The following is a 227,017-nucleotide window of genomic DNA, read 5'->3' as shown; positions in this document are numbered from 1 at the left end:
ATCTCGCATTGGTGTATAAACTTAATCGCATAAAAGTAAAAATAAACCTGTTAAAATGTTCATAGAAACTCGCATAAGCTAAAATCGTTAACGTTGGCATATTGCGATGTGATTCGTGATAACAATGCTAGAGGTGCTCTTGGAGTGCCAAAAAGCTTCAAGAAAGTGAGCTGTCATCATTATGGTGACAAATCAAGCTACAAACTCATCATTTTTGTTTTGTTGACCTGATAAATACCAATGGGTTTTGCTAGCAATAGAGTGGTAGTTATAACTGTGCGGGAAATCACGCTTCGTCATATTGAGCTGATAAGAATTGTTTTTTTTTTCGAGTTTTATAAAGTCGCATAAGATGCCATATAACGTCGTAATAGTGCACACCGTGCATCGTATAAGATATCGCTTCAAGTCATATAGCGTTATTATTTTTCCGTCAATGCACGTATAGCGGCTCCACTTTTGTACGCATAAAGCACTTTTACTGCATCTTAAGCGATGTAACTTTTTTTTTTTTTTTTTTTTTTTTTTTTTTTTTTTTTTTTTTTTACCGCATAAAAGTACGTATAACATGAACATAAACTTCATTATACGTGCAAATTGGTTGTCTGGGTATGGTCCTCCGGAAAGTAGGGGGTTGGTGTCAGGCCCTACGAGCCAGCCGTAAAAACTATTGTAACGGAAAATGAGCAACAGAATAATACAAACCGATTAATACCAACAGCAACGAACCCAGCGAACAAAAAGGACTTGCGATTGGAAACTCGGTACGTGGAACTGCCGATCTCTCAATTTCATTGGGAGCACCCGCATACTCGTCGATCCACTGAAGGACCGCGCTACCCCCATTCGCACAACAGTCCCATGTGAATAAGAAACCCAGCAAACATGGGACTGTTATGCGAATAGAGGCAGCGCGGGTTTGGCATCGTAGCACTGCAGGAGATGTGTTGGACAGGATCGATGGTGCGAACGTTTAGAGGTAATCATACCATCTACCAGAGCTGCGGCAACACACGCGAGCTGTCAACAGCTTTCATCGTGATGGTGATATGCAGAGGCGCGTGATCGGTTGGTGGCCGTTCGACGAAAGAGTGTGCAGGTTGAGGATCAAGGGCCGATTCTTCAACTTCAGCATAATAAACGTGCACAGCCCACACTCCGGAAGTACTGATGCCGACAAGGACACATTTTACGCGCAGCTCGAACGCGAGTAGGGGATTCTGGGGTAATACGCACCACTTAAGGAAGATGCGTCCAAATGCATATAAAAAGGCAATAATTTATTGGTTTAATGCGGTGATTCCCAAAGTGGGCGAAATCGCCCCCTAGGGGGCGAAAATCAGGTCGAAGGGGGCGAAAATTTAAAAACTCAAAATTGGGGGGCGAAAATACTAAAAAAGGGGGCGATTTTTTTAATAATTGAGGAATATTTTAAGTTTTGAAATGTATTGTATTGAATGTCAACTGAATCATTAAAACTCCCTAACATTCCAAGATTTTTTGTTTCTAGGATTCTTGGAAAAAGTGTCTGTTTCGAAATCGATTGAATGAACAGAATTTTCGATGTTTATGTGGACTTTTTGGCAAAATTCTAAGAAAAATAGACGATTGCTACACGAATTTCCGAAAGAATTTCTAGTGATTCTGGAGATCTAATCAATAAGAAACTCCTATGGCAAAAATCCTGATTAATTTCTGTAAAAGTTATGAAAGGAACAGGATTTATTTTTACTTGATAAAAAAGTTTTTTTTTTATTTATATGCGGTTTGAAGTTTAAGATTAGTCTTAGAACACTTTTTGGATGAAAGTCGTCACACAATGTTTAGAAATATTTCAGAGAAGCTACCCGAAGGAATTCCATTTCATTTCATTTTAAATAACTGAGCAAAGCTGACTAATTTAAAAAATACACCAATACGTTTTTGAGTTGTACTTTTTGCATAAAATATATTCTTGTAATTGAGAAGCCCAGAATCAAAGGGGTGTAAGTGACCATTATATTGATTTTGAGCTGAGCATATCATAAAACTCATCAGATTTCAAGCTTTCAGGAACTTTTTTGAGATTGTTTCTACGATGCTTGGTAAAACTACAATAAATCAGAGAAAACTGGGTTGATTTCGAAACTCCATACAAATGATGAAAAATTGATCAACAGCTTTAAATCTCATTTACACGAAAGTGTATTATTGACATTTACACCCCTTTGCTTCTACCCCCTCAATTGTTTTTTTTTTCAATTTCCCACCAGTCTAATTTGAGTACTTGTGACCAAACATCTCGTGTGTTGATGAACCCCCTTTTAGAACACTGGTAAAACATCTGGTTGAGGCTAACGAGCGTTAGTTTTTACATGCACGCAATAAAATCCGTTCCGATATACGTAAACTCTCAGTCACGGCAACGGGAACAAACGGGAACTATGCATAGCAACGATAACAACAATAATAAATGTACACCGTGAACTAGATATCACGGTTTCTAGAACGCCCATATTGACGGCTGGAACTAGTTCCAGTTCACGGTGTATATTTGCTTGTTCTCATATTTGCATTTGTTTGTTCACGTTTATCAGAACGGATTTTTTCGCGTGTGCAATAATAGTTTTTTTTTTCTCAAATGCAGACAATCAATGCATTTGGAAAAGAACTCAATGAAAATGAGAGCGATTCTAATTGAGATACATTAATTACCAATTTGTCACAGTAGCGTCAAAAAGTGGGCTTTTAAAGGCTTCCGCTTGGCAAATTTTCAGCCTTTTATCATGGAAAAATAAATCTCACTTAGGGGGACGAAAATGTTTTTCGCAAGCTCCAAGGGGGCGAAACCTCCTTAAAGTTTGGGAAACACTGGTTTAATGCATGCATTCATTGCATATACTTTCATTCTAAGAGAAACCAAACAAAATTTCAGCCTTAATACAGTTCAGCTCTTGAAAATAACGTTTTTTGTAAAGACTTACATTACGGCTTCGTATGTTTATGCGGGGCAGTATGCACCCTTGCTCGGGGTAAAATGCACTACAACAATGGGGCAGGATGCACTCAAACAAAGGGGCAAGACGCACCACAACATTGAGGCAAGATGCACCGTCAAGTTTAGAAATCTTTTTACTTATTCGACAAAATGCATGTTTTATAAGGTTTTAAGACAAACAATAGCTCAATTTTGTTTGCGATTACTTACAGAGCACTCATAGATATGATTACAGCTTGTTTTCTATAGGTGCGTTTTGCCCCAACAAATGGAGTGCATATTGCCCCAATCAATAGCAAAAAATAAAATAGTTTAAAACCTATAATTTACGTAGATTACTGTTTAAGTTATTTTTCAACAGCATTAGATGTTTGGTCGATTTTCATCATCAAATCATTCGACAAACGATCGGGAAAATTACATCAGAATCGTGCTTTTCAATTTTATTCATTTTTCTCACTAATTACTTAACGCAGAAATGTAAAATTTTCCAGATGCTCATTTATTAAGACGTTCTATTAGACCAATAAGGTTTCAAAGCTCTAAAACCGATAATCAATGAAAAGCAAAGGGGGTGCGTTTTGCCTCGACAGTGCGTATTACCCCAGATGCCCCTACAACCGCTGCCCAAGCCACGACGTCAAGATCATCATAGGAGATTTTGACGCTCAGGTAGGCCAGGAGGAGGAATTCAGACCGACGATTGGTAAGTTCAGCGCCCTCCAGCAGACGAACGAAAACGGCCTACCACTCATTGATTTCGTCGCCTCCAAAAATATGGCCATACGTATCACCTTTTCCCAACACAGCCTCCCTTATCGTTACACCTAGAGATCACCACAGCAGACGGTATCTCAAATCGACCACGTTCTGATTGACGGACGGTACTTCTCCCACATTATCGACGTCAGGACCTATCGTGGCGCCAACATCGACTCCGACCACTATCTGGTGATGGTCAAACTGCGCCCAGAACTCTCCGTCATCAACAATGTACGGTACCGGTGACCGCCACGGTACAATCTAGAGTGACTGAAACAACCAGATGTCGCCTCAGCATACGCGCAGAATCTCGAGTCCGCGATGCCAGACGAGGGCGAGCTCAATGAGGCCCCTCTAGAGGACTGCTGGAGTACGGTGAAAGCAGCCATAAACGACGCAGCCGAGAGCACCATTGGGTACGTGGAACGGAATCGACGGAACGAATGGTTCGACGAAGAGTGCAGAACGGTTTTGGAGGAGAAGAACGCAGCGAGGGCGGTAATGCTGCGGCAAGGGACCCGACAGAACGTGGAACGTTACAAACAGAAGCGGAAACAGCAGACCCGCCTTTTTCGGGAGAAAATGCGCCGTCTGGAAGAAGCGGAGTGCGAAGAAATGGAACTGTTGTGCCGTTCCCAAGAAACACGAAAGTTCTTTCAGAAGCTCAACGCATCCCGCAACGGCATCGTGCCGCGAGCCGAAATATGCAGGGATAAGGACGGAGGCCTCTTGACGGACGGACGCGAGGTGAATGAAAGGTGGAAGCAGCACTTCGATCAGCACCCGACGACGCCAGTGCAGCGGAGGACGGAAATGAAACAACTCCCACGCTGAGGGAAGTTAAGGATGACATTCACCAGCTCAAAACCAACAAAGCAGCTGGTAAGGATGGTATCGCAGCTGAACTCATCAAGATGGGCCCAGAAAAGTTGGCCACCTGTCTGCACCGGTTGATAGTCAGGATCTGGGAACCCGAACAGCTACCGGAGGAGTGGAAGGAAGGGGTTCATTTCATTTAATTAGTTAACATCAAATTCATGATAATACTGAATCAACAATTTGCCGCCATAATACTCGATTTGCAGCTGCAGCTCTCCAACGTCGGTCACGCCCAACACTCGCCAGATCACGCTCCACCTGGTCCGCCCATCGTGCTCTCTGCGCTCCACGCCTTCTTGTACCAACCGGATGGTTAGCAATCACCAACTTTGCAGGGTTGTTGTCCGGCATTCTTGCAACATGCCCTGCCCATCGTATCCTTCCGGCTTTGGCCACTTTCTGGATGCTGGGTTCGCCGTAAAGTGCAGCGAGCTCGTGGTTCATCCTTCTCCGCCACACACCGTTCTCCTGTACGCCGCCGAAGATCGTCCTTAGCACCCGTCGCTCGAAAACTCCGAGTGCTTGCAGGTCCTCCTCGAGCATCGTCCATGTCTCGTGTCCGTAGAGAACCACCGGTCTTATTAACGTCTTGTACATGGTACATTTGATGCGGGGGTGAATCTTTTTTGACCGCAGTTTCTTCTGGAGCCCAAAGTAGGCACGACTTCCACTGATGATGCGCTTTCGTATTTCACGGCTTACGTTATTGTCAGCCGTCAGCAAGGAACCGAGGTAGACGAATTCTTCTACCACCTCGAAAGTATCCCCGTCTATCGTAACATTGCTGCCAAGGCTTGTCCTGCCTCGCTCAGTCCCACCTACCAGCATGCACTTTGTCTTAGCCGCATTCACCACCAGTCCGACCTTTGCTGCTTCACGTTTCAGGCGGGTGTACTGTTCTGCCACCGTTCCAAATGTTCTAGCAATAATATCCATGTCATCCGCAAAACAGACAAATTGGCTGGATTTCGTGAAGATCGTACCCCGGCTGTTGAGCCCGGCTCGTCGCATAACACCTTCCAGGGCGATGTTGAATAGTAGGCAGGAAAGTCCATCACCTTGTCGTAGTCCCCGTCGAGATTCAAATGAACTGGATAGTTCACCCGAAATCCTTACGCTGTTCTGCACACCGTCCATCGTTGCTCTTATTAGTCTAGTCAGCTTCCCGGGAAAGCTGTTCTCGTCCATAATTTTCCATAGCTCTGTGCGGTCGATACTGTCGTATGCCGCTTTGAAGTCGATGAACAGGTGATGCGTTGGGACCTGGTATTCACGGCATTTCTGGAGGATTTGCCGTACGGTAAAGATCTGGTCCGTTGTCGACCGGCCGTCAATGAAACCGGCTTGGTAACTTCCCACGAACTCATTTACTTTAGGTGAAAGACGACGGAAGATGATCTGGGATAGCACTTTGTAGGCGGCATTCAAAATGGTGATCGCTCGAAAGTTCTCACACATTAACTTGTCGCCTTTCTTGTGGATGGGACAGAGTATCCCTTCCTTCCACTCCTCCGGTAGCTGTTCGGTTTCCCAGATCTTGACAACTAACTGGTGCAGACAGGTGGCCAACTTTTCCGGGCCCATCTTGATGAGTTCTGCTGCGATGCCGTCCTTACCAGCCGCTTTGTTGTTTTTGAGCTGGTGGATGGCCTCCTTAACTTCCCTCAGTGTGGGAGTTGGTTCGTTCCCGTCCTCTGCTGCACCAACATAGTCATTTCCTCCACTGCCTTGCTCCTCCGTGCCTACATTCTCTTCGCCGTTCAGGTGCTCGTTGAAGTGCTGCTTTCATCTTTCGATCACCTCACGTTTGTCCGTCAGAAGGCTCCCGTCCTTATCCCTGCAGATTTCGGCTTGCGGCACGTAGCCTTTGCGGGATGCGTTGAGCTTCTGGTAGAACTTGCGTGTTTCCTGTGAACGGCACAGCAGTTCCATTTCCTCGCAATCCGCTTCTTCCAGGCGGCGCTTTTTCTCCCGGAAGAGACGGGTCTGCTGCTTCCGCTTCTGTCTGTATCGCTCCACATTCTGTCGGGTTCCATGCTGCAGCATTACCGCCCGCGCTGCATCCTTCTCCTCCAGAACCGCTCTGCACTCCTCGTCGAACCAATCGTTTCGTCGACTCCGTTCTACGTACCCGATAGTGCTCTCGGCGGCGTTGTTGATGGCTGCTTTGATTGTACTCCAGCAGTCTTCTAGAGGGGCCACGTCGAGCACACCCTCGTCCGGCAACGTTGCCTCGAGATTCTGCGCGTATGCGGTGGTGACATTCGGTTGCTTCAGTCGCTCTAGATCGTACCGGGGCGGCCGCCGGTAATGTACGTTGTTAATAACGGAGAGTTTTGGGCGCAGTTTAACCATCACCAGGTAGTGATCAGAGTCGATATTAGCGCCACGATAGGTCCTGACGTCGATAATGTCGGAGAAGTGCCGTCCATCAATCAGAACGTGGTCGATTTGCGATTCCGTTTGTTGTGATGATCTCCAGGTGTAACGATACGGGAGGCTGTGCTGGAAGAAAGTGCTACGAATGGCCATGTTCTTGGAGGCGGCGAAATCGATGAGGCGTAGGCCATTTTCGTTCGTCAGCTGGTGGGCGCTGAACTTTCCAATCGTCGGTCTGAATTCCTCCTCCTGGCCTACCTGAGCGTTTAGATCTCCTATGATGATCTTGACGTCGTGGTTTGGGCAGCGGTCGTACTCGCGTTCGAGCTGCGCGTAAAATGCGTCTTTGTCATCATCAGTGCTTCCGGAGTGAGGGCTGTGCACGTTTATTATGCTAATGTTGAAGAATCGGCCCTTGATCCTCAACCTGCACATTCTTTCGTCGATCGGCCACCAACCGATCACGCGCCTCTGCATATCGCCCATCACTATAGAAGCTGTTCCCAGCTCACGTGTGTTGCCGCAACTCTGGTAGATGGTATGATTACCTCTAAACGTTCGCACCATGGATCCTGTCCAACACACCTCCTGCAGCGCTACGATGCCGAACCCGCGGTCCTTCAGTAGATCGGCGAGTATGCGGGTGCTCCCGATGAAGTTGAGAGATCTGCAGTTCCACGTACCGAGCTTCCAATCGCAAGTCCCTTTTCGTCGCTGTGGTCGTCGCCATTGGTATCGGTTCGCATTCTTCTCTTGTTGATTTTCCGGTGCTAGTCTTTTTTACGGCTGGCTCGCAGGGCCTGACACCAACCCACTAACCCAGGGAGCTGGGCTTACCTTCCCGGAAGCTACGGGTTCTGCATTGGCATTTCCTCCAACTACAGTGCTAAATAGCTAGGCTCGAGCGCCAGTCTTCGCCGGGGGTGGTGTTTTTAATGGGCGACCAGGAGATGAAGGAAGGAAGGGGTAATCTGCCCTATTCAAAAGAAAGGCGACTATTTGGAATGTGAGAACTTCAGGGCGATCACTATTTTGAATGGTGGCTACAATATGCTATCCCAGATCATCTTCCGTCGTCTGTCACCTAAAACGAATGAGTTCGTGGGAACTGATCAACCCGGCTTCATCGACGGCCGATCGAAAACGGCCAGATCTTCACCGTACGGCAAATCCTCCAGAAATGCCGTGAGTACCAGGTCCCAACGCATCACCTGTTCATCGACTTCAAGGCGGCATACGACAGTATCGACCGCGCAGATTCATAGAGAATCATGCACGAAATCAGCTTTCCTGGGAAGCTGACTAGACTGATTAAAGCAACGATGGACGGTGTGCAAAACTGCGTAAGGGTTTCGGGTGAACTATCCTGTTCATTCGAATCTCGTCGGGGATTGCGACAAGGTGATGGACTCTCATGCCTACTTTTCAACATCGCTCTGGAAGGTGTAATGCGACGAGCCGGGCTCAACAGCCGGGGAACGATTTTCACAAAATCCTGACAATTTGTGTGCTTTGCGGACGATATAGACATTATCACCAGAACATTTGGAACGGTGGCAGAGCTGTACACTCGCCTGAAACACGAGGCAGCAAAGGTCGGACTGGTGGTGAATGCCTCAAAAACAAAGTACATGCTGGTAGGCGGAACCGAACACGACCGGACCCATCTGGGTAGTAATGTTACGATAGACGGGGATACTTGCGAGATGGTGGAGGAATTCGTTTACCTCGGATCCTTACTGACGGCTGACAACAACGTGAGTCGTGAAATTCAGAGGCGCATCATCAGCGGAATTCGGGCTTATTGTGGGCTCCAGAAGAAACTGTGGTCGAAAAAGATTCACCTACGCACTAAATGCACCATATACAAAACGCTAACAAGACCGGTGGTCCTCTACGGGCACGAGACATGGACACGAGGAGGATCTGCAAGCACTCGGAGTTTTCGAGAGACGCGTGCTGAAGACGATCTTCGGCGGTGTGCAGGAGGACGGTGTGTGGCGGAGAAGGATAATCACGAGCTCGCTGCACTTTACGGCGAACCCAGCATCCAGAAGGTGGCCAACGCCGTAAGGATACGGTGGGCAGGGCATGTTGCAAGAATGCCAGACAACAACCCCGCAAAGCGGGTGTTTGCTACTGATGTATTTGACACAAGAAGGTGTGGAGCGCAGAGAGCACAATGGGCGGATCAGGTGGAACGTGACCTGGCGAGCATTGGGCGCGACAGAGGATGGAGAACGGCAGCCGCAAACCGAGTATTGTGGCGAACTATTGTTGATTATGTCTTGTCTTAAATGTAATGCTGAGCAAATAAATGTATGTATGTATGTCGTAGACTTCATAAGATAAACTCAAAGACAGTTTGGATGACCTAACACAACTGAAAAGACATCCTTCATCAGTTTTTGATATTTTTTTTCTGGAGCATTGCAAATATAGAAATAGGAAAAAAACAATGTTTAATAACGCTTGGAAAAAAGGGTTGAACTACACAACACATTGAGCCAAGCCCCATCAATTTTCCCATGAAAATTCACGCACCATATCAGTCCCATCGAAATAAAACAATAATCCACGGTCGTGCAATTACCACATTAAATTGTCCATTTCGTTTCATCAACACCATCGACACCGAAAGGGGCTTGATCTTCGAATCGCCATAAATATACTTTTCCAGCCGACCTGCTTGCTCCATGTTCGATAAGAGGGGCTTCATTACTGGCTGGCGTAACGAATTCCTGAGAAGGTCAATAAAATCTGAAATGCATCCATGCTACCCTACCACTACCGATGATGGGTGCCGATTGAAATTAAGAGTCAATTTTGGCATGGCTCATTTGTTCCCCATGGCGATGAGCACATATGGTGCCGGAGACCACTCTGCGTTACAGATTCTGTAAATTCACTTTCTAACGTGTGTTGATATATTTTCAGCAGGTTTTTCACAGCCAGCGCAGCGCGGCGCGGCGTGCATCGGCTCCAACTAGCTGCGGTCCATTTACCATCCCATCAACGGCCAATCACACGTAGAAACACGAATGGGATAAGAGGCGGCCTCACGGCATGCAAGCCAGCAGCACCTCGCGCTCGAGCCCAGCCAGCAGATGCCAGGCAGCGAGCGTCCGGCGAGGAATTTTCTCCAATTCTGCTGCCAATAAAACCAGATTTTGTAAGAGTTAAACAAAAAGCGAATGGAGGATACTCTCGGAGGTAGCCCAACAGTGGGCCATTTAAGTCGCAACATAACTGGGTGCTGTAAAATATATTGCTACAAGTTGGGGCTCATTGGTGGACGCGTCGGTACCCCAGGCTTGGACCCCTCATTGGTACACGAGAGACATGGGTGCGAGAGTGCGTGCATGGTCAACGTAAACAATCATCGTCGTACATATCATCGCTCTATGCTGCTGCGGCTGCGGCTGTTACTGGGTGGTATGTAAAGAAAGTGAACATCTCATTCGATGCAACGTGATGTGATGTGCGAGTAGGTTTCATATAGATTAATGGTAAGTGGTGGCTGGCTGGATAGTCCGCTCGTTGATCATGCAAAGCACATAGTTGCAATCGATGCGCGAGAAGTGCATGCACGAGATGAGCCAAGATTGGAATTTTGGTTGGCAAACTCAATTCACTTTCTCGAAAACTTGCTTTCAGTAGCCAGTACATAGTCAGATAACGAAGCATTTTTCGATGAAGGTATCATTAGGATAAGCAAAGATAACCGTTCAAAACTTAGTTGTTGAGATGGACTAGAACAATCGAAATTGCACAGAGACCAATTCCATCTGTTTTTTTCCCGTAGTTCCCCCAGGAATTTATTCCAGGCTTCCTCAGGAAATTCATTTCAGTATTCCACCATTGACACCTCTTGAGCTTTCGTCATTTATTTTTACCGGATTTCCTCTCAAGATTTCTATAGGGATTCTATCAGGGATTCTACCGGGGATTCCCTTAGAGATTTATCCCGGGACTGCTTCCGATTTTCCATCCAGGGGTTTCTCTCAGGACTCCTTTCTATCAGGTATTACAAATTTCTCCTGGATATTTTCAGAGATTCTTTCAAAGATATCTTCCGGTTTTTTTTTATCTATTGTTTTCACATAGAAATCATATGAGAAGTCAATATATTCTGAATGGTTTCTCTGATTACTTTAGGAATTTCTCTTGAGTTTTGGTCAAGGATTCCTCCAGGGATTTCTTCAGAGATTCTTTCTGAGAATTCTTCATTGATTTCTCCTGAGATTCTTTTGTGGGCTAATTTCAGCTTTGTTCCCGGGATTCCTGAGCAGGAAAAAGCTGTGCAATACCAAATTCAGCTACGCAACATACAATACCTACAACCTAAATGAGGTAAGAGCCCTGCATAAGAGGTAAAATAGCAGAAATAATAACTTAGGTGTTTCGAACAAATATTTCCGGGGTCCATTAATTGATAATTATCAGGTTTAGCTTAAGAGTTTTTCCTAAAATTCATTTAAATATTTACTCCAGGACTCTTTTTGAAATTCAGTTAGCATTTCTTTCCGGGATTCATTCATTGATTCCTCCCGGGATTCTAATACAGATTTCTTCCGGGATTCTTTCACGGATTGCTCCCGGGACAGCTTCACCATTCTTCCTGGGATTTCTTCCGGACATCCTTCCAGGGATCCTTCTAGGATTCCTTCAGCAAATCGTCCTTCCAAAACTAAATTATTCAAAAAATCAACCAATTCATCCTGAACCCTACAGGAATTTCCCTCATAGATCCTTAATTCATTCTCCTCGGGTTTCCTTTAGGAATTTATCCCAGGATTCCTCCCCGGAATCTTTCAATTATTACATAGATAGATTTTTTAGAACTTGCATCAGCGGTTTATCCCGGGCACCCTTCAAAAATTCCTTCAGAAATTTCTCCCAGAACTCCTTCATTATGTACTCGTGGGGTTTTTAAAATAACTCTTCTCGAGATTCCTTAAGGAATTATTCTACCAGGAATTCCTACAGGATATTTACTTGTCTTTATTTAAGAGTGATAAGATTAAAATAAGAATTAAGATTTCCTGAAGAATCTCTGGAGATACTCCTGGAAGATTTTCCCTGAGGGATTTTTGGAGGAGTTCCTGGAGAAATTTCTGTAAAAGTTACTGGAGAGCTTCCTGGAGGAATTCCTGGAGGAGTTGCTGAAGGAATCACTGTAGGAATTTCTAAAAATTCCAGAAGGATTCTTTAGAGGAATTCTTGACGGAATATCTAAAGGAATCCCCAAAAGGAATCCCTGGAGGAATTCTCGGAGGTATTCCTGGAGAATTTTTTGTAGGAATTTTTTGACGAATTTCTGTAAGAATTCCAAGTGGAACTTCTGTAGGAATCCTTGAAGAAATTTTTGAAGAAATTTTTGAAGAAATTCCTGGAGAGTTTTCTGGAGGAATTCCTGGATAGATTTCTGAAGAAATTACTGGAGAGATTCCCGGAGGAATTCCTGGAGGAGTTGCTGAAGGAATCACTGTAGGAATTTCTGAAGGAACCCTTGAATGATTTCCTAGAGAAATCCCTGGAGGAATCCCAGAAGGATTCCTAAGAGGAATTCTTGACGGAATATCTAGAGAAATCCCTAAAGGAATCCCTGAAGGAATTCTCGGAGGAATTCCCCGAGGTATTCCTAGAGAAATTCCCGGAGGTATTCTTGGGCAAATTTTACGACGAATTTCTGTAGAAATTTCAAGTGGAATTCCTTAAGAAATTTTTCCAGATATTCCTTAAGAAATACTTCCACAGATTCCTTCAGATATTCCTCCAAAGGATTAATTGAGGAATTCTTCCAGGAATTCGTTCAGGATTTCCATCAGGAGTTCCTCCAGAGATTCCTCCATGATTTCTTACAGGGTTTCCTCCAGGGATTTCTCCAGCATTCCTGCATAAATTTCTAAAGGGATTCCTAAAAAAATTCCTCCTAGGAATCCCTCCAGAGATCCTTCCAGGAATGCGTCCAATGGTTCCTATAAAAATTCCTTCAAGGGTTTCTTGAGCAATTGCTTCTGGATCTCTCCAGAAATTTCTTCCGGAATTTTTCTAGGAACCCCTCCAAAAATTTCGTAAGGAATTCTTCCGAACAATTTTTCCAGGAATTCCTCCGGGGATTCCTCCAGGAATCCCTTTGAAAATTCCTCCAGAGATTCCTCTAGAAATTCCTCCAGAGATTTCTCTATTAATTTCACCGGGAATTCCTGTAGGGATTCCTCCGTGAATTTTTTTCAAGGATTCCTTCGGCAATTTCTTCAGGAATTCCTCCCAAGATTCCTCCAGAAATTCCTTTCGGAATTCCTCCAGAGATTCCTCAAGTAATTCCAACATTGATTTTTCCAGGAATATCTACAGAAATTTTCTCAAGAATTCCAACAAAAATTCATCGAAAAATTCCTTCAGAAATTTTCCCAGGAAAACCTCCGGAAATTCCTCCAGTAATACCTCCAAAAGTTCCTCCAGGAATACCTCCGGGAATTTCTCCAGGAATACTTCCGGGAATTCCTCCTTAAATTTATCGAGGGATTCCCTTACAAATTCTTCCAGGGATTCATTCAGGAGTTCCTCCAGAGATTCGTTTAAGAGTTCCTCTTGAAATTCCATCAAAAACTCCTCCAGGGATTCCTCTAGAAAGTCGTCCAAGGACTTCTTTAGAAATTCATCCAGTGATTCCTTCTGAAATTACTCCAGGAAATTCTCCAGGAACTCCAGCAAGAATTCCTCCGGGAATTCCTCCAGAATTTTCTCAGGAGAAATCTTCTTGGAATTCCTCCAAGAATATCTCCAAAGATTCCTCCAGGGAGTCCTCCAGTAATTCCTCCGGAGATTTCTCTTGCAATTCCTACGAAAATTCCTCCTTAGATTCCTCTAAGAACTTCTCCAGGGATTCCTCCGGGAGGGCTCTTGGAGGAATTCCCTGAGGAACTCCTGGTGGAATTCTCGGAGGAATTCCTGGAAAAATTCCAGGAGGAATTCGTGGAAGCATTTCTGGAGAAATTCCCGTAGGTATTCCTGGAGGAATGTCTTGGGGAATTCCTGGAAGAATTTCCTGTGGAGGCATTTCTGGAGAAATTCCCGTAGGTATTCCTGGAGGGATTTCCTGTGGAATTCATGGAGGAGTTCTCTGGAGAACTCCTGGAGGAATTCCCGGAGGTATTCCTGAAGGAATTTCGTGTGGAATTCCTGGAGGAAATTATTGTTGAATTCCTGGAGGAATTTCCTGTTTAATTCCTGGAGGAATTTCCTGCGGAATACGTGGCAGAATTTCCTGCGGAATTCTTGGAGGAATTTCCTGCGGAATCCATGGAGGATTCCCTGAAGAACTCCTGGAGGAATTCCAGAACGAACTCCTGGAGGAATTCTCGGAGGAACTCCTGGAGGAATTCCTTAAAAATTTCCTGGCGGAATTCTCAGAGGAATTACTGGAGGAATTCCCGGATGAGAATCTGGAAGAATTCCCGGTGGAATTATTCCAAGAATTCCCGATGGAATTCCTGGAAATTTCCCGGAAGAATTCCTGGAAGAATTTCTGGAGGAAGTCCCGGAGAAAATCCTGAAAGAATTCATGGAGGAATTTCTGGAAGAATTCCCGGTGGAATTCCTGGAAGAATTCCCGATAGAATTCCTGGAAAAACTCCCGGAGGAATTCTTGGAAGAATTTACGGAGAAATTCATGGAAGAATTCCCGGAGGAATTTCTGGAGGAATTTGCAGAGGTATTCCTGGAGGAATTCTTGGAGGAACTCCTGGAGGAATTCCTGGTAGAATTCCCGGAGGAATTTCTGGAAGACTGCCCGGAGGAATTCCTAGAGGGATTTTCGGTGGCATTCCTGGAAGAATTCCCGATGGAATTCCTGGAAGAACTCCCGGAGGAATTCCTGGAAGAATTCCCGGTGGAATTCATAAAGGAATTTCTGGAGGAATTCGCAGAGGTATTCCTAGAGGAATTTCGCAAGTGGAATTCCTGGTGGAATTCCTGAAAGAATTCCCTATGGAATTCCTGGAAGATTTCCTGGAAGAATTACCGGTGGAATTCCTGGAAGAATTCACGGAGGAATTCATGGAGGAATTTCTGGAGGAATTCGCGGAGTTATTCCTGGAGGAATTCTCGGAGGGACTCCTGGAGGAATTCATGGTAGAATTCCTGGAGGAATTTCCGGAGGAATTCCTGGAGGAATTCTCGGAAAAAGTCCTGAAGGAATTCCCGCAGGAATTCCAGGAGGAATTTCGCATGTGGATTTCCTGCTGGAATTCCTAGTGGATTTCCTGGAAGAATTCCCGATGGAATTCCTGGAAGATTTCCTGGAGGAATTCCTGGAGGAATTCCTGGAAGAATTCCCGGTGGAATTCCTGGAAGAATTCACGGAGAAATTCATGGAGGAATTTCTGGAGGAATTCCCGGATGAATTCCTGGAAGAATTCCCGGTGGAATTCCTGGAAAAATTCACGAAGGAATTCCTGGAGGAATTCCCTAAGTAATTCCTGGTAGAATTCCCGGAGGTATTCCTGGAGGAATTTCGCAAGTGGAATTTCTAGTGGAATTCCTAGTAGAATTCCCGATGGAATTCCTGGAAGATTTCCTGGAGAAATGCCTGGAAGAATTCCCGGTGTAATTCCTGGAAGAATTCCCGATGAAATTCCTGGAAGAACTCCCGGAGGAATTCCTGGAAGAATTCCCGGTGGAACTCCTGGAAGAATCCACGGAGGAATTCCTGGAGGAATTTTGCAGGTGGAATTCCTGGAAGAATTACCGATGGAATTCCTGGAGGATTTCCTGGAAGAATTCTCGGTGGAATTCCTGGAAGAATTCACGGAGGAATTCCCGGAGGAATTCCTGAAAGAATTGCCGGAGAAATTTCTGGAAGAATTCCCGGTTGAATTCCTGGAAGAATCTCCCATGGAATTCCTGGAAGAACTCCCGGAGAAATTGCTGGAAAAATTCCCGGTGGAATTCCTGGAAGAATTTACGGAGGAATTCATGGAGGTATTTCTGGAGAAGATCATGGAGGAATTTCCGCAGGAATTCGCGGAAGTATTCCTGGAGGAATTCTTGGAGGAACTCCTGGAGGAATTCCTGGTAAAATTCCCGGAGGAATTCCTAGAAGGAGGAATTCATGGAGGAATTTCAGGATGAATTCATGGAGGAATTTCTGGAGGAATTCGCGGAGGAATTCCTGGAGGAATTCTCAGAGGAACTCCTGGAGGAATTCTCTAAGGAATTCCTGGTAGAATTCCCGGAGATATTCCTGGAGGAATTTCGCAAGTGGAATTCCTGGTGGAATTCTTGAAAGAATTCTCGATGGAATGCCTGGAAGATTTCCTGGAGGAATTCCTGGAAGAATTCCCGGAGGAATTCCTGGAAGAATCCACGGAGGAATTTCCGGAGGTATTCCTGGAGGAATTTTGCAGGTGGAATTCCTGGAAGAATTACCGATGGAATTCCTGGAGGATTTCCTGGAAGAATTCTCGGTGGAATTCCTGGAAGAATTCACGGAGGAATTCCTGGAAGAATTGCCGGAGAAATTTCTGGAAGAATTCCCGGTTGAATTCCTGGAAGAATCTCCCATGGAATTCCTGGAAGAACTCCCGGAGAAATTGCTGGAAAAATTCCCGGTGGAATTCCTGGAAGAATTTACGGAGGAATTCATGGAGGTATTTCTGGAGGAGATCATGGAGGAATTTCTGCAGGAATTCCCGGAAGTATTCCTGGAGGAATTCTTGGAGGAACTCCTGGAGGAATTCCTGGTAAAATTCCCGGAGGAATTCCTAGAAGGATTCCCAGAGGAATTCCTGGAAGAATTCCCGATGGAATTCCTGGAAGAACTCCCGGAGGAATTCCTGAAAGAATTTCCGGTGGAATTCCTGGAGGAATTTACGGAGGAATTCATGGAGGAATTTCTGGAGGAATTCCTGGACGTATTCCTGGAGGAATTCTCGGAGGAAGTCCTGGAGGAATTCTCGGAGGAAGTCCTGGAGGAATTCTCTAAGGAATTCCTGGTAGATTTCCCGGAGGTATTCCTGGAGGTATTCCGCAAGTGGAATTCCTAGAAGAAATTCTGATGAATGCCTGAAAGATTTCCTGGAGGAATTCCTGGAAGAATTTCCGGAGGAATTCATGGAGGAATTTCTGGATGAATTCATGGAGGAATTTCTGGAGAAAGTCGCGGAGGTATTCCTGGAGGAAATCTCGGAGGAAATCCTGGAGGAATTCCTGGAAGAACTCCCGGAGGAGTTCCTGGACGAATTCACGGAGGAATTCATGGAGGAATTTCTGGAGGAAGTCCTGGAGGAATTCCCTAAGGATTCGCAAGTGGAATTTCTGGTGGAATTCCTGGAAGAATTCCCGATAGAATGCCTAGAAGAATTTCTGGAGGAATTCCTGGAAGAATTTCTGGAGGAATTCATGGAGGAATTTCAGGATGAATTCATGGAGGAATTTCTGGAGGAATTCGCGGAGGAATTCCTGGAGGAATTCTCAGAGGAACTCCTGGAGGAATTCTCTAAGGAATTCCTGGAAGAATTCCCGGTGGAACTCCTGGAGGAATTTCGCAAGTGGAATTCCTGGTGGAATTCTTGAAAGAATTCTCGATGGAATGCCTGGAAGATTTCTTGGAGGAATTCCTGGAAGAATTCCCGGAGGAATTCCTGGAAGAATCCACGAAGGAATTCATGGAGGAATTTCCGGAGGTATTCCTGGAGGAATTTTGCAGGTGGAATTCCTGGAAGAATTACCGATGGAATCCCTGGAGGATTTCCTGGAAGAATTCTCGGTGGAATTCCTGGAAGAATTCACAGAGGAATTCCCGGAGAAATTCCTGAAAGAATTGCCGGAGAAATTTCTGGATGAATTCCCGGTGGAATTCCTGGAAGAATTTACGGAGGAATTCATGGAGGTATTTCTGGAGGAGATCATGGAGGAATTTCTGCAGGAATTCGCGGAAGTATTTCTGGAGGAATTCTTGGAGGAACTCCTGGAGGAATTCCTGGTAAAATTCCCGGAGGAATTCCTAGAAGGATTACCAGAGGAATTCTTGGAAGAATTCCCGGAGGAATTCCTGGAAGAATTCCCGATGGAATTCCTGGAAGAACTACCGGAGGAATTCCTGGAAGAATTTCCGGTGGAATTCCTGGAGGAATTTACGGAGGAATTCATGGAGGAATTTCTGGAGGAATTCCTGGACGTATTCCTGGAGGAATTCTCGGAGGAAGTCCTGGAGGAATTCTCTAAGGAATTCCTGGTAGATTTCCCGGAGGTATTCCTGGAGGAATTTCGCAAGTGGAATTCCTAGAAGAAATTCTGATGAATGCCTGGAAGATTTCCTGGAGGAATTCCTGGAAGAATTTCCGGAGGAATTCATGGAGGAATTTCTGGAGAAATCCTGGAAAGATGCCTGGAAGAATTGCTGGAGGAAAAGTGGAAGAAAGTGAGTGGTTTTAAAATGAACAAAAATTTTAGTACTTATTTGGTAAATTATCCTACAGCTCTGATGGTTAATTCCTAGGCGAATATAACAACAATTGGCACATTCTCGAGTCATTACACGCGAGTTTGTTGTTTAATTTTCTACTGAAAGTAGCAAGGTTGTCTAGGAAAAAGTTCTCCTCGTGAAATAAACGTTCATAGCGTAAGTCCGCTCATTCTGGGTTTCTGGGACTGTATTAAAATTGTGTTAAATTTTCGTAAGGTGTTCAATAAAATCGTCGCATCATGTAGATTATTGATACATACGACGATCGATACACATGATGAGAAGCCAAGACTCATCAACCATACTTGCTGATTCATTGCACTGCCTTGACAGCAATGCAACGCATTATCCCCAGTGAGTGACAGTCATTCAGAGCTGCATTTCTGATTGACGAGTCGCATTTTTGAGTTATTGCATATGTGGATTATGAGCCCATAACAGAAATGAAAACCAAACATCATTAGCGATCGATTCAACCCCTTTCGGGTTAAGCAACCCGCGCTCGCTCGCCCAGTTGCAGAATGCACTTGCTCCAACCGCGCGGAGAGAGTGCATGTTATCTGCCCGCGCAGAGAGTCCCATTTCTCCGGTTCGAGTTGCAATGCATCACATCAGTCAGTGCCAGTAGTGGTGGAGCATCTTTCTCTCTCGCAAAGAGATGACACGCGCGCGCGCCCGCGGGGTGCAACGGAAAGAAAGCCAACCACGCGGCAGCAGCATCGGAGCAATCAGCCACCGTCGACGTCGTCAGTTAAACTTGAACTTCGAAAGCGCACGGGTTGTTAGGACCTCTCCGTCGTCGTCGATCTAGAGGATTTGAGTATAGACCGAGTAGACTTTGTTCGCGCTGCGACGACAGTCAGGGCAGCCAGCGATCAGTCAGAGAGTTAGTGGTGGGCTTTCTTCGCGGAGTAAGTCGCGTAAGTCACGCTTCGATTGAGGCGTCGTCACTACAGTAGGTAGTCGATAGTTTTACCCACTCTTGGGGAGTCGTCGTCGCAGAAGTGGCTAATGGACGATCGCGGTGAAATGGACGGATGATGATCGTCGTAGTCGTCGTCGTGTACAATACATATGCTCGTCGTTCGCATCGAAAGGAGGTGGAACAAATGGCTTAGCATAGTTTTTTTTCTGTACACACACGGCGTACTGCGGCGGTGCCTACTCTGCATGCTCTCGAGTTTCGATTCAGTTTTTATAAGTTATTAAGCGGTCTCGAAGAAAGCAGGTACAACCTGCTACCCGGTGCGGTCGGTGCTGCTGCAACTAGTTTTGCCTATACAACGTGTTTATGTTTTTTTTCTCCATTCCTGCACTTGATCACAGTTGAGAGTAGTTCGAAAAGTGCGCGATTTTCCCCGCAAAACGTCGACGACGCGTTTCTTCATCGGAAAGTGTGTGTTTATGTCAGTAGAGTGCTGAGCGCTGGGCCTTGGAAATCTTTGCTTTCAGCTTTCTTGTTTTCCGATCGAACTTGATTTCTCGCGGGCGCAAGCGCGCGCGATCTGCTCCAGTCAGTGATTTAATTAGTTCAGACAGATCGTTGATCGCTGGTTGTTGGATCGTTCAACGAGCGGGCGCTTTCAGGCAAGCCGATTGAAATTTTCAATTTTTGTGGACTGAGAGACGTTTTTTGGCGGTGTGTGCCTTCAAGCGGCTCATTTTCGGGAGTTGCCGCTAAATTTGAAACCACAGATGTGTGAAGAAGTGCCGTTGGTTTTTTGTTATTTCCATGAACAAGACAAATGTGAACCATGTGAAGCGTGTGTGTGTCTGGTGGTGCCATATCGAAACAACTGTTAATTTGTGATAAATGATTGTTGGAAACGCCACGACAGACACAAGGAGTACACGAGTGCATGAAGTGAAGAAGAGAGAGAGACCCAGAGACGAACAGCGGTACTTAACCGTCCGGAAAATGACCGCGTTGAGGAGCCTTCCCCGTGATTTCCACAACATGTGATAGCTGAACGTTCAACGAATCTGGGAAACCCAAATCTCGGCAAACGAAAATTGTGCAGAAAAGTTGCGAGTGGCAGGCTACGGAATGCGATCGTAGAAAAACTAGAATGCGCCAGAAGAAAGTGAAAAGTGATCCGAGAAGAAAGAAGATGTTTTGCACTGGAGTACATAAGTTTCTCTAAACATCAGAGAGATTTCTAATAAAAAAATTATGTTGAACTAAATCATAAATATGGAAGTTTAGTAAATGAAATAGAATATGGTCAGTGAATATGTAGTGACATATAGTGTCCTGAAATTATACGATCAAAAGTGCTCATTTTTGAAGGTAGATGCACTGGATCAGCGGATTTCTTTCGTTTGCAAACGAAAGACTCAACTTGTGTAAGTGACTGTTGAGGACCAGAATATAGTTCATCAAAAATTGCATTAGTGATAAGCGTACAAAGTAGAGGTTGTTGGGCATCTTATTGGTTTTTCGAATGAGTGTTATCAGTTTCGTACCTTTTAATTCCGCCCTATGTGGCTTATCCTTTGACAGATACGCGTATTTCGAATACCTTTTGTAATCATCCTCAGTGTCAGTTATCCAGTTATTCAGATTACAAGTGGTAGTCGAAATACGCGTATCTGTCAAAGGATAAGCAACATAGGGCGGAATTAAAAGGTACGAAACTGATTACACTCATTCGAAGAGGGTATTCTGCTTAGAGGGTTCGAAAAGTCGGTACAAGATCTTATTGGTGATTAAACTCTATTTAATCCAGAAGTAGGGGAAAATTCAGGCGTAGTTGGAACCTTACAAACCAAAGAAAATTTTGCTGGAAAACAGCAATACAAACTTATAGCTTCCAGCAACTTTGACTACAAATGAGCAAAATTATGCTGAAATTCAACAACATTTTGCTAAAAATTCAGCAATTCCTATTGCTGTTTTTTGTTTGCTGAAAGCATTCACTTTAAATGCGAAACTGGATGCATTTCCTCATTTTTTGGTTTTTGATTATTTTAATTTATTAAATAACGGCGCGAAATTTTCAAAATCGGTTTCTATACACACTTGAAGTAAGGATCAAGGTATCTTCTGATTTTTTTCCTAGTGTAATTTTTTTTTTTTTTTTCCAAAAACCATTTTTTTACAAATTTTGTTTAAAAGTGGTTTCTGTAAAACGACAAACAATTCTACCAGAGAAAAACAGGTGATACCTTGATTCTTTCTTTTAATGTATATGATATATGATTTTGAAAATTTTGCTTCGTTATTTAATAAAAAAAAAAAACAAAAACCAAAATATGAGAAAATGCATGCAGTTTCGCCTTTAATACTAATTTCGGTAATTTTTCGACAAACTAAGAGCAGTGGAATTACAAAGATCGTTCAGCACAAATGGACTGTTTACAGTTTTTTACACGTTTTTGAGCCACAGTAGAATCGATTACCGAAACATTCGAAGTAGTCATAGTGTTCTACACACTTAGATACTGATGTTCCAGCTCACTGGATTCAGCAATTTTCGCATCCTTTTACTGAGTTCTCCACAGCAGATTTAACTCTGTACACTCGATATTCGATGCTTACCGTCTATCAGTAACTTTTGACAATTAATTTGCTAAACTCGTTAATTCATTTCAGCAAAAAGGACAACCGAGCATAACGAGTTGAGGTCTTTTGTTGAGACCTCTGTAAAATGATGAAAAACCAGTCTTAGTGTGTGATTTCGTCAAACAAAACAGAAAACCAGCTTCACACTTTAAAACCTTCAGCCTCTGTTTCAATTGGAAAGTTTCCTTTTCTTTCCCCTTGAATTCTTAAAAAAAATCTTCGAACATTCTTTCGAGTATTCCATTATAAATTGCAAGAAGTATGACATTCTTGCATGAATACATTCTTTACTAATTTCTCCAAAAAATCTTCAAAGTGGATCCTACACGAGCAAAAAACGTCACTATTAGTACTGTTTTGTCGAAATTTTCATCAAACCCACGACTCAATCGAAAGATCTTTCAAAAACACGTTGAACATAGTATGAGTTTGACGAAAATTCCGACAAAAACTACCTACTGATATTAATGAAGTGTGGATGTTCGTGTGGGGTTCGCTTAAGGAATGGATCATTAAAATAACTGAAAAGGTCACTATGAAATGAACAAATATGTGTTTGGCATATTTCGACAGCTATCATATGTGGTGGCTCCTTTTTTTTTTTTTTTTTTTATTTTGATGCAATTGCCTGAAAAGTTCGCTTCTATGATCTGTTCCTTGAACATTTTCCTTAGGCTTTCCTCCAGCAATTTTATCAGGAATTTTTCTAGAAGTTCCTGAAGAAAGCCCTATAGTAGTTTCATTAGAAGTTCTGCCAAGAGTTTCTGTTGTATTTTCAGGATTTCTCTCATGATTGTTTAATATTTTCAAGGGTTTCTGAAGGAATTCCTCCAATAATTGTTCATGGAGGTACAGTCCCGTAAACGGGTGTTAAATTGAAATAACAGGTCGAAATCGATCAGACGTTTTTCAACTAGATTAGGCATATTTTAAATAATTTCCTTACAATTATCGTATCGTACAGGATTTCAACAGCACGATACTGGCAATGAAAATATTTAAAATATACTTATTCTACTGGAAAACGGCTGATTAATTCGGACTCGAGGATCAATTTGATCCCGGTTTACGGCACTGGACAGCATATTGTGCGCACTGGCTGATTTGCTTACAAAGTTGCTTTTCCGAAAACCCCTATTCAGGGGAAAACAAAATAAAAATATGAACAAATATCAAAAAAAATAGTTATTAAATATTTCGTAAACGAACTGTTTTGAGTAAACAGTTCTTTTTTTTTAACTTTTTATTCAGGGATTTTCTGCCGTAGGTAGGTTCATCCCTGAAGTAGTTTATTAAAAAAATGTATTTCGTTAGTCTGATTAACAAGATCATTTAGGTCTAAATGTGAAGATTCGAAATAATTTCATAATTGGGTTTTTAAATTTAAAAATGTATTGATTTTTTGATTTTACACAAAAGAGCACTTCTGACCCACTTTGACTTTTTTTTTCAGATTTTTAGAGCTTCATTTTGCTACCTAAAATCAATTTCAAAAAGATTTTTTCAAGTCACCCTTTTGACAGCTGGGCTACTGCTTGACAGCTCCGCCCAGTACAAAATGCGATGAGGGGTGATTCGACAAATCGCTATCATACAAACTTCAAACTGATTTTTAAATAGGTTCCCGGGCACCAAAATTCATGAAAATTTGGATTTCGGCTCAGCTTGGCATGCAGATTCAGAACATGAAATTATCTTAACACCGCTAAAGAAACCGTTTAAAATTTCGTATTTTTTTTTTGCGAGATTTGCAATAATTTTCAAAGTTTTGCGTAGAGTAATCTATTTTTTTAACAAGTTTAAATTCAAGTTATTAACAGTGTCCAATTAAATGTTGTAGTAAATATATTCACTAGAAGTTCAGACTCAGAGCTCCAAACTTGGGTATTTTGTATAAAAATTGGCCAGTGCATACTTTATACTGCCCAGTACAGTACTGTAGAAATTCCTCCAACAGCTGCCCTAGAAATTGTTCCACGAATTGCTACCAAAGTTTCTGCAAGAATGTAAAAAAAATCTTACAGAATAAACTTCGAAAATCTTCCAATAAATAATGCATGACTGTGTCCAGAGCTTCCTGCAGATTTTCCTCCAGCTATTCCTTAAGAAATTTCTGCAATTCTTACTGGAGATTTTTTAAGGAGTTTCTTGTGGAATTTGTCTTGAAGTCCCTTGGGAAATTTCCTAAGGAGTTCACTTAGGAGCTTTTTTATGAGTTTCTTCAGGAGCTTTTACGATAATCTCTCCAGACATTCCTTCAAAAAAAAAAAATCTGTAGGAATTTTTCTAAAAAAAATGTTTTAGGAGCTCCTTTGAGATGCTCTAGGAGACTCCTCTATGGTTTTGCTTAGCGATGTTTCTGATAGTTACTTAAAATCCTCCAGCCTCCAAAAGTTTCTACAGATGGATTACTGCAGAAGTTTCCTTGAACATACTCACAGGATTAACGTCAAAAATTACTCCAATAAATAATTCATTAATGGCATCAGAAGTTCCTGCAGATATTCCTCCAGGTATTTCATTAGAAAATTCTGCAAGAATTCCATTAGGAATGCTTACTGCCCAAGTAACATTTTTGAGTCACATAGACTTGAAGAGGTTTTTAGAACTATGTATCATAAAACCAAAATAAAAAGTTAAATATTTTTTAACGGTTCTCAAAACATCTTCAAGACTTGGATGGAGGTTTGTCAGGGGTTCCTTCTGGTGCTCATATGGAAGTCCCTTGGGAAATTTCATGAGAAGATCACTCAGGATTTCGAAGAGGATATTTTTCAGGAGTTTTTTTGGTTTGTTTTAGAACTTTTTGCGATTATCTCTTCCGAAATTTCTTCAAAAATATCTGTAAGGGTTTGAGGGATTCACTAGAAATTTATCTAGGATTTTTTCAGTAATTTTCCTAAGTTTTCCTAAAAAATCCTCTGGCCGTTTATCAGGAATTTCTTCTATGAGTTATTTTGTAAATTTCTCAAGGTGTTCTTACAGGGTATCCAAGAAAATTCATTGTTTTTTTAAATCCATTTTATGCTTCTCATTTGAATCTGAATCTAATGGTAAATTTTAAGAAAAAACTCCTGGAAAAATTGGTTGAAGAATTTTTGGAACACTTAAAATGAGAAATATTGCTGAATATTTTTTAACGGAAACTAAAAAATTCTTAGAGGAATATCTCATGTTAAAAGATTATATCTGTTAAATTCGAAAAACTTTAAGTGTATTTCATGAAGGCTTAAGTTTCTTTGATAATAGTGAAAATATCTAGATTCTGTATTTTTGGGTATTATCATCCTTCGAATAGCAGCCCTCTCAGGAAAATACTTTTTTGGGATTCACTACAATATTTTCATGTGGAATTCACGCTGCAATATTCTATAGTATGTGTATTTTTTACAAATTTTTCAAAATATGTACAATGTGTTGAATATACTAAAGAATCCACATTTGAAACACTTTTGTAGAACATTTTATTTTCTTTAAAATAATTTAGAGTCTATGCAGGGCTGATTTTAGAAAACATTATTATTTTGTTTTTTATTTTTATTTTTGTGTATTTTAACGTTTGCTTATTCTACACTCAACAATATTTTTAATTGAAATCACAAGGAATGCAATTTTACATATTTTTTTTTGTCAGTTTCTGATTATGTCAATACTTTTGTATTTATCTATGGACAAGTATTGTTTTTTTTACTATGGCGTTTATATTGATCGTTAAAATTTTCCTAAAACAAAATCCACTGAAATATTTCGTGTTCTTTTAAAATCATTGAAGCATTATCATACAATTCATAAGCACATATTTTTATAATTTCTTTCAATATCAATTATTACTTAGGACTGTGTCCGATACGTTTCGTCTTCGACTTATCTGTACAGAGCAGTGCTACTTGCACCGCTAAGCAGACATAATGTCTGGCAGAGCCCAGTACTCACTTAGTATTTTCTTAGCTCAAGTAGGCTAGGCTCTGCTAGACATTAAGTCTACTTAGCGGTGCAAGTAGCACTGCTCTGTACTGATGAGTCGAAGACGAAACGTATCGGACACAGTCCTTAGTGAAATTGGTTATGTGCACTTGGCACATTTGGTTTAACCATTTTCTATTCACCATCAATTATCAATTCACACAAATTAAAAAAAAAAAATGAATGCACGATTTTTAATTGTTTAATTTTGGAAAGGTTCAAGCTATCAGAGTTTGACATATTTTCTTAAAAGTTGAAATTGATTCCGGGTCATTTGTCCAAATGCCATTTGGCCGAACGCCAGCCAAACGGAAAGAGGAATGATGAACTTAAGTGATCGTGCCACTGTTGAGGTCAAAATACATATCTGTCATAGGATGCAAATAAATAGTCAAAGGTAAACGTAACAGTGCTTAACTCGTTTTTTCTAGGTATGGTTGTTTTGTTAAGAGAACAATTTTTGCACCCTTCCATTACGAATATCTTTCTAGTTTTTTAATAAATTTATTTTTTGATCATTTGCAAAAAAAAAAAAATGAAAATTTCAAACAATTTAATGTGATTGATCCTGCAATTGTGAATTTTAATGATAGCCCTGGTGAACATTGGAATTCAAAAAAAATCAAGAATTTCATTTTGTAAATCTTAGAAAAAAAATTGGAAAGACACTAAATTTCCAAAATAGGAAAATTTTAACATTCCAATTATAGTTTGTTGATTCTTCTTGGGATTGGCTAGAAACTGCTAGTAAAAATACCTTTCCTTGCCGGAATTCATTGCAATCATGCCAAAATTCTTAGAAAGATTACTGAAAAAAGCCCCAAAATATCTAGCGGAGTGTCATGAGTATTTTTGAGTTATTAGGGGATGATTTTTGAAAAAAATATTTGTTTATTTTTATTTGCAATTTTGTTGAATTTTTTTTTAAAGAATTTCACGAGTACCTAATTTTCTTTGGGAATTTCTTTATGAATATTTGTGGATTTATTTTCTCAAGCTTTCTTGAAAATATCATATAAATCTGCCATTTCTATAAAATTGTTTATTACTTTGCTATAATATTTATGAAAAATTCCGCTAGGTTTCCAGACAAGAATATAAATAAATATAAAAAAAAAGCCAGAGTATTATGTAGGAATTTTAAGATATAGTTTGAATAGTCAGTCTACGAGTTCATCTGCAGTGTGCTTTTACTTCATCCAAAATTTAATGTTGACAATCTGCTCAAATTTTAATGAGTACATTTAATTTTTGTTTACACTGGTCGTTTCTAAATTATAATTTATTTAATTTTGAACTTGTTGCCATGATTTGCCGTGCTAGGATAGGACTGATCGTGTCTCCCTGTGAACGCATGTTAATATAAGTTGGTGCAAAATTAACAGAATTTTAGAAAAAAGGTACCCATGCCAAAAATAATCGGGTGTACCTTCATTGCCAATTCTAAATTTGGAAACTTAATTTTCATTATAAAAACATTTTGTCATATGAATTCTATCAAATCCTGCCTCATGAATACGCGAATAGGTTCGAATATGTTAGGTGGTTATGTAGAATATCTTAGGAAACAATCAATCAACAAATAGTTTGTAAAAGTCCTAAAAGTATCTTAGCTCTAGGCTTGATTATTTTTTTTAACGGCAATTCTGGACCAATTCACACAGGGAGACACGGTAAGAACTGTCTGTTCACGAAGAATCATCACGGTTCAAAATTGACTGAGTTATAGCAAAAACAACAAAGAATTGAATGGATTAGAATTGCGAATCGAAAAGACTAATAGGAAAATATTTCCAGTACTTAAACCTTTCATATTGAATTTTCAAATTTTTGGTAAAGTTGGTGCATTTAAGCATTAAACAAGCTCTAAATCAGTTTTAACTGCGAATGCGATTTTTATTATCATAAAAGAGCATTTTCAGCTCAACGCACGAATAGCGTAGACGCGAACTTTTTAAATTCAAATTAAATTTTGCTCATGTATGGGCTTCCATCTGGAAGTGTTTCTTCATGTTATTTGTTTTGCAATATTATTCACCTAACTAACTAAAAACCTAATTTTCTTCATCAAAAATTATAACTCGAAAACGGTTTGTTGGTTGAAATGATGTCTTCAAAGATGTGTGCGGGTATTTGAAGGACCTAAAACAAAAATACACTGAGAGCAATATTCATAGCGGATCTATGTTAGATTTCATATCATTTCAATTTTCCAAACACCTTTATTCTCCGATTGTATTTTATTATTTTTCTGTTGAAATCTGACTATGCATAATTTTATTCCTACATCTAACCATATTTAAGTTACAGCAAATTCAAAAAAAGTAAAAAAATGGACTCTGTTAAATGTTATTCTAGATGGAAAACTCACATATCTGAGAGATAATTGATCCTTTTGTGATAAAAACTCTAAAATAGTAAAAAAAAAATCTCGAATAATATTTCACAAGGTCCCATACATTTTCCATTTTTTTTTTATTTTTTCAATTCACTGTAACCAGTGTTGCATTTGAACTGAACGCGAGCCAAAAATGAACTGAACGCGTTCAATTTTTTGAACGTGAACGCAGTAAACATTGAACTTGCGTGTCAGAGCTTTTCACTGCTCAAGAACGCCCGTTCAGATCCCCATTCGGCTCAATGTTCTAATGCACTATTCTATCAATATGTAAAGTTAATGAATCGGTCCAGTCGTCCAGAGTTCCGTAGAAATAAGACTTCATGGAACATGGCCCTTTACTGTACCACATACTATTATATTAGTAATATTGCTGACTGCACCCCAAATTGGACTGACACAATAGTGTGCACACACCTTCAAAGTGTGATTACAGCGCAGGGATGCGTCGGATCAAACTGAGGTCTTCGGTGCACTTATTCCTTGTAAATGGAGGAATAAGTGCACCGAAGACGTCGAAACGATCCGAGGCAAATGTGCACTTTTATCACACTTTTTAGGCGTACCAAAAAAAGTGTGATAGTCCAATTTGAGATGTAGTCTGCAATACGTACATACATTGCATTGTGGTGTTGGGAAGGAAGCGGACCGAATCGTCCGGGGTCACAGCGCCTCGGTCCTTATGACGCGTTTTTATGCGAAACAACGTCCAAAAGCTTGGATGCGTCATCATATTCTATATGTCTTCTCTCCTAGGGCTTTGTGACGCATTTGTATACACTCGTTGTTGCACGAAAAAATGTGCCATACGACCTAGGCCATTATGGCATTGGGCATTAACATTCTGCACCGAAATACGGATTATTCGCAAACCACGGTGGCCGGACCGGTTCCCCCTCACAATAGAAGGTCAGATTCTGAATCCAATGAGCCCAAGATTGCTAGAATTGGCGAAAAAATAGCAGAAATATGACCATTTCAGTTTAGCGGGTACCAGGGTATCATGTTAGCATGTTGGCATTATACTGGTGCAGTTCTTGCTCATTGTTCAAGGTGCGTTCAATTTCGAGCTCGCTCGCGTTCCAAATTTTGAACTGAACAATGTTCAAATCTTTTTGATCGCAGCGTGCCGAATTTGAACATGAACGCAAATTGATCGCGTTCAAATGCAACACTGACTGTAACTCAAGTATGGTTAAGTGCTAGATTAGGTGTAGGAAAAATATCATCAATAGTTATTTCTTGAAACCTACGTAAAATCTATGTTTGTTATAAAAAAATCAAAATTTGTTTACTTTCGCTTGTTTTAAAAATGGCTGAAAAATAAAAATTCGAGAAGAAATAGTTAGAAGCATTCGACCATGCTGGGCTACTAGGCAAGTTTTGAGGCCAGAAAAAAAGTAAAAAATAAAATCGAAGAGTGAAGTTTTCGGAAAATTGAAATTGTATGACATCTAGCATAAATCCGCGATGAATATTGCTTTCAGTGAGTTTTTGTTTCAAGTTCTTCAAATATCCTCAAACATCTTTGAAGACATCATTTAAATCCAACAAACTGTTTTCGATTTATAATTTTTCATGAAGAAAATTAGGTATTTTTCATACGCGCGTATCAAAGGTTAGGTGAGAAAAAAACTGTTACGTGTTGATGCGAAAGTAAATTATTTACGGAATTCAGCGCATGAACAAAATCTCATTAAAATAAAAAAATATAGAGCATTTTATTTTTTTGCTTTGGGCTGGAAATGCTCAAGATGTAAACTTCTAACAATTTTTTTTTAATTTTTTTTTCTTGCTCACTTGTAGTAAGCTTAAAATAGCAAAATCCGGAGCGGTGATTCATGGCTTTATTAGATTTCTACCATTCTACATCATGAGAAAGTGCAAAAGTCGGTCATTGTGGTGGCCATCTTGGGATTCTAAAAAGCTTGTTCTTAAGGTCTTTCTAAATTTCAACGTGATCACTTTTTCACCAAATTCTGCATTCTAGTTTTTCCACGATCGCAAAAACCTCCTGCCACGCCAAATCAAGAACATAAACCAACGTCAATTGAATGAGCGCGCAAAACACAAACCTCGCGTGTTCAACCTCGTTAATCGGAAGAGATTACGGTGTTTACAGTGGGCAATATCGAACCCCTCCTCCCCAAGTGGACGCACACTTTCCATTTCTTCTCCCGATATACTTTTTTTTTTTATTTCACGTTCTGGTGGCGAAGAATTGGGTTTGGGGGCGAAGAAAACTAAAGCGTTCGATCGAGAAGGAGGGGATTCCCACTGCTGCTCGGCCGAAGAACAAAACAATAGTGAATTGATATGAATGAATTCAGTGAGACCTTTCCCCGCTCATTTCTCATCTTTCTTCGAATAATTTAGTGACAACGATAAACACATCAACCGAAACAGATGCGGGAAATTGTTGATGAAAATTCATGAGCTACAGAATAGTGTGGCCGGTCGTGTATAAATATTTGTTCTGCCGGATTAACCGAGAGGATTAACGGAGTGTGACTAGTGTTTTAGAAGTGTGCTGGACGTCGTCTAGCTAGAAGCTGAACGAAGAAGCCATTGAAAGTGCAATCAAAGGCAATCAGTGGTGGAAGTGTTCTTGGACCCCCGTAGCGGTAGATGAATAACTAATGGTCACGATGAGGCGCCGCGTCGACTTGAGTTTTATGATCGGTGAGTACAAGCTAGGCTAAGGTGTTGTTTGCTCAGTGAGCCATCTGAGGGGCGTGTCTCTACCAAAATTACATTACCTAATTCTTTGAATCAGGGTATAACATTGAGGTTAATCTTTTGAGCGGTGCTATCGCTTCGTATGCAAGGCTATTATTGGGGTTTACTGTCGGAGCAGTTTATTGTTATGGCATTTGTAAAACAATTTAACGAAATCTGCGATTAACGAAGTACGCTTTTTGAGTGTAGACCTATAATAAATCTTTGGTTGTATCCGTGAATGAGCATTATCCAATTATGCAAGAGCTTCTTATTATACTAACAATTAAATCTTGGTGCACCAGAGCTTGATTGTGGATACCGTACGTTACTCATCAGTAATTCTACTACTTTGATTTGAGAATCGAGTTTATTAGTTTCTTATAAATTCGTTTGTAAAACTAGTTTCCAAGGTACCTGGGCATAACATCCGAGACCATAAATCAAGTGTTAAAGACTGTTTTACAATTAATTATTGTTACGTGATTTATGTCTAGCTAGATATACCTTCGGATAGACCAATAAATATTTTTTGATTTTTATTGTGCGTCTGAACATTTGAGCCTCTTTCAATTCTGGTTTATTTTGAAGTCAGGCATTTTGCAGATGGTGCTGCGCATAATTATTTTACTTTTTGCGATCGATTACCCCCGCACAACGGTGAATGTCATTCTTTTGGAGGTTATCAGTATGGTGGCAAAGGGCAAAATTTGCACCAACCCAACACCAACCAATCCGGAAACAACGATTTATGAACCGCAAGGTGAAATAATGGCAAGATGATGAAGAGCAAAAGAAATAAATAATGCTGCTCCTGTTCAAGTTTTGATTTGCAGCAGCTGACACGATTGAAAAATGATCAGAATAGTAGGAAGATTTGTTGATTACGCATAACAAGGTTTCGGGCATGTGAAATGAAGCTCTAGTGTACGAGCACCGGTTTCTGCCAGTCTAATGAAGATCAGCAAACCTATATCAGCTACCAATAGGGAAGTGGAACCATCTCGGCAGGGTTCCTATTTTGCTATAACTCAGCCAATTCTGAACCAATTGACACAATTTTTGGAACGCGATGAGATACGTATGGTATAGACTGTTTCAGAAATTATAAATACACTTTGTTTAGTAAATTAAATGAACTGTTACAATGATTTTAACCTACTTCTTTCAGAGTATAGCACATTATACTCCATATTTTTATATTTCCTTTCAATGGTGTTGATATCTTAAAGAATAGTCGAGTTCTCTAACAAATAACTAAATTTTTCAAATTTGCATTTGCACAAAGGTGTTTTTTAATGATTTCAACATTATTTATCACTAAATACCAAAAATTATCTAAATTTTTATCACATTCGCTTTCTCAACAAGTTGTCTAAGGAATGCCTTGATCAAAATTTGGGAAAAATCGATAAAGGCATTTCCACAATATTTTTTCGGAGATCAAGTTTCTCATTTTTTAAGGTTTTCTACGAAACATAAGAACTACCACACAGTTTCTGAGCTTTCCTGAACGCATTTGATCTAAACAAACTTATTTTTTCAGCTCATTCGATCCTTCAGATGGAAAAGCTTGTCATACCATGAAAACGAATGCAGTAAGCAGTAATTAAGACATTCGTTTGCTTAACGTTTGTTGCTACTGGTGTTGTTGAGAAATTTGAAACACAAATTTTTGTTTTGAGAAGGCCCGTAATGGTGGTTCTTGATCAAATATTCCAGTAAAACTAACTATTACCAATCGAGAAATATCTTTTATTATCGATACAGTAATTTTTATTGTGTTTGGAAATTAAATATATTATCTGTGAGATTTTTTTCTTTACTATTATGCTACATTTTTTGACCACTTTGTGCAACTTCAAATTTTGATCATCTTGTTTACAGAGCCCTATTTTTTAACTTTTACCAGAAACATCAACAAAATTGGTATTATTTGCTTCGTTAGCATGTTCACTATTAGAGCTAGAAGAAACTTTTTTGGATAATGTGCTCAAAATGAAATGGCAGGTTATCGTTAGTGTATTTATAATTTCTGAAACAGTCTATATCTAGCCATGTACAAAATTTTAAGTCAATTGGTTTGGAATTGACTGAGTTGTAGCGAAGAGTGCCCAAAATATCGGCCGCTGCTCAAGTTGTTCGCTACCCTATATTAAATGAAACCGTATAATCTTTATTTTATGTAAATTGTCGCAACTGGTCCAATTCTTTGTTTTTGCATTTAAAGAAGCAATGCCCAAAACGAGATCGGAATATGTCATGATAAAAAATAAATGTAAAATTGCTAGCTCCCGTTTTTTAACGCATCAAAGTAAATGTTAGAGTTGAACTTTCATGTGAATTATTGCTAACTGAAGTTCAGAAGAAGACCTCTTCTGTTTAAATTTTTCATCGGACGTTTTGGTGCTGTTCTATGATTGCATGAAGGACGTTGTCGTTCTTCGAGTTCCAAGAGTTCACGTAAGCCGATCGCGAAGCAGGAAATTATATAAAGGAAAGAATCAAGGAACAGCTAGCAACAATGCAATGCAATGGTAACAGAGAAGGATGATCAATATCCGTACATTTGGTAAGTTTGTTTCATGCTGAACTGGGTGTTAAAATCTCTGGTGTATTTTTTTTTTTAATTTTAAAATTGGCTTACTCAGCCCATGAAGTCTAAACGGTTGCTGGGTTGGTGTTGTCCAACGTTGAGGATGAAATGATTAATTTTAAATCAGTTAAAACCAGATGTGTTCCAAAGGATCTCAAAGGGTTTCATGGACTTCAGAGGATTTTATGAGTGTTTAGGGAGGTCTCAGGAGCTTCCATATAGGTTGCAGGAGTTTCAGTTTGTACTCATTCCCACAGTGCAAAATTGATAAAAAAAAATTACGGAAGAAGCACTCACGAGTCTACCAGCAGAGCATCCTTTAATCACAATGGTTTTCGAGCAGCACCATTTCATGCTACTCCAGTAAGTTTCTCAAGACCAGCCATAGATAGAGAGAACCAAAATAGGCAAAACCTTGAATTTCACTGGAAATCTTCTTGAAATAGAAGTGTCAGCCAGAGTTCGACGAAACTCTTGAGCAATCATTGAAAGTAGGGAGTATGTTAAAAATAAACATTTATGCCACTAAAATGATTCCAGAGTATTGAAAATTTGCATATATGTAGACTTTATTTAATTTTTTAAACTTTATTACTAATACAACAACACATACTAATCTATCTATGTATATATAAATAAAAATGGAATGGTGTTTGTATGTCACGAATAGGCTCGAGAACGGGCCAACGGATCTACACCATTCTTTCAGTGTTTCAATCGTGCAGGGCTCCGGCGTGTTCGTACGAAAAAATAATTGGGAAAATCAACCGGGAACGCACCGGAAACGAGAAAGTTTTGCGGGGCATTTTTATACAGAGCTGCATGTCAAAAACACAGTAGGCGAATAGAACGACGCTTTCCGGGACAGCTAGTATTTAATATTTCAGCGGTAAAGGGCTGATTTCAGATCGGAAGGAATTTCTCGGCCTATCTTGATGCATGGGAATTTCCTTGCGTGAATCGCCCAAGGAAACCGTTTTTCTTCGATCACAGTACGCAAGCAAGTTACATTCATGTCCCGAAAGTAAAACTATTCAATAATTTTTCAAACATGTTAAACAAGGAGCTTTCCAGGGATCTTTCACGATTTCCGGCCAGCTGTTCAAAAAATGACAGTAGCAGATTATAATCTATGAGCACGGAAGATCCCTAATTCCAACAATTCCGCAGCTGAACCAAATGATTTTTTAAAATAATTCTGATGAAAATAAATGGAAGATCTCCGAAGTTTTTTATTCGCATTCGTTTATCATTGACATTATTGGATAGAAATATAAACAAATACCTTTTTAACGGTTGTAGGACAAAAGGTCGAAGGTCAAAAGGTCGAAGGTCAAAAGGTCGAAGGGTCAAAAAGTCGAAGGGTCAAAAGGTAGAAATAAAAAAAAATAAGTGAGACAAAAGGTCGAAATCACAAGTGGACAAAAGGTCGAAAGGTCGAATGAAAAAAAAAACGACTGAAAATAATCTAAAATCCTTTTTATTGTCTTCTTTCCTACTTTACGCTATTATTGGAACTTTGCCTGCATCATTTCAACTTAGTGGTCGTTTAGCACTTCAGAGTTACTAAATGAAGGGCCTTCGGATGTCCCGTTCGGAATGGGAATCGATCCTTTAGTTTGTGCTTTGTATAATAGTTTATCTAATACATCCTTTTGTAAAAACGGCAGTTCTTTGAAGTTACATATTCACGGCTATATGCGTAATTACCATTTCTGTTTGCTATATAATTTGCCTTCTTTAAAACATAGGCTGTTCTTTCTAAAAGTGCTTTATGACAATTTTTGACGTATTTACTAATAATATAAATGTTAATAATATTTTGCCTTCTTTTGAAATAGGTCGGTCTTTCGAGTTGTACTATAACAGCGATTATTTTGTATTTGACTTTAGATATTTCCAAAGAGATCTGCTTCAATGATCTACTAAATTATCAAAAGGTGTTGATACCAACGTTAAGTTTTATATTTTTAGTTCAATGTACTTCTTATATACACTGGTTTTCGATATTTTTACCGTAATGTTTCTATTTGTTTTGACCATTTCTTTTTAATTTTTCCGAATATTCATACTGATCATGAGTGACGGAAGGCGAAAAAAAGTTATGGAGGATATCATCGCGTTGCAAATTGGAAACGAATCCTGGTCCTTTCAGTTGTATTACTATCTACAGCCTTCGAGCTTTTAATCATTCAGCCTTCTTCTTTTAAACATTTTGTCTTAGTCTTTTTTTGATTTCGACCTTTCGAACACTTGCATTTTCGACCTTTTGTACCAGTTATTTTTTTTATTTCGACCATTCGACCTTTTGACCCTTCGACCTTTTGTCCTTTCGACCTTTTGACCGTCAACCTTATGACCTTCGACCTTTTGTCATAGAACCCTTTTAATCCAATTCGATTAGTCGAATCAAACAAGGGCATCGTTTAATATGATTTAACATTTGCTTAATCCAAGCTAATTATTCAGGTTTAAATGAAACTAAACTGTTGGTTGTTTTCATAGCTGTCAAATAGAACAACCAAAATGTTTGTTGTTCATACCAAAAATTAGCTGAATTACCGTAAAAAAATCTATAACATTAGTTTGTTACCATCAACGCACATGGTCAGAGCAAGCTAAAATTTTGTTTGTGCAAAATTCAACCTATGATTTAGTTGAGATACAACTGAAGTTTGGTTGTTTTTAATAATTATTTTTCTCCGTGTACAATTATATTTCCACCTACCTTTGCCGCTACGTAATTGATTTCCCCGGAATGAATATGGCTGTTTTACCCGTAGTTTCAGCTACAGCTGATTTCGGCTGTAACTGAAATAATGAAAACTTCATTGTCTATTTATCCTTTTTCCATTTTTCTAAGCATTTATCTTGTTGTAGTTCATGTTTTTTCGAATATCATCTGTTTAAATTTAGATAACAAGTGCAGATAAAACCGCGATATGGTAAAAATACTAGCAGAGATTACGCTCCATGACTTAGACTTAGCTGCAACAGCATCACGATCAGAAATCACGATCGCAAAAATAGGTTATTTCAAACCAAAATTTTGCTTGGGTTTATTGCAAGCAAATTTTTGACTGAATTAATTCTATTGAACTTTGTTAACCTTCACATACCCGCCCCTCGACAAGTAACTTTGAAAATGTTGGCTTTTCGTCAATTTTCATCCGATTTTTTTTGAAGTCGCCCTTAATCGATCATAAATTGGTTCAAGTTTATTACACTCAAGTGGACATGTAGTATCCGGAACCATTCCGGAGATATTCCGGATTGTACTGGGGTCAGGAGGTGGGGCAGGGGTTTTGTTTTGCCAAATGACAGAAAGTGATTATTTTGTGTGTTATTGTGTTTGAAAGGCCCCCGCGGAACCTGTTTCAAGTGTTCCGAAGCAGCCATATTAGTTGCTACACACTTCAGTCATTTTTTTCTGCCCGAATTTCTTGAAATCATGAAGTTTGATACGTCGCACGGCATGTTTTGGTTGCAAACCAGAATTGTCCCCAATGTCACCCCTGTGGAGCCTATGCTAGATGTTCCGGGGTGGCCATATTAGTTGATACAGACTTCAGGGTAAAAAATTCTCAATTTTAGCGTGACGTACTTAATGGATGCTCCCTACCTCAATTTTGGCTAGTGGTCTTAACTGTCAGTGGTAATAGGTTGAAAGAACCATGTTCTTCATCGCATGCAAATAATTGATTTGGTTTGAAATAACCAAAGCGGCATGTTTATTACAAATAAAATTCATGCCTTGAAAAAACTATTTTAAAGATAAAAACAACAAATTAAGTAGTTTAGAAAATAACCAAATTTTTGTTTGCTTCAAGCAATTTCTCTCCGTGATGTAATGTTTCCATGTTGAGTACAGTACACGGGTCCCGTTAGGGTTATGTAGCCTACTGTTATCTTATATATTAAAACGTGAATTTTCTAAATATACACAAACAACAATCTAAAAACTGGAACCAACCAGATAAATATTCTTCTACCATAGACACCGTGTTTTGGCCATACCAGACTTTGCTTTATGTTTTGATCAATCATATGTGTTTCTTAATGGGAGATGCCAAGCAAACCTGGCAGCAACCTGGCCAAAATGGATGAGAACTGATTTTTAAGGATTGTTATTGTATGTAAACCTGTGGTTTTCACAGCTGTAATCATAATATATCATTGAGATATATTAGCATAAACATTGAGCAAGTCACACAAATTCGTAGGTGGTGCAGTCTTGAGATTGTTTTTAAGACCCGAACCTGACCCGTGTCTGAACTATTTTCAATTTCAAAACCCGGACCCAACCCGAACCTGCTATTTTTTTTTTCTTATCCAAAAATTTGCGTCTATCAAACCCGAACCCGAAAAAATATTTCTCAATTAATCCGAGCAAAGATCGAATTGAAAAACAATAATTATTAAATATAACATAAATGACAAAAAAAAAACATTTTTATGAATACTGATTTTTCGTACGACTTTGCCTGGGCAGATAGTAAATAAAAAAAGTTTCCCTACCGTCGAAAAGTTGCATTGTACGGTCAAAAGATATGTAATTTTTCATTATGCAATATGACCATCATTATGGACGCAATTTATGATGCAGAATGTACATAAAAGTACTATTATTACTGACCAATTATTGAGCTCTAACTTCCCAGGTAACCAATAAGCATTTGAATAAGCCGTATTTCTGTTTTATATCTGAATTCAACCTGCTTACTGCCGTATGATAGCATTTCGACTGCTAAACTGTCCTATATTAGCAATTGAAATGCTACTTAAAACCTGACTGCAGTTATGTAGCATTTCAGATGCATAGTATGTTTTGATCAACAAGTAGCATAACTGCTACATTATTGCCATAAAACTGCTAAGTGGGATGAGTGATGCTAAGCCAGCAACACATTTCCACTTTTTCATTGGCGTGCCCCGGCTGTAGATGCCATAATCATTCGATGCCCTGTCATTTTTAGAGTAGCAATAAAAAAAGACAATGGAAAAAATGCTTTGGCAAATAAATTCCATGGTTTTGGCTACTTTCCAATGCTCGATTTAATTATCAGCACATGCCGAGCACATCGCATATCTGACAAAGCAACTGCCGGTGTAACATTCAAGCTTTAAATTGATCAGAAAACCAACGCACATTATCTAATTATCTATTGCTTACATCGTAGCGCGGCTCAGCACCATCGTCAACCCGAGGATCGAGGGATCAAAACCCAATTTCGCCGAAATCAGCATAAAAACAACAACAACAACATTTCAAAACGTGCCCCCAAGCCTCAAAAGTTGCACAGGAGGGTGAGGATAAAAACAAAAGAGAAAGGGAAGCCGCAAAATGGGCAGGATGCAATATTTTGTTTTTACTTTTGACAATCTGGGGGATAGAAAATTTAATTAACACTTATGGCGCATATACGGCAAAATAGCATTTAATGACCTGCTGTAAAGGCGCATATAGTGCCGAATTAATGCCATTATAACTTCTTATTGGTTACCTGGGTTCAGTGCAACAGTATAAGGTCCCTATGCATTCAAAAGGTCATGAAAAATAAAAATATTGAGCATGTGTCAAGTTATGTAAAAACGAGGTTAAGTTGATGTTCAACGAACATTGTTTCAGTTACATTCTAAACAACATTTTCTATAACGATATATTTTTCTACAATTTGTAGAATCCAAAGGAATTTCAGCAGAGAAATCCCTGGAGGTATGAAGAGAGGTATTCTTGGAGGATCCAATGAAAAAAAAAAACGCTTGAGTAATCTCTAATCATTTATTTGTACCGTGATTTCGGGTGAAATTGATCACTTTTCACAGTTTTTGGCTTTTAATTTTTGAATAGTTATTGATATGGTCGAACTAAATGCTTTAAAACAAGTACGACCACGGTTTTCATCAGTCAACCAGGTCGAAACTTTTACTGCAAATCATTTTATTGTAATAAATATTATTTAAAATAAAAAAATCAGAAATTTTAGTTTCGAGGTGAAATTGATCAGTCAATGAAATGCTTTTGTAAGTGCTGGAAATAAATTTTCTATCTGAATTATCCATCCCAGAATGCGAAAAGCTTTGTAAAACTTATACAAGTTTAGTAAATTCTTAATTATTTAAATTTAAAGTTTAATAAATCTATCGAAAAAGCCTAAATGTATGCAGTTTCCATAGTAGACAAGTCATTACTTTAGAAAAAGTACAATTTTATGCATAAATATCAATATTTATAAAACGTTTGATGACGAAATCGGGTTTAGCGAACACTTGGCAGCTATAAACATTCATTCGAATATTCATTACATGTGCGATACAGCTACAGTAACAAAAGTTAGAAAGTGTCTTTGAAAATCGCCAAACACGCAGTTTCGGAAAATATCAAATTTTATACAGAAATATATGACTAATTATCTGTAAAACATGTAAACTCATCATTCAATAACCCTTGAGCCAGATGATGGTCATTTTCTACAAATTGTTTTGAGTTTAAAGCTTTATTTTTAACAAATAAAAATTGCTCTCACGTCGATCAATTTCACCCGAAATCACGGTACATCAACACATAAGTATTTTTTTTCACCAAACTTTTGGTATGCGCTATGAAAAAAGTACAAATTCCTTCTTTAAAAAAAGGTAACTCAAAAAGTAGTTTGTATAATTGAAATGATTTTCAACAGAGTTGTTTCAGGATATTTTGATTACATTATAAAAATATACTGAAAGAAAAATCATCGCACATCTATGTTAGATGACATATAATTCAAATTTGCTAAAAACCTTACACTTCATTATTATTTTTGTTTTTTGAGAAAGCTGACTTCAAACCTCCAAAGTTTGCCAAGTACCCTAACTGTTTTGTTTTTTTTTTTAATTTTCTATTTTTCATCAATTTCCAAAACAACGTTGTTTGATATTTTTGACACCAAAAATAGGTTCCACGTACAAATTCCAATAAAAAAAACCGGATTAATCCACCTAGTGGTGATAGTGCCTTTCTCGTCGAATATGTACTCAGGATCTTTCTGTCGACGTAGTCCTGAATCCTGTGAATACTTTATATATAAAAGCAAGAATTTTATCAAAACCATCTCGAGTTGGGAAATTTATTGATGGCACATTCCTACGCTATGTTCAATGTATTGGCAGAGCTGAAAAATATCAGACCTCTTTGTTGACTTCTTGACCACCTTTACTATTATTGGAGGCTGATCAATCCCAAGACGATAATAACAAGCTAAAATATATCTTATTTCATAACCAAAATTCACTTTACAGTCTTCGATAAATGCATTTCTGCACACTTTATGCTATATTAAATTATCATTGGTTACTATATTAATAAAATTTGACCAAAGAAATAGAAGCAAAAGAATTTTTTTATACTGAATTCAATTCAAATTTGAACCTTATCACAGGCCTGAGGAGCAATCAGTCGGATCAAAATTTTGCCAAGTAATTTTAGACAAAAAAGGGGATTGAAAAACTGTGTTCGAGGTTGATGCGATTGAATTTAAATTTTCCCATGCAACCCCCACCCTACTGTTTATTCACGTTTCTGGATTTTGAAAAGGTTTTGTCAAGATTTTGTTCTCTTACACATACGCTTGCATTGATTTTTTTTACTGTTTTTCACCACTTCCTGTAAGATACCCGGAACCGGTTCCAAAACTGTACGTATTGTCGGTTAAGGATAATCACCGTGGACCTTTACTATTATTTGGTTTGATTGGCTTTTATCGGTGAATTGGAATAAAACTCGCATTTATTTCTTGTGCGTAACACGTTTCGGCTTACTACGCTTCAGCCATCATCAGACGCAACATGCTGATCTAGACCGAACAGCTTGGTAGGTCAAAATCAAACTACCTGTTGTCTCAAATATGGTCTGAAACTAGTTTCTTGCAAACTGTTCAACAGGTTTTCTGAAAAGCCGCGAATGGATGTGCATTGTGCATGCATGGATTTGAATTTTACATTTTGGTCATTCTGGCGGGACATACTCAGCGGGTTCTGGAACACTACCGGTAGTCTTCAATGTGATCTGAGACTATTTTCTGGTAAACCGTTCATCAAGTTATCGAAAAAGCCGCGGTTTGATGTGTCGCATGCATGGGTTTGTTTCATTTTTTATGTTCGGCCTGTTCCGGTGGGATACCTGGAACCGGTTCCGGGATACTACCGGTAGTCTCTGCTGTGATCTAAGGCTATTTTTTTGCTTACCGTTCACCAGGTAATAAAAAAGCCGCTATTTGATGCGTCGCATGCATGGGTTCGATCTAGGGTTTGGTTCATTTTTATATTTGGCCACTTTCGGCGGGGAAGCGGAACACTACCGGTAGTCTCAGGTGTGATCTAAAGCTATTTTCCTGCTGACCGTTCTTCAGGTTATAGAAAAAGCTGCTATTTAATGTGTCGCATACATGGGTTTGGTTCCCATCTACATTTGACCTCTTCCGGCGGGACACACGGGACCGGTTCCGAAGTACTACTGATTTTCCTAAATATGGTCTGAATCCGTATTATTGCTAACCGTTCATCAGGTTATCTAAAGAGCCGTGATTTGATGTGTCGCATGCATGGGTTTGGTTCTATTTTATATAAAAATTATACATTTAAAAGTATTTTTTTTTTGTGCAAAATGTTTGAAAAGAAAAAGAACCTTCAAAACTCCTGCACAACCTACTTTTTTACTGTTTTACCAAATACACAAATTCGAAACTTTATTTTTTGAATTTTTTTGGCATGATATACTCGAAAACATGTTTCGTCAGATGCTTGATTGAAATTTTTCATAAGAATATGATTTGCCTGTGCGTACTGGCCCTTCAGAATTTTGAGAAAATCGAAAAAATCGCTTTTGCTATTTCGGGATAAGACAGACATTCGAGTTTAAAACATGTTTTAACGAGAATAAAAATAATATAATCTACACATAACATAGCTGGAGTACTTATTTAACTTATAATGAAATTTAATTGTTTTTTTTCTGCCTGCTGTCATACATATTTAGAAGCTTGTTTTCAAGTATTCGAAATTCAGGGTTTTAAAAATATCAAATTTTCGAGTTTGAATTAAATTTTCAGGTTCAAAAGTATATGTTTTCAATTCAATCCAATATTTGTATAATAAATACGCATGTAGAAAATCACGGATACATTTTTTTTAAATTTTTATCGAGCTTAATTTCATGCGTGGAAAATAATTTGTTTAGCGATGTTATTGAAAAATATAGCAATTTGTGCAGAAGCTTACAAAACAATTTTTGTTGAAAGAAACTTTCAAAAATCTAGGTGGCAATATAGTTGCCACTGCCCGTTTACCCCAAAATTGAGCTTTCGAGGTGGCAATATAGTTTCCACTGCCCGTTTAGGGTACTTTTCTTCTTTTGACTTCGCCAAAAAGCCGGAAAAGAGATTTTAGAGTGGATTAGGGCTTAACCCATAACATGAACTGTGAAGTTCAGCTCATGTAAACCCATAATTTGAATATTTCTTAAAATATTCACCAAATCTATAATTTTACAATAAGTTTGAGCTAATTTTCTTCACGCGTTCAAATTTAGCCATTTTTGTGACTACAAATGGCCCCCAAATTGTTGTTAAAGCTTTGTTTAGTACCAAAAAAAAAAAAATACCAGGCGTTGTTAGTAACCCCAATTTTGTGTAAACAAAAAAAAGTTCGAAATAAATTGTTATAAAACAGAAAAAAATACAAACAGTAGGTGGCAATATAGTTGGCACTGCCTGGTTAAGTTCGATAAATGCAGTTGAAAATCAACAGACAACCTGTTAGATTACTAAATTTCTCATCTTAAAATTTGATCGATCCAATTTTTGTGAATAATGTTACTTATTATCTTTTCAATGATATCTAGACTTTAAAACCAGCCGCAAATTAGTGAAGATGTGGGCTTGAGTCAAACATTTTCAATGCTCCAAATGCTCCCATCATCAGAGTACATAGTTATTGTGCACTCCTCCCACCATTAAGATATCAATCACATTAACCTATGCTATCCCACGATTTACCAAATTATTCTGCTGTGCCATCCCCCAAATCGTGCCTCATCAAAAGTGCCATTCAAAACCAGTCTCGTTTGTCAGGAAGTTCGCCATACAAATAGATTGAATCCGCTAAATGCCTCAAACGTTATTGGATCACACCAACCGGACCCTTTCCCAACCACACCGATTCATCTAGAAATTCTCCCACAATGCATGGTCCAAAAACAGTTAGTTCTCGTTTAGTGGAATCCAATCGAGTGCACACAATACGTGGCCAATTGTGTTATGAGTAGAGTAGAGATGTGACCGCGCCACCACTGGCACTGACTGGCCCATGATGCGTATTTTTTATGTAGGTAACTCTTCTGGGAACATCTCATTACGCGCGCGCGCGAAAGGAATGCGATTCAGAAGGAGAGACATTTGCACCAGATTCGGGGTTCTTCCCCGTCGTCGCCATGTGCGTGTGAGGGACGATCGGATGGACAGATGGGACGTGATGAGGTGACGAAGACTTAATCAAGACGACCACTGCGCTGCGCTGGTTGGATGGCTGTGATAAACCAGTTGACTGCGCCGAGACTGGGCCAAACGATAGCGAGATGCGTCTGCTGATATGATTTTATGTACATGCCACCGCAACGTATGCGAACAACAAGCGGCTCTAGGGCAACTGCCATTCACATACCGGTCGGTCGGTGAGGTTGGCGTGCGTAAAGTAAGGCAACAAGATGCTGTTGAGATGCGGGCACTGTGGATCAGATGGTGGAACGTTGCGATACATTTTCAGAAATGTCCTTTTAGACGTTATGGATGCTTTTTTATCTCTATCAATGAGATTTTTAGCCCTTGGTTAGTTCATCTCGGAATCAATAGCTTTACTTCCGTTTCGAAGCAAGAACTCGCATTTTGTGAGTTTGGCAGGAGTGGGATTTGATCCCAGGTCTATGGCGTGAAAAACACCAGTCAAGTCATATAAATTAATCCATTTCGGTCGCAAGCAAATTTTCAGGAACAACTACTGTGTTGAACCGATTTTGTCATATTTTGTCAAGGAAAATACTCGGCGATTTTTGTTTTAAAATCAATATTTACCTTAGTTGATGTCTTATTGAGTTATATATAAATTACGTAGTGAACTTACTTTTAAAAACAGGCATTTTTAAAAACTAGCAAATCTCTGCTGCTTTAGCATATATGTAATGTGGCACGGTGTGTTGAAACACGATTATTTATCGCAGTTTCATGAACCTTAAATATTTTTTCGTTATAATTTAGCCTTAGCTGTATAGAAAAAGATTCTGGAGGTTAAAAAATCTTTCATCGGGGAAAATGAAAATAAATTCGATTTTAGTATTTTACCACTTCTCCCATATAATATGGTATTACGTAAATCTGATGAACCTAAACTCCGCTAGAAAAAGTCCTCTTTCTAATAATGAATTTGAAACCATTTAGAGAGAAACGAATGTAACAGTCTTTACAACGAGTTTAAATTTGTTTGGCGCATGTTTTATGTGTCCAGCCCACTACAGTCTGCCGATAGTCATAAATCATAAAAGTCTGCATTCTTTCACATGTGGGCTTCTGACCAACTTTTTCAACAATTATCGTTTCAAATTGCTGAAAGACTCTTCTTCTTGGAACAGAACAAATGCCAAAAGTTTCATGTTAATGTCATTACAAATCAAACATCCCCAAACCTTTGAGCTGGCTTCGAAATCACTTTTTTACTGAAACTTGTCTCAATACGTTCTCAAGCATTACTAAGGGCCAATTTCTTCACTCTGACTATATGGGTAAACTTGGCTCACCGGTTAAGCCGAGATGAAGAAATCGAGACTTAGAGGCCATTCAAAAGCCACGTAGCCTATAAGGAATGCGGGGATTGTAACATAAGGCTGAATTTCGAAAGGCTGAATGCACAAAAGGCTGAAATCAAGAAAGTGTAACAAAAGGCTGAAAATGGAAAAGGCTGAAATGCGAAAATGCACATATAGGTTATAGCACTTCTTTCTTTTCTTGGAGTAACGCCCGAACTGAGGTAGAGTCTGCTTCTCAGCGTTGGCATATCGTGTAACAGGCACGAAAATACTCAATGCCAAAGGGAGTCAAGAAAGTTCTCATAATGAAAAGTTCTTGGTCCGAACGCGAATAGCAGTATTCCTCAGCATGGGCCCCAGTTCCGAAACTGAGCTTATAGTGAAAAGGCTAATGATGCATACCAATGCACAAATCCTTCTTTCGGGATGAACCTGCCTACGGCAGAAAATCCCTAAAAAAAGAAAAAAAAAAACAAATCCTTCTTTAAATATGAGCTATTCTTTCGAGTCAAGTTGTTTTGAAGGTTGTTGTCAATACAACTACTAAAACAATATCATCGGAGGTTTTCCCTTTTTTGAACTACGGTCTTGTACCATTTGGGGAGGTGTAGCTATTTTGGGCACTTGCCGCTATAACTAAGTCAATTTCAAACCGATTGATTTGAAATTTTGTATAGAGTTAGACACGTACAGACCTAGTCAACCAGTGATCGTATAAGATGTTGAATAAGATGTTAAAGTGGAGGCGATATGCGTACATTTTACATGCGCCTAAATGGAGGCATGCACGCATATGGCCTATACTTTATCATCCAATGCAACATCTTATAGAGTAATGCGGGGCAAAAGTTCGCACCTAACGGACTTCACAAAATAACTAATAAACGAAAAGAAAACAATATCATTTTTATTCGTTAAACAGGTCGCGTTCTTTTTGTAGTTTTGGTAATACAATTTTTAATACAAGTACTCTCATGCGAACTTTTGCCCCATAGTGGGGGCAAAAGTTCGCATTATGCGGGGCAAAAGTTCGCACTTTGTACAGGATAATTTATTGGTGTGATGTTCATTTATTTCATGTTAGACCATGTTCGTCTTTTCACTCTAGCCATGAAATCTGTTTTCCTCTGTTCTTAGCATTACGGCCCAACTGGAATACGACCTGGTGATCAGCTTTTGTATAGAATGTGTTTTATGAAGACTTCCACAACTATTAACTAAAAGCTGTCCTTTCCAGCGTTACTGAAGTTGTCAAAATACATTGTGGGGTCATCATAGAGATACATGTTGCACAAAATACATGAAAAAAAACCCAGATTAATCCACCTAGTGGTGATAGTGCCTTTCTCGTCAAACATGTACCCATGATCTTTCCTTGGTTGGGATACGACTGGGATTATTTTGCTTCAGAATGTTGGCTTCAGCCTTTTGGGGGAATCGAAAACACTAGTGTATGATTTTTTCCGACGTTTCGATCTGTATGGGGCCTTTTCAAGGGTTCAATCGGTCAAGGTTTCCTAGTCATGATGGCCTTGCTTAACTTAAAAATGTCATACGAAAGTTTTGGTATTGATTGAGTCCGAGCGGTTTGAAACCGTCGTGATGTGAACAATCTCCTACCTATCGGGCGGTTTAGAATTCGGTCCCTGTTTTTGGAATCTTCTACTATTGTTTGTTTAGCTAGATTCTGTGCTAGGGCCATCATTCCGAAGCATGATCTTTCCGTCGATGTAATGCGAACTGTTCCAGAATCCTGAGAATACCTTATTAAGAAAAGCAATAATTTTAATAAAATTGGGAAATTTATTAGTTGAACATATTCCGACGTTACGTTAAACGTATAGACTGGGCTGAAAAATATCAGAATTTTCAGTTGACTGCTTGAGCACCTTCACTATCACTGAAGACCGATCAACATCAAGACGATAATTACAAGCTAGGATATAACGTCTTTCACAATCACAGATGACTTTACGGCAGGCCTGCTCAACCTTTCGTGGCCGCGGGCCACAAGTGATACTCCATACCAGTCGACGGGCCAGACATTAAATTTCGACATCAAATTTCGAAAGCATGAATGCAACAGTGAAATTTTGTACATCCGATTACCCGTTCTCGCGGCAAATCACAACACCGACATCATTTGGGTCATAAAAATGTGTGCAAGAATTCTTGATTTTTTTGCAAAAATCATTCTGAATACTTTTTTTCTGAATTTTGCCGAACTGCAGGTTGCAGCAAACAATTTGCTGAAATTCAGCAGACTTCCCTGATTCGTTCAGTAAACTGTGCTGTTCAGCAGCAACGTTTTTCTGAAATTCAGTAAATTTTGCTGAAATTCTGCTTCAAATTTGGCTATACCTTTCAAGTTTAAAATTTTTAAATTTATGTATTTAAATTTTTTAATGTTTGAAAATTTTTAACAAAACACTCTACCTATTTCGAGTTTGATTTTAATATTAAATTTTATTTAAATATGAAATATCTTCAAATATTTCAATCCTTGGGCCAAGTTTCATTCATCGATTCCGCGGGCCGTATGTTGGACAGCCCTGCTTTACGGTCTTCGACATAGTTTTTTCTTCACACTTTAGGCTATATTTTATTATCATAGGTTGCAAAATTCATGTAAAATTTGACAAAAAATGCAAGCAAGTGAAATTACCCATACAAAATCCCATAAGAAAATTCCCAGTAGTGTTAGACGGAAAAGAGGATTGACAAAACTTTCTTCGGGGATGATGCGATAATTTTCTCATATAACGTTGACCTATCCTACTGTATATTTTTACACCTCAGTGATTTGATGAGATTGCTTTAGTACAGATAAACAGACATATCATTTGTAACATATTGCTATTATATTCATCGTTACGAAAAAATAATCGCCGAATGCTAATCAGGTTGCGTTTCACTGCGGCTTGATGTTGGTAGTGAGTAGACGTCAAACGAGCAACAACGATTAATATTTGTTTCAACCGTTGAAAACAAGGACGATGGAGAGTGAGTAGAGTAAGACGTCTGTATGTATGTGGCCTTAGTTCAGTCAAGATTTTGTTTTCTTACACATATTTATCGCTTGCATTGACTTTGTTCATTTTTGAAGTTCCTGCGAAGCACCCTAGGAAGCACCCAATGCTGGTTTTGCATCACTATCGGTAGCCTCTAATGTGGTCTGAGTCTATTTTCTTGCTAATCGTTCCTCATGGTTTAAAAAAAGACCGCGGTTCGATGTGTCACATGCATAGATTTGGTTGTTTTTGGCATTTGGCCACTTCCGGCTGGACACCCTAGATCGGTCCTGGAATACTATCGGTAGCCTTTATAAAGATCTTCGTTCTGGTCTGAGCCTATTTTCTGACTAATCGTTCATCACGTTATTTAAAAAGCCGCTGTTTAATGTGCCACAGGCATGGGTTTTGATATCTACTACATTTGACCACTTCTAGCGGGACACCCGGAACCGGTTCCGGAACTCTATCGGTTGATCCAAATATGATCTGAAACTATTCTCTTTTATTAACCGTTTATCAGGTTGCCTGAAGAGCTTGCGATTTGATGCGTCGCATGTAAGGGGTTGGTTAACTTTTATACTTGGCTATTTCCGGCGTGACATCTGGAACCGGTTCAGTAACACTACTGGTTCCGATATGGTCTGAGAATGTTTCCCTGCCCACTGTTCATCAGGCTATCGAAAAAGCCGCTGTTTGTTGTATCGCATGCATGGGTTTGGTTCACTTTCATATTTAGCCAGTTCCGGCGGAACACCCAGAACCGGTTCCGGAATACTACCGGTTCAGATATGGTCTGAGAATGTTTTCCTGCCTACTGTTTATTAGGTTATCGAAAAACCCGCTGTTTGATGTGTCGCATGTATGGCTTTGGTTCACATTCATATTTGGCCACTTCCGGCGGATCACCCGGAACCGGTTCCGGAACACTACCGGTTCAGATATGGTCCGAAAATATTTTCCTGCCTACTGTTCATCAGGCTATCGAAAAAGCCGCTGTTTGTTGTATCGCACGCATGGGTTTGGTTCACTTTCATATTTAGCCACTTCCGGCGGAACATCCAGAACCGGTTCTGGCACACTACCGGTTCAGATATGGTCCGAGAATAATTTCCTGCCTACTGTTCATCAGGCTATCGAAAAAGCCGCTGTTTGATGTGTCGCATGAAGGGTTTGGTTCACTTTCATATTTGGCCACTTCCGGCGGGACACCCGGAACCGGTTCCGGGACACTACCGGTTCAGATATAGTCAGAGACTATTTTCCTGTTTACCGTTCATCATGTTTTCGAAAGTGCCGTGGTTTGATGTGTCGCATGAATGGGTTTGTAGCGTTTTCATATCTGGCCCCTTCCTGGGGTACCGATCCGGAACACCTAAATAGCCATAACTCCGGAACGGCTGGACCGATCCGAACCATTTTCAATAGGAAACAATGGGACAATGTACCTCGTCGAATGAACCATCGGTCGTTGAAATCGGTTCATATTTACTATCTAAAAATGAGGTGACCTTTTTGTACACATACACACATACACACGCACACACATACATACACACACACATACATACACACAGACATCATCTCAACTCATCGAGCTGAGTCGATTGGTATATAACACTTGACCCCTCCGGGGACTCTATCAAATTTTCGTTTTTGGAGTGAACATATAGCCTTTCGGTACACCTTGGTGTACGAGAAAGGCAAAAAACAAATATACAGCAAAACTGTTGAACGGGACCGTAATCGAGTCTTATCCCCGTCAGTATGGTGATGAGTTATAGCTGTTAATTTACAAACTAAGCTATTAAAGACCCCGGTAAAGTAGATGAACATACGAACTTCAGAAACATACAAAAAAACACGACTAGGATGACGAAGAAAATGTTTTAAAATGTTTTTAAGCCATTTTTCATTTCTTGATTTAAATGGGTGAATATAAAGTTTGCCTTACAAAGGAACTTCTCACAAAACCAAGTTCAATCCCTCTGCCGGAACGATTTCAGGGTGCATGCTACACATATTATACATATATATTAGTTTCTATACGAAATCATAATTGCTCCAAAGATTTTGTAATTATATTGATGTACTAGATTCAAAAATCTTGTGCGAACTTTTGCCCCACTGTCGAAGTTTTAATAATGTCCCTTTCTGTAAGAAGCACTAGTAGTTTATTGTTTATTCGAGTGCACCTCTCGAACTACTATGGAATAACGATTCTCCGACATCAAGAGGTTATGAGATTCTTCTTCTTCCTGTTACTACAAATTCTTATTCCAAAAGGTCCAAAAATTCTATCAAAACACCTAGAAACACATTTTTTCGCATAACTCTGCCACACCATAACGGAATCGTTCCAATTTTTATTGACGAGTAACTGACCAGATTATGTGTCGAACCCATACAGATTTGTTTGGGTTCTTAGCTTGTGTTCAGAAAAAGACCCACTGCGAACTTTTGCCCCGTGCGAACTTTTGCCCCGCATTACTCTACGATTACAGGTGGTCTGGGGTATCTAACCCTGAACAAAAATTCAAATCAATCGGTTTGATATTGACTTAGTTATAGCGGCAAGTGCCCACAATAGGTACACCTGCCCAAATGGTACAATACCCTATATCCTATTCCTATGAAAAATACTGTCTTAGTAAAGTAGGCGTCCAATAATCCATAGCATTATGGCCAGTCGTATAATTTTCCGATTCAGAACATAATAACTGAAGCATTTCCCTCCAAAATGGCTTAGTTTTGGCATTGTTTTGGCCAACCAAGAACTAGGTACGGTAGGACGGTCAATCGTCAAGCTGAAGCAAAACCAATGCGAGTGCCACGGCTGAGGAATCGACCATCAAGAAAATTTTCGTAAAATCTTCTGTAATTTCAGCCTTTCGTGTTTCAGCCTCTTGTACGTAACCCGGAATGAGAAAGGGTGAGGGAAGAGGTTCTGCAAAGTCCACGCTCCATACAAATTCACAATTTATGTATGAAAGCCTGGCCTGCCTAAGAGATGCTGGTACTCCTTCAGAAGTTTTACTGATATTCCTGCAGGACTTTTCTCACGAATTTCTACAGGAGCTTCTCTAGGGAAGTATCTTAAAACTTCTGTCGGGATTTTTCCAATAATTTCTCCTAGAATAACATCGTGGATTCATCCAGAAATTTTTCTACACCACTAGTTGCGTTCGGAGGCGCTTTACAGGGTGGAATTAAATAGTACAAAACTGATTACATCCATTCGAAATAAAAATACGGATCTTAATACTTTCGATGAACTATAAGCCCATTATGCGTCACTACATTCGGAGATCCACAATAGGCTAATTCGGATGACCCCCAACTGTAGAGGCGCTTGGAGAGATAAGGAGAAAATCATTTGTTTACATGAAAAAAAGTTAATTTTTTGTTGTCAAATTTTACTCATTTTTTTGCTCTAGAAGTGCTATTTTAATATAATGTGATATAATGTTATTATCCATTTTCAATGGTTTCTAATATCATCATTCTCGATGCCCATTCTGACGGACATCGGATTAGCCAGCAAACAAAAAATCCGGAAGATTGCCCGCCGGATGCACAGCAAGAGCTCCTCAAATTAGTCACATAAATTGTTCGTAAGTGCCTACTTGATATAAGCGTATCCGGAAGAGAATTAAATTGTCTATCCACAAAGTGCTCGTTTGATTCTCTACGATGCGGAATTCGATATGAAAAAGTGAAAAAAAAATGCACTGTGCATATGCTGCGCATTTTCTGGAGGAGTCACACTTTTCATAGTGTTCTCATTCCTGCCACCAGATGCGGAGTGATCGTTAGCTTCCGTCAAATTTGCATTTATCGTTTTTCTATGGAAAACTAGAAAAACTTAGTTCGATTGAAGCCCTTGAACTTCGAATTTCTGTTGTATATGTGTTTACGCATTTAGTAGGGCTGTGCATCTTGGCGGTTTATCGGTATCGGCGATACGCAATTCATCTCATATCGGTATAGGCGATATATCGGATTCCAAATTATCGATATTGTATCGATATCCGATAACTTTATTAAAAGGCAACACACATAAAAAATGACGAACATGTGTGTCTTTTTATAAAACATTTGTTACAAGTGAACATATGGGTCAATGCTGTTGCTAAAATAATAAAACTTATTAAAATTAAAATTAAAATATTACAAAATCTGACCTTAACACTTAAATTAATCGGAAATATCGGGAATAGTTAGCCATTATCGTTATCGTTTTATATCGGTTTGAGCAATATCGGATATCGTATCGATAAATTTGATCCGATAATATCGATATTATCGATAATATCGATAAATGCACAGCCCTAGCATTTAGTTAAATTCCCACCGCTCCACTATTAGTGGCGCTGCAATCGTTTAGTGGTTACAAATTTCTTCTAGTTTTCTGCCTGGAATCCCTTCTGAGGTTCCTCCGGATATTTCTTCACGGACCTCTCAAGAAGGTCCTTGTCTAAATCTTTTTTTATCTGTATTAACGAGATTTTAAGGCATAGGCTAGTTCATTTCGGGACCCGCGCTTTACTTCCCTTCCGAAGGAGGAACTCACATTTTGTGAGTTTGTCGGGAGTAGGATACGATCCCTCGGTGTGATAGTCACGTTCTTTAACCATCACACCAGGTCCGTTCCACATGTCCAAATCTTTTTTTTTGGGATCCCTTAAGGAGTTTCTTCAAGGAATTTATTTAACGCATGGACCTGTAGTTCGGTTTGAAACTTTTCATGATCTTGCTTCGGCTTTTTAAGGAACACCTTTTGGGTTTCCAAAGGATATTTTTTCAGGGATTTCTACGAAAAAATCTATTGATAGTTACTCAATGAGTTATCTCTAGGTTTTCTAAAGGTATCCTTTTGGCAATCCTCCACATATTTCATCTGGGATTTCTTCAGAAATCTGATATCTCTGGATGAATTTATTCACAATTTGAATCTTCATAATAATTTGTTATCAACAGTCAAGTTCTAAAAAAATAAACATTGGAAGTCTATTGTGAAAATCTCTTTAATGTAGATTCTCAGTACCTGTTATTTTTCTCAAGTTTTGTTTCAGCACAACTTTTATGCTATCGATAACCGCTGATTCATTTACATAAAAGACAACTCTAAACGAGTGCAAGAGGTGTCAACGACTTGTAAAAAGTATAGTCAAATGATTGCCAGATAACATTACGACTTAGTACAGAAACTTTTTAAATATCTTCAAATGTGTCTTATTTTCTCTTAGGACCCCCCCCCCCCCTTATTTGATCTAATCAAAACCTTATTCTTTAATAAGACTACGCTAAGAGTTTTTTGATTCGATTCCCAGTCGATCCAATATTAATTCGTAAGAGACAATCCATAAATAACGATGGCATATGTTCCCATATCTAATACATGGCTCCTTACGCTTTTGAAGAATCTCACATGGAGTAATCCTCAAAGAAATCCCGCAAATGTTATCTGAAGTAATCGGGAAAACACCCGAGAAAAATTCTAAGAGGAATATGGGAATGAACCACTGGAGGAATTCCTCAAAGAAAGCCGTTAGTAATCTCCGGAGGAATCCCAGGAGGTATTCTGCCAACAGAAAATCTTGTTGAAATACCAGGAGGAATCCATGAAAAAATCTATAGGGGAAATGTCTGAAAGAATCTCAAAAGAAGTACAAGAGACAATCGTGGAAAAAATCCAGGAAGCAATCCCGAAAGACATTAATGGAGGAACCCCTGAGGGGAACCTCAAAAGTTTGTCTTAACAATCATCAAATGGAAGAATTTAAAAGAAGGTTTCTTTGAAAGAATGTGGAAAGATATTACAAATGAAATTTTGGCCAAAATCCTTAAAGGAGCTTCGGGAAGAATCAATTAAGGAATCTTCGAAGCAATTTATGAAGAAATTACGGAAGGAGTGGCTGAATGCATCTCAAGAAGAATACCTGAAAAAATGCTGGAAAAAAACCGGGAGAAATCCCTAAAGAACGCCAGGGAAGAATGAATTAACGAATCCCTGAAGTAATATCTGAGAAAGGAATCCACGAAGGAAGTTTGGAAGAATTTCTTGAAGGAATCTCGGGAGAAAATATAGGAAAAAAATGAAGAAATCCTGGCGGAGATCCCTAAGTGAGTCTTGGAGTTATCACTGAAAGGGAGACCTTGGAGGAGTTCCTGAAAAAAAAACCGGGAAGGCTCTTATCTCTTAATTGCATAAGTGGGAAAAATCAAAGAAGAAATCCAGGGAATAATTAATGAAGGAATCCCAGATGGAAATCCTGGGAGGAATTTCTGAAGGAATCTTGTGAGAAGCTCCAGGAAGAAAAAGAGAAATGTGAGTAATCCCTGAACTCAGGAATAATCTGTGAAAGAATCCTGGAAGAAATTCCTAAAGCTTTTTAAAAAGAGTTCCTAAATGCATGCACAGCAAACACGAACGTATATGATGTTGAATAGGATGCTAAAGTGGAGGCCATATGCGTACATGCCTCAATTTGACCGCGTGTAAAGTGTACGCATATCGCCGCCACTTTAGCATCATATGCGATCGTGTGTTGGCTGGGTGCTTGACACTAACAGAATCCTGGAGGAATCTCTAAATAAATCCTGGGGAAATTCTTTGAAGGAATATAGACAGAATTTTATGATACAATTTAGGAGGAATCCCTTAATAAATCTCGGCAGTAATACTTGAAAAAAAAGATACTGGAAGGAGTCCCAGGAGGAATCTCCAAAGGAATTTCAGAACAAAATTGTCGGAAGGAATCCTTGGAAAATCATCTAAGGAACCCCAGAAAGAATGATTATAGGAATCTAAATAAGAAAGTTAGTAAATCCATAACTAAAAAAAAAACAAAACGATCAAATGGACAAATTCTGGAAAGAATTCTGGCGAAATGTCTGAAGGAATCCGAGCAAAATGCTGGAATAAATCGCTGAAAGAATCCCAGTAGAGTGAATTTAATGAAGAAATCCCGGTAATCCTGGAGAAATCTTTGATGATCACCCAGGAGATATTTGCAAAAGAAACCCGTGAGAAATCAATGAGAGAATCCCTATGTGGAATCCTTGAAAGAATTCTGAAGGAATCTCCAAAATAATCTCAGAAGAAATTCCTTCGGGAATACCGGCACGAACTTTTGAAAGTATCTCAGGAGAAAATCCTGAAGGAATTCTTTAAAGAATACTGGAAGGGATTCAATGAAGACTCCTGAGTAAAATACTGGAAGGATCTCCAGCAAATATTCAGGTATTAATCCCTACAGAATTCTCGGGAGGAATTAAAAAATGTTCGAAAACCTAGGAGAAGTACATAGAGAATTTGAATAGAATGAATATTAGATTCACATCCGTGTGAATAATTCCACCGAAGACACCACCTTTAAATTTTAAACCATGGGTATGATATCCCAGTAAGAAGCGTCTTGTACATGGTACATTTGGTGTGCGGATGAATCTTTTTTGACCGCAGTTTCTTCTGGAGCCCGTAGTAGGCACAACTTCCACTGCCGATGCGCCTTCTTATTTTACGGCTCACGTTATTGTCAGCCGTTAGCAAGGAACCTAGCCAAGTAACATTTTTATTTTTATTTTTTATATATATTTTTTACATTATATGTAAGCTGTTGTTACAATCAAACCAGTAAAACTTATTTTAAAGCTTAGTAACCTGAACAGCTGTAATAAAACCCTTTAAAACCCGAAAGGGCCCACCCTACAGGAGGTTGTTAAAACCTTTCCTTAAATCGTTATACATGCTACTTGGTTTTATGACATATTCTTATGGTTTACTATACAGCATAGATAGGATCTGTTTTGTAGGTCTCAAAAATACCAACTGGCCGTCTTAAAGTTCTAAAAGCATCCTAATTGAATGATTATAACTTAATTTAACTCCTTGAATCTGACGCTAAAATCATCACATAAAATGGCAGTAGTTTGCTAATTAATAATAATGAAAAAAGAAAATTATGTTGGTCATGCATGTTAATAATAATTATTTGCTAATTTTCATGGACAAAAAATCTTTTGCTATGACAAAAATATCCATGCCATGAAAGTTTACTGGTATAATGTTGTAGATTGTTTCTGAATAAGACAAAGCCCCCATTCATTTCAAAATTTTTGGCGTATGAAAAATAGCAATTTTGGTCTTGCTTTCAAAATCATTCATTCAAATATCAACCAAGTATCAACATGGCGTACACAATTTCCAAGCAGGAATTGTTCATCGTGATAAAAATGTGGATGCCGTCAAATTAAATCCTAATGGTTTTGTTTGAGGTTTCTAAAGACCAGTTAGTGTAAGAGTCATATGTTCTGGAGTAGCTGCTCTTTACAAATACGGGCAAAGACTATCATACACTCACTTATTTTGTGGGCTTCCGTGGCCAAACGGTTAGCGGCGTCAGTCGTTCAAGTGTCTCGTAAGCCTCGGAGTGTGGGTTCGATTCCCGCTCCAGTCGGGGAAAACTTTTCGTCAAACGGAAAATTCTCCACTGGGCCACTGGGTGTAATATGTGTTGTCCGTTGTCGAATGTTTGTAGTGTTCAGTCTGTAGAGGCCGCAAGGTCGAAGACGGTGTAATTGTCTTTTTTTATTCTTAATGCATAATTATGCGCGCTACACAGACACTGGTAGGTTTTAGGTAAATGTGGGTTTAGACTAAATGCTCTTAAGAATTCGCCGCTTGGTCGATAGCCGTCAAAAAGGTAAACAAAGCGAAAGTTTTGTATTTTCGTTAGTTCATTAGACGTGAGACTATTTTATCTGCTGTTTGGTAAGTAATAGTCATTAAATTCACACACAACCCCAGCCGGTGAAGAAAGATTCATCGGCTGGGGTTGTGTGTGAATACAATTCATTCGTTGTGACCTACTGTAGTGCATCACATCACAATACTAAAGGATGCAGCCATCATCATCCACCACCAACAAATTGCTTCGGATCCCGGGCAGGGCGAAGAAAGCTTAGTTTGGTCGTTTAGTTAGGAAAATTTTGGTCGCCCTAAGTTGTTTCAGCTTCGTTTACTTCAAATAAAATGAAGAATAACCTGGTTGATTACTTTTTTGTTTGTGTACCATATTGAATCTATTAATCGAACGATGATCGCATTGTAGTAATGATAGTAAATATGCTGGCTTTAATGCATTTAGCGGTCATTTCAAAATAGTTATTTATGTAACGAGTTGCAAAAAGTTGAATTTTTCAGCACGAGTCGTACATCTATCCAACGAGGCTTGCCGAGTTGGATAAATACGAAGAGTGCTGAAAAATCAAATTTTGCAACGAGTTCCATACAACATTTTATGTAATGATATTTTTCATTATGCAACCCATTTGAGTTGCATAATGTTCATAATGCAACTCAAATGGGTTGCATTATGAACATTATGCAACTTTTTTCATTATGCAACTCATTTTAGTTGCATAATAAACCGGCACGGAAAAATAGGTCATTATGATACTGAAATGAGTAGTATAAAACAGGAATTATGATACTGAATTGCATAAAGGTTTATTATAACTTTATCACGACTTTATGCAATCTATCAGGTTTTAAATCCGATGAGATATGACAAGCATGCGGCTTCTTAAGATTTTTTAAGATCAAGGTTTAATACGTACTCAACAGCTCGTCTACAATGACAATTTCGCTTGACAAAAAGGCTAGCAGATAAGTTTTATTCGATGGACTTATAGATATCTATTATGTTTTCAGTTCAAAACCGAATTAGCGACATTTTTTCTTCGACTTCCGCTGCTTTTGCCTTGCGTTAAACACAATGTCGGAAATGGCGCGCTGTATTGTATCCACTTATCCGCGAGCGGTAATGGCGGCGGTGGGCACAATCAACCGATTCGAATTTTGACGTTTCTTGGGGATCACAATCGGTTGGCGCCACTAAACGGTGAGTGAAGGGGTGAGGAGGAGAATGAAACTGTTTTGACTTTCCCCCATGAAACGTCAAAATCAAAACCTGTTGGATATGCCCGCCGCCGCCATTACCGCTCGCGGATAAGTGGATACTGGAAATCTATACAGCGCGCTACTTCCGACATTGTGTTTAACGCAAGGCAAAAGCAGCGGAAGTCGAAGAAAAAATGTCGCTAATTCGGTTTTGAACTGAAAACATAATACAAAAGGTTTAAAGTTATTTGTGTCGTTAAAGCTGCTTTACAATATAGACTGCTTTATTAAACCTAAAAGGATTTATTAAGTCCATGACAAAACCTCAATAAATAATGTCTAAGATCAGTAAACATTGAAATTGTTACTTGCGAAGGTAGACGAATTCTTCTACCGCCTCTAAAGTATCCCCGTCTATCGTAACATTGCTGCCAGGGCTTGTCCTGTCTCGCTCAGTCCCACCTACCAGAATGTACTTTGTCTTAGCCGCATTCGCCACGAGTCCGACCTTTGCTGCTTCACGTTTCAGGCGAGTGTACAGTTCTGCCACTGTTCCAAATGTTCTAGCAATAATATCCATAAACAGACAAATTGGCCGGATTTCGTGAAAATCGTTCCCCGGCTGATGAACCCTGCTCGTCACATCACACCTTCCAGAGCGATGTTGAAGAGTGGGCATGAGAGTCCATCACCTTATCGCTGCCCCCGACGAGATTCTAATGCACTCGATAGTTCACCCGAAACCCTTACGCAGTTTTGCACACCGTGCATCGTTGCTTTAATCAGCTTCATAGGAAAGCCGTTTTCGTCCATGATTCTCCAAAGCTCTGTACGGTCGACACCTACTGTCGTATGCCACTTTGAAGTCGATGAACAGGTGATGCGTTGGGACCTCGTATTCACGGCATTTCTGTCATTAATGATTTGTTAAGCAATTTTAATAGTTTGGCCTTTTCAATTTGATTTAAATTAATTCGCAGTTCAATTAATATTTCATCCATGATACAAATCTAGTTTGCATCTGAATAATGCGTAGGTAAAAGATTTCATTTATTATGCACCATTTGTACTTTTGAGGAAGATAGCTAAAACACAAACAAACAGACGTAACACCTTGAACAGAAAATTCATCGTCTAGTTTACGCTATCATCATCTGGTGGACATATTGCACGGCACACTGTGTATGTGCAATATCATCAACAGGAGGCGCTAGTTTGAAACGTCAAACTCAAAGAAAGCCTATAAAGATTTCAAATAATCGTCCACGCTTGATGGAAATTTTGCCAGTGTTACATCTGTTTGTCTGATAAAGATAAACATGCCTCAAGCTTTTTTCGTTTAAGTTCCATGTAGTTCTTATAATCAATCATCAGAGCATGTGCATAAAAACAACTAGTTTCAAAGAAGTCCTCAAAAGCACCCCTGAAGATCTCCTGAAGGATAGGATGTTAAAGTGGAGGCGATATTCGTACATTTTACGTGCGCCTAAATGGAGGCATGTACGCATATGGCCTCCACTTTATCATCTTATGTAACATCTTATATGATTACTATTTGCCTCGATATGGATGTTTTATGCTTATTTTTTCTGATTTGCAGAACCAAGAGCATTATTGTTAGGTTTATTATCATATTTATTATTCTATCTTAGAAATGACTTCAGGATCGCCACAAAAATAATATTGTTACTTGGGACCGATATCATCACAAATATTATCTTCGCTTGTCGTTTATTCGGCATCCTTGCGACACGTAGATGCTATCGACTGTTTCGAAATTCACAGGGTTTTTTTTTCGGTTTTCAGTCCATAAAGCGATTGAAACGAAAATGTATTTCTTACGCCCGACGTTTCAATGGGCTATGCCATCTTTTTCAAGGGTTAAGAACATTTTTCGTTTTTCGTGTGGAGGTTCAATCTTTGCGTGAAAACTTGTCAACATATTATGGTTCATCATTTTCTATTGAATTTGTTACACAGAACGGGAAGAAACCTGAACACTGGACTACACTATCTTTCTTCGTCCTAAAACTATGTACATTTAAACGATCGACGTGATCAGCTCAATTCAGCCCGCCGTGTTTCATTTACTTGACAATATCCTTACAACTGGTTTAGCTTGTGGACTCATGCGATGCCAGCTCATTGCATATGACGAGAGAAGGCGTTGGTCTTCTTCGCAAGCCATTGGCAGCTCCGTGAGAATTCTGCATTATATTTTGTCCCTTGGCTGTGCAACTCACTATGGCCAATACTGATGGCTTTACCACATTTCCAATTATGTTAAAAATCGCCATAACAGAAGCTTCAATTGGTATATATGGAAAGCAAAGTTTTTTTTTGTTTTTTCTTACAAAACTCGGATTTCTGACCCACAGTGCACTGCCTCATCATTAAGCCACGCAAAGTGGACGCACTCGCGTCGAAAGCAGGAAACAAGATGTATGTGAGACACACGTGAGAAAAGCCATCGCGCGCCACCAACCCAAGCACCACCGCGGGCGGCGAATAACTGTAATTCAACTTTTCAACGATATTATCATACAATTGAGATCTCCTCTCTTGGAGCGATCCCCCGCATCGGCATCGTTGGGCGCCAACGTTGTCGTCGTGGTCGTCGTCCGCGTAGAAAGCGCACCAAAGGAAAGCGAAGGAAAAGCTCTCGAGACACCTGACCTTGACCAACATTCCGGTCCGGTTCGCTCATCATGGGCTTTGTTTGCATACATATGTATGTATACATCTGAAGATCTAGCTGTACTTTGCGAGCGGCATTGTGCCAAAGAATAGAGGAAGATGACCAACTTAAAATTGAGCATAAAATTAGCGAAATTCGTATCGGGAGCAGGGGGAATGACACTGCAGCGCGCGGCAAAACCCCACTAATGGAATAATCCGATCATAAACGATTGTTGTTGAGAAAGCCTTTGAAGACGGGTTGAGCATAGGTATGTGGGCACAAGAGCATTTTGACGTGCGACGTTTCAACCTAAAAGAAACGGTTCTTGCGGTCGGGCGGAGTGCGGCTTCCGTGGCTGAGATAATCCATTAAGATCATGACTTGCTGGTTATGTGGTAGACGAGTTAAATTTGTAAAAGAAATGCGGAAGAGAGGAAGCCTCACAAATCTCGGAGGGCAATTGACATTGCTATGGTTGGAGCACATCGCACTGTTAACGGTATAAATGTAGACATTATGATCAATTAAGCACGAACAAACTTCCAAAGTATGTTCATTAGCGGTGGTAAAGTAATCCAAGGGCGATCCCCGGCGCTCCCTTGAATGGATTATAACGGGAGCGGTTTGTTTTAATTAAGGTGCTTTTAAAAAGAATTAGTGTTCGTTACAAACGTTTACAAATTAAGTGGAGTGCATCACTGATTCGTCAGATGCTTCAATGTGGCTTTGAAATTATTCTGTTTTGTCTATCTTGTGATGTACTAACAACAGCAAAATTGACTGGCTAGTCGGTATTAGAAAGGCTAAGTTGTAAGTCTTTTTCATTATTTTTATTTTCCTTCTTTGTTTATCCTAACGTTCCAACTGCTTCAGTATCTGCCTCACAGTGTCACAGTTTGATGTTCTATTAGTACTTCTGCATCGGCTAGCAATGTATGTATTGATATTCAAACATTGGCTATAGTTTTTATTCTCCTCCACCTCTTGGGGTAACGTCTTCACAGGAATAAAACCTGCTACTCAGCTTAGTTTTCACAGTTATTAACTGAGTGCTTCTTCTACCAAGGACCATTTTGCATGAGAATATCGTGTGATAGGCTCGAAAATTCACTTTGCCCATGGAAATCAAAAAAGGTTCCTTTACGAAAAGTTCAATCACCGACCAAAAATTGAATTCGTCACCATTTATCTCTCATCTCTCATCACCATCACCATCATCATTATCACCATCTCTCATAATCATCTCTAACCTCTTAAATGTCGTCTCTCATCTCTCATCTTTCATGTCTAATATTTCATCTCTCATCTTTCATCTCACATCTTTCATCTCTCATATCTCATCTCTCATCAACATCATCATCATCATCACCATCTCTCATCTCTCATATCTTATCTCTTCTCTCATCATCATCATCATATCGCTTTGCTCATCTCTCATCTCACACCTCTCTCCTCTAATCACCATTTTTCATTTAACATCTCTCACCATCATCATCTACATCAGCATTTCTCATCTTTAATAATCATCCTCTCTAATCTCTTATTTCTTATCTCTTAGCTTTTATCTCTCATCTCTCGTATATCGTCTCTCATCTATCATCTCTCACTTCTCATCTGTCATATCTCATATCTAATCTCTCATCAATCATCTCTTTTATCTCCCATCATCATCATCTCTCCGGTGGCGGATCACCACTACCAATGCTATGGACGGATCTCTGCAAGAATTCACTAATCTGACGTTTGAGCGGTGCCGTGTCTACAGAACATGTACTCGTTTCCATGGTCACCTAGATAACATGGTACCGTTCATAAATCAAACGGGTTAACACATGCATAGGTCCATATGCCCTGTTTATCCTATTCCCAGCATACCTTTCTATTCCAACAAGTTTCATGCAGCAATTTATCCAGAAAATCGAGCCGGAATGACAGTATAGATTTCTGCAGGAATTAATTCGGAAATTCCTTTGGAGATTTCTTCAGAGATTATTGCTGGAGCTACTCTAGGGATTTCTCTGGAAACTTTTTTTTAAATTCATCCGGAGGGTTCCTACAGGTAATGCTTATTGTATTCCTTGTATTTCTTCACATATACTTTCAGAAATTCCTCCATTCTTCCTTAGCATTTTTCCAGAAATTCCTCTAGACAATTTTCAAGAGATTCTTCTAGAAGTTTTTCCAGAAGTCCTGGAGAGACTGTTTCATAAATTCCTTTCTTCAAATATTATTTCATGAATGGTTTCGGTGATCCTTCTAGAATATCTCCTGAGATTATCGCGGAGATTCTTTCAGAAATCACTCCAGGATTTATTGTTTTGGTATTTCTCCAATAATTTTTTAAGACATTCTTATAGGAATAGCTTCTTCAGTTCCTTCAGGTACTCTTTTAGAGATTCCTTCGAAAAATCGCCTTCAGAAATTTATTTAATGATTTCCTCAAGAATTATACCAGTATTTTTTTTCTAAGATTTCTGCAAGGTTTCAGACACTATTTCAGAGATTTCCCAGTGATTTCTTTAGAAATTCATTCAGGGGTTTTTTCATAACACTAGCTTTGTCTGAAATTTCTGCGAGAATTTTTGCTGAATGTTTTGTTTGGAATCGTTAAAAAATTTCTCTTGGGTTTCCTTAGAACTTTCCTCAAGGATATCCTTTAGCAATCTCTTCAGGATTTGTTTCAAAAACTTCCTCAGAAATTCCTACAGTTTTTTTTTCCAAGATTTTTCCTCGTGAAACTCTTTTAGGATCATCCAGGAGGTGCATGAAGAATTTGTTCAAGAATTCCTTCACAGATTACTTCAGATATTGCTTCGAAGAAACTCGTCCAGGAGTTTTCAGGTTTTTTTTCTAGGAATCTCGTTCTTGCAGGGATTTCTTTAGAAAATTCTGCAGGGGTTTCTTTATAAATTTCTTCAACAATTCATCCAGTAACGTATTGACAAATAAAAACAATCCTAAAGAATTTATCAAATAAAGTAACTGGAGTATTGTCTGAAAGCCGTCATGGAGTAGAAGTATTTACTTAAGAAATGTCCTTTGGTTGGAATATACCTAGAAGAACTTCTGCAAAAATTCCTCTTTCTTCAAAGATTTCTCTAGTAATTTCTCTTAAGGTATTCCTGGACATTTTTTAAGGAAATACTGTCAAAGAAATTTCTGAATGAATCCCTTTAATATGTGAAGAAAATCCTGGAGAATTTGAATATATTTATGAATTTCTGCAGGACTCGCAGGAGAAATCCTGCTGAAAGAATTCCTAAAGCATCATCCAGAAAGATTCCCTGTAGAGCTCCAACAAAAATTTAAAAAAAATCCAAAAAAAGAAATTTCTAGATTTTAGAGAATATCTGAAGCCCTGGAGAAATTTTATGAAGATTCCCTGGAGGAATTCATGAAAAAATCGCTAGAGCAATTTCTAAAAGAATTCATGGAAGATTGTTTGAACGAATTCTTTAAATAATTTCTGAAAAGGTCCTTGGAGAAATATATGAAGAATCTCTTAAGGAATTACTGAAGAAATCTCAAGAAAAATTTCTAAATGAATCCCTTGAACAAAAAAAACTTTGAAGTAAATTATTAATGAGTTCCTTGAGGATTATCTTTGGAATCCCTGGGAGAATTTTTGACAAAAACCTTGGAAACATTTGTTAATGAATTCTGAACTTTTGATTTTCTGAACGAAATGACCGAAGAACGTTTCCAGAAGTTAGTCTATCATTTGACATTCCTTAAAGAAAATTAAAAATCCAAAAATAAATTTAGGAGGAAACCATAGGAAGGTTTTCAAGAATTTTTCAGTATTTTTTTTAAGATTTCTCTAAAGAAATTTCATAAAGAAGCTGGAGACTCTTCTGAAGAATTAAGAGAAAGAATTTCTCATAGAAATCCATCTTAGATATTAAAGGGAATTCGTGGAGCAAAATTTGAAGACATTCAAAGAAGATTTTGCAGGAGCTCTTGGATATATTTCTGGTGGAATCTCCACAAAACTTTGAAGGAATATCTAAAGGATTCCCTGGAGAAATACGGAACGATTTTTGAATAAATTTGTGAAAAATCTCGAAATCAGTTTATGCAAGTTTGTTTTTAATAGTTCTTTGGGGAAATTTGCAAGAATAGCTCAAGCGCTGTTCATAAACCACGTAGACTCCTTTTCGTCATATCAGTCCCTCTCCTCCCCCGCGAAGACTTTTATCAATACACAATTTTCGATATGTGTGTGGACCACAGACTTTGGCCAGACGTTCCCCTCCCCTCTTAAATTTTACTTAGTTTATGAGCGAATGCGTCTCTGACAGATTTTTTGAAAGAACTCGCAAAAAAATCCTGGGGAATCCATGGAGGAATCCTTGAAGAAATTTTCGCAAAAGGACGTATTTCAGAAACAAATAATTGGAAAGGTTTCTTAAGGAATCTTTGGAACAAGTCCAAAAATCACAGTTTTTTTCACATATGAGATCGCAAATAAGTTGGAAAACTCCCAAAGGCTACTTTTGAACATTTCCAGCTCAACGCACGAATCGCATTCATGCAACCTTTTCCAATTCGAATAAAATTTTGCTCATGCATGAGGTTCTATCTGAAAATGTTTTTCATGCTATTTGTTTTGCAAATATTCTAAACTATTGAAAAGGGCCTGTGAAAAAACCACAACTCGAAAAAGGATTGTTGGGTTGAAATGATGTCTTCGAAGATGTTTAAGGGTATTTGAAGCACATTTAGAAAAAAATACACTGATAGTAAAATTCATCGCGGATCTATGTTTGATGTCATATAATTTCAATTTTCCAAAAACCTTACCCATCGTTTTTTATTATTATTTTTCTGTAGAAAGCTGACTTCAAGCCTCAAAATTTGCCAAGTAGCCAAAGATGGTCAAATGCTTCTGACTACTTTTCCTCGAATTTTTATTTTTTATCGTTTTTTGAAACGGGAAAAAGGAAAAAAAAAAGATGGGACTTTTTAGATTCTTCGTACAGGTTTGAATACAAAAACTGAGCATGTTTTTTCCTACAATTAACCATGCTTAAGCTACAGCAAAGCTGGAAGTCAGCTCTAAAACGCTGTAGAAAATAATGAAAAAAAAATTGAAGAGTTAGGTTTTTTGATTTAAGGAATGGAAATTGAAATGATATAATATCTAAAGTAGATCCACGATAAATATTACTCTAAGTGTATTTTTCAAAAAAGTCCTTGGCGACATTGGTGATTCGGAATGTTTTGTAGTCTCAAAAAATGTTTCAAGGCACATGTAGACTGGATCAACGAGGTATATGATAACTGAAATTTGATCGCAACTTTTTCTAACCATATTGGCATCGGAAACAACTGTGCAAAATTTGGGTGCGATTGGTTACGTCTCCGTGTACCACAGTGCGATTGAATTTTACATGCGGTTTTATATCCCTTTCGGGACGGAGTGCAAAAAAGTGGAATCTCCATACAAACGGCTTAACTTTGGCTCTCAAGAACTCTTAGATATTCCAACAAAACAGCAATCGTTGTCCCTCATTTTGAAGACCTACTCTTTATCTTTCGATATCTAGTTTTGACTACTTCGAAAAATCGAAAATAAAGAATAGGCGAAAGATAAAACTTTTTCATGTTTCACGGTTTTTGTATTACAGGAGCAGGCCGTTAGGCCGAAAGCTGTTAGGCCGAATGCCGTTAGGCCGAAGGCCATTAGGCCGAATGCCGTTAGGCCGAAAGGGTCGTTAGGCCGAAAAGTCGTTAGGCCGAAAGAGTCGTTAGGCCGAATGGGTCGTTAGGCCGAAAGAGTCGTTGGGCCGAATAGGTTGTCACGTTTTATATTGCACAAAACGAAATAAACATGAGAAAAGTCGACATCATTGGGGAACTCTGGGAGAAATCAATTTAGGAGACGAAGTAGAAAAGGTTTATAAGACAGCATCTCGAAAAAGCTTATTTTTAGTTAGAAACAAAGAGTTATGGTGAACGGGCACATCCAAAGTTATCGACAGGATAAAGATATTCAATACAGTATTATGGCGCCAGCATCAAACCGAATAGCGACGTTTTGACTAGCGACCCTTTTCGACTAGCAACACTTTTTTTCAGTACCGGGTGTAGAGCGCTGTGTGCGTTCAATGATGCACTATCATGATATACGTCACTTCCGATGTATGTTGTAAACAATCCAAAATTAGCAAAAATATTTTTCTCAAAAAAAGTTTTTTGATTTCCAACCGAATCCATAATAACATTGTCAACATACATAAATATACTACTTGCAAATGAATGTAATACAAATCAAAAAGGCTATTATACCTAACCTAAAAGCATCAACATCGTCATGCTTTTCATTCTACCATGAGCAGGATACAAAAAAGAAAACAGCGCAAAGCGAAAAACTGTCAGCATAAGTGGTTAAGATCAAATATAGCATTTCAGCTATGAAATTTATCATCGGGGATTTGTCCTTCTTTTAAACATAGGCTGTTCTTTGTAGTTTTAATGTTCTACACACTATAAGCATTGCAGCAATTAAATTTTTCATCGGAGATTTTTCCTTCTTTTGAAAATAGGCTCTTCTTTCTAGTTTAACTATTCTACTCATTATAAATATTTCAGCCATAAAGTATTTCATCAGAGTATTTCCTTCTTCTGTACATAGGCTTTCTTATATTCTAACAGTTATACACACTATAAGCATTACAGCTTTTAAATCTTTCATCGGAGATTTTTTCTTCTTCTAAACATAGGCTCTCTAATTTTAGTGTTCTACTGAGTATGAGCATTACAGCAATTAATTTTTTCATCAGAGATTTTTCCTTCTTTTGAAAATAGGCTGTTCTTTCTAGTTTAACTATTCTACTCATTATAAGTATTACAGCCACCAATTTTTGCATAAGAGTTTTTCCTTCTTCTGTACATAGGCTTTCTTCTAGCCTAACTGTTATACTCACTATGAACATAACAGCTTTTAAATTTTTTATCGGAAATGTTTCCTTCTTTTGAAAATAGGCTGTTGTTTTTTTTCATGATAAAGATTCATTTTCATCACAGTTCCTTCTTCTTCTGAACATAGGCTGTTTTACTCATACGTATTATAGCTATCAACTTTTTCATCTGAAATTTTACATCTTCTAAACTCTTTCTAGTTTAACTGTTCTGTTTCACGGCGGTAGTCTACTGCTGCTCTTTCTAGATTAAATATTTATTCATTATGAAGGTTACAGCCCTCAACAGAGTTCAAAAAAAACTTTTTCATCGAAGATTTTTCCTTCTTTTAAACATAGGCTGTTCTTTCTAAGAAGATTAAATTGCACTTAATCTTGTTAATCATGCTCGGACTGGAAATATGAATTTGTTCCCAGTGTAACTATAATTTAGACTTTAAAACCGCGAAAAACTATTAGTTGTTCATTTAATTAATCATTCAAAGCCAACCAAAATTTCAAGGTTGAAGACCGTTTCCCTCAAACATTAAACAGTTTTTTACAATCGAGTTGCCTAAGCAAACCATTCAACCTTACAGCCCATTTGGCCTAGTAACCAGTTCGTCCTAGCGACCCGACCCATCCGGCCTAATGGCATATTCGGCCTAACGACCCTTTCGGCCTAACGACCCTTTCGGCCTGACGACCCTTTCGGCCTATCGACCCTTTCGACCTAACGACCCTTTCGGCCTAACGGCATTCGGCCTAACGGCATTCGGCCTAACGGCATTCGGCCTAACGGCTTTCGGCCTAACGGGGTAGAAACTTTTTTAACTTGTTGTGGCAAATCTCACATGCAACGTTAACAAAATATTGTTTGCACACCAACAAGTATAAGTAATAGTTCAATTACTAAAACAATTTACAGTACATAAAACAAAGACTAAACAGATGAAAAAAATGTACAAATCTGTTTTTGTTCAACAGCATAATTGTGCTGTTTCGTCACGAAAGGGAAATGGAAAAACTTGCTTTTTCCCATTTTTCGTTTAAATACACAAGAAACTACGTTTGTCCATACTAAATCCCATTTAAGTTTCAATGGCAACTTTGCTGGAAATTATTTTATCTCCCACGTATGAGCGTTTCTCTCAAGCAGATGCTTTAACCCTCTAATACCCAATTTTTTTGATTTTGATCTAAATATCATTTTTCGTCATCTAAAATCGATTTAAACATGTTTTGGAAGATGATTCTTTTTAATTCTCAATTTTATAAATTTCGGTTTTTGATTTTTCTAATTTTTATTTTTGACAATCCCCACACTTTTATATTTTTCCATTTTGAGATACACAGAACAGTCCCAAATATCAGCCTAAAAATATAAAAATTTTAATTGTCCACGAACAAAAATGCTCAAACTATACCCCGTCTAAAGGCGGGGTAGGGTATTAGAGGGTTAAGTAAGATATACCGGGGCAAGATGTAACGCGAAATTTTGAAATGGATTTGAATAAAATTTTGAAACATATCCTTCTTTAAAAGATTGTTTGAATCATAAAATATGTGCTATGGCAATCAAATTATTTATCATCATTTAAAAACATCAAGTTTACTCGCTGTTTCATCTTACCCCACCCGTTTCAACTTGTCCCGGGGTACCTTACGTTGTACCATTTACATCTAGGAGAAGATCGTTTTAAACACTGCTTACCTCAAATATAATGCCAAAATGAACCAAGAAGCTAACGCTACAAATGAAGTCATAAATTATATTGGGATTTCATCCGCAATCCATTATCAACGTACACATCCGCTCCATCCAGGTTCGCTAAATATTGCTGCTGAAACTAATAGCACCCGGTAGCTGCCCTCATTAATAACCAATAACATTTAGAAGTTATGTATCCGCCTCTACTCTCGGATGGCCCTCTAGTCTTATGTCGAAGTGGGTCTTTCCAATAGGAGCATAAGCAAGCAATCTTCATGAACAAATGTTTGGTTTCAGTCAAGCACCACGAGCAGTGATCTAAAGAACCAGAAGCTCAATGTGTTCCCATTTCGGTGGAGGATCACAGTATCTCTTGGAATTGAGCATCTTTTAATTTATTTAAATGGAGAAAAATTTCAGTCCAATGTTTGGCTCTGATCTCTTCGTAAAGTATGCTTTTATTTCATTAATCGATGTTTGTGAAAGTCTAGGCAAAAGTAACACCAACAATACCAACATGTTAAACACGATGATTGATGACGCCACTGAAATCCGAAGCAGTGTCATTGTTCTTCGCAGATCTTCCTGCTAGCCCCATGTGGAGTCATTACTTTCGCCACTTCATCCGTTTTCAAACACGAAAGTGATATCAAGCTAGTTGAAAAAACATGTTTTCCAAGGCTGCTGGAGTATGTCTGGACTCAGCTCTTTACAGAGGTAGCATCCCAAGAGCAGGAAACAACAGACCCAAAACTCATCAATTATCGGGTGGTCAATACGAAACAGATTTGTAGCCTTGCTGGCGTTAATTGGCACGCGGTGTGGCATGAAGTTCAAATTTTCTTTGCTTGAACCCTGGATTGAATCCGATCCACCTGTCGTCGACCTAAGGGAAGCTTACGAGAATTTCATATTCTTCTCTTTCGGAACTATGCCATCATGCTTGAATACGCTCTTCTTCATATTTTGATCCAGTCAGTGTGTGAAACGTTTTGAAAAGGGAAGGCGAAATCAAACCAATAAATCATTTGAAACCGATCGACTTAAGTGGCATTCATAGTGTTAGCTTAGACATCCGTTTGTCAAGGTATATGTGTTGTTTTCGTTTTAAAATGTAGTTCAGTGGTTCTCAATGTTTCCATCGTTTTTAAAAAATATATCGAGCCATTCGTGAGGAAACATCCTGTGGAGGGTTTTTCAATAAGTCACCGATTTGAGACGAAAAAGGGCGGTTCGTAGTGAGCTTGCCATAGAAGGAGCGCTAGGAGAGTCCCGTGCAATAGCCATGCAGCGATTCATCGGCATGAAGAAGCGGTGCGATCTGAACGCCGAATCTAAGGAGTCCTGAAAGGACTTTATTAGCGAGGCCACAAGGGCCACATGAGAGAACCCGATGGAGAGTAACCCATAGTATATCCGGTGGTGTACTACATGCCGTATCACGCGGTGTTACGACCGGACAGCACAACAACGAAGTTGAGACTTGAGAGTCATGTTCGACGCGTTGTTGCGAACTTCAAGCGGAATCTCGCTCAAAGACGCTTTGATGGTAGGGCCGGTCGGTAAGAACGATCTGATATCTACTATTATTCTTCGATTCTATTATCACCGGTCCGCCGTTACGTCGATGTAGCCAAAATGGATCCGAGTTCCAGAGCAAGAACAACATCTACAGCGTATCCTTTAGAGACACGCCGGAGGAACTGATGAAGACATTTGAGCTACTCACGGTCACGTACAGCACTGCAAGTGGAGAAGACAGTGGATCTACATAGTCAATGGTTGCTCAGGTGGTCTAAGAGAAAATTTATTTTTCACTTCGCCCAAGCATTCCAAGAGAGGAGCGGTCAGTCCTGGACTTGGACTCCTCAAGCAGTCAAGCGCAACGCTCAAGATTCATCATGTAGCACCAGCTGTGATCCAAGCGAAAATGCTCAGTGCTCATTCAGCGGATCTGGCTGCTAAAATGCAACTGGGAGGATCCTCACTACCAAATCACGAGTGGTCTCTTTGAAAGCCTCCAGACTGCAGAGGAAAAACAAGAAAATGAGCATCTCTCACCTCGAGCTGCCATCGGCACTCTTGCTGAGCCACCTGTGCGAGAATTACATGCAGGTTCACCCGAATATTCCGATGTATTCTGAACAGAGGACAGACTCGATGATTGCCAAGGGCTAGTCAGCGTTGCTAGTCTCTCGGTGGCAAATGTTCCAAGCATACCAAGTATCTTAGATCCAGCATCTCACCTCACGGATGGAGTTTGAGATCATGTCCTGAACACCAAGGGCAACGACCCACCTTAAATGGAATGAGCAGGAACTGTAGAAACACGATTTTAAAACTGTTTATACTATACGTCACATTCATTACTAAGTGCAATAATGTAGTAGATCTAAGCGCTCTTGAATTTACTATACAATTAGACTTAGAAAACATAAATTGTATTGAACGATATTTTACGCAATAAACATGACAGTTTTTATAAAAAAAGGAGATCTTATCTCCCGTGGAATGTCGCCTGCACGCACACCATTAATATCATACACTTTGGTTTGGCCAGTGGCTGGCTCAAAAATGACAGTTTAAGTCACAAGCAAACCCGTCGCAAGCATCAACACCTCAAACATTCCCGCCTAATGCAATATTCGGCGATCAATCGTCGTTCACGGTACTCGTCTACATCCCCGATCCGAAAAGAATATCAACTGAAAATCATATCATATCATACCTCGATATGCCCTTCGTTAGGTGGACATAAGAGGCAAAATAACAAAACAAATACCATAATTGTGTATGCATTACACCTAGAAAATAACATGTGATGTTATTTCAATAATGAATGCAGTAAAATTTCGAGTGCTATATTTGTCATCCAGAAGGTATTGAATAACAAAGCAATAACATGTTTTGTTATTAAATTGTGTGTTTGTTCGGTAGCTCCATGATGTAATAGCAAAACATGTTATTCAGTTATTTCACTGCTTAATCAACAAATAGAACATCAATACCAAACTCTGTTTAAATACCTCCAATTGATATTGTGATGTTCTCATAACATTTTGTAGAATAATCAAGGATGGAAATCTAGTGATCATGATAAGATCCCGAATGTGTCGCGGTTGAAGCACATCGCGCGATCATAGCAACAACGATAAAACGTTGTCGTCAAGCATTATAACAAACCACGCTCCGCGAAAATTGAATCGCGAGGCATGTGCGGCCATGATGCGATCGTTATCATGAAGTCGAAATGATAAATACCGAAAATCATTCACTTTTTGTGGATTCCTGTTGCTCTAATATCAAGATATGCCAATGAATGTATTGTTTATCATCATGAATTCTGTTTACTGGTCCATAAGAGGTTTACATCCAGGTTTAAATCGTGATGAATAATATTTATCGCGACTTGTAACATGATCTGATAACGTGTGATCCCATGATAATGCGTGCATCATATACTTTGATTGCCTATGATCCCATGATACAAGCACGGGGCGAGGGTGTCGGCATCATGCTACTGCAAGAGCAAAGGCAATCTTGGATTGTTCGTATCCTGCATCATTTGTCACTAGAAGTGATTTTCTTCCATCCTTGAGAATAATATAATAATGACAATTTTTGCTATTAGAGCACAGGTTGTTCTTTACATGATATTTGTAAGGTATTCCCTTCTGCTCGGGTCATGGTACTGCTGTTAGCGGCTTCGATGTTGGCACAACTTGCAAAACCGTAGTTGACCTTCCAGGAAAACTAGTTCTTTGTGCCAGTCAGTGGCAGAAAATACGCAGTCCTGTTAACCACTGTCATTGATTGTAATGCAGCGCATTGATAGAGACAATCGTCAAGATAATCGTTTTCCGGATGACGACTGCATCTTGCTGCACCTGGTTTTCGCGACAGTTTGTTTGTTTCCAGAAGTCTTAGAGTTTCTCGGAGGCGCCTTATGGGGGTTTTGAGGAGTTTCAGGAGCGTGTTATGGGGTCTCAAAAAGATTCAGAAGTTTCTCGGAAGGATTCAGGAGAGTTTCAGAGGGGTTTTAGGGGATGTCAGAAGCACTTCAGGAGACTGGAACGTTTCTGAGGCTCTCAAGCGAACTGAGGGGAATTTCAGGGGGTCTCAAAAACGTTAAAGGAATCTCCAGTTAATTTAATGGAGTTTCTGGTGGTTTTGTTGTATTTCAGAGGTGCTTCAGAAGCGTTTCAGGACGTCTGAAGCCCACTGTCAAAGGGTTCATGGGAGTTTTTGGTGAATTCACGAGCATGTCATGAGATTTCAGGGGAGTTCAGGAGATCGCAGGAAAATTTAGGATATTCATGGGGGTCTAAGGGATATTTAAACGTTTTGTGGGGTTTCAGGTACGGCTCTGGAGGTCCCTAAGTACCGATGAAACCCCCTTTCAATCTGTTGAAACGTTTCTGAAAGGTCTTTAAGCCCTATGAAACTAATCTTGAACCCCTCCCAAGTAACTAAAAGTTCCGCTTCCCATGACAAAATGCACTTTCAAGTTCTACGAAGTTCAAATAAAGTTTCGAATGGAGTTTTAGCTCATTGCTAGTCTCTTAAGTAACTTATTCAGGCATTTTTTTTAAGTCAGCTTAAGAACTGTTGAGAGACGAACCAGCCAAGGGCTGAGCCTCTTTATAATAAAGACAAATCAATCAATTCTATTGCAAAAAAAAGACAAATCAATCAATATATTGCAAATATATTTGTTGGCTATCCAAATCACTGAATTGGATTGCAGATTTAAACAAGATATGACACCGACCGGATTCGAACCGGTAACCACTGCATGAGAATGTTATACTCCACTCCAACACCACAATTACGATGAAGTACGCACTGAATGAAATCTAACTTGATTCAATGCTCTGCTGAGAGCGATCGAAAAAACCTCTAGGAGAAATTCCGAGAAAAATTCCTGCAGAAAGCCCATGGAAAACTTGTGAAAATTTTGTAAGGACTTTTAGTAGAAATTCCTAGAATTATTCCTGTAGACTATAACGAATAAAGTTTTGCGAAACACTACAAGTGCATCATGTCCCACATACGGAGACACAATACGAACAACTGTCCGCATAAACCTACAAATGCCCATTTTTAATTTCCGTATCAGGCCTCACGTTTGGCCACTTGAATACGAAAAATTATATGGAACATCCCAAATGCACAAAAACACAAACATGCAACACATAACATAAATTGTGCCCAATTATCTAAACAGACAACGAAGTCCAATCCCAGGATGACGAGTTTCATGGTTATCCAGGTAACCACTAAGCATTTAAATAAGCCGTGCAGCAGTCCGTATTATGCATTTGAGATGCTTGCTGCTCTACATGAGCAGTTCGAATGAATAACTACTTTGAAACAGCATATGCTGTGCTGCTCAAAAGCTTTAGGCGTTGAGGTGTTTTCGTTCGGGAGCAATCAGAATGCTTCTCAACTGCTCTTTAAATGCTAAGAGCAAAGAGGATGGGAGATATGTTATGCAATTCACAGCACATGTTATCTCTCTCTTACAGGACCTATGCTTCTGTTTACTAATTTATGCACCTGATTTGCTTCTTCTTTTTCCCCTCACCAATCCAAGAATTGAATGGAAACTTGCCAATCAAAAAATGACTAATTATGATTTCGTCGCAAAATGTGTGCTGAATAGGTGCATGGTTCAGCGGATCCTAGGGCGGATCATAAGATTATTCGAAAGAGAAAGAGAAAATCATATGCTACAGATTGAAAAAGCAATGAAAATGTTCTACACAAAACGGAATATCTTTTTGAAAGCAAGTTTTGGGTGTTTCAACTGAAGCTGTTTTCCAAGCATTCTTTATATTTGGGATCAAATCAACGCACGCCATCCGGCACAGCTGTAGCATCGTGGAGCAGTAGCAGCAGATTGAGAAGCAAAATATATCTTAGTATCTTCGGATCCTAAGTTCGAACCCAAATCACTACTAAAACAAGCAAAAAATACCACCTAGCACCAGCTTGGAGTGTGGAAGGATGAGGAAGCGTAGAAGCGGGCTGAGAGAACGAGAAGCAGTAATTCCAATTTTGTTTTGTTTTGCTCGACGAGGCGTTACGCTTCTTTGACATTTTGTCACGAGGCTCCTGAAGGGGTCCCAGCCAGCAATTTGGTTGCTATATCGAAATTGCAACTGAAATAGTCACACATATATAGCACCAAAGAAATCGTATTCAATGCACAAAACAGGCATATACATACTAAAGTGGAGGCCATATCGAAACATATATACGATTACTGCGATTTCATCCAACATAATTTACGATTTCTCGAAAAATTTCTACGATTTTGCCGATTTATCCGTCTAAATATAAGATTATGCATGATCTTATTACGATTGAGAGTACCAATATACGACTCAAGATTTTCAAATAAAAAAAAAAAACAGTTGGTGTTCAGTGGGAATCGAACTTAGGTTCTTTGATTGAGAACTGCGCGTTCTCTCTATTGGCTATATTGCCAAGTTGAAAATAGAGAGTTCAAAGTGAATGGCATGAAACGAAAAAAAATTAGCATGATACGGTGCGAGACTTGTGGTGGGAGCGTTGTTGTTGTGCATTGAGTGGCACCAAAAGTTGTGCCGTGCAAGAGGCCGGGAATTCACATCGTTGTTGGAATCTATGCATCACTTATTGTAAGTCATCTGCTAGTATGAAAACCTATATATTTGGTTGAAATTATTGCTTCCATGGTTGGAATGTGTCAACAACAACAAAAATACAAATTTGTGATGAATACCATTTTTTCTTTTTCTCCATCATACAATTATGTAAACAAAACCATTTACGATTTCCGAGATTAAGATTCGACTATTAAAAGTGCAGTAACAAGCATATGCGACTGTAAAAATGAATATACGATTTATACGATTCCATTCACTTCGTATACGACGCAAGTGTGACGCAAACGATCAATATACAACATTGTTATAGTTGTATACGATTTCACCGATTTTCATCGTACCTTTAGATAGCAAGCTCGATTTAGCAGATTCATATACGACGTGAAGCGACGATTTCCACGATTCAAAGAAATCATATATACGATGCTAGCAAACTTGCAGCTTGACACTAAGAATGTATGTTTTTTCACGATTCTATCCGATTCTATGCGATCCTACCGATAGTATCTCGCACCTCTTATGATTGGAGACGACTATATGAAACAAGATCGCAATTAAAATTTATTTTGGCATGAAATGCGATTTTACGCAATCATTGTCAACAAATATACATATTATTATATAATTCTGATTCAATATATGAAAATATACGATTTTTTCCATACAATTTACGATATGTAGTTGGCTGGGGTAGCACTTAGTCAGCCCGTTATTTTGCCAAAATGTGCTGTGAAGTAGCACTGTAGGCGTACATACGGCTAATTAGCATTAAACGCCTTGTCGCAAAGGCAACTGTAACGCTAAAGGAGTGCTATTTTAAATGCTTACTGGTTAGGCAGCGTCCATTTATTACGTAACGCTAAAATCGGCATTTTTAGACCAACCCCCTCCCCCCTCCGTAACGCTTTTTTGTATGAAACCCCGAAAATTTTTGTATGGACCGTAACGCTCGGCCATACTCCCCCCCTCCCCCTATAGCGTTACTTAATTTGTGGACGGCGCCTTACTTGGGTATTCTTGGTCCATCAGTCAATCCTGTAATCGTATTTTTCCTGGCAGATTGCCTTTAGTTCACAGGGATAGTTGCGTTCATAGCTTGTGTTTGTTTGGTCTTGGAGTTTCTAATCCTTAGGAGGCACACTGATTCGGGCAACAGTACAACAATTTTGATGTCGCTGCTATGGGATGGTTGAACTTGTACTTGATCGTTGCCCGAAATGGTCTGAGCACTACAAATGCTTATTAAAGATCAGGGACAGACGTACAAATCACAGTATTGGGTACAACACAAACTAACAAAATGTTCTCAACAAATTACAAACGCAGCACACTCCATGCAACAATCGAAGAATCTTCCAGGAGTTGCAAAATACAATTCATGGTAAATTCTTAACACTATTTTGCAAACGTCACAAGACATTCATTCGAAATCATTCGAAAATCACTGGGAGAAATCCCGATGAAACTCTTAAGAAAATCGCAGGAGTACCACCGGAAAAAATACGGAAAATACCTCAACAGAAATCTCGAGAGAAACTCCAGGAGAAATCCCACGACAACACCTGCTAAATATCCTGGGAGAAACTCCTGTAGAAATCTTGGGATGAACCCTGAAAGAATTGTTAAAAGAAAAACTGGAATCATGGGAAAATGTCGGTCTCGTGCCCGTAGAGAACTACCGGTCTTATCAGCGTTTTGTACATGGTACATTTATTGCGAGGGGGAATCTTTTTCACAGATTCTTGTAGATGTCATAGTATGCCCAACTTCTACTGGTGATGCGCCTTCGTATTTCGAGGCTAACGTTGTTTTCTGCCGTTAATAAGGGTCCGAGGTATACGAAGTCCTCAACCACCTCGATAGTATCCCCGTCCATCGTAACACTACTGTCTAGACTTGCCCTTTCGTTATGAATCATAATACAATTGTTTGATCAACAACCAACCATAGTTTCCACGGAAAGAACTGGCAAAATTGTGACGGTTATAGCACGGCTTGCTTGATCAAAATTTCTCGATCATCCCCATTTTTCATTACACCAACAAAGCTAGCCATGAAAATGATTGACACTTCTCAGGTCATTTTGACAGACCACACATAGGTACGAAAAAGACAGATCATATATTCTACTTTATCGATCTTATTGTCGTCCTTTTCATGTTCATGTTATATCTGTCAAAATGACCTGAGACTTGTCAGTCGTTTTAAGGTTAGGTTCGTTGGTGCAATGAAGAATTGAATCAATCATATTGTAGTGAATGTTATCCTTCGTTATTGCAAAAAATTTTGTATGAAACTCGTTGTAAAACTAGCAAGATTTTTACAGCACTCGTCATATTGTAATGTACGACTCGTGCTGTAAAAATCATCATTTTGAACCTCGTTGCATAAATAATTATATTCATACCAACTATATTGTAAACTCTTTGGACTTTATTTCTAAGAAAATAGTACAAGTAGTAAAGTTCGTTACTTTTTATTCATACGTATTGCATGAGATTCACAAAAACTTCCTTAAAATACATGATTGGAACTCTCCTACAATTTTACCACGATTATTTGATTTTGCCTGGACTATGTTCGTCGAGTTTGTTGCAAATTCCCCCCATAAACACTAGAAACGTTGATCAAAATTCTATGATTTCAATTATCTTCTAGTAAAAAAGCAAACTCTCAGCGGCCAACAAATCGTCACAAATCGAAAACATTAGAGAACCCCTGTTGGAACCCCAAAACGGTAACAGATCGATGACTCGCGCAGCGCCTCCAAACAATCAATTAATTAGATGATTATAGCCAGATAATAATCGGTGGTGGTGATGATGCGCCGGAAAGGAAATGGGTGAAATTTCCTTTGCCATCGCTTTCGGCATTCAAGGGCCCCCCACGGTGGAAGATTCCCACGATTTAGGAAGGGGGTCTCTGCTCTTGATCGCCCCTAATAGGCAAAATGATGGCATACTTTGTGCGCGCTTGGCCATAGGTACTTGGACCTCTGCGACTCGACTCGTGGATGATTTTTTTTTTTCTTTTTAGAGTCTAAATTTTCACCGCTTCTCTATGGGATGGTTTCGATTTGCTTTCGACAGTAGGACCCCAGTAGAGCGGCGCAGTTGGAAACGTTGTTGCTATTGCGATGCGGTGGCTAAGCGAGGGGGAAGACGGGATGGTCGTGTGAAATTTACTACTCATCATTGCTAACCAGCGGAGCAACACAACACACCGCGCTTGATGACAAGGTCAATTTTCCCTGCGTAAGACCTAGTTTCTGTTTTTTTTTCTTCAATGAAAGCGCGCTTTGCCTACTGAAGACGATAATGTGACAGTCAGTCTCAGATTAACCCTTACTAATGATTTCTTTTTCTGTCTATCTTTTACAGGAATATGGCTAGTGCTAGTTTGTGTCGAAATCAGTCAGTGTGACAATGCTGAACCTAGAGCATTAGATTTATCAGTAAGTATAACAATTTTATTTGTTTTCTTTTAATTCATTTCTTTTGAGCTACACACTTTAGTTGAAATGCTGACTCTTGTTTAATTTTAACGAGATTTGCCGAACAGACAACAAAATATTATCAAGAACTAATAGCTAACGGATGTCACCACGAGCCAAATCTTAGGAAGCAATACTAAGTGTATTTCTCAACAATGCACAGTGGCTGATTTCGTCATTTTAGCGCGCTTAATTAATAACTTTTTTACTATGAAGTTTCGCGTCATGGTGTCTTCGGGAAAGTTTTTCACTATAATAAGGAGCTTCTTTTGAGCTTCTATAAAAAATGATCAATCCCCCTAAAAGTGAGATAGAAAATTTACTTTTTGAATTTTTCAAGATACGAGGTTGATGTCTTCACAAAAGTTCTAGAAAATGTTGTTTGGAGCAACTTTGCCGAAGACACCAAGTTTGTAACTCCGTTACTTTTCAAGATACGTTACGTTTTCTTTCATCGACACCTTGAAAAAGGTTTTCGCGCAATAACTTTCTAAAAATTGATTCTACAATTTTCCCATGTTCTACAAAGTTATAGATAATGGTAAAACACACAACTTTGCGGAACACGACATCCCGCTAATTCCAAAATTAAAATAGTTATAACGGTTTTTATAGTTTTTTGGGCCATATTTCAAGCATATATAACTTAACTATAGGCAAATATATGCAAATTTCCTTTTACGCATGTGAAAGTACATGTAATTGCCTCTCTTAGAAAGCCAAAATCATCAAACTGTAAGAAACTGTAAGATGGTTTTTGTATAGAAACTTACATCCATTTATGTTACTCTTATATGGGATTCATACATATTTTCAACATATTTATTTGACAGTTCATGTCAGCTTGCATTTTTATTGTTATTGTAAGTGTGTGTTAATATAATGAAAGGTTTGCTGTGTATTCTGGATCATTCTTGAAGTACGTTACATAAAAACTCACCAACTACTTCTATTTTCTTACTAACTCACAATGCTCCACGTAGTCCACGAAAAAAAAAAACGCATAAATTGAAACTTCTTTCGTCGGATCACGATTTAACAGCAGCTTTCTTTGAAGTGTAATAAGATTTATAATTTACTATAACCAATGTAGACATATATATGTACTAGTGAGAGCGTTGACAGAATATGTCACGCGCTTGTTTGGATTTTTTTAAGAAATGGCACTTCATTCATTTTTTTCGTGGACTACGTGTAGCACTTGAGTTAGTAAGACAAAAAAATTAGATGGTAAGTATTTATGTAACGTACTTCACGAATAATCCAAAATGCACCACAAACCTTTCTTTATATTAACACACACTTACAATAACAATAAAAATGCAAGCTGACATGAAATGTCAAATAAATATGTTGAAAATATATATAAATCCCATATAAGAGTAACATAAATGGATGTAAGTTTCTATACAAAAACCATCTTACAGTTTCTTACAGTTTGATGATTTTTTCTTTCTAAGAGAGGCAATTACATGTACTTTCACATGCGTAAAAGGAAATTTGCATATATTTGCCTATAGCTAAGTTATATATGCTTGAGATATGGCCCAAAAAACTTTAAAAACCGTTATAACTATTTTAATTTTGGAATTAGCGGGATGTCATATTCCGCAAAGTTGTGTGTTTTACCATTATCTATAACTTTGTAGAACATGGGAAAATTGTAGAATCAATTTTTAGAAAGTTATTGCACAAAAACCTTTTTCAAGGGGTCGATGAAAGAAAACGTAACGTATCTTGAAAAGTAACGGAGTTACAAACTTGGTGTCTTCGGCAAAGTTGCTCCAAACAACATTTTCTACAACTTTTGTGAAGACACCAAACTCGTATCTTGAAAAATTCAAAAAATAAATTTTCTATCTCACTTTTAGGGGGATTGATCATTTTTCACAGAAGCTCAAAAGAAGCTCCTTATTATAGTGAAAAACTTTCCCGAAGACACCATGACGCTAAACTTCATAGCAAAAAAGTTATTAATTAAGCGCGCTAAAATGACGAAATCAGCCACTGTGCAATGTGAAGGATCATTACACTGGATAGCTGAGTAAAAATGATGAGGATTGTAGAGTGTTTTTCAGGCATCAAGTTTAGTATTACATGAAACACACAGGAACAACTACGCGTGTATTCAATAAAACCATGTCGATGGTTGCGGATTCGATTTCCGGTCGGTCCAGATATGTGCCATATCATCTGATTCCTAGCAGAATGTGAGAATTTTTGAAACTTTGTTGATTAATCTTTCAGCTCAGAATTCTTGGCACACAGTAGCAAATATATGATATTTTTTTCATTTGGGGGAGGTAAGGTGAAACGAATTAACACAACTTCCTTTTTAAAGGATGTTTCTATGATGTTCGTTGCTCTATAGAAGCTGTTCATAAACCACGTGGTATTTTTTTTTCTGGATATTCCGAAACGAACCTTCCATCCCCCTTCCTGCATGGTATTTTGCTTAAACAAAAAAATGTATGGGCCTTTGTCTTTGGCGAAAAACCATCCCAAAAAACTAAAACTGCTCGGAATCTTTGTTGTTTTGCACAACCAAAACCCGCGCTGCCGTGACTCAAAAAAACATGTGTGTTGCTTGGAAGAATTCCTGGAGGAATTATTGCAAGAATTCCTGATGTAAACTCTTGAAGAAACTGTTGGAGAATGTTATGACGAGAGAAATAAGCTAGAGAAATCCTTACATAAAATTCGGAAGGATTCCCGTGGCAAAATTCCGGAAGGAATCCTAGGATAAGTTCCAGAACAATCATTGGAGGAAACACTTGTGGCTTTCTCGGGGGAATTTCTGAAGGAGTCCCTTGACAAATTTTTGGAAGAATCTCCGAAACACTTTCTAAAGAAACACTCTCAAAACATCGTAGAGGAAAAACTCCAAGAGGTATTTCTGAAGGAGTTTCCTAAAAAAATCAATGGAACCTACTTGAAGGGTTTCTTGAATAAAAAAATGTATTGTGACAGAATTTCTTGAAGAATTTCCTGGCTCATGCATGCATTCCTTTTAAATTATCTTAAAGAACTCCGATACAAATCTGGAGCAATTATTTGAGTAGTCCTTGAAGTATTTCAAAAAAAAAAAATAGGTAGACCTGGAGAAAATCTTAAAGCATCCCTGGAAAAGATGCTGGAAGGATTTTTGAAATTTCTCACGGAACTCCTTAATATATATATTTGAAGAGATCCCGAGAGGAATTTCTGAAGGAATAACTAAAAAATACTGTGGCAATTACTGGAGCAATTCCTGGAGCAATCCCTGGAAAAAATCCTGGATTAATCCCTCGAGGAGTCCCTGCAGGAATGCCTGGAGAAATCCCTGGAAGAATTCCCGGAAGAATTCTTGAGGAAATCCATAGAGAAATTGTTGAAAGTGTACCTGAAGGAATTCCTAGAAGAATCCCTGGAGATATTTCTAGATGAATTCATGCAGCAATCCCTGGTAGAGTTCCCGAAGGAATCCTTAGATGAGTTCCTGGAGGAATCCATGAAAGAACCCTTAGAGAAAATGTTGGAGGAACCCCTGGACAAATTTGTGAAATTATCTCTTGGGGTATTCCTGGAAGAACTGCTAGAGAAACATCTGGAGGAATCTTTGTATCGACTTTTCGAACCCTCTAAGCAGAATACCTTCTTCGAATGAGCGTTATCAGTTTCGTGACTTTTAATTCCGCCCTGATTTGCTTATCCTTCGACAGATATGCGTATTTCGACAACCACTTGTAATCTTCCTCGGTGGATAACTGACACTGAGGAAGATTACAAGTGATAGTCGAAATAAAAAGTACGAAACTGATTACACTCATTCGAATCTGAAGGAATCTTGTAGGAATATCTTGGGGAAATCCCTGTTTGAGTTCCTAGAGAAACCCTTGATGAAATACCTAGAGGAATCTCTGGAGAAAATCCTGGAGGTTTGCTGGAGATACCTCCGCACAATTTCCTGGCGTAATCCCTGAAGGAATTCTTGAAAAAATCTCTTAGTGAAATTCTTTTAGGAATTTATGAAGAAGGAATTTCCAAGGATTTCCTAGAGCAAGTCATTGATGAATTCATGGAGGAATTCTGAGAGGAATCCCTGGAAAAAAATTCTGAAGAACTCCCTTGAGAAATTCCTGGAGGAATCCTTGGAGGAATTTATGCGGGAATTCCTGGAGATATCCTTGGATGAATTCTTGTGAGAATCCCTGCTAGGAATCGCTGGAGAAATTCGTGGAGAAATCCCTGAAGGAATTCCTGCAGGAATCTCTGAAGAAATTCTCGGAGGAATCTCTGGATAAATTCTTGGATGAATTCCTGGAAAAAATCCTGGAAGAATTTCAAGGGAAATTCCTGGAGGCATTTCTATGGAAATTCCTTAAGGAATTCGTAAAAAAATTCCTATAAGAAAATTCTGGGAAAATTTCTTGTGGAATTCTTTAAGCAATTCCTAAAGCATTCTTTGGAGAAGTTCCAGGAAAATGGCTGGAAGAATTTCTAGGGAATGCCTGAAGGAATTCAGGAAGTAATGCATGGCGTAATTCCTAGAGAAATGCCTGGAGGAATTTATGAAGAAACCTCTGGAGGAGAATTTTCTGGATAAATTCCTAGAGGAATCTCTGGAGAAATAGCTGACGGAGTACCTCAAAAAAATTATTTCCCTGAAGAAATTCCTGGATAAATTCAGAGAAAAATCCCTGGAGGAATTTTTGAAGGAATCCCTGGATAAATTCTTAGAGGATTACCTGGAGGAATTCTTAGTGAAATTCATGTATGAATTTCTGGAGGAAGTCCTGAAGGAATTCCCGCATCACATCGTGGAGGAATTTCTCAGAAAAATCCTGAAGAAATTCTTGAAAAAAAAATTTTGAACGAATTCCTGCATGAAATCCTGGAGAAATGCCTGAATAAATTCTTTGAGGAATGCCTGGATGAATTTCTGGAGTAATCTCTGGAAGGGTCCCTAGAGAAATTCCTGGAGGAACTCTTAGAGGAATGCTTAGAAGAGTATCTGGAGGATTGCGTGGACGAGTTCCTGTGGGAATTACTGTAAAAACTTCTGGAGGACTTCCTGAAGGAATTCCTGAAACAATCTCTGGAAAATTTTTTGGAGTGTTCCCTGAAAGAGTTATTGTAAGAATCGCTGTATGAATTCCGGTAGAAGAAATTCCTGGATAAATTCAGAGAAAAATCCCTGGAGGAATTTTTGAAGGAATCCCTGGATAAATTCTTAGAGGATTACCTGGAGGAATTCTTAGTGAAATTCATGTATGAATTTCTGGAGGAAGTCCTGAAGGAATTCCCGCATCACATCGTGAAGGAATTTCTCGGAAAAATCCTGAAGAAATTCTTGAAAAAAAATTTTGAACGAATTCCTGCATGAAATCCTGGAGAAATGCCTGAATAAATTCTTTGAGGAATGCCTGGATGAATTTCTGGAGTAATCTCTGGAAGGGTCCCTAGAGAAATTCCTGGAGGAACTCTTAGAGGAATGCCTAGAAGAGTATCTGGAGGATTGCGTGGACGAGTTCCTGTGGGAATTACTGTAAAAACTTCTGGAGGACTTCCTGAAGGAATTCCTGAAACAATCTCTGGAAAATTTTTTGGAGTGTTCCCTGAAAGAGTTATTGTAAGAATCGCTGTATGAATTCCGGTAGGAATTTTTGTGGAAATTCCTGAACAATTCCTTGTATGATTACAAGGAGAAATTTCTAGAGAAATTTACTATGTTTGCTTTACCTGGAGGAATTGCTGGATCCTGACATAATTCCTCAAGGAATTATCGGGTTATTCCTGGAAGAACCCCTGGAGAAATTCCTGAAAGAATCTGAAGAGGAACTCCTGGAAAAAACTTAAGAAGAATTTCTGAAAGAATGTCAGGGAAAGTTATGGAGGGATCTCTGGACGATTTCCTAGAGAAATCTCTAAAAGAATTTTTGGAAGAATCCCTGCAGAGTTCCTTTTTGTCCTTTTCAGGGCATTGATAAAACCCGTTGTGATATGGGCTATGAGCTCTCGTTGCGCTTATGCGTTCATTTCCTCTTCTAGGGCACCCCTTCCTATTTCATCACCTTTCCCTTTCCTAATTCCCATCCCTTGTCCCATTCTCCCTCAGGTAAATGATGAAATAGGCTTGAATGTATGGCGATGGCAGAAATGTCCCAAATGGAGGATAACGTGCCTTTCGAGCCGGCCTTCTGATACCTGATATGTTCGCTTTATCTGGAGGTATTCCTGGATCAATTCTTGACTGGAGAAATTCCTGGATGAATTTGAAGAGGTCCCGAGCAGAAGAGAATATCAACAGCATAATGAAATATGTTATGTTGGCATAATCACTGTATAATAGAATCAGTCATTTTTATGTTATTAACATATCTAATTTTGTTATAAACTTGTCTGTCATAAGTGGCAAAATAACAAAAATCATAACGAAAAAATGTTCTTGGAAGACCAATTCAATAACATGTTTTGTTAGATTCAATAACAACTTAATAACAACAAATTTTGCAATGAATTTGAAAACTTGTTATTATTGTGTTATAGTTCATTACATATTTGTACATTTCTACTCAATAGTAGAAAAATAACAAAACTTGGCATACTACAAAGTATATTATTGAAATGTTATTTAGTGAATAAATCTTAATAGGGTATATGTACCATTCCTTGGCCTAATTTGCAAGCCGCCTTGACAATTTTGACCATAACTCATGAATTAATAGCAATAGAAATATTATGTTGATCCTATTACACACTCTAGGCAATGCACCTTTCACCAATCGGAAGTAAACTTACGTAAATATTTAAGAATTTACTCAATTAAGCTGAAATGGTTCGATGCGATGGTATGCAACGTTGGTCTATGGTACAAAAATTGGCCTATTAGTGGATACAACGTTGGCCTATTGCTTTCCATGCACTAGAAACACTAATTATCTTATTTTTTCAATATTTCTGCTAAAGCATTATCTCTGCTTGTTCAATAATCTTGCTTTTAAATTATATTTTCTTAGCCAAATTTTCAAAAAACTATAAATAAATCACTTTAACTAAAGTTCTTTCTTAATTTAGTAACGAAAACAACGCAAACCTATTATTGTGTTATATTTTTACAGTCACCGCACACAAAATCTTTCTTCCTGTTCGTTCTTTCTGGTTCTTACGCAAGAAATGTTATTGACGTCTTTTTATCGCTGTTTTTGTCGTCACTTTACTGATGGGCCAAGATTTGGGTACATAGTGAAAAAAATGTCCTCAATATTCGGCCCACATTCAATTTGTAAAATAGTTATTATTCGTTGAAAACAAATACACAAGTTCAAAATAGCGTCTTTGACCGTCGCATCAAATGTTCAGTTATTGAAAAGTCAATTCGAAATGTTCCAGAATCATGCCAGTTATGATCATGTTTATAGACTACCCACTAAGCTGAAGAATCATGGCGTCTACAAAAGCTAAACAAAGTGACATTTTTATTCAATTTTAATGCTCCAAAGTGCTAAAATTGAAACGAAATGTTACAGTTGTTTGGCGCATAGCTTTTCCGATATCCAGTTATGCGTGTTTGTTTGAGTTTTTGGTTTACATTGAGATAGGCCGAACGAGGGGACTATGCCAACGAAGCATCCAGATACCCTAACTCAACTAAAACATAAAAAGATTGCCGTTTGTTACGTTTTGTTACGTGTTATAAAGTAATACTTTGATAAGTTAATAATAATAAATTATGATATAAAAACGGGCTATGTGATTCTGTTGTTATGAATTAGATATTCTCCTCTGCTCGGGGTACTCCTGGAAAAATCTTTAGAAGAATTTCTGATAGAATGTCAGGGAAAATTATGGAAGATTCTCTGGACGATATCCCAAAGGAATCTCTAAAAGATTTTTTGGAAGAACCCTTGCGAGAATTCCCAGAGAAATTCCTGGAAAAAAATCTAGAGGAACCCCTTAAGAAGTTCCTGGAGGAACCTCTGGTGAAATTCCAGGAAGAATATCCGACGAAATAACAGGAGGAGTCCCTGAGTGAATTCCAGGAGCAGTTTCTGAAGAAGTCTAAGGAGGAAGTTCTGAAAAAATCGCAGAAAGAATTCATACAGAAATCCTAAGGGAATCCTAAGAAGAGTTGGAGAAATTATTAGCTCCTGAATGAATCCCTGTAGCAGATCCTGAAGGAAGTCCTGGAGGACCCAGTCAACCAGTTACCGTATAAGATGTTGCATAAGATGATAAAGTGTCTCCATTTAGGGACATGTAAAATGTACGCATATCGCCTCCACTTTAACATCTTATTCAACATTTTATACGATCACTGGTTGACTGGGGAATTTCTAAAGAAACACTAGGAGGAGTCCCGGAAGCGATTTACAAAGGAGTTCCCAAAAGAATCCCTAAGCCGTTCATGGTGGAAGTACTGGATTAGTTCCTGGAGGGGTTCCTGACACCGTTGATTTTGGCAAATCGATGGGGAGTTGCCTACAGAGTTCCTGTGGCAAGGATAAAAGGCCTAGCGACCCCACCCGAGAGGTGTCCAGAAAAGCTAAAGGCCAAAAAATTTCGCTCATGGTATACAGCGTGATCGAGGAGCAGTTTAAGAATCAAACAGGCACGCGTCCTGAAAAGTTAAGCGACCTCCAGACAGCAGCATTATGGACAACGTTTTTAAACATTTTTCATCAAAACTTTCACCGAGCCAAAACCGAGTCAGTTACACTGAGTCGTTCTGCACTAGGCCGTCTCTTATTTTGCAAAAATTGGAAATGTTATAAGTTTGTTGTTGGAAAATAATCGTTTTAGTTAAGAAATGATCGTGTCAAAATTTGAAGTCCGTATCTAAGGCCAGTAGTACACAGGGTCAAATATTTGACAAGGAAAGAACTCAAGAAACAACATCAGTTTGACACTAATGAAAATTTGGTCAAGTCAAACAAGATGTTTGAGCATTGGTTTCTTTTCGGACAAATATTTGACCCTGTGTACTAGCAGCTTAAGGCTTAAAGTTGTCAAAAATTGTATGAGACCGAAAATATATGAAATTTTTTTTCGACAAGAAATACACTACTCTACTGGACAAATGACGTCCACACGTACAAAACACCCTTCGCTTCAGCTGCTCTTGGCTAATGTAATCGAACCGACTGTCCGTGTAGTTGCCGGCTTAGAATAGCACTACGGACCCCCTGTTCCGGGGGTAAAAGTCCACCAAACATGGAACCCCAATCCAAAGTGTCAGGCGACCCGTGCTGAGGGATGAATGGTTGAGGGGGTTTAAAACATGCTCGATCTTTAATGGAGCCCGTAACGTGGGTAGATCTCCCTTTTGGGTTGCGTTACTGAGTAAGATCTACCAAACTGAACCCTGGTGACATCCAGTATGTTAAGCTAGGGTAATGTGTTTTGGTAATAAGGATTCATGGTACAAAGCCCTTGTTACTAGTGACAGTTTCTAAAATTGCATTTATTTTGCCTTACGGATAGTTAAAGACTCGGTTTGTCCTCGCCGAGACTATTTATACTTGATGTAAGGAAAATAAACATGCTTTGCGTATCTAGGTGCGTAATAACCTACTAAGGACTAATAAGTACCTGAGACGAGACTCGCGAAGACGGTCTTCTTTTTCTCCACTTTGTTATTTTTTTCTTCTTCCACTCTGTGTTGACATTATGTTTTGGGATGGTGGTTCAAACACGTACGTGACCGCATCACCTCACATGCAGTGTGACTGAATCCCATTCACGCACAAAATCATGTTGAGGTGAAATTTTGCATCGCCAACAATCGCCAAGCAAAGTAATCATTGGAATATTTTGTTTTCAATTTATTTTTGACAAAACAGGAGAAGAAAATGCTGCTCGGAGTAAATTTTGGCTTCAGAATTTTTCTCGGATAGCAATACTTTCCTCGTTTTAGGTAACGTAATCAAACGGGCTACAACTGACAGCTCAGTTGGGCTGCACTTGACGTTGCTTTTTTTTCCTCTTCGCGAGTCTCGTCTCAGATAAGTACTGGTGATACAAGAACTCACGTGAATTCTTATTACCGAACACATTCTCTAATTTGACAGCGTTTTGCAACAAGCCTAAAGCCCGGGTTTTTCAATGTTGTCCTGGGACTAAACTAGAAGCAAGACACGGATTTTTCTCAGACATAGAATCGATAATGTGTGATTAAGGGCGCACTTTCGCTGGGATTTATTTCCCTGTGAAAACGGTACTTTTTCATCACCTTCGATTTCTCGAACCTCTGAGGTAACGAAACAAGATCTGTACAGAAATCGATGCTCCATTGCCTCTCAATGACAATGGAGTAGTACGACATGCACTAAATACTAAAGATACGGGTCGCAGTGGCTCATCCGAACAGAAAAAAAATCGAACCGACAGGGAAAATAAGGAAAGATATTGAAGCGCACGATCAAACTTTTCTGATTTCTTTCAATATTTGCACCAATATATTGATGTCGCCTTCACACGGCATCAATATACTGAGAATTTTTGGCTAACCTTCCCTTGTAGGCTGCTTTATACAGGGTGTTAGGTTCCTGAGTGCAAACTTTTTGAAGGGTGATAGAGGACCATAAATGGTGAAAAAAATTGTTCTACGCATATGGCCAAATGTCAACCGTTGCGTAGTTATTGAACTCCCCATGTTTTTGACTCTTATTGCCTTAACTGGCCAGAACTTTAAATTGGTCAATCTTATCGCAGTTTTTTACCCTTTTTCGAAAGATTATTGAATTTTCTATCAAATGGCATCTTTGAATCGATTAGTTTAGTTAAATAACTAAGTTTTATACAGCAAAATAGCTAAAAATAGCGTGTTTTAATTTGTTTATGTCAATTATCTTTGAAACATGCGTAAAAAAATAAAATTCTTTCTTTGGCAAAGTTGTTGCCCCTGTTTCACTCTACAATTCGATCTTAGATGCCAAACTTCTAACTCTTATCGTTTTCTTGCAATTTTGATTGAAATGTGCGGCACAGTGCGCAAAAAGGTGCATACCATGACGATTGCAAATTTATGATCTGAAATGCGACGTTTAAATCGAAATTGCAAGAAAACGATTAGAGTTAGAAGTTTGATGCCAAAGAACGAATTGAAGAGTGGAACAGGGGCCACAACTTTGCCAAAGAAAGAATTTTAATTTATTACGCATTTTTTAAAGATAATTCACAAAAACAAAATTAAAACACACACAAATTAAGCTATTTGCTCTAGAAAACTTAGTTATTTAACTAAACCAATCGGTTGAAAGATGCTATTTGATAGAAAATTCAATAATCTTTCGAATAAGGGTAAAAAACTGCGACAAGTTTGACCATTTTAAAGTTATAGCCAGTTAAGGCAATAAAAGTCAAAAACATGGGGAGTCAAAAAACTACGTAACGGTTGAGATTTGACCATATGCGTAGAACAATTTTTTCACCATTTATGGTCCTCTATCACCCTTTAAAAAGTTTGCACTCAGGAACCTAACACCCTGTATATGAGGCCGAACCCTACAAAATTTCTGCTCAATCGAAGATTGTACAGTCAGGTTTTTTACTCGGAGGACCGCGTAAAAAAAGTCTCACCATTTGACGAATCATGCAAAAATAAGGCAATGAAAAAATTTGTGTATGGAGTTTTCATTTACGCGGCCGCGTGAATAGAAACCGTGTAAAAGAAGACCAGACTGTAGATACAAGATTAGGTGCGGCTCTCGCAAGCTGACTTTTGAATCTCTCAGCTATGTTGTGAGTTCAGATTGTGCAAGGATTAGCTAACTGAGCACGATAGAATAGAACCGTCGTTCCTAGAAATTCCAAAAGATATTCCTGGAAAAATGGTGTGACTCCTGGAGGAATACCTGGAAAAAATCCGTGATTAATCCCCGCAGCAATTTCAACCACAATAAGCACAGTTATTTCTAATAAAGTTACCAAAAAATATGGAATAATTACATTTGGAACCTCAGTGGAAATCTCAGCAGGAATATCGAGAAAAATTCCAGGACTAGATCAATCTTAGCCGGAATTTCATAGTGAGCATCCATTGAAAAAACTCAGAATAGCTGAATTATTTAAAAAAATCCTGGATGCATCCCAGGAAGAACTCCTAAAAAATATTCAAGCAGGAATTCCTGTAAAACCAAATGAGGAATATGAAGGAATCTTTGAAGAAGTTCCTTGTGGAATTCTATCAGATATTCCTGTAGAAATCCTTGCAGGATATTTTGAAAGAATTACCTTTGTATCTCAGAAGGAAACTTCTAAGGATTCTCTGGAGAAATCACAAATTTTCCAGCGGAATTTGAGGAGGAAATCCTTTGGAAGCTCTATCAAAATGTGCTGGATGAGTTCCGGCAGGAATAAGGACTGCTCATTAAAGAAAGTGGACATCTGTTTACCAATAGTTTAGAGTTAAAACTAAACAAAAAATTGTGAATTGTTGCTCAGTGTGTAAAAACATTGTTCACTTCGGCAACACACTCAAAGAAAACGGAAAAAGTAAGAAATTTCGAGCGATAGGTCGTATTAGCTTTGCGACTAGCAGATTAATTCTGCACAAATGGTGTTCCAAAAAGTTGTCGTTTAGAGAATTGGCTTACTAATACACTTCCGAGACCGCAATTTTTAAACGCTAAGCAGGGGACAGTTGTGCCGGATGATGTAGGGTACATCAGAACTGAAAAATTCGGGAAAAAGTTTTTAGTGTGGCAAGCCAATTGTTCATGTGGCTTAAAGAGTTCTTCGTATTTCACAACGGGAACAATCAACGGTGAAAATAACAGAAAGGAATGCATCAAAAAACGACTTCTACTTATCTACCGAAAACATACGGATCCTCTTTTGTTTTAGGTGGATCTGGCATCCGCTTATTACGCTTCTTCTACACTAGAGATGCTCAATACGGAAAAAGTCGATTTTGTCGAAAAATGGCAAAATCCACAAAACTTCTCTGAACAGCGTCCTGTGGACAGATACTGGACAATAATTAAGCGGCATCTTAAGAAAGATGGAAGAGTAGCAAGCTCTGTTGATTGGTTCAAAAAAATTTGGCCTGCGGCACAACGAAAAGTTACGGAGAAAGTTGTGCAGAATCTTATGGGAGCTGTCAAGAGGAAAGTCCGAGCGTTCTTCCGAAAAGCGAAGTAAATGTTCAAACTCACGTGAATTTGGCCACATGTATGTTGATTGTCATTTATAAAAAATAAAATTATGAATTTGTTCGAAAATACACATTTTCTATTGAAAAACAGGTGTCCACTTTCTTTAATGAACAGTCCTTATCTGGGTGAATCTTGGAAAATACCCCAAGTGACACACTTCCCAGTCAACCATTGATTGTATAAGATGAAAAAGGGGAGGCGATATGCGTACATTTCACATTCGCCTAAATGGAGACACGCACGCATATGGCCTCCACTTTATCATAAGAGTCACAGCGGTGCAGGTTTTTGCTGCACAGAAGTCACTGTGACTTACTTCCAGCAAGTGAGAATTGATTTCTTAGAAGTAAATCACAGTGACTCCTACGCAACAAAAGCCTGCGCCGCCGTGACTTTTCTGGGACAAATATGTTATTTGGGACTCCAAGCAGGAACAGTTAGAACATTGGAGCATTTTTGGAGGATCGTTGCAGGAATGACTAGAGGAAATCAAGTAGAAAGTGGAACGACACAATTAATCCTTTGGAAAATCGTTAACAGAATGAATCTTGAAAATAAAATCTTTTTGAGGACATCCCTGGAGAAAAGCCTGCCGTAAATGCCTGAAAAATCTTAGCAAATATAAAAGCCAGTAAGAAATTGGGTGAGTAATAGAAGATAGAGGGATGCTTAGACAAATCTCTGGAGGAACACCTTTAAAAACTCCAGGATGACTCACAGGAAGTATTTCACGAGGAACTCCATAAGGGACTCCGAGGCAAATTCCCGAATTAATCCTAGAGGAATCCCAAGAAGAATTACTGGAGGCGTTATCGGATGGAATTTCGCCATGGCGTAAACCGCTGCGCCATATAAATTTATTACTTATAATAACACCAACAGAATGTTTGATCGTTTAACGTTTGACCAGTTCCAGATGCAAAAAAGAATAATTTTGATTTATAGGATATTGATTTGAATGATTAAAAACAAAGAGACATGCTATGAATTCGACTTATGTATGATCTTACAAACTTATGAAAAAAAAAAAGAAATTGAATGAGAAAAAAAAATATGTATAAAAGGCTGAAAATCACTATTGGGTGAATAACATATTCTTTAGGGTAATTTTATTTGCAAAATAGCATTTAAAACTAAATTCGTGAACAAACTTGTTTGCTTCGATATAACGTAACGAAAATAAAAATGCAGTTACGTTATATCGAGGTATAACTGTATACCGTTGCAAAAAAAGGAACAGCGATCACTAGTATCATCTATTGATTTGAATGCTCGGAGATTTCAGATGCTCGAAAACATCCGTTAAACTCAATAATTTATCCGCTTAGCGTTATTCGCCTCGCGAGATTCTAGCGTTATCATAAAATATTTAAAAAATGGCAAAGAAACAAACAACCGTTAACAGCATTCAGCAGGAAGTAGAAGCAGTTTCGACGTGGAATTTTTGAGCGTAAATAAGTTTATTTACGGCGCATCTGGATCAGAATCAGAAAGAACAAAGTATTCGCCGCTGTAGACAGCAAAAACTTTTATTTTCAGGTTAATTACTGTAATTTATTTGCTGTCCCTAATAGAAAAATAGGATACAACGTGCTTAACAACCCTTTCGGGCTATCATCTTGATGATACAGGGAATGCTACAATCATTCACCTTATCAACAGTGTATAATACATTTTTATTAGGGTTTTTTTATGATACTATTGATAGTATTGCAAAGGGAATATGTAGAAGAAAAAAATAACATGGTGCGATTATATTTGTAAATATCTGTAACCTTGCCCTTGAAGAGAATTTAAAACTGCAAAACTGATAGGAAACGATGCAGTACATCGAACCCTGATGAACACTTCCCAAATCACTTCTTTATTTATATTATAAAAATTCACGAAACATTGCCAAAAATGACCGCACCTTCATTAGTGTTCCGAAAACACGTTTTTGATATTATTTCCCTTTGCCAAAAACCGCCGGTAATTGTTAATTTATCATCGCTAGAAAGTGATCAGCCCAGTCAGCCCGCTTCACACTTACCTACTGCATACCGACGGACACCCTGGCACGCAACTCGCCATCACGCTGCGCGCTGCCGCCAATCATTGAACCAAAACGAAAGTGACCAAAACCGGGCTGGCTTGCTTGGCAAAACACCTGCCTCCAAGTTCAAGATCGCAATTATTTTCTTCTGGTGTGATGCAGCTTCACAGCTTACCCGGCCAGCCAGACAAACTGCAACTTCAGCTGCGAAACCTTGCAAGTTGTTGTCCCCTCTTTGGTGGTAACGAACTGTAGCAGCACTATACTATAAGGTGGAACATTGTGGCAGGCCTTTTTGCCACTTTTTTTTTCCGCAAAGCTTTCGACCGCACAGCACAGCGCCATGCGACACAATTAGTGGTTATTATGGAAATTTCACTTTCTGTGTGTACGTTTTTGAAGCATCACCACCATTGAACCGATGCGGTTCATGGAGCTGAAGATAAGTGGGTGCGGAACGCAAGCACTCATTCATGCTTGCGCGGTTGAGTGCCGATAATGAAGGGTGCTAATCAGTCATCGAAATGCTAAAGAGCTATCAGGCAATTTGGCTTGACCTGAGAGGTGCTTGAGGGTTTTGGCGCTGAGGTTCAAGACAGGTCAGTGGTGATCATCAAAGCGGCTTCAATTGGTGTTGATGATGCACAATAAGGGAAATTATCGGATCGAGTGAGGTTCGGTGTTTTAATGCAGGTGTTGAGTTGTTGAGCTTGCAATCATTTGAATGGAATTTGACTACTTGACCTAATGACCCCCAAACAGGTTTTCGAATTTGAAAGGTCGAATGGATATTAATTTTATGCAGTCACTACTTTTTTGCTTAGGTAAGGCTAAGACCAATTGCTTGCAGGTAAATATGGTGACAACTTCGGAAGTCAGTGAATGACTGTAAATTTTCATTGTTATGACGAAATGAAACACTAGTGCGTTTCTTTCCTAATTTGCAGGTCATCATCTCCACTCGACTCGAGTCAAGTTCAAGACACTGAAGACGACCTTACAGTTGAGGTCGAAATACGTATCTGTCAAAGGATGCAAATTCTTAGTGGAATTCAAAGGAACAGTACTTAACGCGATTTTCTTTTTACTTACATATATTCCCCTAACAAGCCCAGGTTAATCATCATCATCATAAGAAGTTCTGATGAAGCAGAGTGGAACGCATATACAACCGCAATACTCAATTAGAACTTGAAGGGCTACAATTCGTTTCATTGAATCTACGCTGAATGAAACATCGTTTTCCACTGGGCTCGGTTCTGATATGGAGTTACCGATCTTTACTTGGTACTCTACTGAGTATTATCTTCATCAGTCGTTCTTCCGCCATCCCAACGACGTGATCAGCTCGACTCACCCTTGTTCCTTATCTTCAAAAACTTAGTACCTCACCAAGTGTCGTGGTCGTTTAGAAAAAAACGAAAGAATCAGTGTCTTATGCAAAGCAAATGTTGTTTCCGTTTGCAAGTTATGGAACTTCAACTCGAAAAAAGTCTTATTCGTAAAAAAAAATCTTCCACTATTTCTTTTTTTTTAACACCTACCACTACTTCGTTACCAACATTACCATTGGTCACACGTTATTTACCAGCGATTATGTACTTTATTTTGCTGGAGTTTTGTGAGATCAATTCTTGTTGTCTCGAAGACAAGAATGCCCCTGCCACGCTGAACGGTCGATTTCGATGATATTGATATCGTCCACAAAACCTAGTAGCATGTACAGATGCTTTCTTAAATCTTCCATGGATTTATCCAGATTTTTGTTAAGGGATTAATTAATTGGTTGCCCCAGAAACTTCACAAAGAATGCGTTGAAATCATGCAACCTTGCATTAATTGGTTCAAAACATCTTCAATAAATTTCTTCAGAAGAATTCTCTAAGGATTCTTATCAATTTTTCCAGAATTTCACGGAGGGATTCCTTAAAAAAAATATTTAGATAATTTATCCAGGTATTCCTGTCACAGATTTATTTGAAAAAATTTCCGAGGGTTTTCTGAATATTTTCCAATTTTTTTTCAGAAATTCTTTTAGGAATTTCTTTGGAAATTTATACAAGGATTTCTTCAGAAATTCCCCCAAGAATGCCTTCTTTGGTTGTTTCAAAAAACATCACCAAACATTTATTCGGAATTTTTTTATTGATAAAGAAATTCTTGAGTGATTTGTTCAAAAATTCCACTAAGGAATACTCCAGAAAATCCACAGAAAAAAATGTATAAATTTGGCGAAGATTGTTTTAGATTTTTTTCCATAAATTTATTCAGAAATTTCGCCAGAGATTTGAATATTCTTTAGTCAGAGATTTCTTAAGATTTTTTTTATCTATAAATATAAAAATGAATTTCTGTCTGTCTATCTGTCTGTCTGTCTGACCATTATGCATTCGGAAACTACTGAACCGATCGGTATGAAATTTTGTATGTGGGTATTTGTGGGGCCGGGGAAGGTTCTTAGCTTGGTTTGAGACCTCTCCAGTCTGTGGAACGGGGGGGGGTGTTCCCATATAGATAACTTTGCGGGCGACGTTTCTATGGAGCGGTATGTCACAAAACACACTCGGCAGGCAGTACGACGTTTGCCGGGACAGCTAGTAATTCATAAAATAAATTTCATTAAATCTTCAAATATTTTATAACACATTCGTCCAGGGTTTCCTGTGAAAATTGCTTGGATTAAAATACTTCAAGGATTCAATTGAAAATTTTCTTCGGGAGTGTCCATAAATGACGTAACATTTTTCGGTCGATTTTTTATTGCCCCACCCCCTTCGTAGCATATTTTCCCATACCTAATAAATGGATTGTCATATAATCTCAGACCTCCCCCTCCCCCATAAAAAATGTCGCCATTTATGCACACTCCCTTCAGAGATAACAAAAGAAATTCCTTCCGGAATTCCTAAGAAAATTGAAAAAAAAACTTGCTTACAAAATCTTACATGGATTACTTCAGAACTTTCTTCTGAAATATCTTAAGGGTTTCTTTCAGGAAATCTTCCAGAGATTCCTTCAGAACTTCTTCTAATTCGTTATACACGGAGAGTGGTACTTAACATCTACCACGATTTCTCGGCAGCCTCATATCCGGTTGAGCAAATTTTTAAGCCACCTTCAACCAGAGGCTGCACAGACAGACTGAATGATCAAAATCGTAAGACAACGGACAACATACGGAACACCCGGTGGTCTAGTGGTGAATTTTCCGTTTAACGAAAAGTTTTCACCAACTGGAACCTGAATCGATACCCATCGGGAATGGAATTAAGCAAAAAAAACAGTGTGTTTTTTAAAAAATCTTCAGTGAGTCCTTCTCAAATTCTTTCGTAGGATTTACAGAAAATTATCTCCAATTATTCTTTTAGAAATGCCCACAGGAATTCCTTCACGAATGCTTTCAAAAAATCCTCCCAGCAATTTTATAAAATATTGAACTCCTTCACAAATATTACTCGAGATTCTTCGCGGATATTTTTTTTTAGATTTTCCTGAAGAAATTTCTCGAGAAGCTTCACTAATCACTGATTAATCCAATTTTTTTTTTCAGAAATTCCACTTTTGATTCTTCCTGGAATTACCCCAAAAATTGCTCTAGCGATTTCTCTAGCAAATACTCAAAGAGTTTCGAATGAAAATATTGCATGTATTGCTTCGGAAACTTCATGAATTTGTTCCGAAATTTTTCCAAAGGTTCCTTCAGAAAATCACCTAGAAATTCCTCCAGATATTTCTCGACGGACTTGCTAAAAAACCCGTCCACAGATTTTTTTCAGAAATTCTTTCATTGATTTCACAGGAGTAAAATATTCCAGAGAGATTGAAGCCATAAAGCCGTATTTATGTTTGTAAGTTTTAACTACGCTGTTCTTCACAACACAGATTACTTAGGAAATTAGAGAAGTTCCTCCACTAATCTCTTCAGAAATTACTCAGATTTATTTTGCATGTTCTTTACGCGTTTCATGGATTGTTTCAGAACTTCCTCTTGAGGGTATTCCAAAAAATTCTCCAAGAATCCCTCTAGAAAAGCTTCCATGAGTTTCCTAAGAAACTCCTCCATAGACAATTTCTAAAATCCGTACATGAATTCTACCAGGAAATCATCCACGCATTCCTGTCGAAATGCTTTCAGCGATACCTCCTAAAAAATCGAAAAATCAGGATTCCTCCAGAAATTTTCCCAAGAATTTCTTTAGAAAATCCTCCATGTGTTCCATCAGAAATTCTCAATGAGATTCCTTCATAAATTTGTCCAACTATAAGATATATTCTATATTCCTTCCAAAATCACTCCGGGAGCTCAGTCTTATAATCTATCAACGGTATTTTTCAGTAACTAGTTCAGCTGTTTCTTCAGAAAATCTTCCAGAGATTTTTCAAGAATTTCTCCTGAAACTTGTCCAAGAATTCTACGTGGATTTTCATGGGTTTATTCTGAAAATTCAACAGGGATTACTTCAGATTTTTTTCTAGGAATTCGCTGAGAAAATCCCCAGGGATTTGTTTAGATTTTTTTACAGGGATCTATTCACAAATTCTTTCAAAGATTTATTTTACAATTTCTTCTAGTGCTTTACTCAGTAAATCTTCCCGAGTTTCCTTCCGAAATTGTTCAGATATTTTTTTTCTATATTCCACTAGATTTGAGAAATTGATCAGAGTAATGGAATCCCCACAAAAATGTTACCAGGATTATTTTTTTTTCAGAAATTGATAAATAAAATGCAGCAGACATTTCTCCAGAGCACCATCATTTCCTCTAAGAATAACTTTATGAATTTCTTCAAAGATTCTCAGATATATTTCCTTGGAATTTTTGGAGTTTTTTTCCTAAAGATCTGTACAGAAGCTACAGGGATTCGTTAAGAATCATGTTCACAGATTGCTCCTGAAATACTTTCAGGAAATCCCTAAAGAATGTTTCCCGAAGAGTCCCTCTAGGAAACTCTTCGGAAGTGCCTTCTAGGATTCCCTGTTTTTCAGACATTCTTCTCGAGATTCATTGAATAGTACTTTCCGATATTTCTAAAGGGGTTCTGAAATTTCTTCAAGGATTCCTTCAAGAATATCTCCAAAAACTTTTTCAGAATTTAAAAGGTTTCTTAAGGAATATCAGCAAGGGACCTTTTCAGAGTTCTTAAATGGAGATTTTCAGAAATTTACCCATAAATCTTACTGTAATTCCTTCGGAAATTCTTCCAAGTATTCCTCCAAGAATTCCTTGATAAATTCCTTCAGGGTTTCCTGCAGAAATTGCTTCTAGGATTCTATCATTATAAATATCTCCTGGGATTCCTTCAGAGATTTCTGCAGGAATTGCTTCAGATGTTCCTCCAGGGACTGATGGAATTTTTAAAGAAATCCCAGTAGAATTGCTGGAAGGACTGTCTTAAAACCTCCTGATGATAAAATTCGAGATCAAAATCCTGACCCATTTTCTGAAGTTATCTATGGAGAGTTCATCCAGTAATGTCTGGGAGAATACTTGAAAAATAAACTCCTTAAGTACCTCCACATGAATAAAATCATAAGAAACTTCTGGAAGTAATTCAAAGGAAAAATCACTTGAGAAACTACGCTGTCCTCAACACAGATTAGGAAATTATTCCTCATATACGTGCAGATATTTTTCCACGAATTCTTTTAGAAAATCTCCCATGATTTTTTTTTAAGAATATCCTCCTGAGATTTTTAAAGGAAATCCCCCAGCAATTTCTTGAGAAATTCCTTTATATGTTCCTTCAGACATTTCTGGAGACATTTATTCGGAAATCTTTAATTAAATGCTACAGAAGCTCTTCCACTCATTTCTTCATAAATGCTTCAGATTTTTTTTGCATGTTCTTTACGTCTTCCATGGATTGTTTCAGAATTTCCACATGCGGACCCTCCAGAAATTTCAAGAAAAGTTTCCATGAGTTCCCTAAGAAACTCCTCCATATATTATGTCTGAAATCCGTACATGAATTCTACCAGGAAGTCATCCATGGGTTCCTACAAAAATGCTTCCACTGATTCTTTTTGAAAATCGAAAAATCAGTATTCCTCCAGATTATTTACGAGGATTTCTTTGGAAAATTTGCCATGAGATATTCTGAATGAGAATTCTTCAAAAATTTGTCCAAGGATTTCTTTTGGAAGTCCATATTATAATCTACCAAGGTTTCTTTCAGAAACTTCTTCAGCGGTTTCTTTCTAAAGATCTTCCAGAGATTCTTTAACAAATTTCTCCAGTGCTTCCTTCAGATATCCTCAAGAATTTCTCCAGAAATTTCTCCAAGAACGGGGGTTCTTCTGAAAATCCAATAGGGATCACTTTGGATTTTTTTATGGGAATTCGTCGAAAAACTATTTTGGAAACGTCTCCAGGGATTTGCTCAGGGATTCCTTCAGAAATTCTTACAAAAATGTATTAAAGGAATTCTTCTAGAGGGTTCTTCAGTAAATCTTCTCGAAATTCCATCCGAAATCGTTCAGGTATTTTCTCGAGATTTGTTCAGAAATTGCTCTATGGTTAAGTAATTCCAACAGGAATTTAACCAGGTTTTTTTCAGGGATTTTTTCTATAAAATCTAGCAGAAATTTCTCCAGAGATTTTTGAATTTTATCAGCATTATGTCTAAGGATAACTGTATAAATTTCTTCACAGATTATTATACATAAAAAAATTTTTTTCTGGGGGTCTATACAGAAGCTCATCTACGCGTTTCTTCAGGCATTCTTATAGGAATTCGTTCCGAAAAACAATCACTGTTTGCTCCAGGAATACTTTCAGAAAATCAATAAAAGATTGTTGTTCGAGTATTTTTATTAGGATAATGCTTAATTAGGCGTAATATTGACGTCACTTCCAAGGGCGCGTACCAGAAGAGAAGGTGCTTAAATTTGGAAACCTTGAGCTCTGATTCTACCATGACAGCACTGATTAGGTGGTAGCATGAGCAGCATCATTGGCGTAGCCAGCCTTTTCTTTTTATCTTACTGACTCTCCTTAACCAACACGAGAAAGAGAAGGCTGGACTGGGGTACTGGCCCGCTCTTTCAACATTCGCTTCCTCGTATTTGTTTGGGAGAGTGGTTTAGAAAAAAAATTGATACAAATCGAATAATTAGACGCGTTATTTTTTCATTTCGTCAATAGGATAAACAATTTTAGGATAATTAATAAATTTTATGGATCATGGAGCAGATCAAATTCTAAAAACTCTGAATGCTGAATTCTGAAAAGAAGAGAGCATTCGATAATTTTTATTGGATCAAAATGACTGCTTTATGGTTTTCTGGTCTGCTTGCATATTGAAAAGTTAGCAATGGATCATTTAGGGATTATACGTTGTTTTTTTTTTTATAAACAAAACAAGATTTTCCTAATCAAAACCCTGCAGAAATTTTATAAAAAAAATCTCTAAGAAAATCTTGCATGTATTGCTTCAGAAATCTCTCTAGGGATTCTCTTAGAAATTCGTACAGGGATTCATTTAGAATTTGCTATAGATATTTATTTGGAAATTTCTCCACGGTATCTTTTGAAAAGTCAAAGATTTCTTCAAAAATTTGCCAAAAATCGTCAGGATTTCTTTCATAGAGTTAATCAGAAACTCACACAGAAATTATCTAACGGATTCTTTGGAAAAAAATCTCTTAGGATTAATTTGAAAAAGTATTCTTAGTGATTCCTTCACGTGTATTCTTCAAAAAGTTGTTCAAAAATTCCACAAGAGATTCCTCCAGAAATTTCTCAAAGAATTCCGAAAGAAATTTTTGCATGTATTGCTTTAAAAATTTCTTCATGAATTTCTATAGAATTTGCTCTAGGGGTTTTTTTAGAAATTCCTTCAAAAACTCGAAGAATTTACTTCCAGGTTTCTTTTACATAAAATGTCTCCGTAGATCCATGAAGGAATTTCTTCATGAATACTTGCCAGAGAAATTTTTAGGGATTTTTTTTTCATATTTCAAAAGCCTTCCACATGACCTTTTATGTTTGTGATTTTTTAGGTAGGTATCGTTAGAAATATTTCCAAAAAATTCTCCAAGTATTCTTTTAGAACATTTTTCATGGACTAATAAAGACTGTCCTTCTGAGATTCTTAAAAAAAATTCTAAAATTTTCCGAATTTTCCGTTTGACGAGAAGTTTTCACCGATTGGAACGGGAATCAAACCCACACTATGAGGCTTACGAAACGCCTAGGTGCCTACATTTTCATCGCAAATTTCTTCAAAAACTCATTTGAAGATCTTCTACGGATTGCTTCCAGAATTGCAGCATAGATACCTTACTAAGATTGCTTTCAGCAAATCTTCCGCGAATTCCTCCGAAGTTTTCTCCCAGTATTTTTTTATTATAATCATGCATCAATTGCTTCAGGAATTCCCCAACAAATTTCCTCAGAAATTTCTCCAGAGTTTCCTTTAGAAGTTCCACTAGAGATTTCTCCCGAAATATTGTTTAGTGTTCCTTTAGAAAACATTCAACGGACATCCTTAAATCCTTCCAAGGAAACCTTTAGGAAATTTTCCATATATCATTCAGTATTTTCTCAAGATGCTTCATTCTTCTTCTTCTTCTATATGGCTCTACGTCCCCACTGGAATATAGCCGGCCTCTCTTCAACTTAGTGTTCTTTGAGCACTTCCACAGTTTTTAATTGAAGGGCTTTCTTTGCCTGCCATTGCATTAATTTGTATATTGTGAGGCAGTGACAATGATACAGGGAGTCGATAAAATTTCCCCGACCGGAACGGGAATCGAACCCGCCGTCTCCGGATTGGCGATCCATAGCCTTAACCACTCACTAGGCTAACTGGAGTCCTCAAACTGGAGTGATGCTTTATAGTAATTTCTTTCAAAATTTCTTATAAATTTTTATATGAATGCATGCAGATATGCATCCATTTGTTACTCCAGATACCCTTTCAAAATTCCTACAGTAATACGTCCACGGATTGCTCCAGGAATTTCTTCAGAAAATCATCTCAAGAGATTACTTAAAAAAAATCATAAAGTTTCTTCTCCACCAGGGTTGAAAAAATCTCATTCAATTGAATGAATTTCTGTTAAACTGAATGCTTTTGACATTCATTTTCAGCTCCGCTGTGAGATACTTGAAAGTGAACGCAGAAAAATTCAACTACTTTGTGGAGGTAATGACTGCACCATCATCAACACATGCTCTGCGCTGATGAATGCTTCATGTCAACACCGGCCGCATGAATGCGACTCGCCCAAGACTCGCCCAAAAGCAAGCGTGGTGAATTTTTGTCGTTTGAGTGCCGGTCACAGGAAAAATGTTGCTTATGATCCTCGCCGTCTCCCCAGCGTGAGCGACAAGAGAATTTTTATTCTCTTTTCAATTGCCTCCGTGAAGGACAGGGCCTTCAACGTCAGAAGCGGTGTGGTGAAAAGACAAAACGCACAAAAACGCACGTTCGTTGGGAGCTTCAGAATTTTTGCAACCGTGTTCTCCACAAATTTCTTTACAAATTCCTTCTTGTTTTTTTTTTTCTAAAATTTTCCTTAGCTTTCTTCAGATATTCAGGAATTGTTTCAAATTTCATTTAAATATGTCTACAGTAATCCTAATTTTCGTCAGTTCCTCCAGAAATTCATACAGGGATTCCTTTAGAAAATATAACAGACATATCCTCAGTATTCCGAGGATTTCTTCTTCAGGAATTTTAGTAGGGATTTCGTCAGAAATTCTGTTATGGATTTTCTTCCAGAATTTTATATAGTTTTCAATATAAAATATCCAGATATTCCTTCAGAAATTCCTTGAGTTCTTTCTTTCTTCAACTTCTTCTTCTTCTTCTTACCATAACGACCCGACATGGACATAGCCTACTTCTCAGCTTGGTGTTATATAAGCATTCCCATAGTCATAAACTGAGAGCTTCTTTTACCAATGCCCATTTCGCATGTGTTTATCATCTGGTAGGAACGAATATACTCTGTGCCCAAGGATGTCAAGGAAATTTTTCTTTACGAAAAGATACTGGACCGATCGAGAATTGAACTTGTCATCCTCAGCATGGGCATGCTGAGGTGCTCATAGAAGTCCTGCTTCCACCTTTCATTCACATTCCGTCCATCCGTCAAATGGATCACGGTGTTATTCCTTCACCCTCTTCGCGTTTTCGAACTACAGTTCACCAAGTTCAAAAATGCGATAAACTAGTGTATTTAATGTTTTATTTTTTTCAATGTGTATCTTAACTTACTAGCTAATTCTACGCTTCGTAATGTTTATCTTCATAACTTTATCTCTCACCAAACTTTTTGTTCATTCTCCCTACTACCGAAGCTATCTTGAATACATAGTTTTATGGTTTTCCAGTCGCCAATGTTTATAGCATTTTTACCGTTTCATCTATTCGAGCTTCCAAAATTGATGACATCACATCAACCGAAACACTCCGTTGCTGCTCACGAACAGCAAACTGCAAACGAACACATCTCGATAACGATAATGACCCCCTTTCCTCCGCCCCGCTCCCCCTCATCACAAGAAGAAAGAAGCGTCCGAAATGAGTTCCACGGTCGCACTAATAAACCAATGCAATGTTATCGCATGCATCAAAGCGAGCACCCCGGAGAGGGAGAGAGGAATGTCTTCCGGTAAGGCCAAAAACCCAATAGAAAAAAAAGAAACCAAAATTTCGCACTCAAACGCCACACGACTGCTGGCTGGTTTGAAAAAGATAAGATAGCGAAATGAGAGATGTGCTACGATGTTCGGGTGAAGAGAAACACTGCGGTCAAGCATTTCAATGGTGTACGATAACTGCTTCGGTAGGGTAGAGTGGCGTATAATTCAACTTTCTGAATAAGACTTGATAAAATTGATTGAATTCTGGTTGATTGCTAGATTATCAAAAATAATTACATCCGTATCTTTCATTTCGTCATAAGGGTGACCAATTTTAATAAAGGATGTTCAAAAAAAAAAATCGGAAAATTGAAAAATAAAACAAAAAGTCATAACTTTTGAACCAATTGACCGATTTGAGGTTTCTGTTTATTTTGAGTGAAATCATTATTCTTCAAACAAAATTAATGATAATTGTAAGTAAAAAGAAAATCGTGTTAAGTACTGTTCCTTTGAATTCCACTAAGAATGTACGTACATCCTTTGACAGATACGTATTTCGATCTCAACTGTAAGGTCGTCTTCGGTGTCTTGTTCTCGACTGTCGAGTCAAGTACAAGACACTGAAAACGACCTTACAGTTGCGGTCGAAATACGTCAAAGGATGCATATTCTTCGTGGAATTCAAAGAAACAGTACTTAACACGATTATCTTTTTACTTACAGATATTCCCCTGACAAAATAATGGTGCATTTTGTATTCATTCCTCCTACTCTTAAGCTGTGCGGCGATCACAAGCTCGCTTCAGCCCGAATGGATCACTAAAATAACTAAAACGGCCGCTATGAAATGAACAGATAGCGCCACCGTAGCCTTGTGTGTTTGACGTAACTCGACTGCTGTCACTGTGTTACCGTCCATAGACGGTGGCGCTTTTGTTTAGATGCAGTGAGTAGCGGAAAAGTCGGCTTCAATGATCCATTGAATCCCATTACCAGCACAACTCGTTCTCGCACACTGGTCGAAGTCTCCATAGGTAGGCACCCGCCCAAAGCAGAGAGGAAATTAAACCTCTTTAAGGGCGGACGGGACGGTCGAGGAAATATCCGCCATTGCTCTGTTGCTACTAAGATGGTAATCTCAGATTCTACTTCATATAATGGAACAAAAATCTATCATTGTGTATGCTCACTTGCAGTGCATATGCTGATTGTTTTTCAGCCTCATCTGTGCGATAGAAATCGAGATTACCATCTTCAAAATCGCGAGGCAAATTGTTAGAAAGAGAGAGAAGATAGGAAAAATAACACAGCGTCCCGATTCACCTTAAGGGCGGACGGGACGGTCGAGGAAATATCCGCCATTGCTCTGTTGCTACTAAGATGGTAATCTCAGATTCTACTTCATATAATGGAACAAAAATCTATCATTGTGTATGCTCACTTGCAGTGCATATGCTGATTGTTTTTCAGCCTCATCTGTGCGATAGAAATCGAGATTACCATCTTCAAAATCGCGAGGCAAATTGTTAGAAAGAGAGGGAAGATAGGAAAAATAACACAGCGTCCCGATTCACCTTAATGTAATTATTATTTCTTTATAAGCGGGGCCGCGATGCCGGTGCTTCACCGTCGAGCCGAATGATGATATCGATGGTCCGACGACGCGTGTGAAAAATATTTATGATAGCTGCTATTTGGCTTCCTCTGTGCTGCTACGAGTCATAAAAGCAAAACGTGTTGGGACTTCTGTGTGTAATTGATGGAAAGAAAACAACCGACAAAAAAGCTAATTCGATTGACCCCGACGTGATTTGAACACGCAACCTTCTGATCTGGAGTCAGACGCGCTACCGTTGCGCCACGGAGTCACTTGAAAATGAAGTGACTTGCAACAGGTAATAAATTTAATGTGTGCCGAATGGAATCGCCAGTGAGGGGAATGTGTATCGCAGAAAACGTGTTCGAAGTCGAACATGTATACGGCGAATATAAATAGAAAAAGTGATTGCAATTGAATGCTTGTTAGTGGCAGGCTGTCTGTTAGGCGGTAGGGGGCGTGTGTGACCTTTCGAAGCAGAATGCTGTCGATTGCTGCTGCCGAGTGCGCTGCGTTTCAAGACAGATAAGTTGGTAGTTTTTGCGTGGGGATTGCTGCTCTTTCTATTAGAATTCTGAAATAAGTAGTTACATAGGGTGACATCGGGTAATATCGGCAGGTTTGTTTACTTCGTCATTGGAGGTTTTTGTGGGCCTAAGTAATTGCCTGAAACTCGGTTATATAATTAAGCTTAGTTGGGAAAGACTCGATGCCAACTTTGAGTACAACCGTTTTCAAAAACCTACCTTTTCAAATGTAACGCGAGAAGTATAGTACACTAAAACCACAATTTACACTCGGAACGTGAGGAGCGTGAATTAGGGGGAGCGTTTTTATCACTGTTTCAGACTTAGTTAGTGAAGATAGAAAATAATTTCTAACGTGTAGTTTGTTGTTTTGCTAAGTTCAGCGGTTTCCAACCTAAGGTTATGGGCCAGGCGAATTTCTCAAGAACCAAAGGTGTGAAGATGAAGAGGTTTTTTTGGATTCTGCACTTCAGGAGTACTTATAACAATGTAGTTGTATTGCAAAAATCCATGGTTTCCAATCGGGAGTCACGGGCCAGAAGATTTTTTCATGAACCGAAAGTGCTAGGAAGAACTGTAAATATTTTTCGAATTGATCATCTCAAGTATCAGTATCTCAAATATAGACATGTTGAAAACATCAGTGGCTTCTAACCTATGGTCACAAGCCGCGTGAATATATCAAGAACCGTAAGTGTGACGACAAAATGAAAATGTTTTTCAGATTTTACACCTTTGCATCAACTTACTTGAACAACAGCCCAGTGGTTCCCAATGTGACTTCAAAGGATTTCTGAAGCAGTGCTAGAAAATAGTGCAAATGTTTTTCAGATTGTTCATCTCAAGGAGCAGTATCTTTAATACAGATGGATTTTAAAGTTCAGTGGCTTCCAATTTACGGGACACGTGAAATTCTCAAAAAAAAAAACATAATCCTATTATATATGAAACCCCTAAATTATATGAAAATGTTTTTTTTTTATTCACGCCTCGCGGAGCACTGACTAAAATAGTTATGTTACAAATTTCAGTGGTTTCCGGTCTGGATTCGCCGTCCACAAGAATTTCACAAGAATCAAAAATGCTAGAAAAAGTGAACATGTTTTTCGGATTGGTCATCTCAAGACGGAGCATCTTTAATAAAGATGTGTTGCAAATATCAGCGGTTTTCAATTTATGGTCATGGGCCATGCAAATTTCTCTAGAACCTAAAATGTGAGAAAAAAATGATATTATTTTTCGGGATTTTCAGGTATTTTAGGGGTTTACAGGGGGTCCCAAGAATAATCAGAGACGTTCCAGGGAGTATCAGTGTAATTTCAGGTGTTCTCAAGGAGATTCAGGCGGAGAAATTGACATGGGCCGTGACTACAGATTGGAAACCGCTGAGCTTTACAACACCAGTTTATTGCAATTATTGCTCCTTGAGATCCAGAATCCAAAAAGCATTCACACCTTCTCCTAGGTATGTTGGCTCTAGCGAAATTGGCATTGATCGTATTTCAAGCATGGGAACCACTGAGCTTTGCAACACCAATTTATTGTATTAGGTGCTCCTTGAGATGCAGAGTCTTATAAAAATTCACAACTTCTCCTCGGACATTCAGTTCTTGTGAAATCAGCATGAACGTGATCACAGCATGAGAACCACTGAGTTTTGCAACGCCTTTTTATTATTGTAATTGCTTCTTAAGGCGAAACTGGAAGCATTTCCTCACTTTTTAGTTTTTGATTTTTTTTAAATAACGAAGCAATATTTTCAAAATTGGTTTTCGTGCACATGTAGAGTATGGATCAAGATACCTTCTGATTTTTTTTCTAGAGGTGGAAAATGTTTTTTTCGTTTCTGCAGAAACCATTTTTTCGTGCAATTTTGTTCAAAAAAGGTTTCTACATGTGCACGAAAACCGATTTTGAAAATATTGCTTCGTTATTTAAGAAAAAATCAAAAACCAAAAAGTTTCCAGTTTCGCCTTAAGACGCAGCATCTGAAGACCATTTTCACTTTTTCATTACACTTTAGATTCTTGGGAACTTATCATGGCCCGTGACCCAATATTGCAAACCTCTGCGCTTTACAACACCACTTTATTAGTGCTCCGAAATCAGCATGGTCCTTAACCCCAGCTTGCGAACCACAGAACTTTGCCACGTCACTATACTGCTTCTTGAGACCAGAGTTGCGTAATATCAGTCTTGTCAGGTGACAACTGATATTGCACCATCGTCACTATCACTCCAGGCCGTTCAATATCCAAACGACAATGACAGGCAACGACCTGATATTGACCCGCACTCCAGATCACAATCATTACAACTGCTGTGATATTTTAGTTGTTTTCGCCACAACTCAAACTTTTTTGTGATCAACATGTAAAACTTGTTATTTTGTACCACATATTGAAATATTATCTTGATAAATTTTCATTTGGATTTATAAACGAATTTCAAAGATGGCCTATCAGTGATATCTACACACCATCAAAGTCAGTCCAGTGCTGATGGAACAAGGAAAGTGACGATGACTCAATAGAGCGCACGCTGACTTGAATCGTAGTCGGCCTATCAAAATCAGCGATTTGCTTACCATTGACAGTGACAGAGTGCAACTCTGCTTGAGACGCGGAATCTGTCGGTACTTAAGAAATTAGCATGGCCCGTGGCCTCTGCTTCTGAACCACTGATCTGTGCAATACCACTTTATTTTAATACATGTAATGTACCCTTGAGACGCAGAGTCCGAAAAAAATTTACCCTCTCCTAGCGCATTTGGATCTTGAGTAAGGCGTAGCCAGATTTTTGCAGGTATTCTTCTAAACAATCTTCCAGGATTTCCTATAGAGATTTCTCCAGAAGTACCTCTAGATATTCCTCCAGGAATTTTTCTTGATACTCCTCCAGGAACTCCTCTAGAAGTTCATCCAGGAATTACTCCAAGGGTTCCTCCAGGAATTGCTCCAGGGATTCTTCCAGTGATACCAGTCCTTTAGGGATTTCTTCAGGAATTCTTCCAGGATTTTCTCAAAAGATTCCTCCAGGAATTCCTACCTGCATGTCTCCAGGAATTTCTCCATGAATTTCTCCAGGAATTTATACATGATTTCTTTCAGGCATTCATTCAAACATTATTCCAGGAGTTCCTATAGAGATTCATCTATAGGAATTACTCAAGGGAACCCTCTAGGGGTTTCTCTTGGGATTTCTCCAGGAATTCCTTCAGGTATTTTTCCTGAAATTCCTCCAAGAATTTCTGTTGGGATTCCTCTAAGGATTCCACCAGGAATTCGTAAAGAAATTTCTCCAAGGATTCCTCTAGGCATTTACCCGGGATTTTCTCCATGAATTCCTCCAGAGCTTTCTCCAACAATTCCTACATTGCATCAGGGAATCCTCCAAGAATTCCTCATAAAATTCCTCCAGATAATCCTCCAGTTGTTCCTCTGGACATTCCACTAAGCATGCCTTCTACCAATTATTCATCCAAACATGGCTTCAGGAATTTCACCTGAGATTCTTTTCAGGAATTGTGTCAGGGTTTACCACAGAAATTTCTCCAGTAATTTTTCCAGAGATTCCTCTAGAAACTGTTCAGAAAATCCTCCAAGAATTTATCCAGGAATTCTTCTAGGCATTACTCCAGGTATGCCTCTGGGGATTCCTCCAATAATTGCTTCAGGGAATCCTCCAAGAATTTATTCATTAATTCTTCCAGGGGTTCCTCCACGAATTTCATTAGGAAATCCTAACTAAAATAGAAATGATCATCGTTGCAAACATGTTGCAGCTGAGTTTTCATGAAACAACGGATGTTAAAATCCTGTTGTTAAAGCCAAGCTGAAGTATAACATATTTATAACAACTAGCGCAATGTAAATAAACGTCATCGTTAGTTGAAACTTGCGAAACCAATTTTAACTGAGGTATTATCAGATTGTTTCAACGAATCTTAGTTACGACCGTTTACAAACCAAAACAACCAAACATTGATACTGATTGTTATAAACATGTTTACTTGGAACTAATTTAGAACATAAAGAAAAATTTTGACAGAAGGGATGAGAGCTGCAAAATGTGCGACAAAAGGTATTTGAAATCATAAAAATAATAAAATGCGCTATAAAAACTTAAATGTTTTCAAAAAAATGAAGTCATGTACAAATAAAATTTATCATTTTCTTCATAAATTTTTCAACATATTCTGTTATTTTTCTAAATTAAAGCGGTTAAAAAGTTAATTGGAGGTAAAACATGTTTGTTTCATTAAGAAAATGCAAGTTGATTTTCATATTTATGCAATTGATTCATTATTACACCATAGTTGTTCAATATTAAATTGAAATAATATCATAAACATCAGTATATTGCTCAATAAAGAATTCATCATCATCATCATCATCATCATCATCACGCGGGGAATTTCTCACAAAAAATTAAATATTTGACACTTTAATTCTTTTTCACTATCAGATGCAGAAAACAAAACCAGTGACAACCTTAGACAACCAGACAGAGCATTCGATGAAAAAAAAAAAATCACAGACAACAGACGTTGAAAATTTTGATTTTTTTAATATTTGACACTTCAATTCTTTTTTACTGTCAGATGCAGAGAACAAAACCAGTGATAACCTTACACAACCAGACACAGCATTTGATGAAAAAAAATCACAGGCAATAGACGTTGAAAATTTTGTTTTTTTTTTAGTATTTTACAATTCAATTCTTTTTCACTATCAGATGCAGAAAACAAAAACAGTGACAACCTGACATAGCTTTAGATGAAAAAAATCACATACAACAGACGTTGAAAATTTTGATTTTTTTTAAATATTTGACACTTCTATTCTTTTCCCCTATCAGATGCAGAGGACAAAACCAGTGACAACCTTAGACAACCAGACACAGCATTTGATTAAAAAAACACAGACACACACAATTTTGTTTTTTTAGTATTTTACAATTCAATTCTTTTTCACTATCAGATGCAGAAAACAAAAACAGTGACAACCTTACATAGCCTTGGATGAAAAAAAATCACAGACAACAGACGTTGAAATATTTTTTTTAATATTTGGCACTTCAATTCTTTTTCCCTATCAGATGCAGAGAACAAAAACAGTGACAACCTAAGACAACCTGACATAGCCTTAGATGAAAAAAAATCACAGACGACAAACGTTGAAAATTTTTATTTTTTTAATGCAGAAAAGAATCTGTCACTCTTAGACAACCGAATGCAGCAGTTGCATGAAATAACACAGATAGCCCTGCTTGACTGTCCGAGGACTTTACCGAAGTTTTTCAGATGTAAATATAAGCTGCATTGAATTCTACTAATAAAAAAAATATTCAAAACGTAGAAAAATGTGATGCTTTTATATTTAAAATCTACATGCGTGAATAACACCCGAACCGTTTATATTAAAAAAAAAAACTTGCCACGGGCGCTACTGCGTCCACAAATAAGCTAGTACATTAACCATTCCTTCTTCAAATCAAGAAGAACATACAAGCACTGGTAAATGCTTCATTTGCTGTTAAATTCTGCACTATTTACGTAGTACAGAACGATTGGTACCACTGGAAGGGTTTAAATACATGTTACACTCGGACTAGATAGTGGTGATCTGAAGCTTCCTGAAAATATCTGGCGAAAAGATGCATTAGCTTAAATTTTGACATTTTCTCGTACCAACTATGATTCCCAATCAGGCAAAATGTTAGACACAGCATTCCGGTTTCAAATATATGGTACGGAACTTTTCTCATCTTCTTTTGATCATTACAATGATACAGGAGTTTTACAAGCACTTCCACTGTTGCTAGCAGAATACTATTTGGGTATTTGGGGGCTATCCATAAATTACGCAATAGTATGAGGTGAGAGGAGGATTATGCTCCGTATTAAAGTATTTGGGGTTTCCTACGAAAAAAAAATAGAGGAAGGGAGGTTCAAAAACTGATCAAATTCCTTTACGTTATAAATGGATATCCCCTTGATTGTCGACGAGAAGTAAACGTCCACGTGTTTACATTTTTTGGTTGTTTATGTCCTACCGTGTGAAGCAATGTTCTTCTTGACATGATTTAGCAAGCAAAATTTCTAAACTAATTTTCAGCATTTTACGGGTGCCTTAAATAAGCTGCTGAAATGAACTCAGTCAAAGCAATATGGCGAGTACATTTTCACTACAAATGTCTAAATTTTCACTCGCAAAATGATGAGTAGACTGAGGCGCGTTAAAAATACTGAGCCAGAATGCATGATTCACCAATAAATCAGGAGCGGCACAAAAATTGACGTTCTGGTTCAGCCTTTTTTTTTTGCGGTTAATTTTACCCACACAATTATTAATCATATTGATGAAACTGTTGACACATAGTCACTGGCAGTGACAAATGTGATGACTAGCTGACTAGTTGTCGAATCGGTCACAATTTGTAAGTCGACCATGAGTTGTAACTCGGTTGTAAATCGATTGCGAATTAAAACCGTTTATAACACGAAAGGATGTTTTATATTGGCTCCACCTCTTGCGCTTTTTTCGTTGCACTTTAGTCATTAATAAGACGATTGGTACAAAGGGCACAACATTCAATGTAGTTGCATTTAAATTATAGGAATTTATTAACGTCCAAGTGTGTTGCTTGGAAAATTTCATCAGAAATTCCTCCAGGATTTTTTTTCTGGAATTCAGTCACAGGTTCCAACAGGAACTACTTAAGAGGTTGCTCTAGGCATTCCTTCAGGAAAATTAATGAATTCCCCAGATATTCCTTCACAAGTTCCTCCAGGGATTCCTCCAGAAATCCTTGCAGGAATTTCTTCAAGAATTCCTTCCAGGGATTTTTCCAGTGGTTCCTGCAGGAATACCTGCAGAGATTCCGTCAGGAATCCTCCAGATAATTCTCCAGGCATTCTGTCAGGTATTTCGCCAGGAATTCCTCCCAGAATTCCTCCAAAATTTCTTCCAGGGATTTCTCCAAGAACTAATTCAGGAATTCCTTCAGAAATCCATTTAGGAATTTGTTCAGGTGTTCCTAAAGCAATTCCTCCAGAAATAATTCTCCTCCATATATTCCTCCAAGAATTCTTTCAGAGATTCCTCTAGCGATGTCTCCAAGGATGCCTCTAGAATTCTAGATATTCCTCTAGGAGTTCCCCAGGAAATCCTCCAGGCATTGCTCCAGGAATCCCTTCAGGCATTCTTCCGGTAATTCCTCCAGGCATTCCTTCAGGAATTCCACCGGAGACTCTTCTAACAATTGGGTCAGGAATTCTTCCAGGGATTCATTCAGGGATTCCCCCTCGGGATTTCTACAGTAATTTATCAAAGAATTTCTTTAGGGGTTGCTCCAGTTATTCTTCCAGAGACTCATCAAGAAATTTCTACAGTAATTTGTCCAGTAATTTCTCCAAGAATTTATCCAGGCATTCCTCCAGGGATTTCTGCAGGGATTCCTCTAGGAATTCATTCAGGAATTCCTCAAAGAATTTCTTTAAAAATTCCTTCCAGAAATCCTCTGTAGATCCTTCCTAGAATTTTCGGGAATACAATCAGAGATTCCTTCAAGAATTTTTGAGGGATTGCTCCAGGAATTGATCTAGGTTTTTTCCCACAGATATCTCTAGGAATTGCTTCAAAAAATCCTCCTGAGATTCCTTCAGGAACTTTTCCAAGAATTTCTCCGGGAGTTCCTCCAGGAATTGCTCCAGGGATTTGTTCAGATATTTCTCAAGGGATTGCTACAGGCATTCCTTCAGGCATTCCATCAGGGATTCCTCCTAGAATTCCACCAGGATTTCTCTAGGGATTTCTCAAGGAATTCCTTCAAAAGCTCCTCCATGTCTTCCTCCAGGGATTTTCCAGGAAATGATCCGGAAATTCTTCCAGGGATTGTTCCAGGAGTTACTCTAGTGATTGTTTCAGAAATATCTCTCAGGATCCCTTCAAAAATTTGTTTAGTGATTCGTTCAGGAATTTCAAAAATCCTTCAATCTTCACCCAAGAATTTCTTCAGGGATGCCTCCAGGAGTACCAGAATACTTTTTTTCTATTATTTTAAGGTTTTTTTTTGGAAATTTCTCCTGCGATTTGAGAAGAATGAAGGTTGGAGAAGAATGCATACAAGAGCCAGGAAATTCTCCAAGAAGTCATCCAGGAATTCCCAATTTTTCACAATTTTCTCAAGGAAATCCTTGAGAAGTTCATCCACGGATTTGTTCAAGATTTCATCCACGAGTTCCTTCAAGAATACTCCCTGCAATTCATGCAAAAGAATTCCTTTGGAAAATCGTCTTTCGATACTTTCAGGAATGTATCTAGAGTAGAGATATTTTTCTTCTACAAGTAGTTATCCGTAGATTTCTTCAGGAACTCCTCCAGAGATTCTTCTAGAAGTTCCCAAGTAACAATTCCATTGCTGATTGGTCTAGGGAAATTCAAAACGACTGGTTTTGTATTGCCCCGGGCAAACCAGTCGTTTTGAATTTCCCTGGACTGAGAAAGCCATTTCGAAATCATAAATCAAATTCCAGTCGAAATTCACGAGTAAACTTGATTTCGTTTTATTTTCGCTGATTATGGTAGTCGCCATATTGAGCTTACGTGAATGGAAAATAGTTAATTTTGCTTAAATTAGCAATGAATTGATAGTTTGTCACCATTTTCATAACATGCTCACATAAATAAACTCTCGCTGCTGAGTTTTCTGGTGATTCGAGATAGTTTTACAAAATTCACAAATTGACTTAATTCATTCCAAGATTATAATATTCACTATTTTCGAAGCATTAATTTAATGATTCTGCAACCCTAAAATTCACGATAAATTCGAATGCGCATAAGCCTACCAGCACAATAACTACTAATATATTACTCTGAAATGATCGCTTTCTACTTACGAATGATGTATCCTCCAGAACTTTACGTGCCATCGAAGAAGCTTCTTTGCATCTTGAGCTGTCATAGTTTTTGTTGAAAAAAAAAAAACAACAACAACAACAATCGAGAATGGAAAAAATTTCAACTAGGTTTTAAAACGGGTTTATTGCTACTCTTAATGCGGTTTGCAAAACCTCTCCGAGAGTGGTCCACTTAGCCGGAAGATGCTCTTAAAGAGGATATCAAGAGGTTTTGATGTATGATTCAGTTTTATTGCAAGTTTTATAAAATTGGTCATGAAGATCTCTTGTAGAGCCGAACAAAACTTAAAATGTTACTTGGGTTTTTTCAGGACTTATCCTAGAATTCCTTCCAGTATTTAACCAGGGATTGACCTATTAAAAATTGTGTAGGGATTTCTTCAAAAATTTCTCTTAGACTTTCTCCTAGAAGTTACCAAAAAGTTTTCCAGGGATTCTTTTGGCAACCCCTCTAGCAGTTTCTTTTAGAGTTTACTCAGGGATTCCATCAGAAATAATTACAATAATGCCTCCAGGGATTTTTACACCTTTTTCCAAGAATTCATCCAGGGAAGATTATTTCAAAAATTCTCTCATGGATTCCTCCTGTTTTTTTTTATTGCACCAGGAATTCCTCTAGACATTTCTTTTTAAATATATTCCGACAATTCGTCCCGGAATTCCTTTAGGTGAGTTTTTCCAAGAATTCCATTTTTGAAAGATCTCCGGGAATATTTTCAGGAAATTTTTCTCTTCAGGATTTCTTACAGGGATACCTTCAGGAATTCTTTCAAAGATAGTATCAAGACTTTTACGAGATTACCTTAAAGAATTCTTTTAACCCTCGTTGTGCATTGGGGTCATTATGACCCCTAAACGTGCACTAGGTTAGCGAGGTGAGCGCAAGGTGCTTTGAGAAGCATATAAGCAGAAGCCTGGTACACGGCTTATATGGGAAAATACCAAAAATTGAAAAACTCTAACTCCTGTATACTTTTTGAGTTCCACTTTGGTCCCATATCAACTGTGCAAAATTTCAGATCGATAAAAACTATATTTTAGCGCCCGCCCTTCTTAGTTTTTCATACGATTTACTATGGGGAAATTTTACATCTGCAATGAAAAATCGCTAGGAGTCACTCCTAGATCCCAAAAAATAAGTCGATGAATGATTTCTGTAGAAAACTTCATGAGGAATCAGACCTCCGAAGACCGCAAATCGATGCGACGTTCGTGGAAAAAGTTATTAAGCCTCACCCGATCGATAAAATAACGAGATTTTATTATTTATTGTTATTCCTTACATGTTAAACAGCGTTTTCATGTCATTCGGTTTTCAGTCAATAACTTTTTCCACATGCCTTAGATCGCTTTGCGGTCTTCGGAGGGTTGGTTCCTCGTAAAATTTTCAACAGAAATCATTCATCGATTTATTTTTAGGGTTTAAGGGGCAACCGGTGGCGATTTTTCTTTGAAAAAGTAATTTTCCCCATAGTAAATCGTATGAAAACTTAAAATGGCTGGTGCTAAAATATAGTTTCTCCGAACGAGCTGAAATTTTGCACAGTTGATGTGGGACCAAAAAGGATTTCAAAAAGTGTACAGGAGTAAAATGTTTTTTGGTGTCCCACACCATTATTAAGCAGTATATGAGTATATAAAATATCTTTAAGGAAATTCTGGCAAGGATGCACTCGGAACAATACCACCTAATGTTTTTTTTTAGTCTTCAATTACTTAACCTAATTTACAGCTCTTTTGTCCACTAGGGCACTGCGTGAGCGATTCCAAGCGCCTAAATTTATTCTATTCTAATTCTACTATATCTAATTCTAATATATGTATTCTATTCTAATTCTACTATATCGAACTGTTTTCCGTTGCACTGCTTTCACGTTCTACCCTATCGTGGTAGAATGATGAGCACGAGGATGTTGATGTGTGGCTGGTGGTTGTTCCTTTTCAAGTCCGATATGAGGTCCATTATGAGTGTCCGTTCGCCGATGTCGATGTATCCGGGTTCGTTCAAGCCATGGGCTCAGAAGAGGGTCGGTGTCTGCTGCTCTTAGGGGGAAAGAGTAACTGACGAAAGTGCCGGGGCTGGGATCGAACCCACACTGAAAGGCGGCTTGCAGTAATGACAAGCATACGAATGTTTTTAAATTTACCATGTCAAAACATGATCATCGACCCACCAACGCTTCTTGTGTGCGTTTTGTTTCTTCTCTCATCAACCGGTTCGATAGCCGAGTGGTAGCGTGCGAGTCTGGTGATGTTAAGGTTCTTGGTTCGAATCCGGTTGCCAACGGAAACTTTTTTTAATTGAAATTCGAGTCCATGGTAAAATTGAAAACATAATTCTGTTGAACTGAAACGAAACTCAGTCTGCACAAATTTAGTGGCGTTGTGTAGGGTATCGCGCTACTTGGGCGGTGGCTTCTATATTCGTTTGTTTTCCACTATAACTCAGTCAATTTTGAACCAATTGTCTTGAAATGTTGTACACGGGTAGATACTATACCTATCTCACTGCATTCCAAAAACTGTGTCAATTGGTTCAAATTTAACTGAGTTATAGTAGAAAACAGACGAAAATAGAAGCCACCGCCCAAGTGGCGCGATTCCCTATTTAAATTGACCCTCAGAATAGTAATTTTCACCGCAAGCCGCCGTTCAGTGCATGACCATCCACTTATGAAGCAAACATGTAGCCACTACGCCACGGGCCCCGGCTATTTTGAGTCTTACCTATGTTAAACGAAGTGTTTGTGTTTAGGGTGCCGAGCCATTTGGGTAGTGTAGTGGCTACTATTTTGGTCGCTTTTTCGCTGTAACTTCAGTTGGCTAGTTAACTGAATTGTCTTGAATTTTTGAACAAGACTAGATACTATATCTTATTATTACTAGATATATATCTATTGCGTTCAACAATTTTTGTCAATTGATTGAAAATTGACTGAGTTGAAGTGGAAGGGTGCCCAAAATGGAGCCCCTGACGAGTTGGTTTCACTTCTCTTTAAAAGAAAAAAAAATGTAAAACAGTGTTGTACAAATCATCTTTGCGGTATACCCGACGCAGTAGGCCTGGCCTGCACACTAACAATATGTAAATGCTTCACAAACTATTAAAACATAGGTACTTTTTAAACATTGAAAAAAGTTATCATGGATTGACACTTTTTGGATTTTTCTCGAAAAAATGTAATTTTTTCACATCAATGTCAATAAATTTTAGTGTTGAAATCCAAAGATTTTCCACTTCTGTTCTCAAATTATCTCTAATCAGATATATTAGAGCCTATTTAGATTGAAGGAAGAACACATTTAATAATTTTTGTGTGGTATTGTAAATTTGACTTATTTTCCTCTATATGGGTAAAAATTTCAACCGTGTATAACTTAATTCGCCGTGAGAAAATATAACATTTTATAACGTCGTATTAAGTATCAATATATTGTTGATAAACGTTAAAAAATTCATTCAATTCGGTTCACTGGTTTCCGAGATATGACAGTTCAAAAATGAGTTGTCTAAAAAATAGTGTTTTACCCGAACGGATCTAACTTCGCGAAATATTAATCAATCGAGCCCAAATTTGTACCAATGATGCACATATAATAGGTTAACAAACAGTCAAAATTTGAGATTTTTTGATGCGCTCTATGAAAAGTTACTGCATGTTGATTTTTTTTGTGGAAGAAAAAAAGTTGCCTATCCCAAACATTTTGGCCATCCCCTGTACTTGCCGAAGCAGCATCAAATATTATTTTTATTATATTTGTGCTACTTCTCAGTTATTATCCAGGCATGTTACATTAAAAATATTCAAAAAATTGTTTTACATCATGTTTGGAGCTAACAAAATTGATTTTAATTGTCAATTTTCATTTATTTTCGTGATGATTTCATACTAATGTTTGCACCACCGTACCAAAAAGTTTGTCATATCACCTGTACACACAATGTCTTGGTTTTCTTTGTATGCACGTAAGTTATAACTCATATCATAGTAGACTGCGGGTAAAAAAACGATTTCTTAAGTTAAAAATTGGCACCATGAAGAGGAGGCCGCAGTAGTCGGGATTTGTCCACGCGCAAATGTTAAAAAAAAAAGACATTTCAGGAGTGTTCAGGTAAACCGTTGAACGGTCTTAGACCGAAAAAAAGCAAGGGCAACTATTTCCGAAGGTGTCCACTGGTCTTCTAAGGTTTACATGGATTAAGAAGGCTACTGCTGCCATCAAAAAGAAGACTTGGGCGAATTATGTGGGCTCAATGAGAAAAATGGCAAAGAAACGTGAAATCAGCGAATTAACGGCGGCACGGCAGATCGAAAAGGAAAACTACGGTGGCCTTGACGATCCTTCGACCGTAGACAAAAAAACTCACATAAATACCAATGGCATCCGGGAGCTACGAGAAGCGTCATATAAGAAAGTCTTGAATTTGCCCGAACGTTTTTTCGTTCTCCGACGAACTATCTATCCCGTACCAAATTCCATAATCAATAGTTATATTAAATTTTATTTGTGTGTTAATGTCTACACCATTAGGCAATGTCAAAATAAAACTCCTTTTTTTTTAATCTTGACTGTGGCACTATCAGGGACACTATTCGACATTTGCGCGTGGACAAATCACGAGCTAGGTTGCCACTTTGTCATTATGCAAGTGTTACTAAGAAAATCAACATTTTTTATTTACAGCCTACTATGATAAGAGTAAAAAAAAAACCAATATATTGTATTCACAAGTAAAACTGTAACGTTATTTAACGATGGTGCAAACATTATCACGCATACGGTAGTGTATAACAGAAGTCCCGAGTTACCCCTTTTTTCTTTCTCCACAAAATCGATGCTAGTGGTATTGACATGTTTTGGCCAAGAAATTAGATGCCTCCACCTGCTGCTTCATGATTTATCAAATATATTGTAAATCATCTTCTGTTGTTATTTCATCCTTTTTTTTGCATCACGTTGGCAGCAGCTCGCTGACGTAGTGTACGGTTTGTGTCAAAAATGACCCTAATGCAAAAGGAAGGTCAATAAGTAAAACCCGCAATTTTCGTGTTTAGGTGACCTAACGTTCGAATTTTTTTCAATTTTTTTCACTTGAAAATATTGTTTAAAATTGATTTTTTCGACTTTTTCGGTAAAGTGGCCTACTGTGTGTTTTGTGTGCATTATACATATGTCTTCGGAAGAAATATCAGAAATAGCACAATAAACAATTTTGTAGAAGAAAGTTTTCTTGTAGTACGCTTCTTAAAAAAGCTAAAACTTATCTAGATTAGTTGCAACTTGTCTGGATCAAATATTGTCCCAACAAACATTGATGTTGTACAGCAGCTGAATAAGCCGCTCTTAAGCTTGATTTTGAAAATTTTGGCTGAATAAGCTGTTATTCAGCTGTCATTGTTACCTGTTGTGTAACCAGATTTCAGTCAAAACTCTTACAAGGCAGTTTTATTTATTTTTTTTTTACCAGCCACTATCCCCCACATCAAAGGACTCGTACAGTGGCCCCCAGGTAGTGGGCGCTACTATCTCAGCTCTATTCTGGCAACACAAAAACTGAACTAAAATATAACAAACAAACGAGATGAGATTAAACTTAGAAAACTAAGATAAATAAAAAAAATATTTTAATTAGATTGTCCCTTTTGAGGGAACCAGTGTGTATCAGGTATCAGAAGGCCGGCTCCAGAGGCACGTTATCCTCCATTTGGGACATTTGTGCCATCGCCAAAATAACAGCCTATTTCATCATCTACCTGAGGGAAAAGGAAGGAAAAAGGATTTGGATGGGGATAGGGACAGGTAGAGAAATAGGAAAAATACCCTGGAAGAGGGTACTAACGCACAAGCGTACCACAATGGGTTCAAACAGCGCCCTGAAAAGGGCACTGCAATAACGCATAAAGCGAAAGAGAGCCTATAGCTCTTTACCACAGCGGGTTAAGAACAACAGAATATCCTGAAGATTCAGGTTTCTGAAGTCAGTTTCACTTAATAAGTGTTCTGAACTCAATGTGAGGTGTCCAGGAAAGCTTGGAATCAAGAATGACTCCAACGTACTTTACCTGTTCAGTCACATCGATTTCAGAATCAAAGAGACGCAAAGGTCGAACGCTATTACGGTTTCGCCTTTCCGTGAAAAGAACAATAGATGTTTTACTCGGATTAACCGAAAGGCCATATTGGCGACACCAACCCTCAACTACCTGAAGGGCGTTTTGCATCAGGTCGAAAAGGGTGCTGATGCACATACCAACTAACAATGTTAGGTAGTCGTCGGCAAAACCATAAGTAGGAAAACCGCAATTATTGAGTTGCCTCAATAGCGTATCTGCTACGAGATTCCACAAAAGCGGTGATAAGACTCCCCCTTGGGGGCATCCACAAACACTCAATTTCCTAATCCCTGCTAGACGCAATGTCGAGAAGAGATATCGGTTTTTGAGCATTTGGTGAATCCAATTGGAAATCATTGGAGATATAACATGACTCCGTGCGGCTTCCAATATGGCATCGAAAGGCACGTTGTCAAAGGCACCCTCGATATCTAAGAAAACACCCAAACAATATTGCTTTTGAGCGAATGCTTTCTCGATATCGTAAACAACCTTGTGTAAAAGAGTTACAGTGGACTTACCAGATTGGTAGGCGTGTTGGTTCACATGAAGAGGCACGTTGGCCAGATGAACATCACGGATGTGATGATCCACAATGCGTTCTAAGCATTTCAGAAGAAAAGAGGTCAAACTGATAGGTCTGAAACTCTTTGCTTCTTCATACGACGCACGACCCACTTTCGGAACAAACTTTACAGTAATATCCCTCCAGGATTTGGGAATATACCCTGTAGCAAAACTGCAAACAAGTAGTTTTTTTCAAAACATGTTTGAAATAATCAAATCCCTTCTGAAGCAAAATAGGATAAATCCCATCTGCCCCAGGAGATTTGAAAGGAGCAAAGCTATTAAGAGCCCACTCAATCGATTCTATAGTTACAATACTCCGAGCCGAAGCTAAAGAATCATAACTACAAGAAAAGACATCAGGATCATCCGAAGATGTAATATCCACACATCCAGGGAAGTGTGTGCTGAATAAGCATTCCAGAACTTCCTCATCAGAGGAAGTCAGATCGCCATTTGGCAAACGAAGTTCGTTCACCCGGAAATCCTTAGATTTCGCAAGGATTTTGTTTAACCGACTGACTTCACTCAAGCTGGAAACATTTGTACAAAGGTTTTTCCAGCCGGATCGTTCAGCAGACCGGAGAGCTTTCCTGTAGGCATTGCGAGCCGACCTGAAAGCCTCTGAACCAGCCGAACGTCGTCTGTTCCAACTCTTTCTACATTGTTTCCTGAGTTTCGCCAGATCAGAGTTCCACCAAGGGGTTCCTCTTGTGATCTTCACAGACCGTAGAGGGCATGCTTTTTCAAAAGCTTCCATGATGAAGGTCATTGCAGTATCAACGGCATCATCTAAATCACTTGGAGTGTCAATGGATGGTGAATATCCATGAAATTTGGCTGCAACCAAATCAGTATAAAGATCCCAGTTTGTTGACCGAGGATTCCTGAAACGCAATGTTTGCGAAGTAACATTTAAATGTTCAAAAAAGATATAGCGATGGTCAGATAAAGATTCTTCATCTGACACATGCCAATTGGTCAGCTCGTGACTAATTCTGCTAGAGCAAAGCGTTGTATCTAACACTTCCTCTCTAGCAGATACCATGAAGGTTGGGCGGTTGCCTATGTTAATTAATGCAAGATCTGTACTACTTAAGTACTCCATCAAACTGGAGCCTCTCAAGTTAATGTCTGAGCTGCCCCAGATGATATGGTGAGCATTAGCATCACTGCCAACAATTAGCGGAAGGCCTTTTGAAGTGCAGTATGCGATGACTTGTTTGAAAGCATCCGTAGGGGATGGTTCATCATGCGGTAAATACACAGAACAATAGACGTATTTCCTGTTGAGGTTTCCAACAGATACATCAGAGATGAGTGTAGCAACTATTGCGTTGTTGACAAGCACACAGGCTCGAGGCATGACACGCGAGTTTGCCATTTCATGTTTACTGAAAGTGGCCAACACCGGGTTCACAAGGTTTCCTAGATAGAAATTTCCCTTACGAAAGTAAGGTTCTTGTACCAAGGCCACTTGGGCTGTACCATTTTGCATAAGTCTGCAAAGATTGATCGTTGCTGTTCTTTTATGCTGAAGATTGATCTGAGCTATCTTAACCGTAGCCACTACCCAAACTAGGTAAGATTAAACTCTTCGCAACAACAGCACAACAAAGAACAGCAACAATAAAACCAAATCGGTATCGATTGGAAAACGCCAAAGGCGAGGATACACAGAATACACTGTGTAAATCGCATAATGCGAAACCTTATAGGCAGTGTTGAAAAATTCATTTCGTCATATCTAAATTCAGTCGCCTATAGCTCATTTTAGAAGCTGAACCTGAGGATATGGTATATTAAAAACTTGTGCGGCTAGACCAATTCTGCAAGAAAGTCACGAAAAAACCGCCATTTTTTTATTATTTAAGGTAAATGTCACGGACTACATTTGAAACATGCCAAATGATATTCACCGTGAATATCATTGGCATTTTTCGAAGGAAGTCCGTGACATTTACCTTAAATATTCGAAAAATATCGTTTTTTCCGTGACTTTCTTGCAAAACTGGTCTAGCAGCACAAGTTTTTCATACACCATATCCACAAATTCAGCTTCTAAAATGAGCTGGAGGTGATTGAATTTAGATATGACGAAATGAATTTTTCAGCACTGCTTATAGGTGAAAATTTAAACTAATTAACAACATCTTCATAATCCCGCCCTTATTTAGCCTCAAGTGAAACTAAAGAAGGGCAGCTGATTGTCTCGGAGAAACACAAGGTCCACTGCACCATTGCTCCGGTTAGCGCAGTAAGGGCTATATACTGTGGAGGGCGCACTGGTACTCCACAGGCTCCGTTAGCGGTTAGGTTTTTATTAGACCCCCCTAGCCATTCATTCCTAGGCACGGTAAGCATAAAGCCGCATCACACCATGAATTAGGGGTCACCTGTTGGTGGATTCTTACCACCGGAACAGGCGGTCCGTAGTGTTATTCTTAGCCAATTGAGACAATCGCTACCGACACTACACAGCTATCTAGGCTGATCGAGAAAAGAAGTTAATATTAATGATCAACTTCATACGGACTCGAACAGCCGCAAAATATAACAAACAAACGAGATGAGATTAAACTTAGAAAACTAAGATAAATAAAAAAAAATATTTTAATTAGATTGTCCCTTTTGAGGGAACCAAAACAAGTAATAAGAAAGTTTTGCTTCTGGTAGGAGTTACAAACAAATCAAGCAAGAATGTCGGTGAGACGCAATTTATAGAAGATATGACGATTTTTTACATGCTTAATTTTATCAGGTAATTGGTTGTACTTAATAAGCCCAATGATCGAAATTCGTTTTTTTTCCAAACGTTGTTGAAAGCCTATATTGATGTTAATTAACCCTTTGGAGCCGGAGGGGTCATATATGACCCCGGCGATGAAACCGAGCATAATAAACGCGTTCGACACCAGCGAGGTTGCGTCGACAGCGGCGAAACAAATCGGCTCCAAAAGGTTAAAACGTATCTATGCGGTACAGGTGGCATTTGAATGGAAATCATTCCTATGAAGTGTATCGTATACAAAAATTACAGTTTGCAGTTCACAAAGGCCATTTATAGGTAAAATGTTATGTGAGTTGTCGGAGTAAAGCTGTAAAGTGGGAAACAAAAAGGGTTTTCTGAAGATAATTTTAAGGCATGTATTTTGAAGTGTTTGTATTCTCCTAAGGTGAGACTTGGAAGCACAACCCCATGCTATTATTAAATTGGTAAGTACTGAATGAATGTGGACAAAGTAAAATTTAAGAAGTACGCTAAGAGGCAGGAATCTACTAACTGTTCGCAAAATTCCTAATTCTTCTTTAAAGACACTACACATCTAGAATAAATATCCAGAGCACTAGAGGTTTTGTCTGTCCAAAACAGCGTTCTTTCCCAATGTGCGTTGTACCGCTCCTGACTGTTCATTGGAAAGTAATCCAGCATTCGGCATCACCCCTCGTGGTGGCGATCTTGCTAGTCTACCTTTCACAAACGGGTTAAAAAACGCTCCCTCTACTGCATCGCTAACGTTTTCTTATCGATTAGCTTTGAAATAAATTTCTGTTGGATTCCCCTTAAAGCTGCTTCGCTTGAAGCGATCTAAAGCCACCCACAGACAGTGGCTCTTATGGGAATTGATCTCATAACTGGATCAGCGCTAATCAATCAAAAGTGTTCATCTGCACCTTTGTAGGTACATCCTTACCCAGTTAGTTGAATATGCTGGATACAGGTCGACAATGAACTTCAAGGGCTCCGGCCGCTTTTTTTTTTGGAAGGCAGGCTGCACCGACATAAGAACATCCGGCGTGTTACTCGGCTTTACTTTAAAAAAAATGGAATGCCATCGCTAGCAGCTCACTTTGCGCATCGTTATTTATCTAAAACGAGTACCACTTTAGCTGCCATTTTCATTACTTTGACCAATACACCGTAATTTAGAGTTTACTGGCATCCTTCCTATGTTTCTTGTGCAGAGTAGCTTCTCGATGTGTGGGATTTCTGAAAAGGCTCAACAGGGTCCCGGTGTGTGAATATGATGAGCTTAAGAAATAATTTTAGGCTACCGACTGCAAAGCTTCATCGCTCGGCGCGGGAATCATTTCCTGACTTCATAACCATATCGCACAAGCAAGGTGTCCTCTTTATAAAATGAACAGTCCTTAAGACAGCAGATGAGATATGGTTCGTTCAGCAGTCATCTAGGTAGCACACTGCAGGATTACTAAGTTCTGGAATATTCACACTTTACGTGGTAAATCGAGCGAGATAAGATTTACTGCTTGCTTTCCCATGAACTTTAACGATGTTTATTTTTATCGCTTATCGCATCCGTTGCAATTAAATTGCGCTCCAGATAATGATCGATGAAAATTGCAGCACTTTACGCTCGACCATCAACCAAAATCATGTTTTCCAGCTTGTTACACTCGAATCACCATCACGCGACACCATGATTCGTGGGAATCAGATCTTGCGATCGGTATCATGTTAGTCACTATTCCCATATCCTGAATTGCTAAAAAATATGACTGTCCAATTTGTGTACACTTCAACCGGGGCATTGAGCAGTTCGATCTTCCTAAATTATGGCACCACGTCGACATTTAAATTCAATTTTCTGCGGCTCCACCACTCGGAAACGATTGACGTTGAGCCGTCGCATCCTCATCTCTCTGTCGATGACACATCCCAACACCTGATTAGGGTGGAGACGAACGAAAACCGAAAAAAAAAATCAATTAAGTGTCACGGAACCGATAATTACGTCTCGGAGTTTTCACTTCTTTTCAAAACGACGACGACGACGACGATCGATGCACGCAATTTGGCATTATTTGTCGATCAAGTGGCTGGGCTGTGATTGGGTACAGGAGGGATCGCGATGTTTTTTACGACCTTCCGATGCCACACGGGATGATGGTGGATGACGATCGGAAGTCGGTCGGAAATTTTTGCGCACCCATTTCGGTGTTCTACATTCGACACATGACGGTGAGCGGCGGCCTATTTGTCAGAGTGTTGTAGGTTTTTAAAGACCCGTTCCAGGTCCCAGCAAATTGTTTCGCATAGTGTGTCAACGAACTCACGTTTCTTTGGTTCCGAAGAAGAGAAGGAAGATCCATGACTGGTTTTTGTTGTACCAACCGGCAAAACTGATTGCACTAAAACCTCCTTTTATGCGTATCGTTGTTATGCACTTTTAATTTATGTGCTAGGTCGAAGTACAAAATGTCGAACAGACAAAAAAATTACTAGACCGAATTGCCAGCTGGTGGGTCTCGCTTAAAAGCAAACAACTTTGTTTAGTCTTTTTTGTTAGAGTAAAGTGGGGCAAAAGTTCGAGTGGGGCAAGAGTTTCTTTTGAAGTTTTTGAGCTCAATTCAAATTATTTCTTTCGGGTGTCGAAGTTGTTCGAACCCTTTTTGAAAAAGAGTCTTTCACTCCAAAAATTATGAAAATTGATCATAATTTCGAAAAGTTATGACAAAATGTTGGTTTTTGATCAAAAAATATAACATGCGGTGGTCCTTCCAACGCATGGAATGGAATTGTAATGAAATCGACTTCGATATTTTATTTTGGGGCGTAACTTGAAGATGCTTTAGCATGTATAACTTTTTGCAAAAAAAATTTGGAAATCATATTTTACACCTAGTGGGGCAAAAGTTCGAGTCATGTGGCAACTTCAGGTGAAATCCTAAAATTCTGCAAAATGTACATAGTGTCTCTAAGAGTGATAGAATTAGTGAGAAAATTCGATCAAAGTTAAAAAAAGATGTTGTTTTGTCTGAATTTGGCGGAAAACTACTAATTTTTAGTGTAGTAAATTTAACCCTGATTTGGGTAAAATCCAGATCGAACTTTAAAGTGTATTCCAGTTCCAACATCAAATATCAAGTGGTTTCAGGTATTCCTATTACCAAAGTGTCAAAATAGTGTGCAACGGTTAGCGAATTTCCACAAACACTAGATTCGAACTTCTGCCCCAGTGGTGGGGCAAGAGTTCGAATAAAACACACATATACAAAAAGTATTGTAACTCAAAATTGAAAAGATATTTGGCGTAACTTTGTTCAGCAAAATTTTAGCTCATGGTTGGTAGAATCACCACACGGTATTTATTTATTTTTATCCGCTTCGATTTTTTGAAATAAATTGAATTTTCAACTAGGGTCGAACTTTTGCCACCCCTTACTCTACCCATTGCCTCAGGAGATCTCAGGGGATTTAGGAGGTCTTAAGGTCGTTTCAGTGGGTCCCAGAAGATCCTAGAAGGGCTGCAAAACGGTGAGTCGATAAAGAGAGTGTCCAACGTAACTCTGGTCGTCATAAGTTCCTACCACGGGTCAAGCGATGACAAAGACCGCCAGCTAAGAGTTGTGTGCTTAGCTGGTGGTAGTGCAGCCTGGGCACTGTTGTCCTTCTGACTTCAGCTAGATTAAGGAGGTTCGACCCGAGCGTCTGTTCACCGAGAAGGTGCGGCTCAAACAGCGTCTGTTCTGGCATCCAGCGGCTGAGTAAGAAACGCTGCACCACGCCCAGCTAGATCCAAGGTGGTAGCCCCATCAGCGTGGTCGTCCCAGTGTTGGTTGGGACGTTAAACAGAACTGGCATGATGGCCCTCCGGCGAGACAGGAGTGTTGGCGTAGGCCCAATAAGCCACCCGTAAAAATCCCCATTGCGAATAAAATAGGAGAAAATACGACTCGATACAATCGGCAAAGATCCACGCGACGAAATAATGACTACGATTGGAAACTTGGAACATGGAATTGCAAGTCACTAGGTTTCGCAGGATGTGACAGGATAATCTACGACGAACTACATTCCCGCAACTTCGACATCGTGGCGTTGCAGGAACTTTGTTGGACTGGACAGAAAGTGTGGAAAAGCGGGCATCGAGCGGCTACATTCTACCAAAGCTGTGGCACCACCAATGAACTGGAAACAGGATTTATAGTGTTGGGCAAGATGCGACAACGTGTGATCGGGTGGCAGCCGATCAACGCAAAGATGTGCATGTTAAGAGTTAAGGGCCGTTTCTTCAGCTACAGCATCATCAACGTCCACTGCCCACACGAAGGGAAACCTGATGACAAAAAAGAAACGTTCTACGCGCTGTTGGAACAATCATACGATGGTTGCTCGCCGCGTGACGTGAAAATCGTTGTCAGCGACATGAACGCGCAGGTAGGAAGGGAGGAAATGTACAGATCGGTAATCGGGCGAAATAGTCTGCACGCCGTATCGAATGATAACGGCCAGCGATGCGTAATTTTTGCTGCCTTCCGTGGTATGGTAGTCCGAAGCACCTTCTCCCCCGCAAAGATATCCACAAAGTCACCTGGAGATAACCCGACCACCAAACAGAAAACCAAATCGACCACGTTCTAATCGACTGTAAATTCTTCTCGGATATAACCAATGTCCGCACATACCGCAGTGCGAATATAGATTCGGTTCACCACTTAGTCACTGTATGCATGCGCTCAAAACTTTCGACAGTTATCACCACGCAACTATGGGGCGGTTCCATACAAACAGGTGGCCAAAAATATTTTCGCGTCATTTTTATAATGTCTTGCTCCTATTCGTAGGGTTTATGCCTGAAAAACATGTTGAACAGGTTGTTTGAACACCACAGTTTCAAACAGCATGAAATTACAAGGGCATTGCCTAATTTTAGACGTTTAAGGATTTCTGTTCCTATTTACAAAATGGATTCCAATTCGTAAAACACGCTTCGCTAAGAGATCCAAGACCAGATTTAGACTGCACTATGATTGATCTACCGATAAAAGTGGCCATGACGACCAAATGTTTCCTCAGAGGTATTTAATGGCCAATAGGGTGATTTTATAAAGCAATATCTCAATCATCGCCGGCAACATGATTGGAATTGCAGAATAGCAGCTAGTAGCAGCCAAATTTGATTTCAATGCCTCCCAGGGATCCTAAAAAAAGACATAGAAATAGTCCCGAAGCGAAACTCAGCGAAACTTTTTTTGTATGGAATGGTTTGTATGGGATTTTTTTTTATTTTTTGATGTGGCATCATTTAATAGTTTTACAATCAACATTTCTACGTCTGATACGTCATTCGAAAGGTTTATAAGCAAGCTTTTAGAAACTACTTTGAAAGTTTGGCATTTTTTATTTAAGCCGAAGATATGCTAAGTTGAAAATTTCATTATTTTACCATAAATTGCCAATGGTCTCATTCTGCTGCAAATATCTCGATAAGTATAGGGATTAGCAAACTAAAATTCTAGGGTTTACTGGAACAAGTGGTCTAATTCCAACTACCGAACCTTAATCTTAAATTGAATAAAGTAAATTTTCGATTTTTGGCCACCTGAATCCCCTTAGTGCACGCGTCGAAGTCGAACGCCGCGGCTCAACATCGAGCAGCTGCGTAACGTAGAAGTGGCTCAAGACTACGCGCTGCAGTTAGCAGTGTCCCTACCAACGGAAGAGCAGCTTAGCGTAGCTACACTTGTAGATGGCTGGAGGGACATCTGATCCGCCATAGGTAGTACCTCGGCTACAGCACTAGCTTCGCGACTCCGAATCACAGAAACGACTGGTACGATGGCGAATGTGGCTGGTACGATGGGCGAGAATGCTGCAATACCGTACGAGAGCGAATAAGGCACGTTATAGACAGGCGCGGAACAGACATACTCAGTCATCCGGATGAAGAAACGCCAGCAGGAAGAACGAGATCACGAAGCGATTGAAGAGCTGTACCGCGCTAAGGACACACGAAAGTTCTACGAGAAGCTGAACCGCTCGCGCAGAGGCTTTGTGCCACAAGCCGACATGTGCCGAGATATTCACGGGAATATTCTTCACTCACTGCTACTGAATTTGACGAGTTCAGAATAATTTTTCATTCGTAAAAATTGATTTAAAAAATTGTTGAGTTTTTGTCAGGTACCCGATTTCATCAGTCCAAAATGCTACCAGGGGTTGACAAAATCGGGTCCTTATGAGGATACTACTGTGACATCGCCTAATTCCAATCACGTTTTTGGTGCCCAATTCCGTTCACCACATTTGTTTTGCATGGTGTGAACGGAATAAAGCACCGATAAATAGTGATTGGATTTAAATTATGTCACGGTATATTAGTGAAACATAGTGCGAAATTTTCGCACGCACAGTTTTATCCCATCCACGTCTCGTGCAATAAATCAAGTTCAGTGCAACACATATCAATCGATTCTATCCTCTATCCCAGTGTTTCCCAAACTTTTGGGAGGTATCGCCCCCTTGGAGCTCGGGAAAAACATTTTCGCGCCCCTAAGTGAGATTTAGTTTTTCTACAATAAAAAGCTGAAACTGTGCTTAGCTGAATCCTTTAACCTTCCTTCTGCATCAAGTTGGCAGCAGCTCGCTGACGTAGTGTACGGTTTGCGTAAAACATTATCCGAATGCTTAAGGAGAGTTATAGCTCACTATTTGACGGTACTGTGGCGAAACCAGTAGTGGCTTTTAATGATCTAAAATAGTGTCGCGCTTTTTGCATTGAATTGTTTCATAAACTCATTGATTTTCTGCATTTGAAAAAAAAAATATTATGAATTATTGATCGTTCTTATGTAAATTTTGAAATCATGTTTGTGTTATATTCTTAAACGGTTGTTCATTGAGCGTAATAGATCGAACTGACTTAAAACACTTATAAGTATTCGTTGTTTTTAACAAGATTTAATATCAACGCTTCAAATGGGGATTCTACAATGCTCGATAGTCAATATTTGGTCACAATTATAAATGCTGTTGTAATTGTTTGAAAACAATTACAAAAACATCTTTTATGCAGCAAGTACAACTCTGAAATATTTTGGTGTATTTTCAAATATAGTCAGCTTTTCTCAGTAATAAAAGATAAAGAAAGATAAAGAATAGCCTGTAAGGATCGCTATTTCCCTGCCAACATTCGGTATCGGAACCGCCATCTTTATGGCATATGCCTCGGCAGAGAAGATACTGCATTCCTTGGGAAGGCTGTAAGTTCCAATTAAGCCGTTCGTATAGAAAGCGGCTTCTACCGTGTCCTCAGACTTCGAACCATCCGTATAGCGAAACGGTTGTTTGGTGGAAACGTGTTGATAGCAGTTGCCGAACAACAGGGCGCACTTTTTCCGGTGGGTTCCCGGCTCGAATGGTTTTCTTCACGTCCCATACAATCGATGGTTTTCTCGCATGCCACTTATAATCACTATGCCGGACAATCTGGGCAACTGAGGGGAGTGCTGTTCCCGTGAGTTCGACTAGGCGATCCGATACTCGTCGGATAAGAGGGAGAGAGTTGTTGTTACGCGATTTTGCCAGAAGTCGAATGGCTACCTGCGCTGTTGATTGCAGTGCTAGGAGTTCAAATGGTAAGGTGTTAGCTTCGGCCATGATCGATTCTATTGGGCTTGTCGCAAAAGCACCGGAAGCTAACCGTATCATCTTATTGTACAGGGTGGCAACGTGAAAGTGATACACTAGTTTGGGAGCCATACGTTGCCATTCATGCTATTTCATCGAAAACAAGTGTGCTTGGGGAAACGGGATCTTAGATATGGGGCTTTTAAGAAACAAAGGATTTACGGATTGACTCTGAAGAATATTTCCGACAGGGCTGCCAGATCTCGCGTTCTGCTCAAGACGCACGCTGCTCACAACATTTTCTTTTCGGACGAAAATTTTTTACTTTGGAAGCGTCTCTGAATAAACAAAATGATCGTGTCGTGTGTATAAAGCATGTGTTCGTGAAATTCCTGCGGACAAACGAGAGGTTCAACGATATCGAAGTGCTGCAGCGGTGATGGTTTGGAGCGCCATATCAACAAAATGCCAATTACCATTGTTGTTTATCGATAGGGGCATAAAAATCATCAAAGAGTACTTTTTACAACACTTCATCAAAGATCACCGATTCCCCAGTGCCAAGAAACTGTTTGGAAAAGAAAGTTTTTGTTTCCAGCAGGACTCAGTACCGACGCATAAGGCAGTGGTTGTTGAACAGTGATGCAAGCAAAATTCCGTACTTCAAACGATACGTAGATGACTGTTTAATGGCCATACGACGTCAGGATATCAGCAGAATTGTAGAAGTCTTCAACAGCTACCATCCGAGACTCCAATTCACGGTGGAAATTGAGGAAAATGGCCGCCTGAAATTCCTGGACACAATTATGAGACGAACCGAGGAAGGAATAACGTTAGAATGGACCCCCAAGGACCTAAATGGAAGGTATCTCGACTATCTATCTGTGAGCCCCTTCACTCACAAAAAGAATACCATTAGATAGAGCCATTAAATTAAGTGACGCAAATGTTAGACCTAATTCACTTGACACAGTTAGACAAATTTTAAACAATAATAACTACCCAAACTATTAGTAGAACGGACGATTAGGGAAAGAACACATTACATGTACAACTCGCTGCAAAAAGAGGAAACACTACAAGAACACAAATATATATCGACACCATATGTACCAGGACTAGGAGAAAAATTAGCTAAATATTTAAAACAATACAATATAAAACTTGCTTTCAAACCAATAGATAAAATTAAGGATAAAGTATTTACAAAACTAAAGTATAAGGTCGAAAATTTAAAACAAACAAATGTAGTGTACGAAATACCATGTGGTGTCTGTGAAAGCAAAACATACATTGGTCAAACCAGTCAATTTTTAAGCAAAAGATTAGAACAACACAAAAATGATGTAAAAACTAAAAAAAATAGGTAGCACTGGGTTAGTACAACATACAATTAATGAAGGTCATTGTTTTAACTTTGATAAAACTAATATCTTAGATGAATTATCTAGAACAGACACTCGTCTAATAGCTGAAACATTTTATATAAAAATCAAAAGGGACGACAACACTGTAAATTTGCAAAGAGACTCTATAAAGTTCAGGTCCGCATACAACGGCCTGATCGAAAAACTAAAAACATAAAACACTAGCACCAATATAACACCGAACGAATGAACAGAAGTAAACAAATGGGCAATGGTTATAGTTTTGCCCCATAGCATGTAAGTTTTTGATAATATTTTATATAAATTACATTTAAGGAACCGCTGAGGATGACCGAAAACAGTAGTAGGTCGAAACGTTCGGGAAATGCTGAATTTTAATCAGTTTCACCGAAAAAAGCCGATGAACAAACCCGCAACAGAGTTTAATACTTTGTTGTGTTATTAAAAGTGAATTTGCAGAAAAATTAAATCCTTTTTGAATTGTGCATCAGTTTTCGAGTGTATCATTTCTACGTTGCCACCCTGTATACAGGTACGAGTGTTTGTAGAGTTTCAGGTCCTCCTCTACTCACTAATCCGATTCCGTATGTAAGCTTTGAAGTGATAAGGGCGGAGCCAACCTGTAATAGGGTTGTTCGATTGCTACGTGGGAGTTTTCCTCCAATCATCTGTAGGATTCGTAGTCTTGAATCACTCGATTTCTTCACTTCTTGACAGTGAGCTTTAAAGGTCAGGGTCCGATCAAGGGTAAGGCCTAGAATTCGTAGACGGTTCGTCCTCGGGACGGCGATTCGATCGATGGTAACCTGCGCCGGCAGCCGAAGCACATTGGGGCTACAATAGAAGATGTGCGACTTTTTTGCAGATATGTAAGGCAAATCCAACGCTTTTTGCCCACTGGTCGACAGCTTTGACGGCAGTTTGTGGTTTGCGATGCAGACCTTCTTTTTTTCTTCGCGCAATGAGGAGGATGTCGTCAGCATACAAAATAATTTCAATTCCGTCCGGTAACACGCGAAAGATGGGTTGCATTGCGACAAGAAAGAGGGTCACCGACAGAACAGAACCTTGCGGAACTCCATTTTCCAGCGGGTATTCCTGAGATAGGTGTCCTCCTACAGAAACCTGGAACGTTCGATGCAAAAGAAAGCTCTGTAGTATTATAAGAATCAAAATAAAATCTACTTTGGCGACTACTTTTGGTCGCAGTCAAAGATACGCGCGAGATAGTCGCCTAAGGCAACAGACCTGGTTTTCAAATTTTCCATCATAGAGTTCTTTGATATTTCATGAAAAAAGTTCACCACGTGGCCGGGTGATGTGATGATTGCTGCGACTACATGTGGTATTTGCACCGCGATTGAATTTCAACCATCTTTCAAGACCTGGAAAGTAGTCGCCATAAATGTGTTTTTGATGCAACGCACAATATTGCGGATTTTTAGAAAAATTTCCACTCTGCGGTAGCCGCCGAGTTCTACCGCAGCTGTCAAAGTCTTACCGCAGGCTTGAAAATCATCCTATCATTGAAACTGAAGGCCAAATCAAAGCATGCTTGCAAGGTAAATTGAACTGAAAACCAACAACAAACAATGATCATCGGCGTCGTATCCAAGGCTATCCAAGGCATCGCTAGGGCTCGCTAGGGTAGATCGATGATACCTCAGTGAAAATCAGTAGTCTGACAGCTGCGGTAGCTTTTCGTTCTACCGTAAAACGGAAAGTTTTCTCCAAATTAGCAATATATTCATTATTCATCATACGACTTGTCATACGACCACGAATTCGCCAAGACTTTAGTGTACGCAGTATGCCATGTCGCCAGGTTGTGTCATATGCTTTCGATAAGTCTAGAGAAGCTATCAAGCAGTGTTCATCTGTGGTTGGTAAAGACCTTTTCAGTTCGGCGAAGTATGTTTCAATGCCATACCCCGCGCGAAATGCATGTTGATGATTGTCGAGTCGCCCTCTGGACTCAAGCTCGGTGATCAGGCGACGATTAATGATACGCTCGAAGACCTTAGCCATACAGCTTGTAAGCGAGATTGGACCTGTAGAGGCACCTCGTCCTTTGTCGAGAGCCCATAGTAGTTCGTTCAAAGTAATATCAATATTATACACGTATCCAGTATAGTGCGAAGCACCAGGGGACACTCGTTCTGCTGCCGCCTTAATCATTTGAAACGATGGGGGATAGCTAGATGTCGCCGATCTATCGCTGTAAGCTTTTGCCAATTCTTCCGCTGCTTCAACGGGATTATCCGTAAATCCGTTCTCTTGTTTGAGTACTATTGGGCGATGTTGACGATTGCCACGTAGATTGCCAGTTCGCCATAGTTCAGTAGTAATGCTGTTTGGTGAATTTTTCGCCACAAAATGTTCCCACGATTGTTCCTTCGCTCGTTCGATTGCCTTCCGCGCTTAAGCTCTAGCTTCCTGGAATCTCGTCAATGCTGCTGGTTAATCTGGGTCATGCTGCTGGAGACGCCGTAGTGACTGTAGACAGTTTCTTCTTTGTCGGATTGCCGCTTTGACTTCAGCGCACCACCACGGCACCGCTTTTGGTCCAGTTCGGCCACTGCTTCGTGGAATGGATTTCATCGCTGCTACAGTAATCTTCTTCTGGTCTCTCTTCAAATGTCGAATAAATCTTTCGCCTTTTTTTTTTTTTAAGTCAATTATGTCAAGTGTTTCAGTGGTTCAGTTGACGTTCTGGACTTGTATTCCCGAGCAGAGGGAATATCAAATTAATAACTCCGAAATTACAAAACCTGTTTTTATATCTCGTTTTATTATTATTGTATTATCAAGGCATTTCGTTTCCATAACATGTTTTGTTGGACAATCTTATTTTGTTATGACCAAGCTATTGATATACAGCCATTAAATATCATTTCAATATTACATTTTGTTGTGGAACAAGTTTTTTTTTATTATTGTATTATTGAAAGTGTACAAATACTATCAAAACTAAAACAAGTTTTGAAATAAATCCTACCCCGTCAACCAGTCATCGTATAAGATGTTGCATAAGATGATAAAATGGAGGCCATATGCGAGCATGTCTCCATTTAGGCGCATGTAAAATGTACGTATATCGCCTCCACTTTAACATCTTATACAACATCTTTTACGATTACTGGTTGACTGGGTACGTCATTCAACAACATTATTTACAGTATTTCGTGAGTTATGCTTTTGTGGTATATTACGTGACATGGAGGTGCTGTAATGTGTACAAAACCAAGTCCCTGCTGGGCGCCACGAGTTTTGAGATTGACTGAGTTGTAGCTGAAAAGATTCCAAAATATCAGCCACTGCCCAAGCGGCGCAGCACCCTACATACATCAAAATGAGAACATAGCAGACGATATTGAAGGTGGGGTTTGAATGGGACGTTCCAGATTCCGCCTTTGACATGAGAATTTCAATGATAAAAAAAATGTCAAACTTATTGAGTAAACTTGTTTAAACGAAGCTAATACAGACAGCTGAATCCAAAATTGTAGATGGTTGTGAATGGGATTTTTCAGAAATATTTTGTATTTTCACATGTTTTCCCTGTCGTTCCAGAGGGTAAAGTCGGATCTACCTATTTGTGGTAAAAGATTACATGAATAGTTGAAAATACGCCTTTGAGGGAAGAGAGAAACTGAAGTTCGCAATGATTGTTCCACCATTCCCACATGCTGGTCTAAATATGTATAGCATTCTCAGCCAACACGAGGTCATATACCTATGATGTAGAAAAGGATGCTAATGTGGAGGCCATATGCGTACATTCTTTCATTAGACCACGGTTAAAGCGTACGCATATCGCCTCCACTAGCATCCTATTTACCAGCATGGGCGATTGTTTGATATCATAACTAATTTTGCTTTCGGAATGTTATCAATAACTCTTTAATATCAAAATTTGTTATTGAAATATTTCGCAAATTCACTGTTATTAAGTTGCAATTGACACTAACAAAACATGTTATTAAATTGATTTTCCAGGAAAAAATTTTTGTTATGTGACTTGTTATTTTGCCGCTTATGACAGACAAGTTTATAACTCAATATGTTATGTTAATAACATAAAAATAACTAATTCCATTATGCAGTTATTTTGCCAAAATAACGCATTTTGTTATGCTGTTGTTATTCTCTTCTGCTCGGGTTTCAATAAAATTGATATTTTTTATATCATTTGAAAAATCGCCCCCCTTATTAGTATTTTTGCCCCCCAATTTTGGTTTTTCACATTTTCGCCCCCCTATGCCTGGTTTTCGCCCCCTAGGGAGCGATTACGCCCACTTTGGGAGTCACTGCTCTATCCGAATCCGTATCTGGGGCGTGACAGTTAACAATCCGTCGATCGTGCGTGCGTGTGTGAGTGTACAGTGGAAAAGGTGGGTGCCTGGTACCTAGCCTGGTACCGTGAAGCGTGCCTAAAGGTGTGAATAGTGCCTACAACTTATAATACAAGGATCGAAGAAGCGATCCTAGTGGGGAATACAAACGTTCCCGTGGTTTGGTGCACCGCTGTTGCCACAGCGGGCAAGAAAAACCTCCGGTGACCGGTAATAGAGCTCCACGCTCGAACACCGGTATAACTTTATTCATCGTGAAAAAATATTACATTTTATAGCATCGTATCAAGAATCAATATATTGTTGATAAACGTTAAAAATTTTATTCAATTCGGTTCACTGGTTTAAATTAGTTGTCTAAAAATAGTGTTTTACCAGAACGGTTCCAACTTCGCGAAAGATTAAACAATCACGCTCAAATTTGTACCATTCATGCACATATAATAGATGAACAAACAATCAAACTTTGAGAATTGTTGATGCACTCTGAAAAGTTATAGCATGTTAAACATTCTTGTGAGAAAAAAAAGTTTCCTATCCCAAACATGTTGGCCATCCCCTGTATATGCATACATTTTCTAATAATTAATCCAAGTCATAACAAATAAACACTACACATTAAGCCATAAGCTATTACAACCAATATCTAATAAAATGTTTTATTTATTTTTTATCTTTTCAGGTAAGTTCCAATGCTACCAGTACAAAGCAATTAAAAACAGATAAGTAAAGTTGTCCCAAGCAATCCATATCATTTGAAGATGGTATTCTTTATTAAAGAACCTTGTATAACTTGTGAAACACAACACCTCGATTTTCTCTCAAATATATCTACAATAAATTCAACATGAAATAATAATGTTATTACCTTTTGACAGATATTTAAGTTTTCCCGCACAGTATGAAAAAAACCGCGCCATGACTTTAAAAAGACTTTCCTTCCTAGCAAAGGAAATGCTCCTCTTATCGATAGTGGCGGAAGATTGCGTTAGAGCTATGAAATGCGATCCACAGCTATCGGACAATGTGTTGTATCAAAACTCAGATACGCCTTTTTGAAAAGTTGTTTTGTCTGTATTAACGAGTTCATCTCGGGACCCAAGGCTTTATACTTCCCTTCCGAAGGAAGAACTCAGATTTTGTGAGTTTGTCGGGAGTGGGATTCGATCCCAAGTCCTCGGCGTGATAGTCACAGGCTTTAACCATCACACCAGGTCTGCTCCCTTTGAAAAGTTGGTGTCCAATTAGAATTGTTCGTGATGTAAATTAAAATCAAAGCACGTAAACAATCACATCAAGAAAATTTACAAATCTTTGGGCTCAATAATACGCCACTTTTAAAAAATTCTGTCCAATATGATGAAAAGATCCATTTCTCGTCAAACTCAATAATATGACAGAAAATCGTAAGTGTTTAGTTCACGTATGACGCGTGCATATGTGATCCTAGCGCAAATTTACAGGAGTTTTTTTTTCTGTGATGCATACATACAGTGTATCAAACAATTGTCCGTACAGCAATTTTCTGGTCAAAATAAATTTTCATTCAAATGATCATAACTTTTTTTATACATAATTTAAATACGCTTCAATTTTGATCAATCATGAACCATATATCAAAGCTCCATCGGTAAAAATTTGAGCGAGATCGAATAAGTTTTCTGAAAGTTATAGAACTTTTAGTAAAACTTATAAGATTTTTGAACACATTTTAAAAACAATATATCTCAATATGTACTAGATGAAACTTTTTCAATTTTTTTTTTTGTGATACAGCTTATACCTAAGGCTTTCATATGCAACATCGTTTGGGGTTTTACATTTACTACAAAAAATATAAAAAATCTGTGTATGTTCACAGTATCATTTGGAAATTCATCATATTTTGATCAATAAAAGTGCCAACTGTTTTCAACGTTTTTAACCCTCCTTTGGCATTAGGGTCATTTTTGACCCAAACCGTGCACTACGTCAGCGAGCCGTTCTCAACGTGATGCAAAAGAAAGGTTAAAATCTCTTAATGTAATATTTTTATACAGGACCTTCTGAACTACATATGAATAGTAGGTCCTATGTATTTTTCATTCAGTTAATGTACTTTTATTGGTGGAAAACGTTTGGCACATTATATGTGCAAAATATCGCCAATTTTTAAATATCGTCAACTGCATAAGCACATTTTTCATATTTTTTGTAGTATATATGAAACCTCTAAAGTAGCTGCATATGAAAGCCTTAGGTATCAGCTGTATCACAAAAATAAATTGAAAAATTTTCATCGAGTACATACTGAGATATAATGTTTTAAAAATGTGTTTTAAAATATTATAAGTTTTTCTAAAAGTTCTATATCTTTCAGTAAACTTATTCGATCTCGCTCAAAATTTTACCAATGGAGCTTTAATGTATGATTCATGATTGGTCAAAATTTCAGCGTTTTTGTTGACCAAAAAATTGCTGTACGGACAATTTTTTGATACACTGTATATACAATTTTATTCCGGGCTCAACAGCATGCTGATAGATAAAACCAAGCAAAAGAGGTCAAGGTTTTTTACTAGCATTTGATAACACTCCGGAAAAAGAAATGCCTTCGTTTAAAAGAAGGAAGAATCACCCAACTATGAAATTAGCCGCATCGGCTATCTGTCCATTCGGAAATTTGCTATGAGTTTGGTTAAGAAGTTCAAATTGTGTTCTTTTTGAAATTGTTTTGAACATCAGTGTAGCATTGAAGAGAAGTAAAGCTTGTATTGTACTTTCGAGTTGCTCATCAATATAAGAAGGACTTTTTGTAGAATCAAGTTCAACGAAAGTAGAATTGAACCAAATTCAATCTTCTGAGTTTGCTCATCAAGTGAAATCCGAACTTTTAGTTGCTTGGGAGTTGTTTAAAGCCAAATGTCGTTCCCGGTAAATCAATTCGTAATCTTCCACTTTCGGTTTCTTGAACGTTCTTTTATGGTTATTACGACTTTAGGTCCCATATTCACCGTGGTGGGGCTGCTACCTTGCGTATCGCTTCCGATAGAGGAGCATTTCTTATTTTGCCGCGGAATGCCAGAAAAGACGCTACTTAAGCCGTACCTCCTTGGTGAACAGACGCATTGCTCTGGCCGATCACGTAGTAACAACTATGAATTTTGCGGTCATCTATGCTCTCATGCAATTGACTTTCCAAGCGATCTGGTTCCATCATAGGGTCTTGTACCATTTGGGCAGGTGTACCTATTTTGGGCACTTGCCGCTATAACTAAGTCAATTTCAAACCGATTGATTTTAAATTTTGTATAGAGTTAGGCACGTACAGTATCTAACCCTGAACAAAAATTCAAATCAATCGGTTTGAAATTGACTTAGTCATAGCGGCAAGTGCCCAAAATAGGTACACCTGCCCAAATGGTACAATACCCTACTTCGATTAATTTATTACCAGACATTTATCTAAGTGAACTATCGGCATCTATAGTTTTCATCAGTGAACTGGTAAACAAACAAACAAGCATTTCAAATGTGAAAATTTGTTTGCAACTGGCAAAAATCCGATAGCAAATTTTCCTAAACAACATGATTTCTATCTAAACATGTGCATTTCCCCTCTCACCAGAGCAAATTGCCCTCACCTGTTGACTGGCTGGCTGCCTGTCTGCCACCGCATCTGCCACTACATGCTTCAGATGAAAAGTAAAACCCATTCATTTACGCACCGTTGATCCGGCAAACGATGGAATCTATCGCGCGTTTGGCGCTCGTTTAACACAAACAAAAAGGTATTTAAGAGAAACTTTGTTTGAATAATATATGGGTAATGTCTGGCCTAGGCACGAGCAAAGCACCCCCGTCCGCCAATAGAGTCGTTCATCGGGGGATGTAAACACGCCATCTCTGATAAGATTAAGCTTCTTCCACCTCCATCACCCACATGGAGGCACAGCAGGTTGGTCGATGTTGCTGCTTGTTTGCTCGGATAAACATCTTGTAGGAGCATAACAAGCGATTCCAATAGGTAGGTACTCGACACGGCAAATCACTTAGCCTAATCTGATTTGGTAGAGGCAACCACATGACACGGGTAGGCTGCTACTGAATTTTATGTGCATTTGTGATGTGTTTATTGTAGCACATTTTTTCTTTCATCTTTTCTACATGTTGCCCCAACTATTTCATTTTTTTTTTCAAAGTCTGTATTCATATTAGTGTTCTATGATAGCATTGCACAATGGTCCACGAACCAGATTTACGAGGAAAGATGCATGTAGCACCTTCAAATGATTTTTTAGACAAATATGGTCTTCTACAAAGTTGTTGCTAATAATAAGGCCCTCTTTCCAATGTACGTGAAAATTATGGTGGTCCATGTTTTCACAGAAATTGTAAATCAAACTTTTATATTTGCAAGAATAACTATATACATTCTTCGGAAAAGTTGGAGATCTTTCAATTATGAGCAAGTTTGCTGAAGACAGTTTTTTTGTAGCTTCAAAATTGAGCGATCTAGAGATATAGTTCTGAATCAGCTTAGGGTGATTCAAGAAAAACAGGTTTTCTGGCTTTAACTTTTTCAATTTCAATTTCTCATCAAAGTCGCCCAAGAAACACTTGTAGAGCATTTGAAAACGCGTCGTTTCGTGCGCTGAGACGATCGTTATCTCTTTTGGTTTAAAAGTTATGAGTGTTTTTCTTTAAAAATCATAGTTTATTCAAACGGCGATATTCAAAAGAAGAAACATTGTTATAAAACATATCAAAAAATTGGAGAGGTGTTATTTTTGTAACTCAAGTAAAAAATACTTGAAAATTGCCTGTTTTTTCTAGAAAATCATCAATATCTTTTGAACGGAATAACGTAGCAACATTCTCAGCGCACGAAAATGTGCGTTTTTGGAAGCTCTAAAAGTGGTTCTTTGGCAACTTTGATGAGAAAATTGAAACAAAAAAGTTAGAGCGATAATACGATTTGTTCTAGCGTCACCCTATGAAAACTATGGGAAAATGCTCAAAATTTGGACAAAACAGTTTTTTCACTTTATCTTTTTCATTTCAATTTTCTCATCAAAGTCGTCTGAAAATGTTGCTACGTCATTCCGTTCAGAAGATATTGATGATTTTCTAGAAAAAATAGGCACATTTCAAGTATTTTTTACTTGAGTTACACCACGGGTTCCCAACCGGTGGTCCGCGGCCCCTTGGGGGGCCGTAAAGCCAGTCCAAGGGGTTGCTCAAAATTGAAAGATCTCCAACTTTTCCGAAGAATGTATATAGTTATTCTTGCAAATATAAAAGTTTGATTTCCAATTTCTGTGAAAATATGGACCATCCTAATTTTCATGTACATTGGAAAGAGGGCCTTATTATTAGCAACAACTTTGTAGAAGACCATATTTGTCTAAAAAATCATTTGAAGGCGCTGCATGCATCTTTACTCGTAAGTCTGGTTCGTGGACCACTGTGCATTGGGCAAATCTGGCTGAGACATCGATGTTTATGAATCGATTCGAATCGGATCAGCAGAATCGATTCACCGATTTAATCGAAAGTTTTAAATCGATGTTTTCACATCGAATCGATATTATAAATATTACAAAACTATAAAATGATTCGTTTGATGCATGTAGTTAAAGTTGACACGGTAAAGGCTGGGTATGCTGCGCATTTCAGATCCCATTGTGATCCATTAGCCTCTGCCCAGCAACTCCTATCCCTACCTCCACGCGGTACCGGCCGGAAACTATGAGCAACCTTAGGGAAGATCGGGTAACCAACCCCGGTGGGAACTTTGGTCATAGGCTGACAGGGAAGGGGGGGTTTGCTTCGGTAAACCTGAGCGTCTGTTCTCCAGGAGGAGCGGCTCACAACAGCGTCTGATCCTCATGTTAGGGGCGTCCGAGTGCCAGGGAAGGACTCTAAGCTCAACTGTGCACTATGGTCCTCCGGAAAGTAGGGGGTTGGTGTCAGGCCCTACGAGCCAGCCGTAAAAAACCATTGTAACGGAAAATCAGCAACAGAATAATACGAACCGAGACCAACGGCAACGACCCCAGCGAACAAAAAGGACTTGCGATTGGAAACTCGGTACGTGGAACTGCCGATCTCTCAACTTCATTGAGAGCACCCGCATACTCGCCGATCTACTGAAGGACCGCGGGTTCGGCATCGTAGCGCTGCAGGAGGTGTGTTGGACAGGATCCATGGTGCGAACGTTTAGAGGTAATCATACCATCTACCAGAGCTGCGGCAACACACGCGAGCTGGGAACAGCTTTCATCGTAATGGGTGATATGCAGAGGCGCGTGATCGGGTGGTGGCCGATCGACGAAAGAATGTGCAGGTTGAGGATCAAGGGCCGATTCTTCAACTTCAGCATAATAAACGTGCACAGCCCACACTCCAGAAGCACTGATGATGACAAGGACGCATTCTACGCGCAGCTCGAACGCGAGTACGATCGCTGCCCAAGCCACGACGTCAAGATCATCATAGGAGATTTGAACGCTCAGGTAGGCCAGGAGGAGGAATTCAGACCGACGATTGGTAAGTTCAGCGCCCACCAGCTGACGAACGAAAACGGCCTACGACTCATTGATTTCGCCGCCTCCAAATATATGGCCATACGTAGCACCTTTTTCCAACACAGCCTCCCTTATCGTTACACCTGGAGATCACCACAGCAGACGGAATCTCAACTCGACCACGTTCTGATTGACGGACGGCACTTCTCCGACATTATCGACGTCAGGACCTATCGTGGCGCCAACATCGACTCCGACCACTATCTGGTGATGGTCAAACTGCGCCCAAAACTCTCCGTCATCAACAATGTACGGTACCGCGACCGCCACGGTACAACTAGAGCGACTGAAGCAACCGGATGTCGCCTCAGCATACGTGCAGAATCTCGAGGCCGCGTTGCCAGACGAGGGCGAGCTCGATGAGGCCCCTCTAGCGGACTGCTGGAGTACAGTGAAAGCAGCCATCAACGACGCAGCCGAGAGCACCATTGGGTACGTGGAACGGAATCGACGGAACGAATGGTTCGACGAAGAGTGTAGAACGGTTTTGGAGGAGAAGAACGCAGCGAGGGCGGTAATGCTGCAGCAAGGGACTCGACAGAACGTGGAACGTTATAAACAGAAGCGGAAACAGCAGACCCGCCTCTTTCGGGAGAAAAAGCGCCGCCTGGAAGAAGCGGAGTGTGAAGAAAAGGAACTGCTGTGCCGTTCCCAAGAAACACGGAAGTTCTATCAGAAGCTCAACGCATCCCGCAACGGCTTCGTGCCGCGAGCCGAAATATGCAGGGATAAAGACGGAGGCCTTTTGACGGACGGACGTGAGGTGATCGAAAGGTGGAAGCAGCACTTCTATCAGCACTTGAACGGCGTGGAGAACGTAGGCACGGGAGCCCACGGCAATGGAGGAAACGACGACGCCAGTGCAGCGGAGGACGGAAATGAACCAACTCCCACGCTGAGGGAAGTTATGGATGCCATTCACCAGCTCAAAACCAACAAAGCAGCTGGTAAGGATGGTATCGCAGCTGAACTCATCAAGATGGGCCCAGAAAAGATGGCCACCTGTCTGCATCGGCTGATAGTCAGGATCTGGGAAATCGAACAGCTACCGGAGGAGTGGAAGGAAGGGGTAATCTGCCCCACTCACAAGATAGGCGACCATTTGGAATGTGAGAACTTCAGGGCGATCACTATTTTGAATGCTGCCTACAAAGTGCTATCCCAGATTATCTTCCGTCGTCTGTCACCTAAAACAAACGGGTTTGTGGGAAGTTATCAAGCCGGCTTCATCGACGGCCGGTCGACAACGGACCAGATCTTTACCGTACGGCAAATCCTCCAGAAATGCCGTGAATACCAGGTCCCAACGCATCACCTGTTCATCGACTTCAAAGCGGCATACGACAGTATCGACCGCGCAGAGCTATGGAGAATCATCTAATCTAATCTAATCTAATCTAACACACACGCAGCCAGTACGAGAAAGCATCCTGGAAAATAATTAGGTTAGATTATGCCCAATTATTTTTCTTGTCAATATTGAAACTTGCAGCATATCAGAGATATGTTACAAGCATCAAAGCGGCCAGGCCTACTGCGTTGTGTTTGCCGCAAAGATGATTCTTTGAATTGTCTCGAGTTCAAATATATGTACTACTACGAATTAGAATTAAACTTCGAAACAATTCTTGAATCTACAGGGGAGGAGGGATGCGTGGACATACCGTACCAAACGCTCCGTTTGAGTTTTATGAAAATCAATATATAATACATATAATTAGAAGAGTAATGCAAAATTTACCTGTTTTGTTCCTGAAAATACAATCAAATATATGTGAAATACGTCATTAGTGCCATTAAACTTTAAAATACTCGGTGTAAGTACAATAAATGATTGCGTTGCTGATTTTCTCCTTCGGCTTGAACGATATCGTCTTCTCCATGGTTACGTTCACTAAATAGCAGCAAACAACCACGACACCCACAACTTGCCCCTACATAAAGTGTGCACATATGCAATGTATTTTTTTTAGAAATTATCACTATGCACTTGATTTTTTTTTTCTTCCAATGACCACTCATCAGCGAATCAAATATAAATCACTTCCGATAAAAACGAGACGTGAAACGCAAGAGAAACGCGCATTAATTTTTGATAAAATGCCCACACCGAATTTACCGTAACTCTTGATACACTTCTTAAAGCAAAATTTCAACGCTAAATACCCAATAAGCATCTTCAAGGCACTCTCCACTCGAAGAAGTTTGTCCAAATATGAAAGAGCAACTTCGTCCCGGTATTATTCCTAGAACCGTTAGCCAAAGATGCCACTGGTGAAGATATCACCAATGCTAGTTCACAGAAATTCAAATCACGCTGGAAAACTTTAGAACTATGTTTCAATAATAATAAGGTTGAAAACTAATTCACTAAAACACACCGAACGCGGAACTTTTTTTTCGAATCGAAATTTTTCGGATACGAGAAAAATTGTGACAGGAAAAAATAAAACCTTCCACCCGCACGCGTGGCTAGCTGCGATCTCCCCGCGCAGAGCTATGGAGAATCATGGACGAAAACGGGTTTCCTGGGAAGCTGACTAGACTGATTAAAGCAACGATGGACGGTGTGCAAAACTGCGTTAGGGTTTCGGGTGAACTATCCAGTTTATTCGAATCTCGCCGGGGACTGCGACAAGGTGATGGACTCTCATGTCTACTCTTCAACATCGCTCTGGAAGGTGTGATGCGACGAGCCGGGCTCAACAGCCGGGGAACGATTTTCACAAAATCTGGTTAATTTGTGTGCTTTGCGGACCACATGGACATTATTGCAAGAACATTTGGAACGGTGGCAGAGCTGTACACCCGCCTGAAACGCGAAGCAGCAAAGGTCGGACTGGTGGTGAATGCACAAACCGAGTATTGTGGCGTACTATTGTTGATTATGTCTTATCTTAAATGTGATGTTGAAAAAATAAATGTATGTATGTACCTACGCGTTCATGTCGCCGACAACGATTTTCATGTCACGCGGCGAAAAACCATCGTATGTTTGCTCTAACTGCGCGTAGAACGCTTCTTTATCGTCATCAGGTCTCCCTTCGTGTGGGCACTGCGCTTTGATGATGCTGTAGTTGAAGAAACGGCGCTTAACTCTCAACATGCACATCCTTGCGTTGATCAACTGCTACCCGATCACACGTTGTCGCATCTTACCCAACACTATAAATCCTGCTCCCAGTTCATTAGTTGTGCCACAGCTTTGGTAGAAGGTAGCCGCTCGATGCCCGCTTTTCCACACTTTCTGTCCAGTCCAACAAAGCTTCTGCAACGCCACGATGTCGAAGTTGCTGGGCTGTAGTTCGTCGTAAATTATTCTGTCACATCCTGCGAAACCTAGTGACTTGCAATTCCATGTTTCAAGTTTCCAATCGTAATCCTTATTTCGTCGCGTGGGTCTTTGCCGATTGTATCGAGTCGTATTTTCTCCTATGTTATTCGCAATGGGGATTTTTACGGGTGGCTTATTGGGCCTACGCCAACGCTCATGCCTCGCCGAAGGGTAATCGTGCCAGTTCTATTTAACGTCCCAACCAACACTGGCACGACCACGCTGTTGGAGCTACCACCTTGGATCTTGCAGGGCATGATGCAGTATTTCTTACTCAGCCGCTGGATGCCAGAACAGACGCTGTTTGAGCCGCACCTCCTTGGTGAACAGACGCTCGGGTCGTACTTACCTCCTCAAAGCTGTGAGGACCAGAGCTTTGTTGTACGCTCTCCTTATCGACTTACCGTTTTGCAGCCCATCGAATATATTCGAATATATTTTAACTAGCGTAGCTTACCAAAGACTGTACAGTACATTTTCAACTCAACGCATCGACCTTATAAGGTCGATGCGTTGAGTTGAAAATGTACTGTACAGTCTTTGGTAAGCTACGCTAGTTAAAATTTATGCATTTTGAGACTTCTCAGTATACATTTCCATAACAAGCTCTTTTGAAAATCTTAACGAGATTTCTCGCGATATGATCATACCATGTTCAGAAATATCTCCATAAGGAAATTCAAGACCAATTTTTTGCTCAATTATTAATGCATCCAATCTAATGCAAATATTCTCCAATGCGTCATTTTTGAAAATAACAACAAGCAAAAGAAGCCCCTTTTAGGCATATGTATTGCATAATTTACTCAAACAACGCTCATGATGTAACTTCACATATAATTGTTTAATTCTCCCTTATGACACACGCAGAGCTTCGTTACCTATTACCTTTGTCATAATCGTATTTAGGTGAACCGTATCGTCGTCGGCACCAAAATTATTGTCCCAAGACAAAACCCGTTTCCACACAGTAATTGAAACTTCAATGAACTTCCTCGTCACGATCGCGCGTATGCAAGTCAGCAAGGTGTGTGGAAAAGCCACAAAGCGACACCGCATCGCAGCGCATTAAATCACAATGCCAATGTGCCAAAATGAGAATGAAAGTTGACGTCACGGCAGCAGCAGCACCGCCTTACCGGATGTTATTGTCTAGCTTAGGGCTAGGCTTCGCCGCGTTAGCCGGGGTTCCTCCGGTACCTCCCCTCCCTATCATAAATGGTTTTCTTTCGATATGCAAAGCAATCGGATTCGTTGCATCTCCACCTCAGGGCTGTGTGGCAATGGGGAGTTTGGTGGAGATGGTAGGTAATCGTAACATGCAGCCGAAGAGATAATCCGATTTCACACCGAGATGGGCGTCCAAATAACATACTGAACGAACATACACAGACCGTAATCACCGTAATCAAATAGTGCGTCAAAGTGCCAATGAAAGAATGCCTAATGAGCGGGTTGAATTCCTGTTGAGGTAATTTTAATTGCAATTTTCCGCTTAAACTTTTGATATTATGGTTATTACTTGAACACTGCCGTGCAAGGTGATCAACAATGAAACAGTTTATCTAATGCTTTCTTCGCAGTACCCGGCAAGTTTCAATTGACTGATTCACCCGAAAACTTTGCGCAACTTTGCACACCATCCATCGTTGTTTTATCAGTCTGGTAGACACCTACCCTGAGAAAAGGCGCTCTAGATCATGATTTTCTAGTACAGTGCCCAGCGGTGATACTGCCAGTTGCCGCCGCAAAGTCTAAAAACAGGTGATAAACAGGTGGGATCGGAGGCGGGACCTACACACTTAGAAATTCTGAAATTTGCACGAAACGGAATCATCACAGAACGTTGGGTCAAGTGGAGTAAGATGCCATTTTTCAAACTTTCATCGTTTTCAATGATAATTAGCCTCATTTGTTAGGTTTTCAAAGTGGTAACAGCAACTAGACAATATTTGCTCGATACTTCAGCAAAAATATTCACTAAACCATTGCATTTTCATCGATTTTTAGCGATTTTAAAAACCGATTCGTAAAACGGAAGTGGTGCAAAAAGATCATCTATCATGGGATAAGATGCCACTTCATGAAAACATTCAAAAATTACGTCCATCAGTTTTCGGGCATTTCCGACTCCTTTCCCCACCTCTGTCCTGCTTTTTTCGTATACTCAATAAAGCTGACACAAATTTAGATTTTCTCTAAGGTCACCCCCCACACATCATGTTGTTCCGATTACCGAATTGGTTGAACCGAAAGCGATTGTCAAAAAACGGGGGGTCTTGTACCGTTGCGCAGGAGTTGCCAATTTTCATTGGGAAATCAAAAGATTTTTCGTGGGTTTGGTGGCCTAGCTTCTAAGAGAATGTTCGATGCAAACATATCTTGACACCATTCACCTATACCCGAGTAGAAGTAAAAATCAGAACAATATCATTATTTGATATTCCTCAGTGAAGTACTCAAGATCATAATTAGCTATTGGTTTGTTTGACATAAGAGATAAAAGATCAAAAATAAGATCGAAAATTAGTATGGGGAAGAACATAATAATATCTCATTTTGATGTTATAAGATCAGACCAATATCTGGGGAGGTCTGGGCTGTGGCACATCTAACCAATATCATAAAATGATCTGACAGATGGATTAGAGTAAAAAAAAAGAAAAATGGCCGCGACCAGAATCGAACATATGACCTTGTGATTTATGAGCAGTGACATTACCACTGCACTACGACTCATATCTGCAAATAGGAGGTAACAAGAGCATCAAGTTCTACGTTTTCCAAGGTGTTTGCGGTTAATGGTAGTTGTGTTGGTTTGGTCGCGCCATGTTGTAGATGAGTGTGTGAAAGAACTATTTATGATCTTGAATAGTGGTTTTCAGATCTTACAATTTTCGGATGTTATAGATGAATGTGTCAAAGAACTGATTTTGATCTTGAGCAGTAATTTTCAGATCTTTTGATTTCTGGATGTTGCAGATGGAAATGTGAAGAGCTAATTTTGATCTTGAGCAGTATTTATAAGATTTCTCAATGATAAATGTTCTATTGCAGAATATTAATACAGTTTACACCCAATATTTGCAAACTGACGTGATGGTATGGAACATAAAAATGAATTAAGCCTCAATTAGGAATTGCATATTTTCCTAAACTAAGAGAGCACTTTTCTCTAGAGGATTTCACTTTTTATTCTCTTTCTCTGAATTTTTAACAAAGCTAGTGATCCAAACTTTAAAAACGATATATGTAGAAACATGTTTGGTTTATTTTGCGCCTAAAACAGAACGAATTTCCACCAATAGGACGCAATCAGTGAAGTACTAGATTGTAGTAATGAGCTGCATTTTTGTATGGTGAGAAGGTAAATTCTCAATCTCTGCAACGAAATGACGCAAAAAGCCTGGCTCCTGCCTGATTCCTTGCCTAACCTTATGGTGTTTGAGCAAAACTTTAGGTAACTGTGTTATTGTTTTCTCCTTTCTTGCACCAAATTTTTCAAAGTTTTATTCAAACAGCACCAAATAAGGCAAGGAATCCTAATACCCACGCCTCCTGCATAACTTCGTTGCAGAAACGGAGAACTTATCTTATAGCCATAAAAAAACAGCTAAAAATCTAGTATGTACTTCACCGAACGTGCTCTATTGTGAACTGTCGCCCAGAAAAGCTTTGGAAACATTTAGAAGATCGTAGTCATCACGACTGTCGTCTGTTCGTATACCCGAGGCAGAATCGCTACGCAATTCGTTGGTTGAAACTCAAAAAGCTTGTCGTCTGCAGCGGTATGTTTTGTTGAATCTAGAATCAAACGGTCCGTTTTTCGAAATGGACGTATTTTGCTTAGCGGGCCGATAAAGTTTCCAAATTGTCCGGTGATTTATTTATTGGATTCGTACCACAAATGCAAGCTCGACATCGAGGTCCAGCTCATGTTGTCATCGGGCTCAAACGGAAAGCCTCTGCTGGTTTACTCACAGTGAAATAAAATAATTATAAACTGGGATTAAGAAATCTATCAGATAAAATCAGTATATATTTTTATACCTATTTTAAAGAAAAGCAAATATCGATTATATGCATTTTTTGTGCCGATTACTCTGTTTCTTTTTTGTTCAATTGCCGCATCCATAAAACCGCTTATTGAAAATGAAGGCCACTTCTGCTTCCTTGTTGTCCCAGTGCTCGTTTGTAAAATTTGTGGTGTACATAAGGGAACATCTACTTATTATGTAACGCTAAATTCGATATTTTTGAACTCAATGGTTGGTTCATTAGGATCTGGCGGAATCCATAATGTGCCTTTGTATGATAACTTCAACTTTTTTGTATGGATCGTAACGCTAGGCTGGATTCCCTATTCCCCTGGAGCGTTACGGAATTTATTGAACCCCGATCTCCTGAAGCGTTGCGTTATTTGGGGACGGCATATAATGAAAGTTGAAAACTAAAAATAGTTTTTATGCGCAATGTTGGAAAATTTCGACATTTATACAGCGGGTTGCACTGGGCTCTCCAAAGATCAAATTAAGTACTAATTTTGAAATCATATCACGATGAGATATTGAGCAGATATTTGGCAACTTTTTAAATATCTCATCAATATCATATTAAGATATAACATCAAAATTTGATCGTTTTAAGCTATGATTATGATATTCACGTCTACCCGGGTATGTAGTAATGATCAAGTCCCATTCAGGAATGATTGTATGAGTTGGGGCATTTTACCCCATCTTGGTATTTTGGGCTTTGCCCCCTAAACGTTTTCAAGACTGAATCACAAATTGGACTCAATTTTACGCGCATCATGTAAGTGCTGGTTGGTTACGTTAGATGTCAACAAATTTGTTTCACCAGAAACGTAGAATCAGTTCGCGTTTTATGTTTTTTTCTGTCAAATCGGTTGTAGCGATTGCTAGACGCTAAACAAAATAAGTTTTACTTTGGGATGTTTTGAAAGACGTAAATTTACATTAGGTTGTCCCAAAATTGCACATGGTCGAAAAGCTTGGGGGCTCACCCTGCAAATGATAGCTAAGGGTGTTAGAAACAAACTTTTGTATGACGGCAACTTTCAGAAATGACGTTTAGAGGTCGCCCCGGCGAGATTTTTGAAAAATGGCCATTTTTCGTAATACAATTCATACAAATATTTTTTACCGTACAAAAATTGGCAATACCCACTGTTTTTATATATTTTTACAATTTTTTCAAATTTAAATTTGTCATTTTTATGTGTTCCGGCTTTGGCCTCCTTCTGGATGCTGGTTTCGCCGAAAAGTGCAGCGAGCTCGTGGTTTCCTCCTTCTCCGCCACACACCGTTGAATCTTTTTAGACTGCAGCTTCTTCTGGAGCCCGTAGTAGGCCTGACTTCCGCTGATGATGCGCCGGATGCGCCTTCGAATTTCACGACTCACGTTGTTGTCAGCCGTCAGTAAGGGTACTAGGTAGACGAATTCTCCACCACCTCGAAGGTATCCCCGTCTATCGTAACATTACTACCCAGACGGGTCCGGCCGTGTTCGGTTTCGCCTACCAGCATGTACTTTGTTATTGAGGCATTCACCACCAGTCCGACCTTTGCTGCTTCGCGTTTCAGGCTGATGTACAGATCTGCCACCGTTCCAAATGTTCTGGCGATAATATCCATGTCGTCCGCAGAGCCCACAAATTGACCGGATTTTGTGAAAATCGTTCCCCGACTGTTGAGCCCGGCTCGTCGCATCACATCTTCCAGAGCCATGTTGAAAAGTAGGCATGAGAATCACCTTGTCGCAGTCTCCGGCGAGATTCGAATGAACTGGATAGTTCACCCGAAACCCTTACGCAGTTTTGCACACCGTCCATCGTTGCTTTAATCAGTCTAGTCAGCTTCCCCGGAAAGCCGTTTTCGTCCATGATTCTCCATAGCTTTGCGCAGTCAAGACTGTCGTATGCCGCTTTGAAGTATACGAACATTGAACAGGTGATGTGTTGGGACCTGATATTGACGACATTTTTGGAAGAATTGTCGTACGGTGAAGATCTGGTCCGTTGTCGTCCGGCCGTCAATGAAGCCGGCTTGATACCATCCCACGAACTCATTCGTTTAGGTGACAGACGACGGCAGATGATCTGGGATAGCACATTGTAGGCAGCATTCAAAACAGTGGTTGCTCTGAAGTTCTCACATTCCAAATGGTCGCTTTTGTTGTGAAAGGGGTAGATTACCCCTTCCTTCCACTCTTCCAGTAGCTCTTCGGTTTCCCAGATCCTGACTATTAACGGGTGCAGACAGGTGGCCAACTTTTCTGGACCCATCTTGATGAGTTCAGCTTCGGTACCATCATTACCAGCTCCTTTGTTAGCTTTGAGCTGATGAATGGCATCCTTAACTTCCCTCAGCGTGGGAGTTGGTTCATTTCCATTCTTTTCTTTCCATTCGGTCCTCTAGAAGGAGCCTCATCGAGCTCACCCTCGTCTGGCAACGCGGCCTCGAGATACTGCGCGTACGCTGAGGCGACATCCGGTTGTTTTAGTCGCTCTAGGTTGTATCGTGGCGGTCGCCGGTTCCGTACATTGTTGATGACGGAGAGTTTTGGGCAAAGTTTGACCATCACTTGGTAGTGGTCGGAGTCGATATTGGCGACACAATAGGTCCGGACGTCGATAATGTTGGAGAAGTGCCGTCCGTCAATCACAACGTGGTCGATTTGAGATTCCGCATACTGTGGTGATCTCCAGGTGTAGCGATAAGGGAGGCTGGGTTTAAAAAAGGTGCTACGTATGACCATGTTTTTGGAGGCGGCGAAATCAATGAGCCGTAGGCCGTTTTCGTTCGTCCTTTGGTGGGCGCTGATCTTTCCAATCGTTGGTCTGAATACCGGCTTCGGGTTATTTGGGCGAACACCATTTGGCCGAATGCCGTTTGGCCGAAAAATGAATGATGAACTTAAGTGATCATGCCACTGTTCCCCGCATTAGTATAACCTATGGTTCAAAGAAGGAATAATCTTTGATAAGATATTGGCAGTTTCAGTACTAAATAATCCCTCAATGTCTAAACTAGAAAGAATAGCCTATGTTTAAAAGAAGGAAATATTTCCTCTGATCTTATTGGTAGATAGAATGTCGAAAAATTAGCTTGTTAGCTACAAAGTAACTTTACTTCAACGCCGAGCGTATAGTAGAGCACCATCTTCGTCGATCTTGGGCGATGTTCCTCCAGTTTCCCCGAACGTGTAGATCTTCTTCAACCGCGTGCAGCAAGCGAATTCGCAGCCGACCACGAAGTCGCCTACCTCTACCGGGTTCTCTGCTGAATATTGTTATCGCTATTCTTTCTTCCGACATTCGCACTACGTATCCAGCCCACTGTTGTCTGCCGTTTCACAATATTCGCATCTTCTTACACTTGACTGACTGCTAACGACTGTATTGACGAGTATTTCGCTTGTTTTACGGCTCTTTCAGTCTATATTAAGCAGCTAAAACGCCTTTCGCATCTACTGTCCTACGTTTCGGTGTGTATTTCACCTTCTTCTGGGAATTAGAGGCTGCGTTTTGTTGTCATACACACACAACAACAAAACGCAGCCTCTAATTCCCAGAAGAAGGTGAAATACACACCGAAACGTAGGACAGTAGATGCGAAAGGCGTTTTAGCTGCTTAATATAGACTGAAAGAGCCGTAAAACAAGCGAAATATTCTTACACTTGGTACAACTCGTGATTCATGCATCTGCGCCACACTCCATTTTCTTGTTTCTCACCGAGAATTGTCCGCAGCACTTTGCGCTCAGAAACACCAAAAGCTTTTCGGTCTACCTCCTTTAACGTGCCCTCTTCGTGACCGTAGAGGGCAACCGGATGAATCAGCGTCTTATACAGAGCGAATTTTGTTTGCGTTTGCAAGTTACGGGACCTAAGCTGGCTACGCAATCCGTAAAAGGCCCTATTCGCAGCTGCAATACGCCTTTTCACTTCACGAGAAACGTCGTTATTACATGACACAAGTGTTCCAAGGTAAACAAATTATTCAACAACTTCAAACACTTCCCCATCAATCACTACCTCAGCACTAACACCACTAGGCCTGCTTCTGTCTCTACCCGCTATCATGTACTTCATCTTGGTGCGACCGTGTGATGATAGAGCCATTTCTCTGCACGCCTGACCTCCTAATCGCTCCTTCGAGTGCAATGTTGAACAATAAATTTGAAAGAGCATCCCCCTGCTTCAATCCATCCAAGGTCACAAACGACGTAGACACTTCGTCCGCGATCCGAATAATTGATTTTGATCCATCCAGCTTTTCGCGTATCAGCCTAATCAGTTTCGCCGGAAAACCATGTTCTGACATTATCTGCCAAAGCTCATTTCTTTTAACTGAATCGTACGCTGCTTTAAAATCAATGAACAGATGGTGAGTCTGCAAGTTATATTCCCGAAATTTATCTAGGACTAGCTGTCCCGGCAAACTTTGTCTTGCCAAGCTGTGCTGGTTTGACAACTGTAGGGCTCAAAATAGCACCGCATTCTTAGATTGGTTTCATTTCAATCGGGCTGATTTTCTTCCCAGGTCATAAAAATCAGGATTTTGTAAATTTTCTTACCTCTTTTAGTTCATTTTTGTAACTTTTTTTACATATAAACACAGCCACCATGAATACGAATCTAATCATGCAAGAGTCATCCTGATCGGTTCAGCCATTCGTAAGTTTTGTTGCCTCAAAGGGACTTCAAACTCATTTTTATATATATATAGATAGATATAGATCATCCGCAGGATAAACATTTGATCCGTCGTTGATCGACCCTCACGAAAACCAGCCTGGTATTCGCCAACGAAGCACTCCTCAAGAGATCGCAGTCTGTGGAACACGACACGTGACTGTATCTTATACGCCGAATTTAAAAGGATAATCCCTCTGTAATTGGCACACTCCAGTCTGTGCCCTTTCTTGTAGATTGGGCATATGAGGCCATCCAATCAGCTGGTGGTCAATTCTTCATCCACCCAAATCTTTATAATAACACTAGTTTACAGCATTTTTGAACTCGGTAAGCTAATGACCGTTTTTGGTGTAGAATCATGCTCTGAGTTCGAAAACGTGAAGGAAAAAAATTGCAGTAGAGCGAAAAAAATTTCGACTTTCCATACAAGGTTGATGATTAGAAATCGATTTTTGTTCCATTTTTAAGCAAAGTTGTTCACTTCACACATCTCATTCTTCGTAATTAATGCTCCGAGCTGAATTTTTTACTGTAACTCGCCTACATATGATATGTCAAATAAACGCTGAAAAATAATTTTTAAATTGTTATTTTCTTGTTGAAAAAAATACATTTCTTCATATATTTTTGGAAATTTTGCTAAAATTTAAGGAGATCGTCCCCAAAACTTGTCAATATCTTAAATTTCACCAATCTGACGTAAAACCTGCATTCAGATGATCGAATGGTATTATATTCAGCTTTTAATTTATGAAAAAAGATTTAAAATTTGTTAAACAAAACGCAAGATATTTGAATTTTATTAAATTCCATATTTTAAAAAGTTGTAAAACACAATATTGAGTTAAAACTCAAAAACTGTTCTACTTAAATTTTTTTGAAGTGCGGTTTCGAAATCAGCGCTAAATTGTGCTTCAAAAATTTTGGTCGTTGACAGAAGTTCACGACTTTTGTTTTATTTTGTAAACTAGTGTAATCTGGTGGATTGATTGATGTAGCTTCTCGCTTCCGTGCTTAAGAAGTTTGACCGGGATCTCGTCCTTCCCAGCAGCCTTTCTGTTTTTCAGCTGCTTAAGGGTCTTTTTAACCTCATCCAGTGTTGGTGGTTCCACTGCTTGACCGTCTTCCATTATGTTAATCCTGTTCCTGGGTGCTCCTTCGCTGCTACCATTCAACAAATCTTCGAAGTGCTCCTTCCACCTGGCTGCCTCCATGTTTTTGTCTGTCAGCAAATTTCCTTCCCGGTCATTGCACATGGCAGGCACTGGCGCAGTCTTGTGCCGTGCGCCGTTGATGGTTGCATAAAACCTCCGCATATCGTTCCTGTCCACGCGTCAGCATGCTTCGTGTTGCCGTTTTTTTCTGCGGTGGATTCGTTTCTCTTCTGCTCTTGCCACCCTGTACCGCTCTGTGTTCTGCCGGGTACCGGCCACTAACATTTGACTTCTGGCGGCATTATTTTCGTTCGTCAATCGTTGGCAGTCCTCTGGGTCGGATATTCTTACGTGCGAAGTAGGTACTGCTGATTGCCATCCCTCTAGCAGCAGCGAATGTCACAAGACGCAAACCATTATCGTTTGTAACAGAATGAAGGTTTTCCGTTCCAATGACAGGCCGAAAGAAACTTTCTCTGCCGATCTGCGCAAATCTCCGATGACTATTTTGACATCTTGTTTTGGGCACTCTCCGTAGGCCTTATAAAGGCTCTCATAGAAATCATCCTTCATGTCGTTCGTTGGCGCATAGATGCTGATCAGGCTGAAGTTGAAGAATTTGCCCTTCATCCTCAACACACAGATTCGGACGCTTATCGGCTTCCACCGAATAACTTGCTTCATCGGCTTCCCGATCACTATAAAGCCAACTCCGCGTTCTGTCTTATCGCCGCCGCTGTAGTAGATATGGTACTTTAATAAAGTGTGGGCGATGGGATTCACCGCTCCGAATTTGCCGTCTCCAGTTTTGGGTCAGCGTATCTCCTGGATAGCAGCCACATTAACGCTGACATTCCGCAGTTCACGAGCCAGGAGCCCAACACGTGCGGGTCCATTCAAAATTCTCACGTTCCAAGATCCAACTTTCCAATCGTTGTCCTTTATTCGTTGCCGGGTCTGTTGCCGTTGAATCCATCCGTTTACTCTACTATTGCTTTTCTGGGTGTTTGGAGGTTTTCAGCAGGCTACCTTACCGGGGCCGCTACCTACATTGCAATGAACGGGCTGCCTTCTTAGGTATAGCTGACGCAATACAGCATTTCATACTCAGCCGCTGGATACCAGAACAGACGCTGTTTGAGCCGCACCTTCTTGGTGAACAGACGCTCGGGACTTACCTCCTCAATCTAGCTGAAGTTAGAAGGACAACAGTGCCCAGGCTGCACTACCAGCTAAGCACACAACTTTTAGCTGGCGGTCTTTGTCATCGTTTGACCCGTGGAAGCATCGGACTATCGATAATTTCACGCACTCGGCATTCGAACTATCATAAACGAACTAAAAATCAAATATTAAATCACTTTAAATTCATCATCCGATAGTGGACGAAATAATTTTCCATGTGACATCGAGTACGTTCGTAATTTCTTTCCCCGTCGATCTGTCTGGATGACAATCCTGTCACAGACGATTGACGGCTCGTCACTCACGCCGATAAGCATCCAAGATTTGAGCTCCTTGGCCAGTGTTGCCATAACACCAACCTTCTACTTTCCGGAGAACCTTAGAGCACTGTTGAGCTTGGAGTCCGTCCCCGAACCCTCGGGCGTTGACCAGACGCTCCTAACATGGGGATCAGACGCTGTTGTGAGCCGCTCCTCCTGGAGAACAGACGCTCAAGTTTGCAGAAGCAGACCCCTCCTTCCCTGTCAGCCTACGACCAAAGTTCCCACCGGGGTTGGTTACTCGATCTTACCTAAGACTGCCCGTAGTTTTCAGCCGGTACTACGCGGAGGTAGGGATAAGAGTTGCTGTATTGTGATCTGAATTGCGCAACGTATCCCGCCTTTACCGTGCCAATGGAGGATGGCTGCGGTATATAATTCGTGCACTGCGGTCTCACAATTGCATCTCCAGCGTGGAGCTCCATCGTCGATATTATCAAAAGCCGATAGCAACAGAAATTCGGGAGAGAAAGTGGAGATGGGTCGGCTATATTCTACGCAGGGACGGGAACGAAATCTGAAAACTAGCGTTAGAACCCAGCAGGGCATCGCAGCAGAGGCAGACCCACAGGCTCATGGCGGCGCAGCCTCAACAAGGAAATAAAGGAAGTCGACAGAAATTTGACCTGGCCGCAGATCAAGGCGATGGCTGGCACTCGCCCACGATGGTGGTCTTTCAGTTTGGCCCTCTGCTCCACCATGGGTGCTTAGGACTGAAAGTAAATAAGTAGGATGCGAAACTCGCCGAACGGCTTTGCAGTAGTCGACGAGCATTGATAGGGGACACGCAGCAAACGGGGAGGCCAACTGAGGGCGTCGTTGCAGCGGGTTGGTGAAGCCGAAGTGGGCATTCAATGGCCTTCCGGGATCCTCAATCGTGACCATTGAATTATCAGGGATTTATTTTATTTTTTTAAAGAATTTCAGTTCCAAAGAAAAGATTCCTTCAGAAAATTGCAGAAAAATACAAATCCTAACAGATTTGCATAAGCATTGATCAAGCCGCACAAATTCATATGTTACAGATCTAGACCGCTTTTATGAGGGTTGACTCTTTCCTGTTTTATACATAAGAAGCTGTATTTTTGTCATGAATAAATTGCCTTCTTTGGAACACATTTTTACGATGCACAATAAAATCAATTTCTCGGGCAATGTTGCCTTTTAATGCACTTCATGAAAATTACACTCAACAAAGCCTGATCAAAATCAGCTGTCAAATAAGAGCTTAATGCCGTCACCGTTTTACCATCGCGCGTTTTTCTTCCAAACTCTCGGGAGGTGTTCAAAAGATCATGACTCGAAATAACTAGATAAACTACTAGAGAAACTGCCCGCGGATTCCTCAGCGGGATGGATAGATATCACTTCGTTCGCACTGGAAACAATCCGCCACGCTGAGCGCCACCATTGAAATAATAGCAGAAAAACCCAGATTAATCCACCTAGTGGTGATAGTGCCTTTCTCGAACATGTACTCATGGCCGGGATACGACTAGGAAAGTTTTGCTTCAGAATTTTGGCTTTGCAATCTTTTGGAGAAATCGAAAACACTAGTTTATGATTTTTTCCGACGTTTCGGTCCGTATGGGGCTTTTTCAGGGGTTCAATCGGTCAAAGTTTCCTTGTCAAGATGGCTTTGCTAAACTCAAAAATTTCATACGGAAGTTTTGGTATATATTGAGTCCATTCGGTTTGAAACCGTCGTGATGCGGACAATCTACTACCTATCGGGTGGTCTAGAATTCGGTCCCTGTTTTTGGAATCTTCCAATATTGCTTTGTATAGAAAATATCTGTGCATGGGCCATCATTCCGAAGCATGATCTTTCCGTCGACGTAATCCGAACTGTTCCTGAATCCTGAGAATATTTTATTGAGAAAAGCAATATTCTTAAAAAATTGGGAAACTTATTATTGGAACATTATCCGACGTTATGTTAAACGTATAGACTGAGCTGGAAAATATCAGCATTTTCAGTTGACTGCATGAACACCTTCACTATCGCTGAAGGCCGATTAACATCAAGACGATAATTACAAGCTAGGATATAACTTCTTTCACAATCACAAATGACTTTACGGTCTTCAACAAAGTTTTTTTCTTCACACTTCAGGCAATATTTTATTATTATTGTAACCTATGTATCTGAGTGTCGCGGACTGACTCAATATACTCTCTCATCGGGAGCCAAACATCGGGAGCCAAACATTGGGAGCCAAACATTGAAGATGGAGGTTATGTTAAACCTTGTTGAACCTGTGTGATTGATTGAAGAGTATTGTTATCTAGGTGTTGTGGATATAATCAAAACTGTTGTCACGACATCTCAATTTGCCGCTGTCAAGCCGTTGGAAAGCGAGGAGAAGGATAAAAATTGTTTTGAGCCTATTTTAGCGAATTTTGTAACAACTATCCATCAAAATTTCCATCGCGAATGGAAAATAATAAACTTTGAACACGAGAACAAAATCGGAATAATGGTGGATTGATCATGTTTACCTATGTTTACCATTTCCGAACAGCGTCGCGACGGCATGTTTGACAACCGCGCTGAGAAAGGTGGTTGCAAGAAAATTGAACGCTCGTGCGTGTTTACAAGTTGTGTGCCGGAAGTGTGTAGGTGTGTGTTAGCTAGCTTGAAAAATAAAACCGTTTCTATTCGCACCACCTAGCTATGTATGTAAAATTTGACAAAAAATGCAAGCCCGAGCCCCGGGCCCCCACATTTTAGAGGCCCCACAAAGACCTTTTTTGGTAAAAACACGCCAACTTTTTGTTTCATATTGCTCAAATACTGTTTGAAAACGAAGAAATCTTGTTTAAGTCCTTCGCCAAGGGGCCTCCGCATCCGCTCGGGCCCCGGGCCCCCACAATCCTTAATTCGGGCCTGAGCATCAATATAGTTACAACATATTTCAAGCAATGACGATTTCGTATAGAAACTAATATCTATCTATATATATAAAAATGCAGTGGCATACGTGGGACCGCGCATAACTTGCGAACGGAAGGTCCGATTTTGGTCGTCTTAGTTTTGTTCTGTTAGTTTTCACCCAATGAAGGTTTATGAGGCCTAAAACATGGACAAATTGAGAGTTTTCGAAAATCGATTTTCTATACCTCTTCCACCGGGGACTTGGGCTTGGCTAGAAACTTGAAACGTCAAAAAACGCAGTAGGCAAGACAAAGTTTGCCGGGTACAGCTAGTTATGTATAATATGTGTAGTATGCATCTTTAAATCGTTCTGAAAGAGGATTTGAACTTATTTTTGGAAGAAAATCGATTATAAGGCAATCAGTGTGTTCGCCTTTTGAAAATGAAAAATGGCTGAAAAAAAATTTTGGAACATTTTTTCGCCATATTCGTGTTAACCTTTGAAAGTTTTTGGGAATATTATGTTGTTCTACTCTTTTTGTGGTCTTTCATAGCGTAGTTTGTAAATTCATACTTATAATTCATCACCGTACTGACGTAGGTAAGACTAAAATTACGGTCCCATTCAAATGTTTTGCAGCACATTTGTTTTTTTTTTTTCATGTATTTTGTGTAAGTGTTACACTGTAATTACTTCACAATATATTTTGACAACTTCAATAACGCTGGAAAGGAATGCTCTTTGTTATAAGTTTTGGAAGTGTTCATAAAATACACTGTATACTAAAGCTGAGTACCAGGCCGTGTTCCAATTGGCATGTAATGCCATGAATTGAAAGAAGCACATTTCGTGCATAGAGTGAAATGGTGAACATGAATTAACACGAAATAAATGAACTTCACACTAATAAACTATCCTTCACAATGTGCGAAATTTTGCCCCGCACAGTGCAAACTTTTGCCTCCACTATGGGGCAAAAGTTCGCATTTGAGTACTTGTATTAAAATTTTTATTACTAGAACTACAAAAGGAACGTGAGAAAATCTAGTACTGCGTTTCGAAGGTAACGTGATAGAGATTCGTTTAACGAGAAACAACGACATTATTTTCTTTTTGTTTAATAGTTATTTGATATATAGTGTTAGGTGTGAACTTTTGCCCCGCATTACTCTATGCTACATACGGTGTTTGGTAAAGTTAGGCTCGATCTATATTTGATTCAACCGTTGAAACAAGCACGATGGGTAGTGAGTAGAGTGAGACGTCTGTATATATGTGGCTTTAGTTCAGTCAAAATTATGTTCTCTTACACATATTTATCGCTTGCATTGACTTTGCTCACTTTTGCAGTTCCTGTTCTACCCAATTCTGGTTCTGCATCACTATCGGTAGCCTCCAATGTGGTCTGAGCCTATTTTCTTGCTAATCGTTCCTCAGGTTATTGAAAAAAAAACGCGGTTTGATGTGTCGCATGCATAGATTTGGTTCACTTTTGTATTTGGCCACATTCGGTAGGATACTCGAGAAACCTAATCCTGAACACTATCGGTAGTTTTGAATGCGGTCTGAGCCAATTTTCTTGCTAACCGTTTTTCGGGTTATCTAAAAAGTCACGATTTGATGTATAGCATGTATGGGTTAGGATCACTTTTTCATTTGGCCACTTCCGGCGGGACACCCGGAACCGATTCCGGCACAATACCGATTATCCCTTATATGGTTCGAGACTAGTTTCTTGCTAACTGTCCATCAGGTTTCCTAAAAAGCCATGAATTGATGCGTCTAATGGATGGGTTTGGTTCACATTTGTATTTGAGCACTTCCGGGGTGACAACTGAAACGGTTCTGGAACACTACCGATATTGCCTAATGTGGTCTGAGCCTATTTTCTTGCTAATCGTTCATCAAGTTATCTTATCTATCATCGGTTCCGGAACACTGTCGGTAGTCTTTAAAAAGATCTTAGATGTGGTCTGAGTTTATTTTTTTGCTAATCGTTCATCAAGTAATATAAATTGCCGCTATTTAATGTGCCGCAGGTATGGGTTTGGTTCTCTTCCACATTTGACTACAACCGGCGGAACACCCGGAACCGGTTCCGGAACACTATCGGTTGATCCAAATATGGTCTGAAACTATTTTCTTGCTAAAGGATTACCAGGTTGTCTAAAGATCCGCGATTTGATGCGTCGCATATGAGGATTTGTTTAACTTTTATACTTAACTACTTCCGGCAGGACATCTGGAACGGGTTCTGTAACACTACCGGTTCAAATATGGTCTGAGAATGTTTTCCTGCCTACTGTTTATCAGGTTATCGAAAAAGCCACTGTTTGATGTGTCGCATGCATGGGTTTGGTTCACTTTCATATTTGGCCACTTCCGGCGGAACACCCAGAACCGGTTCCGGAACACTATCGGTTCAGATATGATCTGAGAATGTTTTCCTACCTACTGTTCATCAGGTTATCGAAAAAGTCACTGTTTGATGTGTCGCATGCATGGGTTTGGTTCACTTTCATATTTGGCCACTTCCGGCGGAACACCCGGAACCGGTTCCGGAACACTATCGGTTCAGATATGGTCTGAGAATGTTTTCCTACCTACTGTTTATCAGGTAATCGAAAGAGCCACTATTTGATGTGTCTCATGCATGTGTTTGGTTCACTTTCATATTTGGCCATTTCCGGCGGGACACCCGGAACAGGTTCCGGAACACTATCGGTTCAGATATGATCTGAGAATGTTTTCCTGCCTACTGTTCATCAGGTTATCGAAAAAGTCACTGTTTGATGTGTCGCATGCATGGGTTTGGTTCACTTTCATATTTGGCCACTTTCGGCGGAACACCCGGAACCGGTTCCGGAACACTACCGGTTCAGACATGGTCTGAGACTATTTTCCTGCTTACCATTCATCAGGTTTTTTAAAATGCCGTGGTTTGATGTGTCGCATGCATGGGTTTGCAGCGTTTTTATATCTGGCCCCTTCCTGGGGTGCCGATCCGGAACACCTAAATGGCCATAACTCCGGAACGGCTGGACCGATCTGAACCATTTTCAATAGGAAACAATGGGACTATATACCGCGTCGAATGAACCATCGGTCGTTGAAATCGGTTGATATTTACTATCTAAAAATGAGGTGACCTTTTTGTACACATACACACACACACACGCACATACGCACACACATACATACACACACACACAGACATCATCTCAACTCGTCGAGCTGAGTCGATTGGTATATAAGACTTGACCCCTCCGAGGGCTCTATAAAATTTTCGTTTTTGGAGTGAACATATAGCCTTTCGGTACACCTTGGTGTACGAGAAAGGCAAAAATGACCAACAAAGCACCGCTCGCCACACAGCCTCCCCCTGACACCCCCGCATTCGCAATCGGTACCGTCTGACTGACTGACTGCGATGGTAAAAGTTTTCCGCCCCGGCTGATCGCACTTGCCGGTGGTTAACCACCGCGCTCTCAGTCAGTGGGTTGATGATTGCCCGCGCGCCAACCAGTAGGTAGGTAAGATGAATACAATTTTCTCAAATTGTGCATTACATGATTTTCTGTTTTGCTTCTGTGGTCACAGCTCAGCAGAGCCTCGGATGGAAATAAGGCAGCGATGATGATGACAACGTCGACGATAAATGGTCAGACCGCATGGGGGGCAACGTTGGGGTGGCACTTCGGCGGGGGTCTGAGAGGAGCGGATAAGAAGAGAGCATTGCGCGCCACGGAGTCGGTAGAAAGTGGATGCTAGAAGAAAATTATGACGGAAAACAAACGAGAAAGAAAGAAAATCATTTCACTTTCGTAGAAAAGGTGTTTAGAAGAATGGACGAAGAGTGCGAAAAATAAAAATGACGAAATAGCAATCTTTTCGGTTGTTAGGTGGCACGGGATGAAATTATGCGAAAGTCGGTGCAAAAGAAACAGATTCGGTCACCGAGCCACCCTGTGGGTTCAATGGATTCGTTATCGGAGGAGAGCTTTGGAGGAAAGGATAAGGTGTGCGAAGAAGCGCGAAAATGTACTCTTGTAAACTTAAGGCGAAACTGGATCCATTTCCTCACTTTTTGGTTTTTGATTTTTTATTAAATAACGAAGCAATATTTTCAAAATCGGTTTTCGTGCACATGTAGAGTATGGATCAGGGTATCTTCTGAATTTTTTACGCGAAAGAAAATGTTTTTCATTTTTGCGGAAACCATTTTTGAACAAAATTCACAAAAAAGAAAAACATTTTCTACAGCGTAAAAAATTCAGAAGATACCCTGATCCATACTCTACATGTGCACGAAAACCGATTTAAAAAATATTGCTTCGTTAGTTAATAAAAAATCAAAAACCAAAAAAATGAGGAAATGCTTCCAGTTTTGCCTTAAGTTTCAAATCTTCTTCTCGTTTTATTGGTGTAAGTGTAGCGTCTCCTTTGGGACAAAACCTGCTTCTCAGCTTTGGGTTCTATAATCTTTTCCACAGTTATTAATTGAGAGCTTCTTCTGAAAATGATCGTTATGCTTTTGTATATCATGTGGCTGTAAGAGACAAACATATTGTTAGTGTACGTTCAAATTTTTTTCCAATTCGGTTCACTGGTTTCCTAGATATGACAGTTCAAAAATGAGTTGTCTAAATAATAGTGTTTTACCAGAACGGTTCTAACTTTGCGAAAAATTAATCAATCGAGCCCAAATTTGTACCAATGATGCACATATAATAGGTTGACAAACAGTACAAATTTGAGAGTTTTTGATGCACTCTGTGAAAAGTTATAGCATGTTGAACTTTTTTGTGAAAGAAAAAAAGTTGCCTATCTCAAACATTTTGGCCATCCCCTGTGTTGCGACAGGAATGAAAGGGCGACCACTGATTTTCGTAGACGATTTATTATCGCTTTAAAACTGTAAATATAGTTAATTTTAGTTCAATGTTTCATTATTATTACTAATTGTCTTACTTTTCAGTGTCCCTTATAGTTCTGGACCCTTCTTGCACTGTCCAACTCGGTTTTAGGTTAGTTTTTAGTGCCTAATTAGTTTAGATAATTTTAACATTTAGTATACAGTTTTGCGTGTAATTCAATAGTTTTACCTTCACTAGTTTGTAAGCTGCAAACAACACTAGTCTTAAGCACAAATAAGTAGTTTTAAGGTAGAATAACCCGAGTAGGTGGAAAAATCTGATGAATAGCATATTCAGTTATGAATGATTCAATTACTGAAGAGCAAAAACTGATATTGGTTTGATTGATATAAGAGGTAAAAGAACAGAAATAATAGCAAAATCTTATATGGTGAACTACTCAATAATAGCTCGTTAAGATATTACAAGATCAAAACAATAGCAGACAAGATATGTCACTTTTTTGTAGAAAAAAATAAATAAAAAAATGCCAGCATCCAGCATCGAACCTACGACCTTAGGATTCACAGGCGGTGATGCTTACCACTCAACTGTAGCTTGCTGTTATGAATAGCATGGGAATAAGAGCATGCGGTTCTTCGTTTCCACAGCTCAGAAAGTGGCACATGACATTTCACTAACATTGAGCCATCTCTATGGGTGTATGTGTTCCATTTCGTGCAGAAGAGCTAAACTTGTTCTTATGTAGAAATTTTCAGCTATTTCGACAAGAACAAAAACTGATATCATATCACTTTAAGCTATTCGTGCGATATTCATTAGATTTTTGAATAACTCATCAAAATCACATCGAGCTATGACAGCAAAAAGTGTTCGAATTGAGATATCATTTAGATATTCTCGTCTACCCGGGAATTAACTATAATAAGAAATAGCATGAGTAGCAAATTCACGTTCTGTCTCTGTAGTTTTTCGTTTTGTTTTTACCCCTTTCCCTTGATGTCATATCAATAGTGACGGCTTGTCACTGAAGTGGTTGAACCGTTTGGGGATAGGGTGCCCATCTCGACGGTACCGGTAACAGTCTCCCCCCTGTGCTCCCCTACGAGTCCTGGGGTAGCACCTTGTCCACCTACGTCGAGTACAGCCAACCTAGTCGTTGGTCTTCTGAAGCTTCCTTGGCGAGTTTGTACAAGTGCTTGGCGAATTCGACCATCTGCTCCTTCGAAGATCTGCGTAACCTTGCCTCGTATCCACTCACATCGCCGAGCGCCGTCTGCGACAAGGACAAGGTCGCCAACCTGCAATGGTCTAGTTTCGTTAAACCATTTCGGCTGTCTTCTTATGACTGGTAGATACTCCACCAGAAAGCGTTGCCAAAACTTGTCCAGCTGACTCTGTATTGCTCCCCACGTGTCATGTAGACGCTTTTGTGATTCCTCGATGCCTACACTACTTTGCTTAGCGCCACTAGAGGTCCCCAAAAGGAAGTGATTGGGAGTCAAAGCTTCCGACTCCTCAGAGTCCAACGGCAAGTATGTCAGAGGCCTCGAATTTACTATGCTCTCTGCTTCAACAACCATCGTTTGCAATCCCTCATCGCTCAACTTCCCCTCTGCATAGGCATCTTTCATAGCCGCCTTCACAGACTGTACCAACCTCTCCCAAGCACCTCCCATATGTGGAGCTCCAGGAGGAATGAAGCTCCACTTCGTGTTTGAGTTGGTGAACGTCGTTGCCAATTCCGTGTCGATCTGCTCTCGCAATATGCGTTCCGCCCCCTGGAAGTTCGTTCCGTTGTCGCTGAAGATTTCTATCGGCGATCCTCGGCGACCGATGAAGCGTCGTACACAAGATATGCAAGAGGCCGTTGATAAGCTATACGCTATCTCAAGGTGCACAGCTCGTACGGTGAGGCATGTGAAGAGGGCGATCCACCTTTTCACGTTTGATCGTCCTACTTTTGTTAGGAATGGCCCAAAATAATCCAGGCCAACATAGCTGAACGGACGGACATTCATCGCCAAGCGGGCTGGAGGAAGTGCCGCCATCGGTGGATTGCAAGGACGTGCCTTGCGAATCTTGCACAGCTGACAGCTATATGTGACCTTCTTTACGATTCTACGTAAGCCCGAAATGGCGTAGTGTTGACGTAGCTCGTTGACAATGGTTTCGTTGTTTCCATGCCGGTAGCGGCGATGATAGTCTTCTACCAACAGGTTGACAGCACGGTGCTTCGCAGGCAGAATTATCGGAAACCGGGTATCGTAGGTCACGTTCTCCGCAGCAACAATACGGCTACGCTGCCGCAATAATCCGAGCTCGTCAAGAGCAGGCATCAGCTTTACCAAGTTGCTTTTCCGATCTAGGGGTTGTCCCGTCAATTCGGATTTATTCCTCTCCAGGGTAGCAATCTCGTCCGGGTAACTTTCTCGCTGTACGAGCTTCCAAATCGTCCGTTCTGCACTGAGCAACTCAGCTTGTGAAAGTGGACCACGGAGCCTTTGAGCCGGTTTTGCGATGTTGAAGATGAAACGCAATGCGTAGGCTACGGCGCGTAGCATTCTATTCCATGACGAAAAACGCTCAAAGTCCAGTGTTGGAACGAATGCGAAATGGAACAGTACTGATGGTCTGATGTCTTCGTTTGTAGACTCGATTGGATTGGCTTTTCTGGGCCACGATTCCTCTGAATACCGCCAATGGCACCAGAGGACGAGATCGAACTACCGGACAGCTACGGCATGGCGTTGCGACGACATCAGTGCCTTCAACGGAGGATGGAGCGGCAGCCAGCTCTGAAAGAGAACATAAGCCGGCAGATACAGGAATACATCGACAAAGGCTATGCTCATCGAGCCACTTCGACAGATCTAGAGACGGCAGATGCCAGGAGAATTTGGTTTCTACCGCTAGGAGCCGTCACGAACCCAAATAAACCTGGAAAGGTGCGGCTTATATGGGACGCAGCAGCAAAAGTTTCTGGTGTATCGCTGAACAGTGTCTTGTTGAAAGGACCGGACCAGCTAACATTGTTACCAGCTGTACTGTTTCGCTTCCGGATGTATTCCGTTGCTGTGAGCGGAGATATAGAACAGATGTTCCATCAAGTGGGCATCCGACCTGAGGATAGAAACTCCCTGCGCTTCCTGTGGAGCAAAACTTCTGATGAACCAGTGCAGATCTACCTCATGGACGTCGCTACGTTCGGCGCAACGTGCTCGCCTGCATCGGCGCAGTACGTGAAAAACCTAAATGCCTCGGAACACCAGCAGCAATACCCAAGAGCCGTGGAAGGAATATTGAAGAGCCATTATGTCGACGACTATCTCGACAGCTTTGGCAGCGAAAGCGAAGCGGAAGGTTTCAGCAGAAGTGAGACTAGTACATCGTAACGGCGGTTTTCATCTTCGCAATTGGAGGTCGAACAGCAAAAGGGTTTTGGCAGCACTTGGAGAAACAGCCCAAGAAGACAATAAAAAGCTGTATCTTGAATCGGATGAACAAGTTGAACGCGTGCTCGGGATGCTTTGGTCCTCAAGTACGGACGAGTTAAGCTTCTCCACTTGCTTGAGAGAGGACGTCAGGCAGCTCTTGGATAGCGGTAGTCGTCCGACGAAACGGCAGGTGCTCCGATGCGTAATGTCTTTGTTCGACCCTCTCGGACTTTTGGCATTCTTCGTTATTCACGGGAAGGTTCTTATTCAGGACTTGTGGCGAGCTGGGACAGAATGGGATGAAGCAGTCGGCGACGCAGTATTTGAACACTGGAATCGTTGGACGAAGATGATCGAGTTTGTAGCAGCGGTAAGAATACCGAGATGTTATTTCCTTCGAGCAACAGAACAAACGTACAAAGATGCCCAAATTCACATTTTCGTGGACGCCAGCGAGATAGCGTACTCGTGTGCAGCTTACATCCGAACGGCTGTTGGAGATGGAACGTTTGCCTGTGTTTTGGTCTCTGGTAAATCCAAAGTAGCTCCGCTTAAGCCGATGTCTATTCCGAGATTAGAACTGCAAGGATGTGTCCTCGGTACACGTTTACTGAAATTCGTCCAGGATAATCATCCTATCGTATTCTCCAGGAGGTTCCTCTGGACGGACTCTACGACAGCTAGAGCGTGGATTAGTTCAGACCCGAGGCGCTACAAACCATTCGTAGCCCATAGAGTCGGTGAAATTTTGGAGACTACGAATGTTAATGAATGGCAGTGGGTTCCGTCCAAGCTCAACCCAGCAGATGAGGCAACCAAGTGAGGTCGTGGACCTTACTTCAGTCCGGAAAGCCAATGGTTCAATGGGCCAGAATTTCTGCGGTATTCAGAGGAATCGTGGCCCATTGAACCATTGGCTTTCCGGACTGAAGTAAGGTCCACGACCCCACTTGGTTGCCTCATCTGCTGGGTTGAGCTTGGACGGAACCCACTGCCATTCATTAACATTCGTAGTCTCGTTTCACCGACTCTATGGGCTACGAATGGTTTGTAGCGCCTCGGGTCTGAACTAATCCACGCTCTAGCTGTCGTAGAGTCCGTCCAGAGGAACCTCCTGGAGAATACGATAGGATGATTATCCTGGACGAATTTCAGTAAACGTGTACCGAGGACACATCCTTGCAGTTCTAATCTCGGAATAGACATCGGCTTAAGCGGAGCTACTTTGGATTTACCAGAGACCAAAACACAGGCAAACGTTCCATCTCCAACAGCCGTTCGGATGTAAGCTGCACACGAGTACGCTATCTCGCTGGCGTCCACGAAAATGTGAATTTGGGCATCTTTGTACGTTTGTTCTGTTGCTCGAAGGAAATAACATCTCGGTATTCTTACCGCTGCTACAAACTCGATCATCTTCGTCCAACGATTCCAGTGTTCAAATACTGCATCGCCGACTGCTTCATCCCATTCTGTCCCAGCTCGCCACAAGTCCTGAATAAGAACCTTCCCGTGAATAACGAAGAATGCCAAAAGTCCGAGAGGGTCGAACAAAGACATTACGCATCGGAGCACCTGCCGTTTCGTCGGACGACTACCGCTATCCAAGAGCTGCCTGACGTCCTCTCTCAAGCAAGTGGAGAAGCTTAACTCGTCCGTACTTGAGGACCAAAGCATCCCGAGCACGCGTTCAACTTGTTCATCCGATTCAAGATACAGCTTTTTATTGTCTTCTTGGGCTGTTTCTCCAAGTGCTGCCAAAACCCTTTTGCTGTTCGACCTCCAATTGCGAAGATGAAAACCGCCGTTACGATGTACTAGTCTCACTTCTGCTGAAACCTTCTCCGCTTCGCTTTCGCTGCCAAAGCTGTCGAGATAGTCGTCGACATAATGGCTCTTCAACAGGGGCCTACATCGTCGAAACCAAAACATGACGCTGAAAGCGAGCGCCCATCAGCATCGGACGGACGCCGACGACGGGAACATTCAAAACAACATGCAAGCGCTTCGCTTCATCCACCCTTTTTGTCACTTTCTTCGACGCAACGACGGGTGGCGGCTGATTTTCACACCGACTGGGATTCAATTGAAATTTTCAAATTGTCTAAAATGTATGTTTGCTTAATATTTTTATGGGTAATAAACTAATTCAGTAAAATATGCATAGCATACATTAACATTACACAGATTTGATGGTTGTTACACTCATTAATTGAGTTATAACAGAGAGATTCATTCGATATCGAACGAGCGTGCGTGAGCTTGTGAGTGCGAAACAAAGTGGCATCGGCGACGACGCGGCAGCGTCGGTTCATCGGTGACGATGACAGTCGGACTGAGCGACGACGACGGCGCCTTGTTTCCATTGACGATTGAAAACATTGTTTACAAACTTCGCCTGAAAATTTCAATTGAAATTGAAAATGTAGGGCCCTGCTCTTCAATATTCCTTCCACGGCTCTTGGGTATTGCTGCTGGTGTTCCGAGGCATTTAGGTTTTTCACGTACTGCGCCGATGCAGGCGAGCACGTTGCGCCGAACGTAGCGACGTCCATGAGGTAGATCTGCACTGGTTCATCAGAAGTTTCGCTCCACAGGAAGCGCAGGGAGTTTCTATCCTCAGGTCGGATGCCCACTTGATGGAACATCTGTTCTATATATCCGCTCACAGCAACGGAATACGCCCGGAAGCGAAACAGTACAGCTGGTAACAATGTTAGCTGGTCCGGTCCTTTCAACAAGACACTGTTCAGCGATACACCAGAAACTTTTGCTGCTGCGTCCCATATAAGCCGCACCTTTCCAGGTTTATTTGGGTTCGTGACGGCTCCTAGCGGTAGAAACCAAATTCTCCTGGCATCTGCCGTCTCTAGATCTGTCGAAGTGGCTCGATGAGCATAGCCTTTGTCGATGTATTCCTGTATCTGCCGGCTTATGTTCTCTTTCAGAGCTGGCTGCCGCTCCATCCTCCGTTGAAGGCACTGATGTCGTCGCAACGCCATGCCGTAGCTGTCCGGTAGTTCGATCTCGTCCTCCTTCCACAGTAGGCCTGTTTCGAAGTGGCTACCGATTCGTTTAGTCGTCGTCTCCAGCAATTCCTGAGCACGCCTTTCATCCGGACTGAGCGTAGTTTCCAGCTGCTTCACTCCATTCTCTTCCACCGCAAAGAACTGCTTCACGGTATCGTGTAGCTCATCGTCTCTCGTACATCCGCAAACATGGAAGCAGAATCTTTCGTTGTTTCGAGAACTTTGTCGCCCATAGACACACTATCCCAGTCGCGTCTTAATGGCGACCGGTCCAGTTCCATCTCCTTCATTTATCTTCAGCGGTACAGCAAGCTTCAGGTTGTCCACTCCGATCAAAATTTCCGGTTTCGCATTGCGGTAGCTTTGAATCGGCAGTTGCTTCAAATCGGCAAACTTTTCTGCCGCCTCTTCTAGCTCGAATGTTTGCGTTGGTAGGTTCAAGTTCCTCACGGTATGAGCGTTCACGAGCTTACGAAGTCGCTTCTGCCCAGGTCCGGAAATTGTGAACGATACCAGACGAGAATCCTTTTCTTCACGCGAGGTGTTCCCGGTCCATTTGAGGCAGATTGGTTGCGATTCTCCAGTCAAGCCAAGCTGCGCTACCAGATTTTCTTCGACCAACGTTGATGAAGAGCCCTCGTCCAGGAAGGCAAAGGTGTTAATTTTGCCAGACTTCCCATGAAGCGTGACTGGTATGATCCGGAATAGGATACCCGAATCGAGTAATTGGTGAGTGTGGGTGCTGCCTGCGTGTGTTGTCGGAGTCGTAGACTTTCCATGCAGCAGTGGATGGTGTTTGAATTGACATCCGTTTACATTGCACCGATTGTTTATCCGACAAGATCTTTTTCCGTGACTGTACAAGCATATCTGACACAGGTTCAGTGACCGAATACGTCGCCAGCGATCGTCGACGGAAAGAGCCCTGAACGCTTGGCATTCTCGAAGCTTATGGCCATCTTTATCGCAATGGAGGCACCCGCTCGACTTGTGCTGCGATGACGTCGAAGAGAGTGTTTCGTCAGTCCTGGTTACGTGCGAGTTGATGAACCCTTTCGTCTTCTCTCTGTTCCCGACCTTTCGTGAATCCTGTTCGTAGAGCACCACACTTGAAGCATCTTGCATTACGCCGACCATATACTCGCTGAATGTCTTGAGATCCACCCCCACACGGCCGCGCTTGAAACCTGCCCACATCAGCTTCTGATCTGCGGGCAACTTCCCAATGAGCTCCTGCAGGAGAGTGGGGTTCGAAAAATGCGCTCTTTCATCCGCTGCTTCGATGTGGTCACACAGTTCTTGAACCGCCATCCCGAACTCAATGAGGGCTTCCAACTTGTCTCCTCGAATACTGGGCATCGCTTTCACCTTCTGCAACAAAACGTTGATAAGCAACTCCGGACGACCATATCTCATCCGCAACGTCTCTATCACTTGAGGTACGGCAGTTGGAAAGACTAAACGACTGCGCACACTTTCTAATGCACGTCCTCGCAAGCATCTTTGTAGGCGCACCATGTTTTCTCCGTTTGTATACCCGCATGTTCTTGTCGTGTACTCGAAGTTGGAGATAAATATCGGCCATTCGGCTGGATCACCAGAAAACGTAGGCAGATCTCGTGCTAAAGATTGACGAGAGGTTAGCTGTTGCTGTGTGGGCAGTTCGTCCACTCTTCTGTCCTGCCCGTTCACGTCTGGTACCGTGCCTACAGACGACACTGGCAGAGTACCGACAGGAAGTTGCTGCCTCGAAGGCTGCTGCGTTGGAAACTGTTGTAACAATGGTGCCTGCAGTGGAAACTGTGGCAGCAGATTCGGCTGCTCTGCATACTGCTGGATTGGATACTGTTGAACCGGACGTGCCTGCATTGATGTCCAACTCACTGACTGCTGTTGAAGTGTAGACGGCTGCACTAACGGCGGCGGCATCGACGGCTGCTGCATGGGCGGCAGCTGCTCAGACGGTTGCTGAGCCGAACTCAGCTGCATTGGTCGTTGGATTTGACCATGCGGCACAGATGGCCGTGGCACTGGATGATGACGTTCTACATGCTGCTGCTCAGATGGATGCTGCGTTGAAGATTGTTGCACCGAAGGCTGCTGCACCTGAGAATGGCGAACTTGACACTGCTGCATACGCGGGTGAACCAAATACTCCTGTGCTGAAGGCTGTTGCACTGAAGGCTGTTGCACTGACGGCGGCTGCACTGACGGCTGCTGCACTGATGGCTTCTGCACTGATGGCTGCTGCACTGATGGCTGCTGCGCTGATGGCTGCTGCACTGGTGGCTGCTGCGCTGGATGCTGATGCTCTACGTGCCGCTGCATCGACGGTTGCTGCACCGAATGCTGATGCACTGGGTTCTGACGATCTACAATCTGCTGCACCAACGGCTGCTGCATGATTGACTGCTGCACAGAGAACTGCTGCACTAACGGCGGCTGCTGCACTGGAGGCTGTTTCTCTATGTACTGCTGCACCGGTGGCTCCTGCATCGCGGATTGCTGTCCCGTACGTGACTGCAACAACGGCTCCTGCGCTGGTGGCTGCTGCACTGGATGCTGACTCTCTGCATGCTGCTGCACTGGAGGCTGCTGCATAGCTGATTGCTGCACTGTTGGCTGCTGCACTGGGGGCGGAAGCACTAACTCTTGTTGCACTGGGGGTTGGCACCCGAAAGCATACTGTCGTAGGTGTGGTACTTGGGTTATTGCAGGGGGAAAAGGAGTGTGTTGGGTAACAGTCGGTTGCTCGTTATTTATTGCATTAGAGCGCGCGTGGGCTATACGCTGCTGCTCTTGAGGGGGAATTTGCATGATTGGATGTGATTTCGGTTGAGAGATATTGTTTATTTCGATTTGGTTTTCGGAGGCATGACACTTACCTTGAAGGAACTCGTTCGGCCCGTGCTTTGGGATAGCACCTAGCGGTTTGGCTACCGGTTGTACGAGCTCGTCGTTACTGCCTACCGTTGTTCCTATGTTGTCGGTTTGGGCCGCTGGCATCGACACCGTCGTTAAACGGTACACAGTAGAATGCATTCCTTCTATCTCTTCTCTGCATAGCTGCAGCTGTTGCTGCAGATCCGCCAATTGAGGCGATGTTGGCTCCGACTGCAGTAAGCAGCGCTCCAGTCTCACACGTAATTCACGGATAAGATCCTTGGCATTGTGTTGACTGATTACCTCCGGCAGTGGTTGAAGATCGCTAAAGTCTCCCGTGGCCTCGAAAGCAGGGATTGTCCGATCGCGAAGAGGGGAGCTGTGCAGTTGAATGTCCAAATTATCTGCCGCCGCTGCGGCATTCGAGTTCCCCTGACGTGGATGAGTGTCGTGCTGCTGAACCACTGAAGCTGCTGGCTGGCGATTTCCCTCAGCCGCGCTCGTTGTCTGGTCCGCGCTGCTCTCGATCCAATCTTGGACTCTCCTTCGGCTATCCGTTCGACTCACCTGGCTTCTTCTCTCTACTTCGGCGGCAATCGAAGCTTCCAGCAATTCTCGTTGCTTCTCGAGGAATTTCTTTTCCAGCTCAACCTCTGTGCGCCGTTTCTGCAGCTCTTGGCGTTCGCGCAGACGTGCCATACTCTCCGCTAGTTGCGAAGACGATCGACTCGTGACACTGGCTCTGGAGGAAGCGCGGGAGGTGCGTTTACAGCGGGTGCACATCCACGAACGATCGGTAATTGATCCCGTAACGCCGGCACAACTGAAATGCCACCATGCATCACAGACGTCGCATTGGACCAGGTTGTCCGCTTCGTCCGGCCGGTCACATCCACCGCATCCATACTTGTTGCTAGTGGCGGGATGATGACTCATCTCGGGTGAAAATTTTAAAGAAGTGTTGCGACAGGAATGAAAGGGCGACCACTGATTTTCGTAGACGATTTATTATCGCTTTAAAACTGTAAAAATAGTTAATTTTAGTTCAATGTTTCATTATTATTACTAATTGTCTTACTTTTCAGTGTCCCTTATAGTTCTGGACGCTTCTTGCACTGTCCAACTCGGTTTTAGGTTAGTTTTTAGTGCCTAATTAGTTTAGATAATTTTAACATTTAGTATACAGTTTTGCGTGTAATTCAATAGTTTTACCTTCACTAGTTTGTAAGCTGCAAACAACACTAGTCTTAAGCACAAATAAGTAGTTTTAAGGTAGAATAATTAACTATAATAAGAAATAGCATGAGTAGCAAATTCACGTTCTGTCTCTGTAGTTTTTCGTTTTGTTTTTACCCCTTTCCCTTGATGTCATATCAATAGTGACGGCTTGTCACTGAAGTGGTTGAACCGTTTGGGGATAGGGTGCCCATCTCGACGGTACCGGTAACACCCTGTATATAAATTTTCACATTTTTGTGGAAAAAAGTGTACAAGGGTGAGCGGGGAAGGTCTGATCTATGTGGTTTTCAAGGTACCCTACATACCTTGAAAACTTCATCGAAATTGGTTGAGTGTTAGAGGTGATTTCGTTAAAACAAGACAATCCGAGTATTACCGGGCTATTTTTTAGTACCGAAATACCAAACCTTGGTACCGATACTCTCGGTACTGGGTAATATTCATTAAAAAGCATAATGACGAGGTCTTAAATGAACAAGTTAGTTTACTCTGAAGAAGGCACTAACCCCGAGACGAAACGTTGTGTTGGTGTTTCTTTTCCCTTGTACTGTTTTTGTTTGAAATGACTCATAGACTGCCGGAGCTACAACTTTGCAAGACAGTCCAGTACTTGGTCCAATACAACAAATACCTTACTTTCATTACTGGTCACACTAAGTCCTGAGTGGCCTCTGCTATACACAGTAGCCGTCTACATTCTACTAGGTCCATGGCTCTTTGTCTCCAGTTCGGCACTCAGCGAAGGGTCCGCAGATCGTCCTCCACCTGATCGACCCATCTAGCTCGGTTTGATGACTCTCCATTTTGGATGAGAACCATTTTAGTCGGGTTGCTATCCGATATCCTGATGTCGTGACCCACCCACCGTAACCTCCCGATTTTCCCGGTGTGGACGATGATTGGTTCTCTCAGCAGCTCGCCTACTCCAAGTCCCGTCTTCCATCTGCACTCCGCCGTAGAATGTACGAAACACCTTCCGTTCGAAAACTCAAAGGGCGCGTTGGTCCTCTGCACGTAGGGACCATGCTTCGTGCCCATCAAGGACTGCCGGTCTAATCAGCGTTTTGTACATTGTTAACTTCGTGTGACGGCGGCGAACTTTATTTGATCGTAGAGTTCTGCGGAGTCCAAAGTAAGCACGATTTCCTGCCACAATTCGTCTCTGAATTTCTCGTTGAATTTGTCGTTGTCGGCGGCCACCAGTGAGCCCAAGTACACGAATTCTTCAACCGCCTCGATTTCATCACCGTCGATATAAATTCGGGGTGGCGGGCGCGGTGATTCCTCCCTGGAGCCCTTTGCCATCGTGTTCTTTTCCTTCGACACATTAATGACTAATCCGATTCGCCTGGCTTCACTCTTTTGTCGGATGTACGTTTCCGTAATCGTCTCAAATTTATGGGCTATATCAATATCATCAGCGAAACCAAGCAGCTGAACGAACTTCGTGAAAATCGTTTCTCTCGTGTTTATCTCCGCTCTCCTTATTGCATCCTCTAACGCAATGTTGAACAGCAAGAACGAAAGACCATCACCTTGCCGTAACCCTCTCCAGGATTTTTTTCCATTGCTTCCTTCACTGATTCCATTTTTCCATTTCTGAAAGAATTTCTGTGATGAATCTAGGAGAATATTTTTTAGGAGTTACATATATCTGGAGAAATTATTTTAGTAATGGATCGTTGTCGGGATTTTTTTTGGTGAAATTTTTGAAGGAATTCTTGGATTATTTTTGACAAATCTCCGGTAGAGTTTTCTGAAAAACTTCCTGGAAGATATCCCTGCAGATACACTTTGAATGATTCCAGATGGGCATATTGGTAGATCAATTGGTGATTAGCGGAATTGATGAAGAAATATCTGAGGGAATACCTGCTGAAATTCCTAAAAGGATCTTCAGCTAATCATCAATTGATCTACCAATATGCCCCTCTGGAATCATTCGAAGTGTATCTGCAGGGATATCTTCCAGGAAGTTTTTCAGAAAACTCTACCGGAGATTTGTCAAAAATAATCCAAGAATTCCTTCAAAAATTTCAACAAAAAAAAATCCCGACAACAATTCATTACTAAAATGATTGCTCTAGAATAACTCCAAAAAAAATTTTCCTGGATTCCTCACAGAAATTCTTTCAGAAATTTGCAATCTCTTAATATTTTATTTCCTATGAAATGTCTCATGAAATTGTATTCCTCCTGGAGTTTCTTAGGGATTTCTTCCAGAGATTCACTCGGGAATTCCTTCTGGTATTCTTTCAGGGATTATTAGTTAGTTAGTTTAAATTTTTAACCAAAAATTTGAAATAGTAAAAACCCCTTCCTGATTTTTTCCTCTTTATGAAACCCTTCAGGATAGACGTGTGTGCCGAAGCAGTTTTCACCGGCGGCGGCGTGTATAGCAATTTGAGGCGGCGGCGGCGGCGTAATCGGCGTGACCTTATTTTTTTTTGTGAAATGCTGGAAAACGTTAATACAGAATAATTTGTTTCCTGTACTTGAGTACAATTTTCATATATTTTGTGTGAAATGTGTAAACGTATGTAAATCAGAGATTTCAATAAAAACTATACTTGCAACAATTATACTATAAATTTAAGAGAGAATTCTTGAGGACGTTTACCAGGAAATTTATAAAGGATTCCTCTTGAGTGAAATTCACAACGTCGCACGTCTCTTCTTAGGAAATTCTTTTCTAAAACTCATTTTTGACCAGTGCCGTCATGGTAAATCTGATTTTCTTTGGAGTTCTGTTAGGGTTCTTTTCAGGAACGTTTAGAAGGATTCTAAGAATTTTATCATGCGTTTCTTCAGAAATTCCTCCAGAAAATTCTCAATAGATTCTTCTGGAAGTTCCTCCAGGGGGCTTCCTGGCAGATCCGCAGATATTCCTCCACGGGTGGGATCGCAAACTTCTCTAGAGATTTATAGAAACCTTCCATCATGGTTTCTTCTTCCGGCGACTCTTAAAAAATCCCTCCAAAGATTCTTTCAGGAGTTCCTTTAGAAATCGCTTCAGGATTTATTTCCTGACGTTTCTTCAGAAATATACTTGGAACTACTGCACAGCAATCTTCAGTTTTCCAGGATATTTCTTTTTGCACGAATTCAGAATCTTCTTCATGATTTAATTCAGAAATTCCTTGAGGATGTTCTTTAAAAATTTCTTCAGCGATTTATCAGAAACTAGTCAATTATATTTTTCCTTAAATTTTTCCAAAAATGTCTCCTGAAATTCTTTTAGAAATTCCTCCAAAGCCATCTCAGGAGTTTTTTTCTTACCCTGTTGGGGAATTTAAACCACTGCGTCCAATTAACTGAACTTTTGTGGTAAATCTCAGGAGCTCTCTGAGACTTTCCCAAGAGCTCCCCCAAAGATTATTTCTGAAAATGTCTGAATGAAATTAAATCTTATCAGGAAATGTCTTTAGAAACTCTTTCAGATAATTCTCCAAGAATGACTCCTACATGTTTTATGCAATTCCATCAAATCTATATATATAAAATGTAGTGGCATACGTGGGACCACGCATAACTTGCGAACGGATGGTCCGATTTGGATCGTCTAAGTTTTGTTCTGTTAGTTTTCACCCAAGGAAGGTTTATGAGGCCTAAAACATGGGAAAATTGAGAGTTTTTGAAAATCGGGTTTTCATACATTTTGAACGGGGACTTGGGTGCTTGGCTAGGGACTTGGAACGTCAAAAAACGCAGTAGGCAAGGCAAAGTTTGCCGGGTACAGCTAGTATTTCTATAAATATCTGTGGAGTAATATCTAAAAAAAACCACGGAGGAATCTCCAAAGGAATCCCAGGAAATATATCTGAAAGAACCGAAGTAAGTATTCCAAAAAGAAACCGTCTAGGCATTTCTTCGGTAACCACAGACGATATTTTCCAAGGGATTCCTTGAAAGAAATCATGGAAAAATGTTTGAGGTAATTTCTTACTGACATTCTTGGGAAATCCTTAAACTTGTGAAGGAGTCTTTAGTGATATTTCAGATGGAATTCTTTAGTAGGCTTTAGATGGAATCCATGGACGAATTTCGGAAAAAACCTTTGGAGGATTTTTTGAATAAATTGTTTATCTAATTCCTGAACATTATGAGAAAGCATCCCAAGGAATTTTCTGAAATAATTCTAGAAAGAGTTGCTAAAAAAAATGTGGAAGTTCTCTATCAAAAACCCTTGGTGGAATCCCCACAAGGATTTATTAATAAATATTTAGAAAAAATCCAAGACAAATCATCTAACAAAATTCATGGTCGATATTCGGAAAGAATTCCCGAAGGAATTTATGAACATAATTATAAAAGAACCCCTGAGAAATACTCTTCTAAATTTCTTAAAGAATCCGAAGAAAAATTCCCGATGCTATCCTTAGAAGAATTTCAGGAGGAATTACTGGTAAAATACGTGAAGAAATACCCGGAGGAATCCATGAACTGTATTATATTTTTTCAGAAATCACTGAAAGAATATCTACTGGAATTAGAAAACAAAATCATGGAAGAATTTTCGAATAATGTCCTGGAGACACTCCATGAAGAAATTTATAGAAGAAGCCCTAAAAGAATTTTCGGATTCTCCGATAGAGGAATTCCTGAAAGAACCCTGGGACAACTGTGTAAATATAACTCCTGATGTTATTTCTGAAGGACGAACGTCCATAAGTTACGCCACGCTTTGAGGAGTGAGGGGTTCCGAAGAGTGTGATAATTTCAGAGGAGTCATACAAACAGTGTGCCATAGAAGGAATCGGGGGTGGAGGGTGGAATTTGAAAATGGACATTTTTGCGTGACCTTATTCATTGAATTTCTTATAAATCAATGGAGCCATTTCAGGAATTCCATAGAAATTCTTTGGAAAATGTATGGAGCAACTTAAAACTCCTATAAAAAATATTTCTGAAGGAACATTCGAATTTTTTGAAGAATCATTGGAGAAATTTCTGAAGGAATTCTGGACTTTTTATTTTTTAGAAAATAAAACGCTGTTAGAATGTCAGGAATCCATGTATGGTTTTCTGAAAAAAAAAAAAATCCTGGATAAATTTTTGAAATAATCCATAGGGGAGTTTCTTAAACATGAAGTTTTCGTTAGAAGAATTCATGGTGAAATTTCTGGAAGGTCCTTTATAGGAATTTCTGAAGATTGCGTGGAATATATGCCTTCAAGGATGCACGCTATGTCTGAACTATCAGATTATAAGAATGGAATGTACATCGGGTTTCTTTCCACATAATGTCAGAATTTATCCTATATTATCATATGCAGAAACTTTTAAAATATTTCATCGGGGAAATTTTGATTTTTCCATCTTTTTGGCTGTTTTTTTATACAAAATTGCATGAAATTCTCATTTTTAGCCAATATCTCTCCCATACAAATTGTGTGGAAAAATTGTCACCGATAGAATATTTTTAAACCTTCTGCAGATGAAATTATAGCTTGAACACTGATGTTTGGTGGAAAGAAATCCGATGTACATTCAATTTTTATAATCTGCTGGTTCAGACATAGCGTGGGATGTCATTCGTAAATTGCCATGAAAATCTTCCATGAGGTAAACAAAGAATGTGTGGGAGGATGTGTTTGTGAACCTAATTAGATCACTGCCAAGAATTTTGTTGATAATTCATTATGATTTACAAGATACTTGCTTAGTACTTGAAATAAAATAAGAGGATCTTCAAAGTATAGCAGTAAGAAATCACTAAAGTAAATCACATAAAAATGTTACAAAAAAAGTAAAAGAAAACTTCAGAAAAATACACCTAATATGCAGAAGAAAAAACAATAGAAACTGTTTTTAAATTGCTACATATTAGGTTTAAATATGTGGTTCGTAAAGTGTTGGCGATAAAAAAATCTTTGTCGTTTTCTCATCGGCGGCGTGGAAAAATATGAACAGCGGCGCGCCACGTCAATTTAACTGGCGGCGGCGGCGTGAAAAAATCGTCGGCGACGGCGGCGCGGCGCGGCGGCGCACACGTCTACTTCAGGAATCCTACCTGGGATTTCATCAGGTTTTTTAGAAAAAAAATCCTTCTGCGATCTTTTCAGTACTTCGTCCTAGAATTTCTACAGGATCTTCTCCTGGGGTTTCTTCAGAATTTCTTCTGGGATTTCTTCAGAAATTCCTCCAGGCATTTCATCAGGAAGTCCTCCAAATATGCCTGGAATTCCTTCAGGCATTCCTTCAGAGATAGGGTGACGATGGGTATTATCGGCAGGTTTGTTCTCTTCGTCAAGGGGGGTTTGTGTCGGCCAAATTTCCTGAAACTTGGTCATATAATTCAGCTTGGTTGGGAAGGATTTGAGGCCAACTCTGAGTTCAATAGCTTTCAAAAAACCTCCCATGACGAAGAGAACAAAACTGCCGAAAATACACAGTTTCCCCTACCTCCAGGAATTGCTCTAGTATATTTTTTTTTTTCAATACATTTCTCCAGGAATTCCTCCAGGATATCTTCTAGAAATTCTTCCAGCAATTTTCCCAGGCATCCCGCCAGGCATTTCTTCTGCAATTCCACCAGGATTTCGTCCAGGAATTCCTCCAAGAATTCCTGCATGTATTCCTACAGGAATTCCACCAGTTATTCCTCGAGGCGCTCCTCAAGGCATTCTGACAGGAATTCCTCCATATATTTCTACAGGAATTCGTCCTGGAATTCTTTCAGAAATTACTCCAAGAATTCCTTCAGGCATCCTTCTAATAATTCTTCTTGAATTTCCTTCAGAAATTACTTTCAGGGTTCCTTCAGGAATTCCTCTACAGATTTCTTCAGAAATTCCGTCACGAATGTGTCAAGGGATTTCTCCAAGGATTCATATAGAACTTCCTTCAGGCATTCCTTTAGGAATTTCTTCAGGAATTCCTCCACGGATTCATCCAAGAATTCTTCCAGGAATTTCTCTAGGAATTTTTCTAGGAATTCCTCCAGAAATTTTCCCATGCATCCCTTCAGGAATTCTTCCAGGATTTCGTCCAAGAATTCTTTCAGGAATTCCTCCAAGATTTCTTCATTCAGGAAATTCGCCAGGTATGTCAGGAATTGCTTAAAAGATTAATTCAGGTATTCCTCCAGGGATTCTTCCAGAAATTCTGCCAGGAGCTTTTCCAGGAATTTCCCCAGGGATTCATATAAGACTTTTTTCAAGCTTCCTTTAGGAATTTCTCCAGAGAATCCTCTATGCATTCCTTCAGGGGTTCCTCCAGGAGATTCTTGAGAAATTTATTTATTTCATTCGTCAATCATAACATACATTACATTTATTTGTTCAACATCACATTTAATCTTGTACCAACTTTTCGAACCCTCTAAGCAGAATACCCTCTTCGAATGAGCGTAATCAGTTTCGTACCTTTTAATACCGCCCTATGTTGCTTATCCTTTGACAGATGGATAACTGACACTGAGGAAGATTACAAGTGGTAGTCGAAATACGCGTATCTGTCAAAGGATAAGCAACATAGGGCGGAATTAAAAGGTACGAAACTGATTACACTCATTCGAATCACATTTAAGACAAGACATAATCAACAATAGCACTCCACAATACTCGGTTTGTGGCTGCCGCTCTCCATCCTCGGTCGCGCCAACTGCTCGCCAGGTCACGCTCCACCTGGTCCGCCCACCGTGCTCTCTGCGCTCCACGCCTTCTTGTGCCAATCGGATCAGTTGCAAACACCAGCTTTGCAGGGTTGTTGTCCGGCATTCTTGCAACATGCCCTGCCCACCGTATCCTTCCGGCTTTGGCCACCTTGTGGATGCTGGGTTCGCCGTAAAGTGCAGCGAGCTCGTGGTTCATCCTTCTCCGCCACACACCGTTCTCCTGTACGCCGCCGAAGATCGTCCTCAGCACGCGTCGCTCGAAAACTAAGAGTGCTTGCAGGTCCTCCTCGAGCATCGTCCATGTCTCGTGCCCGTAGAGGACCACCGGTTTTATTAGCGTTTTGTACAAGGTGCATTTGGTGTGTGGGCGAATCTTTTTCGACCGCAGTTTCTTCTGGAGCCCCGTAGTAGGCCCGACTTCCACTGGTGATGCGCCTCCGAATTTCACGGCTCACGTTGTTGTCAGCTGTCAGTAAGGATCCGAGGTAGACGAATTCCTCCACCACCTCGAAGGTATCCCCGTCTATCGTAACATTTTACTACCCAGACGGATCCAGTCGTGTTCGGTTCCGCCTACCAGCATGTACTTTGTTTTTGAGGCATTCACCATAAGCCCGACCTTTGCTGCTTCGCGTTTCAGGCGGGTGTACAGCTCTGCCACCGTTCCAAATGTTCTGGCAATAATGTCCATGTCGTCCGCAAAGCCCACAAATTGACCGGATTTTGTGAAAATCGTTCCCCGGCTGTTGAGCCCGGCTCGTTGAATCACACCTTCCAGAGCGATGTTGAAGAGTAGGCATGAGAGTCCATCACCTTCTCACAGTCTCCGGCGAGATTTGAATGAACTGGATAGTTCACCCGAAACCTTTACGCAGTTTTGCACACCGTCCATCGTTGCTTTAATCAGTCTAGTCAGCTTCCCAGGAAAGCCGTTTTCGTCCATAATTCTCCATAGCTCTGCGCGGTTGATACTGTCGTATGCCGCTTCGAAGTCGATGAGCAGGTTATGCTTTGGGACCTGGTATTCACGGGATTTCTGGAGGATTTGCCGTACGGTAAAGATCTGGTCCGTCGTTGACCGGCCGTCGATGAAGCCGGCTTGATATTGCTGTGTGCGTTCAAGATGCAAACGGTGCCCAAATGCGCTTCAAACGCGGTAACACATGTAACCAAAGGCAACATAGCAACCATAGCCAATATCACCGCCAACCTAGGATTCGAAAGCTCCCACTGACATCGGGTTAGTTGTTAGAAAATCTTACCGCATTTGGTGATCCCGCATTTGATATTTGCATTTTGAATGCACGCAGCAATAACTTCCCACGAACTCATTCGTTTAGGTGACGGACGACGGAAGATGATCTGGGATAGCACTTTGTAGGCAGCATTCAAAATAGTGATCGCCCTGAAGTTCTCACATTCCAAATGGTCGCCTTTCTTTTGAATGGGGCAGATTACCCCTTCCTTCCACTTCTCCGGTAGCTGTTCGGTTTCCGAGATCCTGACTATCAGCCGATCCAGACAGGTGGTCAACTTTTCTGGGTCTATCTTGATGAGTTCAGCTACGATACCATCCTTACCAGCTGCTTTGTTAGTTTTGAGCTGGTGAATGGCATCCTTAACTTCCCTCAGCGTGGGAGTTGGTTCATTTCCGTCCTCCGCTGCACTGGTGTCGTTGTTTCCTCCGTTGCCGTGGGCTCCCGTGCCTACGTTCTTCACGCCATTTAAGTGCTGATCGAAGTGCTGCTTCCACCTTTCGATCACCTCACGTCGGTCCGTCAAAAGGCCTCCGTCTTTATCCCTGCATATTTCGGCTCAGGCATAAATCCATTGTGGGATACGTTGAGCTTCTGATAGAACTTCCATTTCTTCACTTCCGCTTTCTCATTGCCCGGAATCAAACAATGTGAAGGGACCCAAGCTATGGTGATGGCGTATGAGCGTTTCGACAAAGCACCCAAGACCTGGCGTATTCCTATCAGGAAGTACGCTGAGTGCTTCATCAGTTTCATTGACCGAACAGCCTTCAGAGAACTTAGACTGTCGGTAAAAATGAAGTAGTGCTCAGGTGGAAGAATGCTTATGTACTCTAAGGTGTAGTATATAGGCGCTAGCTCAACTACGTAAACAGAACAGGTCTTTTGAAGCATGAAGGTGGCGCTATGAAATTCGTTATAGACACCGAATCCAGTCGAATCATCGGTTTTTGAAGAACTGTCTGTCCCCGCTTACATACCCGAACTTACGTGCAAAAATTTGTGGAATACCTACAGAACGAAAATATTCTGGTATTCCGGTGATCTCATCCTTCATGGACAGATCAAAATCCACAGAGGAACTGTCGAAGTCTGAGAAATTGACACGATTGGTGGTGGAGTCAGCAGAAAAATGCCAGCTTTTTCGGTTCGGCATCGTGTCGTCGGTCTGCGTTATGAGCGTCGTCGTTTTCCGTGTACGCCGGGTAAGTTCAGTGCTTTCGAGGTGGCGATTCCAGTCAGCAGAAAAATGCCGTTTTTTTTTTCGTTTCGTTCCGTTGGGGTGGTTCGGTCGTGTGGAAGCCAAAGATCGGAGTTGTGCGGTAGCTTTGCAGCTTATGATCCAAATTATTGCGCGCTTGGTTTTGTTTTTTGTTCGACGTCGAGATACACAGACAACCAGCGATGGAGACACATAAATGGGTGAGCTCGTTTCATGCTATTATTTTATTGTGAATGTTCGTTGACAAGTCAGTCGTAGACTCTTTTTTTTGTATTCTCTAAAGCACACTTTATATAGTCCGTCACTTCAAGTAACGGCGCTGACTTTCTAATCTAATCTCTAATCTCGGGATCTAATTAGAAGCGGTTTGATGTACGGTGTTAGACTTTGGACGGACTACAAATTAAGTACCTTATTAAGAAAAAATGTCGATATACGATAAAGTTTCACAAAACGATTCAAGATAAATCATTATTATTCACTTCGAAGAAATTGTGTTTTGCTCAAAGCCTAGTTTTATAATAAGACGAAAACAGATGTCATTACTGACCTGGTTACCACCATTCCCTTAAATGCTCAGCTTTAAAACTGCCACTTAACCCTTACCGAGTAGATTATCTCACTGCCCTTCCAAACGACCGGTATCATTATAGGGCGCCCAAATTGCAATTTAATGTGAAGGTAATTGTAAAAGCTTTAAACGGACAACAGTGATACACTTCTGAAGCGCTGGCAAAAGAAGGCATAACAAAAGATTTGGCGTTTGGTCATACAGCAAAGCTTTTTCCACTTACGGAACACGAAAGCGCCCCGAACCTAACGGTGCAACCAAGATTGGTTTCTCGAGTTGAGCGGTCTCATTTGAATCTCTTTATTTGCTGCTGCCATCAACTCGTAGCTTAATTAAATGTATCGTAGAATGGGGTAGCATTGATCAGTTTTGTCTTTCTCTGAAACTAGGCGTATCGGAAAGGCCATTAGAGCACAGCATATTATTATTATGATCATTGACGCTGCTCTGTGATTGATTCGAATCTATACGATTCAAGAGCACAACATTCATAAAGTTAATACAGTGCAACATAAGGTCTAATATTGCTGAATTCACCCTAAATTGGACTGACACAATAGTGTGCACACACCTTCAAAGTGTGTTTACAGCGCAGGGATACGTCGGATCGAATTAAGGTCTTCGGTGCACTTATTCCTTGTGAATGGAGGAATAAGTGCACCGAAGACGTCGAGATGATCCGAGGCAAATGTGCACTTTTATAACACTTTTTAGGCGTACCAAAAAAGTGTGATAGTTCAATTTGAGATGTAGTCTGCAATAGCTTCTGATCAATCTTTCACCATATGACGGTGCAACAATCATTCCTTTCTCATGCATTCTCTCCCCTTTTTGCTCGCTCATCCGCAGGTTCCATGGAGACCCCTCCCGTATCACGTACCTCAGCAGCAGCTGATCAGTGTAGCGAGTTTTGACACAACCAGCAAGGACGAGCTGGTCCATATCGCGCAGCACAATGCGCACATCCTGAAGCAGTTCAACCAGCCCATCACCCAGTACCAGAACCAGAACACCCAGCAGATTCAACCGGTGGGCGGCACATTCCCACCTCAAGTGCAACAGTCGCCTCAGTCCCCGTCACAACAACAGTCCCACAAAAAGCCACCGCCCTATGGGGGTCACACGCCCGGACCCAAGTACATGACCACCCCCCTGCTGCTGACCAACGTGAGCCCGGGAGCCGTGGGCATGCAAACCATGGCTCGCCACGCCGGTAAACCCTTTGGACCCAAATCGGATCAAATTACCACGCTCAACCTGGTGCAGCACTCGCCAACGCCACCGAAGCTTGTCACTCCGATGGCGGGACATTTGGCTCCGGTCGGGGTCAAGGCGGCCAAATTCAATGGCCAATTTAGGTAAAATAGATGGGTTCCCCCTCCCCCGGCCAGGTCAGTTGACGTCGACGTTGACTGGCTGGCGGGAATGAATGGAATGATCTCATGATGACATGCCGGATTGTGTTCGAGTTTGGGGCTGCCTGGGGGAGTTTCGCTTTAGAGTTGTGGTTAATGTAGTCATCTTGTTTTGAATACTATCTGCTTACACATTGTAGATTAGCTTATTGTTTCTCTTCACGGTTTATTTATGTTGAGCAAGCAGCACGGATGGGCGAAGAAAAATTGGGTATCAAATGAAGACACCATTGTCACAAAATTAGATCACCTTTATGCAAGTAAATTCGAGCGAGAGTTGGTTATAAGACCATAAAGCAGAACACGCTGGGCCTCCCAAATCTTGTTCAAAAGACACTCTTCTTTGCGTAGGCTAGACTATACTCAGACGTTGATTGCATGTCTTAGTGCCTTCTCCTAGAACTCAGAAGCAACTTCTGGAGGATTCCTAGAAATAACTCCAGGACAGGAAGGATTAAACAAGATGCTCTCAGGACCATTTCTAGGAGGAACTCCTGGAGAATTTCTTAAGGGAATATAGGACAAAAGGTCGAAAGGGCGAAAGGTCACAACTTTGGAGGGACAAAAGTTTTAAAAACTCATTTTCAAAGAGGGGTGAGATTCTCGGAAACTAATAATTTTTGACCATTAATGGTTCTTTTTCTTTTTTGTTCTAAATATCAACTATTTCTTCTGTCAATCTCTTGTCTTTCGACATTATTTTCTCTTTTGCGTGACGTGATTTATGGGCGTTCTCAAAGCACCCAAAAAGAACTTTAGGAGAGTTTTAAGAAAGAATTGATGGAGGATTTCCAGAAGGAATTCTTAGAGCATAGCTGGGAGCCCTGGACATTTTGAAGAATATTTTGAATGAATACCAATAGGATTTTTTGGAACAATGCTGGAACTTTTTGAAGAATTCCAGATGGAACTCCTGATGGAATTCCAGAAAATCTTTCAATGGAATCCCAAGAAGAACTTCTGGAGTTCGCCAAGAAGGAACTCCTGGATGAATCTTAGAAAGAATGAAGGAATTTCAGAAGAAACATCTGGTCAAAGTAAAAACAGAGCTGATCACTCAAGATTTCCCAATACCAGCGCCCCCTACACTGGGTACGTCTCCAATTAAATGGTTTGACTATTGCACTCAATTATAAATTATTCAGAGGAAACTTTTATCTGTGATTATCGCGAAAGGGACATTCTTTCTGGAATTCTTTGTATGAGTTTCGTAAGAATTCTTATGGAAATTTTGAGAAATTTCTTGATGATGACTTCCAGGGACACCGTCAGAAATTCCGTTAGGCATTACTTGAGGGTTTATCAAAAATAATTTGGAATGTTTGCAGAAAGCTGGTTCTCGTATCACAATCACAACGACGACCCCTTTGCCTAACGTCCTGGTTTTGAACGGCTAGGTACTAGTAGTTTGATGATGACTACTAGCCCTAGACAGGCTAGTCTTTAATTATTTGGGATATTTGCTTCAATTGCAAGAATTCCTGGAAGAACTTCTGGATATCGCGGGAGGAATACCTGAACAAATTCTGCGGGGATCTCTTAAGTCAACACAGGAGATATTTTTGATGGAATCACGAAAGCAAATTCTAAAAAAAAAATTGTAGGCATTTATGAATTAAAGGAAATTCTCAAAGAATTCTTTTAAAGACCTTGGAAAGCATCTTTGAAGCAAACCCTATAGGGTTTGTAAAAAAAGAAACAATTTAAAAAAACTGCATGGAAGATGCTTGACAGAAATCACTTGTTGAAATTTCTGAAGAAATCCCCAAAATTATGAAGATGTATGTGGAGGTAAAAAATATCTCCTCCAAGGAATTGCAAAAGAAATCTCAGCAGGAGTTTCTTAAATAAACCCTTCGTTCGAAGTTTCGTGATCAGAAAGGCGAACTGAAATGCCAGTTTGAACCTATCATTCCATAAACATATGAGTGTACTTCAGCTCCCATTTGGGTGTAAGGATTTTTGGAAGTGGAAAAAATTTCAGTAAAATCCCTGAAGAAGTCTTGGAAAGTAGTTTAAGATAAGTCTCTGGAATGATATTCGAAGAAATCACTGGAAAACTCTTGAAGGAATCCAAGGAGGGTTGTGTTAAGAACTTTCTGGAGAAACTTCTCGGCTTATCCTTGGTGGAATTCTTAGAAAAAAAAATAATTAAATTATAGGAAATTCCAAGAGATATCTTTTAATAAAATTCTTGGAGGATTTTCTGAAATAAAAAAATAATACCTGAAGAATTACAAAGATAGGCATTTTCAAAGTAAAAAAAAATATTTGGCTTATTTCTAAAAGAATTTTCATAGAAAATTCCAGGAATTACTTTTGAATAAATTTCTCAAAAAATTCATCTAGACGTTATCGGTTCCCAACCTTTTTCAGGTGGCGACCACCTTTAAGAATTGTCAAAACATCTGGGGCCCAATCGCACAAAATAGAATAATAATTTAACGTATTTTTTGGTAACACCGCGGCCCCCCTGGACTGGCTTCACGCCCCCCCCCTAGGGGGCTGCGGACCACCGCACAGTGGGAAAAATCGACCCAAAAAACGGATCTTTTAACGCCGCTGGTTTCGGTACGTGAAGTTGACCATTTCTGACGTAAAAAAATACGAGAAATCGATTGGTGCTAAATTCATTCACCGCACGGCACGGGAAGTGGTCCATTTTGCCCTATTTTGCCCTTTTTTTTTTCATACAAAAAGAGAATCTAAATGTACTTTCAAACCACTAACACGTCCGTATATCATTGAAATTAGCTGCAGGTGTGATTGAAAGTTAATAGGAATCATAAGAATACATGAAAGATCCTTTTAAATGCTTATTTTGCCCCATATGCTCCAACAACTGCCGGACATTGTGAATTTTACATGATTATGAATGGATTTTTAATGTAACTGATTTGAATTTCTTTTTTTTGCATAAACAAAAAGCGCTAGATCTGTTATCACCAGAATCATCTTCGGGAGTTGTCCAATTTGTCCCATTTTGCCCTATTATCATAGAAAAATGAGATTTAAAATGTATTTATAAGAAACAGATACTGTAATCTAACGTTGAAATTAGTTTTAGTTGCAATTGGAAACTAACAGCTATCATGCGCATAAATGAAAGATGTTTTCCCTATTTTGCCCTACATGCCCCTAAAATTGCTGGATGATAACATTTTTTCTATTGTTTTGTAATGTCACTGGTTGCAATACATGAAGTCCTAAATCATTTTGTATATATACAAATACGGTTTATCGATAAGGTTTACAATCATTCACGGGAGGGTACAAATAGCTGTCCATTTTACCCCATTTTGCCCTGATTTGTTGTCGCCTCATGAATGAATTAATTTCCCCCATTTGCTTATGTCCGAATTGATGGACTTTTGTTACTGAATCCAATGTAGTCAAAAGGACAGTTAAAACATATGACTTTGGTGGGGAATGCAGGGTGTAATAAGCACTAACCCTTATCTTAATTTGTGGCAAATATGCACTCAACTGTTTAAATTGGACATCTTAAATATGTATAATTTGGTGCTTTGAGACGCCCTATTTAATTAGTTTAGCGCATATTTGTCATATTATAGAAAAAGCTTGTTATACCCTTAATTCCCCATCAAATGCTGACATTATAGAAAAAGTCATATATATGTCTTTTTGATAACATTGGTTTCAGTACCAATGCTAATAAGGAAAATTCATTTATTCATTACTTGACAACAAATCAGGGCAAATTGATTTATTCATTACATGACAAAAATCAGGGCAAATTGGGGTGAAATGGACAGCTATTTATACCATTCCAAGGATGATTGTAGTATTAATCGATAAACCGCATTTTTATATATCAAAAATGATCCAGGGCTTCATGATTTGCATCCAGCAACATAATAAAACCATACAAAATATGTTATTATTCAGCAGTTTTAGGGGCATGTAGGGTAAAATAGGGAAAATAAATTTCTTATATGCGCATGACAGCTGTTAGCTTCCAATTGCACCTGAAACTAATTTCAACGTTCCATAGCAGTATTTGTTTTTCATAAATACATTTTGAATCTCATTTTCATGAAAATAGGGCAAAATGGGGTAAATTGGGAAACTCCCGAAGATGATTCTGGTGATAACAGATCTAGCGTTTTTTGTTTATGCCGAACAAATCAACTTCAAGTCAGTAACATTAAAAATCCATTCATAAGTATGGAAAATTGTGAATATCCGACAGGTGTTGGGGCATATGGGGCAAAATAAGCATTTAAAAGGATCTTTCATGTATTCTTATGATTCCTATTAACTTCCAATCACACCTGCAGCTAATTTCAATGATATACAGACGTGTTAGGGGTTTGATTCTCTTTTTGTATGAAAAAGGGCAAAATAGGGCAAAATGGACCACTTCCCGTGCCGTGCGGTGAATAAATTTAGCACCAATCGATTTCTCGTATTTTTTTACGTCAGAAATGGTCAACTTCACGTACCGAAACCAGCGGCGTTAAAAGACCCGTTTTTTGGGTCGATTTTTCCCACTGTGCACCGGTTGGGAACCCGTACCTTAGAGGAAATGCCGGATAAATTTCTGGAGTAATACATCGAGAAACATCTGGAGGAAACCTTGAAGGATTCTCTGTTTGATCTTCTGCAGAAGGAATTCTTGCCACTGAAAGATATAACTCAAGAAACTTTGGAGGAATTGATTTTTGGACACATATTAATCCATATTAATTTCTAGTGTAATCTCTAGAAAACGTTGAAGAAAATAAATTTTAATAAATCTTCTCCCTGTATATCCTTGGATGAACTGCATAACCTTGAATCGTTCGAACTCCGCCACTCTAACGAGTTTTTCTTTTAACAACAAAAAAGAAAAATGTATCTATTTTCAAAGGTCGTTTCCAACGTGTTTGTTCCGAATACCAAATTCGGAATTGGCCTGGTTTTCACCATTGTTTGCTTGAAGATATCTTAGCTTCTCGAAAATAGCTGGTTGTTACAAAAATAATGTTGGGTATCCAGAGGAAGCATGATAAAGTGAGTGATTCCGGATGCAATGTTTCATTAATTGAGTGTTTTTTTTTTTAATTTCTATCAGTTCACCTGGGATTTTTTTCCAGTCGTTCCACCGGGGATTCCCCTATGAGCTTCCGATGATTACCTCAGGGGTTTGCAGCATCATTCCTCAAAGGATTGCTTCTGAAATTCCTCCAGAGTTCATCCAGAAGTCCCTTTGAGGATTACTCCAGTAGTTTAAATCCAGTAGAGAATTTGTGTAGGCGTTTCTCCAAGGATTACTCTTGAAGTTCCTCCATAAATTTATCCAGCTTTTTTTTGTAGCAGTTTCTCCGAGGCTTCCCCCAGAAGCTTCATTTACGATTGCTCCAGGAGTTTATCTGTGGCGGTCCTCCATGTAATCCTTCAGTAACCAGGATACCTCTAAGGATTCCTCCAAAAATTTATTCAAAAGCATTTCTTCAAAAGTTTCACCCTCCAAAAATTGCTTCTGGAGTTATTTCGGGGATCAAACAGCAGTTCCTCATAGTATTCAGGAGTTTATCAGGGGATTTCCTTAGGCGTTATGTTCCATAAGTTTTTTCATCAATTCCGGCAAGAGTTGCTGCGGTTATTGTTTCAGAAGTTTTTCCGGGGAACGTGTTGAGGTGTTTCTCCAGAAATTTCTCCAGGGATATCGCCAAGGGTTCATCCGTGGATCTTCTTAGTTCTCCACATCTGAATTAAGTTTTTAAGGCATTCCGTTCGGAGATGCTACGGGGATGCTTCTAGCTTTCCTCCAAGGATTTCTTTAGAAGTTCCTTTGGAGGTTCCCTCAGTACTTAAGTACCTGTGGGGATTTCTCTCTAAAGGCTCTAATGGAGTTCATTTGGGGATTTCTATATATGTTCTTCTAAGGATTCCTTCATGAGTCGCCCGGGTTTTAATTCAGGAGTTCCTCCGGGGATCACTTCTCATGTTTCTCCGCGGATGCTTCTAGGGATTCACCCTACGATTACTCAATACGTTTTTTTCTTTGAGGGATTCTTCCAGGAGTTGATCCGGGACTCGTCTGCTGACTTCGTTTGAAGATAATTGTATGAAGTCATCTGGAAATTTCTATAGGCGATCCTCGGAGAATTTCTCCAAAAGCTGCACCAGGAGCTCCTCTGCGAAGTTCCATCGGGGATTCTAACGTAAGTGTCTAAGAGGATTCCTCAAGAAGTATCTCCGAAAATAGTTACAGGAGTTCATACGGGAATTTATTTAGGCTTTCTTCCACAAATTTCTCCAGGAGTTGTCCCGTGAATCCCACCGGGAATCGCTCTAGAGCTCTAGCAGTTCCTCCCAGTAATCTTCAAGAAAGTTTGTTCTTGGATTCCTCCAGGAGATACTCTAAAGCTTCTATATTGAACCGGATATCTGAGAGTTCTTCCCATGGAGTTTGCCTGATAATTCCTCCAGCAGTTTTCCAGCTATTCCACAAGCTGTTTCATCAGGAATTCTTCGAGTGCATTTTTTTTTTTCTTTAGAAATTCGTTCTGCAGTATACCGAGAGTATCTTCGGGAGTTTCTTCGTGAATGTACCCAGTACACACTTAGTTTTTTTCACCGAAACTCGGCAAACGGATTGCCGAGATTGGCACCGCCGAGTGCTCGGCAAGCATCTCAGCAAAAATAAGATTTGCCGAGATTTCGACAATCACAGAAGTGACAGCTTTTGATATATTTGCCGAAATCTCAGTAAATACATTTGCTGAATCTCGGTATTTTATTATGTTTTTGTTTTGGAACAGTGAAAAAAAGTAAAAAATGAAATGAAAAACTTTGCATCCACTTGGAAACACAATAAAAAGTTATCACAACGTTATTTATTCACTTTCATCCATTCAGCAATGAAAAAGTGTTGAATTTTTGCCGAACACTTATTGTTTTCTCTTCCAGACAGCAAAATTGAACAGCTCCTCTATCTCAGTTGTGGATTAGAGTTGAAATTCGTGAGGCCGCCATTATAGAATCATGTGAATTCGAATATAATTAGCTAGAATTTGAATACTTACATAAGAGTTATGCTTTTATAATTACTCTTATTTAGCGCTCAGCGTAATTTTTGTAATTCAGGATCTCGTGAACACCATGTAGCACTAATTCATTTCGTTATCTTTTTTTGTTTTGCTGCGACGTGCCGGCTGCAAAAGTGACATTTGTGTTTCGGAAAAGGATATGAATACTGAGATTTTGGTAATCTCGTTTTCTGATTTCGGCAAAATCTGTGTTTGCCAATGGACTCAGCAAAAAATGCTGCCAGTTTTCGGAGTTTTCAAACAAATTGCCGATAATTCGGTAAATTGTTGCGGGGAACCTCGGCGAAAACGTTTTGTTTGCTGTCAGCAAAATCTCCAGTTGCCAATTGAAATCAGCATTTTTTTTTTTCTGCCGAGCTCAAGAATCAGTTTTAAGTGTGTAGCTCTTCCGCAAATTCTCGAGAACTCAGCAGCAGTTCTGCCGTTCATTCATCATTTTCTCCAGAAGTTTTTCCAAGAATTGCTGCACGAGTTGCTTCAATTTTGATTTCTAGAGCTCTTGGGATTGAATTTTCAGGAGTAAGCTCCTGCTATGGTGTCTTTCAGCTCCAAACATGGTTTATTTTTCTGTTGGATTTCCACCGGAACTCATTCAGGAATTCTGCCGAAAACCGTTCCGTTACTTCAGGCGGAAATTTAATCAGGAGTCTTTCGAGAACTTTTTCAAGAATTCCTTCGGGGATTCTTTCAAAAATAACCCCGAGTTCAAAAGCTCCACAAAAGTTTCTCCATGAATTCTTGCAGAAATTCCTCAAACAATTCGTCCATGCATTGCGTCTTTTGGAAGCCCCTTTGGGAATTCTTTGGAAAGTTCCTTGTGCATTTTTCTTAGAATTCGTCCACAAGGTTCCCAGGATTTTCACCAATTTTTTTTTTTTCTAAAACGAGTTTTAGAAGCTCCTTCGAGAGTTAGTCCAGAAGTTCCCTCTAGGAATTCTTCCATTGGTTCCTCTGGTAGTTTTTCAACGAATTCCGACAGGAACTCTTCTATTAGCTGTTTCACAAAATGTTCCAGCATTCCTCTCCTGCTGAAGTTGATTCAGCATTTGTTCCAGAAGTTTATCATAAAATTCTTTCAGGAATTACTACAAGAACTCATTCAGCTACTGCTTTAAAAATTACTTCAAAGTTCCTGTAAATTTTTTCGGCATTTCTTCCAGAAGTACCTGCAAGAATTTTTGAAAAGTTTTTCCAATAGTTGCCTCAAAAACTTTTTCGAAATTATTGCAGCAGTTCTTCTATTATCTCTTCCAGGACTTCTTCTAATAGTTTCTTTGACATATCTTGAAGAAAATCTAGCAGTTTCTTCGTCGAATTAGTGTAATCAGTTTTGTACCTTTTAATTCCGCCCTATTTTGCTTATCCCTTGACAAATACGCGTAATTCGACTACCACTTGTAACGGACACTGGAACTTTCTTTGGAGTATCTTCCAGAATTTCTTTACAAAGATCTAAATAGAAGTAACTCCAGAAGAAGGAATTCTATTAAAAATGTTTCTAAGCAGTGACTGCAATATATGCACCTGACCAGAACATTTCTAGAAATTTATTTAATAAAAGGTTTTTTCAAACAAAATTCCAAGGGCATTGCCCAAAAGAGTATTTTAAAATTCCTTCGTGGAGTGCTGTAGGAATCCATTTTCTGATTTTGTCATAAGTTCTGCCAGGGATTGCTCCCAATATAAATTACGGAATTACCTTGCTTCATCAAAAATGTTGAGATGTTTGTCAGAACAATATTTAATTCAACAACGAAAAGAATATGTATTAATTGGGAATCGAGCTCGCCACTCTCAGCATGATTATGCTGAATATCCGTGTAGTTACGGTTTCTGTTATATGGGACCTTCTTTCTTTGCCACTATTACTTTGAAACTCCGGTTTGTCCTTTATATTGCAGTGAACACCCTTTAGACTCTGCTTACCAACTGTCTTGTATTTTTTCCTCTTCACATACGATACTTGTATGAAACTTACGGGTACAACGTAAAAATTACACTAGCGTAGCTCCGACACACAACGCATAAAAAAGCCCTAAATTATCATTTGTATTTTGCAATCAGTCAGAACGAATATCAGATGAAATAAAGTTTTCAAGTCGTGAAGAGTGTGCAAACCCATTGAACGTTTAAAAAAATGTTTGAATTGTAACATCCGCCTAATATTGCTTGGCTGATTTTATTTCCAGAGCAAAAGCAGAGAAATTATAATTTGGATTGCATTTTAATATTATTCTGCCAAACTTCTTTCAGGGAACCTGTCCACAATGCACCGCCTACAACCCTCCAGAAATCCACCATCAACCCTCCTCACCCGGTGATGAACAAAATTCCGTCGCACTTGGCAGCGGGCTACCGGCCAAAACAACCCATAGCTGCCACGTCGAACCGCTTGGAACACTATGTCTCCCCTAACCACCTGTACGGCACCTACATCCAGTTTGGACAGGCCTCGAGCCCTCTTCAGTCAGCGAAAACCAAATTCATCAGCCAACTTGCCAGCCATCCTAGCTTTGATGCACAGCTCAAAGGTTTACTGCATGCTGGCGTTGGTGGTGGCTACCAGCAAACGTTTGCCCACATCAAGAACCTTCAGAAGATGAACTACCTCCAGCAGCAGAGCAAGCTGCAGCCCTTCTACAACCACCTTGCACCATCCGATATCGATCTCCAGAAGAAGTTGCCTTCATCAGGAGAGAAAGATTCAACCAAAGTCCCCGTTACCCCATCGACGCCACTTTTCCCACACATCCCTCCTAGTGTCCTGACCCCGTTCTTCCAACAGGTTCAGCAGCAACAACAGAATAAGTATGGATTCAGCCTGAAGACCCAGCACCCAGCCCCACCAGCAGCTTCTTCCGCTCCAACACAATTCTATAAAGAAAAGCCTTATAAACACCAACAACCCAGTTCCCATTACGATTCCCAACAAATCCATCCGACTCCACTTCAACACCATGGCACCGAATCGTTTGGATTCACTTCCTATCAAAGCCATCAGCAACCTCCAATAGATCATAAGCCCCATGAATCTGTCAAGTTCAAAGACAATAAGCATGTGTTCAACGAGATTCACGACGAATACAGCAAAAATCTAGTCCCACCACCTCCCAGCACCCAACAAGCTTTCTCTCCTACGATCACCAACCATGCAGATCCCAGCAAAGATCCCATCGAGATCCTCAACAAGTACAATATCAAGTCCCATTCCCCGCTTCAAGATGCCAACCGATTCAACTACGAATCATACGCCAGGCCAAGTGCCTCGTCTCATACTCCTTCGTCGACACCAAGTTCAACCAGCTATCCATCCTCAACCTCATCCCAATCCCCACCCAACACGACTCCACGACAACCATTCTACAGCCATTCCATCATCTACGGTGGTGACCACAACGGTTTCAGCACTCCCGTCATGGTAACCCCAGTCAACGACGACTGGATAGGACGTGACAAATTTATCACTACCGAAAAACCAAACGTCTTCAGACACCTCTTCCGACAGCAGGAAAGCGAATACAAGCAACACAAACTCATGCATCCCAGCTACACAGGGCTTCCGCCTAACAAACGACCTTCACCTACTACACCCGTATCCATTTCGGACTCCTCCACGGAGGAACCCCTCATCACCCACAGCTTCTTTACGATTGAAGATGCCATCTCGGATCCTACTCTGCTCCCACCTGGCAGCCGTAACAAGTACAAGTACACCACTGAGGCAGAAGAAAATCGACTGGACGAGCCTCAGCCGGAGATCGTTACCATTGGATCCGCATTCATCGATTCCCAAGAATTCGGCACCACCACTCCATACCCAATGTTCAAATCCAAGGGCCGCAGGCGTCGTCCGAAACCGTCCACTGAACAATCCATTGATGCCGATTCCACTGAAGCCCCCGAGCGTCCGAATCGCAACCGGTTCCGATTCCGGCCACGACCGACGATCGACATCGATAACGAACTCAAAACAACCACCATTTCTCCACCGACCACCCCATACATCGCGGAAGAAAGCTCGCTTCGAAAACTGCGCAAGAAACTTCCGACCACCTTCAATCGGAATCGAATCACGTCCAACCGCGACGAACAAGACCAAGAGCAGCCGGACACTCCGGTTACGCAACTCCCACCGGTGACAACCACTACGGCAGCTTTCAATACCCCGACATCCCTGTTCAACTTCAACAACGAAAACAATGGACTGCGGTCACGATTCCGGCCAAGCAGCGGATTCGATGTTAAACCAACGCGGACTAAGTCCAAGTTCAGCGACGATTTCGAAGATCCTTTCAAATCCGCTGAAGTGACCCGCGACACCGAAAACAATCGGGTCAACTTCAAACTGCAGAACACCAAATCGAACCTTCGACTGCCATCCTCATCCCCATCGTTCGGACCGAGCACGTCCTCGACCTTCGCCAGTTTCACCTCTGACGAGACCAGCGGCGAAGTAGTGAACCGAACGAAACCGGAACTCAACCGACCTCGCTTCAGCATCAAAGAATACCGAAACAAACTAAACCGAACGACGTCCACGAGCACAACTTCCACCAGTAGCACCACCACCTCGTCTCTCTTCGGCTCGTTTGACCTGGACGTCACAACGCAACCCTCAACCAAGCTACGTTTCCCAACGCGGAATCGTTTCGTGCTGAATTCCTCCCGGGTCAACAAAACGTCCGAATCGAACGAAGTGCTTTCGCCAAGCCAGGGAAGCGGTCCCAGCAGCAGCACGACGGAAAAGCCATCATCGGTCATCAACGAAACCACCACCGTAAGGACGTCGTTCCGACCGACGGGAACCCGCGGGCAGTTCAATAGGTTTACGGTGAAGAAGGCTACCACGGAGCAGCCGCAGCTGTCCAGTGTGTCTTCACGGGTGGTGAACCGGGGGCGCATTCGGTTGCAGGATACCACCACACAGTCGGTAAGTGCTTGTTTATGAGTAACTTTATGATTCGTGGACATTTAAAGCTTTTTTACTCTGAAAAGTTTTACTATGGTATTTTTTTGTACCCAATGCTTGGATACAAACTTTTCAACGATATACATTTCATAATTATGAGTTCAACTACCAAATTCCAGAACTTAAACAAATTCCATTACTAAACCACATAATATTCTCTAAAGCAGTTTTCTTAAAGCTATGGATTCAGAGATTCATGGAAAACTTCCGTTTTTGTCAACTTGAGTTAAATCCTAATAAGATTTATAATTTATTAGACCAAGCCCACTCGTGGGCTTAATACTACACACGCAACAGCACGTCGTTAACGATTTTTAATTTCGTTATTCACCCATTTTCGCACCGGTCGTTCGTTTCCATGTGAGTAAAATAATGATCGGTCGCCTTTGCGCACCGGTGGTCTCTATTCTATCCGTACCATTTATTTTTTGCACTTCTGTAAATCATCGCAATATGTTGTGTATTTCTATGGTGTTATTGCAAATCTTATTCAGTATAATAATCTGTGCTCATATTTTGAAAGAAGGGGTTTTGGATAAGACTGAAAAGAGTTAGTAAAAATTGAACTCAAATAAATAATTCTCTTGGAGATTTGTACCAGTTTTGGTGCGTTAAAGATATTATTTTCTCAATAATGTATGATTGTATTTAATCTCGGAATTCAAGCAATCTTTTTTTAAATTATGTGTTTGTTGCTTACTGTATGACTTGTAGGTTGAATTTTTATCTCTTCGATATCCATGTTGCCTTTCTCGCAAGAAATTTATCTGAATTTGAGATTTTGAGCATCTCTTTAATAATTAGGTTTATTGAATAATTACATCCCTTGCATTTCCAACACATTTATAACGTAGTTGTCTCCTTTACAACTTCACGTAGGTCAAGATTTTTGAATCCTAGTCATAGTAGAAGCTGTATTTTAACAGTCTGCGATAAGTTTGCGCAACCTTTTTTCATTAACGTGTATTTTAACTTCAGCTTATTCTATACTCAGTCACAACCTTTTAGTTACAAAGCATCAATCGGAAATCTTAATATATATTGCGATCCTTTGGATGCTGGTATATGAATATTTTGTTGGAAGCAGATTCTATGCGCTTGAAGTAGACTGCGTATTTGTGAAAGTACATAATGAGCCCACTCTCCTTTTTGGCACTTCATACAACAATTGATGTATTTTAACATCCAACACCTTGCTTTTTCTATAACGAGGAACCTACAATATGGCAGTCCTGCACACCGCCTATTTTAATTGATGAAACTTGGCAGCTCGACTACATTTTTTTAGATTATTATCGGTATGATTAAAGTTTGTTTTTACAAAAAAAAATTACTGGAGTGTTTCTATGATATCTGAATTGAGTTAGGTACAGTCAAAGCATCTTTGAAAAATCGTAACTACTCTTATCTAATCTTATACACACGTAGCCAGTACGGAATCACCCTGGAATTACCCTGGAAAGCAATCGTGTTACTTTTCTTGTAAATATTGATGCTTGCAGCATATCATAGATATGATACATGCATCAAAGCGGCCAGGTCTACTGCGTTGCATTTACGCACAAAGATGATTCTTCGAAATACTTGGAGTACAGAATATTTTCTTTCGGCAAGGTACTTCTCGAATTTACAGGGGAGGAAGGATGCGTGGACATATTGTACCAAACGATCCAGATAACATGTTGATGAATATGTTTTAAATATATGAAAATGTGGATAAAAGAGCTGTGAATAAATGTGTAATATTGGAAAGATCTCCCCAATTGTTGGATTGTTTCTAAGATCTAATGCCGAACCTCCTATTCTGTATGATCGGTGTTATTCGCATGGGGTCTTCGCAGATTTTTTTTTGCTTTGCCTTATTGTTTCTACAAGGGTGAAGTTACCCATTTCGCACACTTTCTACCTAATGTCTCGTTTATTTAATTTATATTTTTAAATTTATATTTAATAAACCACCCACTGACGACCACCATTTTCAAAAACAGCAATCAAACCAAAGCTCCTTTGCATTTTTCGAAATATTTACGACAAAACGAAAGGCAAGGCACAGCTCTTTCAAAGCGGGGGATCTCAGCCCGGAAAGTGAAGAAAGAAAACCTTGTGGTCACTTATTACCGTCAAATGGCATCTTTCCGGGTTAGAAAATACGCACATCTTCTCACCGGAATCTGCGACGGATGACGATAATTTAGGAACTTGTCGGGACGAACTTCTCGAGTTATTTATTTGGACATTTTTCTAAATGTGCGAAACCAAACTTTACTTGCTGCGTAGCAACCCCGGCTCAAACATGTACGTGTTAAAATAGCAAAACTCACTGAATCACTATACATTTCTTCAAATATTAGTTTCGAAACGATCAGCCGAATCAAAAGCTAAAGGTGTGATTATGAACAATCGTAACTATTTTTATAAGAAAATCAATACATTTTCGTTATGCATGATCCTAAAATTGGCGAAGAAGGGAAAACTTTATTCATAACATACTTAAGCAAAGCTTGTCAATTTAAACCTATTATTTTTCTGCGTTTGTATTGTCACTCTATCACAATTGTATGTCAGACAATTTGTTGTGTTATTCGTGTAACGATCTATGATATTGTTTGGTTGAAAATTTCAAAGCAAGTAAAAAAAAAAAATTTAAATATTTGATGCAAACTAAAATAAATTCCTACCTATACAAAACAAGAAAATCATTCTCTAGAAACTATATACCTGGCAACAAATCCATACTCATAACTCATGTTCTTTCGTCTCCTCTTTACGCTACCCAGAGAGCTAAACGCGAGAGAGCGCACGAGCCTACGGATAGAGACCGTACTTTGCGTGTCTCTATATTCTAAGCCCTGCTACGAACCGTACGTAAACTTTTCGCTTTCGAGCCCTACTTAGCAACGACCGGTGCGGTTCACTACTTTGTTCGGGGCTCTACTTAACGTTAAAACGCTTGATTGAGCCCATGAGTGGGCTTGGTCTTAGAAGTTTTAGTTGAACTTCTTACGGAACTCCTAAAAGCTTTTTTGGCTGAGTTACGATTTTCTTTAATAAATTCACGAAGAGGGCTAAAAATCTCGCTAATACAGATTAAAAAAGTTTTTAAAGGAAAACCTTTATTGACACTACTAGTAAATTCTTAAGGAGCAACATCAGAAAATACAAATATGGCTACCGCAATGGCCTACTTGGACCCCAAATCACGTTTTCAAGAGCACCAATCTAAAAAAATCGTAAACAAATACGCACGATTTGGAAACGCTGCAAGTAAGCAAAGCCAGGATTGACAAGTGCGTCTTGGTTCGTCTTTTCGTTCGTCAGATTAGTGCCACTAAAGTTTGTATGCAAAAAGGCAATGGGGTTTCTTGATGTGTCTCCTTAATGTATTAGAATAAAACGTGTAGAAGAAATTGCTTCAAATTTTCCATAAACATTATCGTAGTTTCTTGAAGAAATTTTTTTAATGTTAGTAACAAATTCGCGAAAGTATTGATCAAATTGTGACTAACAAATTGAAAAAATAACTAAATAGCGACTTAAGACAAAAAAAAAAGATTAGCAACTAAAACGTGTGAGCCGAATTTGGTTCAGAAAACTTTGGCATACCACATAGTGCAAATTTTCAAGAAAACTTTTTACGCGTTATACTAACGGATACTCCTTAGTCTGTTTCGATAAAAACCCATAGCGGATACATTAGCGAAATTTCCAGGGAAGTACTCAAACAAGTTTTTCTTTTGCAATGAATTATTCCGAAGAAACCTCTTCTTGGAATATTGTTTTGAAATTGTTGCAGAAATTACATTCTTGCGAAATAAGTGCAGAAGGTAATGCTAGATTTCTCCAGGAAATCCTTTAGAATGTATTTGTCTTCATGAATTTCTTTAGAAAATTCTCCAGGTCCTCTTTGAAGAACTCCTGCAAGAATGTTTCCCAGGGATTTCTTCGAGCATTTCTCTAAATATATCTAGGTAGATTTTTCTAGGGACTTCTCCATAGATTTCTTGAACAGAACCTCGAAGTACTTCTCCAGATATTTTATCAGAAATGGTTCCTATAATTCCTTCAGAAATTCATACAGGTATTCATGATTCCCGGTGAAATTTCTCCTTTCTCCTCTCCTTTCCACAGTTTCCTCAAGGGACGCCTGCAGGCAATTCATTCATGGATACATTCAGGGCCCAGGGATTCCCACATTTAATTTTTGTTTGGGACTTCCTTTATACATTTTTCAAATTTTTTTTCCGGAATTCCTCTAGGTGTATCTTAAAAAAACTTCCAGAGTTTTTTCCAGGTATTCCTCATTGTATTAAGTCTGAAATTTTCCTTTAGGATTTTTTTAGGCATTTCTTTACAAATTACTTAAAGAGATTCTACTAGGATTTTTCCAGGAGTTTCTCCAGGTACGTATCAAAGAATTACTACCAAAATTTCTATTGAGTTTTGTTTAGACATTTATATAAAAAAAGTATAAGAAAATCAGAGGATTGCCTAAAAAACTATTCTTGTATGTCCAGGGCTTTTCTCTTATAATTCTTCCAAGAACTTATCAACAAGTTGCACAAAAAAATCTTCTCGTAATTATTTAAAGAGTATCTTTAGAAGATCCTCCTACAATTCAAAAATTTAAGAAATTTGTACAGGAGTTCCGGCGGTACCTTAAAAAATTCTTCGGAATTTCTGCTGGAACTCATTTTGCAAATTCTGAAGATATTCTTGTTAGGAGGCATGTCGCGTTCGGAACACTGACACCTTATCAACAGCAGCTTCTATTTCGAGCAGCTTCAATACTGCAATTTATTATCATTATTAGCTAAAATTTTCATTACAATTTCATTACACATTAAACTTACAAAGTAGTATCGGTTCACGGGACAAACAACTCTCCTAACACAGTGCACTCTCCTCGTAGTTCCTATCGGACTCACGGACTAAATTACACTGCCGAATCGCCGCACCTCACTGCAATAGGCAGCTCCGATCGAATCCTCGATACTTTAGTTTCAGGGTTGCCAGGTCCACTAAGCACGAAACATAATGCGAGCATTCGTAACAATTCTCTTATCAGATCTCCCAGGGTTTCTGCTAAAGTCCTTTCAGGTAATCAATCAGCAAGAGGTTACTTCACAAATTCCAATAAGTGTTTGATCAGAGTATTCTGTAAAAATTCGTTTTGAAAATTCTTCGGATTTTTTTTTAGAAATTCCTTTAGTAATCCCCCAAAAGTGTGTTTTTTTAGATATTCCTCCAGAAGTTGTTCTAAGAATTCCTTGAGGGATTCTCCTAGAAAGTCTTCCAGTAATTCTTTCAGAAGTATCCTCAGGAATGACTTCAAGAATTAGGTTCAAGAATTTTTCTTCAATTTCGGCAGGAGTTCTAGAATTCTTCAAGAATTTTCTTCAGAAATATCTCTAAGGGGTCTAAAAGAAGTACTTTCAGGAATTTTTCAGACACAACTACGAGGGTTTAATCGCCGCATGGCTTTATTTTCAGAAATTATACCAAAAGCTTCTTCAGAAACTCAAGAGATTTCTCAAACAGTTTTTCCAAGGAAATCGTTCCTAAATTTCTCCAAACATTTCTCAATATTTCCTCCAGGGGTATATCCAGGAAATTCTTCAGGTATAATCCCAGGATTTTTTTTAGAAAATCCTCCAGGGGTTCCTTCAAGGATTTCTTCCGGGATTATCTCTGATTTTTTTCGAAGCATTCCTGCAAAAAATACTTGATGGATTGTTCTCCAAAATTTTTTTCAGGGATTCCTCTAGGCTCTTACCTGGGATTTTTCCAGTGATTCTTTCAGAAATTTCTTTACAAATTATTACAAAAATCCTTACAGGCATGTTTCCAGAAATTTACGAGGATTTCTTTAGAGGTTTATTCAGGAATTTCTCCAGAAAATTTCACAAGTATTCAATCAAACCAATTTTACAAGTAGTCACCAGAGGTTCCTCAACAGACTCCCCCTTATTCTGTCGAGAAATTCCTTCAGGAGTTAAAAAAAACTTTTCGTAGACTGCATCAAAAATTCTCAAATTTTGACTGATTGTCAACCTATCATATGTGCATCATTGGTACAACAACTAACTTTTGAACTGTCATATTTTGGGAATCAAACAACCAAATTGAATGAAATTTTTAACGTTAATCAATAATATATTGATAGTTGATTCAAAGTTATGAAATGTTATATTTTCTCACAACGAATAAAGTTATATCAGTTTGTAAATAGGTCAAATTGACAATACCACACCAGAATAACTAAATGTGTTCTTCCTTTAATCCAAAAAGGCTACAATAAAGTTTATTAGAGATGTCTTGAAACAGAATAAGAAAATCTTTGGATATCAATACTTTATTATTAACTTTATTCAATGACATTAATGTAAAAAATTACATTTTTTTGAGAAAGATCCAAAAATCCATGATAACTTTTTTTTTAATGTTTAAAAAGTACCTATGTTTTGATGACTTGTGAATCAATAATATATTGTTGATAAATTGATAAATGTTCAAAATTTCATTCAATTCGATTCATTGGTTTCTGAGTTATGGCAATTCAAAAATAGTTTTAAAAATAGTGTTTTACGAGAACAATTATAACTTTGCGAAATATTAACCAATTAAGCTCAAATTTGTACCAATGATGCACATATAATGCATTGACAAACAAACAAAATTTGAGAATTTTTGATGCACTCTATGAAAAGTTATAGCTTGGTGAACTTTTTTGTGGGAGAAAAAAAGTTGCTTATCCCAAACGTTTTGGCCATCCTCTGTATGACAAAAGACCTCGAAATTTGGAATGGCGCTTACGGTACTTTGCAAAATTACGGCCACCAGTCCGGCCTTTGCTGCACGCAAAGCACACAAATCAGCCGGTTTTGTGAAAATCGTACCCCGGCTTTTGGGCTCGGCTCGTCATTCAAAGCGATGTAAAATCCCTCTGGAGCACATTTAAATCCTTTGAAAAGCCTCTGATCCTCCCGCCCTGAAACTCCCCGCATAACCCCTCCGCCTTTTAATCTCCTAGCCACTCGCCTTCTTTAAACTTCTCTTGCATTCTTAAAATCTATTTAGGTAATAAACTGAATCCATCAAAGTCAAAGTTCTATTTCGGGAATTGAGCCGGTAAACCCGTAAGAAGTTCCACTTCTCAACATTCTTCCAAAGATGGTTAATTATGACTAGAACTTCCATCACAGGTATACGACAGCGTTATTTTTCCATCAAACTAACGTCAAAAATGTCGAAATACTACTAGAATTACTAGAAAGAATGTCATGAGGATTTACGTGAGTATTTTTGTAACCATCTCGCCAATCTCAGAAAAACTCTTGGAAGACATTCTTGAAGAAATTCTGGAAAAAATACCGGAATTATTCCTAGTCTAGTTAACTGTTAAGGGCTAGACTGGATAACGAAAGATGGATCTCAGATAGAATCCTGGGAGAAATTTAACGAGAACTATCGGAAGGAACTCAAAGAAGAATTCTGGTAAGATCCAGTAATAAAAGGCGGAAGACTTACAAGAAAGAATTGCAGAATAAAGTCAAGGGTTTATCCTTAAAGGAATCCTGGATTCAAGCTAAAAATCATTTAAGACATTTTTGAAAAAAAAAAAGATCTGGGTAGATTTCTAATCAAAACCCTTAACAAGCAACTCACGGTAATAATTAATCCTAGAAGGTTATTCAAATTACAGGCTTGCTCTATAACTCACAAGCCACACAATTTACATGTCTTTTTATCGAGTTCTCCTGAAACTGGATACAATAACGTAGATACAAAAGTTAAGTTCATCAACGCCTTCAAGCAATTTTGATTTTTTTCTATGGACTTCTAGGCATTCTTGAAGGGTATTGGTTTTTGAATTATAGTGCTTATATTGACGGTAGAACCTTTCTTGATCTTCTTCTTCTTTATGGCTCGCCGTCCCCACTGGGACTTCGCCTGCCTCGCTTCTACTTAGTGTTCTTTGAGCACTTCCACAGTTATTAATTGAAGGGCTTTCTCTGCCTGCCATTGCATGAATTTGTATATTGTGACTTGTGAGGCAAGTACAATGATACACTATGCCCAGGGAATCGAGAAAATTTTCCCGGCCAGAACGGGAATCGAACCCGAGGTCTCCGGATTGGCGATCCATAGCCATCACCACTACTTTAACTGGAGACCTTGATCTTATCAGCTCTTTTACTTCCAGCCTAGCCTTTTTTTTTAATTAGGGGAAGACGGGGTAAGAAGGCCCGCCGGGGTAAAACGGACCACCTGCAGTTCAGTATGAAAATGCCGTTTTCTATAAACTTTCACCTGGTACTCTGTTCAAGTACAGAATATTTGTCATTTTGAGCCATTTTGTGCAATGTTTACATCAAAATTTTCAAAACAAATAAACAAAATAAAGATTTTGCGTCATGATGATGTATTTGATCTAAATTTGTCGCATATAACCTTAAGGATTTTGATTCGGACAAACGTGTTCAAACCAAAAAATAACCCCATCATAACTTACCACTAATGTTAACAAAGCATAAGAGGAGCGGCATTGAAATTGAAAACAAAAACATAATAGGAACTAGCCTCATAAGTAAAATCTGCCCAAGCGGGGTAAAAGCGACCACCTCAAACGGGGTAAGACGGCCACCCCCAATTCATAGAACAATATAGCTGCAATCCAATTTAACGAAAATCGTTTGTTAAAAACATGTCATTTCACATAAATAAACTCATGCTTGCGTTGTTTGCGCTGGACGTAACCAGAAACAACATTTGTGTCATAATAATGGGTGTTTGAGTATCCACATTTACAGTGCTCCAATAAAAATAATAAATGGTAACCCTTGCACAGTTATGTTAACCAATTATCCTTGCGAAGGACTTAAGGGAGTCATATCTTATTGCAATGAATGGAATTCATACATTTCTAATAATTATTATTTTAAAAAACCGTGTTGGCCCTTCTTACCCCTCTAGTGGGCCGTCTTACCCCGTCGTTAAAAAATAAAGTGTTTTTTAGTCACATTTTCAAATGGCTCAAAATTATAGAAGTTTCAACAGCAGCAATCGAAAGATAATTTTCTTGCATGCCTAACACTTTGAAAAAAGATATGCTGTGCTAAAAATAGTGTAATTCATTATCAGTTTCAAGTTATGATTTTTTTGGCTTAGGGTGGCGGTCTTACCCCGTCTTCCCCTACGTACACAAAAACCAATATATAAAGATTCGCAAATATTTCATATGTTGTCCGTGCAATAAAATCATAATATCTCAGCTTCTAGACAAGATATTTTAGAGATAAAACTTTCATGGTTAAAAATTAAACAATAGTGCATGTATTTCTTTACCATATTTTGATGAAAAATGCTCAAAAAGTGGACCATTTACCAGCACAAAAAAACGTTTTGCAATCAATATAAAAACAGTATTTCATAAACTAACATCCTTAAGAATGTTTAGAGGTCCAAAGAAAAATACAAAAATATTGAAAAAATTGAGAAGATAAAAATATTACAAAAAAAAGAAATGTTTTGAAAATTTTCATGAAAAAGGGTAGTTTTTCAAAAATCCGGTGGAACCTCTAAACGTAGAAATTGAAATCTACTAATAAAATGCTTCACATTTGCTTTATTTGATCACCATGACTTTTCGAACATCGATTTTTTTGGTATAGCCGTACAACCAGTTTTTGAGAAAGTTTTTAAAGCATGACCATAGCATTCTCAATAGGTTAAGTATTGTAGAACCAAAATCTAGCATTGAATCTCCTAGCAAAGCGCGTTTCAATGACAAGTAGCACGAGTATCTGTATACGATACATTCTACCGTGACGTTACACGTTTTGACGCCTTTTTAGTCAGATTTTCCACAGTAACTCATTCATACGACCGTAAACCTCAAATATTTTGCATACTTGGAATCCTTTTAAAATATACTATAAGTATGAGCTGTTGAACATTTAGCTTTCATTGGAATAGTATGTAGTAAATGAGAGTTAGTAGCGTTACGTTTCAATGTTGTAACACCACGCTATTAATTCGTGTTTTGAACAAGCTTATCTAATAACAGACAACAGACTATTTACTGCAAATTTTACAAGGAATCCGAATATTTAAAAATATTTGAGGTTTACGGTCATTGCAACATCACAGTAGAATGTGTGATGTCGCTGATAAACGCCTGAAAATATGCAATATATAAGATATCAAGAATGTTGGTATAGAGTGTTTTCACTTAACTTTATGGAACTTTTCTTCCCATTGGAAATAATCACACGATATAAACTTTCCATCCCGCAGACCCCGAATCGAACCTCCGTCCCGGCGACCCTGAATACCAGCACGCTGGCGAATCGTCGCCCTCCAAAAATCAGCCTTCGGCAGCGAATCCAGAACTACAACCGCAAGAAGGACACCGAAGGGTCTCTCAACAATCCCGAGACAGACAACAACAGCCTCCTCAACTCATCGGACGAGGTAATCAAACAGTCCTTCGACGACCTGTCGGTTCTGGGCAGCGATGCACAGAATCGCTTCGAAGAGAGCCAATCCGTGCCATCGACGTCCACGAGCACCAGCACCACAACGACCGAGGGCTACCGGCATCCGGAGACTGCGATCATGAAGATATCGCCGAAGGATTCGTCCGGTAACAGCAACAACGATGGCGATTGGGATTTGAACAGTGCTTCGTCGGATTACTCCAAGCGTGTGGTAGAGTTGACCTTGTCGGCTAGTAAAGACAAGGGCTTCAAGTCCGTTAACAAGGGCTTGTTGTCGAGGCGAGTTCCGGGGTACTTTACGCTGGCCACGGAAGACCCAATTCTGCCCATCGAGGCGTTCTTTCCACAGGTGAAGAAGGTGGGTGCGTGAGGTGAGCGATTGTGAGGGGTGAATGAGTGATTATGTAGTTATGAGAGTGAAAGATTTATATGTTGATTGAGAGCCTTGGAGTTCAAGTATTGTGTCGGTTGAATGTGCATTCTGAAACTCGGTGCTGATGGATATGGCCATGCATTATTTTTCTTTCGTTTGCAAGACCGAATGTTGGGGTGAATCTTCAATAGTAAAACTGGTTCGATAACGATAGGCATAGTTCAATGTGTGCCAAATGTATCATGAATATCTGTAGTGTGAAAAAATGTGAATTTATTTATGCAGTTTACAGATGTGGTTGAATAAAAACTTTACGCATATAGTTATCTTCGAGACGTATTTCAGGAAGGTCAAGAAAGTTCAAAAATAACATTGACTTGATTCATATTTGTTTTCGCCATTCTCCATGCTTTTAGACAATTCGTAATATCTTCACTTCATTATGTACAAGAAATCAATGTTACAGAAATTTAAGTGCTTTTACCAATCATGTCCAAAGCAAAATCCCTTTTCGTCTGCTACTGCTGTTGATTCAGGGTCGCAGTGACTAGATTCAGTCAAATCTTGACAGGGTTTAACCATCAGGTTTGATTCGTTCAGGTTCTTATTTATTTTAAACAGATGTTTGCTCTGCAATTCATGCCAAATATTTGACTATTTGTTCTAATAGCCTTAGTTGTCGATCCGGTTTGAATAATGTGAGTCTACGTGAGATCGATAAACAGTGTGATGGTCCATCTGGTCGATGATTTTCGGAAGAATGTTAAATTTCTAAAGTACTAATGAATGTGTGTGTGGAAAGAAACGTTGTCATTATTTTATTTGTTGTCATATGCGGCGGCGGATAGATTCCCATTAGATTCTATAAATTTTCGTACTGCATGATAGTTATTTCACTATAAATTATTTACCAGTTCGCTGTCTGTTTGTCACCAAAGTCACCAAAATTAGGTACTGAAGATGATATTGAATCAGGGGAGAATTCGAAGCGAACAGGAACTGAACAGGACTTCATACGCATAATTTTTTTTACAGCTGGACAATACCGTCTAGCAATCATGTATTTATTTTAAAAAGGAATCATAAAAAATATCCACTTGTACCTTTAGAGGTGTTAGCAACACAGAAAGAAACACTGAAATAGGATAAATACTAAACTGAATCGAATGATTCCGTATAAGCAGAGGACTACTTCGTTGCTGCTGAAAAGTCTGTACATTAAAACTTGGTTCAATAATGTTAGGTAATTCTTCGTAACTATAGTAGTTATAACTTTCATTGGTAGTATATAGTCAAGCGAAGCTGACAATAGAAAAGAAAACGAAACATCTAGATGTAGATAAATCGAGAATAAATGAAAAATTGTAAATATATGAAACGATTCGGATTTCATTTAAGATGACTGTCCTTTAAATAATATAAATGTCAACCAGAAAACTGACAACCCTGGGCTAGGCAGGGCACCCCTGATGAAGCATTAGTAGTGCATATTCAAGAATTGTTTGTTTACAGTTGATTTGTCCGCGGTGGCCAGCATATTGCATTTAAAAAATCCTTATGAGAAATGTCCAGAAATCATGACTTCGTGTATTTAGTTTCAAAAAGCACGCGATCAGGCACGGCATCTTGAGAACCTACGGGTTTGCTATACAGTTCGCCTGATCTTGATGAAAGCACGAAATTAATTAAATTTGCCAAAGCTTTAGTCTACTGTTTTGGCTCAATCCAGGTATAAAAAAAAGACAATTACACCGTCTTCTACCTTGCGGTCTCTGCAGACTGTACATCACAAACATTTAACAACACATACAATGCGAGAAATAAGTATAAAAGACAGAGCCGATTTCCATACAAAATGATCATGTTTGAGGATCAAAATCTCTGTTCCTAGTTTACATCATCCATGCAAATGTTTACATTTACTTTTCAGATTCAAATGAACATAAAGACACTTTTTTTTGTATGGAAATAGTGTCTTTATATTTATTTGAATTTGAAAAGTAAATGTAAACAATTCCCAGTCAACACACGGTCGCATATGATGTTGAATAGGATGCAAAAGTGGAGGCGATATACGCACACTTAACACGTGGTAAAATGGGAGCATGTACGCATATGGCCTCCACTTTAGCATCCTATTCAACATCATATAAGACTTTGTGTTATTTAGCTGGGTTGCATTACACCCATTTGTATTACACCCTGTGGCCCAGTGGTGAATTTTTCGTTTGACAAAAAGTTTTTCCGAATGAAGCGGGAATCAAACCTGTGAGGTGTGAACATAGTTTTGTGTTATTCCCCTGGCGTGACCTCCCCCTAGCAAGCATCAGTGACAGTAAGCACCAGGACGAAGTTGTCAATGTGAAGCTGTCTCATTAAGGCGAAAATGGATCCATTTCTTCACTTTTTGGTTTTGATTTTTTTTATAAAATAACGAAGCAATATTTTCAAAATTGGTTTTCCTGCACATGTAGAGTATGGATCAAGGTACCTCCTGATTTTTTTCCAGATGGAAAATGTTTTTAATTTTGCAAAAACCATTTTTGAACAAAATTTCCCTTTCTTCTTGTTTTGATGTTTGCAAACAATTATCTGTGCAGAAGAATACTTTTAGAGATCTATTGTGAGAAGTAAGATTTCTAAAAAAGAACAAAATCTTCACAAAATTACGTATAAATGCAGAACATTTTTGCTTTCAGTTAAAATTCAGCTTTCATTGTAACATTTTCTTTTGTTTTATTGCTAACTGCTGCGGAGGCAAGCGATACTGTACTCATTCATTTGGGAACAATAAAAGTACCCAACAAACTAATTACATTGGTGCCGAACATGCGCGACCGGTCAACTGCGGTAGGATGTCATTGACGTTCGCTGGTGCGTGAAAGGCGAATAGAATCAAAACAAAAACAAAACGAGCAATGTTAAAGTAGAAAGAAAATTAATGAATTTGTTAAATTGAAGGTTTTTTGGAAAGTGTAGAGAATAGTGGACTCCAGGTAATGAAATTTAGTGATAGATATAGTTAGTGCGAGTGGTAATCAGTGATGCATTTGAAATTTCATTGAATGTCTCATTCTAGTTAAACGAGAAGCCGTTAGAGATGTGCATTAGTCGACATTGTTGTACGAGACATGAGGAAGAAACTATTTCTTGTTAGTTCAAATTTAATTATACTTTTATAAGATTACTAATGATTTCAAATGAATTACAGTTTGAGTACGTCGTCTGGGACTACTACAAAAATTTAGTTCAATTACTCGAACCGTTCCGAACACTAACAATCAAGTGAACATAAGAACACTTTTTCAGAATAATTGTGAAATGTTTGAATGCTTCAAACCACAAAATCCTAAACAAATTACGTATAATGCAAAAAAAAGTATTTTCGGTTCGCAAACAATATTCATCGCGACAATCGTTTTGCTTGAAAATAATCAAGTATGCATTTTAAATCATTTTTACCGAAATGGTTGTGGGAAATGTGAATGCTAAGAACTGTAAAATTTTCAGAAAGTTATATATAGTTTTGGTTTGGAATCAGCAATCATTGCGACGTCCCTTGTGCTTAAGACACCGTCCACAAAATACTTAACGCTCTCTAGGGGAAGGGGAAGTATTGCTAAGCGGTTCGCCTCATACAAAAAATTACGGGTTTTCATACAACAAAACGTTACGGATGGAGAGGAGGGGTAGAAAAATGTCGATTTCAGCATTACGTTTTTATACCGTGCTGTGTGCGAACCAAGGGTACCAATGCCCTTTGGGTCTGCAGCAAAGCCTTAGGAAAAACCTGGGGTCTTAGACATAACATGATTCACTGGATCTATGCTAGCAATAGTAGTTTACGCAACAAGGTGCAGAATGACGATTTTTACAGCACTAGTCGTACATTTATCCAACGAGGCTTGCCGAGTTGGATAATTACGACGAGTGCTGGAAAAATCGAGTTCTGCACCGAGTTGCGTACAACGTTTTTTGCAATTTCATAAACTATCCTTGAGGATAGTTTTTAACAAAACTTTTTCATCAAACTGCCAACATAGCCATGTTTAAGAAAATCCGATCATAACAGGTTATACTGTGCAGTTGTCACAATTTTCCAAAACTGCGACCAGAAAGCATCAAGAAGTTGACCAAAACTGAAAACAGTGCTGTAATGGTTCATTACGCAACGCAAATCAGTGCTGTAATGAACCATTACAGCACTGTTAATTTGGTGTGGGAAAGTAGGCCTTTTCCTGTCAGATTTGCGTGAGGTAAAACAGCCTATTACGATGAGAAATTGCAAAAAATCTTTTTTTAAATGCGTCCGTTAAAACCAGTGCATGGCTTAGAATTCCATACTTAAGTCAGTTTTTTCAGATAATTGAGTTGGGTGAGTAGTAAATATGTAAAATTCAAGTAACGTTCATAAATATATACTGGTTTGAAAAAACTTTGAATACTTTGAGGACATTTTTAAGCGGTATATAAGCGATATTGTCCAATCTGAACATGGATTTCTTTGAAATTTCTTAATATAAAACATCAAATTGATATTTCTCAGGATTCCTCCTAGGGATTATTTTAAAAATTTGCCCAGAGGTGCAGAATGGTTCCAGGAATCGAACCCTGAACTTAGTTATGATGGACATTTTTATTTTATAATAATGGTCTGTGGGGGCACCGTGATGCTGCAATAGTCCGGCCTAAGATTACTTATGCTTCACTTGTTTGGTGGCCCAAAACAAATGAGGTAACCTGTCAAAAGAAGCTAAGTAAGCTACAAAGACTTGCTCGAAGAGATGGCTTTCCAGTCTTGACAAAAATAAAAATACTGCTATTTTATCTTGTCCGACGTTTCGGTCCATTTGGGACCTTCCTCTGGGGCTCTAAAAGATTATTTATTACATCCATTGGAAAATTTTTACAAATAAAAAACTTTACAATTTTTACCGATTTTTACAGATTTTTCGTCCAGTGTTGTTCTGTGGATCGTTTAAATGTCATCAGTTCTGAGTTTCTATTAAAAGGCAAATTATGAAAAACTTACAATTCTCACACAAAAAATTCTCTCCGTGTACTTACTTCCTCGCAAAAGCGGACGGTTTCGGTGTAACCGTAACCGCGGAAAAGCCCGGACGGACACCGACAACCTACATGTTGCTTATGCAGGGGTTTTGCATTGGCTAAAGAATTTCCAGCAAAGTGGTAGGACAAGGAACAGCTGATCAAAACAAGCGTAAATAATTTTGTAAACACGCGATGCTGGGTCATTAGGCCGAAGGTCATTAGGCCGAAGGCCATTAGGCCGAAGGTCATTAGGCCGAATGGTCATTAGGCCGAATGGTCATTAGGCCGAATGGTCATCAGGACGAATTGAAAGTTAGCCGTTGTTTTTACCTTTTCCAACAATTATTGACAAAAACTAGTTTAACAATGGAACTAGAAAGAATAGCCTATGTTTTAAAGAAGTAAAAATTTATGAATTGAATATCAGCAGTTTCAGCGCCAAAAACTATTTCAGCAATGATACTAGAAAGAACAGCCTATATTTAAAAGAAGGAAAAATTCATGGGTAAAATATCAGTAGATTCAGCATCAATAAAGTATCTTCGTGCCTGTCACACGATACACACATGCAAAATGGTCATTTGCAGAGGAAGCTCTCAGTTAATAAGCTGAGAAGCAGGCTTTGTCTCAGTGGGGACGTAACGGCAAGAAGAAGACCCAATGACCATTCGGCCTGATGACCATTCGGCCTAATGACCATTCGGCCTAATGACCATTCGGCCTAATGACCTTCGGCCGAATGGCCTTCGGCCTAATGACCTTCGGCCGAATGGCCTGACACCACACTATAGGTAGAAACAGAAAAGAGCCAAAAAGCAATAGTGTTTGATCAAGTGCCGGGTACTGAATTCCAGCTCAGTTTGAAAAAGGGCTTTTCCGCGGTTACGGTTACACCGAAACCGTCCGCTGTTGCGAGGAAGTAAGTACACGGAGAGAATTTTTTGTGTGGAGATTGTAAGTTTTTTTCATAATTTGCCTTTTAATAGAAACTCAGAACTGATGACATTTAGACGTTCCACAGAACAACACTGGACGAAAAATCTGTAAAAATCGGTAAAAATTGTAAAGTTTTTTATTTGTAAAAATTTTCTAATGGATGTAATAAATAATCTTTTAGAGTCCCAGAAGAAGGTCCCAAACGGACCGAAACGTCGGACAAAATAAAATAGCAATACTTTTATTTTTGTCAAGACTGGAAAGCCATCTCTTCGAGTATCAACCATACAGTCGAAATACGTTTAGCAGGTGTACAGTTCTGCCACCGTTCCAAATATTTTAGCAATAATATCCATGTCATCCGCAAAACAGACAAATTGGCTGGATTTCGCGAAGATCGTTCCCCGGCTGTTGAGCCCGACTCGTCGCATAACACCTTCCAAGGCAATGTTGAATAGTTGGCAAGAAAGTCCATCACCTTGTCGTAGTCTCCGTCGAGATTCGAATGAACTGCATAGTTCACCCGAAATCCTTATGCTGTTCTGCACACCATCCATCGTTGCTCTTATCAGTCTGGTAAGCTTCCCGGGAAAGCTGTTCTCGTCCATGATTATCCATAGCTCTGTGCGGTCGATACTGTCGTATGCCGCCTTGAATTCGATGAACAGGTGATGCGTTTGGACTCGGTATTCACAGCATTTCTGGAGGATTTGCCGTACGGTAAAGATCTGGTCCGTTGTCGACCGGCCGTCGATGAAACCGGCTTGATAACTTCCCACGAACTCATTCGTTTTAGGTGACAGACGACGGAAGATGATGGGTTAGCACTTTGTAGGCAGCATTCAAAATAGTGGTCGCCCTGAAGTTCTCACATTCATGGTCGTCTTTCTTGTGAATAGGGCAGATTACCCCTTCTTTCCACTCCTCCGGTAGCTGTTCGGTTTCCCAGATCTTGACTACTAACTGGTGCAGACAGGTGGCCAACTTTTTCGGACCAATCTTGATGAGTTCTGCTGCGATATCGTCCTTACCAGCCGCTTTGTTATTTTTGAGCTGGTGGATGGCATCCTTAACTTCCCTCAGCGTGGGAGTTGGATCATTCCCGTCCTCTACTGCACCAACATAGTCATTTCCTCCGCTGCCTTGGTCCTCCGTGCCTACATTCTCTTCGCCATTCAGGTGTTCGTCGAAGTGTTGCTTTCACCTTTCGATCAGCTCACGTTTGTGCGTCAGGAGGCTCCCGTCCTTATTCCTGCAAATTTCGGCTAGCGGCACGTAGCCTTTGCGGGATGCGTTGAGCTTCTGGTAGAACTTACGTGTGTCTTGTGAACGGCACAGCAGTTCCATTTCCGCGCTATTTCTTCCAGGCGGCGCTATTTCTCCCGGAAGAGACGGGTCTGCTGCTTCCGCTTCTGTCTGTATCGCTCCACATTCTATCGGGTTCCATGCAGAACCGCTCTCCACTCCTGGTCGAACCAATCGTTTCGTCGACTCCGTTCTACGTACCCGATAGTGCTCTCGGCAGCGTTGATCATGGCTGCTTTGACTATACTCCAGCAGTCCTCTAGAGGGGCCACATCGAGCACACCCTCGTCCGGCAACGCTGCCTCGAGATTCTGCGCGTTTGCGGTGGCGTCATCCGGTTGCTTCAGTCGCTCTCTAGATCGTACCGGGGCGGCCACCGGTACTGTACATTGGTAATAATGGAGAGTTTTGGGCGCAGTTTAACCATCACCAGGTAGTGATCAGAGTCGATATTAGCGCCATGATAGGTCCTGACGTCGATAATGTCGGAGAACTGCCGTCCATCAATCAGAACGTGGTCGATTTGCGATTCCGTTTATTGCGGTGATCTCCAAATGTAACGATAAGGGAGGCTGTGCTGGAAAAAGGTGCTACGAATGGCCATGTTCTTGGAGGCGGCGAAATCGATGAGGCGTAGGCCATTTTCGTTCGTCAGCTGGTGGGCGCTGAACTTTCCAATCGTCGGTCTGAATTCCTCCTCCTGGCCTACCTGAGCGTTTAGATCCCCTATGATGATCTTGACGTCGTGGTTTGGGCAGCGGTCGTACTTGCGTTCGATCTGCGCGTAAAATACGTCTTTGTCATCATCAGTGCTTCCGGAGTGAGGGCTGTGCACGCTTATAATGCTAATGTTGAAGAATCGGCCACCAACCGATCACGTGCCTCTGCATGTCGCCCATCACTATAAAAGCTGTTCCCAGCTCACGTGTGTTGTCGCAACTCTGGTAGATAATATGGGTACCTCTAAACGTTCGCACCATAGATCCTGTCCAATACACCTCCTGCAGCTCTACGATTCCGATCCCGCGGTCCTTCAGTATATCGCGGCGAGTATGCGGGTGCTCCCGATGAAGTTGAGAGATCGGCAGTTCCACGTACCTAGCTTCCAATCGCAAGTCCTTTTTGCTCGCTGGGGTCGTTGCCGTTGGTCTCGGTTCGTATTGTTCTGTTGCTGATTTTCCGTTACAGTGGTTTTTACGGCTGGCTCGTAGGGCCTGACACCAACCTCCTACTTTCCGGAGGACCATCATAGTGCACAGTTGAGCTTAGAGTCCTTCCCTGGCACTCGGACTTAGATCAGCCGCCCCTAACATGAGGATCAGACGCTGTTGTGAGCCGCTCCTCCTGGAGAACAGACGCTCAGGTTTGCCGAAGCAACCCCCCCCCCTCTTCCCTGTCAGCCTACGACCAAAGTTCCCGCCGAGGTTGGTTACCCGATCATCCCTAAGGTTGCTCATAGTTTCCGGCCGGTACCGCGAGGAGGTAGGGATAGGAGTTGCTGGGCAGAGGCTAGTGGATCACAATGGGATCTGAATTGCGCAGCATACCCAGCCTTTACCGTGCCGAAAATAGTCATATATATCCCATATTTAGCGTGTAATAGTGCCTTGAACTTTTTGCATTTTTTCCTGCCGCACCTTGTATTTTAAGGTTTAACCAACCAAAAACCAATATACTGAATTTTTTAATGACATTTTATGCAATAATTTAAACATTTCTAACAATAATTCTTTGCCATATTTTCAAAACTGCTAATCTAGCTTACGTTTCAGTGTTTACAGAAATCATTTTTCTCAAATTAATTTGTTTATCATCGCTTCTCCTTATAGGGACATTTTTTTTATAATACTTCTCTGAATTTCACAAATAAATAAACTTTTACGGTCAATTTCCTTGCTAACACGTCATAAACTAAATGCCTTGGGGTATATCCTCGAAATATACTCACTAAATTGCAAAAATCTATTGAAAACCAATTTATTATTATTATTATTATTATTTAGAGTGACCCTCCGCTCTCCCCCACACCAAAATGCTCCATAGTGAGCTCCCTGGTAGTGGACACTCTGTTCTCAGCCAACAGGCAACACAACAATTAAAATAACAAAACAACAATTATTTAAATGGCTGAGAATAATAAAAAAATGACATCTAATATGAGAACGAAATAGCAAAAGAAAACATTAATGTGCTTCTAGTGGACTAAGCGTCCTTTTAAAGAAGCACGAATATGAATTATAAACTAAAGTTTTACTAATTCTAACATATAATGTAATTAACAAACTATCTTTAAGTTATTTATGACGGTTAACATATAAATAAACGAAAATAAAGAAAAGATGGAAGATTATAGCAAGAGTTGTGGTATTTGATTTAACAAAAAACATTTAATTTTGAATTTGAAATGCTGACGAGCTGTTATCGTCTGTATATCGCTGGGTAGCTTATTAAATTCAGATGGCCCGACAAAAGTAAATCGTTTTTGACCGAAATTCGAATAGACACGAGGCCGTGAGAGATGATTAACTTGCCTAGTGTAGTGTAGCCGAGGTACCATATTAATCGCCAAATTGTGAATGCACGCAGGGTTGTGTAACATATTGTGGATTAGGAGTAATGTTTGCTCTTCACACATGCCTTGTATTGGTAAGATTTTATGAGGAAAATCTGAATATAACCGAACGGATGGAAACAGAAACGGTAAATTGTAAATTAATTTGATAGATCGATTTTGTAATACTTGTAATTTTTTCAGTTTTGATTTACAAGCTCTTCCTCATGCAATAACCAAATAGTTGAAATGAGCGTAGTAGAACATAAGCAAAGCTCTTCGAGGAATGAAGCTACTAACTCTTCTCAATATTCCACACATCTTCGAAGCTTTTTGCTCAACTTCCTTAATATGTTGATCCCATGATAATGTACAATCAAGAACTATACCTAAATATTTAAAATAATCTACTCTCTCGATGACGTTAGTACCCATCAATAAATCGGGAAGATTCGGAAGCACTTTCCTGGGGGATCGAAATATCATATATTTTGTTTTTTTCAAGTTCAGTGAAAGTAAATTATCGGAAAAATATTCATAAAGAAATTGTAAATCACTACTCATGCTTGAAATAATCGATCTTGGATCAGCGTTGGGATAGAATAAAGCCGTATCGTCGGCAAATAACCTTGGAGTACCCACAAGACGAATTTTGCTAATGTCGTTTATGTAGATCAAAAACAATAACGACCCAATGTTGCTTCCCTGAGGGACACCAATATTTATTTGCTTCATTGAACTAGTAACACCATCATACGCAACAAACTGAGTTCTATTATTTAAGTAGCTACTGATGATTCTGTTTGCAACACCTCTAATGCCATATTGCTCTAATTTTTGCAACAAAATACTATGATTTAAGGTGTCAAAAGCCTTTTTTAAATCTAAAAATAAGGCACCAAAATATTTACTTCGGCTAAACGAATGTCTAGGCAAAAAATTAACATTTAAGGGTTTTTACCCTCGTTTTTGTTTCAGTGTATATGTAAGTGTGATGTATCACATTTTTTTACAACAGTACAAGATATACTATCACTACGATAAAAAAAATTTATCATGTAATCTTTTGTATGAGTTTCCTGACACTTTTTTGAAAATTTTTTGGCCTCGGCTAAACGAATGTCTATCACTGTATATTAGGGTGCCAATGAAAATCGAATTTTCGAATTTCAAAAACGGGTAGTGCTCAAAAGTTTCATCTCCTCAAAAAATTAATTTGAAATGGAGGATTTGAATTTAGTTGCTGAAATATTCATAGCAATAGTACTGGAACATGTCTTATATCATCGTTTGCAACTACTAGCATATTATATATCATATATCGTTAGGGTGGTTCACTTATTTTGCATAAGGGTGGTCCTTTTTGTAGAAAAATTAAAAAAAAAGATAATAGTATTAAAAAATCTCATATAACTGTAAGTCATTTTCAATGTTGAATATATATAATATTTCATAGGGTGGCTCATTTATTTTTATTTAGGGTGGTTCTTTGAGATGGGAATTAAGAAAAAAAAATATTTCCAGAAAACTTACCAATCATATTTTTGTATAGTTTAAAACCATGATCCTTTATTGGCATGTAACACTTTGTTAAGATATTCCTAGACCAACATGTGGAAAGGGCGTAACAACCATTGCGAATTTCTGCTTCTCCCGCCCCTCCCGGGCATATCCCCAATTATTCATGAAATCTTTTATTTTCTTTTTAAAATTTTGAATCTTTTTTTTTTTTTTTTGGGTGCTTCACTTATTTTGCATAAGGGTGGTCCTTTTTGTAGAAGAATAAATAAAAAAAACCATAATAGTATTTGTATTGTGTTTTCCGTTAGGGTTGTTTTTTTGGAAATTAAGATAAAAAAATACTTCCAGAAAATTCAACCAGGTAATCCTTTTCTTATAGCTTCAAGCCATGATTTCCTACAAATCTTTCGGTGACTTATCAATAATGAGATGTTTTCTAATTATTATCTCTCCTCTCGTTCTATTTCATTAATCACGGCATCAATATAGTGATTAAAACCGATTTCTATCTACAGAATTAAATATTGTGGTACGGACTACCAAAGGGATTTATTTACTAGAGAGGTTCATCTCATTGTGAGATTTTGAAAAGTTTTGTGAGACTAAATTCAAAAACTCGAGTAAACATTTATTCAGCTGTTTCTATGAGGAAGAAGAGTTTAGTTTGAAGAGTAGAACTGTTTGTTGAACCCCTAAGATGGGGAAGTTTTTCATTAATGCGGTATTAGCAGATATAATTTACTTTTGCAATGGTCAAGGCCAAGCATGGCCGTACTGAGCGGATGAAATTTATGCTCTTTTGATTTACACCACCAAAATGATCGTATTCATGCAATCTTTTCACTTCAATTCAATTCACTTCAATTCCACTGGAAATCATAAGTAGATTTTTTCCATCTAACTAAACATTTGAAACTTACATGATTGATTAGTGAAAATATTCCACTGGAAAAATCCAATAGCATTTAAGTGAAATTTTTCACTACAAAATTTAATAAAATTTAAGTAAATTTTCAGTATATTTGGAACAACTTTTGACCATTTTTGTTTTTGTTTTGTCTATTTCGAGATTATTAAAAAAATTGGTTTGTCTCCGTTTTATCGGAGACCCCCAAACGGTTCCCTAGTAAGGATGGAAAGATAAAAATCACAGAACATATTGCCATCATCACACTCATGCTTGGTTCGTTAGTAATGGCTGACAATAATTCGCTTCATTTTTCATACTCATATACATTTTACAATACAATACAGTACCAAATTTTCAATAGCTTTTCTTTGGAGTTTCACTAAGTTTTCAAGCGAATTTTACTTAATTCATTTGAACTCACTGAAAACATCATTTTTGAACGGTTACTTGAGTTTTTCCAGTGAAACTAAAATGTATTTTCCTCTCAGTGTATCTTAACTGATAGTAGGATGTTGAAATAATTTAAATGTCTTTTCGAACTGTCAAAAAACCGCACCGCAGTACCACACTGAGCCAAAAGCCCAAAATCGCATATTTTGCCCTATAAATCGGGG

At 39.7% G+C, this 227,017-nt stretch overlaps 2 protein-coding genes and 1 non-coding gene across 10 annotated transcripts; 1 reads left to right on the top strand and 2 right to left on the bottom strand.

Annotated features, from left to right (window-relative positions):
* Nucleotides 1-18,893: 18,893 nt before the first annotated feature.
* On the top strand, nucleotides 18,894-215,509 carry LOC109420024 (mucin-2-like). 7 transcript variants are annotated; one of them, XM_062850366.1, is made up of 6 exons: nucleotides 18,894-19,381; nucleotides 30,773-31,078; nucleotides 79,785-79,858; nucleotides 190,664-191,172; nucleotides 200,541-203,217; nucleotides 213,553-215,509. In XM_062850366.1, exons 2-6 carry the CDS (start codon nucleotides 31,036-31,038, stop codon nucleotides 214,123-214,125), a joined length of 3,876 nt encoding a protein of 1,291 aa, XP_062706350.1. In that variant the 5' UTR covers nucleotides 18,894-19,381; nucleotides 30,773-31,035; the 3' UTR covers nucleotides 214,126-215,509. The 7 variants fall into 7 exon arrangements, with proteins under 7 accessions (XP_062706350.1, XP_062706347.1, XP_062706346.1 ...); XM_062850363.1 differs by having other exon boundaries at nucleotides 18,894-19,390; XM_062850362.1 differs by having other exon boundaries at nucleotides 18,894-19,425.
* Trnaw-cca (transfer RNA tryptophan (anticodon CCA)) lies at nucleotides 107,462-107,533 on the bottom strand. Its single transcript has one exon. It is a non-coding gene; the product is annotated as a tRNA-Trp (tRNA).
* LOC134287725 (uncharacterized) lies at nucleotides 174,699-179,714 on the bottom strand. 2 transcript variants are annotated; one of them, XM_062850360.1, is made up of 3 exons: nucleotides 179,121-179,714; nucleotides 178,987-179,057; nucleotides 174,699-178,930 (listed from the first exon to the last, which is right to left on the bottom strand). In XM_062850360.1, the coding sequence occupies exon 3, from the start codon at nucleotides 178,842-178,844 to the stop codon at nucleotides 175,266-175,268; it is 3,579 nt and encodes a 1,192-aa protein (XP_062706344.1). In that variant the 5' UTR covers nucleotides 178,845-178,930; nucleotides 178,987-179,057; nucleotides 179,121-179,714; the 3' UTR covers nucleotides 174,699-175,265. The 2 variants fall into 2 exon arrangements, with proteins under 2 accessions (XP_062706344.1, XP_062706342.1); XM_062850358.1 differs by having other exon boundaries at nucleotides 178,987-179,714.
* Nucleotides 215,510-227,017: the final 11,508 nt, after the last annotated feature.

Source organism: Aedes albopictus, chromosome 2 (assembly GCF_035046485.1).
Source record: "Aedes albopictus strain Foshan chromosome 2, AalbF5, whole genome shotgun sequence".
Lineage (NCBI taxonomy): Eukaryota > Metazoa > Arthropoda > Insecta > Diptera > Culicidae > Aedes > Aedes albopictus.
The sequence above is the reverse complement of the archived record's forward strand: the minus strand, read 5'-3'. Positions and strand labels throughout refer to the sequence as shown.

Coding starts and splice junctions, on each gene's coding strand:
- LOC134287725 (XM_062850358.1), bottom strand. CDS start 178,844: ATGAGTCATCATCCCGCCACTAGCAACAAGTATGGATGCGGTGGATGT.
- LOC109420024 (XM_062850366.1), top strand. CDS start 31,036: ATGGTCACGATGAGGCGCCGCGTCGACTTGAGTTTTATGATCG. Junction 31,079..79,784: donor CGACTTGAGTTTTATGATCG/GTGAGTACAAGC, acceptor TATCTTTTACAG/GAATATGGCTAGTGCTAGTT. Junction 79,859..190,663: donor CTAGAGCATTAGATTTATCA/GTAAGTATAACA, acceptor GCTCATCCGCAG/GTTCCATGGAGACCCCTCCC.